At 52.6% G+C, this 278003-nt stretch overlaps 10 protein-coding genes across 20 annotated transcripts in view; 4 read left to right on the plus strand and 6 right to left on the minus strand.

The window, feature by feature from the left end:
• Positions 1–453: 453 nt before the first annotated feature.
• Positions 454–60630, minus strand: FLT4 (fms related receptor tyrosine kinase 4). 4 transcript variants are annotated; one of them, XM_042790392.1, is made up of 30 exons: positions 60427–60630; positions 38277–38373; positions 31796–32070; positions 27552–27664; positions 26518–26578; positions 26131–26270; positions 25263–25431; positions 24351–24468; positions 23566–23717; positions 22650–22812; positions 20670–20814; positions 17962–18070; positions 16618–16977; positions 16222–16368; positions 15431–15562; positions 15039–15145; positions 14603–14738; positions 13714–13818; positions 12075–12188; positions 11748–11836; positions 11304–11451; positions 10632–10726; positions 10172–10294; positions 9638–9749; positions 9167–9266; positions 8567–8672; positions 7481–7620; positions 6707–6827; positions 5834–5919; positions 454–4480 (listed from the first exon to the last, which is right to left on the minus strand). In XM_042790392.1, the coding sequence occupies exons 1-30, from the start codon at positions 60482–60484 to the stop codon at positions 4261–4263; spliced, it is 4041 nt and encodes a 1346-aa protein (XP_042646326.1). In that variant the 5' UTR covers positions 60485–60630; the 3' UTR covers positions 454–4260. The 4 variants fall into 4 exon arrangements, with proteins under 4 accessions (XP_042646326.1, XP_042646325.1, XP_042646324.1 ...); XM_042790391.1 differs by having other exon boundaries at positions 20670–20808; positions 26518–26680; XM_042790390.1 differs by having other exon boundaries at positions 454–4477; positions 26518–26680.
• A 4368-nt stretch (positions 60631–64998) lies between these two features.
• LOC104360618 (zinc-binding protein A33-like) lies at positions 64999–70544 on the minus strand. Of its 4 annotated transcripts, none has more exons than XR_006165113.1 (8): positions 70197–70465; positions 69809–70083; positions 69117–69212; positions 67172–67405; positions 66747–66766; positions 66190–66305; positions 65441–66081; positions 64999–65332 (listed from the first exon to the last, which is right to left on the minus strand). XR_006165113.1 is itself a non-coding variant. In XM_033006293.2 (7 exons), exons 2-7 carry the CDS (start codon positions 70079–70081, stop codon positions 65537–65539), a joined length of 1284 nt encoding a protein of 427 aa, XP_032862184.2. In that variant the 5' UTR covers positions 70082–70083; positions 70472–70544; the 3' UTR covers positions 64999–65536. The 4 variants fall into 4 exon arrangements, 2 of the variants coding, with proteins under 2 accessions (XP_032862184.2, XP_032862185.2); XR_006165112.1 differs by having other exon boundaries at positions 64999–65371; XM_033006293.2 differs by lacking the exon at positions 70197–70465 and adding an exon at positions 70472–70544 and having other exon boundaries at positions 64999–66081.
• A 12518-nt stretch (positions 70545–83062) lies between these two features.
• LOC104368499 (neuropeptide Y receptor type 2) lies at positions 83063–90933 on the plus strand. Its single transcript, XM_009975845.2, has 2 exons — positions 83063–83123; positions 89560–90933. The coding sequence occupies exon 2, from the start codon at positions 89574–89576 to the stop codon at positions 90756–90758; it is 1185 nt and encodes a 394-aa protein (XP_009974147.2). The 5' UTR covers positions 83063–83123; positions 89560–89573; the 3' UTR covers positions 90759–90933.
• Positions 90934–108935: 18002 nt separating this feature from the next.
• Positions 108936–129660, plus strand: HMGXB3 (HMG-box containing 3). 2 transcript variants are annotated; one of them, XM_033006062.2, is made up of 20 exons: positions 108936–109148; positions 110403–110550; positions 110832–111006; positions 111461–112024; positions 112672–112770; positions 114295–114426; positions 116417–116829; positions 117191–117366; positions 117661–117758; positions 118302–118400; positions 118965–119114; positions 120777–121078; positions 122536–122663; positions 123290–123421; positions 123686–123870; positions 124469–124688; positions 125753–125886; positions 126290–126406; positions 126830–127039; positions 127615–129660. In XM_033006062.2, exons 1-20 carry the CDS (start codon positions 109043–109045, stop codon positions 128083–128085), a joined length of 4059 nt encoding a protein of 1352 aa, XP_032861953.2. In that variant the 5' UTR covers positions 108936–109042; the 3' UTR covers positions 128086–129660. The 2 variants fall into 2 exon arrangements, with proteins under 2 accessions (XP_032861953.2, XP_032861954.2); XM_033006063.2 differs by having other exon boundaries at positions 111461–111838.
• A 433-nt stretch (positions 129661–130093) lies between these two features.
• CSF1R (colony stimulating factor 1 receptor) lies at positions 130094–151127 on the minus strand. Its single transcript, XM_009963014.3, has 21 exons — positions 150958–151127; positions 145838–146083; positions 144738–145022; positions 144051–144187; positions 143150–143309; positions 142089–142278; positions 140896–141011; positions 140515–140632; positions 139630–139820; positions 138936–139048; positions 136724–136850; positions 136122–136226; positions 135687–135797; positions 135255–135417; positions 134607–134707; positions 134346–134461; positions 133449–133571; positions 133218–133329; positions 132826–132925; positions 132096–132201; positions 130094–131671 (listed from the first exon to the last, which is right to left on the minus strand). The coding sequence occupies exons 1-21, from the start codon at positions 151004–151006 to the stop codon at positions 131540–131542; spliced, it is 2901 nt and encodes a 966-aa protein (XP_009961316.3). The 5' UTR covers positions 151007–151127; the 3' UTR covers positions 130094–131539.
• Positions 151128–155201: 4074 nt separating this feature from the next.
• Positions 155202–189683, minus strand: PDGFRB (platelet derived growth factor receptor beta). The gene is made up of 24 exons (XM_033006092.2): positions 189271–189683; positions 188945–189101; positions 175226–175303; positions 173448–173744; positions 172731–173000; positions 172327–172454; positions 171800–171974; positions 171020–171212; positions 170692–170807; positions 170045–170171; positions 169671–169882; positions 168828–168922; positions 168412–168544; positions 167884–167988; positions 167664–167774; positions 167131–167284; positions 165759–165925; positions 165380–165498; positions 164075–164197; positions 162528–162639; positions 162141–162240; positions 161916–162021; positions 161174–161412; positions 155202–160587 (listed from the first exon to the last, which is right to left on the minus strand). Exons 3-24 carry the CDS (start codon positions 175272–175274, stop codon positions 160437–160439), a joined length of 3282 nt encoding a protein of 1093 aa, XP_032861983.1. The 5' UTR covers positions 175275–175303; positions 188945–189101; positions 189271–189683; the 3' UTR covers positions 155202–160436.
• Positions 189684–197588: 7905 nt separating this feature from the next.
• Positions 197589–210477, plus strand: CDX1 (caudal type homeobox 1). Its single transcript, XM_009974217.3, has 3 exons — positions 197589–198066; positions 209893–210038; positions 210222–210477. The coding sequence occupies exons 1-3, from the start codon at positions 197640–197642 to the stop codon at positions 210426–210428; spliced, it is 780 nt and encodes a 259-aa protein (XP_009972519.1). The 5' UTR covers positions 197589–197639; the 3' UTR covers positions 210429–210477.
• Positions 210478–216890: 6413 nt separating this feature from the next.
• On the plus strand, positions 216891–230642 carry SLC6A7 (solute carrier family 6 member 7). The gene is made up of 14 exons (XM_033006313.2): positions 216891–217190; positions 222766–222946; positions 223652–223783; positions 224359–224593; positions 225126–225264; positions 225514–225648; positions 226329–226432; positions 227014–227138; positions 227525–227637; positions 227720–227851; positions 228212–228311; positions 228669–228769; positions 228978–229145; positions 229964–230642. The coding sequence occupies exons 1-14, from the start codon at positions 217158–217160 to the stop codon at positions 230171–230173; spliced, it is 1908 nt and encodes a 635-aa protein (XP_032862204.2). The 5' UTR covers positions 216891–217157; the 3' UTR covers positions 230174–230642.
• A 2822-nt stretch (positions 230643–233464) lies between these two features.
• On the minus strand, positions 233465–270172 carry CAMK2A (calcium/calmodulin dependent protein kinase II alpha). Of its 4 annotated transcripts, none has more exons than XM_033006048.2 (19): positions 269897–270172; positions 264212–264306; positions 259626–259685; positions 255644–255698; positions 255257–255322; positions 253605–253677; positions 253137–253239; positions 252531–252614; positions 251813–251907; positions 251273–251395; positions 250390–250473; positions 248971–249013; positions 247142–247182; positions 242822–242854; positions 241683–241731; positions 240298–240373; positions 239373–239467; positions 238767–238995; positions 233465–238545 (listed from the first exon to the last, which is right to left on the minus strand). In XM_033006048.2, the coding sequence occupies exons 1-19, from the start codon at positions 269956–269958 to the stop codon at positions 238542–238544; spliced, it is 1470 nt and encodes a 489-aa protein (XP_032861939.1). In that variant the 5' UTR covers positions 269959–270172; the 3' UTR covers positions 233465–238541. The 4 variants fall into 4 exon arrangements, with proteins under 4 accessions (XP_032861939.1, XP_032861942.1, XP_032861941.1 ...); XM_033006051.2 differs by having other exon boundaries at positions 238758–238995; positions 269897–270095; XM_033006050.2 differs by lacking the exon at positions 242822–242854 and having other exon boundaries at positions 269897–270095.
• A 4986-nt stretch (positions 270173–275158) lies between these two features.
• Positions 275159–278003, minus strand: part of ARSI (arylsulfatase family member I) — a 5106-nt gene continuing 2261 nt past the window's right edge. The window contains exon 2 of the mRNA XM_033005943.2: positions 275159–278003. This exon is cut by the window's right edge and continues 271 nt beyond it. Coding sequence (XP_032861834.1) covers positions 276873–278003 — 1131 coding nt within the window. The 3' untranslated portion in view covers positions 275159–276872.

Here is a 278003-nt window from a genome sequence, read left to right on the forward strand (position 1 = left end):
TGCCCCGCGGCCCGCCGTCGGGCCGAGGGCGCCCCCTGCGGGCCGCCGCCGCCGCGCCGACCCCCGCCCGCTGAGGGGCCGCCGCGGCGGGCGCGGAGCCGCGGGAGGCCCGGCGGGGCTCGGCCGGCCTCGGTCGCTCCCGGCGCCCGTCACCGCCGTGAGGCGAAGGAGGGCGGAGAGGGGCCGCGGAGCGGCAGACTGCGGGGCCGAGGGAGGGGCGCGGGTGTGGGGGAGATGGCGGTGGGGCGAAGGGCTGGGCTGCTGTTAGCAAGATTAACAGAAGCGTATCCGGCTTCATCTTGAGAAAAGACCCGAGTTTCATCCTGGATGGGAATACCACAAAGGCCAGCTGTTTCCTAGAGGATGCGGGTAAATGCAAAGGGACATGAAAGCTAAAAAAAAAACCAAAAACAAAAACCCAAAATGTCCTAATTGCTTGGCTTGAGGCTGGAGTGGGGTGGCAGCGGTGGCCTCCAGGAACCAGAGAGCAGCTGCCAGTTATGACTTTATTCATTTTCACATTTAGGTATTACAACAAAACTCTTAATGACAAAGGATAACAAGTACTATAGAGGAGAGGAAAGAAAGCAGTGTTCTAACTGGTTTGATATATAACCGTGAACTTCCAAAGACAAGACTCAACGTGAGTTATAAACACTCACATACGCTCACCAGTAGGAAAACTTCGCACGTGCAAACAGCCACACAACACACTCACCCACAAAACACTCACACACACAGACCACACTTTTGTACTCGCACATAACCCATGTTGTAACCTACTTGCTTTGAAGGCAGCCCACTGAAACATTGAATGCTGCTGTAGCAACAACAGGTACCAGGATAAAATATTGCAATATAAATGAAGTGTTACTTGATACACAGGTTTTTCTTCAGAGACGCGCATGTATTTGCAAGTAGGAGATCCAACGCTTTGTTTTCATGAGGGAGGAATGTCCTCTCAACACCAACACTTTGTAAGGAAAACGAGACTGCACGTAGATCGGGAACAGTCATTTTAAAGGATAAATAGCTTAGCTTCAGTGTTGAGTTCCAGTAAAAAGCCCAAACAAAACAAAACAGAGAGTGCATTGTGAATGGAGCAGGCACAATTATTGAACCCTGGCTTTTAAAAGTTGAGTTACTCCCTTGTCACTGTGGAAAGACAGACAATACTGTTGCCTCACATCTTAAAACCAAAACAGACCAGCTTCATTTCATGCTCATGCTCATCTGGAGACTGTAAAAAAAAAAAAAAAAAAGCCAAAAATAACGCAAGAGTGTGGGGAAGGGTGTCAGGTTTGTACACTCTAATTTTAGTGTAGTTTTAAGAGAGCAAAAGTACAGTTGTCTCAACAGCTCTTCACTATCCCACACTACAGTTGTTCTTCATCAGCAGGAGTGTCTGAAGAGGAGCCAGTGTTTGCTCGTATCATGGCTGCATTGTTCATGCAATGCTGTTGATGCAGATAGAATAGGATCTGATTCCACTCCCCATCAAGATGGTGCAAAAGACAGAAAATAAATTTCTGTGGAGTCGAATTATTTGAATGTTCAAAAATCAGATGTCACGCCAGTGCTTTCTCCAGAGTGAAGCAGGGGATTGTTAACAATGGCTCTAATGAAGTAACCCTTCTTCACAAGGATGCTTGTGAGTAATTTACAGCTGAACCTAGAGACAAAGTGCAGCTGTCCTGGTGGCTGGGAGTGCCGACAGCCAGCCAGGGTGCTCAGATGCCTCTGTCCCCTTTCTGCTGAGGAATCCTGCCAGTACCCTGCAAGTGTCGGGTTTTGGTAGTACATTTCTATCCCTCACATATAGAGAAGGACTTGTAGCTACTTTGGAATTCTGTTTTTCAACTATTATTTTATTTATAGGCCTCTCTCTTTGGCCCTCTCTCAGATGGGGCCATGTTTCCAGGCAGAGAACTATTTGTGAAGCACTGGAAACAAGAGAGCCTGGGTCCTATGGATGCACATCACCCAGTGAGCAGCCTGAATTTGGCTCAGCTGTCTGTCACCTTTCACCCATGTGAATGCTGGTGGAGATCCTAGCAGCACGGGGCACATGAAGCCTTCCTCCTGTCAAGGGAACCACCAGTTCAAAAACCAGGCCAAGATGAGGGCAGGAGAATTTGGTCTGGCCTACACCCCGCTGGCTGTCCTACTTCCTTGGCCTGGCTCTCCAGCATCTCCTGCCAGAGGATTCTTACTGAGTCAGAACAATTACTTAAAGATGCTTAAATTCCTGGCAACTTCAGGGGACACCAGTAGAAGTCAGGGAATTCATTGTTACATGCAGTTTCCAGTGCCAGATCCTGAGCCAGTTTGGGTCAAGCTGGTCTGGTTTTGTGCCTCTTTTTGCCATGGAAATCACATCCATGTCATCCTGTTGACATGAAGAGGGAGGGGAACATTGAGCGCTCTGCACAGGCTTAGAGAATCTGAATGACAGGCATGCTTTTCCCATGTGCTAAATAAATCTCCCCGTTACACTTGTGCAGAGAACTATAATTAAGACTTGGTAAAGTCATCCGTAAGGACTCAGAGGCTCATGTCAGGAAACGCATAAAACCATCTGCTGGAAAAGAAATGTGGTTTGGGAAAGCAGTACGTCTGACAGGAAACACAACTTTAAAAGTCCAAGCCAAACCCTTGGCTCTGTGCACTGAGGTGTGGCCTGAAAGCAGAAACTCCGTGGTGCCGAGATGCCCTGGTGCAAGGAGCTCTGCCAGCCATGGGCATGTGGGACAAGAGATGGTGACAAGCTGTTCAGATGAGCCTCTTCACCCAGACTCCTCTGGCAATGAGCAGGATGGAAAGAAGGAGGTGGGAAGTGATGAGGCAGCAGCATATATATCTGTAGAGAGGGGCTGCGGAGGTTCCCCAGAGCTCTGAATTCACATGGTATCTTTTAGAAACAAAAGGCCCAAGTGACGAGATGTTTCCTCAGCAAATAAATGTTCCTCAGTCCTCCAGATACAGGTACACTGTGCTGGCAGCTCTGCAACAGAAACTGGAGAGGAGCCCGTTGAGCAGAGTGCCTCCTTAAAGCCAGGGAACTAGGTCAACAGATAAGGTCATGGTGTAGCACTGTCCATCCAGGAGAACTGGGGCGTGATCCCTGGCCAGGTGCTGCCCTCCATGTGCTCAGTCATGCCAACACAAAAGGGGATGCAGCCCAGGGCACCTCATTGCTGGAGCTCTGTTTCTTCCATTGTTTCCAAAAACCCTTGCAGCCACTTGAAAATAAACATTTCACTCCCTACCACTTTGATCCTTTTCCTCCCAGAAAACAACCCATTTTTGCTCTATGTTTAGAAACCAGCTGAAATTAACACAGCTTTGCTTTAATTTCTCACTTGAGCAACAAATGATCTCAGCACTGCTCTGGTAGAAGGGGAAGGTGAGTGCAGCAGACCTGTGAGTAACCTGCTCCCAGCACAGATCATATAAAACCCCATTTTGCACAGGGCCTGCAAAAAGAGTTGCTATTTATCTCACTGGGAGGGCTCTAGCCATCAGCTGATGACATACTCAGCACTAGCTGCGTTGAGATGGCTAAAATAATCCTGGTGGTAAAGCAGATTGACAGGTTTCCCCCCAGCAGAGATGAGAGGGGTGTGGGTGTTGCTTGCAGAGGAGATGGAGAGGCTGGCATCTACCCAGAATGAACAGTGTGCATGAACATTTACAAAGATCCCTTGGGATCTCTTCATACACCTCTTTAAAATGTCCTGCTCTTGCTGCTAATACCACTAGGGATTTCTTCCCTTTGATTCTGCTCCACAGCTCAGCAGCTGACATCATGAGAGGAGGAGGAAGCAATCCAAGGAAAAACATTCAGGCTGCACACCAGGAAGAAACTTGAGACTAAGGCAGATCTATTTATATCTGACCTGAAATGGGCTTTCTGAATGGGAAGCTGATCTGAGTGGAGGCTGGATGCTAGGCAGAAGGTGCTGTAGTGCTGAACACAGGCACCCACTCGCCGGCAGAATGCATCTGTCTGAGCCACAGGAAGAAAAGAAACGCGAGGAATCAGCGAGGCGCTCTCTCCAGTCCCAGCACAGGGAAGCTGCAGCTGGAGGTGCTGTGTGAGCCATCGTGCTGTGGTTCCAAGGACATTGGTGTGCCCCATCTGTTTGGGGTAGGTTCCCTGCTGGGATTGGGCATAGGTTGCAGGAGAAGTTCTGAGTGACCCTGATGATGCACCTGGAGGGTGAGAGGGTTGGCAGGCGCCTTCAGGGCCTGATGCCATTAGTACTGCTCAGAGAAGAAGGAAGTGTGGAGAGTGGGGGGACTGGCCCCCTCTCCAGGTGGGGTGCAGCTGCCGTCCTCAGAGTGTTCTGACAGCTCCCCATATTCACTGTTGTAAAAAGTCTGGCCTCCGACTTGGGACCCGTATGACGGCCGACATCTGCCCCGCAGGTCCGACTGGTCCCCCGGCAGCTCCGCGGTTCGGCTGGGCCCTTTACTGCTGTGAGGGAGAGACACAGAAGATCAATCTGAGCACTCCTGGAAAGCCTCTGTCCTGCTTAGAGAGATCCCAGCTCCAGGAAACTTCATCTGCTAAAGCATGGGGCAGAGGCTGGGTCAGGAATGGACCTACATCTTTATTTCAAAGCACAACACCAGGTCTTGCTCTAAACCCAAGCACAGCCCATATGTTTTGTGAAAAATCTGCACATAACCTGGCAACAGACTTATTTCAGCTCTTCTAGATACCACTGGGGAGCCCAGGGAAGGGTTGGGACCCCAATGAGCAGGGAGAAACAAGAGCAAGACATTGCCTCAATTGCTGCTAGACCTGGCAGGAGTAACAGAAACCGATACAAACCAACAGCCAGGATGGGGGAAAGAAAGTGAAGCAAGATGATGAAGATGTAGGAGGAAATCAGCAACCCCATGTCAGCACATGCCAATACCAGGTGACTGGCAAGAAGTCACAAGAGCGAAGGCAGGGACACATTCAAGGAGAAGCTTAAGGGCAGTGTTTTCCAGGAGACAGGACGCCAGGTAGCTCATGGTGTGGGATACAACGGGAACATGCCTTAGGGAAAAGAGGACAAGGACAAGAAGCCAGAGACAGTCTGATACAACAGCAGAGAGGCCACAGGGCTATGGATAAAGTAAAAGACAGTGACCAGGCAGAGCTGATGTTGGGAGGCAGAGGAGGTGAGGAAGAGGCTCGGGACTGGCCTCGTCTACACGTGAGCTGACACAGCTCGCTCAACACACTGTCATGGAGACAAGGTCCCAGCCTGCTCTGGTGACCAAGCAGAGATGAGCTGGACAAATTCTCGCCCAGTCTCCAAGCTTGGGGCAAGGACATAGCCATCCCTAACATCCTCAGCCCTGCGAGTGTCAACTTGCCAGGCTCAGTACTGGCATGTGGGAAGTCCTTAGGTCTGTACCATCCCTGCAGTGCCACACTGGGGCCCTGGGCCACATGGGTCGGGGCTGGGGAAGGGAGGTGGCAGCCACATAGTTTCCATCCATCCCACCTGCCATTGCTTGAACAAGCCCTGACACATTTCACCAGAAAAAGTCAACAAGTATTAAGTCTTACTAACAGCATCACTCCACTGTGCCTCATTATCTTAATAGACACATTCTCATTGAATGGGCACAGCTTATATTCTTAAACCCTAGGAAGCAGCAGGCAGGTCTGTTCTTCATGCGTTTTGCCTCTCATTAATGTGTGTATGGACTTATCTGGCTCAGGGCCCACAGCCCTGCTGCTGCTGAGAACACCAAGAGGTATATGTTGCCTCCTGATCTCACTGCATTTGACAGCAGGGAGGTCTGAGTGGCTAGACTTAAGGAGTACCTGAATCCACCTTCTTTTCTGTGTCGATTTTCTATCCTCTCAAATTCCTCAGATGCCAGAACCATCCCACTGTCTGTCTGATTGTCCTGGAAGGAAGCAACAGGAGTTATTAGTAACATCCCTGTCGACTGATCAGAGTGGGAAGGGAGGAGAAATCATTCAGGAGATGAGATCGTGTATCTGTGATGGGAAAAAAGGAGTAGGGGCACTTGACCAGCATGCTTCATGGTCTTGCTGGAACGGATTTTCTTAGGTGCATTCTTAAAAGCAGTATGTACAAAGGTAGGATTTGTGTGTGCAGTTCAGTGCAGCTCAGTTGGGGGAAAAAAAAAAGAGCACTCCCTGCCTGGAAGATGTATTACCATCAAATTTGTGAGAGGTGGGGTTTTCCTCTGAGACTAAGGGGATAACTCAAGTTTTGCTACTATAGAAAATATAAGTACCAGCCCAGTTCAGAGAGGCCAGAAAGGCTTCTACTGTACACTGCCCTTTGGGTCAAGATAGGGGAGGTGCAGACAAGCACTCTGGATTTATCTAGTCCTGGTTGGAGTTCAGTATACTTAACCAGGCCATGTTTACAGATTTGAGAAGGGTAAAGAGCAGGGTCTTCTCTGAGGTCCTTCATAGTCCTTGCTTGTAGATCTAACCTCCCTGTTTTACACACAGGCAGTACAAGCTGTGCTGCAGAGAAACCCCTGTGTGCCAGGTGGAGAAATGAATGTGCATAGGACTGGACGGACTGAACAGGAATGACACAGACAGACTAACATTAGGTAGGAGTGATCTTCCTTCCACAGTCTTAACAGCAAAGGTGTCAGGAAACAGCTGAACATTTCTTTGCCCCCTGCTCAACCCCACTCAGATGCTACTCACCGGGTGTGCCTTGTACATCGTATGTGTCATGGGAAACTCTTCAAATGTCTTTATCCTGGATGGACACCTGATCTGATTTCCTCCCGTCAAACAACCAGGGAATGAGACACAGTTGTAGTATCTGCTGACAGAAGCATACTGTGTTCAGTAAAACCAACAGAGTCAATGTCCTGAATAAACAGAACCTGAACTTAGCCTGCTCTCCATGTAACCAAAGTATGCAGGGAGGCGGGTGACCCAAATGGTGGATTTTGGGAGGGAAATGGGGTCACATTAACCCCATACTACTTCTGCAATGGGGAGCAGCCAGAATTGCTGATTGCATCAGGCCCTGTTTACCTCTCCACTTTGGATAAGCAGAATAATCTCATATAGATCCCAGGCATCACACTATCACAACTCCCTGGAGACGAGAAGCCTAGGCCTAATTGTTTGGGTTAGTTAGGAACACAGGATGAAGCTCCTGCACTAGCAAAAGGGCATAGACCCAGCTGACACCTTCTTTCCTCATCTACCTGATGGGCCACGACACCTTCAGTGAGATGTATAGAACAGGATGGAGGCAGAAGAAGGAATGTCAAAGGCTTACACATCAAGGGCTCTTTCTCATCAGCAAAGGAGAGTGATTTTGCTTTTATAAGCAAGATACTATGGCCTAAATGTTTGGATCACACCTGATCACCAGGAATTTTTCCAACCTCTTGCTACTGGGTTCACCCTTCAGGCTCCTGGCTGCCTGCTGGTCTCTCTCTGCCCTTTTCAGCGGGGATTCACCTTGCTGCTAGGCTGTGGCAGCGTATCCTCATGTCAAAGTCCTCTTCATCTGAGTTTTGCTGGGCAGAGGAAGGCACCTGGGAGAAGCCATCATCTTCTGAGCTGTGAGAGTCGTTCAGCGGGATGTAATCCTTCCCTTCCTGGTAGGAAGAACAGTGAGTGGCCTTACAAGAAGGGGAAGGCTTTCCCTCAAGAAAGGGTGCTACAAGCAGAAGCTGTCAGAGCTAGGGAGGAAAATTTCTGCTTTGTCTTTTGTTTCTCTGGGACAAAATACCTGCTGGAGATTTCTGTGCTTTCTGTGTTAAGTAGCTGTGAGTGCTGCAGGTACATGGAGGTGTGTGTGAGCAGAACAACCCAGTCCTACGGCACCTACAGTTCTCTAGCCTACATGGACAGAACACTGTGCTCTGGGGGCACATCACTGTGGCTTAGTCATGCCTGTGCTGGGATCCAGTGCTGAAAGGTTAAAATCAGGGCTGTCAGGATGAGACAGTACTCATATCTAAGCACTTAGCCATCATCTTATGAAATGAAACATGAAGAAAATGTTAAAATCAGAGCTGTACGCTCATTGCAGTTAAAAGTCCTAGTGAGTTACTGTATGGCAGTGATTAGTAATAGTTCCACAGAAATTTGTATATCTGACTGCTGTAATGGAACAGTTGTTTGGTTCACACGGCCCTGACATTTAGATCTGAGGATAGAGTTTCAGAAACCCTGGTGAAGTCCTGGTTTTCATTATGTGGGGGTGTGGGAGGCAGGAGTGCCATGGCCTTGACTCAGCTGAAAAATTTCAAATAATCATCTGGGGATTAGGATGGAAATACTGGAATGACGACTGAGAGGGCACCCACCCTGCAAGGAGTGGAGCTATATTAGGATGCAGCGAGAGGGCTACCGCAGAAATGAGATTTCCAGTAGCTCTGGGAAACAGACCTCTCTGATCCAGGAAACCCTGTGTTATGCCTTGGCCTATGCAAAGGTATTGCATTGGCCAGGGAGTCAGAGGAGGGCACAGCAAGGGAGCTAGCAGTGTGAGAAGAAAGAGCTGTCTGGAGCTGAGCAGGGACATAGAAAGGTTTTCACCTGCTGGACGTTTTCCTGAAGAAGGTTCCCCAGTATCTCCACCAGGTCAGAGAAAGTTGGTCTCTCCTTGGGATCGCCGTGCCAGCAGCTCAGCATTATACGGTAACTGCCAAGAAGAGATGCTGGCTTTATGCCGTGGAAGCCCCCTCCTACCCAGCTCTGCAGCTGCCACCCACTGGGTGCCTTCTGGGACAGCATATACCTGCACTATGAAGGAAAGCTCAGCACCCCCCTGCACATTGGCTATGTAGACCTACTGGAAGGGGGTTGGTTCATTATGCACTGAATGTAGCAGTGCACAAGGAGCTAATTCAGACACCTCTAATACCCTTCAGAGTGGGAAAGCACATTAGCCCACTTACAGACCCATCCCAGTGTGGGTATGCAAGGGTACCTAGATATCTCTGATGTGAACCCGTCTGGCTTGCCCTCCAGGCCTGGAGTGGAGGATGTGTTGGGTCATCCCCCACACTGTCTGAAAGGTCTTTGCATCCCACAGGGGGGCCTGTCTTGCCCTATGCTAGGATCTAGAAGGTTCCTACCATCCCTCAGAGGGCTTTGCTCTGACCAGTGCTTGGATCCATAGGGTTTCTGACTCACATTTCTGCTGTGGCATACTCTGGGGCTCTCATCCTGGTACCGTCTTTGAGCCTCTGGCAGAACTCCTCGTTGATCTGGACTCCAGGGTATGGAGATGCCCCTAAAGGAGGTTCGAAGAGGGGTGGGAATGTGAAATTTGCCATCAGAAACCAGTCCTCTGAGACTGCCCTTCCTCCCAAAACACTGAGAGAAGTGGTCACTTCTCATACACAGCCCAAGGACTTGGTGCTGCCTGAGACAAGCCCCTCTGACTCAGTGAGCTGTAGACCACCTCTGCATGACTGTCCCCCCATCACCCTATTGGTGGGTGGATATGCCCTCCATATTTTTTTTGCCTACACTGACATCTCTTCCCATCACTCCTTAAACGTGCTTCAGAACATCAGGGCCTCCTGCACAGGCTCACCCACCAAGCTGTTACGTAGGAAGAGAAGTCTCCCTCAGCAGCATGTGACCCTCATTAGCACTCACCTAGTGAGAATATTTCCCAGAGGAGGACCCCAAAGGACCAGACGTCACTCTGGGTAGTGTAGACCTTGTCAAAGATGCTCTCTGGAGCCATCCACTTCAGTGGGAGACGGGCCTGCAGGAGGGAGAGGCAAGGCACAAGCATTCAGTCAGGGACATGTGCCAGGACAGCCCTTCTTGTAGCATTGGGCTACAGGGATGCAAGTAAACCAGAGCCAATAGCCCTGCTCCTTTCTCTGTGGAGGAATGGAGGTTTGCTTAGGCCAGGGGGAGGGATGGAGACATTGAAAGGGGGAGGAAAGAGTATAAAGAAAGAAGAGTAAGTTAATGACTGAGGGGAAGAAGGAAGGAGACAGAGGTCTGCTGGTGGAGGAGGAGGATAACACATATGTCATTGGGCTAATGGTTCCTGGTCCCAGCCGCACAGGTTGTTCCACTCCTTTTTCATCTTCTCCTCAGTTTATTCCATCCCCAGAGTGGTTTATGAACACCTCAAGGGGGCCTAATCTGTATAGGGTTTGAGAAGACTGCACTTACACTGCCTTTCCTGACATAGTCGGGGTCCTTGTAGATGTCCCGGGCCAGGCCGAAGTCACAGATCTTTACCACATTGTTCTCTGACAGCAGGATATTGCGAGCTGCCAGGTCTCTGTGGATGCACTGAGGGCACACGAAGAGGAAGGGGCAAAATCAGAGGAACAAGAATCACCATCAGAAAGTGCAGAGCACCCCTCTCCCCTCGTGAACCTGAGCTGCAATGGGAAATGCTGGAAGTGAGAAGGAGATAAAGATAAAAATTTCAAAAGATGGTTAAGGAGAGGATGAAATGCAAGAGGGCTAATTTCCCATCTTTGTGTACATGGGGCTACCTCAGTCTTCCTGAGAAGTGTGAGGCAGATCACTGAATCTCTGTGTGTCACCTGTAAAGTGGCTGTAGGTAGGTCTTCTCTGGTCAGGCATGCACAAAAAAGGAGAGCAAAGGAAAGGATGAACTCACCTTCCGGGATGCCAGGAACTCCATGCCACGTGCTACCTGGAAGCTGTAGCAGATCAGGTCTTCCATTGTCAGAGGACTTTGCCACAAGTCATCGACTGTCCAGGAGTACAAGAAAATGATTAGACAGTGAGCAGTCTCTTGTCCTCCTTGCCTCTTTCCAGGACTGCAGGATAGAACCAGCCTCTCGGTGAGATACAGCTAGTCTTCAGTGCTAACTGGAATAACCAGCTCCCCTCTAGGATTTTCTGCTTAGCTGGCAGAAAGCACATGGCAGGAACCCGCTCTAGTGTGAGGAGAATGAATCCAGCCTCCAGCACACATCAGCCAGACAGAGTTGTGGGGAACAGGGCTGGAAGGGACTTTGAAGGTCAGCTCATTATTCCTGTCTTAGGGAGGACCCACTGACAGTCCCCTCAATTCTCCTTTCTCTAGGCCAAAAAAAAATCCAAAGGGATTTAATCCTCCCTTTTGGGTTTTGAGAGTCTATTACAAGAGACAACAGATGATTGCAGTAGCCCTGTTCAGGGAATTGCCATTCAACAGTGGAGTGGTCAGCTCCAAGGCTGGGTCCCAGCTCCTCACTCTCATGCCCTACCCATTCCCCAGGCTAGCCAAATCTGGCATTTCTTTGGTGGGCCAGGTGAGGAGCCGCTGTCAAGACTGGAGTATTACCTTCCTGGATTGGCTGTGCTGTCTGGCTCTTGTGCATCAGAAAGCGGTTGAAGATAGCGCTGTCGCTAGTCCCAGAACGACTCCTCCTGTCTGCTCTCACTGCCTCCACGATGGACTGGACCTGAATACGCAGCCTGGGAGACTTCTCCTGGCAAGAAGACCAAAACAAGAACCTTAACAGATAACACACACTGTTACCCCTGCACCCACGAGCTGCGCAGTCTTTTTCTGTTCTTAGACTGTAATTCTGGCTTGGAAGCACCTATATTCCATTGCAGAAAGAAATTACTTCCCTGCTGTGCACATGAGCCAAGATCACTGTGTAAAGTTGACCTGCTGCTAGACAGAGGGTGTCTTTGTCCCATTGTCAGATCATGTTTCAGGCTACATGCCTTCCTTCCCTAGCCGTGGGACAGGTCCCCAGGGGCAAAAGAAGCTACTTACCCTGTAAGGACTGAATCCTTCCCGCTTGGTCCGCAGGTAGTTGGAGAGGTTTCCATACTTGCAGAACTCAACAATAACCATGAGTGGACCTGGTGAGAAGACACCAAAGGTTGGGGGAAGAGGTAAGGGCTTGGGATGGTCAGAATTTGTCCTGCCTCATGTTATGTGCAGCCTTGCTGAGCTGTGGCACCTGCCCTAAGTGCACACAGACACACTGATAACATACCCCCATGTCCCTGGGGTCACAAACTTGGCTAGCAGAAAGGACACAGGGGACGAGCACAGATCTCTGGAAGCAGGCACAACCTGTTTCCCTGGGATATTTACCATTGGGTTTGGTACAGGCTCCCAGCAAATTCACCACGTTGAGGTGATTCCCGATGTGAATGAGGATCTTCAGCTCTGACATCAGTGCCTTGTGCTCGCTTGCAGTAGCTCCCTCTGGAAACACACAGACCATGTCATGATGCCTCCTCACAGCTTTTCACTCCCCCTCGCCACCCTTCCCTTATCAGAGTGTTAATGTGAGTCTTGCTGAGGAGGCTGTGACCTCAAAGCCTTGGTACATTTTGTTGTTGCATGTTTCCATATGAAATGTCAGAGCCTTGTCTGGAGATTCCAGGATACCTGCTGTAATGTGTAGGGTGCTTCCTGCAGGTGCAGGGACCCTGAGCAAAGGACAACACAACCTGTGCCCAACAGATTTTCTACCTTGTGATAATGAAAAAGATCACTTGAGGCTTACATACAGATGCACATGTTTGAATCTCTAGCCTTTTGGACTCCAAACAGAGATAAAGAGCCATAAAACAATTTGAAGGAAAATTAGAAACAAAAGGGATCTGAGTCTTTTGATCATGACTGAAGGTAGGAGCTGCCTCAGCTCAGACCCAGAATATCTTTTTATGACTTATTTTCAATAGAAAACAGAGTGTTGTGCCCCTGCCAGCTCTCTGTACTTCATCTTCTTGCCGAGTGCTTAATTTGCATCAATTCTTGATCCTCTGTTTTACCCTTGGGGTGTGCTCTCTGGTTTTGTGTGCTTTTTTCATACTTTTCGGCTTTCCCGTATGCATTTTGCCTTACTTGAGAGTTTGTAAATTTAGTATGAGAGACAGAAGCATCCTCTTGAGATGCAGCTGATGGGCCAGGTGAGAGCCATGCCTCAAAGGACTGTAAAGCAACTTTGCACAGCCAGGCTTCCCTCTTCAACTGCTGTGCAGATCATCCGTTCACTTGCAGTGGTAAGTACTGCTGAGATGAGCTGTGAATCAGTTTCCACATACAGCCACTGCTGGCCAGAAATTGCCGATGTATTTTGTCGGGTGCCAAATTACAGAATAATGTTTTGGATTCCTGATTGAATGTGTGGCTATAAAAGCTTAAAATCTCACTCTGGATTGACCAGGCTTTGGGTGCAAAGCCAATTTAGCCCTCAGAGCTGGGTAAGAGTTGTAACCTGCTTCCTTACTGAGCTCTGAACCTGGCCCATAAACACAAAATACATGCACATTTGGAAGAAGGTAATTGGGAGCAACACTGCCTTCAGTGACCTGCCAAAGAGAGACTCTGGATTCTTTTTCATCCTTTGAGCCAGATTTAATTCTCTGCCTTTGCACATAGCTAAATTTCCTTGAAAGCCCCAAGTTCCTGCTGTCTGTTCTGCCATGTGCCTCCCAGTGCAGCTGAATGGGGCTAAAGCATCTATGAGGGGAGGCCAAGAGGATCAACTGTGTTGAGGTCAAGAATACATAAATTAAAAGGCTGGCTCCAGCTCATCTCCCCTAGTTCAGGGCTGGCTCAAGCAGAAGCACCTGGGAGTGCTTGTAGGAGATAAAACATTTTCCAGGGCCTTAACAAATGCTCTGTGCAAAAGATAGGCATTTACAGGGTGGACATTCCCTGGCAGATGCCTCATTCTTTGTTATCTGCACAGGCTGCATAGTCTGTTTTGCTGTCCACATACCTTTCAGCATTTTGACTGCTACAGTCTCACAGCTGTTGCTTTTATTGATCCCAAATGCTGATGCTTCCACCACCTTCCCAAAGGCACCATGACCCAAGACTTTACCTGTGGGCAAGGAGAGAGGCAGTGTAAAGGAAGGCAGGTGCAGCACAGGCAGAATGGAATGAAAAAACAAAAATCCCAACAGGAAACCATGGGAAGAAGGAATCGAAAAACATAATAAAGGAAAAGGAAGGAGTGAAACATGTGCCCTTCCCAGGTGGCTGCTTGCTCTGTCAGTGAGAATAAGAGAAAGGATGATGGGAGGAACTGAGACAGAGCTGGCATGGACAAAGCAAAGGAAGGAAACGGCCCTGCAGAAGTGAGGGGCTGTTTGTTGTCCTCAATCAGAGTGTGTGGGAAAGGTATGAATGTGACACCTTGCAGCTGAGTAGCTAGGGCTAGTGTCACTGCTCTGTGCAGCCCTTTTAACTCTCCCAGACAGAAGAGACTGCAGGTGGGTGTCTCAGCATGAAGAGGAAAATGCATGCGGTCCTGATCTCGGGGTACCTGCTGTGGACTGAGCTGTTCTGTCCAGATTGCCACTTGGAGAATATGGGGATGTGTTTTAAAGCATGCCCAGAGGTCTTCTGGTCTCAGTCATGCCTGTGTAGGTACACTGGGAGAATCTGGGCTTATAGCTGGCTCAGACCTGTCCAATAGTCAGACCCAAGGAAATTTCCCAGCCACAGCTGGGCTTTAGGGACAGTCTGGGTAAGAAGATGGGGAAGCCTGAGGCAGAGAGAAGGCATTAATACAGGGGTGTGTAAGAAACCTGGAGGGTGAGTTTGAAGGGCTGGTGGGAAGCCCTGGCTGCAGAACGCTGTGGCAGGGAGAGGGTCTGGCTCACCTAAGCGCAGGCGGTCTCGTGGGAACTCCCACTTGCTGGAATCATAGGGCAGGTACTCGCACTGCTCCTCCAAGGGCACCTCGCCAGGGTCCATGATGATGGAGAGGTAGCCTGTCTTGATGTCTGCATGGGCAGGCTGCAGAAATCAGTCAACACAGAGGGTGAGGAGATGCCCTCCCTGCACTGGGTGCTGACTCCCAGCGGGGATTTGGTTCCTTTGCCTGCCTTGACCTCCTTTCCCCGGCAAGGCCATTCCCTGTCATCTCCTTTACCACAGTCCTTATGCACCCTGTCCTTGTCAGTGAGAGTGCTTGAAGCAATGCTCAATGACCTTCTTTTTGCAGGTGCTGTCGTACAGCCCCACATCACAGCAATGGTGTTGCCCCAAGCTCCACTAAGCCACCTCCCCTGCCCTGGGACAGAGACAGTCACATACCCTTTTGATGTTACAGAAGATGAGGATAAGGAGGATCCAGAAGAAAACAGCAATAACCCCAGTCCCAATCAGGATGACAATCTCCACATTGGTTCTGTCATCAGAGCCTGTGGGACAGGAGGGAAATTGTAGCTTCAGAGATTCTCATTCTATGCCCCAGCCCAACTATCCCTTGTGCCCTGCTTCAGGATGTGGGGAGATTGGGGAGATGTGTTTGCCTGAGCTAAACATGCTCTGGACCACGGATTCTCCTGTGAGAGCACCATGCCACCACCAAGGCCTAGGGGCTTTCACCACCTCCCACTGTCTGATGGCAGAGGGAAGAGGCACGGGATCTTGGCTACACTTCTACTCTTCCCCTTCATCCCCAGGGGTGTCGTGGCTGCTGATACCTTCCACAGAGACGCTGGCCGAGGAGTTCACACAGCCCTTAGCATTGCAGACGCTGCACAGGTAGAGCCCAGCATCCTCCTCCCTCACCCTCTGAATGCTCAGCCTCTGGTTGAAGTCTGCCAGGTCAATCCCTGTAAGGCATGGAGGGTTGCAGTGGTCACTCACAGGGAGGGGGAATTAGCATAACAGACTCATTCAGGCTCAAAATAAGGCTCTTATTTTTTGGCTGTTTCATTTTAGATGGCAGAATGAAATTGCACCAGCTGGTAGAGGCTCTCTTCTGTGGCCTGATGTCCCCAGAAGTACCCTGGAGGGGACTTCCCCAAGCAGTGTATGGAGGGGACAAAACCCCCGCAGACAATACTGGATGGGGACAGTGCCCAGGCAGTCCAGCTGGTATCTCAAGCTCTGCTTCAGCTCCAGGACCTCTTCCTTTCCCTCTGCAATGTGCCTGGATTCTTCCCATGTTCCTTCCATGGGATCTGGGTTGGTGTCTGCCTGAGCAGAGATGCCAGGCACTGGGCTGGGAGTAAGGAGATGAATGATTTCTCTCTCTGCTCTCCAGCCGAATGTGCACGTGCACAGACAGTGCTGAGCCAGGCCCTAGGGCATAGACTTGGCCAGTGAGACTGCATCAAACTGGAATAGAACATGATTAAAACCCGAGTTAGCCAATTCAGAGACCGGGTGCCTTTGCCTGGGCACAGGAACTCCCAGAACCCAGCACTGTTCAGCTCTCCAGCTGCTAGACATGACGCCCTGCCTTTCATTCATCCCCAGCCCACTGTACCTGACACTTCTTCCACCAGTTTCTCATCTTTGTACCAGCTGATTTCAGGAACGTGGTTGCCGTCCACCTTACAGCGCATCTCTATGGAGTCGCTGACGTTCACCCAAATGTCTGTCAGGTTCTGCTTGAGGCGGGGGATCTCCAGGGCTGGAGGAGCAGCACAAAGAGGAGGAGGGGAAAACGGGAAACTGATTGATCAAAAGAATATCTGTGTTCATGGGAGGCTTTGGGTCTCTGACCCCTGCTGAAGGGTGTCTTGAGAACCCAGGTACCCTGCCTTTGCCACCTTGAGTTTAGCTTGCTTGCATGGCTTCCCCTCAGGATGGACTGGGAAGCTGATGGCAGCAAGAGCACCAGCTCTCCTCTGTCACTCCCGCCTGCCCTGTGGACCCTCACCCTGCACAGAGATGTATTTCTTGTGGCAATGCTTCTCCCGGGTCTTCCTGTTCTGCACCTCACACACGTAGTCTCCCTCCTCGCCCAGGGAGATGTTGGGGATGGTGAGCAGCAAGGTCGCATCGTTGGAGTCGGGCTGGAAGCGCAGCTCCCCCTGCATCTTGGTGGCATAGTGGTGGACATTCTTGCAGTCCAGCACAAGGGGGTTGCCCTCCTCGTCATGGAGCTTGGAGAGGTTCAGCCGATACCACTGCAGGTTCTCATAGGTGTAGTTGTCAGCATTGCAGCTCAGCTGTAGGTCCTGCCCCTCTATGGGCTCTTCTGAGGGCTGGGACTCAATCTCAAACCCGTCTGGAATGGCTTTCAGGAAGGAAATGAACACGAGTGAGTTTTCTTGGCTGAGCTGCCAGACACAATGAAACTGTCTCCTTGGGCTCATCTCTCCGAGACCCCCCCTCTCCTCATCAAGGCTAAAGGAAACGCATCTAGAACAGAACTGTAACATGCAAACTGCTAGCAACCATCAGCTTAAACCCAGCGAGTGTTGAGGGATATGCTGAAGTTCCTGGGTCAAATTGAGATGGGGTCACAAATGAAACAAACCCAGGAGGTCTGAATTAGACTGTTACTGCTCTCAGCCCAGCTGAAGCATTTTGAATTGCACATGTGCCTGCTTTTACACATGCAGGTGGTTACACAGCCAGGCTCGATCACTGCACACGCAGAGCATTACTGGAGCAGCGACTGAATTTGTTCATCTGCCTCCAGAGAAGCTGGTGGCTCTGAGAGCACAGGTACTGTCTGTGAGGGCCATGAGCCCAGGCTTGTGGCGTCTGTCCAGACAGGCATGAAGATAAGCCTCTGCTGTGCCCTTTACCAGGCTCCCTGTCCCCAGTGGACAGGGACAGACTCCTGCCAGCAGCCCCATAATGGGCCACGACTCCAGCCCACACTGCTGGGCTCTGTGCTTCCTCCCCCCACCAAAATCCCGCGGGGCTGGGACCAGCAGGACCCTGCGTGGGAGTGGCTCGGGCAGTGCCACTAGAGGATGCTCTTGGACCAGGCACATCCCCAGCCCAGGGAGTGGCCTGGGCTGCTCCAGGGTTTAGGCACAGGCTCACACCCAGCTCTGCCTGCCAAACTCCGCCTGGGCTATCTGCTGCCAGAACTCCAGGCTTTTGCCGCTCAGCAGAGCTCTGGGGTAGCCCTGCTTCCCTGCTGGCTTCCCGGTCACTGCTTAAGGTTCTAACTGTGAATGACAGGACCTGGCAGGTTCTAGGGACCTGCCTATTTCAAGCAGAGAACTCAACTGGTGCAAGTGGAGGGGATGTCTGCAGTACTCACTGGTCACGTAGAAGTAGATCAGCCGCTCGTCTCGACCCACTTTATTAGAGGCAATACACTTGTACATGACTGAGACATTGGCCTCCTGGATGGCCAGTTTGCTGACTGTCTGATGGGGGAAGAAAGCATAAGGAGGAGTTAAAAGAGCAAGAGGGAAGAGAAGTAGGATTGGTGCTGCTCTCTGGCAGACAGCAAAGCACACAGCAAGCCTGGCTCCAGGCGGCAGCTGTACCTGGGAAAGGGCTATGCAAAAATAGCCCCTTATTCAATAGCGCTCTGTGCCTTTCAAGCCTCATCTGCTGGCTCTAGCAACAGCAACATGGTTTTATTCTTGATCGCTGCTCCTTTTTATGAAGCCCAGACAGCATAGATGCTTCTCCATGGTAGCAAACTTCTTGCTAAGCCCCTCAGGTCACCACAGGGACAGACCTGTGCCCAGCAAGGGGGACATGAAAATGATGCAGGGCTGAGGTGATGGCTAAGCTCCTACAAAGCTTTATAACAGTGGGGAGAAAGAGAAAGGACACCAAGACTTTGATTCCCTGAGGCCTCTGCAGTGAAGTCACTGCTTAGTGTCCCACAGAGTTCAGTGGAGCTTACAGGTACTTACAGACCCATAAGCACTCCATTTATCTATAAGGGGAAATCAAACCTGTGAAAGCATCCCAGCTCTCACCAGTTCAGGAAGAGCTGTCATCTTCTCCCTTTGAATTCCAACTGTACATAGACACGGTCCTAAAAGCTTCCTCTTCCCTCCTTCCAGCAAGACATGACTAAGATTGGGTAAACAGCCAGACTGCTGTCCTGGGAGCACCAACCCAGGAGCTGCTGCTTCCAAATAAGCCAGGAAAAGCAGCTGGGGAATAAGGCTGCTCTCCTCCTCCTGGCTCAGCTGCCAAATGTGTTACAAGCACTCCCCTTAGAGGAGAGCTGCAGTTTGAAGCACAGGTTACTCCTCCCTCCCAGTTCAAATGTCAAGTTAATCAATGCAAAAATCCCTCTAATGAGACAATGTTTAAAATTGTGTTCCTACAGGGAAACTACTTTGCCTTTACTATTCATCCCATAGACTTTGGGAAGCATTTCCGTTCTAAGTGGCAATGTATTAGCTTGTGTTAATCAGAAGGAACAGTCATTCATTCAGTGCATATTCAATACAGCTGAAGTGACCTTATTACTAGTACTTTTGTGCACTGCCTTTTCCGTTTCTTGGGGTTATTCAATACAGCTGAAGTGACTCTATTGCTGGCGCTTTTGTATGCTGCCTTTCCTGTTTCTTGGGGATTTTCCTTCTAATCTGCACTGTTATGTTTGAGTTGGGGTTTATGGATTTGACATCATCCTGCTGTCTGCAGTGCACGCCTGTGCACTGCACACCCTGTGGCTCATTCTGGCCTTACTGGACAGAATAAAAAACAGGGGAGGGTGGTAACAGAAGACAGGCAGGAAGGAGAAGGAGAGGAAGCGGATTTGAGGACATAGCATTCCACTGCAAGTGGAAAAACTCTTTTCTCCCAGAGCTCTTGCATGTCCCTGGGCTGCACAACCCAAGTTGGACCTCCAGGACAGTTACAACCAAATAGATGGAATGAGAAGGACACTGCTGAGGAATAGGAGGAAGAGAATGAGGGAAAAAGGGAAAGATCAAAAGGGACCGAGATGACAGTCACATCTGACGGAGGACACAAGGGCTTCTCACCCAGAAGCTCTCACCACCCCTGCTTGCTTCCCCAGGGGACACCAATCCCTGCCTCTCCCTTTGGCTGCTCTGGGGGGAGCAGCATCTGTCCCTGCCACCCTTTTGGCAGTGATGAACTCCCGGCCAGGCCGGGGGACGGGAAGTGCCTTTGGAGGTGTGTAGGAAAACAGGAAGTGACTTTCGGAAACGGGGGCCCATTTGTTTGTTCTGCATCCCTCTGCAAGCGGCTGGTGCCCGACACCAGCAGGAACAGGAACCCCGTCATGGTGCAGACCTGACACTCACAGCTACCAGAGAGACAGAAAGAAACAGGGCAGCAAGCAGTGTCTGACTCTGTGCAGGTCACACGCTGCAATGAGGGAGAGATGTTCCTTCCAGAGAGGAAACGCTGTGATGGAGAAGTGGGCTCTGTGGGGCACACGTGCTCTCACTCACAAACCTGCAGCGGATGGACACCAGCATCTCCATACCACCCTCGCCCCACTGGGATGGGGATAGCTGGATGAAACACCCCGCCATACACGTGTGTTCCTGAGGCCAGAGATTTCCTGGGCAGTCTGTGACTCCTGCTCTCCCTTCCCAGCCGCCCAGGCTGCTCTGTGGGGTTTGGCTCTCCCCAGACAGCTCAAGCAGGAATGCTCAGAAATGACCATGGGAACCCCCACAGCATGTCCCCCATGCCCTCCCTAGCTGGGTGCCCTGTGTTCAGCAGCAATCAGTGGAAACCCTCCTGCGCAGTCAGCCCTGGTGGGAGCCTCTCTGGACACAAGGTAATTTCTCAAAGATGACAGCTCTCCCTTGCCCTGGGACTGCCTGGTACTGTGAAGCCCCAGAGCTGGGAAAGGCTGCTGATGGTTTACTTTAGAAGTAGAGGTGTGAAGCCCTCCTCAAATCTGTCTCTGCCAGGCTTGTTTCCAGGCCACTTTTGCTGACTGATCGCAAATGACCCCTCCAATGGTGCCTGTCTCCAACTCCTCGCTCTGGGATGGGTTTGCAGCTACGGCCTCACCTTGTTCCGTCCCTCCACGAACTCCACCCAGGTGTCAATGCTCTCGATGGGGTTCACTGCGTCCTGCTGCGACACATCTTTCCAGTCCTTGCATTCAGGCATCCGGTCACGCTGATGGCGCCTTGCTGCCCGGTGCCTGCTATTGCTAATCCAGCAGCCGGGGAGGAGCAGGAGAAAGAGGAGAGAGATGGCAAGAGGGTCAGCTGGGAAAAAGGCAGCAAAAATAGCATTGTGTCTGAGATTTGATGTCCCTGTCCTCTGACGCTGCAAAATTTCCTGTGTCTCTTGGTTACATTGTTCTAATATGTTTTCTAAGGGGGCTCTGCAATCATTAGTGAGGCAAACATTATCTATGGATGTGAAAATTGAAGCAGGGAATGGATACTGGTATCCCAGGCAGTGTCTTCACACCCAGGCCTGTGGTTTCACCCTTTCCCGCTAGGGGTAGAGAAAGGCAGGGGTGAAATCCATTCGTGTGTGACTGGGGCATTCCTTGATGCCACTTTGCTCAGCAATAGGGCCTTAAACCCCTGCTGGGACTGTGAATCAGGGATGTCACAACCTGCCTGGATGCTGGCCTGGAGAGCAGAGGGTGCAGCACTCAAGGGTGTTCCTGCTGCGCCTGATTCAACAAATACCAAGAAGGAAACACCCCAAGTAGAGATACTGCTGGTGTCTCACAGCGGCATGGTGGTACCTCTTTGGGTGGAGACAGGCAAGATGGGAGAAGTGCCCAAATCTGTCAGGGACCTGGGATGCTGTAGCCTGCAGGGTGCTTCTGAAATGCAGGAATGGCAGAGAGATGGGAGGGTCTGCCCAAAATTCAGAGTGGGAGGTGCAGAGGGAGAGTGCTTATGGTGACAGGGAAGCAGCAGGGAGCTGAGCGCCCAAAGGCAGCGGCCAGGGTGCGTGCTGGCAGCGGGGGGCAGAGTGCTCCGCGGGGTGAGTGCATCGTCGAGCTGTGTAAACAACAGGAAACTCGAAAGAAGCCTCCTGCATCCTCTGGAGCTATGCTAGGCAGAAATATGGTGGCCTTGGGAGACAGTGCTCATAATTCACGGGCCCCTCTGCTTCCTGACAGGGCCACAGTGCACTTGCATACGATGGAAAGCTCTCTGGTGTTCCTGGCTTGGCAGCAGCCTGCACAGGGCTGCAGGACCTGGCTTCCTCTAGGCACCCAGATGTCCTCCACCCTGACTGCTCTGGCTACAACTCCCGAGCATCCCTTTTCCTTCTTCCTGCAAGGCTGCCACTAAAAAATGCCACTGCAGCCCTGCCTGGTGCTGCCCCAGCTTCCCAGGGCGCAGGCAGTGGTCACGCACCCTTCCTGTCTACCTACTGGCACTGCCTGCACAAACACCCTCCTGGCAAACCATCCCGGCAATTGGCAGAGATCTGGTGCTTCCCCTGGATTCAGCAACTCTTCCCCACACGCAGCAGCTCTGTTGCCCTGCCTAAAAGAGCTTTTGCTTCCATTGTTACCCAGCAGAAGATGAAGGACCAAAAAAACCACAGGGACCTTAAGGCAGGCATGGGGTGAGCCCTAGCTGCTGTCTCAGGGTCCCACCAAGGGGTCGTGACAATTTTTTGTGCAATCTCCCCCAGTTTCCCCATTAGCATAGTGGTCAGTGGTTTTATTGCAGGTGCTGTGAGGACTGGCTGGGCCATGGACATCCTCTGACGGATGCAGATGGCCGAGGACACAGTGGAAGCTGTGGAAGCCCTTGGTGTCTGGGACCAGCCAGGCTAGGCAAAACGCCCACACGGAGCACGAGTGTCTCTGACAGGCTCCACTTGGCCTCCCCACAGGGTGAGTGGTTGTACAGTGCTCTATCAGTCAGTGCTGTCCTCCTCTTGCCACGTTGTAGCTGGGAGAGCAAAAGCGAGATGGGGTCTGGGACACAGCCACGGTCACAAGGAGCCCATAATGCCACGCTGGTGGCCTGGTAAGACATGGGTGTTGGAAGAAATGTCACTTACAGGCTGCGTCGGGAGAACATCCGACAGGGCATCCACGGCCTCCACTGCCACTGGATCACCTCCGGTGCTGGGATGCCATAGACTGTGCAGGTGAGGGCCTGGGGGCTCCTCCGGGAGTAGATGCTCGGGGAAGATGCCTCCTTCTCATGGATGCGCGGAGGAACTGCAAGGATCAGAATGAGACTGTGAGTGGCCACAGGCTCAGCCGCTGCATCCCCAGGACAGGTACAGCCCTCCCCAGGCCCATCTACAGAGAGACTGGGCACTAAAGCACTATGGCCCTCAGGGCAGCTCCTGGGGAGCTCAGGCCTGCAAGGCAGAGCAGGTTATACTTAGGCAGATTCAAGTGACTTCATTTATCCTTTGACAAGTGTGACTGTCTGGATGCTGTAGGGCTCAAGGCAGTGTCTGGCAGCCCCCAGCACAGGGCTACAGAGCTTGCTGGAGACAAATCTCCAAGCAGAAGTACCCCTCCAGCGCTTTTTATGCTGGCATCTTGTGTCTGCATGACAGGGACCAGTTTCTGCTGGAGAAAAACTCCCTAGGAGCTTCCCACCCAGAACAACTACTCCAGCTCCAGGCTTTGCATGTATTGCAACTGCCCTGCGCTCATGTCCACATCAGTCGGAATCATCCTCAGCAGCATCTCCAACTGCAGCTGGGAAACAGCCCCTGAGCAAGGACATATCCTGCCCAGAGTGATGGAGCCAGGAACAAAACTGTGCTGTATCTTCCTGGCCACAAGGAACCAGGCTCACTGTAACCAGAGGATCCCTCAGCAATGGGGGAGAAGGAGATGATGTAGGTACCAACTGCTTTAGGACAGCAATGGGGACTTGGTCTCAGAGCAGCCAAAAGGCTGGGGTCATGGGCTCAGTGCTCTCCCCCCAGCCCCAACCCTGGCCCTCTCCCTTACCATTGACGATTAACTGGAGGCTGATGTGCTTCTCCAGCCCTGCCAGCCTGTTCCGCAGAACCAGCGTATATGTCCCAGCGTGCTGCTCCGACACATCCTTGATCTGCATTGAAGATTGAGATTGCTTGGGAATTAGCTTCCCGTCCTTGTACCTGCGGGGAGGCAGAGAGAAAATGCAGCCATGGGGAGGAAGTGTCCCACTGGCAGCTAGGCAGGGGTTTGCTGGTCCCCATTAGAGTGCAGTCAGGGTGCCCATTGCTAGCACTGGAGACCTCTCTGGAGACCCCTCTGGGCTTTCCCTGGACTTGTGTTGTGAGTCTGCGCATTATCTTGTACAGATGTGTGTGGGGTTGGGGATGTTGTAGCTCTGCCCTGAGCAGCGTGCAGGTGCAAAGCTCCCAGCCAGCTTTGGTGAAAGTGCAGCACGATGCGGTGTATCGCCTGGCCCACTCTTGCTCCTCTGGGCAACCATGATCCCTGCTGCAGGGGGACAAGAGGGGCAGTTCCTGTGGGAGCTCCACTTGGCGCCTCCAGAGAGTGCAGAGCTGCCAAGCCAGGCCAGGACCTTTGCTGCTTCTCCCCCAGACCTCACCTCCTCCCATACCAAGCTGTGCAGCTGAGAACGAAGGCAGTTGGGAGAAATGACCCCCATGGGTGGAAAAAGGTGACATTTGGGATAATCTTGGCCACAGAAGGACCTAGAAAAGAAGCCTGGCTAGGATTCCCTGCTTGGCAGAGGAAAGGAAGAGAGGAGAAGGTGGCTCAGGCTAAGAAAGGTGCGTTACCACTGGAAGTCTGGTGGGGGGTAAGCCACAACTTTCACCGGCAGCTTCACGGCTTCATCTCCTGCAGTGGCTTCTATCACTGGGCCCTTCCTCCACTCCACGTTGATGAAGGGCTTTTCTGCAAAAAAAGAAGGTGAGTATGGAGGAGAGGAGAGCACAAAGGGACAGGTTGTCACCTATCTCTGCTGCTCTCCACAGGACCCAGCAGCATGGACCAAGGACAGGTGGGTTGTTATGGCAGTGCAGTTGAAAATGACTACTACTCTGCAATGATGAAGTCAAAATAACTAAAATTCACTATTGCCTTATCTGCCAACATGATGCCCATGCCCAGCCCCGCTTCCACATCCCTGTTCCCAGCAGGGTTCCCTCCCTGGAGCAGAAGGGAGTGGGGGCCAGGCAGGGCTGGGCAGGCCAGCGCACCGTTGCCACTCTGGCAGCTGAAGAGCTGCCCCTGCCTCACTGTCGGGAGTCATCAGGGACGCAGGGAGGCTGTGCTGCCTGTGACTTTCTGCTGCCAGGAGACAGCTGCTCAGTGCTGACAGTGCCTTGTGTACCTGCAGCTGGGTGCCTCCCAGGCCAGCCATCCCACAGGGGCACTGCCTCTGCCGCAGGGCCCTGAGACCTGTGTGTCCTGCCATCCCGCTGGCATTTGGGCCAATTTGGTGTTTGCATCTCTCTCTTGTCATTGTGGCACCTTGCTGAATGTGATCGTGCTCCCAGTGTGGTGCTGGGGTGCAGAAGGACTAAAGGACTGGAGGAAGGCTGGGTCTCGCTAAAGCAGAGTGGGATGGAGGTGCAGGAGCCCCTCTGCTGAGCTTTGGGCCAAGCACTGCCTAAGCAGTCTGGGGATTGCTCTGCTTGCAGCTCGGCTCTGGCTGTGGCTCTGTGAGCGAGTGGAAGGTGTCGTACCGTGCACAATGACGTCGGTGCTCTCCTGCAGCATCTGGGCGCCGTTGGTGGCGGTGCACGTGTACTTGCCCAGGTCCTGCTGGCTGACGTTGTGGAGGGTCAGGATACTGGAGAGCTCTGTGTGTGTCTGCAGGGACCGGCGTTCGGGCTCCATCACTGCCCGCTGTGTCTGCAGGAGGCGACAGAGAGAAGGGGATTAAAGATATCAATGGGACGGGGCTCCTCACGTCTGTGCTTCTTGCTGCCCAGTGCTTGCCTCTCCCTGGACAGGCATCTCCATCACTGACTGCCATCCTCAGGGATGGAAAAGCAACAAGCCCTGTGTGACAGACCGCCTGAGGCTGGGATCTGAGTTTAGCACATGTTTTGCTCTGAGCTGCGGCCCAGTAACCAGGCTGGGAGCCTTGTAGGTATGTTGACAGGGTGCCCTCAGGAGACTCCCCTGTCTCAGTGTTCACAAGAGCCAGAGGCTACAGCAGGGGGAAAACACAGCAGGGAAGGGAACCCCTCACAGGCTCTTGGGAACAGGGCTGTGTGACTAGAATAGCTCCTTTTAAGCCAATGATGTTTGCTCTGGATTTGAACTGGTGGAAATGAAGTCAGTGTTTGCCCAGGAGAGCCCTAGAGCAAAAACACCTCGGCAAGGAGGGTGTTTTCTGCCAGGAAAAGGGGTCTTCCCTCTGTCTGCCTTCTGCTGCAGAAGAAAAAAATGGGAAAGAACTCTGACCAAGATGGCCAGGGCACCGCATGATTAGGATCGTGAAGCAGAGCCCTGCCAATGATGTGAAAAGGAACAAAGAAGGGGCAGGAGGAGATGACTCAGAGGGAAGTGGTTCAGTGCAAGGGGAGCCGCTCTGTTTGCTGGTACCTGTTTGCCAGGGTAAGTCCACTGGAAGCGGACACCAGAGTTGAACTCAGCCCACACTGTGCAGTTCAAGACCAGCTTCTCTCCCACTAGCAGCTCCATGGCTTTCTTGGGATACAGCTGGATGTCATACAGCTCACTCCCTGATGCAGAAGAAGCAATGAAAAGACATTTCTGATCTATTAACTCTTTAACTCAGACTATGCAGTTAGAGGAGGGTTGGGTATGAGCTCCTGCTGCTTGGTGTATCTCTGTCTGACACACAGTAGAGGAGATATAAGCACCATGCAGAGTCTATGTAGCTAGAGAGGACCATAACAACCCCGTGAACTGCACTGATGGACTTCAGAGAAATCCAAACTGCACCCCAGCATCTTCCCAAATATTTACCTGCTATATGGATGATGAAGAAATTGGATTTGAAGACCTTTTTGTCGATGACAGTCTCACACTGGACAAACAAGGAGTCCCTGATCAAGAGTGTGGGTACCTGTACCCCCTTCTTGTTGTCCCAGAAAGTGCTTTTCCCATCAGGATGGATGAGGGAATTTTGCTGGAAAAATTAACATTTTGCCAACAGAAATAAGAGGGTAACAACATTCCCACCCCACTCCTTTCAGGCTTTATGCAGGCTAACACATCCCTTTTGTGGAAAGAAATGATGCAGCATCATGTTGTGCTGGCCTCCTGCCCTTTCCCCCTGAGGGTTTGTCATCTAGGAATTGTGGCCTCCCCAATACCCCAAGCAGCCGTATCCTGCACCATGAGCCTCTCTATCTGCAGAGTGGGCCAGAGACTTCCAGGAATGGAAACTTCTAGTGATAGTTAAGGAAACCGATGCTGATGTCCCAAACATCAGCCCCACTAGGATGAGTGCTGACCTTGGGTAGTGTCCTTCCCGGGCAAGGGAATGGCCCCTGGCCCCCAGAGTGTCCCTGGAGGCCTTTGTACAATAGTAATACTCATCCTGGAAGGATGTATTTGCATTGTAAAAAAAAAAAAAAAGGCACAAGCAAACTGATAACAGAGTTGTTTTTAGTCATCAGCCCCAGGGCTGCAGCCTCTTCCCTCATGGGGATGCCGACCACCTAGAGGGTTTGTAGATCACAGAGATCAGAGCAAACAGGGGATGCTGTAGGGAAATGGGATTAAAACAAAGTCTTGTTTTTTTTCATAAAGCTCCAGGGAAGAGAAGCAAGGTTGGCAGGAAACCTGTGGGTTCTGCCCAAGGGAACTGGACAGCACAGATTCAACCAGCAAATAAAACAAGGAAGCCAGTGGCTTGCTTATACTTTCCATGGAAAATGTATCCCATGCATTTTCCATTCCTGGCAGTGCCTGTCCTGCTTCCACTCAGGTAATTACAAATGTAGAACAAATGCAATACATCTTAGTCCAGAGTCACCCAGTGGCCGAGTTCTCACCGAGATCAGCGTGACATTAAGATCCGGGATGGACACAAGGCATGGTACCCAAGTGTTCTCCTTCTTGCTGATGAGGAGGGTCTCTGGCTTGTTGATAAATGGCTGTTCAAAATCTGAAGAAGGAGAAAAACAACTGAACAGAGGCAAGAAGAGAACCGGGAAGAGAGACCAACCAGAAGAAAAGGAGGCTTTCTGGCTTTATTTAACACAGCATGAGCTTGCCAGAGGGAGTGGTGTTGAGCTGGACGGCCCCATCTGCAATGTGCAACAGTCAGAGGAGACACCTGGAGCTTGGGAATGCAAAGGGAGCAGCCGAGGCGAGTGCCTGGGCCAGCCAGCTCCTCCACACCAAACACCGTACCGGTGAAGCGGCACTTGTGTGACATTTGGGCAGTGCTGGAAATGGCCTCTCCTTTCCTGGCCCCTCAAGGTCTCTGCTTGGGTTTGACTCTTTGTGAAACCGGCGGGTCTCGTCCTGGGCTCAGCGCCTGCCCAGCTGGTGACTGTGCGTGGCCCCACGGCAGGGACGGCGCGGGGCTGGGCCGCCCTGCTGCAGCGGCAGGCAGCGCGACCTTCCAGGGCGGGGAAGTGATCCACAGCGGAATGGTATGCAGATGTCATCCTGCAGCCACCCCAGCCGGCAGATAAACAGATGAGCTGAGCTTTCCAGGGTTGCCACCCCACTGCCTCCCAACTGCTGCAAGCACAAATATTGACAGGAAGAACAAAACCACCCAAAATTAATCAGTGAAATGACTTAGCAAGGGCAGGACGTTACACTAAAATCCATGTGGAGCTAGCATCAAGAAGCAGATTGTCTGCAGAAGGGGCTGCTCCATGCTGTGTTTCTTGTCTCCTGTGTCAAATGAGAAAAACCCAAGTGGGGCTCCATGGTGGAAAGAGTTGATGGCAGCATATAAAGGAGATGTGTCATGGCCCTGACCCATCATGCCAGGCACCATCGAGACACAGAACACAAAGACCAACTTGATTTCATGGAGATGGCAAGCTAACAGGCCAGCATGGATCCCAGTTCTGGTTCTTTCTCAGATATACTGGAAAGAGCTGGTGAGACCAAGATGCAAAATACACTTGTATCCCAAACCATGGCCAGCCAGAGGGTAGGAAGGGTGAGGTTTGTTTTGCAGTGCTTCATGCCAGCTGCTGAGGCACCTGCTCACCTGTCTACTTGGCAGCACTTCTGGTTTGAGGGTTTTTCTACTCTTTGGACTTTCCCAAACAGGACACAGAATCAGCAGCCACCCAGGTTGACTACATGGCATGAAGACAAATTGGAAGAGACAGATTGTGAGGCTGCTTGGTGGCCTCTGGCAGTGCCTCAGTGATGGATAATTTCTTCTGTAGTATCAGCCCCTACCTGCCCATTTCCACAAGGATACACGCCTCACAGGATGCTCTGAATAGAGACTGGTCCCTCGTGTCTCCAACCCCTGGTGTTCATAGAATCATAGAACGATTTGTGTTGGAGGTGGTGTGTCTCCATCTGAGAGACATGGGGCTGCCCCAAAGACCTGCTAGGGGGGATTTAATGGCTTCTGGTATGCTGGAGTCAGACCAGATGATCCCAGTGGCTTTAAAAGTTACTCTCTATTCACCTGGATTGCAGCTAAACCATTGATTTCAAGGGACTGTAGCATGAGGATGTCTGTCCAACCTGAGACTCTCCCTCTGCTATCCAACCCCTAAAGCTGCCTGTCTAAAGTGACAAATCAAAGATGAATTTGGTAATGATCCTCATTTGGGGATCCTGCTGTTCAAACCACATTGGGCCAACTCAATCCAATTTAGTGCTCCCACTGTTAATTGTATAAGGGAGTTCCTTTAATTTTTGATCTATAAAGCTGTTGCTTCAGCAATAGTCATGCTGCAAAGACCTACTCTGGCTGAAGTGCTCTTCTCTACATCTCAGGTGAAACAAGCCATGCACAGAAAATGTGTTGGTCAGCACTTACAAAAATATGGATTGCCCAGAGAATTCTTATCTTTATTTCCTGGGGTTCTGTGCTGCCACAGGATTGCTGTCTTCTGAAATCACAGATTTGTTTCTGAGTGTGAAAATATTCCTCATTCCTCTCCCAAACCCTGGGCACGTGAGAGGGAGGAGACGCACAACTGCCAGAGGTGAGAGACTATGAGGTCCCTTCCAAGCTCAGATGGCAGCCAAGAACTAACTGATTTACTGGACTGGTCCTGCTGCCAATGAGCTTGTGATTCATGCACTAACTCCCCTCTGTGACCACATCACATATTTTCTATAAGGCTGTCTTAATGGGTCAGATGGGAATAATTTAGCATCTTCTTCATTAATATATGCTAAGCTTTATGAGATGGGGGCTGTACATATCTTATTCTACTCTGATGAGGCATTCTGTATGTTTACAGTGATATCTGTAGCTGTAATAAAATACACACCTAACCAGACACATGGGAAATGAGACATATGAGTGGAGATTTCATCTGAGAACTGAGCTGCAGGTAAAATATCGAAGAACCCATTTTTCCAGCCAAGCACAGATATTTTGTTCCTGGCAATTCCACCAAGCTCTTAATGTGAGAAATGAGGTTGATGGATAAACCTGTGGTCTGATCATGCTGTCTCCAAACATCCCTGACACTTACATCAGCCCTTCCAAGCTCTCCAGGGATAGTTTCACATTGCAGCCCAGTTCAGCAGGAACAGGCAGAGCTTTATCTGGATGTTCTGCAATGGCTACAGTTACCGTATGCCTGGGTTTTCCTGACATGTCCCTTCTCCTGTCTGAAAGCCTGTCCTGTCTGGAGGTTTCCTGGATGCTTGATAGCCATAACAGGGCACAGCCTGATTGGAATGAGTATGAACATGTGCTGTGTAGCCATGTGCACGGCAATGCTGGGAGGTGTTGGCTGGATCTGTTGCACACACGCTGTCCACAGGCACTGTGAGTCCCATGGGCCCTGACAGTGTGGGATTTATTGCCCCTAAGCTACACTGCACGTGCACACTTGCTGCTCTCTGGTAAACAGGAGAGCCATTACTGAGCTGCAGATAAGGCTGGAGGTGAGAGAAGGTAGACAAGGGGGCAAAGTGGCATCTGCTGGATCACAAAGAAAATCAGGCTCTTGTAACAGCACTCCCTGCATGTAAGCTTGTTAGGTTATACTTATTTTCAGTGTGTGAAGAAGCTCCCTGCCTCCATCCTTATACAACATTCTAGAGTGAACACCCTTAACTCACAGACACCTCCTCGCAACATGTCTGGGATCCAGGGAAGCTCTGTCCTGTTTAGGATGAGGAAGAGGAGGCAATTGCCTTAACAGACCTCAGTTCCTCTCCAGCAGCTGCGCAGCTTTTCTGATTTGCCCCTGCATTTTTCTCTGCATATCTGCAGAGGCAAATCTGGCTTTGCCCTGGGACTTCTGAAAAATGCATCTTGTATGTCATGACCTGCCTGGCTCATGACAACTGCACCAACTAATAAATGGGGGCGGAAAGAGAAATAGCTCACCCAACTGTTTCCAGGGGACAGCGCTCGTTTATCTTTCTGGAGTGTGATGCAAGCAGTGGGGGAGATGGTGGAGGAGGAGCCCCTGGGATTTGGAGAAGCTGAGTATTGGCCCCACAGCCACTTGCTGAGCTGAGGTACCAGTTCCAAGGCTGGTGGACAGCCCTCCTCCTCCAAAACATGTCTCATAACCCTGCCTGTGTGGGCAGCCCCTGTGCAGTGTGGAGGGGAGCATCTGGGTCAGCCCCTGTGGCGTGGCTCCAGGGCTATCAAGCCTGGGGACAGGAGGAGGCTGAGCATGGTGTGTTTGTACCACTCCTCCACTCCCTCTCTCAGTCTCAGCTTTATGGAACATTATCATCCCTAGCTGCTAGCATCTTGGAGAGCCCCCAGCTGCCCAGAAGCTAACTCTTGTGCTTTTTTTAGTGGTGGAGCATCTTTGAGGCCTGGCTCTCACTCCTTAAATTCCTGCATTCCAGCCTGGCTGCAGCCATGCCCCCGGGCCAGGATGTAATTGAATCCCTGGTGCTGCCACCATCCCCCAGAAATGGACGGATATTGGTTCCCTCGAAGTGCAGGGAGCCAGCCCTTGGCCCCCTCCCTGAGTCTGCAGCAGCCATGCTCTGTCCTAAGAGGACAGGGAGCACGTCGGGCTTTTTAATCTTTCTGATAATATGCTGGTGCATAGGCTGCCCCTGAGCTCCCCCAGCTAGAAAGTGCTCACTGCCTGATGGCTCTTACCTCTCACAAACACGTAGGTGCTGACTGCTGTGGTGCCCTCAATTTTGGCATCAATGTACTTGTAGTAGCAGCGGTAGTAACCTGTGTCATTCGCCTGGGTCTCCGTCAGCACCAGGACTTTGCAGTACGGCTTCATGCCGGTCCCCTCGCAGTCTTCTTCTCGGATTGCCCGGCCACTGCTGGGGACTGCTGATGCCACCAACTCGGTCTCCTTCTCTTTCCCAGCAGGGTCCACCTTGCCCCCGGGCCACAACCACTCCAAGGGGTGCTGGCCTCTAGACATGGCAAAGAGGAGAATTAGCTTGGGGCTGAGCAGGGTGAACATGGTGGAGATTTAACTGCCTTGTTTGACACTCGGCACATCTGCACATGGCCCAGCCAGCCACTACTGTTGGGCTGCAGTGTGGAGGAACAGCCATCCTCCAAGGAGAAAACCAGGCACGAGGAAACAGTAAGCAGCTTCACTAATCACTGGTCAATCAGAAGCTTGTCCCCTTCCCTAGGCCACCTCTCTGGCAACGCTAAGCTGTAAGATATCAGCCCACTCACAAACAGGTCTCCCCCTCCCACAACTTTGACCTTCTGCTATTGATGCCAGTACAGGGAGCCACACAGGGCCCTGAGGGAAAGGCTCCATTTATTCTCTCTTCCCTCTCATTATTAAAAGGGTCCAGAGCTATTAAGAAAACACACAGATGTGATGAGTTCCCTTGGCTCAGTGTAGCTGCTGGCTGGAGCTTGTGGTGTGATGAATGGAGTGGGAAGGAGAATGAGGGAAGGAGAGCAGACTGGAGAGAAAACAAGAAAGAGAAAGGCAGGAGGGAGTCAGGGATAAAAGACAGCAAGGAGAAAACAAGGGGAGGCTCAGCTGACTGCATTCTGTCCAGCTGCCAGCTGTTTCCTTCCCTGCTGCTGTGGGAAGGGGTTTGCTTGCTCTGCACAGCACCCTGCAGCCCCTTCAGCCCCCCGGCACGCTCCCCTGGCTGGCCTGGGGCTGCTGCCCCTTCCCACCTCTGCAGAGACACAGCTACAGACGCCTCATGGAGGGCATGACCACAGAGCCTATTCACCACCGGTCCAAAGACAAATGGAAAAGTCCAAGAACTGCAAGAAACCCCCAGACAGAGCATGCACGTGTGTATTTATATATAGCCAAGGATCCCCAGAGCAGGAGGCTTGTATATGCACATGTACACATATGCACGTGCCACTGTAGCTTGCTATAACCACACTTGTTTACTACAAACAAAACAAGCTTTTATTGCTTGCTGGAAGTTTCATTCTGTGAAATTAGAGCCCCTTTCACAGGAAGGCCTAGTTCTCACTTGAAAGTTTGCCAGTGTAGCTGAAAGTCACTTAAGAATGTGCAAAAAAAAAAAAAAAAAAAGAAATGGGAAAAAAGACATCACAAGAGACAGCTGTGGGGGTAAAAACGGCCTTTTGTCAGCACTGTTTGCTCTTTTAGGGGAAACTGGGTTCATCTGTTATGCAAGTTGGGAATAGGCGTGTTGGCACACGCAGCTCCTCTACCAGGGCAGCTCTGCGGGCAGATGCTTTTAAGCGCAGCCAGACTGTGACTGTCACCAATAGCTGGATCCAGACAGCAAGGGACAGCGAGGAGGAAGCAAGATAAGGTGCCATCAGAGGGTACAAAGGCTCAGATGCAATGAGGACAGGATTTCTGTCCAAGCGTGGGGGAAAGACCTGCCCCTTTGTGTTTGTCTTCAACAGCTGATTTATCTTCCCATAGACTTTGCTCTCTTCCAGCTCCTACTGCCTAGCTTGCCACGGATGAGTTTGGAGACAGTGTGCTGCACTCTGCCTGCATCACCAGGCACAAAGGCTCTGGAAGCAGTGATGTGCTCTTGGGGACAGCCACGCAGCCCCTCTGACCCAGCTCAAACTTCTGCATTCACTAAAAATGCCATCAGTGCCTGAGGCAGGACTAGAAGTACAGCTCTGACGGCTTGTGTCTATGAACCACGGGCAGGCTTTTCCAAAGTATCAGTCTCACAAACGCTTTAATAAAAATAAGACTCTTGAATTTTGAGTTTTCCCCATCCTATGCATGCACAAGGAAAATAATAGTAAATCTGATCACCAAACCAGTAACACTGAGTGGCCCCTGCTGTGCCCATTGCTGCTGAACCCACAGGCCTGCTGCACCAGGCACAGACCGTGGGGCTGGTCCCACTCTTAACCCAGACCCCAACTGTGCAAAGGAGCCCCAAAGCCCTCCACATTTGCCCAGGCATTTTTGGAGCTCCACATGGAGCAGGGTAATTGTACAAGTCTCCAGCGTTTCCGTTTTCTGTTTGTTTACCCACGGGGATTTTCACGCATTATCAGATCCACTTGTTTTATTAACCATCAAGGCTAGCAGTAGCTGAGTGACATGTATTTATATAAACACGGATGGGCCAGTACAAACAGACTTGCCGACCAGCCCGCGGGCAGCTCTGAACTAAGGCATTCCTTGCATCATGTACTGCTTGACCAGATTCAGTGGGGACACAGAAGGTGTAGGCATTAGCGAGAGTTCCAAGTTAGCATCGCTGGTGTGTTAAGATCAGAAGGAGGCAGGGATGAGGGCAGGCCAGGCTCACTTGAATTTGTCTCTGAATCTACCCTCTGTATTTGGGGAAAGGTCCAAGCAGCAGTTTTGGATGGTTCCCTCCTTCCTATCTGTCACCTCTGAAGATTTGTTCCCAAGTTGTTTTCTTTCAGCTCTGTGATAATGTGCCTCTGGGTGATAGAGCCTGCCGATGCCAGCTGGAAACAGATGCATTGTAGGCTTCTCCACAGCTGTCTTCCTAAACCTTTTCAGGACAGATGCTCTTCAAGGGAGACATTGCAATTGGCACCACTTTTCTTCAATCCTCTTTGAAGCTCCCAAGCGTGGTACGATGAGCAAAGCTGGCTGTGGTTTTGTGGCTTAGCTAGGATAAGACAGATCCCCCCCTCAGCACCACAGAGGATGTTCACAGCAGTCGCATACATGTAGGAAAGAGCAGCAGGTGGGCGTCCCCAGACACTGCTCTGCAGCAGTCATGGTGGGGCACTGCCTTATCCTCAGGCTCCTTCAGCCCTGCCAGAGCGCTCATTTCCTCCACGGGAGCCAAAAGGGCTACGGGGTCAAATACTTCCTCTCTGCCAGAATAGGGCTTGTGCATCTGCAAGCATCTGCGAGTCAGCTCTGTTAACAAGTGACTGGGCAGCAAAGGACAACCTTGCCCATCTTTTTCTAAATACCATGGCTGGGTGATGCTCCCTCTCTACCTGAGTGCCCAGCACCTGCAGGATGGGATGGGATGGGATATGATGGGATGGCACAGCACAGCCAGGACCAAGTTGATCCCTCCAGAGGTTTCTGCTGTTGTGCAGCCGGCTCCTGTGGGCTCTGTTCCAATATTCATGAGTTGGAACAGCACAAGCTCTCTGCTTCCCCCCAGCACAGGCTGCCAAGGGCATGAATGCAGAGATTCACAATATTCTTCCCTTCCTTGTTGGGATCAGAGCTAATAAAAGATGCACTGTCCATGTGGGCATCAGCCCCTTTGCCCTGCTCTACCACATGCTTAGATCAGAACATCACTGGGGCTCTCAGCCAGCCCTGGCATGATCTGTATTTCGGGGAATGTTCCTACTCTGGTCCCCTGCTCTGTCTGGACCTTTCAAGGGCGCATTGTGCTGGGTGACAAGGGAACGTGCCTGTGTGTGATGCCCTTTGCAAAAGCAGAGCCCCAGCATCTGGTGGCTCCTTGCGGGTGTGCTGTGTCTTTGGGTCTCTGTTAAGCATGCCCAGCTCCAGAGGCATTGCCTGTCCCATGGCCTGGCACAGACTCTGGTCACCGATGGGGCTAGGCAGATGGTGGAGCAGGAGTAGGGCTGCAGAGCTGAGGGTGTGTGAGATCCAGGCTGCTGCAAGGGAGCCTGAGAGTGCAGTTGGCTCCGGGACTCTCACACTCGGTGGGTGAAGCTTGAAAGGTCTCCAGGGAGTCTCACACAGCGGGGTTTGAGCTCAGCTTTCTGCTGCAGCACTGCTTCAAGAAGGCCCATACTCCTGGATCCAGGGCAGCTCAAGGAGCAGCCAGAGGACATTGTTCTCAAGGGAAGACCAAGGTCAAACTGAAGCCACCTCCAACATGATGCTCAGCAGGAAATCCCTGGATCCTGGATTTGATTTTTTATTTGTTTCTGCCCTACCCTGACCCACCACCCTTTCCTTTGCCTGTTCTCTTGGTGGTCTGCATGTTTTTTCCCTTCAGCTCCCATTAACACAAGCCAGGTCTTCCCAGGGTGGGCCATGGTCCAGAGAAGAGGTTGGAGAAGCAGCTGGGTGTAATTAGAGATTCCAGGGACCAGGAAAGATTTACTTTTCATTCAAATGAAGTAATAGCGTCCCACAGTCAAAATCCTCTCCTCAACACATTAGACAAACACAGATTTGAGATGAAGGGAGAAAGGGGACCCCTGAGACATGCAGGAGATGCTCAGACATATCTACCTGTGAGTGGTGTGAAGGACACTGCACAGCCCCCGAGGAGCACATCTGGGACAGCGGGATACAGAGGCAGAGGGGCAGCCAGGGAGCAACACAGGCAGAAGGTGCATGGGGTTCGGTACTGTTTGCAGATGGCCCTGCTGCTCTTCGGCTGGCCAGTTCAGTCCTGCACAGCACCTGGGAGCCAGGGGTAGGGATGTTCCTTATCTCAGCTGTGTCCATGCCAACACACTGTATGGGTGTCACTTAGGGAGCCTGAAAGATGAGCCTTGGCACTGCGGCAGCATCCAGGGAGCTTGTTGCCACTTGGAGAGACTCTGTAGCTTGTACGATGCTCCCTGCAAGGGCAGGCCATGCTGAGTCTGCACTGGAAGGAAGATTATTTTTTTTTCCACTTCATGTGATTTTTCCTTCATATCAATTGATAACTGACAAGTGCACAAGGGAAGGGCAATCTTGTCTGCAGTCCAGGAGTGTTATTCAAAAAGAAAGGCTCTCCTCTTCATGATGCTAAGCAGGTATGTTCATGCTTGACTGCAAAAGACACTTTCTTTAACCACACCTCTAACTTCAGTATGTCCTTTAGCCTTGGTTCCATCTGCAAGCAACACAGTCTTGAAACCACTTTCTATGTCCCTCCCTGGGTCACTGCCGAGAAAAGGTGTGGCCGGATTATAAGATCACTCAGAAAAATCTCATTGAATCTCCCCTCTTCCAAAGTTTTAACAGAGCGTATCAGCTCCCACATTCCTCTGTGGAGAGAACTACCACGGCAGAGCACTCAGTCCCCAGACTCGTTCCTCTTCCTCTATGCACTCCCCAGCAGCTATATTGCCGACCAGAGTCCTCCAACTCATGCATTTCTTACAACCTCATACACACCATGGCTCCTCAGGTCACAATACGAACAAGCTCACAACCACTTAGCTTCCCAGACTGAGTGAAAGCAGTTCAGTATGGCCATCAACAACCTTTCCTCTGTCCCTCTCCCCTGGCTAGGAGCTGATTCACAAAGTAAAAGGAATGCCATCTGTTCCAGGAAAAGTTAAATATGTTTGTGACAAGACATGAACACAATGCCAGCCAAGTGTTTGCCGTAATTGCTCCATGGTTATATATAACACTGAGAAATACCCATTTGAGGCCCACACTGAATTTATACCCCCATTGGGCCCTAGCACTCAGATCCCAAGCATGGATCTGCTTTCAGCTGCTGAAGGGAAACTCCAACTTTGTCAGGAAAATTGACCTTGGTCAATTCTCCCACTTGAGGTTTTTTTTTTTTTTTTTCCCCTTTTCTTTCTAAGATAGGGGGTAGTGCTGAAAACATGTCCCAGCATGGGATATATCATCAGTTCAGGCACATCACCTTCTCAAAGCCACAGCATTCAAAACAACCAGAGATTCTCCTGCACCTCTCACAGAGTTATTCACCTGGCCTGGATGGGGCTTCTTTTCACCCCAATGTGTACAAGGCAGAGCATTAAATCCCAACTTCCCAGAAAAGCTGGAAGCCTCTCACAGCCACCACTAAGTGCAGCCTTGCCTTTTCCCATGGCTAGTTCTCAACGTCCCCCAAAATGACCTGCCAGATTTAGAAACCAGAACTATAACCCTAGCAGCCCCTGATGAGGTGAGAATAAGCAATGCCAGAGAAAGACAAAGAGTTAGGAAGGCCAGTTTCCATAAAGAGCTTACAAGCAAGCTACCAGATCACACAAATGTTTCTCTATCTTCCTTCTGCCTGCAAGACTACAACAGAGGTTATCACCATCTCCTCTGAGACATCTTCAGCTTCTTTTTCAATTAATTAATTAGATGAATTCACACTTGGTGAATATGGAAGATTTCTAGTCAGCTGTGATAATTTGCAGGTGTAGTGCAGCCAAGGTGTCCCTGGTGGGCTCTCCTGACTGGTCCTCCAACACTTACCAGGTAAGAGCAGTCTAGGCAGAGCCACGCTTGCTTGCACCTTACCTGCAGGTGATGGTAAGTGTATCCTTGGCGTTGATGACGTGTTCCTCCTCAGTGATGCTAAGAGTAGGAGGGGTCATAGAATAGCTGCTCACCAGATCTGTGGAGAGAATAAAATAGAGGAGGTGATGCAGATATTTGCTAGTCTGGACCCACTCCTGTGGGCAGCAGCTAGCTTGGCATCATGAGGCCAGAGAGGAGCAAAGCATCTTGTAGGAGTCTGCTCCTATGAGATAGTTTAATGTTGGCTCACTGGGACACATGTAGTTCATTTGCAGCCCTCCTGGCTCCAGTGAACAGCTCTCCAGTAACAGCTCCAGGTCCAGGGCCAGACAGCCCCTGGGCTCAGACAGCCAGACTAGCAGCGATAAGGGCCAGAAAAAGAGTGGAAGACCAGAAATCAGGGAATCCAGGTGTGGCCATTCCTCACCAGGTGACTGAGATTGAGCTCACTTGGATTAGGGCTCTGAAATGATTTTATCTGCTAACTGGAGGGAGTCTGGCAGGGGATTTTTCTATATGTGTGTAGTTTTCTGTAATCAGGGGGACAAATCAGGGGTGCCCCAGCACCACAAATGCAAAACTCTTCTGTTTGTCCAGAGATGCTCTCAGGAGCCAGTAGGCATTCACCGAATGCCCTTCTCCTGCTGGGCACTCTCAGTAGTCACCTGAACAGGACCAAACCTTTGGGGATTACAGCAGCTCCCTTCCCTGCACCACAGCCGGACAGACATTCCAGGAGTGAAATTATCCAGGCTCAAGGACGGGCAGTTAAACATTATCACGCACTTCTCCCAGCTTTTGTCTGGGAGAGTCCCATTTCTCGTGCGCTTGAATCTCCGGCATGCCAGACACGCACCCTAAATGAGCTCCTCATGGACAAAACATCTCGAAGTACCGGTTACCCTCAGAGATGTACCCATTGATTTTCATTAGCACGGTGTTGCTGACTGTCATTACTTCGTGATCTTTATCTTAAAACTCCAGCTTCTGGAGACGTGAGATAACTCAAAAGAAAAGTCTCAGTGACTGCAAAAACAAGCAAGCAAACTAACCAGAAATAGAAGGAGAAAAAAATAAATGTTGCGAAATGTGAAGCTGTGACTCAGGTAGATGCTAAATGCTAAGGAAGAAAAGAATGCAAAAATATGTTGCTAGCTAGATTTTCCACAGGAACATGAGGTTTTTGCAACCGTGGTGCATGTCTGTCTCCTTCCCTCATAACATTCAAAGCCAGGTATCAGAGAGAGCTGGTTGGGAGGGAGAGGTCTCAAGGACGCGTCATTTCCACGGGTTTCACAATCAGCAGGAACACTGTATGATGCCTCTCCTCCAAAATCATGGCCCGAGGACCGTGAGCCTTGGAAGTCCTGTTGGTACAGCATGCGATGAACGTTCCTCTATGGGGAAACCCACCCCAAGAAGCACCAAATGGCCACCAGCCCCTCTGACACAAGGCCTCTGAAGCATGGCATGAGGAGCCAGGCCCATGGAGAAGCTGGGGTGCCCAGGGTCCACCGCCACCGGGAGAGGCTGCTGAGGGGGACATGGCGGTGCAGGGACGTGCCGAGCAGCAGCGCCGGCACGGCCAGCCCAGGGCCGCCGGCCTTGTTCTCCCCGATTGTTCTCCACTTCCTTCCCGCCTGCGCACGGCTCCGAGGTGGTGTCCCTGCGGCTGCCCCCATGGCAACGGCGGGGTGCCGGCCATCTTCCTCCCGCCGCCACCGCCATCTCCCACCTCCTCTTCCCTCACCCATGTGAGGCAGCGTCAGCCCAGGGGCCGTCCCGGCTGCCGGTGTGGGGGTCCCACTCCCCGTGGCCCACGCTACAGACGCCCCTCTCTCAACGACGACAACAACAACAGCCATCGTTCGTCATTCAACGCGTGGGTCGGGTCGGCATCACCATGGCCCCTGGGACCGGGTGGCTCTCGGCCCCCCGTGGAGGACGCCCTAACCTCCGCTTCCCTGAGGGAGGGGACAGACGTCAGATGTCACACACAAAAATGTGCCCCGGGGCTGTGAAAATAAATGACCGCATTTTTGGTAAAATCCCTTCAAAATGTAGCGAGGTTTATTAAAATAAAAAAGGGGAGGGGGAGGGGAAGGAATCTGCCCGCTAAGCTACATTTCCTATTAATGCCGGACACGCTTATCCCAGTGCAAACACCGCTCTCCAGATGGCCACAGCCTGCCAGTCCACTGCTCCAGCAAGCGGCTAGGGGTGCCTGCCACCCCCATGGTGCTCAGCTCAAAATATAAAAGATATGGCTTGCCATGAGGGTGGCTGGGGTCAGCAGACCCTCTCACCCTGCTCTGAGGCAGTGAGCAGAAGGCTAATCCCCAAAATCCTGGCGCAACAATCCCCAGGGCTGGCTGCAACGTGAGCCAAATTTTGTCTCAAAACCAGAGCGGTCCCCCTTGCTTGAACCACTAAATAAGTGGTCCAAGGTGGCAGGAACCTCTTGGCCAATGCTCTGCACTGCATCTGCCCCACTGCCGGGCTTGTGGGGAGCAGGATGGCTACAGAAATAACCCCCTGCCTCCCTTCACGTGCCGCCTGGTGACCTGTTAGCAAACAACTCCGGGGGGTGGAGGGGAAGAAAGAAAAAGTACGATCTGTGCAGGTTGAGGCTGTGGGATTCCTGCAGATGCATCCTGTCCATGGCCCTCCGCGAGTACAACAGGAAAAGGAACCACTGCTCCCTCCGAAAGCACCGCGGGGCTGGGGATGCTCCCGCTGCTGGCAGCCAGTGCCAGGCTGGCTCTCGTGGCCGTCCAGCCTCCTCACCGGCCCCGGACTGCCGGGACCTTTGGGGACTCCCTGCATCAGGCACTGGCTCATGCTGGGGACCCACTACTCACCCTGATGCCCCACACTGGGGTTGGCATCTTGGGATGCCGAAGCTCACAGCCACCTGTGGTATCCTGCACAGGCAAAAGGATGCACAGAGACATTCCCAGCCTGCAAAAGCATCTTCAAGGCCATCAGCTTTCTCCCCGCAAATTCTCCATCCCTCTCTATGCTTGCCAGACAGATCTACCCCATTGCTGCCCTTGCCCTTTCCCTCCCCAGGGGACCACGTGCCCTGCTATGGCTCTCTCCTGTGTTTCACTCTCCTCAGCACTGAACTCAGCACTGAACTTGGTGCTGGGTTTGGCCATTAAATCTCTGCTAACCGACATACAGATGGTTTGTGTCTCCAGCAAATCCCAGGGTGCGAGGGAGATGTCTCCAGAGCACAGAGTGTCTCCTCTCCTCCAAGTCCCTCCTTCCCCACCTCCAACCCCAGCGACGCTTTATCTCCTCGGCCCTCTGAGCAGATCCCACTCTCTTGTGCACACCAAATCGCGCCCTTGCACGGGGAGAGCATTAATGTAATTAAAAAGGCATGTGGCAGCCTCAGCAAGCTTTGTTTTTTCAAGATGGTTTCCAAGCAAGTTGGCAGCTGGATATTAAAATAAACAGAGGGGGATTGATGGGATGCGGGGAGAGGAAACAGGATCCCCCAGCCACTCACACCTTGTCTATTTTCTGAGAAGTGCGTTTCCCAGCGGTTTTCCTAGCCTTGATCTCTCAGCACGCAGCTCTGAAAGGGGCCAGGCTGCACTGAGGGCTGCCGCCCTATCACTGGCGGCTCCTTCATTTTCTCCAGCCCCTTCTGCCTCCTTCTGCACCCTGAAATTACTGTCTCTCTCATCATGGCAGCAGGGCTGCCTGCTGGAGTCCTGCACCCTAGGGCTTTTCCTGCCCGGTGGGGAAGCCACGCTCACCCTGGGAAGTACTACCCACCCTAGGGCATCTCGCAGAGACCGAGCAGCCCACAAGCTCCAGCCTTGTGCTCAACCTCATCTCTACACCCTTAAGCATGTTGTGGGAAAGCCTTGCATGGGGCCTGGTTTTCTCTTATGATGGCTGCAGATGGCTAAATCACTGCAGAGCAGTGCCTGTGCCAGAGCCAGCACCACTGCAGCCAGTGATGGCTTTGGAAACCCGTGCAAAGGCTGCATGTGGGTGAAAGTGCAGGTGTAGCATGGCATGGTATGGCATGACACGGGTCCTGCTCTCCGTCTGCTTCCACTTGCAGGAAGCCCTGCATCCTATCCTCCCTCTGAGCCCCTGCATACTACCTCAGCCTCTCTCCACTTCCCCTTCCCTCCCTCTCTGCTGAGTCGGCCCCACTGACCGATTAACGGGGTGACTTTCCGGAGAGGGATTTTGTTCACACTCTGTCCTTCTTGCTGACTTCCTTCCCCGGCACTGGACTGGATCACTCTGGCCACAGTCGCCACGTGTCCCCATCTAACCAGCACAGATCATGCTCCCACCACCAAGCTTACTGCTTTGGGGTTTTGTGACCCGAACTGCAAAATAACATGCACAAAGCAAATCTGGTCGAGGTGAGGCTGCATGATCCTGCTTGTCTCCTAGCACCTTGCATACCCAGCCCAACCCAGCCTGCCCACTCCAGTCCTATACTGGGGCAAAAAGTAGGCTGGAAGGGAAAAAAGAGTGTCTTTTCTCCCAGCAAAGCTACTCTGACCCTGCTACCGCCCCACCTCTATTTTGCTGTATTCAGGCAAAAAATCCCAGTCAATGAGCATCTGACAAAACAAGGCAGGAACAACTTGAGATTTGGACGCTATCTACAAAAGGGATTTCTGGCTGATTTGTACCAAGTAACCAAATCCCCAGACTGAGGATCCAGGATGGAGCCCCTGCATTTACTCACATACTAAGTCTGTAACACAAGGCACCACCGATGAGCCTATTCCGACTCACTGGGCTCAAGCAGTTGCTCTGGCCTGTCCCTGGCTGGGGCTCAACAGCACTCTCAATGCCCTGGGATCGCCCAGGGCCCAGTGCTACCATATAGCCCGATGATGCTCATCTTGCAAAGCATCTCCTGTTTCCCTTGGGTTTTATCCCCAGCCCGAATTGCCCCTGAAGGCTTCAAAGCCAGTGGTGGGGCTCTTCCCTTGCAGGCTGGGCAAGGCATGCACTTGGACAGGCATTCACGCACCATAGTTACTATGTGAGCAAAGACCTGCTCCTGGGCAGCCAACAGTAAAATTCCTGTACCTCGTTGGCAGTTGGGGAAACAGTGACCGATCAATCCTTTCTGATGCAGAAGAGCAGCAATATCTGGCACCGAGGGAGAGGAAGGAGAAACTTTGCTTTGCCCTTTCTGTGAACCTCTCCTCCAGCTTTCCAGGCTGGGCTTGTCCAAATTAGCAGCATTTTCTGGCAAAACTGTACATGTACCATTTCTCCTTGCCCTGCTGGAATAACCCCATCACTGCAGGTGCCATCTACCCCCTCTGCTCCAGTTACCACTTACCCACCCGCCCCATGCTTGTACAACTGACGCACAGGGGGTCCACGTGCCTGAGGCAGAGCTGGGCCAACTTCCCACCTACAAGGCTGAAGTTCCCCCTCTGAGCGACTCCTCCTCATGCACGGGGCAAGCATCCAGCTGTGGGCTGGAGCAGCAAAGCGTGACTGTCGCATCATGCAAGGAGCAGGCAGCTGACAGAGCAGCAGGGGGAATTTGGATGTAGGGCTGTCAGCTCCTCCTCTTCCTCCTCCCAGTGCTCGCCAGCACGGAGGAAGGCTTGTTTTGCAGAGAGGTGAGATATTGCACAATGCTGAGAAAGGAATGGCAGGCTCTGGCCAACACAGAGATGAAATACCAGGTGTTTTCTCTCCAGCCTCACAGCGGGCAGGGCAAGCCCCAAACCATGGCAGGAATTCACACCAAAATGGAGTAGGTTCTGCCCAGCAGCCTGTGCCTAGGGGCTGCCAGGGCAGGGTCGCAGCCACCCATGCCCACGGTGAGCCTAGGGGAAAAATGGAGAGGTGGCATGCTAAAGGGCTCTGTGGGCAAGATGGAAACAGGCTGAGGTGTAAGCAAAGAACAAATTAAAAATTATAATGATAGAAAACTGGAAATCCTCTCAAAACTATGTATTTGCAGAAGGGCAAATGAAACAGGTCCCTTCTTTTATGGGGCTCATGAAAGATGTTCCTTTTTCTGCAACCCAGGGTTGACTATTGCTTCAGACCTTTCCCAGAAGGGGTTAAACACAGGGACTGTGCTCCTCTGTGCAGGATCAGGCCCTCTGTGCCCTGTGTTGTGCTACGGCAGCATCGCTGTCCCAGCCACGCAACTGAGCCCCATACACCAAGAGCTCCTTCAGGCCTGGAGCAACACCTTTCCCCTTCTCATGGTGGGCAATGCCAGTGGTGAGACAACACTCCCCTAGTCTAGAGATCTTCATCCATGGACCTCAAAGCCCTGAAATGTCACCAAATTAAAGTGTGGTGGATCTGTGTCCTCATCATTTTGTGAGGATATTCCGAAGCATCAGATGTTTCTTTGCTCCAACTGGTGTAGGCTGTCCTCCTTCAGGGGACATAAGGGCCTTATAATTATAGGAACTCTGTGAATACTCACAAACACAGAGGTGAACGTCATTATTGGGTGTCTGATGCCTCCTGTTCCACACCAAAAGCGTAACAAGATGTTAACTTTGCCCTGAGACACATGTGGATAAGCTGGTGTATGGAGACAGAAACCCCCCAAGCAGGGACCAATATGAGGGCTGAGGAATGGACCACCAGAGTTGGTAGAAACGCTTTTATTTTTTTGGCATCAGCCTTAGAGACACTCTAAGCACAGTGGGTCTGCAGCAATGCCAGGTGAGGAGGAAGGATGTCCAAATGGACAGGGAGTGCAAAAATCAGGGCTCTCCTCCAGCCTCAGCACCTGCAGCCAGCAGAGACCCCAGCCAAAGTATCCCCCTGCCTTCCAGGCAAGCAGGGAGTGGGACGGGGTGGGAAGGGACGGGAGCAGTGCATCCTGCGATGGCAGCATGGTCCCGACACAAGCAGAAGAAGTCACAGCCAGACCAGCAGCACCGTGAGGCCGGGTGTTCTCCCCTGCTCCCCCAGCCCCTGGCACCACGGCCACACAGCCAGTGCCTGTGGCTCCAGCCAAACAGCCCCACAGCCTCAGTCCAAAAAGCTGCTCTGGCCTCAATGCATGCACTCCAACAGGTCCGTTTAGCTTCTCATTGCTCATAAACTTTAATTAACTGGTTCTTTTCTGGCAAGGCACAAAAATCTCATAACCACCTGCACTGATGGGGAATAAGGCAAAGAAAGTCACAAGCTCTCTGGGCTCCTTCAGATTTTGGACTTCCAAGCTGGCAGTCTCATCAGGGGACCAAACCAGAGGAGCTTGAAAGCAAGAGCCACTTTCAAGAGAGCTGGGCTGTCCTGAGGAGCAAAGTTACCCTTGTATCCTGCAGCCCTGATCGCTTGGTGCCTCCAGATTTAAATCAGGGTATTTCACAAGCCAGCTGCCCCGAGGCAGCAGAACACACGGCTACACACAATGCCAGACCATGCAGGCACCTGCTTTTGGGACTCTGGTCTGCAGGGGCACAGCCACCCGTGCCCTGGGGACCTGCCACCACGTCATCCCAAAGAGGGGTCAACAAGCGCCTGTCTGGGAGTGTTTATCTGTCTGCCTTTCTCCCTCCGCAGGAAGCACTATCTCACCATCGCCCTGCCTCACTCCAGCCCGGTTTCCTGCTCCATCCTGCCAGGTTTACCCTGCTTTTTCCTCCTCCCCTCCCCCTGCCTCACGGCTGTCAGGCCATGTTTGCATTTCTGTCTCCTGCCGTCTTTCCTCTCCCTACCCCCCCGCCCCGTGCTCACTCCCTACTCCATCCTCCCCAAGAGGCTGCGTCCTGAGCCAAAGTTAGCCTCTGTCAGGTAGCCACATGTCCGGCCTGGGGCAGCGGGTCAGCCGGGGCCACCCTGCAGACCTCCTCCAGGATCTCTGCTGTCAGCAGCCTGCCCGGGCCCCAGGGGAGCCGGCTGTTTGCTGCTCTTGCTCGGGCGAGGGATGCTCCTGCACATCAGAGAGCTCGTTTCCCCTCGGCAGCCCGCCGGCCCACCCTTTCTGCAGCGGGCCAGGGGCTGGCCAGACACCGCTTTGTTTGGTCCCTCATTCCCTGAATCGCTCCGCGTTTGTTGGCTGCCTGCTCCTGCCCAGAGAATCCTTTTCCTGCCTTTGAGATAGAGGATGCTCCAGCCATCTGTGTGTTTTATTTCCTTATAGAAACTAACAAGCCAACGATTGCTTCCTCTCCCTGACATTTTGGAGGGCAGCTTCAGCTCAGCGGGATGCACAGGGAGGGGGAGCCCAGCGCCTTCAGACAGGAACAGGACCTATTCTGTCCACAGGATTCACTCCCCAAGGGCCAGAAATCCTCAGAACTGCCAAAATGCTGGTGGCAGCTCCTGCTCTGCCAACGCCGCAGCCCTGCAGGAGCCCATGGAGAGCTGCCCTGCTTAGCATACATAGCCATCCCTCTTCCAGTGGCCCCTATTAACTGCATGGCTAAACCCTTGCAAAACTCAATTAAAATTATCCTCCCACATCTTAAGGACTGTCAGGTTGCTTCTCTTCCTGTTTTAATTTACTTCTTTCAAAATCTTGCCCTCCTCACATTCTCTGGCCCTGCAGGATGTGATTAACGTGGCGTAGAAAGAGCAGAGGGATCGGATGGCTTTAGGGGACCGGTAACAGAAATTAGCATCATTCATTACGTCTCTAACCTCAAGGGACCCAATGGATGGTCCACAGCTCATGTGAAAGGAGTGTTGGTCCAAATCTGGTACCTGACAGACAGGCATTGCCAGCACAAATGGATGGCCAGGATGGGCCAGGGACATCCCCCCACGGGCCCTGGGATCTCTGGGCAAGTCGCCTGGGAAAAGATTGTACTGCTGCTACCTCCAGTTAACCTGTTTGGGACTGCTCAGGAGTTGCTGACTATTGCAGGATGCAGAGTTTAATTCCACCCAGTGTCTATCCAGGTGTAATGCTGGGGGCGTTACTGGCCTGAAGTACCTCTGGCAGCAGTGGGTACAGACCCATGGGACACTAAAGAGATATCTTTGGCTACTGAGAAGAAATGATAGCCTATACAGTGACAAAGGGTAAACGACAAAGGGCAATTATTATCCACTGCTTCTTACACTGTACCTGATGAAGTTATGAGGCAGATAACAAAGTACCTTTTCAGGCAACTCAGCTAAACTGTGGATTTTGCCACTGTGGGATAACTACAGAGAGAATCACAAAGAGAGGGATAAGATCCTGGAGGACAAGCCACCGACGGCTCTTACACAGTGATCCAGATGAGACATTCAGGTCTAGGAGTCTCTAAACTGCACATTGCCAAAACAGAGCAGGTGCATTAGGGCAGGATCCCCCTGCTCACACCAGGGCATCGTCCCCTTTCCTGAAGCCCCAGCTGCCCACGCTGAGGCTGGTGACATCTCAGGCAGAGCCAGGAGTGGCTTTACTGCATGGGTGCAGGGGAAGAGAAAAGCCTGAGAAGCAGCAGAGAGGAGACCCTCATCTTGGAGATCATTAACTACAGCTCCATCATGAGCCCTTCCCAGAGGCCCAGGTGAAGCTCCCGTTGAAGCAAGCTTCAGATGTGCTGTTGGGGTAAGATGGAGTTCAAGCTAAGTGGGGCCTCAGCATCTGACTCTCGCTGGGAGATGAAGAGGCAGAGGCAGCTGACCGGGAAGTCAGACAGAGCCCGAGGGTCAGCACTGAGCATGGAGAGAAAAGGGCAGCAGCATTTGGAAAGAAAAAAACAAGTCACAGGTTCACTTTTTCCTTGATGTGTGTGAGCTTAATTGCTGGCCTTTGAAGTTTAGCTCTTTCCAAGACTGTTGGCTTATGGACAGATGGAACAGAACACTGAAGAAACCCCTGTACCCCACTCAGAGCAGGTTTTCCCCATGTGAGCAAAGCCTGCAGACCCTGCCTGCCTCCCACCCAGGCTGTGGCATCCAGGCTGACTGTGCTGGGCCATGCAGCTGGACTGGGAGGCACTGTGTCAAGCAGAAAAGACCTGCTTCTCCGTCTTCATGTCCCTGGATTTTGCATCCAGATGTTTTCTACTCAGATGTGAATTGAAACCAACTCAGATCCCTCAAACCAAACAGCTGCCCTGGAGCTGGCAGTAGCTGTTCTCCTCTGCAGCACAACCCATCCTCAAGCTGATCTCCAGCTGCTAAGTGTGAGAGAAGCTGATGAACAGGGTAAGTGTGAAAAAACAGTTTTGCAATTAGATGATTATCTTGGCCTTGGAAAACCTGGATTTAGTTCCCCATCTGCTCCATGCTCCCTGCAAGCCCATCATGCAGCTTCTTTGTACTTCCATCCCTGCCTGAGCCACAGAGGGTAGGGCAGGGGGAGCTGGGCTGGTTTGTCTTGGAAAAAAAAATATACTCAAACAAGAAAGGAGGAATCCTTATTCCTTCTAATGAAAGATAACAGTGAACAAAGAAAATGGATTTATCCCAAAGCCAATGCAACATGAAAAAGCTACATTAGACGTGGATGGGTCCAGAAAGGAGGAAGCACAAGCGAAGTGCAGGAGGAATTTAAACTTCCTGATTAACAAATCAGGGTTTTCAAGCATCAAGTATAATCTAAAAATAATAATAATTATAAAAAAGCAAATGGAAGACTGGTCATGGGCGTGAGAGTGAGCTGCTGCCTGGGGGGTGGGAGAGCACGAGCCCTCCTCCACGGCGCAGCTTCTCGCATGCACGCCCGCACGTGCGCACACGCGCATCTGCACGACCCCTTCTGCTGCCTCTGACGGGGTGGGCACAAGGGGAGGCAGGAAGATCACAGGCACAAGCGCTTCAAAGGAGAATTAGTCATCAGAGGTAGCGGCAGAGGAAGGAAGCCTCAGGTACGAGGTCAGACGTGCACAAGCAGAGAAGGCTGCTGGAAGAGCTCTGAGTGCTCACTGCAGATCTAAGAGCCCTCCTGGAATCTGCGTAAGCAGGACAGGAGGTGCAATTCCCTGGGGTAAATTCACCTACAGCAATGTAGGAGATAAGAAATTTCAACCCTCATGGAAGACACTCCACAGCTTGGCTTTCTGCCATCCTCAAAAGCAGCCGGAGCTGGTCAAACACTGAGCCTTCCCTGGTGTGGTTAACAAAAATCTTACTCTGCTCTCTGCAGGATCTCCAAGAGGGACGGGCTCTAGAGCGCACAGAAAAGCTCTCTCCCCTCATAGGGCTTCGCTGGGTTGCTCCTCAACCCCAGGTCAGTGATCCATCTGCTCCCTGCTGGGCCAACAGACTTGAAGATGGAGAGACTCAGGGTGCTGGGAGAAAAGCCAGCCCCGCGGGCCTGTCCAGGGCATCGATGGCAAGTTACAAATGCACACACTCTTGATTTCTCTTTGCATAGAGCTGTGACCGCAAGCCAGGACCTGCTGCAGCAGGAGATGATAATCATCATCTCAGAGCCAAAGTGTATCAGGGCATTCGCGTCACTTGAGATTAGCTGGCTGTTTAACATCTGCACAGATTTCTCTCTCCACCTCCACATAACACCCCTCACACAGCTATGAAACTCATTTAATTCCCTTCCAAGAAAGGCTGAGTTGGAAATGCCACACTTTGTATATCATAGCACAATTCCTACGATGAAACACCCAGCCTAAATGGCAGTATTGGCCTCTGGTACTATTTGAAGGCCAGTAAGCTAAAACACCCTATGCTGCTTTTTAAAAATAGCTTACAAGAGGGTTACCAAGTTTCATAAACACCCAGTTACTCTCTTGTTAATACTCAGAGGTTGGCTGTTGTTTTCCCGTTCAAAGGTGCTTCCCTTGCCACGCAGCTCAGCGGGGAGAGCACGCAAGCAGACGCAATGGGAAGGAAGCGTTTATACATGCTAATGACTTCCACCAAAGGAGCACAAGCACTAACAGGGAAATTGTGCTAGAGACAACACGCCACTTCCTTGGCTGTCCCTATTTGGTCACCACAAGGTACTTGGTGCCCAGAGCCACGGGGTGAGGCTGGGGATGGCCTCCCCAGCCCCATGGGAAAGCCAAGGCATGAACAAAGGGAAGGCACATTGCTTTGGACCACAAGGGCAGGAGAAGCTGTTTGGCAGCAGGGCCGTTTTGGCACCACACTGGATCAAGGGGGCTGAGGACAAACACAGGCCCTTTCCCATTCCCAGCAGTGTGGGTCTGGGGGCCAGAGCCCTGCCAGGTGCTGTTCAGGCCATTTCACAGGTTTTCTAAGTTCACATAGGGCCCTGTTTATTTTTCTTTCTTTTTTTTTTTTTTTTTTTCTGAAATCTACTATTGTATTAAGAAGTGTTTTTCTTTTGGCAAAGGTTACTGTGGGGCCAATGCTGTGCAGAGTCTCCTGCCTTCCATCACTGCTATAACCTCTGAGCCGGAGCTCAGCCTGGCCAACATCGCTTATCTTCAATGAAGGCAGGCTTGTATTTCCACTGCCTTATAAAAAAATGGATCTCGGCACTCCCCCTCTCCCCCAGTGCATTCTTTGAAATGCCACCCAGGCCTTGTTATTGCTGGGAGGCTGGAGAGCCAGGGATTAACTGCCTCAGGCTGCATTAAGGCTTTATTTGTCTAAGCAGCTAAGGGTGAGGAATGGTCATAAATATTGTGAAATGTTGAATGTTGTGGAGGGGCAATGCAGGCACCATCATAGCGGGATTTGCATCTCGGTCTGGGCACAATTCTGGTGTGACCAGTGTCATTGGAAAGGTTCTTGTCTCCCTCTGACACAGGAGGCTTGGGGGACATCAAAAGCCATCCTCATGTGTTCGAACTGGTGGCATTAAGCTAACGCCCATGCCTTCTGGTTTCCTCCATTAGTCCTTGTAGCACATGAACAAGTAAATGTGGTGGATCTACCTGACGAAGCGGGAAAATCCCACTGCAACACTGTCACCCAAGGGGACACATACTGGGTCTGAGCCCGTCTGCCCAGAATGGGACAGTACGGGTTATGCTGTGACTCCACTGGTGCACTGGGACGGCACGGCACAGAGAGGAGATGAAGACCAGGGCATGCCCTGATCCCATCCCAGCACTGGCAGTACTTCCAGACCCAGCACTTACAGACAGCAGCCCAGGACCTGCTGAGTCTGATAGCTTGGCAACCGCCAACAAACCAAATGAGGAGTCATCAGGCCCAGATGCACACTACATTAGCTGAATTGCTTTACAGAGGCATCGCTGGGTAAGTCCGTTTGCAGGCAAGGTGGCTGCTTCCCCCGCAGTTTATCCCAGCACAAGGGCTGTGTGCTGCCTGCCCAGTGGCACAGGGATTTTCTTGGTGTGAATGCGTGCATCTCCCGTGGGGGCATTCTGCTCCACGGACGGCTGGCACGCTTTCAGAACATGCCGTTAAACTTCTGCCCTTTGCTTCCCAAGGGCTAAGCACTGCAGCGTGGTGAAGGGATGATGGCCACTTAGACCAAATAATGCCTCACTGGGGACCCTGCTCAGGCTAGGACAGCCCTCTGTGTGAGTGATGGACTTCTGTGGGTGCTGAATGCTGTCACCTCTGCTGGATGCTATTTTGCTTGCTGCCATCACTCTGAGCTGGCAGTTTCCAAATATGAGTATAAACCACAATTCGTGCCCAACCTTCTTGCTCTAGTAAATAACAAGATTTACTGTCATCCATGGAAACATTGACTTGACCCTCACTTTTGTCACTATTTGGGGTTTTTAGGTCACTGTGTCTAACATCCATCTCAACTGAGGCCAGTACCCCAGAAATGGGGAAAACAAGTCACAGATGGAGAGCCAAGCCCAGAGCCAAAACTCACTGTCAGCACACAGACATGTGTCTGTGTAGATGCATACATGCTTCCCCCAGCCAACACGGGACCTTCCATATGTGGGGAAACCAATGGAGGGTTTTCCAGGCTCTGATATGCAGCCCTGTGCTTTTTGTGGCTTTTTATTTTTTTTTGGGGGGGGTGGTGGTGCAGCATGTGGAGAGCAACACATGAAACCAGTATTCCTTTTACAGGCTTCCCTGCCACACGAAGAGCCCATGTGCCTCTAACTCAGAAAGCTAATGGTGGACCCCAAAACCCTCTGTGGGTCTCCTGGGTCTTGTGAATGTGCAGACAGACCTTCACAAACCTGTGGAGCCACTACCCAACTTGGGGTACCTGGCTGGGCCCTGTGGGTCTGCTGAGCCCCGTTAAGCCCTGCCAGCGGCTGAAACGGTGAACCAGCTGCAGGAGGGGTGCTTTGCATCCCCGGAGAGGAAGGAAGGGGACCATGACCCAGGTGGGAGGCCTGGCTGCCATGGGTGCTGCTTGCTGGCTAGTGCCAGCCACTCAAAAAATCCATCATGAGCTTGCAAATTCTTCATAAGCTTCCCACGTGACACAATTACCCAGGGGCCAGACCCTGAAGCCCTTCCTTCTCTCTTTACTCAGACCAATCTCCACTGAAGTCATTGAGGCACTGGCCTAAATAAAACTGAAGCACTTCAGGATTTGGCCCAGTAATAAAAACTTCCTTTGTTTACTGCTCTTTTCACATGATCCTACTACCTCCCAGCCTCCTCCTGGCCACATGTCCCAAGACTGGGGCCACCAGTTATTTCAGCTGATGCTGATCTTTCATTTTACCCTTCACCGGACCGTGCCTATCCCCTCATGAAGCTGCAAGATGCTGAGGTGGAGAGATCCAGGGCAGTTGGTCAGAAAGAGGATGGACACTGCATGAAATGCAACCTGGCAGAGTGGCAGTGATGGTCCTGGGGACACGCATGTGTGTGGACACCACGCTAGCTGGGAGCAGTCTCAGCCATCACCTCCCGAAAGGCAATTCCTTCAACACCTCTTTGAGGATGGGATGGAGTGCCTCCAGAAAAGTCTTTCTCCCTGCCACTGATTGCGGGGCAAGTGCCTTAGGCTATACACTAAACCTTGATGTGATGGGGACTGGTGAGATGACTCCTACCCAGGAAGGTATAGCAGGAAGTTAATTCATCTCACTGCAGTGGCAACTATGCATCACCCTAGGAAGTGACACCATAAGAAACGTGTAATTTTAAACAACTAACTTATGAATTATGAATTTTGTTGCTTTCTCTGCCTTGGAATAGCCCAGAGGATGCAAAGCCCTGTTATCCCCCATGGATACCTCACTCCCAGCACAGCCATCCAAAATGCGCACTGGGGTTTGGAGCAGGAGCTCCTGCTTCCTTCCCATGTCTACCAGCCTTGCACACACCTGTGGCACTGATAGAGAAATATATGAACAGAAGCGGACTGATGCAATAATTCCCTTCATACCAATCTCCCTGCCTGTACTGCTTGATAACAGAAAGCAAACACAAAAGGAATTTGAACTTAGATGAAGTGAGAAGCATGTGGTCCTGAGGTACCAGCACAGTTTGATGACCTAAACCTCAATCCTGCAACTCACGGATGCTCAGGTAGGTGACCTGGTCATATAGCAGATTGCTCAGATTGCACAGAAACAAATCCTGTGAGTTCCTGCTGAGGTCTTCAGTCCTTCAGGGAGATTTTTAATATTGCTCAGCTAAAACTGAAATGGTCAGACGCACACCTTGGAGCATGCAGCTCTATCCACCCCAGGAAAGACAAAACTCTCCGAGCAGCAGAGGACCAGTCATCTCAGGGCCACGATGCTGTAGCGTGGCCCTTGCCAAGGTCTGTGTGAGCCCTGTGCCCCCCAGCCCAGCTGAGCCGGCTCACCGTGCCCTGCATCCCAACACGGAGCACAGCGACGCCAACCTGTGCACTGCCCAGACTGAGTCCAACGTCCAGTCCGGTGGCAAGGGCTGCCTTGCTTAGGGGTTGCTCTTTAAAAAAACACAGTCTCGTTGTACATTCTGCCCTTTTTAAATACATTAATTGCCATGGAAACAATGATGTTATTGGTATGGGAGCAGCCTGGTGGCCTCCACAGATGCAAGATAAAAATCAATGGATACATCGAAATACAGGCTGGTTTTCAGGACCTTTTGTGGTTTTGGGGCTGGTCACCATGGGCACATATAAGAGAATGGCTCAGACACTAGCAAGATGCCATCTTCTATGGAGAGAAAACTGTGGACAATAAAACCTGTAGTAACATCTCCTTTGCAGTGTTTATCTGCTCAGTCAGAGCACCCTTGTACAGGAGCTGGTCCCAGCACTGATTTGTGCGCTCAACTCCTGGTGCTGGTCATCACTCCCAGCTCCTGATGAAGCATCCCAGCCCCGCCTGCCCTTCGCATTCTCATTGCCAGTGAGTGGAAAGCCTCACCTGCTCTCAGACCTTTGCAGGGTGGCTTTGCTCCATACCTCCCCTCTCCCCATCCATGGCCCTTTCCACCAGCTCAGATGAAAGAAGAAAATGCTGATATAATATATATATATATATGCCATTGCTTCTTGGCCTTGAGAGTCTTTTAAATAGCAATAAGGGGGTTTGTACACAAACCAGCACAAAGGGAAGGGCTGCCAGTGCCCTTCCCTCCCTACCCGCAGCCGCCCCCGAAAACCCAGTGCAAAGGGCAGCCCCGGCTGCCTGGCTCTCCCCTCCTGGCGAGGAGGAGCGCTGCCCTGTTCCCTGCCGTGCCGCCCATCATAAAGGGGTCCCTGAGCTGTTATCAGGCAGTGACAGTTTCCGCCATCAGATTCCTCCTGTCCGTCAGGAAAGCTAAATAAGGAACGTCGTTCAGGCGGCTACAGGAAGAGGGGAAATGCAGGGACATCCGGCCCAGCTGCCAATTTTTCCTTTCCCATGAACCACCGCTGACCTCCACCAAGGGAGAACCTGGACACCCAGCCTGGCATCGGCACCGCTCGTCTTCGCTTAACCCTTCCCCAGGGGGATGCCACGGCCTCGCCACGCCGTGCAGGGAGGCCTTGGTGGGGTGGTGCGCGGGGGCCACGTCACCGGCGCTTGCACCGCAGACCGAGGCCGGTGGACTCAGCACGCCGGCCGGCGTTTGCCCAGCCAACTGGAGCCACGGCCGGGAGAAGGCTTAACCCCTCCGCGCCCACCGGCAGGTGCGTGGCTACACCTCGCCTGGCGGCAATGGGTCCCGAAAGCACCACTGAGCTACTCTGATCGCTTCCCTCTTTGCATGCACTGAGTCCGGGAGCGGGGTTGAGTTTATTCTCTTGCTTATCCCTCTGTAACCGAACTCGTGTTTTCCACGCTCTGCCGAGAGTTGTAACCAGCTATGGACTGGCTGCTGCAAACAGGTAAAAAAAATCTCATCTCTTTCTCTCTGGCCACTCCAGGGCTCTACCCATCAGTAACAGGGACCAGGATGGTCTGCAGTCCACTTGGCTCTTTCTCATGGTCCTTCCTGGGGATAGCCCTGGCGTTCTTGCTGCCTTTCACTGCACAGAAGCAGAGCAGGGGAGCAGCAGCCCCCTGGTGATTATGTGCTCAGAGAAGGGGAGACCACAGTACTTGCTCCTCCGAGTATCTCTTGCCTTTCTCCACCACCCTGTTCTCTGTGTTTCCCCAGTTTGTGGTCTTTTCCTGACCCCCTAAACTGATCCTCCCTCATTAGCACATGACGGCTGTCCCATGGCACCTCCAGGTTTGGCCCGCAAAGCCTGCACTGGAGAGCCTCGCCCTGGAAGGAGGGGGCAGAAACACAGCAAGAAAAACAATTCACACGTGGGAGAAGTTGTAAGGTGAAATACAAGTCACTGGCTGAAACCTGTTTCTGCTACCTCAGCAGGGAAATGACTCCAGGAGAGACTCCCTGCTTAATATCCTCAGCTTATAAAACTTAGTGGGAGTTTCACCACCGGCTGCTGAGGGGCCAGGTTTTCACCCTCCTTCTCCTGAACTTGCACCTAGAGATGGAGCGATTTGCCCGCAGCGGCTCAACCAAACGAGCGGTCATGCTGGGCTCGTGCCTCCTTGCCGACTTGACCATAGGCCATCTCTGCTTCCACTATTTTGCATTAACAATGAGGCACCGCAGATGGGCAATAATACTGTGTGCTGAAAACATCAGAACTATTTTGACCAGAGAGAAAAAGCCCCCCTGGGACCCAGCTAACCCTCTCTTTTAACAACATGAAACAAGAAACAAAGGTCCGGGATAGCCAGAGGCAATAAAAACCCTGGAATTAATTTAACCAGTCACTAGATGCCAGTGCAGCTGCAGCAGTATTTCTTTTCCTAATGAAGGACAAAAGATAATTCCAGCTCTGGCCCAGGGCAAGGCTCTGCTCTGGTCTCCCCAGCAGACACTGGCACGTACCAGGTGGTCGTGTTGTCCCCCATGGCACTCAGCTGGCGTGGGATCCCCGGGGGGCTGCATGCCCGGCTCCCCACTGCCCCTCGCCTGCGTGGAGATTTGCAGGAGGTGCCTGTGCGGGGTTACCTGGGGCAGGTCAAGGCAAAACACAGCATTGAGGACCTCTGGCTCGCAGTCTAGGGTAGAAAGGGGGCTTTTAGCTTTAATAACCACTTGTGGATTTTATCCTTGCAAACACATGTATTTTTTCAGTCACAAGTGCCCGTGGACCCAGGCAAATGTCTAACACCCACAAGGTCCCATGGTGATAAGCTCCACTGCTGCACAGTGGCCTGCAACAAGCCACCGGCCCCCCACCATGCTCTGCATCCTCCCAGCACGGGAACCCGCCAGGAACTACCTTCTCCAGGCGAGCCGGGGTTTTGCAGCCCTCCATTGCAATGCCCTGGCATGTCTTTCCCAGTGGAAGAGCCCGGTGATGTTTCATCATTCCTCACCCAGAAACTACCACGACTGCTGCTCCTCTGCTCCGGCTCCCCCCTCTCCATGGGCTGTTCAGCCTGGGGGGGGTCCGGCCATCACAGGGCTTTCTGCTTCCCCCCACACCTACAGGACCCTGCAGGATCCCCATCACCCCAGGCTTATTGCAGCAGCTTTCCCCCACCACTGGGTTTAAATAAACAGTCCCCCCAAACTGGGGGTGAGGGAGCACCCCCAATTTGCCCCCCATTGCTTGGGGCCGTTTCAGTCCAGCAGGCTGAATGCAAAGACGTCACATTCATTTGGAAACTTCTCTGCTGTGCCAGCTTGAGTGACTGGGGAGAAGGTGGGTGAGATGGGTGCTATCTCCAGGGCTCACGTTGCTCCCCAGAGCTACTGAGTGCCAGGCAGACCTGGGGACCCATCAAGACCACCCCTTCTGCTTGGCAGCCACTCTGCAAAGCAACCCCCCAAGCATTGTGGATGCCCCGTACAGCATTAGAGAAACTGCTGCCTGGCCACAGCCCCCTCCTGCTGCTGTTCCCGTGGGATCCTGCTCTCCCTTTCCCTCCCCAGGAACTGCCCCGGGACACTGGGAACAGCCTGTTCCCTCCTGGCCGGCCAGGAGCACCTGCCCTTCCCACGCCTGCCCTGGAAAACACCGCACCAACACGGGGCCAAGAGACACCCCGGGGACAGCCATCTCGTGTGGAGCAAGCCCACGGGCGAGAGGCAGAGAAGTGGGGTGGGAGATGCCAGAGGAAGCCCCCTCCCGCCCCGCCTGCACTGGCTGGGGACATTGTGCTGCCAGGGGAGTGTCCCCCTGGACCAGACGTCAAACTGAGCTCAGCAGCTGTTTGTGCAGGCAGAGAGCTGCAGGCCGGTGTGCCCGAGCCAAATCCCAGGGTGGTAATTGCAGCCCGTTCCTCCAAAATTGTCCCTAAGCAGATGATGGGGCACGAGGGCTGTGGCTGTCCCCTCCCCGGTGACCCTTGGGGACCACGGGCTGCACCCCTTCCATCACCCACCTCTTCCTTGGACGCTCTGGCTCTGCTTCATCACTAACAAGCGCCTGGGTTATGCCAGAGCGGGATTTGTTGTGTGCTCGTGGGCTTTTGCATGAAAGGGTGTTGCTAAAACAGCCCATATTTATTACTTGCAATAAAGCAACTGCTTCAAATCCCAGCTGCGAAGGCGAATGTTGCTGCTGGCACGGTCAGTGTGGGGCTGTCCCAGCACCCAGCCGGGGAGGTCTGCATGATCTTAGAGGAGGGCAGGCAGCAATAGCCAACGTAATCGGCTCAGGTCCTACACAAGCACCAGCCCTTCCCTCACGCAAAGGGCATGTGCTCTCGTCAGCAGCAAGCCAGAGTCCCCAGCGGGATTAGTTGGCTGTGGGATGGTCAGTGCTGCTCCGTGCCTGGAGCACGGTGGCTCAGGGAGCCCAAGTTCTCGTCGCCGTCCACGAAGTGTTACCCCGAGTTGCCCTGGAGTACTGGGGCCGAACCTCCGCCTGCTCCCCCCATCTCCCTGCCTGCAAAGGGCAGCTCCCCAACTCTGCTCCATCCCAGGAGCAATGTGGAGCTGGGGTGGAGGAAGAGCCTGTGTGCTCTTACACACAACATCCCTGCCTAGCACTGGCCCATTTAATCAGGTACTGGGCACAGGAATGAGCAGGATGCAGAGCCAGAACAGACCTTTCATAATCCTGAGATGAATAGTTCACCCTTCCCAGGTGGAACAGTCTCACACCCCCATCCCTGCTTCCAAGCGGAGCAAATATTTGCATCTAGTTGAGATTATGGTTAATGAGGAATTTGTGGATCCTTTACACACTGACAAATTGGTAGAATGGAAGAAGAGGAAGCAAATCCCCAGGGTCCGATCCCCCAGTTGAGCTCCACGTTGCCCTTCGTCGCTGCTCTAATCAGGCAGCGCTGGAGAGCTTCAAAGCTCTGCGCAGCCCTGCGCTGACGAGGCCCACATATCACACAGCTGCACCGGCCAGAGCCTCCCAGGCACGGCTCCCCACACCTCCAGGAGATGAAAGAACCTGAGAACAGCTACACGATGCTTTACAAATTGCTAATAAGAGAGCTTTGAACAGCTGCAGCTCCCGCCGCGATGCCACCACCAGCAGCAGGTCCCTTTCTGCCCTGGCTTCTGGAGGTCCCTCATAAGCTCCAGCAGCCCGGTGGGTCCTTTGGTCCCATAGCACCAGAGCCATCAGCAGCATTTTGGGCAGAGCAGGTTGGCAGTGCTGCTGCTGGTACCTCACCTCTGCGGCCAGACCTCCAGCCCTCCCGTGAGCTCACTTCAACGACGGCAGCAAACACCACCGGTGACAGTGAGTCACTGAGCTGAGGCTACAAAAAATTCTATTTATGCTTCCAAAATTCATCTCTGCACGTTGCAAGCTTCCAGCATTACTGACTTTCTGGTGGTTTTGCTTCTATCCGGGCTGTAAATGCTTTACCTGGGCAAGCAGGATCTACCGTGGGAGAAGCTGGTGGGGCTGGTGCCCCGTCCCCACTGCCCTGGCGGTGCCCACCCAGCTCTGCTCTGCCCCAAGGTCTCTGCTCTCTGGAAGGGCATTGCAGCCCTGTCTCTGCTGTGGTCCCTCATCTACCTGACCCAAGCCACAACCTTGGGGTTTGACTCGCTGCCCAACAGCCTTTTGCCCCAGAGCTGCTACGCAAAGGAAAAACATTTCACCAGGATCTGCCCTGGGTGACTTCCCAGGCGGACCAGAGCTGCCAGCGACCGGCTGGGAGAGGCAGGCTGGACGGCATCGCATGGACCACCGCCTCCTCACGCCTTCCTCCCCAACACGCTGCCCGGAGCTCAAAAATTAATGACTCTGTGCATGAAAAAATAAATAAACAGAGCCGGGACCTGGCTTCCAATCTGCCGTCCCGGTCGGGCACTTCCCTGCGCACAGAAATCCCTCCTGCAAGAGCCCGGTGTGGTTTCTCCCTTCTTTCAGCCAGCACACCCGCGGCACGGGCATGGCGTGGGATCACCCACGGCCTCAGCCCCGCAGCCCCAGACCCCGCAGGGACAGCAGCAGGGTCCTCCCGTCCCCTCCTCTCGCTGAGGAGACGCTGTCGCAGCCGTCGAGGACACCGGAGTGGGCACCGTGGAGTGTCCCCATCGGGAATGAGGGACCCCGGGGCGGGCTGTGTAGGGACTGGGGGACCCCACGGAGGGCTGTGTCGGTCCCCGTCGGGATCGGGGAACCCCAGGCTGGGTTTACATATAAGGACTGGGGGACCCCACGAAGGGCTGTGGCGGTCCCCGTCGGGGCTGGCAGACACCGGGGCGGGGAGCGCCGGGTCACGGCACATCCCCGTCCGGGATGAGAGACGCCGCGGCGAGGCAGCGGGGATCCCCGCGGGGTTTGGGGGGGGGACGTGCGGGCGGCAGCGCCGGGTCCCCGTCCCGTCCCACCGGAGCAACCCCCGATCCCCCAGCGCGGCCGCAGGTGCGGAACGACCGGGGAGGGCAACCCGCGGTACCTCACCTGCCTCCGAAACAATGCCGAGCCAGAGCCAGAGGGGCAGCGTACAAACTCTCTTCATCTCCGGGGCTGCGGGCGGGTCCGTGCGGGGCGGCGCGGAGCGATGCGGAGAGCCCCGCACCCGAGCTCTGCTCCCGCCGCGCCCCAGCTGCGGCAACGCGCGGCGGCGGGCGGGGAGCACCGGGGCCGCTTCCTTTTCCTCCGGGCCGCCCGCCGCCCTCCGCCGAGCCCGCGGGGCGCCGGGGCGGGGCGGGGCGGGGCGGGGGGCTGCGGGCACCGGCGGGGTGTTTTCGCTCCCCCGCACCTGCGTGGGTGCGTGTCTCATCCCTGTCTTCCCCTTCCCCCCCCCCCCCCCCTCCCTCCACAGCTGGGTGCATAGGTGTGCATCCCCCCTGCCCCACGTACACGTGAGCACCCCCACACCTGCGGGCAGGTTCACGCCGACAACCCCCCTCCGTGGGCCTGCGTGCACCCCTGTGCATCCCCCCCCGCATCGGCATGCCCACGCAGCACCCTGCACCTCTGGGTGTAAATGTCCAGGCGTCTCCTTTCTTGTGCGTGTCCGGGTGTGTGCTTCAGCCCCTCGGGCCAGAGGGGATGCACACAAAAAATACCCCCTCACACCAGTGTGCACACACCTGGTGTGAACACACACACACCACTGCCCCCTCGCACAGGTGTGCACACACACCCCTCACATCTGCTTGAGCGTACACCTTCATGCCTGCCTGCACGCCCCCCCCCCCCCAACCCACACCTCACACCCAGGCACGCACTCCTACCTGCACCCCCCTGAGCCCCCACTCTCCCCTTGCACCCCCCGGGGGCACACAAAGATGCCCACGCACTTTCTCCCCCCTAGGTGCACGCATTGGCACCCCTACTCATTTTGGGGGTGGGTGTGGGTGTGCTAGCGGCCCCCCCCCTCACACCATCCACCCGTGCACACTGCCAGCAGCGTGGGGCAGCTGCCCGGCCCCCCAAACAGTGTTACGTGTGGCACAGCCCCGGCCAGTTGCCCACGCACCCAACCAGCGCTGAACGGACAAATTACCAAGGCTCCACGCTGCACCCCGGGGGGGTTATTAATTAGGCACGCTAACAGGCAGTGAAGAAGGAGCCTGAATGAGAACCATGTGCTCACGGCTTCGAAAAGGCATGAAAATGTCTTGTGAGCTCAACTACTTTCATTGCCAAACGCGTGGAAGAAATCACCCTGTCCCTCTCCCAGAGCCCTCAGAGGGACTCCAAGCCACAGAGTTTATTTTACCTGACTCCCCCCAGGCAAATTAGTGAATTTTTAAGCCTGAGGGCGCCAACTACATTGCACTTCAGCACACTCATCTGAGACCACCTCCCTCCTTGATCCCAAGGGAGTGGAAAGCAGCGGTGTCCCTGTGTCCCAGGTGGGTGCCCAAACTCCTGCAAGTTTCTGGAGAGAGATTTTTAAAACTTGCTGTGACGATGGGGTGATGAGGCAGAGTTGGGGACCGCGTGGAGGGGCAGCACTGCCCAGCGCTGCAGAGAGAAGAGCTGAGATTGTGGGATTAGGCCCCTCCCCAGCGCTGGGGGCTGTGACCAGTGATGGGGCAGTGGTATACTCACACTGGGGGCCCCTGTGAGCATCGGGGGGGTCATCGTGCATCCACGAGATGAGCAGCGAGGTGGTGAGGTGTGGACAGTGATGGAGGGGCGGTTCACATTGCACTGAGATGCTGGACAAAACACACAGTCGAAGGGCTGCCTGGAGAGGCTGAGCGCGAGGAGAGCAGATGGTCTGATCTGGGGTTGGGGGAAGAGGGATCCTCTGGAACCCCCAAAATCAAGGGATTTTGGCATCCTCCATCCATCGCAGTCCAAATGTGGCACCGTGCAGGGGGTGGTGGTGGGGGCCAGCCCGTCCATGCTGCCATCTAATGGCAGGACACCGGGGACGGCTGGCCCCGTGATGACGGGGAATTTTCCATCACAAACACGGGGTGACTGTGGGACCGATGGGACCTTTCCGTTGTTGCCGCCCTAGTAAACAAAAGGACCTTATTTTAAAATCTTGTCCCCTGTCCAGCATGCGGGGGAACCCGAGGAAGCAAAGGCTTCCCCAAAGCACAGGATAAAGACACGGACACGTCGCAGTGGGGGGTCAGGGCAGGGGCCGCCGGACACTGCCCAGCCCAGACACGTCTAGGGGAAAGGCACACTGGGGTGGCACTAAGGACACCCAGGGACAAAACGACAAGGTAAACTGCAAGGAGAACACGGCCTGGTCCTGGGGCAGATGGCGAGAGCCAGCGCTGGCAGGCAAAATCCCGATGCTGGAGCAGAGAGGGGTGCTTTGCCCCTGTGGTGCCCACTGTGCCATCCCTGTCCCCTCCTGCCTGAACCCAGGGCCAAGCCCAGCCGGTCGCTGCATTCACACCACGCTTGTGGTTTCTACTCCACAGTGTTATGGTTTATCACTGAAATGTGTGGTTTTTTTTTTTTTTTTTTCAGACAGGATTTAATCACAGGCAGTATTTCCTCACCGGGCTAAGGCTGCACACACGGCAGCTCAGAGCAGCGTTTTCCCTGCACGTAGGAGCCGCTGTACATGCTGCGTGCCGGGCAGGGGCTCTGCCTGCCCCAGCCTTCCTGCCAGAGCCCCACCCGATGGCAGGGCCAGGTGAGGACATCATACCCCAAAACGCAGCCCTGCCTGGGAGCAGCATGCCACAGCCACCACACACAGCCTGGCAGGAGGAGGAGGAAGGACGTGCTTCATCGGGAGCTCGCTCAGCTCAGATTTGGAATAATTGGTTTTCGCTGCTCTCCAGCTCTGCCTTTGGCAAGGGGAAGGTGTAGGAGGTGGCAGCGATGGCACTGGCACCCCGTGGCAGTGAGCTGCTCGCAGCCCGTGCCGCCACACCGGCCCACGGCAGCGGTGGGCAGTGGGAGCCGCCGAAGCCCGACTGTGCTCGCTGCCTGCCGGTGCCCGGTGGTTCTGCTCCCCCTCACACTTCGGGGCCAGCTGCCTGCTGCTGCCCAGCCTTACTCACCTGCAGTTTCAGGGCAGGTTGGGGAGGTGAATGGGTTTCAGCCCTCCCTCCGCCCCCCCCCGCCTCAGCTGCAGCTCCGTGCTGTGACCAAACCAGCCTCACCTTCCCACAGAGGCTCCCAGCCCTTGCAGGGGGGATGGCAGCCCTGCTCACAGCAGCGTTTATAAGCCAACAGGTCTTTCTTCTCCACTCTTATTTCAGCTGAGGGGCAGCGAGAGGATGAGGCGGGAGCCAGGAGAGGAGGCCGAGTCCAGCCCAGGGGCTCAGCAGGGAGGGAGCAGAGCTCACTCATCAGCTAAAGTCCAGCTGGGGACTGGGGGGGAGCAGAAACTCCTGACATGCCCTCTAAGCACACCTGACCCCCAAGCAAGGCTGCACAGAGTGGTGGCTTCCCAATAACCAGGTCCTCTCTGCACCCACCCCCACCCCATGCTTGCAGAGCCCTGGGCACATCTGCAGCTTGCATGGCTCATCCTCCACCCTGGCTGAGCACAAAGTCTTCCCCTGCCTCAGAACGGGCATTAGGGAACCCCAGAACCAGGTGCTACAGCAGACCCCAGCCCTGGCACACCGCAGCAGTGGTGCACAGGAAGGGGGAATGTCCCCCATGGCACGGTGGGAGGACAGGTCCCCCTGTCCCATCCCTGCTGGGTAGGGGATGACCAGTGGAGGACTTGCTCTGGCAAGTGTCCCTGTGCCCAGCTGCAGGAGCTGGAAAGCCCTCACGCCTGGCCCTTCCAGCAGTGCAGAAAGTTGAACCCCTGCAGAGGAGGAATTTGCAGGTTCCAGCCAGCACTGGGGGATACATAGATCGGGATAGCTCTGGCCTCTGCTTTGACCCTGGAGTGGATTTGAGTGGGACAAACACAATTCCACCCACAACAGGCACTGGTATTCTCCCTCCCACCCATCACTGCCACCAGACAGGCTCAGACTCACCCGAGCACCTCCTGCCTCAAGTTGACTCCGCTGACTTGTGAGCAAGGCAGGGAGATGGCCAGCACCCCCCTGGGGCGCAAACTTCAACAGCCAAGTCCCCCAAGAGCCCCAGGCCACCCTCCCACAGGGACAACGCTGCCAGTGGGGCCGACGGGCAACGAGCAGTGCTGGAACCACTGGCTCTCAGCAGCAAAGGCTGCCTGGACGTTCATGCAACGGGTATGAAATGAGACTGCATTTTTCACATATACAAATCCTTAAGATCCAGCCAAGCCAGAGAAGGTTGAATCTTAAAACCCAGGATCTTAAGGGCAAAGCTGGACTCAGATGATCCTCCCTACCCCGTGGGGCTGCCAAATCCCCACCTTGTTCCCCAGCAGCCCGACATGGGGTGGGGGGTGAGCAAAAGACCAAGAGCTGCTGCAAGACATGCAGGGAACTCTCCAAGAGAAGGGCTGAGTGAGAGCGGTGACTGTTTTGCGCTGCCTGTGCTGGAGCAAGGGCCAGGGGCCTGCTCTGTGCCTCCAGGCTGTGCTACACCCCAGTGCAGTAGATCCCCCCCACCCCCAGCATGCAAGCCCCGAGCAGATCCAGCAGGCAGAGGTCTTTCTAATGAGCTTTAATGGTGATCAAGTAGAAGGGAGGCAGCGCAGCAGTAGCTGCAGGTCCCACGCTGTGCACTGAGCTCCCTCTGCCGCCAGCCCGGAGCCCATCGAGCAGAGGAAGCCCAAGGCTGGGATGCAGAGGGAGCGTCAAGGAACATCTGATGGTGCTCCGCAGGGTTTAGGGGTGGGAGCATGGAGGGACAGGGGGTGCAAGCAGCTTGCGGCCACCTCCACTGCAGCCCTGGGGTTGTGGTTACTGAACCATGCAATGCTCAGGCATGGAAGTTTGTTCTTCAAGGGGTGCCAGGGACCTCCAGGAATGCAGCGTGGCACCTGCAGCCCATGGCACATAAAAGGGAGGGCAGATGGGAGCTGGGAAGAGACTCCCATCCTGCTCTTCCCTCCCAAAACTGAAACCAGAACAGCCTCTCCAACACCCACCAGGTCCGTGTGTGCAGATCAGGCCTCCAGCATGGCCCCAGCCAGAGACAAGGAGCCAGGCTGGTGTCCCCCAAAAACCCCGCTCCTCCTCGTCCCTCACAGGGCCAGGTGGCAGAGGCGCATGGGCTCTATGTTGTCCCTCCCGTCGCTGAAGCAGGTGCTGAAGAAGGGGCAGTATCTCTCCGCAGAGACCTGGTGGAAGGTGAAGAGGTGGGACATGTCCCTGGCATCAAAGAAGGTGACAATGCCCTCCTGGCAGTCCAGAAAGACCCCCACTTTCCGGGGGGGCCGGCGGGGAGTCAGGCGCACCCAGGGGGTGGCGGTGGCCCAGTACTCCATCCTGTTCCGCAGGCGAAGTGTCCAGTAGCCATTCTCTGGGCACAGCTTGACCTTCGCTGCCCGGTCCACAGCCTCGGCGGCCACCCCCAGATCCCACTTGGTTTTGCTGCCCACCCAGACCTCCCAGTAGTGCTGGCCGCTGTCAAAGGTCTGTGAGCCCAGGACGTTGACGCACTGACGGAAGCGCCGGGGGCTGCTGGGGACAGGCTGGGCTTGATTCCTCTCTGTCACTGCTGTCAGGTCTCTGGAGAAGACCAGATTGGGGTGGGCTGACTCCGGGTCGAAGGTGAGTGGGGCAGGAGCTGTGGAGATATCGAGCATGGCATTTTACCGGTTGCATATTCCTTCTGCAAAGCACCCCTGGCACCACCACCATCCAGCACATCCACCCCTCACACGGATCTGCTCACCAGGGCAGATGGACTGCAGCATCTGTCTCCAGAAGATGTACTGCAAGGGGCCGCTGTGGCTGTCCCGGTAGTGCTCCAGGTTGAAGGCAGGCTGGGTCTCAATGCGCACTGAGGGCCTGGGGCACAGAGAGCAGCCGTCAACCCCTCTGGCCCTCCGCTACTCGCAGCCTCAGACAAACCTGCACCTTGGGGTCAGTTTTGCAGCCCCATGAGTTCTAAGAGGCTAAGAAAGGGCAGGGAGAAGCCAAAGCATTCAAAATCTGTGGCATCAGCCTTGCTCCCGCTTGCAGCATGTGTGGCTCTCGCACCCAGTCCAAACCAGCATGTCTCCTCCACCCGCTCTTCCTGCCCAGCCATCTCGACACACGTGCTCCCTGGGAAGAGTGTCCAACATGTACTGGGGACCAGCCCCTACCTGGCACAGCACCGGCAGCTCGCTGAGCAATTTGTGATGCTTTTAAAAAATTGAGATAAGATCCCTCCCCCGTGTGGTCCCATCCAGGGACAGAGATAAGCTCCTGAAAAGGGAATCAGTTTCTGTCATGCCAGACACGTACCTGATATCCAGGCTCTCCACCTGCAGTGAGGAGCAGAGAGAATTAGCAGTCACTGTCTGTAATTCATGCAGCTGCACAAATAAGTTCCCTGCCCTGCCTCCTGCTGTCATGCAGCACAGAGAACAAACCAACCTACCAGGACCCCCACCCTGTGGGGAACTGGCTGGGAACTGGGGCCAAGGCAATTGCACAGCAGTGACAGAGGAGGAGTAAAGCTCCCAAGACCCACCACATCCAGGAGACCACCACATTCCTTGTGGCTAAAGCCTCCAGACTCCAAGGGATTGGGTGGATAATCCAGAGGGATGCCAGTGAGAACGACTTCCAGGTACAGCCTAGTGCTGTCATTTAGGACTCTCCCCATCTCAAATTCAGCTCCTGAAACATCCCTCAGCCTACTGCCAGGGTCAGCCAAACACGCTCACCTCCAGAAAAGACACTTCTTCCATCTTACTCAAGCTGTGCTGTATGTGCTCTATGTCCTTCTGCAGCACCGACATCCCCTCCTCCAGCCGGTGGACGTCCCCGTGCAGCCGTGCCAGCGACTGCTCTTCCTTTTTACTCAGCTCTGCCAGCACAGCTCTCTCCTCTTCCTCCAGGATCTGATGAAGGCGGCCAAACTCTGCTCGGATCTTGAAGTTCAGCTCCCCAGACACCTTCTGAACAGAGAGGAAAGGCAGAAGATGAGTCTGGCAGCTAAAACACACAAGTAAGTACACAGGATGGCTGGGCCCGTTACTCTGCTTATGAAGTCCTGGAAATTGGAGTCTCTGGCATACCCATGACTTTTTAGATAGTGAAGAGGACACAAGGACAACTTTCAAGGCTGCCGAGCCAAAGGGAAAAAACAAAACAACCTCAAAACACCAAACACTCCACCGATGGCTCAGTGACCTTAACTAGAAATCCTTGCAGACAGTCACAGTGGGACCCCACAGCTCTCTCCCACACCACCAGGAATTTGCTTGTGTGCAAGACTGGAGCTCTTGCTTTTCTGGAGCTGCAGACTCAGCTGTTCAGGATTTATTTCACATCATGCCAGACCCTGGGCAGAGCTGCCTGACATTGGGAACCTGCTCCTTCTCTGACGTCTCCATCAATCCGGGCTCCTGTTTGTATGGGAGAGACGGGGGAGCTGCACAAACTAATCTCTGTAGTTAAGGCTGATAAAATCCCATTCAGCTCTTTTCAGAGGTCACTTTTTTCCAGTTGTTTAGTCAGCCAGCCAACCTTGTGCTCTCATTGCCTTCCTGCCTGTTTACAAGAGACAGCCAGTGACTTTTTATTTTCCCAATCTTTAAGCTTTTAATCTCTAAGTGCAACCTTAGCCCTCATTATTTTCTTGAGGAGTGCTTCCTGAAATGCACATCCCTTTCTACCAGCAGGAAATCCATCTCCCCCAGAGTACAACTGAAGCTTTCCCAGCAAGCACGGCACCCCGGCCTCCCTTTGCTCCAGCAGGTGCTCGTGCTGATGTACCAGAACTGCAGAGCACATGCATGGCCTCCCTGTTCAAATCAGCAATTTGCTCCTTTAATCTTGAAACACCTCTTAGTCAGCTCTTCCACTGCAACGGGACATCAGCTGCACGTGCTTGTTTGCTATTACTTCTGCATTAACCTCAAAGGCCTATTCCAAATCTGGCAGTGGGATAGAGGTACGAAACAGTGCAGGCAGGAGGATCAGGGACTGCAGCCAATGATAATCTCCCATCAGTTTTATCTCACCTCTGAACTACTTCTGTCTTCCTTAAACTCTCCTTCCTTGGCTTTTAATACTTGCATGTCACTCAAGAAGGAAGCGCAGTCAGCCTGTGGCTGTTCTTGCTTCATTGATCAGCGACAAGTAGGCAGCCTGGTGCCACTTGAGCCCGTAGGGAGCACTCAGACTCCTCACATCACCTCAGAGCTTCACAGTGAATCCAAACAGAGTCCTTGTGACAAGGCCACTGCTCTCTGCAGTGCCAACACTGCCGCCGACCCAGCTCCTTCGGCTTTGCTGTCCTTCAGACACAAAACCATTTCAGAGCTTCCAAGAATTAACTCTCCCAAAGTGGCAGTGCTGCAGGGCCAAAACAAGCTGCTCAGCTGACAGCTCTCACCACTCATCCTGCCTCAGCTCTGCTGCACCAACACACCTTGTAAATGCTGCATTAATGAGTGCTTAGTTCCTCTTCCGAAAAGCCTCCACTGAATATTCAGTACTTACGGGCTTTCGCCTGCATGCAGGGGAGCTTGTTCAGATCCCTACAGATTTATGTGTCTAGACTTTTAGAGGAAGCCGAGGTAAATCTCAGCTGAAGTGATACACAGATCCTCTACGAACGTTAACCCAGAGGCTGTACAAACAGAAGCTAGCACAGGGCATTACCGTCAGGCCACAGATATCTTCCTGCGTTGCACGCTTCCTCTGCAAGAAGTTTTCCATCTCCTTCTGACGAGCTTGCAAAGCATCTTGCAGGTGCTTCTGCAGGAACGAGGAAAAGAAGGTGAGGAGACCATTTCCCTACTCTGCTGTGATTCGGGAGCAACCCCAGTTCCTGAGGCCAGCATTAGAGGGAGGCTGCAACAGGATTTCTTATAAAGGCAGTAAGGAGAAGAAAGCACTGGCTGCACAGGCTTGAGAACTATGCATATGCGCACATAATGAAACAAATGAATTCCTCAGACTGAGAGCTCCAGCCTGGGATATCTGTTTGCAGAAGGTTTAAACCGTGTGTGCTGTGAACTGCCCCCTTAGGCAGTGCACCCAGCACAAGCAGCCCTCACCCCTGGCTGCATGGTCCCTACGTGAGAAGCAAAGAGGCTGCGATGGAAGTCAGGGAGGGAAAAAAATGCAAGAAAAGAAAGTGCCCATAAGACAGACAGCTGGAAGGAAATAGGGAGAGGGACTGAATCAGAACAAGACACAGATGTCATTGCGCTCAGGTTAGGTGAGGCACACGTGGGGCTCCAGGCAGGGGAGTCCACTGTGGGAAGAAAGGGGTGGTGGGCTTGCAGTGGCCGCTCAGGGCTCACGTGGCGCTTGTCCCCATCTCCCCCAGCCAGGCAGAAGCCGCTCACCTGCATCTTGTGCCGGTGCTCCGCAGAACCGCAGCGCCGCACCTTCTCCACCAGCCCCGACAGCAGATAGTGGGTGCGGAAAGCCCGGCTGGGGAACTCACGGCGGCACTGGGGGCAGGAGGGGACGCGGGCGCAGCTCTCCCAGTAGCCCTGGATGCAGGCCTTGCAGAAGTGGTGCATGCAGTCCAGCATGACGGGCTCGCTGAAGAGATCGCAGCAGATGGCACACGTCAGCTCCTCCCGCAGGCTCCGCTCCTGGCTCCTGCCGGCCATCCCTGCCAAAACACAGGCCTCACCCTCAGTTTTCTGCCACCGCCATCCCCAAATCCCCTTCCCTCTAGGCGGGAGCAGGCTCCACGCTGGGTGCTCCGCGGTTTGGTTACCAGACCTTGGGTGGGTGGCACAGGACCTGCCCGGGGTGTACCCAGCCCGGGAAAGACCCGAGCGGTGGGAACTCCAGACCGGTCCTGCCAAAGGGTCGGTCCCTTTGCAGACTGACAGCTTCCCGCTTCCCACTGCTTCAGCAAAAACTACTGAGAGCGCCCAGCCGGGACCGGTCCCGTGTCCTCGGCAGGATCCCGGGGGGAACCCCGGAGCCCGGCCCCAGGCCGGCAAGAGCCCGCTGCACCCCCCGAGATGCGCCGCGCCGCAGCCCCACCATACCCGCTCCGCTCCGCGCACCCCGCTCCACTCAACGCCCACCGACACTTGGACCCTGAGCCCCCTCCCCGCCCAGCAGACTGACGTCGGCCTCGACCAATCGCCGTCCGGACTCACCGCCCCCCTTCCCCCCGCCCCTCCACTCATTGGCTGGGAGCTGCGGCCAGGCGGGGCTCCGGCATGTGACGTGTCACGTGGGCGCGGTCCGGGACGGGTGCTGGGGCCTCGCGCGCCGCCAGCGGGAGGGCGCGAGTTGCGCACCGCGTGCTGCGTTGCGTTGCGTTGCGTTGCGTTGCGTTGCGTTGCGTTGCCTTGCGTTGCGTTGCGTTGCGTTGCGGTGCGTTGCGTTGCGGTGCGTTGCGTTGCGTTGCGTTGCGTTGCGTTGCGGTGCGTTGCGGTGCGGTGCGTTGTGTTGCATTGCACTATGCCTCCTGCTCCTGCACTGCACTGCCCCACTGCTGCCTTCAGCAACGAGACTGTTGGAATGAGCCGTGGGGAAAAAGCCTTCTGCCCCCTAGTCCCTGCTTTTGCTTCTCCAGTGGTCTGTAACTTGGGAGGAAACTGAACCAAGCAAGTCACCGGACCTCTGGAGAGCAGCTCCGGGCAGTGCTTTGGGGTCACAGGTTTGGAGCAGTGATGGCAAGGGCTGCAGGGTTGTTAGTGAAAGAAAGAAGGGTTTTCATCCTTGTGTGGTCACCTGATGGTGGGCCCCAGGGGTGTTGTGGGAAGCGGCAAACGCTGGCGGACATGTGACAACAATCACAAGAGCGTTTAATACTGGAAATAACAAAACTGAAAAGAGGAGGGACACAGGGACAGGCACGAGTTGCACAGGCCATCTGTCTCCTAACTGCTGTTGTAGCATCCCCCCAAAAGGGCGATGTGCCAGGCACTGTCCAGCTATCGCCCTCCTCCTGCTGCTGCTGCTCCATTTCCTCACCATCAGAGCAGTGCAATTAATGCAAAACATGTTTCCGCCCATCTTCATTTGCTTGTCTGAGGGATTTTCCCAGGCTTCCTCTTGCACAGTGTGTGCTCGCTCACTGCCATGTGGCTGCAAGCAGCCCTGCTCGCAGGCATCGGCCACCCCCTTGTCACTACCAGCCCTTTGGGGTCACACGCTCCAGGTCCCTGCTCCCAGGGCAGCCTCCTGCAACCACCCAGGGAGCAAAGCAGCGATGAGCTGAAGCTCCTCGTCGCTTACCATTGCTCTGCAGAGTCCTGGCATAAGCAGCGTGAATGCTGGCGTGTGTGGTGGGGTGGGCTGGGGGTGCCCCCAGGGAAAGGGTTGAGCTTCAGGAGGTGCAATGGACAAGGAGGGAGGATGTGGGCTGCTGCCAAAGTGCTCTGAGGCCTCTGGGCAGGCAAGCGAGCAGCATCTGTGGACACCAACAAGCTCAGGCCATGCCCAAATATGCTGCCAGCCCCAACACAGTTTTTCTGGGGGCTCAGGACCTGCTCCAGCTCACTGAGTGAGGTGAGGATTGGCTGCACCCTCCTGCTCCAGTCCCCGTGGTGGCAGTGGGACAGGGATGCTCAGCCTCTGCTGCTCGCCGGACGCAGGGGTACAAGAAGCACTTGCTGGGCAGCAATTGTTTCCAGCAGGCTGAACCTGCTCCCCTTGCTGCCTTTTTACCCTCTCCACTACACAACTCAGCGGGGTCCTCTTGGGAATGTTGCTAGGACGGTGACACTGGGACCTAGGGATGACACAGGGATCCAGGGATGACTGAGCAATCTCTGCTTAGCTGTGACAGTGCAGCAAAACCTCACTCCCAATATTTACAGAGTTTTATGCTTCCAGGAGGCCAGATCTCACGGTGTGAACAGGCTGGGGCTTGCCAGGAGCAGTGACCGCTGCCAGACCAGCGCGGGGAGTGGCTCGCGTTATGTGTCATCCTCCCGCCAAGTACCAGCAATCCCTGAGAAATAACTGGCTTTGGACTCATGGATTTTGGATGGGAGCTGAATCACCTGCTTAGATGCATCCTTCTGAGAGGGAAATGGCTTCATCATCTGTTTGTAGCCTCTGATCTCCCGGTTTTGCCACCACTTCCCCAGGAGGCATTACAGACTGTGCACAGACACACACATAGACACACACATAAACCAGCAGCTGAGATGCCCAGCCCAGGATACGCAGCCTGGGGTGAGCCAGGGTGCAGCTCCCTGACCTGTTGCAGCTCGCAGAGCCACGGTCCATTATTTGTGTGGCTCTGCACAGAGGTAAAAGCATTAATAATTGCTTTTCGGCGGCAATCTGGAATGTGCTGCAAAAGGTTATGTTCCCCCAGCAGCCCGAGCCATCAGTGGTGGGAGATGTTCCTGTGAATCATCATTTGCACTGTGTTCGGAGAGCTCATCGCCCCCAGTGGGGCTGGTTACAGAGGCCAGGGAGGTGACAGCCCCCAGCCTGCACCTCCATGCACCAGCTGCAGATCTGTTGTTCGGAGAAGGTGCGTCCCTCTGTAGCCAGAGAACTGAAGCTTCACCCTTCAACAGCAGAATCTGGGATATCTCCACTGATGATGAGCTCCCCCACCAGCTCCCCTGTTAGCCCCAGCTAGAGCCTGGTCCTGGGCACTCTGTGCAGTGTGAGCAGCAGGAGCGTCCCCCCACTGCAGCACCAGGCTGGGGCTGTGCCAGTGGATACCCACCTCCAGGGCTGGCACAGGGCTGCGGGATGCTGCTCACGTGGCAGCGATGCTCTGCATCAGGGCATGGCACTGCCATCTGGGTCTGGGTGCTGCAGGACACCCCACAGCACCCAAGGGAGCCCTGGACCTCCTGATGTCTTGACTCGGTTTTCCCAAATAACTCCCCTTGCTGCCAAAAGGACTGATCGCCCATGTAAAATTGCTCATCTCCATCTTTGCCGGTTCAATCTGCAAATGCAGGTTTTGGAGCCAAAGGAGGAGTGGCACCATGTTACCATACACTGCACTAATCCATCAGTCCCAGAAGAAAGTTCTAATACAGGCAGGGATGTCCTTGTCATGGCCATTTCACTTTCTGGGATGTCAGCTACGAGGTCTAAAGCTAACAGCGAGTGGCAGTCATTTCCCAATGAACACGTCTCCCATCTGCGGATTGAAAACACACACCCAAGCGTCCTCCGGTCTCGAATTCTTGTTTAAGTGCTCCTGGCATCTCCTTCCTTTCAGCACTCAGTTCAGTTGGCAATATAATGTTTTTCTTTCTCTTTTTAGCATATTCCTCTCGGGAGGCTCCAAGCTCTGGGCTGGGACCTGAGAACACTGTGTTTGGAGAGCCTGATTATGCACTGGGGAGATGAAGGATAATGTGGGTCTGGCTGAAAGCTCATGGATTGGGTCCAAAACCCTTCACAGTTCTCTGCTCTGTGCAGTAAACATGTACTCGTGGAGATGGGTGTCAGAGGCAGTGTTTGGCCTTACAGAAGGAGGAGAATGAAGTGGGAAGTGCGATGGGTCCACGTGCTGAAGGGTTTCACTGGGCTCCCAGCGATATGTGAGTGGAAGGGGAAGAAACTGCTGATCCACAGTATCAGTCCCCCGTGTCAGCTCTCCAAATGCAGGCAGGAAAGCTCAAGAGGGATTGAGCAGCTTTGCGTTTTGATTTCCCTGTTTCACTTTGGTTTCCGCACAAATACACACTGAGGACTTTGACCCCTGTGGATCCTGCCTTCCCCTGCGGCTCTGCCTGAGTCGTGCCCGGCCATGGGGCAGGGGAGGGGGCAGAGGGGTAAACTGGGGCTGGAGCCCTTGGGTCCTGCAATGGGGAGGTGCTGGGCAGCCCCTCAGCGGGTGACTCCTGTGCTCGCTGGTCTGTGCCCCCCAGCACCCACCAGCTTGTCCCCTGTAGAGTAGAAACTTGGAGGCAGGGGATCCTCCAGCCATGGACATGGGGGCGAGATGGTGGCTTTGGTTTTGTGGCTGTAAGGGAACGAAGAGCATCAGCACTGGGCAATTCCCAGCTCAGCTGCCTATTGGGGTTTGAAAGTCCACATGTGGGAGTTTGTTTGAAACACAGTCAAAAGACTTATCAGTTCTATCCTCTATCCTTACCCTGGGACCCTTCAGTGGTCCTTATTTCCATATTTCAGACACTGAACTGAATTAAATCTGGTCTTTTCCATGTACTGACACGAACAAGCGGCTGTGGAAAGACTCTGTGGGCTGAGGATGGGGCAGCCTGGAGCCAGCCCTTGCTGCTCGCTGCCCACAGCATCCCTGGCCAGGAGGGAGTGTGGTGCTACCAGTCCAGGAAGAAGCCCCAGACTCCCAACATCCCCAAAAGCAAGCTGCACCCCAAGAAGCTACACTTCGGTGGGCTCCTGCTAGCTCTCTCCTGCGCTGAGACCAAGATGGAGGAAGAAATGGAAAGGGAAAGCAGGAAACAGAAAGAAAAATGTGAAAGAAGAAGGGATGAGGTGAATCAAGGTAACAGCTGCATCACTGTTAATGAATATTACGCATCCCTCTGTGACCTCAGCTGCAGGGACATGATTTAAAGGCCTCAGTTAGAAGAGCATGCAGGAAATGAAGCAATGCTCTGAGATATGATATCTTTGGATAAATAGCTGGATGAGGAGGGTGACCAAAGGGTAGACCATTATTTGCCAATATTTTCTTCCCAGGCCCAAGTGACACCGCTGTTTTGCTGAGGCCAGAGCAGAGCCTTGCGCTCTGAAGGCATCTGGCTGGCCCCAAGTACCCCCATGAACTGGCAACCATAGTCCAGATAAAAGCCAGATGGACATAGTGAGAGGTGTTGAGCAGGTTCAAACCATCCCAAACATGCCTCAAAAGGAACCAGGTCAAGTAAGGCCAGTGGTCTAGAGGTTTGTGTCATTTTGTCCCTTGTGTGTCCAGGAGCTGGTGGAGAAGGGTTGGGGATCGGCATGGAGAAATCCATTTCCTACGACATGGAGGGAGGGAGTTTGCACCATGGGACTGGGGCTCTCCTGAGCCCTTGCATGCTAAATGGCTCTGGGGGCACTGGGTTAAACCCTGTGGATTAAGCCCTCCCACAGCCCACTGGTGACACTGTGTAAGAAACAGGTCCTAGAACAGGCACAGGAGGATGAATGCCGCTTAATCATGACTTTGTTTTGTTTTGTTTTTTTTTTTTTTTTCTGGGGATGCTCAAATAGCTCAATTCCTAGGGACTGGATTCATAAGGCTGCAGAACTTCTCAGCCCAGGCTCTCTCCCCAGGACTCCCTTCGTGTAAACCATCACGATCCAGCCTGCCAGGCGGTCTGACGTGCCGGGATGTGAGATTCCCCATGCAGCCCCTCCGGGCAGCCAGGAATCCACGTTTGCATTCCACCAGCGTCCTTCAGCTCCCCACACCCAGGCGCCAAACCCAGGATATTTCTGCAAAATATTAACATTTCTGGCTGCTGCTTGTTTGCCCTTTTTTTCTGAGCTATGCATGAAACCCCTCTGATATTCCACATGCAGCACAAAGCTTGGCCAAAACAGCTTTGTCCTCTCAGCCTTCCCCATGATGGGTCATGCTTCAGCTCCCCAGCCAGCCCGTTACCTGGTCCCTGGGTGAAGGAGGCCCTGTAACGCTTTTCTCCTGCACTCAAATGCATGTTCATGGTGAGGCTGCCGAGCATTCACAGACAAGTTGAGCTGCCTCTGCAGGGCCTGAAGCATGTGGATTTATTTTATTTTTTTTTTTTATTTCTGACCTCAGCTCTGTACAGCAGGGATGTGGGAAAGGTCTTCATGAGCTCACCCTACAAAAATGGGCTGGACAGGCTTTGCTGCTCAAGGTGCTTGAGTCTTTCGTTGGTTTGCATCCATATTCTACAGTCAGAACACAGTAGCCATAAAATCCAGCCCTGTGGTCACATCACAGCCCCGGGTTTCTTTCTCCTGGCTGGTCTGAGGCTGTTTCAGATATTCATTACTTGCATTAAAGACAGCCACAGAGACCAGTTCTCTGCAGCACTCTCTGATGAAAGTCTTCAGCCCATTTGCTGGAGATGGAGAAAATTCATTTACCATTATGCAGCATTCAGAAACCAAGGGATGTTTCTGTAGAAGACCTTGCAAGAACAGTCTCTCAGTGCAGTGTTTCATGCAAAGCACAGGTTATTGGACATAGATGTTCCCCCTTGCTATTTACTTTGGACTTTGCTATCCGAGAAAGATTCAGCTGTGCTCCAAAATCTCACTCATTTTGGAGAAACTTAGACTCATCACCACCTGCAGCTCAGCAGCTTCAGCCTGGAGGCATCCTCCTGTGACCCCCAGCAGGATTTAAGAGCAGCTCCTCGCACTTGGCTCTGCCATTACGCCCTTCCCTTCTCTTACTGCCACATAGTGAAAGACAGAGCCTGAGCATTACCGAAGTGGTCACCAGAAACGAAAGAAATTCAGTTGCCATTAAGCAAGATAACCACCTCCTTTAGGGAAAATAATTAAAATGGCTATATGTTTGTTAAAAAATCTGGAAGATCCTCAAAAAGGTTTTCCTTCTGGAGCTGTCACCATAACAACGAATGTTTGCAAAGGGTGTGGTAGGGAGGGAGTGGGGAGAGATGTGCCCTTGGTAAGCACATGGTGCCATGCCTGGCCATGCAGCCGACAGCCGCAGGCGATGCTGAGGACGAGGGGCAGGCCAGCCGAGAAGGGGGAATGCACAGGCATGAAAGAGGCTGCTGGTGATGGGGAGGAGTACAGGAGGAGTCCTTTGGCCCTGAAGGAGGGAAAGGATGGGTGGTCAAACCAGCATGGTCCTGGGAATGTTGCACAGATCTTCTGACCCATTCCCGATGTCTGTACTGGAGGGGCTGTGGCGGTGCTTGGATGGGCAGCTCTGCAAAAAGATGATGCACATTGCTCTGGTCCTTGAATGAGGTTGTCATGGGAGGCTCTGCATCTTCTGCCCGGAATGAATGTCACCCTGAAGGAATGTGGTTCTCCCCGTGGGAAGCTGAGCATCACATGCTGAGGCATTTGGAAACCCTGAGCGCTCAGAGGGGTAATGCTGTGCAAAGCCGTATTTCCCCTGGCACCTTAAATACCTTTAATGCCCAGGAAGAAATAAGTCTCTTCTCCCTCCAGCATGAAATGGCTTTCGAAGTGGATGTGCAGGCTCCAGAATTACCTCCCTCATGTGTCTGGTCTGAGCTCTTCAGTGGAGGCAGAGAGGAAACACTGCTCATTGAATAATAGATTGCAGGCACGCGCTCCCTTGAGCAGTTGTTTGGAAAGTGGCCCACACGCCTCGTGCCAAATTTGCTGGCCAGGGAAGCTCAGTGGTATTAGCATGTTCCAGTTAATTAGGGTTGTGAGCTGTCCTTTTCATCGCCTGGAAGAGCTGAAAGAAGGACAAACCCAGAGCGCTGCCTTTATAAGGCTTTGTGCTTTCCAGCACAGTCTCCAGTTGGTTTGTGCGTGCTCTGCTCGTACCCTGGGGATGCTGCTCTTTCTCCTGGGGGACTCGGTGTCATATCTATCTCTCAGTGTCAGACGGTGGCTTCTGAGTCATGTTTATGGGGAACACCAAGCCAGATGGATTCCCAGCCAAACCCCTGGGTTGGTATCAGGAGTGTATCTGCCCCCCTTGCCCTGGTGTGAAGAGCCCCAGCACACCAGTGTGCACGACCAGTGTGTGTGTGTGCTGCTGGCCCAGCACCGCAGAGCTGAGCACGGTGCAGACAAGCTGCTCCTTGCTGACACCTAATGTGGGTCCCCATGGGACAGGGAAAGATGGAGTGAAGTCATGAAGCAGCAAACGCAATCTTGCTGCCTCTCCAGTGGTGCTGAGCATTGGATCTCAGCTGTTGGCAACCTGGTGCCTTTTGGCAGCACCAAGCCCATAGAAAACACGGCATGCCCTGAATTCTTCCCAGGTGCTTGCATTGCCTTCAGTCTTGATGCTTAGGTAGAGTTTAGGCTGGGGCTCCCATCCTGCTCTGCCTACTCCCATTGCCACAACCCAACCTTTACAGCACTGTTTGTCATCTCAGGAGCAACAGGCTGGCCACAGATTTGTAACTTCATCATGGGACTATGAAGCAGGAGTATCCAGCCTGGGAGAGTAAGACCCTGATTGCACTACATGCTGCCTAAATGAGATGGGCAATTTAGGAAGAAATCCCATGGGTGAACAGTGTCACCCCTCAGCTCTGCTAGCAAGGCTGCCAGTACCTGCCCCTGTAGCACCTGTAACCCTGTGTCAGAGTGAACCATTTTTATCACTTCTTTTCCATGCAGGGAATTGGGACACATGAAGTGATTTGCCCAAAGGTGGACAGGGAGTCTGACAGATGGGGAAACATGCTCCTACCCAAGAACTCAGCCAGAGTCTAGTTTATCCAGACAACTGCCAGTGTACAATGTATCGTATTTTTGCAATCCCAGCTCTGAAGAGCTTATCTGACTGCAATTACCCTCTTCTGCAGAAGCTGTTTTCTAGATGGCTCGGTACACAAACAACAAGCAACAACCCTCTAATAAATTAGCAAAGCTTTGAGTGCAGTGACTTGCAGAAATGGCAGCTAAATGCAGGGACCAGTTCTGGGCTCAGAGGCTCTGGTGTCTGCCCGCAGGAACCCCACCGAGCTGCCCAGAGTCCTTTTGCCCTAATGCAAGGGTGATCAAGGGGATTTTGTGTGTCAGAGCAAGATCCAGGGGTGAGAAGGGAGTGGAAGGGGTAAACCCTCCTTGGCGTTAATCAACTTAATCAAATGAGCTCTGTTGGTTTGTCTCAAGTGGAGCCCTGTCCCTAATCGGCTCCCGGCTCTGCCAGGAGCTGAAGTGCGGTGATGTGTGTCCTCTTTGGTAGGACACAAAATCTTTTAACCTCTTTCCATATGATATCCTCTTTGCTGGCTCACTGACCCTCATCCTGAAGACACGCTCAGCATCCCGAGCTGCCATGAAGGAGAGCAGAGCTGCACCAGTCCCAGGCCAACCCATACAGCTCGTCTCTCCTCCTGCTTCTTCAGTGCCTCTCATTGTGGTATCAGATCACTCAGGTATTTTAGCAAAACTTTGTTCCTGATGCTATCTCTGCTCCTCCACTGATTCCAGAAATGTTCATATAGGCACAAAAGGCAGTTACAAAATGAGAACCTGCTTTTAAATTCAGAGAGGGTGCAGCCAGCTTTCTATCCTCCCTCCCACCCCTGAGCAGCTTTGTGGCTAATTTAGCTCCAAAATGCATCACAGACTCCCAAATCCACTGCATCCGTGAACTCCTGGGCTCACATGGAAAAGGGGCTTTTGTGTTACCACAACAAGCTGATGCTTCTGAGGCTTCTCAGCAAAACACAGGCTTGACACTGCAGGAAGGAGCAGTGGAAATATTTTAGTTACATGCAGGTGAAATTAAACAGATGTTGAAAAATGAAAAGCTGCTTTTTTAAGTATGTCAGTGTTGCTGCTCCAGATGAAGCAGGATGAACTGGAGCATCTGGAAGCCTTGGTAACAGATTTCGTAGAGATTTCTCCCAGGGAGCGATCAGATAATATGCCTTTCTTTTATGAGAGAAGTTGAGCTACAGAGTATGGCTTACAGCTGCAAGGTGTTCAGACTGAGGACCTGCCTGCTCTCTGAGGCAGATCAGATTATGAGCTGATGAAAAGACAGCCCTCTCCTCTGCCCCATTTCTCAGCTTTTTGACATAATTTTTGCTCCCTGGAGCATAAAATTCATTGTTGTATACTCAGAAGAGCAGGTGATCAGACTCAGTTTTGCCTAATCAAAGCCCAAACACTGGGAAAAGGCCTTTGGGCTGCAAAGATCCTTTGAACGATCCCATCGTGTTTGAAAGGACACGAGGATGCCGGTGCACCCGTGCAGGCCTTTGTGTGTACCCAGCCCGCATGTGAAAATACCCTGGGGTTTGAGGTGACAGCGGTGCATGCAGTGGGTCCTGGTACCTCTGCTCGGTGCTGCGCAGCCTCCCAAACCCCAGGACAATCTTTGTATTTCCCCATCCTTTTACTCCAGGGTGCAGTTGCTGGTTGAGGCTGGGAAGACCCTCAGCTGTTTTGGGATCTGCAAGCTGCCAGCAGAAGTCTTTGTGCACCTCGGTGTTCAGGCTGCCACAGCCTGTGCTGTGACTGATCCTCTTGACCCACCAAGAAGACAAGGGGCTCTGGCACAGCAGACCCCGGGTGTCCCTTAGCTCCCGAGAAGCCGAGGGCCGGGCCGTGTCGGGGCTCTGCTGCATGCACTGGCTGCCGGCAGTAATTATGTTGTAGCTGGGTGAGATTAGGCAGGCTGGCAGGCAGCCCACGTCTGCGGTGCCGTGAGAAGAGCCTGGCTCCTGGGGAGAGGGCTGGGGAGTGCCGAGGGAGCAGGGACCAAACCCTGGCTCGGTGGCTGCCAGTTGGAGTGACGTCCCTGGCGCGCTGAGAGCTCGACCTTCCCTTACTGCGCTGCTCCGCGTCGCAGGAGGATCGCTTATGGGGGGATGATTTGTGACCACATGCATCACCTTGGATCACGGGCAGCTCCCCCTTCCCAGGCTCTGTCTGTTCTGCCGAGCACACAGGGGCTCTTCAGCTAAGTTATCTGGTCGAAGAGGTGAGTTGATGTTTGGGAGCGTCGCAGGTTTTGGTGCTAACCTCTCCGCTGGAGCCCTGAGACCGTGGGAGAGGACAGTCTTGAGGACTTGCACTGATTAATTCATGATTTAAGAGTTTGGATTTGCTGTCATCCAGCAAACACCACATGCCAAAAATGACTGGAATTCACCCCATGGTCCTGATGAAGGTTCATAGCTTCAGGCTACAGCGAGTTTCTCTCCTGTCAATCGCTGCCTTTTCCCCAGGCATCTTATTCCAGCCCAGGGAAGAGAAGAGTGGGGAGCTGTAGCAAAGGACTCTGGGGAATGGGCAAGAAGAATCTTACACCAGAAGAGAAATGAGGAAAAAAATATCTCTCTTGAGCAGAATTCAAACATCCACTGCTGAGGACCCTAGAGAGGAGGAGTGTCCATTCACCAGGAACATGGGGAATAGTGTACCACTCACTTCCCATTAGCTGCTCTTCACCTCTCCCTGCAGACTGCTGCGAGACAGCAACAGCCCCTTCCAAGTGGGTTTGTCTTGTCCTGCTCCCCTCCACCCTCAGCTTTCCAGAACAGCTAAATTGACAGCCCCTAGGAAAATGAAGGGGGAGAAGATACAGAACTCCCACAAAAATCCAGCTAGTGCAGCTGGTGGATTTGCCTGACTGACAGTGCTGGTGTGTTGAGCCCCTTCCCTTCAGGAGGTGGGGAGAGGAGCAGGAAGGAGGGGACTCATGAGGACCCTTGTCCGAGTCTTGGGTTCAAGTGCCACTTTCCATGTTATTTACTTCAGGAATGTTCTCACTCTCCTTTTTTTGCTGAGCCACTGGAGCATTTTCTTTTTCCTGATGCATTGTGACTTTTGCGGCACAGCAAGTTGGTTGAAAACCCTCTTCATTTCTGTTCTCACAGAGAAAAGGAAATCAAAGTCAGCTGTGGGGGTGAAGAGCAAGACTCCTCTGATAAACTCTTAGCTGTAGATACTTGAAACTAAGGAGAGGTGTCCTCCTCCCTAACCTCTGGGAGCATTTCCTAGCCCAGGTGAGCTGCAAACTCACATGTCGCTTGTGGTGGAAATCCTATGCTAGCAACACACCTGACTTTGGCCAGGTAGGGACCTGTGCTTCTCCTGCTTCCCTGTGCTGCCCTCAGGGTGCTCTCCTGGGCTCTGGCAAGCTTGGATTTTGCAGAGTTGGACATGAGGATGTTGCTTTTGTGCCTCTCCCTCTCTCTTGCTCCAAGTGTGTGGGCAGTGCTGAGCACTCTAAAATAGAAACTCACTCAGGTTCCTAGCTCCACACTGAATCTGGCTCTGGAACAGACTGAGCTATTGCCAAGTGGCTAAAACTTTTCACCATTACTTTTATTTGCATCCCAAGAGTACCCAAAGGCCTGTCCCACAGCATCAGACTGCTCTGGGCAGGGTACTGCACAGACACAGAGGCAGAGGAAGATGGGGGGAGGTCCCGTGAAGGCTCTGCTGAGTCGCAGGACCTGCAGACCTCCTGCTGCAGGAGAGATCCACCCCTGGACAAGACCGTGCCAGTCCCAACGAGTTTAAAGCCTGAGCAGGTGGGACAGCTATGGAGTGAGGGCAGGTGGACACTTGCCCAGGTCAGTGGCACTGATGAGGAGCCTGCAGACCTCCAGCCCCCACCACTTTTCCCTGGAGAGGAAACTGGATGTGGTGGAAAAGCTTCTCTATCCTCTATGCAAGAAGCCCCTCAGTGGCTGAACACTGTATAAACAGCAGCAGCAGGCTCCCTCCCCTTTTCCATTTCTGTTTGTTAAACACAAGCTCCCTGCCTTCCTCTCATTCAGGAGCTAACACAGCATCCAGCTTTGTGAGACGGGGGCTGTCAGTCACCCTGCAAGAGGGTGCTCTCCAGATGCTCAGGGTGGGATACCAAAGCTACCCCTGGCGATGAACCACTCTCCGGCAGCCCAGATCCTCACCTGACTTCCTCGCTTTTCCGAGGACAGTTGCAGAAAAGTGCTTTTCACCCCTCTGCCACAGGTTGACTCCCAGAGAGTGGAGAGGACCAAGCGCTCCATCCTGGCTGGCAATGAGACGATAACTCGAGGTGAGCGGCTCGGTTTCTGAAGGAGGAGGACGCTCTGGCCTTTGCAGGTGGGTCGGGGAGGGCTCGTCTGAGCAGCAGGGCTGAGATGGGACAGGGTCTTGGCCATGCCACATGGTTCAAGCAAAAAAGATCCAAGCATCTTTGGGAAACTGGGTTTGGGAACCAACAGCCCTGAGAGCTGGAATAGAGAGAAAGTGAACAAGAAATACCGTCAGGAGAGTTCTGAAAGATCCCTGGGCAGAAGTAGGGAACCTGGGAAGCAGGATGCTGAGTGGGAGCAGTCAGGAGAGCAGGTTGTTCCAGGGGGCTGCAGAAACCGGGCACGTACAGTTACAAAGCAGCGTGCTGCAGGTGTGGGGCTGAGGTGCGCGGCTGTCTGAGAAATCCTGATCTCTCCTCCAATCTGCCTCCTCGTGGCTTGGTACCAGCCTCCCGTCAGCTCCTCTGTGCTGGGGCTGCACGCGTTGCTGGCCCTCGTCTCGCTGCCAGAGATCAGTGCCCTCAAAGAGAGAGATGCAAAGGGAGATAGGGGACTGCAGGAAGAAAACTCATGCTTGCTTTCTTTCTGCACTCTTTGCATGCTAATTGTTGAACACAGAGAGAGCCTCTTACAGTCCAGTTGTAGCCTGCATTTCACCTACAGAATTTCTGGTCTGTCCCAAAGCAGGATACTGGGTTTTCTCCCTGGTTGTTCTGTTAGGGGGTTGTTATTTCTCTCTCCTCCCTTGTCTCATCTACCCCAGACTCCTTAAATCTCAGCAGGTAACAGACTCCCCAGGTTAACCAGGATCCTTCCACCAAGCTGTGGTGCAGCTTCTCTTTTGCAGCCCTGACAACTGGTGTGTCTCCACCACAGCGTCATCCACTGAGCCCTGTCTCCCAGCCAGCCATGCTCTGCTCCCATTGCATGTCCCACAGGGCAGAGGGCCTTGCACTGTTCCTCCCTGCTTTCTGTAGCAGAAATTTCCAGGAGAAAGCATGTGTCCCTGTCAAACGGATCTCTTCTCATCATCTTCTTTTTCATCCTGTCCTGAGCTGAGTGACTAAGGCATCCTCCTTGCCACATCCCCTTCAGAGTCTTTCGTGGCTCCAGCCTAGGCAGGGATGTGCAAATATTTAGAGTGAGGAACCACAAGAAATCCCTTGTGTATCCCTCCTCCTTGCACTTTGTCTCCTGGTGCCAGTTCTATGATGGGGTCTCCCAGGAGCAGCTCTGAGGCCCTGGAGATTTGCAAGTGCAGGGGTGGCAATGTGTGTCTGATGCCATTAGGTTTCTGCAGTGATGGGTCTGATCTGGGTAGATAATTTACAAAACTGCAGCAGATGATGGGCAGGTCAGAGGGTCTTCCTTTCTGACGTAGTGTCACAGGAGGGCAATCACCCCTTCACTGGAGATGGAAGGACTTGGGACAATTTCTGTCTGCTCTTTGGCTTCAGAAAATCATCCCAGAGCTGCTGTTTGTCTTGAAACCAGCCCAGAATGCAAAACCCCCTCTATCACTCACATTTTGCATTTTCATGCAGCTCCTGAAATCTATGTTCAGGTTTTGTCCTGAGAGATGCAGAGTCCTCTTTGGTGGAGAATGCAGGAGGCTGGAGTTAGAAAAGTTGGGCTCTGTTCCCAGGCTTGCTGTGGATGTGCCGTGTGGCCTCTGGCAAGCTGGTAACCTCCATATCTCAGTTTATTGTGTTTTCCTCCCTTAAGTGCTGTGCTGTGGGGTGCAGGGCTGAACACTGCTGTCTCTTGAGTGCTGTAGGAGAACATGAAAGTGGTAGAAGGTGGCTTGCCCCAGGGTGACAACAGGGTTCTGGTGATGAGGGATCGTCTCAGACCTCTTTGACATAGACACCTGACTGCTGCCAGATATGGGACTGGGGATGAGATGAGTCAGTGCTCCAGACCAGGCTGCTGGAGATGAAGGGGTTTCATGGAGTTGAGCTGCTTTGGAGGAAGGACACAGCATGGAATAAATCAGTGAGTCAAGCTGCAAAGGTATCCATCAGCCTCAGCCCGCACACCGCAGCACTGCTGTAGAAAGATTGTGGCTGTCCTTAGCCAGAGAGCAGAGGCTGGCCCAAGTCCCTCCACTCCCTCCTTTCAAATCAATGATAACTGTGGTAGGATTGCAATTCCTATCCATGCTCTGAGCAGTCTTTGACCTTACCTCCCTCTTTCCCGCACCCCTTGTCCTCACCCTGCGTGCCTGCTGGCTGCAGCAACTCCAGTCTCACTGCTTGGGACAAAAAGGAATGTTAATTAACAAGCTCTGTTTTCTCCAGCCCACTGCCCACCCCTCCAGACCTGCTTTCTGAACTCTGCTAGGCTTTGCAGATGGCTTTTCCAGGTCTGGATGTGCCTTGACAGAACTGGGCCAGGCTGGCTGCATGCCTGGGGCTGCAGCAGGGACACGGAGGGAGCCAGGGAGTTCCCAGGAAGCAGAGGTGCATGCCAGCACCTAATCTAGGCCCTGTAGGAATGGATTTTGGAGCTGTCACGGTGGTCACTGTCCCTCTCGGTCATCGACAGCAGTGTGCTCAGCAAAGGGCTGAGGTTTCACAGCTCCTCTGTGCTTCCCCCTCCTCCTCCCCCCTTCCCAAAGGCTGAAGTTTACAGTGGGAACAGCTCTCTGCCTCACTGGGAGCCACCCTGGGGTCCCAGTCCTGCCTCAGCCTGAACTGCAGCTGGAGGAGAGGGTGAGGGCAGGATCCCGGCAATGCTGTTTCTGCATCCCTTTGTGGCAGCCCAGCACGGAGGAAAGGGCTTAGGGTAGTGTTTCTGCCTCCTCCTCGTCTGCCCTGCTGTTTTGTTCCCCCAAGAGCAGTTGGCTCTCAGCTCCAAAGATTTTTCCATCTAGCCTGGAAGGCCCACTAGGCACGAGAGTGTGCGCCTGGCAGTAGCCTACACATATGCCAGTACTTCCATTACTTGCTGGAACAGACCTCGATCCACTCCTAGCAGCATCCCTGCGACCTCCAGGCAGCCCCTGGAGTGGGAACGCTTATTATGACCATTTCGTCCCTTAATTAAAATGCCTTAATTGATTTTTAATAGTTTCCCCTTTGGAAAAAAAAAAAAAAAAACAAAAAAAACAAAGCAAACCAAATCAAATAATAACTCCATTAAGGCCATTTTGTTAGGAAGTGAAACAGCTCCAATAATCATGATGTTCCTGGCTCTTCTCAGATGGTGGGTAGCTGCCAGTCTACAGCGAAAGGAAATAGCCTGAGATGCGAACACGGGAACTGGCAGCCAGTTGGTGGGTGAGATGGGGAAAAAGGGAAGGGAGTGTCTACTGGTGTTGTGCCAGGACTTGGGTACCGAAGATAAATGGGATCGGGAAGCCACAGAAAAGGGGATAACAAGTGATAAAGTAATGGTAGACAACCTGGAAGGTACAAAAACCCAGACAGAGAGCAAGCAGGGAGATCACAGCCACTGGAAGCGTGTCCAGCCTTTGCTCTGTTTCCATCACTGACTTTGCTTTTGCGGCAGCAAGGTTTGCTTTGGGGCCAGCTGCAGCACGGGTGTGTGTCGGGCCCTGTTGAAGACACTGTGGCTGTGCCACCTTCCCAGGGCCCGGCCGGTCCCCCTGCTCCGTTTCCCACAGCTGTGTGGGGTGGCTTTGAGTTCCTCTCTCCTGCCTTAGAAGTTGGGGCCTCCCTTTGGACTTTGGGGTTGCCTTTCCAGGGCTGGGGGCAGCGGTGTTGTGGAAGTTTGAGATCACCCTTAAGCAAACCCTCACACCAGCAATTCCACCCATTTTTCCCTCCTGCTCCTTAAAGCTACCTTCCTACCCTCTTAGCGGTAGCTATATGGTCTCCATTATTATGATGGCTGAGTCCAACAACTTCATTTACCGGAATCATTGGCATAAATCAGCCAGCAGAGCTAGACAAGTTAGGCAAGCCAATGGGCATGGAAAGGGCAGGAGAAAGCAAGTGTGCAAGCAGGGGTGCTCTATTGCAGGCAGCTCTTTTGCTGGGCTTCTGCAGCGGCCCAGGTTTGCAGGTGGCTGGGCACGTCCCAAGGGGGAATCAGAACCCTTGCTCTGAAGAGCGATGAAAGAAGCAGCAGCCATTTATTATTCATTGCAATGTAATTGCTGCCACCTTTACCATCTTGCCACCATTATTTGATGCTATTTGTTTAAGGAACTAGCTGAAATACAGGACAGGCTGTCCTTAAACACTTGGCTTGCAGGGCACAGAACTGCAGGAAGCCCACCAGCACCCAGCCAGCAGTGCTCCCATCTTGCCTGGTACAAACCCAGACCAATTTGTTCCTGAAGGAGGTTGAGAAGGAAGGTACCCAGCAGTCTGCCTCTAGTTCCCAGCTTTGCTGAAGGCCTCTGCCTCCCTCTCTCAGTGGCAGGGCATTATCCTCCATCTCTGCAGGTCAGAGAAAATATGACACTCTGCAGATCACCCTGTTTGGACAGAGTGATGACTTTTGCTCACTTTTGATCAAGTGTGTGGTGGGAATGGGAGCTCCACACACAGCGCTGGGAAGAGGGGATATGTGAGGGGCCACGGCCACCCCTCTCCACATACTGCAGCAGCAATTCTGAGACACGGAGGCTGAGAAGGAGCCAGTAACAGAGCTGGCTTTTCTCCTGCTGTGTTTGGACTGAATAAAAACCCTGCTGTGACAACACTCTGCTGATCCAATGTCACCAAACGCCAGCCACAAGTTCCAGACTGAGTCAGTTCTGGCTCACCAGTTGGGCTCCCTGCTCCCAAAGCCACATTCACACAGATATTTGAGCACCACGTGGCAGGAGGCTCGCTGACGCCGGGGCTTTGGCTCTCAGGCCTGTTTGTGCCAGGATGCTCAGCAGCAGCTCTGCGGGAGGCTTGTTCACAGCTCCGGCGGTTTGCCCCCTGCACATGCACGTCCCTGCAGGAGCTCCCTCCTCTGCAAAGCCGGCGGATGCCTGGGTGTCACTGACACTGAGGGGACAGAGAGGTTCTTCTAGGGATCCTTGGCAGAATGGTGACAGCATTAAATCATGGTTACAATTAAAGCTTTATTTCCTTAACAGGGTATTACGATTAGTATAACACAGAATTTATGATTGGAATGGCACAGGATTTCTACAAGCAGAACCAATGTAGTACAATCTACAAGTAGATTGTGTACAGAATTTATAATACAACTTAACTTATGATTTCTAATCACTTAAGTAATGCAAAATTTATAATTCAACTGAACTTATAATTTATAATCACCTGGACCCTCTGCAGATCGGGTCAAATCCTAATACATGGTTTGCTGTATCAGTGTAACAATCATAATCTAGACTTGAAAATCCTATAAAAAAATACGAGCCACTCACTCCTCAGAGGATGCAGAGGATGGTGGGGGTGTCCCTGGCCACGGCGGGGGGTCACATCTCACTGTTTAGAGGTACCCCACTAAGGACTTGTAACTGCTTGATTTTATGGGCAGTGCTCTGTGTGCTGCTACGCTTCCCTGTTCTGTGATGGGACCATCAACACCCCGGCTGGCCGGGTGCCTGGGGCCCTCAAGGCCATCAAGGAAGGGAGTAATCGGCCCGGCAACCAGGAACCTTGAGGCTGGTGGGGAGGGGAAGAAGAAAACTGTTTGGTTTGTCTGCTTGATTCACAGGACCTTCAGGGCCTGATAATGAGAGAAAGGGAATGAATACGTGACCTGCTCGGTAACAGAAAGTGGCTGCTTGCCTCATAAAATGGCATTAGTAATGCTAACCACATTACCAGGGGTTGGGAGCAGGGGGTGCTGGTCTTGGGTGGTAGCATTGCAGAGACTCATGCAGAGACAGGGTGACAGATATTTTTACCTGGAGGGGTGAGAAATAAGAAACTGAAAAAAACCTGGTGCACAGTCTGGAAATACTTGTTATGGGGAGGTGGAAAAAAGCACCTTGACTTTGAGAGTGTCGTCTTGTTTTTCTCCTTTCCTAGTTCTTAAGGATTTAGGACTCAGGGTATTTTTGTATGCAAGTAAATCTCATCAAAGATGACTGACACCATTATCAATTTCTTTGGTCAGCCCCAAGACGTCCCAAATTTTTGGCTTGGTTGAAGCAACTTGCCAGTTTTGCAAAGCCTAGTCTGAAGGAGCAGAAGATAGGGTGCAAAGGGGCTCCAAGAGCAGGAGGTCTGTTCAGGACCTACCAGTCTGGCCCTGACTAGTTCAGGGGTTTTTCCCTCTTTGATTCAAATAAACAGAATTGCGGAAACTTGCATGAAAAGTTGCATTTTTCCCCTGACCTTTCCTTGGGGAATTGGCATTCAACTCATAGGCTCTAACAGGAGGTGTAAGAGAGCTGAAAGGCCATTCAGTGTGAGGAAGGATGGGGGGTAAGGAGAGGGAAGGAGGATGTCACTGCTGCTGCTGTTTAGCCTGAAATGCCACGTGGGACATGTCCTTTGAGTCTCAGTTCCTGCAGATGTTCTGCTGTCTCCTGTGCTCTCACTTTTGCTGTGTTTGTGTTCCAGACCTACTTTTCCTGATGGAAAGTCTCAGGCCAGGCATGGGACCATTGAAGGGAGTTAACAGCACCCTCACCTTGGAGAAGACAGCATTAGACGAGAAGCTGCCACAGGGCTGGCACGCCGAGGACTTTGTCACTCCTAGCCAGGATCTCTCTGGGTCCCGCAGTGTTATGATGGACAGCACTAAGATCCTGGGGGTCCAGGTTGTTCTGATTGCTGCCTACTCCCTCATCATTCTGTTGGGATTCATTGGAAACTCCTTGGTCGTCTACATCATTGTGAAGTACAAGACCATGAGGACTGTCACCAACTTCTTCATAGCTAACTTGGCCCTGGCAGATCTGATGGTGGACACGCTTTGTCTACCTTTCACACTAGTGTACACGCTGCTGGATGAGTGGAAGTTTGGAGCTGTTCTTTGTCATCTGGTCCCTTATGCTCAAGCTCTGAGTGTCCATGTGTCCACTCTCACCCTAACTGTGATTGCCCTGGATAGGTACCGGTGTATTGTTTTCCACCTGGACAGCAGGATTTCCAAGAGGCTCAGCTTCACCATTATAGCTGTCATGTGGCTAGCAGCAGCTGTCCTTGCAGGTCCTCTGGCCATCTTCAGAGAATACCGGTATGAGGAAATCCCATCCATCAACCTCAAAATGGCTGTCTGCTCAGAAAAATGGCCATCTGGTAATAACAGAGATGCCACTATCTACAGCCTGTCCATGCTCCTCCTGCAGTATGTTTTCCCTCTTGCAATTATTTGTTATGCCTATACCAGGATCTGGTTCAAGCTGAAAAACCACGTCAGTCCTACTTCTAGGAATGAAAACCAGTGCCGGAGGAGGAAGACAACCAAAATGCTAGTGATGGTAGTTGTGGTATTTGCAGTCTGTTGGCTCCCCTTCCACATGTTCCAGCTTGCTATTGATCTTGATCTGGTTCTTATCTTCCATGAATATAAACTCCTGTACACTGTCTTCCATGTTGGGGCCATGTGCTCTACATTTGTCAACCCTCTGCTGTATGGATGGATGAACAAGAACTACCGGAATGGCTTCCTTATGTTCTTTCGTTGCCAAAACAAGCCAGAAAGCATCCACACTGAAGGCTCAGTTAGAGGGAGGTCCTACGTCTTGAGGGCCAACACCCTAAATGGGAGCATCAAACAGAATCCTGGCAATGGACCACTGCCCACAGAGGTCTAGGGATGGGACATCCACCTCTGGGACTGACTCTGACAGCCCAGAGACATTCCTGGGTGAATGCTTTTTTTTTGGCAGAACATTGTGTCGACAAAACATTGTAGCTACCACAGCCATGCAGAAATACCCCCCTGTATCTCTCAAAACAATAAATCTGGTGTATTTCTGTCTGACCAAACAAATGAATTTTTCCTTTCTCTGTGTTCAAGTTATGCGTACAGAAGCATGAAAAATCATACACAGAGGCGGCTTTTATTTCTCCATCAAAATATGCCCTTTTTGCTATTTTGATTTGCCAAATTGGGTTGCTCAACATTTTGCCTCCTGACATATTACACATTACAAATGGAGAACTTTTATGGTGTATGTTTGTTCATCTGTACATCTCCTGCCCAAAAGCCTTAAAGATCCATCTTTACCTAATGCCTCCGAGGGGAGGAAGGCCGACAACTCCCCTGCAAACATGAGCTGGTTAGTGCCATCACTCCACAGGCCTGGGAAGGGACCGGGCTGGTGCAGGTTGAGGCTGGGCAATCCATGATTTCTTGCACAGTGTTTATATGAATCTGCATTTGCAACCCCTGGGATGAGCTCTCATCCTCAGAAATCCCAGGAGGTGGCAGTGACACAATTTACCACAGTTTCCTTTACAAGTACCAAAGCAAAGCTTTGGGGACACCTCATTAGCCAGGGAGCTTGTGAGCCAGTGCCCTGGATTTAGCAAGCAGGAGAGCAAGCAGAGAAGCAGATAAGAAAGGAAAGAGCTGGGGCAGCTGATCAAGAGGACTGAAACAGAACCTAGGGGACTGGCAAAAGTGGTTTCCTCCAGACCCCAAGATGTGGCTCCTGCCATGTGATAACTTGACAGGTGCCAGCATGACCAGAGAGGCAAAACTGCCAACAGCACCATTCTCCAAGTTGCTCAGAGGGTTTTAAAGCTTTACTCTTTCTGGGAGGTAGTATGAGTCTGTACATGAGTACTTCAGTTCAGAAGATAGACATAACCTGCTTGCATGGTTGTCACAGATGTGGTGTCCTCTGGCAGAAGAAGACGTGGAGACAAAGGAAGATGTATTCTTTCAAACTAAACTATATGTTCTTCTCCCTAAGTCTGTGTCAGCTGGGAAACGTATTTTTAGCTCTGCCATCAAAGGAGCCTTGATTGCTACTGTGATCTCAGCAGCTCGTCATTGGTGTCATCTCTAAAAGTCAGTGTTCATCAGATTGGAAGTAACTCCCAGATGCAGGAAAGAGACTCAACAGACCTCCTCATTAAAGATAAAATGAAAATAAAAACTTTGATTTGTAGGTCTTCACAGGAGAAAGGACAAGAGGTAAGAGGACTTATAGTGCTGAGTAAGCCAGCCTGGATCAGACTTCTGGGCTGTCACATCTGGAGTCCTCAAGAGATGAATTATCAAAGGGCTTATTTGAAAATCCAGTTCTCCTGCCTCCTCCCCAGCTTGACCTGCCTCTGGCCCTTACTCTCCAGCTCAGCTTCCGATTGCCACACTAGATTTAATTTTGTTTATTTCTGCCCTCTGATCCTCTGCTCCATTCTCCTAAATAGGTACAAGAAAGCAGTCTCTGGTTCCTTCCTGAGAGACATCACTGCTAGGCAGAGGCTGCAGACCACACTCCACGCTTGGAGGCATGAGCATTCTGATGCCTAATAACCGCCCCAGCACCTGATCCTGCAGATCACAACCTGTTTTCCTTTTTAGGGAGCTTCAGGATCTATGAAGGTTGTGTCAAGAAGTCATGATGTTCCAGTAAAAGGGTCATCTGCTTCCTGACAGGCCAAGACATGATGGGAGAACCAAGACACAAGTAACCAAACCTTCCCCATGTGAAGTCCTGTGCTGTGGTGGTGGGAGTTCGCTATTTCATCCTGATGGAAGAAGGAGTCTATTCTCCTCCACAGCACTGGTAAATTCTGTCCCTATCTATTGAGCTGGTCATTTCTACAGCCCATCTTCCTGAGGAGCTCTCTCTGTGTTCCCATCAAACTCCAAGATACAAGGAAATGTTTATGTTTCAAAAGCAACTTAGATGAGTGGAAGGGACTCAACTATTACCAATAAACACTTCAGAAAGTGATTTAACACTCAATAATATATGTCAGAGTAAAATAACACATTCAGCAATGCAAGCTTGGAAGCCAATCATGCTGCCAGCTGAGATGGATGAGGAGCTAAATTGCTCTTCTGGGGCCCTTGCCAAAGGTTTTGTCCTGTGACACCACACGCAGTATCTGACTGTGGAGCAAGGCAGATAATGACATTATGAATGACTGTTTAATTTTGAGCCCAGACTTTTAAACTAAATATGGATAAATAAATAAATAGATCCCAACTCTTCACAAATAAATACTGGCAGTGGTATTTATAGGGCAGAGGGATTTTTATGCTGGAGCAAACTGAGAAGGAGAAACTATTTACTTGAAGTGTAACAGCAAAGTTCTGTTTGCTTTATTTAATACACTTGTGCAGCTTTACCGATAGATTTCTGCCTGCGACCTTGCTGCTTTTTCCTTGCCATTGGAAAAAGTTACAACCTTCCACACCCACTGCTGGTAGGGAAATCAGCTCTCTGTAGTGTATACGTCCCTGTGGAAAACCATGATGCCTGAGGGAAAGTGGCACTAGTGTCCACTGCCAAACAGAACAAGAGAAGATGGAGAGCAAGGAAGGAAAGCTTCTTACCAAAGGTTGATTTGGGCAAATAAATAGGATGTTACAGACTCTCATGACTGCACAGAAAACAGGAATTAGTTTGTTTCCATGAAACAGAAATCTGTTGGAGATGAAGCTTTCCCCAAATACTAACCCTCTGCTAAAGATGGCCTTACTGCTATGATCAGTTCTATGAAACCAAAGACCAGAAGCATTTAAAGTTTTTGAACTATTTAGAGCTCAGGACAGGGTATGACCTTGCTCTGTTAGTGTCAAGGGCAGATCCTCTAGTATTTACAGATGTTCTTGGAGTCAAAGGCATCACCCCATTCCCTGCTCCTTTCCAAAGGTGCACCAGTGAATGTTCACCAAGCCAGGCTCCTCTCCACAGAGCTGGCCCTGGTCTTACTGAAGTGGGATGGAATGACTCCTGTCAATGGCATAACTGAGCCTTTGTAAGGGGTAAGCTATTTCATTACAGAGTTAGAAACACAGTGACAAAAGTAAAATGAACAAGTGTTTCATCAAAGCTTGTCTGGAACACAGTGTTGTTCCTGGTGACCAACCAAATTTTCTCTAGGGCTCTTCCTGATTCTTGCTGATAGCCTTCTCAAGATGCTGCTTCACTGAATTGACCCAAGGATATTTCACAGCTTTTAGGAGGGAGGTTCTGAATTCTCTGAGAAACACACTATTTCTCATGCTAGGACACTCTTTCTGCTCATATCACACAGATCTTGTATTATAAAAACTACCACTGAACAGTTCTTAATTGCCAGGCAACCCCTAGCAGATGATTAGCTTTGAATAGACACCACAGGCGGGGATGCCTCTAACTATCCCATCCAACCATTACTCATGTGACAGACAAATTCAAGAACAGCTGAGACGTGGCAACATCATCATTTAAAACCAGCAGCATCAATAACTGTTGTTCCCTATTGCGGGCTGCTCCAAGAGCTCTCAAGAGTCCCAGAGTCTCTTATCAAACTTCCAGGCTTGACAAAGCACACTGAAATTTGCAGAGCAAAGGCTGTGCTTTGGACACAGGAGGCTCTCTGAGTGCTAGAAATTTTGCCACTAAAACACTTAGTTTGTTCTGAAAATCCCTTCCCATTTGATTTCCAAAGCATATGCACCTGTAACAAGCTAATGTGCGTAAAGAGAGCAAAGGTTTGAGCTTTTTACTTTTCCTTGTCCTAAGGCAATATATACAGCCAGCATTTAGATCAGTGCAGGGTGAGCTGGGTCCTTTGGTCAGGGCTCTATTAGAATCAAAGACGTGACACACTCCTGCATAGGCTTGTGCTTCATCCTGCATCCCCTTGCAGCTTTCTGCCCTGCAGTAACATGTGCCCTCTCCCATTACCCATGGCAGCCCAAGCGAGCAATGTCAAATGGCACATGTTTTATTCAATATGCCCACAAATATATCAGCAGAAACATTGCTCTGAGCTTTTCACAAAGGCTCTGTAGGGAAATACATACTAGACCAGGAAAGAAGCAGTTTCTCTAACATATGCTAATAGGAGAGGGGCTGGAGGGAGATTCTGCTGAAGGAGGTCACAGACAGCTCAGAGTTTCCCCTGATATCAGGTGTTAATCTTATCATTGCTACAGCTAACATGGTCTGAAACTAAATTAGCCTTTGTCTGGGCAAGAGCTGTGGAGTTGACACTTTCTTTGCATGCCTTTGTCTTTTGGTTCTGTTATCATATGATTTCACCAGGGTCTCTGAATGCAATGGGTTTTAAATAAAACCTCAGGATTAGCTAACCTGGTGAAAATCAGGAATTACTGCCATAATCCAGAGAAAATAAAGGATTCTGGGTTCATATGGGTAAGCAGAATTTGGTCCCTTGCATTTGAAAAAACAGAGCTTTGTCTTCCTTTCAGTTTTCCCTTATCTATCTTAAGATTCTTCAAGTGCCAAAAATAATATTGCATATTACTGCCAGAACATTTATCTTCTCTTTTAGCTCATTTCAGAGAAGAGATTTGCTCAGGAGGGCCTGGGAGGGGAAGAAGGCTAGGTTTTTAAAGCTCATTGTTATCTCTAGTCTCAGTGTTTTGTAAGTTAAAAGACAAATCAGAAAAAGACAAAGTCACTCAGGCACGCCAAGGGAGGTACCAATTTATCTTCAGACAACACAACCTCTATTTAATTTTCTGTACCATTTCAGCACCATTTGCTGAAGTGTTGTATGTATATGGTTGTGAGAGCAAAGCATTTTTTCTGCTGCTAATAGCAATACCTTGGTGTCACTCATGATTTATAGCCAGCAAAGAATGCTTTTTCTGGTCTATGTTCTGCTCAGTGTAATGAGTACAGAAGGAATAGTGCAGATGCCTCATGGAGCTCACAGGAGGAGATCTTCATTAGTTCAGTCTTCTCCAGTGTGGTAGCAAAGACTGTGAACATTAGAGGAGAAACCCTTTTGTTTATAACTAGCTTAATGAAATGCACAATCATGGAGTTGTCACCATGTCACTCCGATAATGTGTCACAAACTTTTACACACTGTTTGTCTCCAGGATGTGCAGGCAGCTCAGCTACAAGGCTTGCTGCTGTGTGGAAGAAGGAAGAGGTCATAGAATAAGATATTCAGGAGAGGATGAGCCCCTGGATGAAATCTGGAGGTTAATCTGGTTCTTTATGGAATGTGGGATAGACTCTTGGCTCTACTGGGACCAGGATGAGTAATATCAAAAGGGGAATGAACTCTACTGTGGTGCAGGAAGAACAGAGCCTCTATCGAACTAGAGACAAGTGAGAAAGAACACAAATCTGGATCCATCGTGTCCAGTATTCTACCTTAGATAGAGGCAATAAAAGATGCTGTTTAGGGGAAGTGTTCTAACTTGGCCACGTTAGTGGTCCATTCCCCTCATATCCTTAGCAGCAGCCACAACTGTTGTATTAGAGATGTTAGAGGGGACATCCCTGACTAGACCACTTAGTACCCATTTCTAGACATTTTGTTTGTGATTTTGTCTAATCCTTTCCTGACTCTGACAATTCTGTCTGCTTCCGTAGTCTCCCGTGGCAGCCAGTTCCAGAAGTTCACTCCCCATGGTGTAAAAAAGTACTTTCTTTTATCTGCTAAATCCAATCCCCTACTAGTTTCAGCAAATGCCCTCTGGGTCCAGTATTGTGGGACCTGCTGAACAGCAGATGAACCAGTGCCTTGTTCATTTTGTAAATGTTGGTGCTGTCCTCCTTCTCCAGCTTTCTCATCTCCTAGCTCAAGTCACATCTTCTCCTAAGGCAGCTTCTTCATACCTGGTCATCTTATTTGCTCTTCTGTGGACCTCCTCTGGTTCCACAAATATAACAATGGGCTGAATTTTGCTCATAACTCCTGTGAAGGAGTGGGATCCATCACCCTTGTTCCAACGTTGCTTGAGATCAACCATATGAGTGTTTTTAAGTATGTGTGGGGCTTAAGTGTTTTTAAATATGTCAGGCTGCCTCTCTCTGGCTGCAGCATCACTGTATTCTTAATGAAATCTCATTACACTGGTCACTGAGTCAGTTCAGTGAATTATGAAATGCATCCCCAATTTTGTCTGAAGATGAGAGCTACAAGGGCACTCAGATCCCTACCTCACCTTGAATTCTGTATCCAGTAGATTTATCCAGGGGCAAGACTGAAGTCCAAATGACCCTGATCCTGGACTAGTGTCCTAAATCACAGCTTCATCTGTCCGTTCCACAAAACAGAAAAATGAGGAATTGTGCATTTCAGGAAAAGAGTGACGCGTTTTTGTTACTTGGCAACTGTTGCTCCCACATATTTTGGAAGAATTTGAGAACATCCTGCACCTCGAGAGAAATCAATCAGCCTAGGTGAGGAGGAAGGGAACTGGCAGCAGATCCCCAAAACTTTGAGCTTGTGGAAACAAAAATGTTGTATGTCTGTATGCTCCTCGGCTTGTCTTCTCAATGTGACTGTCTGCATCAGCTTCTGGGCTCTTCATAGTGAAATAATCCATTTTTCTGCCATTTCTGTCTCACCGAGGCATTTCACAGCCATCTGAATGTGCTCTAATCCAGCTGCCAGCTGAAATCAGCACACAGCACAGTTTCACTCCTGTCAGCCAAGGTCTGAGCACCAGAAACAAAAACCTTCAAAAGAGGAATCGGCAAGAGATCTGCATGTGAAAACTGGGGAGGGGGCAGTCAAACCCGAGGACTTGGTGAATGTACACACAGTGAGAGCAAACACAGGCAATGTGGCCAGAGTAAAATTTGACTTGCTTTCTGCAGTGGCAGTTGACTTCAGACAGGAATTCAGACATGAATATTAAAACAATAATTTAGGGCTTCAGTTGCTGGGAGCTAATCTCCAAGGTTGAACTCAGCAGACGGCTGTGTAAGTGGACCCCAGCTAATGCACTTATGCAGTGGTTCAGCATTTTTGGTCCAGTTTTGTTACTGACAACTTTGCTATGTGAAATCCCATTTCTCTTTCCTAGGTTAGATAAAAGAATCTAGTGGTTTCAAAGTGCAGATCTCAACTCTCCGAGACAACCCTGCAGTACCCAATTAAGTAAAGCTAAGATAGCAAAACTAGCATGGCAAGAACTGATTGAAATTGTCTGTTGCTTCAAGGAGTGCAATAACATGAGATTGCTACGGTGGCAAAGACATCTTACTAGAGCATAGGGTTTGCTGGTCTTTGTAAGGTCTGCCTGGCACTGCAGTCCTTCATTGTGTGAAATTCCAACTGGCTTCATGCAAAATCAGTGTGAGTTGGGTCATTAGTACCCAATAGTTTGTTTGGAATCCTGGTCTTTGTAATTACGTGATTAAAAGGACACGAGCTAATCTCACTGCAACCCAAGTAGCTAGAACAGCCTGGTAAGAACTTATCTCTCTGAAATGCAGTTATTAATGTACTTCTCATAGATTTCCCAGACAGCAGGGAGATGTTCTGGGGTATTTTAATCATATACATGCTACAAGAATAGTATAAGAAAAGATCACAGGAAATAAACAGGAGTTGTAACGCCTCTGGCTAAATCATTCCTGATTGCAGAATGTCTCACCTCTTCCAAGGCTCCTGTGATGGAGATTTCATCCACTCCTAGCACTGTCTATTCTGAGCGCTTCCTAATGTCTAACCTAATAAATCTCCCTCAGTGCAATCTATTACTTCTTGTCTCCTGGCAGACACAGATAATAGTTTATTACCTTCTAAACTGCACTTTTACATATTTAAAGGGTACTATCATGCATCTCTTCCACCTCTTCCAGACTAAACCAAGTCATTTTTTTCTGTCCTTCCTCACAAGGTTCATTTGCTGCACCTCTGTTTGTTCTTGCTGCTCTCCTCTGGACTTTCTGTGTTTGACAGCAAGCTGTTGTTTGCAAGGTAACTACCGCTTTGCAGGTAAACAAAAGGACTGAAGGAGGTAAAAAGGTTGTGCAGAAATGTTAGGTTCTCTGAGCAATCACTCTGTACACTGGAATGCATAATTGGGAACTGCTCTTTTTCAAACACAGTGACTGCCTCGACACTATGGCAGGAGACCAGGGTCTTTGTTTCGCTGTCAGCAGAGCTATTTCCATGTTCTGACTCACCAACGGCTGTTTCTACATGGGTAAAAGCAGCAGCACTTTGCAGAGTTATTCAAGCTCTCACAGGTGAAAACAACTATGAGGCAAAAGTTTCCCTGCAAGTTGCACCAGTCGTGAGGTTTTGCACCTTGTGGGTGCTGCCTCTGGGTATGTCCACAGCATGACCACGCACGTGGCCCTGTTCCCTAGGACACAGGGACACAAGTGACAGGAGGCCACTGTCATCACGTCCAAACTTGCCTTTCCCAAGGAACCTTGTGCCTTGCAAACACTCTCTGGGTCAACCTTAGGACTATTTCTTGTGCTGCCTGGCAGCCTTCTGCACTCCCCATCCCCGCCGTGAGCACAGCAGTCACCTCCTTACCCCCCTTCATCTACAAACAGGCCCAGGGAACTTTCAGGCTGTGGTTGGATTCCCACTCTTGGATCCAGTGGCACTGGTGGAAGAGGTTGCAGTCCCCAGCCCCACCGAGGTACCTGGGTAAACAGCCCCGACAGCAGACCAGCAACATGGCACTGCTGACTTCTCACTGTCCCTGGTACCCCCGGTTCAGGGAACCTTTAATTGTTACTTCTTCCACTTTGCCTTGAAAAACAGCACTTATATGGTATTTCCTTGTATTGTGGATAGAAAGTAAGATTATTTCCAGCTAGTTCTCTCTTCCATCTTCATTAAATCTTAGATGAGTTCATCATAAACTGCTGAGCCCTACTTTCCTCTTCTGTGAAACAGGACAAGTGAAGCACCCAGAGGCTTGTAAAACATGTCATATGTGCCAGCTGAATATCGCTACTGCAGTAAAAAGCATTTTAAGTGAACACATCTTACAATAATTATGTTTCCATCAGTTGTGTATTAAGAAGGCAGACCTTACTTGGAAAGTGCTGTTAAATACTTAGAGAAAAACAACTTCTGAATTCTCAGGGATAAATATTTATTCCAAACTCTCCAAAAAGTAACGATTTGTGAATCAAGGTGTGGGAGGGTTTTTAATGGTGACAGTGCCTGGAATTTTTCAGCAGCATCTACTGCTTTCAAAGTATGACCGCAGGCTTTGCTCCACTGATCATAATCAGTTCTGAACTGTTTGTACAAGAATGATTCAAAAGAAATACCAGCACAGTTGTTTTCTGTTCCAAGGAAGCTAATTATAAAAAGCAATTTTTAGCCAATTCTTATTGTTGTCTTGTGCTGTGTTGTGCTTTCCTCCCTGATGACTGCTAAGATGTGCAATTGGAAGGAGCTTTCCTTTGCTGAGACCACTTTGGAAGATGACAAGCTCTGGGCTGCAGCATCAGTGAACAGACTGAAGAGAAGGATGGGGTATCCTGGCTACAAAGCAAATTTACAATGTTGTGTGCATACCCCATGAATTAGCAAGACAAAAAATTAAATTTAGGAGCAGCACGGAGGTGACCTCCTGAGGCAGATCATCCATCACAGACAGATTAGGAAGCTAGAAAGCAACCTGCTGTCATGGCTTTTATGATCAGGTCATGTCTTCACTAATCTGTGGTCCATGTTGCATTAATGATTAGTAGACTTTTTTTTTTTTTTTTTAATAACAAAATACTTTCCCATGCACACTTGTGACCCTTTTATTCAAGTGTCTCAAAGCAGCTCACGTTCCCCAGAGGTTGGTGTCTACCCTGGGAAGTGTTTGAACTGCTACTTGTGGAAGGGTGAGTTGAAACTCCTAACAAATATATTTGCAAATAGTTCAGAGAGCCACTGAATGAGGAAAACCAGGTTTCCTAATGGCCTTATTCCTGTTGCCTGTCTCTCTGGTGTCTAATAATGTGTCAGCTCACACAAGGGGCATTCTCCACCTGCTGTGTTCTTGCACAAAACTTTTCAAATACAGCATCGTGGAGACCTTGACCCCTCTATAAACTTTTGTTGAAATTCAAGTGGTTTGAAAGTTCAATGAAGCTTTCTACCCCATTGGCAATTCATGAATTTTGGAGCCATGGGACATGAGGGCAATTGGCTTTCTAGGAAACTAAAGTTACCCTTCACCACAGGACGCCCCAAAAGATGTCAGTTGTTATGTGCGTGTTAGCAGCCCCTTCTTCTCTTTCTCCTTAGATGCTCTTGTGTGTGTGTCCCCCTGGAACTTTTAACCTACTTCACTATTAAAGACAAATCAGAAATCTGAGCTCTGGCTGAGACTTCTCATTAACAAGCACTAACGGGCATGGCACCAGCTGCACAGGAGTCCTGTCAAATGGAAAAGCTGGGGCAGAATCTCCTTGTTCCCCCCAGTGCACTCGTTACTGTTTTGTCTCTTCGAGTTCTGTTTCAAGTCATGGGTTCCCCTTGATTCCTTACAGGGCCATTGCACGGATGAATGGATCCTACTCTGAGAAGCTGCTTTGTGTTTCTCAGCACATATTTCCCCTTTGTCACAGTCTTCTCATCAGGTCTGGTCATGCCCCCATGTATTCTGATATTTCTGGTACCCTGTACCATCTTAGAAGAAACAAATGAATAATCTTTCTCACATGCACACCTTCCACTGTGCCCACTCAAAAACCAGCATGCCAGTTCTATGGCAAAAACTCTTCAGTTATGTATTCAGATGACTGCTGATTTACAAAAGCAAGTTATAGTTATAAAAGCAAGATTTATAAAAGCAAGGATCCTAAACAGAATTTAATATATCCTTGTTGCCGTGGTTGTAACTCAGTGCAGATTTGACATTTTCAATCCCAAGTTGCAAGGATATGCACTCTTTTATCAGTCTATTTTGATTTTAAAATTCTTATCTCTATTGTACTGTAGGCATTAAGTTAGCTATATTAATAAACTGTCTCTTGGATGTTTGTAGCCCTTTTGTAATAGCCAGGACTTCTTGAGTTTCATGGTTAGCACAATGCTATACGGAGCTCATTCCTTCTATTCCTGTGTGGTTGTGATAATAAATATGAGATAGATGCCTTTTGGCACTAACAAACAGGTGCAGCCCCTCCTGTTCAACAAAGAAATTATTTTGTCTAGGACCTTCCAGCAGTATATTATCAGAGGGGATCGTATAAACAAGCCAGCACTTGTTAGAAGGAAGCATGGGGATGTGACTTCATTCCTGGATATCATCCTACTTTATAGTCCACAAAACCTCTGTAAGACACTGGATCTTTGAAGGCTGGAGGCAGCTTGTCTGTGCCTCTGCATGTGAACTGTGCTGCTAGGGGTCTGTTTGGGGACCCTCCAGAGTGATGAATATGCCAAGTCGCTCTGAGGTATTATATGAAAAGAGACCCTGGCACCAAGTTCTGCTTGCCAGAGACCTGCAGATGTTTAGAAATGCTCTGTCGTAGAAGCCAAGTCACAGCTCAAAGTTCTTTTACTTCTTGTAATCAACAGGCAACTGCTGAATGTGATAAGGCAAGGGTTTCAGCTCAAAATGGGCTAGGGAAGAGGGAGGGGAGAGGAGAGAGACAGTAGACAGATACCAGGTAGGAGGTGCAGATGTTAAAGCTTTGAAGTTCTCCCCGTCAGTAGAAAGAGTGGAGACAAGATTAATAGTATTGCGCTCAGTAATGGTATTATCCTGTTCAAAACACCAGGAGATGTGGTTGTTCCGAATGTCACTGTGAAAACATGAACCGTCAGGGTACTTGATTCTCCGCTCAGTTGCTCTGTATGAAACCAGATTAACATCACAGAGACCAGGATTGCACCTTTTGTATTTGACAGTTGGAGCTGCTTTTTGTATTCAAGAAAACTGATTCCTTGCTGGGGCGCATGGCACTTCAGTACTTGCCACGGAGCACCAGTGTGGTGTGAGCCATCAGCTACCACTGAAGGGGAAGCTGGAGGATTCCTTTCCCAGCAGCGGTGCACACTGTCAGCATCCCAGATGTACCTCAAACGTGACATCAGAGAGCAAACCAGAGCCCCCTTGTTTTCACACACACTGCAGAGGAGAATGAGCAAGACTCTGGGGGGATTGACACGTACTCCATATATCCCAGACTGGCTGTACCAGTATCTGAGCTCTCTCCAATATAGCACTATGTGATTCACATCTCTCCTGTTCATTCACTGTATCTCCAGGGGAAGATGTGAGTGCAAGGAGTGTCTTGTTCTGGTGGCTATCTCTTAGAAAAATATGTATTTAATTATCTTGCAGGAGGCAAGATTAAAAAAACAGCCTTGCTGCTTTGGGACCAGAAATTAGTGGAGTTTATCATGGCTCCCAGGTCCTGCGGGAGCTCATTTTGCAGTCCCAGCTCAGCTCCGAGAAGGCTGTGCTGCCTCCCACCCAGCCAAGCTTTACCCTTTACTGCAGGCAACCAGCTCTGCCACGCCAGGAGTGAAGCTGTTGGCCTCTGCTTTCACTCATGTCACTGTGCTGCCTTTTACCGTGTGTCCACGCTGCGGTGAAAAGTGTGGCCATAACTCCCGTCAAACCTTTCTGAGTAAGCTTTAACCTAGCAGGGGTGAGGTCCAGCACTGCTGCGACAGCGAGGCTCAGTCTTCCTGAGGAATCCTACCCAGCTCCTTCAGAGGAGCTTACTGCTGCACAGCCACCGAATCCCCACCCATGCTGGCTAGTTTACAGCCACATGCACGACGTGGGTCCTTGCTCTGCACTGCAAACAAAGACTTTAGATAGTCTCAGCCAGAAAATGTGGGCCAAGACCTTGACTTGAAGATTCCCTTTCCTCGCTGGCTGTGCATTTCTGAGAAAGAATTAAGTTACACTGCGGGGCCACGCTGGCGTCCTGCTGTGCTGGTGACAGCTGTGGCTATGGGCAGCAGTGCTGAAAGGCGCAGTTTCACAGGGATAGGAATAGATGTTTCTCTGGATCCAGTTCACTGCTCTTGGTTTAAGAATATTTCAGGGCATCCCAAAAGTCATGCATGACTGTTCTGAACTCTCAGGGACGCAGGTGTGCACAAAGCTGTAGGGTACAGGTGGAGAAAGTCTTTACAAGTTTCATTATTGTGTGGTCATTCCCTGTTTGTTAACCTGGGACTGCTTCCTGCTCCCCTGCCTCCAGACTCACTGAGGTGGGGTTAGAATCAACGATCTCTGTTAAACACTGAGAGACTTCAGTGGGTTTGTGAGATACCAATCGTCAGGTATTCTTTTTCATCTCTTTGCGCTTCAGTTTTTTCATCACTCAAATGGGGAATGAGAAGCAGTGTTTACTCTCTTCACATCACATACCCAATTACTGCTGTCGAGTAGGTTTCACTACTGTTGCTGGCAAAGTGTCGTATTAGAGCTGCAAGCCGAAATGCCAAGTTTGGGAGTAGCCTTTCCTTCACAAACCACATAGACCGAGTCAAGCTTCTCATACTTAACAGGCTCAGCACGAAAGACACTAATTTCATACAGTGATGCCTTCATAAGGGGCAGCTCCTTACTAATTAGTATATTTACCATTCGGTGAAACGCATTTCTGTACTTCACAAGCTGTGAAAGGATTTGAGCAAACACACTGCTTGGGGAACGACAGGAAAAAACCCAACATGGATCAAAATCATTAACATGTTCATTAAAGAAAGGAGGCAGTTATCTTGATTGATTTCAGAAAAATGTTACGTGCTACTTAACAAAACTGTAATGAAATACAGCGATACGTCCTGACAGAGAGCAGCACAGCACGAACACTGGAAAATAATAACACTTGTGCAGCTGCAAACGGCGGGAAGGGCAGACTCCACATGCCTTCTGGGGCTGAGCTGTCAGGCCCCGCGCTGGCTCCGTCTCATGCTCTCATTTATTGCCACGAAGATAACGACTCCCTGCTCTGACGCAGGCGCTGCTCTGGTTCCTCCTCAGCTGTGAGAGGGCCCGGGCGCTGTCACGACTGTGCCACAGAAGGACCGGGAAGCACCTCAGGGCTCCCCCGGATTTTCGCAGGCAAATAGAGAGAGCAGCTTACAGAGAGTGGGAGAAAACTCAGAATCTGTTTCTTGAGGCAAGGCCATTTTTCTGGCTGTCTGGAGAGAGCTCCAGCTAAAACAGCGACAACAGCACATTATTCCCGATGTTCCTGGGGGAAGAAATGAGTAGAACAGAAATGTTTATTTAAAGAAAATATATTCAAGACCTTATAAAGTGTCAGACTTAGTCAAGACTCTGCCTTTAATAGCCACCAGCACTGTATTCAACCCTCTCTAATAGACTCTTACAGTGATACAGGGCCTTGGGGAACTCTTCCTAGTGCTTTAGATAGTGGTAAGTTTATTCTTTAAACAGGAAACCATTTAGCTCCTATTTGTTTATCCTGATGCAGTTTTCTAGATGGGTGCATCATCCGTCAGAAGTTTTAGTGGGTTTTGGATACTTGCCGACGGACTGTGCCACTCTGTGATCAACTGGCAGCAAAGCTGGAGGTATTTCCTCCTGTGAGCTTTGAATGGTTATGCTTCAATTTTACTTTCCAAAATTGGAATGAAATTAGAATTTTCAATTTCAAAAGCTACCCCTTTCCTTTATCAGCAATAAAGAAGGAATGGGAACGCTTGCCTAGCCTGTTCTGTACTGTCCATTATTTTGCACAAATGTATCACATGGTTTCTCTTCTTCATAAACTCTGTAGACAGTCTTTTTAACTGTGCTTCTTCTCAAAGCTTTCATTATTTTCATCACTTAATGTATAATACTTTTATACCTCATTTATTACAAAACCGTGTAGAGATCAAATTTTAGTTTAAAATATGAAGGTCACCTCTAAGCCTTGCTAACAATTTTACTGAAATAACTAAAATGGAGAAGTAATATGAATCATTGCTCCTATTTTATTGTTTAGGAAAAATTGAACAGGTGTTTTGAAAATGTTTTATGTAACCCTTTTGAAAGAAATATATTTCACTCACTATAAAATATGTGCTAGTTTGACTGCTGCTGAATAGATTGGTTGGATGACAACTCAGAAACCAAAGCAATTTCAAAGAAGAGAGGTGGGTTCTGTTTTATAAACACAGAAACCCCAAGTACTATGTGTGGCTTTCCCCTCATGGGGAAATTGTGATTTTATGATCCTGGAAGATTAAATGAGAGGTTGGTACAGTAACTCCATTGTTTTAACGGCTGCTTTGTTTTGGATAAAACAAGAAGATAAGTTTTGCTACCTAAACCCAAGTATATCAGTTTTGGTCCCTTTTCTTGTTTGATAATTTTGTGCTGTGAGATACCTGTTCAATAAAGATAGCCGTATTTAAGAATCAATGTTTATTGTTTTGTAACACCCACCACGCCAGAAACCTGTGTAAATAGAAACATTGAAAATGTTAACATTTCTCAGATCTGGATGTTTGTTCTTGCAAACATCTCCCAAGTGTGCCAGAATTCATCAGAAATATAACAAATCCCTTTTTGCTTTTCCACTGGTGCAATTTTAAAAATAGTAACATCTTTATTGCAACATTTCTGAGGGAAAAGGGTTCCTTTACCCTTCTACAGACAGACAGATGCTCCTTCTTTGTCTCCAGTCCTCTGACTGCTGCTCTATCATGCTGTTGCAGTTATTATCAGTACAAAGACCATGGATGGCGTGGTGAAATAGGAGCTACAGCAGATGTGTGCAGAGCCACAGGGGAACAAGCTCAGTGTGTTTTTACTCTCAAAGGAAAGTGTGACCCCACGGTCACCACTGTAGTGTCCTAGCAAATCTCGGGGAGGTTTAAAATGACTTAGAAGGACTAATGAAAACTGTCCCTGGTGACTGTAGCTGATAACAGGTCCACCTAGCTGTTCCTAAATCCCCTGCACACATCCTTCACCGGGGGCGAGGCTCACGGTAGGTCCCATTGGGGTTTTAAGCCCCTCCACCTCCACTGCAAAACTGACCCCCTGAAGTTCTTGGCCCTGTTTTCCTCCTCTCTGCCACGCTGTCTCAATCTCACATAGCTTTCGTCTCAGGGGCTGGTGTCATGAAAGCTTCTTGGAAACTGGTGCCGTTTGAGGGCTGACACTGAAATGATGATGTCAAATCACACTTGGAAAAGACGCCTCAGCCCCACATTACGTGCAGGACAACATTGTGTTGATTGAATAGGAGAAGGGATTGAGCCTTGGAAGCCTTTGCAGATGAGGGGGGAGCTGGAGCTGGATGAAACTAATAATAATCTAGTATGATTTCTCACAAATTAAAACACTCTGAAGTCAGCTCTTCAAAAATAAACGCTGGTACCTGCTGTAGTTCAGTGTGCCTGGCTGTCTTTTGAACTCCTTCAAAGTGGCCCTTGTACTTTATCAGGGAAATGAAGAGGGAGATCCCTGTGTAATCTCCATCTTTCCCTTTCATTTCTTGAGGTAATGATGCATAAAGTGTCCTGGGGGGAGAGTGCCTGTCCCCTCCTGACACAGCAGGTACTCCCTTTTTAACTTTCCTCAGGCTTACAATAGATGCCGTTACATAGCAGCTTCTCCTGTTCTGCAAAATACTATTACAGCATAGTTAAAATTATTTACATGCTTTCAATATAATTTTTCTGAGATAAAGCCATACGTCCATGGAAGAGTCAAAATGCCCAATTTAGGAAAGAGTTTGAGTTTTTAATGCCAGCGACAGCATGCACGCCATGAGAAACTCTTCCATGAACAATGAGGGAAACACGGCTGTTTTCCTTCAAGTTTTTTCCTCTTGTTTTTTTGGTTGATCAGTAGTCCTGCAAAGCCAATCAGCTTTTTTTTTTTTTTTTTTTTCCCCCCCAAATATTTGGCTAGGTAATAATTCCAACAAAATTCTAGTGGTCATATATTGATCCAAATAAACGTATGGATCTTCAGAAAAGTATACCGTTGGATAAAGCCGCACAGTGTTTGACGCAGAACAGACAGTTTGCCACCAATTATTGCACATAAACACTAGCAGAGCACATAAACAGCTGCAGGACTTCAGGAGAATAAATAGCTGGCTGCAGATTTAATACTGGCTGTCATATCACTGCTTTGTGGGTTTTATTAATGACTTACAAGAGGAGCCCTTATTCTGCTCCTCCGAGATCTGAGAAGACATGAGATAGATGTGGTTTGCATTTCTCTAAAGCTAGAAGTAATGATGTAAAATACAGAAATAGACATGAATAGGGAAAAAAAAAAAAAAAAAAAAAAAAAAGCCCAAATGTGTAATTTGAAAAACGTGTTAAAGGAATAGCTGCACAACACCCAATTTCCAAAAGGTTCAAAGGAAGAGCATTACGGGTAGAGAGCCCTATGGGGCTGTTTGTTCCCTGGGGAGCAAAATGTTAACTTTTAGCGTTTGTGAAAACTGAGAAAACAATTACTTTGTTGCGTAGGGAAACTTTTATTCTTCAAAACTCAAGAAAGAAATGTTGATAAAGAAATGCCGGGGCCCAAAGATCCTGTGAACACTTGGGGTGGCTCCTGCGCCCGGGGCGATACCGCATTTCCCACAGGACGATCTCCGGCGGCTCTCACGCCGAGGCGGTGGCACCGCGCTGGCCTAACAGCCACCGCCTCAGCGGCGCCGAGCTCCCTTCGATTTTCAGCTGGATCTGAATTTGAGGTTGCCACCTCACCTGCCTCATCAGCGGGCAGGGGCAGCGGGGCTGGCTGCATGGGCGGGCTGATGTCACCGAGGACAAGGCGCAGAGCTTTGCCCTTGGCGCCTTCTCGCTTCAGAAGGGGAAGGGCCAGGCTTGTGCTCGAAGCGCCGGGAAGACCAGAAGGGTGAAAAGTTGTGGAACGTCAGACCAAAAAAATCAGCCGGGGAGCGCCGGAACACGGCGCTTCCTCCTCAGCCCTTCACCCCGCTAATGGCGCCCGCCCGCCCTGAGGGGAAATGGCGGGAACAGGGGCCGCGCTCCTTCCCTCCAAGGGGACGCCGCGCCCGCGCAGCAATTCTGATCCCCCCCGGCCACCGTCCCGCACCGCCCCCCCCGCTCCGCGCCGCCGCGCCGTGCCCCGGATGCTGTTCCCGCCGGTACTTCCGGCGGCGGCCGAGGCGGACGGCCCGGTGCTGCCCCGCTCCGCCGCCCGGGCCCGGCCTGGCAGCCGGCGCAGCATGCCGGCCTGCCCCGCCCCGCCCGCTCGCTCCCCTCTATGCGGCTGGCCCCTGGCTCCGCCGCTGCCTCCTCCGCGCCGCTGCCCCCCGGCTGGGACGTGACCGCAGCTCGCTGCCTGTCCGGCCTGTCCCCGGTGCTGCCCAGTGAGTAACCGGGGCCTTTCCCCGGGTTGGGGAGGGGGGGAAGGTTCAGCAGGGCCGACGGGACCTCGGTTTAACGGGCTTCTCTTCGCCCGGGATTAGCGACTGCGTGGGGCCGAGGTGCGGGTCGTGCGTGGGCTCCACCTGAGCCCGGGTGGGTGTTGTCCTTTATCTCCCGAGGCTTCTTGTGTCTCCTCTGCCTCCCGGCGCCCCGGAGGCTGGGGCTGTCGTTGGTGTTAAGCGAGGAGCCCCGGAGATCTGGTGGGTGAGAGGATTAGGAGGCTGCTGTGCTGCTTCAGTCTCCAGCCTTGCGTTTGTGAGCGTGGCCGTGATCTCTTGCAGCTGAACACCAGCCTGCTGCCTGTAAGGCTCATTCTAGATTGCCAAACTGATCTGAGAGGTTCCTGGGGAATTCGTAGAATCATGGAATGGTTTGGGTTTGAAGGGACCTTAAAGATCATCTAGTCCCACCCCCCCTGCCACGGGCAGGGCCACCTTCCACCAGCCCAGGTCGCTCCAACCCCCGTCCAACCTGGCCTTGAACCCTTCCAGGGAGGGGGCAGCCACAGCTTCTCTGGGCACCCTGGGCCAGCGCCTCACCACCTGTACAGGAAAGAATTTATTCCTTATACCTAATCTAAATCTGCCCTCTTTAAGTTTAAAACTTACCCCTCATCCTATCCCTACACCCTCTGACCGAGACTCCCTCCCCACCTTCCCTGTCCCCCCTTTAAGCACTGGCAGCCGCTCTAAGGTCTCCCCGGAGCCTTCTCTTCTCCAGGCTGAACCCCCCCAACTCTCTCAGCCCGGCCCCCCAGGGGAGCTGCTCCAGCCCCCCCAGCATCTTCGTGGCCTCCTCTGGCCCCGCTCGAGCAGCTCCGTGTCCTTCTGCTGTTGGGGGCCCCCGAGCTGGCCCCGGCACTGCAGGGGGGTCTCCCCAGAGCGGAGCAGAGGGGGAGAATCCCCTCCCTGGCCCTGCTGCCCCCCCTGCTCTGGGTGCAGCCCAGGGCACCGTTGGCTTTCCGGGCAGCTTTTAAGTGCAGATGCAGTGGGTCTACATTGAACTGGCAGTATTAAGGTCATAGTATTAAAGGTGTTTTCTTCTAAAAATAGATAACATGTAGTTATCTTGATTAATTAAAGTAAAACGTACATGCCAGTGATGCTGTCAGTTTATGAAGATGATTAAGCGTGGTCTTTGTCGGAAGAAATGTTTTATAACTTGGTAAGTGCATAACAGGAAATATGTATTTCTAGCAATGGAGGCTTCGTATGATGGCACTGAAGTAACTGTGGTAATGGAGGAAATAGAGGGCACTTACACTTACGCATCACCAGTGCCATCTAAGAAGAAAAAGAAATATAAAAGTACTGGTGATCATGGAGAAAAAGCCAAAAAGCCTAGGTAAGTTCCTTTTGTCTTCATTTATCTCCTCTTGTGGATATGGGAGCAGTTTTCCTTGTTTCTGCTAAGAGTGAACTTTGCAGGACACTTGGAACACTTCTTAGTGTAAAACATCATATATAAATTATTAGCTTGGCAATTTGGGCTTGCTCTGACATCCTTGTCTGAATGTAACATGTTTGTCATTTGACCTTGAGACAAATGTAAACCTTGTGGTTTTCTTTTTCAAAAATAATTTATGTAGAATGATCTTAATGTTTCAGTTTCTGGTTGCGTTTCAGATCTGCTTACCTCCTCTACTATTATGATATTTACTTGAAAGTACAGCAAGAGCTCCCCCACCTCCCTCAATCTGAAATCAACAAAAAGATCAGTGAGAGCTGGAGGTTGCTCAGTGTGGCTGAAAAAAGCTATTACTTGGAGAAGGCCAAGCTGGAGAAAGAGGGATTGGACCCGGTAAGTCATCTTTCTGTCAGTTCTTTGCCATGTGAAGAAAGAGGCACTTAACTGCTTACACAGCACTGTGTGTGGGAGAATCATTTAACTGCAGATTCCAGTTTGTATTTCTGCTTAGGACAGCCTGTGAAGAAGCAGTTTGTGAGGACACTGCTTCTCGCTTTTGCCTTCTGTTCAGTCAAGGGATAGTGTTTTGAAATTGAAGACAAGTATGTCTAATACCTATTGATAGGGATGGTAGTTATATTTATGTCATGTCATCAGTGTGATTGATGGTAAGTAGATAATAAAACCAGAGCTGAGAGGGATTCTGGAGGCTCTGTCACATGGAGAAATTCCCAACAAACTACTTCAGGAAACCATTTGAACTTTAGGCACTAAAATAGCAGGATTGAGAACTGAATCTCTTCCTTTTCTCATATTCATTTATTCCATTCTCTGTTTTTGCCAACAGAACTCCAAGGTGTCCACTCGAACTGCAGTTGTTCCAGACATTCCAGGTTTCCGTAAGATTCTTCCTCGCTCAGATTATATAATTATTCCCAAAACCACTCTTCAGGAAAACAGGAGCAGACAGTCACTGGAACTGTGTGTGACACAGGGTCAGGCAGCATCTGAAGGGTTAACAGCTTCCACTAATATCACGAATGTCTCCCGCGATGCTGTGCAAAACATCCTTTCTGTGGACTCGAGCCATGTTGGCATTTCTGAGCAGTGCATTGCCATCGAAGGACTAGCAGAAGAGACTGCTTCCTTTGGTCAGCCAGATGCTGTGGAAGAAGTGGTTGCGTCAGAGGTTCTCTCTCACTATGTTGGGCCCGTGACAGAGAAGGTGGCTGGAGATATCCTCTTGGATGAGGCTTCTTTAGAAGTAGAAGCGCAACCGTATCAGACAGCTCGGGTAGTTATTGAAGAGACTCTAGTTAGCAGCTCCACAGACATCTCCAATGGGAGCGTCGCGGTGGCCCGCCCTCAGGTTTCAGATGGTGTGTCTGTGGTGACCGTGGTGACTGGGAGGGTGAGTTTTTCTAGTGATATTCAGACTCTTGCCAGTCTCGCCTGAAATGTCAGAGTGCTGTTTAACCCGTCTTACTTAAGATCCTTGGTGGCTGCAGGAGATCCTGTATTGCCCAGCGTGCTTACACTCAGTGGTGAGGGAAACAGCAACTTTGGTAACTCGGCGATTACGGCATCCTCTGCTTGCAGGTTGACTCTGCCATATGCTGTTATCACTTATGTCTTAAGATGACTGCTTGAGTTTTTTTGATTGTTTCTTATAACAATACTTGGGGTGGGTTCTGCTGTTGGACTACAAGATTTTGGGGATGAAAATGTTACCTGTGTGCTCCTGATAGCTGTTTTCTTGGTTGCAGAGAGGTAGAAGGGAGCCCTTCTAAGTTGAGGTGTTAGGGATCAGTTGTAGAAAACCTTATTCTGTGAAGAATTGGGCCTGCTGCTTTCAATTTTAAGCAGTGAAGAGTTTTGTAATTTCCAGAGTAGACCTGATAAGGCCATTGCTTTTGAAATGACCACTCTTCTTTCCTGTTTTCTGGTCCCATCAGTCCTTAAGACATATGGTCAGTGGTAGTGTTCGTGAGAGGATGGGACACAGATCACCATGTCTCTTGTTTTCTGCATGTATTTTTCCTTTGATATTATTTTTAGGATACTGAAGAGAGTAGCTCCTCCACACCTGCTACACAATTTATTATGTTACCTTTGCCAGCTCATTCTGTTGTGGAGAACCCAGCATCAATTAAATTGGTAAGAAATTCACTCTTGTATGGTATTTTAAGGTATGGATATATCACCGTAGGTTTATCTTAAAGATGTTAGAGTAGGAAGGGTTTGATCATGGTTCAGTTCTTAAAGATAATCCGAGTTGAAGTCATCATGTCAGTTGATACATTTCTTGTCCCTGGTTTTATGCCTTGTATATGCTAATGGTGTCTCTGACTTCCTAGAATGTCAGAGGAGCCTGTTTCTGTTGCTTTCTTCCTCAAAGAGTTCTTGGAGTAGATAATGCTATCACAGCACATCAGGCCAGCAGCAGTTTCTGTGTTGCCCTTTTCAGGGTCTGTGTAGCCATCTATGTCCTCCATCCTACAAATGCATGTTTGTCTTCATAACATGTCAGCATCCATCCCTTTAAGGGCAGGAATCTACTCTCATGACAGAAAAATGTGAGCTCACCAGTCTCATGGATGGCTGTTGCTTTTGCCACGTGACAGGAGAGGAGCAGTGACCTAAGGTTTTGAGAACCCATGTAAAAGGTTTTGTGGCCCACTGCATGAGGAGGAATAGTATTATTTCTCTAATCTAACCACTCCTGCCACTTACATTTCTGTAGTCATTGTAGGATTTAATTGTACGGTCAGCACTGCAGCTCCTTGTGTTGTATAAGCCAGCATCAAATCCTGTTTTCCAGGTCCTCTATGCTTCCAGCTGGTGGAATACTGCAGATATTTATCGTGGTGCCTAGTGTGATATTCTTCTAGGTGTCTTAAGGAGAATGGAATTATCTCAAGTTTTTGTTCCTGAGAAGTACCTAGCTTAAATTGTCTCACTTCTTTGACAGCAGCACTTGCATGTCTAGAAAAAAAAGTAGCTAGAGAGGGACTTAGGGCACACCAGCTCCCTTGGGAGTGTTGAGTACAGAATATTGAGAAGTGCTGCACTGACAAAATCTCAGTGTGTTGGTGCAGTTCTGCTTTAGTTGTCTTTATAAGTAGTGCCTGGTGGTGCTGCTGGTGTTACAGCACTTCAAAGCAAGTTACAGTAAAACACCAGGGAGTATTTGACCACTGCATACAACAACAATTACTGATGAAAACTGCATCTACATCTTGAGTGCTTGTCTTTAAGTCTTGTTGCCTCGTTGACATGAGTCTATTAATCACATGTTGCCTCACTGTGGGCTGCTGTTTGAATCATTTTTATGCTCTCTTATGACTTTTTCATATTCATAAGAGAACTGTTACATCACTGTAAATGCAATGTTAGCTTCTCCAGTAGGTTATATGCATTGTTCATCTCTCATCTGCAATTTGGTCTAAATTCCAGTAATACTGAAGGCTCTTTTATAGTCTGAGTGTTTAGACTCAGAGTAGTTATGGTGCTGACTCACTCTGATCCAACTGTGTGGTGGTTGATCAGTAAAAGGAATAATAGCAGAGGGCTGGTGATTTGCTGAATAACATTTGTAAAGTGCTTACGAGGAAGAAGGGAGCAATGAGCACAGCTTTGTGTTTTTCAGCTCTGTAGAGAAATTTTTAACTCTTGTTTCAGACAACCACCTATACTCGCAGGGGACACGGAAATTGCACCAATCCTGGCTGTTCCTTCACTTATGTCACCAGGCATAAGCCACCAAAATGCCCGACATGTGGGAACTTCCTGGGAGGGAAATGGATCCCAAAGGTAAATGTGCCTTTCCTTCCCTGATTTTCAGACAAAAGGTGCTGTTTTTGTGAATGCCTGTGGTATTTCTAGACCTGTAGAATCTAAACAGGAGGGCAGATATGCCAGAATTGATCCCTGCACTTGTGTTCCAATGTTTGTTCTGGAGCAAGTCACTGTTGCAGAGGACACTTGGCCAAGGTGAGACAGACCTGAAATCGCCACACCTTGGGTGAAGATGCCACTTCTAATGGTGTCAGTTAGAATAGAGGGGGCTACATTTGGTATCTCTCCCTCATTGGGAGGATGCACATTCTTCTGGCCCTCTGCCTGCAACTGTAGTTCCTGTGACTGGAAGGCATTGCCTGTTCCCCCTGCTACAGCTCTAGCTAAGCTCAGGATTTTGGTTGAACCATTTGTTTTCTAGTAATTTATCTGCCTTTGAAGTTCTTCTACAAATTGAGGTTTTCTGTGGTCTTTCAGCATCGTTTTTTCAACAGAATGGAGGAATAATTCTCAACTATAGTAGGTATATGATCCTTTGGGAGTTAGCTAATAAAGTTGATCTAGTGGAAGCTGAAGTGCTGTTGGGTGTTGTTGACTCATGGGCATGTATCTAATCATCCATGATGTTTTGACCTTTGGCTGGAAGGAAATTCCCAGGTGTTGGTGGAGTTGTGAAGTTTGAGTGGAAAAGTCTTTCTCCGCATGCCACCCACTCTGCTTAAGTTATTGGAATCACTGCTAGCTGTATACAGCAAAAAACACTTGCTCCTGAAACCTTGGCAATGTCATGATAATTAGTCAGCTCTGAACAGATGCGCGTTCATTAAATTTCTGTCAGAAACAAGGCTCCTCAGGCATGAGTTAAAGGATGTTCTCAGTGTGAAAATTTGCATTGACATTCAGTGGATTTATATGGATTTGTTCTGAACCTCCTTTGTTTTGTGTCTACATCCATTAAACATTTAGGGGCAAGGCAGCTTTCAAACTCTACTATCTGAGCTGATGGCTGGGCTGCCTACATGGTAGGATGCAAATAGTGATAATGGCGTCTTAGCTTTTGTTCAGTAAACCTGCTGAAGTAGATAGATGGCTAGCTGCAAAAGTGTGTTTCTGCCTGATTATGGCATGCCTGCTGCTGTTAAATCCTACATCGATTAAAACTGAGAGGTTTTAGAGGGAGTTTTCTTCCTGTCTTTCAGTTTTATTCTGCTCTTTTGGGAACATGTTTGCATAAACAGTTCCGCTTGTTTTTACAGTGTCATGCCTTGAGAAAAACATGCACCAGCAGGGCTTTTTTAACCAGTAATACCATCAGTAGAACTGAAACTAAATATATACATATCTTCCTGTTCCATAGAAAGGAAAGGGGCTAGGTTATAAGATGTCTGTTTTTAAAAACCTAGGTTGCCTGTCTGAGTATGAACTCTGTGGGGAGCTTAGAATGAATGTGTTTATCATGCCAGAAACTCTCGATTCTGTTTCTGATACATTTTTGTATATTACCGATTCAGTGTTCCATCATACCTTCATTGACCCCAATACATGGCTTCTGTAGCCTTAGTCTTGAAGGTAATGTTTTTCTTAAAGTGAAAAAACTTTTGTAAGTAGTTCTCTGTTTCCTGAAAGAACAGACAGCGTCAGAAAGCTGAAGATATGAAAGGGGAGCGTAGGAGGTGGGTCCTTGTTACAGAGGGTGGTGGGTGAGTTTGTGATGTTGATGCTAATGGTGATATTTGAGGGAGTTTAAGAAAGACTGATTCTTCAAAGTAAACAGTGTCTAAAAATATTACATGAAGGGCCAGGAGGCTGATAAAATGTTAACAGGGACTTTGCTGTCGTAGGAGATGATGTCTTTCTGCTCTCATACGGTTCACTGCTTAAACACAGGATTTTGCTGTTTCGATCCAGCACTAAATAGGCCATGGCAAACCTGGCATATGTAAAGGGAACTCACTTATCTGTGAAAGCCTAAAGCTCTCAAATGTGACTATTTCTTTGTTTCCAGGAAAAGCAACCAAAAAGCAAATCTGAGCCAAATTCAGGCGCCTCTCTTAAAACTCCAGCAGCCAAAAGAGGTCAACAGTCAGTATTCACGGAACCGGCAGCTGTTAGCGAGAGCACCTCCAAGTCTGCCTTGGAAAGCTCTGAAGCTGTCAGCCAGCTGCTGAATGCTGTGCCTGTTGGAGGGCAAATGCAGGAGACGGAGTGGGAGGAAGTGATCATCTCTGAGGCTCACATTCTTTCAAACAATGTGCTTGCTGAAGACAGAGGGAGTGCTGTTGGAGTGATGCTGGGTCAAGAGAGCCAACGGCATGGAGACTCTTCTTCAGAGCAGGCAGAAAAAGATAGTGTAGGGCTGGGGATGCCACCGTCTTCTGAGGTGCTGAGTCCAAATGCCTCTGCAAAAAAGCCAGTGGGGTGAGTCAGTTCTCCGTATGTTATGGGAGCGTATGATGTCTGTTGTGTGGTGATGGGACTAATCCAAGAAATTGAAGGCTGTTGGCAGTGCTTCCTGTAAGACCTGTTCTGTTTACTGTCTGGTTTGTGCCAGTTCAGGATTGTTCCTTTGAGATTTTGTCCATCAGAGCTAGTTGTGGTTTTTTTTAAGTGACAGTTAAATTGTAGTCACAGGGCAGATGTATCCTTAGCACTATTTCTCCTTTCTACTGTAATAGCTGTGATTATTGTGCTAATAAAGCACAGGTCAGAGAAGAGAAGAAAATTGAGGCTGAAGAGGAATCAATGGAATTTTTTTCCAATTGTAGCTCTTGCCTTTCAGAATTGATGGTCCAGCTGCTACACACAAAGGACAAGAAGTAAAGAGTAAACCAAGACCCAAGCCCTCCTTGCTGGCTGCAGCAAGGCCCATGCGAGCCATTCTGCCTGCACCAGCCAGCGTGGGGAGAGAAGCCAGCACTGAGCAGCCTAGCAACAGACAGGCCTTTGCAAATGCTGGTAAAAGCAGTATTCTTTGGTATGCTTTGGGAGTGGCTGTATTTCCTCACTGTGTTGAAGTGGTCTCTGTCAAATAATAAGATGTCTGAAGGGAGATGGTGACCTATGCTAGAAAAAAACACCCTTTCCCTCTAACTGAGAGTGTAGGTAGATGGGCCATGAAACACCTGCTTGGGTCATTTCAAGTTCAGAGGAAGAATCTCGCATGACTATGGTGGCATTTACCAAAGATGTCAGAATGAAACAGAACCTGTTTTCTCATACCTAACCTGCTGTATCCTTTTCTTCTTCAAGACAAGCATTCCCCTGTGAGAACATCAGGCTTGAAGCCCAGTACGCTGAAACAATTGGGCCAGTCGATTCTGCAGCCACTAAGTGCCGAGGAGCGGAAGGTACATACGTTTTTTTTTCAATTGCATATTATTTTCCTGAGTGTGTTTTTCCTCAGATGAGGGATATGATCTGAGTGGTGAGAAACAGAACATTAAAATGTAGCAGCCTTATGATGATGAGATCTGTGACTGACAGTTTTTATGATAAAGCTTGGAAGCAGCATGAATGCTAGATGACTGACTGTAGGAACTGAACTGAGAGATGCTGTTGGACAATCCTTCTGTTGGCTGCTTTGAGAACCTCCCAGCTACTTCCAGAAGATGTTTCGAGGATCTGTTAGCGCTTTGATAATCAGACGTGCAATACCAACTACTGAGTCTTTCGCCCGTGAAATATGATTGAGTGTGCCAAGATGCTGGAATGCTTCCTTTGAATTGTAATGCCTGACTATGCAAACCATTATGTTGTAGTCCTCTGATATTAAATGAACATTAACTGATTTATTTTGGGGGAAAACCATGCTAATAGGTATTGCTTACAGGATGTATTTATTCAGTGGTAGATGTCTCATGGGTGTTGTTCTTTCTGCTTTCAATCTCTAGCTCCACAGTTCTTTGACCGGCAGGGCATCTCAGGTTAAAGTGGTGGAGGTCAAACCAGACATATTCCCTTCCTACAAGTACAGTTGCACCGTAACCTTGGTGAGAATTTTTCAGATGGTCTGACTTATGCTGTGGGGAGTGTAATCTCTGGGATGAGACCGTTCTGTGACTTTGGTTTTACTGCCTTGCAGAAATGTATCTCATATTTAATTTAACTTTTTACTTCGTATGTCATCTGTTGACCTAATCCAGGGAGACTGTACTCTGCTGCAGTCATGTTTGGGACTTTAAGAACTGGATTTTTCTTCATGTCCTAGCACAATCCCCATCCCCTCTTTATGTTCAGCAGGGCAGTATCAGTGATTTCCGAATGAATTGAATGTGTGAGTGTTTGTGGTCTCTGGAACTGGCCCTAAACTGTTTGAGTGCCAGTTAAAGTATTCGGTGCAAAGTGACAGGGCCTGCTATTTGACCTTTAGACAAGGTGTTATAAAGTGGGGAAAAAGTATATGATATTCAAGCAGACTTTTCTAGAATCTTATTGTCATAAAATCATAGAATCATTTAGATTGTAAATGACCCTTAAGATCATCGAGTCAAACCGTTAAAAGTCTAAGGCATCTAAAAGACAAGGTCAGCAAAGATCTTTTTTGTGTCATTTAGGATTTGGGATTGGCAACATCACGTGGCAGAGGGAAATGCAAAAACCCCTCTTGTAGTTATGTGTATACAAACAGGCACAAGCCACGAATCTGTCCAAGCTGCGGATACAATCTTGCCAAAGACAGAGCTGAGAAAACAGCAAAATCCCTGGTAAGGTTCAAAATGGTTTGTCTTATCAAATGGCTGTTGTGGGGTGGGCAGGGAAGTACTTTAGTTTGCAAGTGCCCAGGGGAACATGTTAATATTTTTTTCATTACGGTAAGCTTTCCTAATAGAATAATGTCCTTTTGAAAATACTTGTGGTGATGTCTGTACTGTCCAGCTCCTGCAACAGTGGTGCTTCAGGCTGAGAATGAGACTGAGTGCGCTCAGTTCTACCACTGGATGTCTCTGTAGCTTAAAAATGTTTATGGAGTGTTGGTACCTGCTGGGGAAATCACCGCTGAAGTGACATTTGTTGTGTCAGCTTTGTTGAACTTCAGACTTCATCAAGAAACTCCCAAGTATGCTCTGCTTTGTGACCAGTTTGTGGCTAATGTCAATTAAGTTAGTACATCTTGTATTAGAGCTTCCTATTTTTAGGGGATTGTAGGGCAACTTTACTTCCAGCTTGAATTTATTTCTGGGTGTAGTGTATTTTTTCTGTTGTTGAAAGATGCTTTTTGGTTGTCTGCTGTTCTACATGGATGTTAGCAATTGAATTCTGGGTTTTGTTTGTGGGTTTTTTTTGCATTTGAAGTTTGAAAGGTTAGATTTTCTCATGAACTGGTTTGTTTTTTTAAAAAAAACACCAAGGAGCTGTACTGTTCTTAGCTGAAATGCCCACTCAGCATATAGACAGACTACATTTTAGTCTGTGTGGTAATATGACTCTTCCACTTTTTATTTTGAAGAACGTAACTTTGTGTAGTATTTTTTTAAAAAAACAAACTAACTGAAATGGCCCGTGTTAAACTCACACACAAGCAGCTGTGTAAGGAACAGCAGTGCACTTAGCTCAGCTTGCATCTTGAGAGGCATGTGGCTTGTCTCTTCCTCATTTATTTTTTTCTTATTTTCTGGTTCTAGATGTGTTCAACATTCCTATCACACAGTTCATTGTTGTCTCAGGGCTTTGGACTGATCATTTATCTCATTGCTAGACTAGACAGAAAAACAGGTTGAAATGTTGGCAAAAGAGTTTAAGTGATTAAACAGATTAGTCTGTGTTCTCACTGTTCTTCTGAGCCACCCAGAGTTTGGTTCTCCTGTGCTTGTGCCTTTTGTCTTGATAATATATGTGTGTTGGTGGGGGTGGTGTCTAAGGACTATAGTTGATCAATTGTAATTGATTAGTGTGTTCTATATATCACAGCCTCTAGTTCTCATTTAGTGCTTGTCTCCCCTGGCTTCTGGAGAGGTGTGCAGGCTGCCATGGCTGGCTGAGCATGTTACACAGGAGAATGTGCCTGATAACCTATGGAGAAAGGCATTGATGATTGCCAGGATCAGTGAAGTGTTTATATACCTGTTGGTGGTTGTCCTCACCCTCTCGATCCTCAATCCCTGCACTGGCACTCCAGTTTAATTTGTGATGGTTTAGCAGTATTACAGGAGTTCCTGAAAGGCTGGGCTGTAATAAAATATTTTTGGTAAAGTAACTTAAGCTTGAAGCTACTGTCTGGAGTCAGTGATTGAGGAGTGAAGAAGTCAGGTCTACTGGGTACAAAGGTTACTGTGTTTCTGCTACCTTTTACGACTTCTTTGGGCTTCTTACTATTTCATCCCCATGCTTGCCTAGCTGAATATTTGGGTGTTTAACTTGGTTTCTAGGAGGTCAGTCCTGGTCAGTCTGATGTGCTGAACACCAACGAGCCCCTGACCCCATCCCAGAAGGAGATCCAGCGTCAATCCACCCTGCAGTTGCTGCGCAAGGTAATGCAGATCCCAGAGAATGAATCGGAGCTGGCCGAGGTCTTCGCGCTCATCCATGAACTCAACAGCTCGCGGCTCATCCTGTCCAACGTGAGTGAGGAGACAGTCACCATAGAGCAGACCTCCTGGTCAAACTACTATGAGTCTCCATCTGCGCAGTGCCTCCTCTGTAACAGCCCATTGTTCAAAGGGGGACAGAAGTAAGATTCTGTTTTAGACTTGTGACTCTTTCAACCTCGTGCTGATATTCTATGTTACAAGCGTGCCTGAAATAATATTTGCCTTAGCCCCTGGTACTGAAGCTGATGTAAGTGACACTGAATAAGCCACATGTATGTGGAAAGGATTTAGCAGGTTAGCGATAAGCTGTTTCTGTTTCTCCTGTGCAGTGTAGTTTGTCGTAGTTACCATTTCCATACAGCAGGAGAGCTTGATCAGGGAGTAACTGGTAAGTCTAGATGTAATTTCTTTTTTTCCCTTGAAACAGAATCTTTTCATTAGTCATCCCTCCTTTGTTTCCCAGTCTGATGTTTTCAGGCTGACAGAGGCAAAATTGTGGGATTATAGATGCGCATTGTGTGATTTCCCTTTTCTTTCTTTTCCTCATCTGAATATTTCCTGTGTGGATCTTTTTGCTTATGATGTTTTCATTCTTTTCATGGCTTAGCGTGGGCTTGAATGAATCCTTTTTTGGAACAAATACCCAAATTGAAACCTGAAGGATTTTCAGAAATTCCCAGTGTATAGGCCAGATTACCTTAACTAGATTTGTGTAAAAGCCCTCACTGAATCTGCCAAACATCCTCCTGTTGCCGAAAGCCTGAGCTGAAATGTTTCCCACAGCAAAATGTCAGGTAGTTTACTGTTGTGTTTCTTTCTTCAGCCAAAAAGATATTCTTGATACCAGTTAAGGATCTTTCCTCTGGTCAGGCAAATGCTAACTGAGATTTTTCCATCAGAGATACTTTTAATACTCAGTAATTTTTTCAGAACAGTGCTATCTTGCACCCTGTCCCTCACCTTGTGACTTACCACCCTGTGCATTGTAAATCCTTGCTTCAATGCTGGGCTGCTTTGCAGTGCTCTGGAGGCAGAGCTCTGAGTGTGGGACTCGTGTGCCTGCGTGGTCTCTAATTAAACCCCTGCCAGTGGGAGGGAGCTAGCTTTGACTTCAATTACTATTTTCTCAGGTGGACAGCTGTATTTTTGCCACTAGGGCACAACTGGCGCTTTCCTGTCTGACCTTCCTCCTCAGCAGCTGTACTGTAGAGGAGCAGGCCTTTCTGAATCTTTGTGTGTGCAGGGACAGGCTGTCAGCTAGAATGTGTTACTAGTTGCCATTTGTTGCCCCACAGCAATAGGCCTGACATTTTCCCAGGGCAGCTGGGGCTGTAGATTTTTTCCACCTTTTAAATATTATGTGCCCATTGTATGGAGCTGGAGAGATCCTGTAGTGCTGTTAAAAGAATGTGAGCAGTGACCTGACTCTGCCAGGGGAATCCATTTTAAAATGTAACATTATTTTTTTTCTGGTGAACTGGCTTAGACTGACATACTAATGAACTAATCTCAACTATAATGTTTTAAGTTACTGCAGGACTGGACTGAAAAACCTGTTGGCCTGACTTTCTGAGTTGTCTTTTGTTGTCTGTTACAGTTCCCTCGCTGGTCCTCAGGAGTGCTGGCTGCTGACAGCTAATAGATTACAGGTGGTTACAGCTCAGGTCAAAGTATGCTTGAACCTGCAGTGTCTGGCCCTCCATAGCTTCACTGACATTTACACAGGTAGGAAAAATGTAGGCATACCAACTTACAGCATGACTACAGTCTAAACCCTTCAGAAGCCTTGGGACTGTATCAGGGCATTGTCTTTGCACAGAAAAGCCTATTCTCTGCACCTGTGTATTAAACTTGAATTATTTTTGACTTCTACAATTCTACTTATTCTGCAAGTAAATCAGTATTTATGAGGAAAGCATGTATGAATGCTTAGATGAGGAAGACTGTGTCTTGCTTCACAGATGTAGGTCTCCTCTGTGTAAGTGATAAATGTTGAGTTCTGCAAGGCAACCCCTGAGATCATAGTCAAAGACATCTCTGCAGAGTGCTGTTTCTCAGTGTTGACTAGTGAGACTCAGTGGCAGTCACTGTGGCCTCCTGCAAGGCAGTATGGAACTGAGGAAATGGATTGCTTGCTGTTCCTTGTAGCTTTTTTAATTTAAAGGCAGCTCTGTGAAAGGAGCTAATCTTGCTAATGTGCAGAGAGAACAGTCCCAGAAGCACTATCCAGCTGATTCTATTATCCTCTGAACCATACTTGTATGAGTGTTTTGCATATCAGTAAGGAATATATTTCTTTGTGAGGAGGATCTGGAATCCTACAGTCAATAACTGTCTTATTTTAACTGCAGGCCTTTTCAATGTGGGTAACAAGTTGCTAGTGAGCTTGGATCTTCTGTTTGCAATCCGAGACCACATTAAACTTGGAGAGGATCCCAGAGTGGCTGTTGGCAATATCCTTGACTCTGTTCAGGAGCAAACTGGTAGGTTCTCCTTGATTTTTAACCTAACACACCAAACTGTGACCTGCTGATGATTGTTAAGTTATAAAAAGGCAAAAGTCATCTCCTCTGGTGTGGTATGTTTCTATTAAATCACTTCCAAAACCCAACAGTACCTCTGTGACCAGTTCTTTGTAACAGTTCTCTGGAGGACAGGTTTGGTTCTATTCTGCATAGGAGAGTTCTTCTACCTCTTCACTGACTTTAGGAAGTGAAAACTGTAACAGTGGCATGTTATCTTTTCAGAAAAAAGCCTGAGCCCTGATGAGCAGGTTCAGCTCCAGGAACTGTTGTGCAATGGTTACTGGGCCTTTGAGTGCCTAACAGTCCGGGATTACAATGATATGATCTGTGGAATCTGTGGCATAACCCCCAAGGTGGAAATAGCCCAGAGGAATGTGGAAAATGTCCTGGCACTGAAAAATATAGAGGTAGGCTTTTCACAAAGTTCACATCCTGTTCATGTTCAAAGCAGATCACAATGACTTTTGCTGACTCTGGTCTTCATGATGCACGATAATTACATGAGACCTTTGTAAGCAGTTTTCTGCTGATGCCTGGCAAGAGGATGTGGCTGGAGTGGTGATGCCTGTACTTCCTCTTAGAGGTGTTGATGTATGGTTTGGGGAAAACAAGATCCTCTGTCCCTGGACCACAGCTTTTGTCCAGCAGCATCTGACAGTAGGGACCTTGGATGCAAGTTGCTGAACCTGGCCTTCTTCCTTTGAAATTAAGGCATTCTTTCTTTTTTACCCCAGTAGCAGTTTCCTTGAGGTGCTGTCTTCTCCAATGGGGAAAAAAGGCCCTACTAGTTGTATGCAGCATGTCTGGCTTTTATGTCACATAAATGTTTTTGACTCTCATCCAACGAAAAGTGATTGTGGGGAACTCAAGGATCCTGAAGTCATCCTGTTATATTTGGGCTGTGCAGTATCCTGGATAGTCCATTGCTTGAGTGAGGCTGACACAAAACTGCCAAATGAAATACAATTATTTGTATTTGATCAGTGTGTTTCTTGCTCTTTCTAGTTTACTTGGCCAGAATTCTTGTCATCAAGTGAAGTGAATGTAGAAGACTTCTGGTCCACGATGGAGACAGAGGTGATTGAGCAGGTGGCTTTTCCTTCTAGCATCCCCATCACAAAGTTTGATGCCTCTATTGTTGCTCCTTTTTTCCCTCCACTGATGAGAGGAGCAATGGTGATCAATACTGAGAAGGACAAGAACCTGGATGCACAGCCAGTGCCAGGTAACTGCTAAGGTTGTGCTTATGAAGGGAGTGCTTTACGTGGCAGTGACTTCAGTCTTTTGATGATGTTTAGAGTTGAGAATTGGTGATTGCATAACTCTTGAAAATGTTATATTTGCTGAGAGAAGGCGAGAACGCTGGGGTGAGTTCAGCTGTTCTCAGGATACTTGGCAGCTTGAGCTTTGGCCTGCCCAGTGAAGCTTGAATGTACTGGTGTGCTCTGATGCATCAGAGGCATGGGGGACATGAAAGCACTGCACACCAAAGAGACAGTGTCTGATTGCAGGGGGATGCATGCACAACTAGAGTGCCAGTCAGTATTTGTTTCATGTTAGACTGATACTTGGACTGTGAAAGCTGCAGGCTGTACTTGGTATTTCAATAAAGGGTTAATAAGATTTTACAGATCTTCAAAAAAGACTAGGTGATGGATGTGCTAGTCCTGATCAGTGTTGTCAACATTCAATATATCCAGGGCATTGATTGCATGTAACATGAAACCATGAGATTAATAAGCTCAGGTGTATAAGAGCTAAATTTAGTTACCATCTGGTTTGCTTAACAGTTTAGGTTTTAGGTAGTAGAAGGAAAACTGTCTTTACAAGCTTAACAAGTATATGAGTTGGCTTTGCAAACTGGGCTGCAGCTGTTTTAGAGAGTTGAACTGCAGAAGGGCTACATGGGCTTTTGAGGAAGTGGAGCTCCAGAAAAAGAACCAGGGAGGAGATGTGAAGGGTAAGCCTGGAGCTGCTCTGTCTGAAGGCTGCAGTCACATTTCTCTGTGCTCTTCTGACACTCGTTTGTCCTCACGTCAGTCCAACCAGTCATTTAAAGGTTACAAATGACAGGACAGACAAGGGCTCATGGAGTCTGCAGCTCTGCTGGGCTCAGTCTGGTGACATCACTAGTGAGGGGTTTGAGAGAAGTTGGAAATAGGACTATTCATGGCTTTCTCTTGCTGGCTGTTGGTTGTACAGTATCTGCTTCTGTAGACTTCTGAAGAAATTATTTTGGTGACTTCCCTTCCTGAGAATGAGTCTGAGACTTGTTTCCTGCCTTTGCAGGTAATGGGAGTGCCTTGGTGAGGCTCCTTCAGGAAGAAATCTTCCGGCTTGAGCTGATAAGCTCTTACAGTGAGGAAGAGCTGCAGAGCTTTCTGACACAGTGTGGCATCCCCTGGGAGGCTTCAGATACAAAGGTAATGGCTTGTTTGCCCACATACAAGCTTGAAGGAGTGGAGCTGTTCTTCACTGTCTTTCCCTCACTCACACTTGCCATCCTAGATAATTAACTTCTCATCCGACTGCACTAGGGCAGGGGTGGGATAGAAGTGAGTGCCAGCAGATTATAGGATAACTTACACGTGGTGAAATAAATTGAACCTTTGTGGGTTAGAAGAAAGGAACCCTGTAATTACCTTGTCACAGGCTCAGCATCTTGTAATTGCTTGTCATCCTCACAGTGCTGTGTAGGATTAGGAAGTTATTGGATGAAGTGCAAATTAGGATTTGGGAGACTTTACCTGCAGCCTTCTCCCTCTCTGGAGGAGTCCATTGATTTTAGCCACACACAGACTTTCTCTGGGGCCTGTCTTTTTCTAGGACCAGCTCTGCTACTCCCTCCTGGCTCTCTATGAGTTTGTACAGAATGGGACAAGCATCACACAAGCCTCTGCTCATCACACAGGAGGGAAAGTCTATAAAGTGTGTCCACATCAGGTAAGGAAGGCTGGAGTCAGCAATGTTTTTTTTTACCTTGCTCTTCACTATTATCTGACTTACCAGTGTGGAACTGCCTCATTAAGTAGAAGTGATGGAGTTGAGCCTCTCTGAGCCTTGGGAATGAAACACACTGCCTCGGGGGTTTGGAATGTAAGCAGTCCTGCAGGAGATTTCAAGATCAACTAGTGATCTTGGTTTTGATGTTCCTGTTGAGGTGGAGTTGAAAATCGCCTCTTCCTGAACAAGATAAAGTGAACATGTTATGAGGAGGAAAGAAAATATCTTTAGAAAAAGTAACTGCCTGGTTACTGTATTGTCTAGAATACCTGAAAAGAAGCTTAATTTTTTTTAATACTGTATTTTTTTTCCATAAGCTTTCAGTTTTATTGTGGTGTTTGGTGTTAATCCTTTTCTTTCCAGGTTGTGTGTGGCTCAAAGTACATAGTCAGAGGAGAAAATGCCCGGGATCATGTGGACCTGTTGGTTTCCTCACGTCACTGGCCTCCAGTGTATGTTGTTGATACAGCTTCTTCAGTGGCACTGTGTGCAGATGTCTGCTGTCCTGGCCTGACTTCCCAGATGTGGGGGAAAAACCAAGGCTGCTTCTCTGACCCCATGGATCCTCCAGCGGTTAGTTGTGTCCGCCTTTTCACTCAGCTATGCCAGTCCAATACAGAAAAGTTTCAAGTGAGATTTAAAATATAGAAAAATAAAATATGTAACCTGCATTGTGCATCAAGATAATTTGACCTGCTAAGTGCCGCCTGACTCACAGATTTGCCAGTGCAGAGCTTCTGAGCATAATGGAAAGCGTTATGTATTGCTTGGGGCGTTGTACTAGATTCCTGCTCCTTAATAGGAAGAGCTGTGCTGGAAGCACATTGTAACAGTTCAAACCATGACCTTTGGAGAATGTTGCTTATTTTGACACAGCAACTAATTTCTCTCAAACTACTGCTATTACTGGAGAAATGGGAGAGGAAGAGGGTTGATAGTGCCTTGAGATTATATCTGAGGGCATACGAGCGAGGAGGAAGCGTACAGAACCACCTTTGTGGCATTTAGGGGAGGCCTGAATAAGTGAGCCCTCCTGTCCTGGGTCATAGCGCTGGCTGGAGTTCAGCCAAATGGGAGCTTTGTCTTACTCTTTTTGGCTGCGGGGAAGTTGCTTTTTGTTCTACCTGCTGCGTGTTTCTCTCTCCCAGTACGTGTCCTGCCCTGAACTGCTAGACCAGCACTACAGCGTAGACATGACTGTGGCTGAGCACTCCGTCCAGCACCCAGTCACCAAGTCGTCGGCACGCCGAATTGTTCACACGGGTTCAGAGCAGAACAGCCACCGAGATCCAACGGCTCGGCATCACTGCATCTCCCTGTGCCGAGAGCTGGAGCCTTACAGCGCCATCATCGCTGCTATCAACGACAGCAAAACGAGCAACATCCGCCAAAAGCCCATCACCTTTGAGAACGCCACGCACTATTACCTCTACAACCGCCTCATGGACTTCCTCACCAGCAGGGAAATTGTGAATCGGCAGATCCAGGAGATCGTACAGAGCTGCCAGCCTGGGGAGGTGGTAATTCGAGATGCTCTCTACCGGCTCGGAGTGGCCCAGATTAAAACAGAAACAGAAGAGGATGAAGAGGGGAAGCAGGAGGACGATAGAAGTTGCTGAGTAACAAACCAGCTTGTTGGTTTTTCTCTGTGGTTGTGTGGATGGGTGGGCTGGGCCAGCTTCTGCAAGGTTTGGGCAGCTGTCTGGCCTGAGAGTTTATTTTTACAGGTTGGAGAGGTGATGCCGGTGGCTTTGACTGCTGTTAATGACCAAAGAGCTGTGTGCTTCCATAGTGTCATGATAGCTGCTGCAAGCGTGGGTCTGTCACCCCCTTGCTGAAGGCTTCAACTGCTTCCTGAGGTGTGCAAGGGACCCGCTGTTCAGTGGTGTGAAATGTTGCCTTCCCTGCAGCTGGCGAGTGGAGAAGGGAGAGGTGTTTCTGGTAGCAGCGGGAGAGTGTGCATGGTCAAGCACGCAGGCTTTTTAATTCTGAGTCTTGCTTGCTGACTTCTTTGTGCATATTGGTGGCAGGGCTGGGGGTGTGGGAGCAGACATGAAAGGCAGACAGATAAGATCGTTTCCCCCCAAATGTTCTGAATAAATTAGTTTAGGGCACTGATTTCTGCTTGGAAATCCTGCAGAGCTCTCCTGTGCATTGGCTGCAGGGAGTGTTTAGTTGAGGAGGAGCTATGCAGCTTTAACTCACCGTATCTGGGGAGCTTCCCTGGAGGCTGCACTCCTGAGTCCAGGATTGTGGGTGCTTTGGCTACAGAAAGTTTCTAGAATTATTTGTCCCTTCACGTGAACACTAATAATTTAGGAGCTGAAACAGGCAGTGAGTGAAGAGTGTTCTGAATGTTAGGGTAAGAATTGACTGGGTGAGCCCCAGGAGAACCAAGCTCGTTGGAGAGCTGTATGAGCGCTGTGTAAGGTGGTGGCTGTGGAAAGGGGAGGGACACTCAAAATTTCTCTGCAGTCCCTCTGGATGTTTTTGGTTTTTTTTTTTTTAGCAGCAGTTTAATTCTATTCAAGGACTTGGATTTCTGTTGTCCTGCCCTTGGAACAGAATCACAAAGACTGTCTGTGGGATTGAGGAGAAATGATGAATGCAACATCACCAGAGCAAGCAGGGTTCGGTGTTCCTCCTGCAGAGGTGGTGCTGGGATTGTTGCATTTATGTGTGCAATCTCTGTGCTCTGTCAGGTGTCATATTTACCCTGCCCTTGTCCTCAAAGCGCTCTGTGGGTTAGAGAAGTCTCAGCTGCCCAGGTTGCTCTATCAGCTCCTTGAGACCTCTGCCCATACAGCCTGTCTGAAGAACACCTTGGGCTGCGGTTGCAAAGCTCCATGTGTTGTCTGCTGCCAGCTCGCTCTTGCTGGTGATGAAGATGAGGGTGGATGAATGCTTGCTGTGACCTGCAGAGGAGAGAAGGGGGATGCTAGATGGCCAAGTTGTCTGAGTGAGCAGTGGGGAAGATTTAGGCTTGCAGCGTGGTTGAAAACTCCCTTCTGTGAAGGGGAACCTATTGAGTACCGTACTGTTAAAGTAAATGTATTAAGTCTGAGCAAATGCAGTAATTATGGCTTGGGGTTTTTCTGTTAAGAATATTAACTTATTATAAGAGACATTAGTGACTTTTTTCAGTCAGTGATAAAGTTTAATAAATTATCTCCAGTTTTGGGGGTGAAACTGTGCTTAGCTGACTTGTTTTTTGTATACAAGACCTGGAGGACTGCAGTGGGAAAGGGCACAAACACTGTGTGCATTGCCGTGGTGGTGGGGAGAAGCCTGGTATTCTCAGAGGAACAGCTCAGCTTCTGCATGTGGTTGACCCTTCTGGTCTACCCCCTCTCATTCTGCATTGCCTGGGGCAGGGCACTTCCTGAGGCAGCTTTCAGAGAGAAGCTGCCACAGGTGACAGTAACATCTCTGGGCTGGAGCTCCTGCTGCACCAGGCCCTTCTGCCCCTACCCTGCCCTTTCCCACACTGATTGCTGCCAATGCCAGTCACGAACAGTGACCCTTGTCAGCTCTCCTTGCAGCACAGTTGGAATAACTCCCCCATTATACCCCTGCATGGGGACTACTTCATTTTTCCCAATTACAGACAGGCCAGTCAGAGCAAAATGCTTTACAACCTTACTTTTAATAAATTTTTATATTACACAAGATTGAATGGTTTTGAGAACTGATACCAAGGAATTGGAACAGAGGTGGAAGGTGTGAGAAGATGGGCCAGAGCATCACCCAGGCTCTGATCCATTCCCCTTAAAAGTCCTTGGAGTCCTGGAAGAGACTCATTGTGTTAAACATTTTATTCTTTATAATGCTGACAGACAGAAATACATTGGCTTCTTATTTAGTAAAGAATGAATCACTTGGTGTTAGCGTAAAACCAGGTTTAATAAGGCAGAAGTGGCCCACAAGGTAGTTGCTCACAGTATGACAAAGGCCACTTGTGATACTGTAGTTTGCCTGAGCCCTGTCAGTGCTTGTACCTGGAATACTGATCCTTTACCCACCAAGTCAGGTGAAGCTAAGAAGGTTCTTTAGCTACTTCTGATAGCTACACTAGACTGGGTGGCTGGGGCATTGGTAACCTTGAACAAGAGCTAGGTGAGAAATAGGTTTAAGGGCATTAGGCCCTAGCTTATGAAAATAATTGCCTCAGCTGAACTACTAAAACTACACTCATTAAAATACATACAAGAGCATATCTGTAACCATGATAAAGGCAGTGATTGCTACATGTTTAATAAGTCAGAAGTTTTGTAGGATATGTGTTATGTTGATCATTTCCAGACCTCTTTAAGCTGCCATTCTTTCCTGGGTTGGGGTTGTGTAAGTGCTCCTGTGGCAGAACACTGGTTAACTTCTGTATTTTACCTGAGAAATAACTGCCCCTTGGTCCTGGGGCACAAGTTCACATAACCCTGGGGTTGGCTCCTTGGCTTACTTCACCCAGAACACTCCCTGCAGAAGCATGAGCTGCAGAGGGATAGATTGCATGAAGAAATGTAGAGGTTAATGCATATTTAATGCTAAGTAGAGGCTTTACTTATATCTAAACAACTCTCTATGCAACATGGAGGGTCTGACTAAGGGAAGAGAGCAGGACCACCAAGAAAGAGGGCTGCTTCTGGTGCATGGAATAGTTCCAGCTTCAGGACCTAGTTCAAGATGTACTCATAAAACATAAGGCTTCAGTCATGTGGGTGACTTGGCTACAACTACTGTTTTTAAAAAAAACTACAAATAACAAACACCCCACAGCTTCCTCCAGGGGGTGGGGAGGCAGGTGACAGGGACCTCTCTGTACCATGTAGAGATGGAACGTGTTACCATCCTAACAAGTCTGTGCTACGCTTGAGATAAGACCTTGGTTAACCCGGGGCAAGGCTTGATTTTGAGTTGCTCCAGCGTTATCCTTTCAGTGAGGGAGTTGGTAACACTTGGACTTCAGAAAGCAGAGAGGAGAGCCAAAGCAGAAGGCATCTGGGTCCTAGGGCAGAGCAGAACCATGTGCTCTGTGGAGCTGGGAGGACAGGGATCTGCCCCAGGCGATGGTGCCAGCTAACAGAACTGATAGTTGTTGCTCTTGAGAAGGGGCTGGCCACTCTCCTCTTGCTCACAGGACTCCTCGCAGCAGCCGGAGGTATCGCAGCCACTGTCTTCCTCAGTAGTGGAGGGGAGATTGGTGTAGTCCTTGAAAGCAAAAACAAAAAAACACCCCACCCCAAGTGTGTTTCAGTCCCATCAATGGTTTACAACCTGTTTCTGCACAGTGAGGAGCCAGGGGTGCTGACTCAACACATCCCTGCTGCTGTGGAGCTGCAGCACAGCTGGTCAGGAGGCAGCGCAGCTTCTGTCCAGCTGCACCACAGGCAGGGGTAGTGCTGCCCACAGGGCTTGCTGCAAAGCAGCTGTTATTTCTTTGTCCAGCCTCCTTTGGTCATGGTGAGGAGTGGCTTAACCATTCTGCATGGGGAAATCTGAGTGTACCTCTGCACTTCACCAACACTAAACTCCAGTCAGTTCAAGGTAAGGGACAGCACCAGGAAAGTTGTCCAGGAGCTATGTTTGTGTAGGGGGAAAGCATGTCTCCCCGCTTCTCTCCAAAGGTCCTCACCTGCTCCTTATGCACCTCCAGTTCTTTCTGAATGAAGCAGCCGATCTGGTCGAAGGTCGGTCTCTGGGTGGGCTCCAGGCTCCAGCATGCCTGCATGATGCTGTACCTGTGGAGCCAAACAGGGACAGGGCAGTTGCACGGTGCTGCTGGAGAGTTTTGCAGCCCCAGGCTCTTCTCTGCAGCACTTTGTGTTTCAGGCACACAGTACTGAGCAGCCCCTTGTCTTCCTGTCTATAAAACCTGTGCTCAGTGCATGTGCAGTGCTCCAGGCAAAGGTAAGCACAGAAGTGAAGCAGAGTAATCTATCAAAGGGCTTTATGCCTCCAGTATTTTAAGCTTAAACTCATTCCCCTCCTGTAACCTACTCAGGCTTCTCTTCTCTTAGTCCTAGAGTCAAAAGTAGCTAACAAAGAAATAAAAAAAAAAAAAAAAAAAAGAAAAATCCACCAAGTTCAGGAATGTAGACATACAACATGAGCCCTCCCATCTTTCTCTCCATAAACAGGGGAAATACTGGATGGAGCGTCATAACTGCCTGCCTCAGGTCTTGCTGTCCTGCAGGATCAAGGAGCAGCCTGGTAGGATCCAACCTGAACCTCAAGGACAGACACACCTGGGAGCTGCAGGCAGACCTGACCAAGGTCCCTGTGCCATCTCCCTGCCCACCCCGCCGTGAAGTGGCCCCAGCCACCCTGTCACCCGCTGTGTGCATCTCGAGCCATCCACTCACATTTCCAAGGGGGCGAAGTCAGGCCTGGCCATCTGGTATCCCTGCTTCACCATGCTGTAGAACTTGCTGTTCACCACCATGCCGGGATAGGGACTTTTACCTGTGACAGTAAAAGCAGCAGAGGTGGCGCTCAGATCCGAGGCTTTGACACTCCAACCTGGAGCATCACCACACCAGTGCTGCTTATTCTCAGTGAGTTCTGTGTTAGAGCAAATCATGCAGGGTCCACTGTTTTTAATGGTCCCTCTGGAAGCATAACACAGTGTTTTACAGCCCTGATAAAATGTAGATTTTTGTCAACTGTAATTTCTTGGAAACTTTTCTGCAGAGACATTAGGGTAGCGGTAAGCCATGGAAAACAAAAGAGATTTCAAAGCTTGCTTCTTTCTTACCGAGGGAGAAGATCTCCCAGAGGAGGATGCCGTAAGACCACACATCACTCTGCACTGTGTAAATGCAGTCAAAGATGCTCTCTGGCGCCATCCATTTCACAGGCAGGCGGGCCTGGAAAAGCAGAGTCCTTCAGACTGGGACAGGCTGGCAGCTTATGCTCCACTCTGTCCTTCACGCTCCGGCCACACCCTACCCTTATACCTTCTCTTGTCCCTGTTTTAATTACTTACATTGCCTTTTACAACATAGTTCGAGTCATTCATGATATCACGGGCCAGGCCGAAGTCACAGATCTTGGCTACCCGTCCATCTGATATGAGCACATTCCTTGCTGCTAAGTCACGATGGATGCACTGGGGAGAGGAGAGCGCAACTGAGACCCAGCCAACATCTCCCAGCAGTCCCAACTAATTCCCTACAGCCCAGACCTGTCATGGAAACAGCACTTATAGGAGCAAGGGGATACATGTAATGCTTGAAAAGGCCATGTAAGAGGCACTGTGTCACGTACGAGGCGTACGGGCTCTCTTTCAATTGCTTCATTCGCAGTGGTAAGGCAGTGTGACATTTCATGCCATGTCCTTTAGTCACTCATGAGGCCATCATCTTCCCCATGAGAGCAGGCTCAGAACCAGGGGCTGTTGACACTCTGTCCTCATCTCTGAAACGGTCATACGGTTACTCTGATACTCTAAATGAGCCAGCTCTGGCAGACAGCTCAACGGCCACTTTCAGTTCCTTGTCCCTGGGGCAGCAGGGAAGCTGCCAATGCAAGAAAGCTTCACATCAAAGTTCCTGACCTCATGTAAAAGCTGGGGAGAAAATGTTGACACTAGCACGATTCACAGTCCTGGGTTCCCCCCCTTGTAACACTGTCCTGCTGTGATGGCTCTCCTGGAGCCCGTGGGAGACAAACGCTCTGAAGGGAACACCAGTCACCATGGCCCAGCATGTCTGAACCCAATCAGTGGAGCAGAGAGCCCCTTTTCCATCAGCAGCTTGCTTGAGCTTGGCCATCCCAGCCAAAAACATCCCAAGCCTTATATAGACAGGTTGGCTGGTGTCTGCTAGCTAGATTGTCCGTTCCCAGTTGGGGTGCTGGGGGCAGTTGTCCTCTTGACACTCACGTTCTTTGATGCGAGGAACGCCATGCCCTGGGCCACCTGGCTGGAGAACTGTAGCAGGTCAGAGAGATTGAGGGGACGGAGGTCCTCCCTGGTTTCTTCTTCCTCTGAGCTTTTCCCTGAAATTCAAAGCAAAGTTTTAGAGTTGCTGCAAACCTGGTGAGTAATACAAGCTATGCTGTATCATGGTTCTCCAGAGCTAAACCAGACAGGATAGCCAGCGTAAAGAAATCGTGAAAACACAGAAATGAGCCTTTAACTCACCCTTGGCTTGTGCAGAATCTGATGACGCTGAAGATGATGACGACGACACAGGCCTCATTTCAACATATGTTTCTAAACCCTGGCTCGAAAAGCCACTGTCACTGAGTCAGAAGCAACAAAGATGGACACAGGCTGTTAGCAACCCTCCAGCAGTACCTTCTCCCCATCCACTGCGAAGAAACCACATCCCTGCCTGCAGGAAGTATCTTAGCTAGAGGCTTAAGGGCAAAGGGAAAGTCAACGTTGAGGCTGATTCAGGAAGGGGACCTAGGTGCCCTGTGGTATGGGGCTCCAAGCACTGCTCCCCTTTTGTCAAGGGACTGCCCTTGGCTGATGGGGAGTGCTCAGCCTCTTTTCCTACAAAACCCACATGCCCAACAGTGTGGGAAGTCAAAAAGGTCTGATTCCAGGTAGTGGGAGGGTAGACTGGATTGAAACCTGGATTTATTGTGGGATATCTGTCAAAGACTGAAAAATTTGGAACTGTAACCAAGTCTAAACACACACATACCCAGTGGCTTTTACATCCTGGTATTCTGCAGGTCCCCAGACCTTTGGCCTTCATCTCTCCCCAGCACAGCTCTCTGGACACTTCTCCCAGCAAGTACCCAGGCCCTGCATTGCTCAGCACCTGAGCTCTGCTTTTACCTGCGGATGTATTTCTTCTCTAGGTCAATGTTTTTGTAATCAGCAGTGCTGTCTAAAGAAGTGTCCAGGGCAGAATCTTGGATAATTATGGATTCAGCCTTCTTCCGCAGGAAATTCAGCAGATCTCCGTAGCGACAGTACTCAGTGATAACAAGAATTGGGCCTAGGAGAGAGGCAGAAAGGGTTCATTAAGAAGTGATGTTACTGTGACCTGTCACGAGGAATGCTTTCCCCAGGAGGGGAATCAGAACCCATATTGCACATAAGCATGTCTGGAAACAGCCAGCCCACAGGCCCTTGCAAAGTTATAGGCTCAAAAAAGACTTCCCAGCTCATCAGCTATCTCTATTGCGAGACTGAGGAGAGATAAGAGCCTCAGAGGAGCAGGCCATGGGAGGGGTCCTAGGGGGAAGCAGGGCTGCGGGATCCCACCTCCATAGGTACATGCTCCCAGAAGGTTAACAATGTTCTCATGGTGTCCCAAGTGACTCATGATCTTCAGCTCAGACATGAGAGCCTCCTGCTCATCCGTGTCTGCTGATGCTGCAAGACAAGAGAAGGGCTGTGTGAAGGAGTGAAGGGGGGACAAGGAAGAGATGATGGAAGACAGAAAAAGGTGTAGACAGAGATATGGAAGAAGAGGAGGAGGCACACTCAGGGAGGAAATTGTGTCCTCTGTCAGTGTCTCTGGCCACGTGTGTCCACAAAAATGACAGCAGCATGATTCCAACATGCAGTACTTATCACAGAAACAGCTAAAATAGTAGATGTTGCAGCCTGGGAGCACCAACACATGGTGAACACACACTACATCCTGTCCAAAGGAGCTTGGGGGATTTCAGCCTTTGCAAGTTGCTCTGGGCTTACACTTTAGCATCTTCACAGCCACTTTGAGGACTGAATCTTCTTTGCCCAGGCCAAAAGCAGTGGCTTCTACCACTTTTCCAAAGGCACCTGCTCCAAGAGTTTTTCCTGCAGAGGGGAGAAAGAAAAAAAAAAAGGATTTATAAAATGCTTTATAGGAAGATATTGAGCAGTTGTCCTGCAGAGAGCATCATTAAGGAAGATGTCTGGTGGGTGGGAATTCCTGCTGAGCCCAGACAAGATGATACATCCCTTAGGAGCTGGTTAACATCTGAGGAGAACTCTTCTGTGAGCAAAGATGGTATGAAAGAGGTCATGACCAAACATGGGCTCACCAGCTCCATGCATTAAGAATGACCCCAGATGCAAGAGGAGGGACATGATCCTCTCAACCTTCCTCAGAGCAGTGGAGGGCTGGAGGGAGGTTGTACCCTAACATTTGCCACCCTCTGTGGAAGAGGACAGCAAGACCTGGTTAGGAAGTTGCTGTAACGTCTGGATGCAGCTATGGATATTGCCCAGTTGCTTTGGTTCTGTCCCTTGAAACATTTCAGCTCTGTGGTGAGCTGCATGCCACCAGGCAAGCAACAAGGAAGGGGTCTTACCAAACTGGAGGTTATTCCTGGGAAACTCCCATTTTTCATTGTATGGCAGCTGAGTGGGATCAATAAAGATGTAGTTATTTCCTTCACAGGCCTCAATGATCTTCCACCGCACCTGGTACTTGGGTTTCTGTAAGGAAGAGACTCCAGTTATTCACTATTTCTCAGGTGCTGAGGGTTCCCAGTCCCAGCACGCACTCTAACTCTCACCCTGCAGGCATAGAGGGAAAACTAATACTTCAGCCCATCAAATATTTCTTGCTCTGAACCTGGACTGAGAGGCTTTGTCTGGACAGACTGGTCCCTTTGCTGTTAAAGTCCTTCCAAGCTGTCACCCATGACTGAGGGAGTCTCTCTTGCCTCTTTCACTTAAAGTAGCCCGTTGCCCTCACTTGGGATGGCAGAGCAGGGAGAGCCAGCATGTCCCACCAGACCAGTGGCTGTCAGCTGGTGCTAGAGGGAGATGTCTCCACTGTGTCTCCTTCCTTGGTACCCTGGGTTGCTGAGCACAGCAGAATAGCAGAGCTGGCCCAGCTCTGCTTCCCTTACAGGGGAAAAAAAAAAAAGAAATGGAGAAAGAGAAGTAAGAATTTCTTCTCTTTTCTGTGAATCTCATGGCAGACGTAACCAGGCAAGGCAGAGAGAAGCAGTGCTGGAGCCTGTGGGCAGAGGCAGTTGGCAGCTTGTGCTGGGTGTTGTCATTCATGTTGAGAGTGCTAGGGAGCCAAGCTGGAGGCACAAATACAGAGAAAGGCGGTGAAATAGCTTGACATGAGAATACTGTTCATGGCCTTTGCTCCTGTACAGTGAGACAGGTGAGGACCTGCACCCCAGTGTGGCAAAAGTGATCTCAGGTCCATCAAGGAGGGCACAGGGAAGCATGGATGGAGTGGACATGGCTGTGATGAATCACCTCATGTCCCAGCTACTGGGATGTGTGCGCTGAAATGATTGTCCTCACCACTTCCCCTGGGTAGTTGCAGAGAAAAACACAGTGTTTAAGTAGATGCTCAAACCTGGGTTAGCACAGGCGTGAGGGACCATAACTGAGGCAAACAGATCTGCAGTTTTGATGCAAAGTGTCTGTTTGTTTTCTCCCCCACACTGCTGTGCTTTCCTTTGCCTGAGAGTTGAACATCCATGCCCATGCACGTTGTCGAAAAAGCCCCAGACAGGATACTCTGAGGAGCACAGGTCTAGTGAAGGTCCATCATAAAGAATGCCACATGCACTCAGTTTATTTGTTGTTGCCTGCTCCCAGAGGGTGAGCAGTGCTGCTTTCTGCTCTATGATTCACCTAGCACAGCAGCAATCAGCCATGGCTCAAGCAGCCAATGGCTGAGATAGATAAAATTATTTATAAACATGTCTTGTTTCTCTTGGGCTTGCAAGGCCTTCCTAAAAGCTATTTCTTCAGAGCTGTGATTACACACCAATCCACCCTTCTCTCTCTCTTTGGATTACTGGCCAAAGACATCTCTGCCTGCAAAACTGTAGGTGCTTGTCTGGAAGAGGGGTCTGCTGGATCTTCTGACAACCAGCACCAGAACTTTTCTGCAAAATTTGCAGCCTTGATGGGCTGTCAAAAGGAGAGTGCCAAAAGGGAGAGTTGAAAACCAGGAGATTTTCTCCCACTGATGAAGCAGAGGTGGCTATTGATTGGTGCAGTTTATGGAAACAACTGAGAAAGAATCCAAATGCTGAAAATGAGTTTTGCAGAGAAAGTGGGGTAAGTTCTTGTATAAAAATAGTGACCAAGTCTTCCTGGAGGCAAACGCCTTCTATCATCATCCTGTTTCCCCATAAAGATAGCTTTTTATAAAGCAAGGAGGAGAATAAGTAGATGCAAGCTGCAAACCATGTTTTTTTTTCCTCCTTAATTCAGGCTGTGGATTCATGGTGACCAGAGCAAAACCAGCTGCAAATGACAGCACAGAGTGAGCACCTTTGACACCAAGGAACATCCACATTGACCTCTGGGCCACAAAACTGAGGGACCGGGGTGGGAGAAATTTTAACACACTGGGTTTGGTGCATGAGCCTTGCCCTGCAGCAGGAAACTCCTGGGGGAAGTTGGGGGGCATTGGAGGTGAGGGAGGCAGCTTGCCTGGTACCTCCAGTCTGAATGCTCCCTGCCTGTAGCTGTCAGCAGAGGCAGTGTGGTCTCTGCAGCTAGGCAGGCCTTGCAGCCCTTGCTAACAACAGGGAATCTGACCTGGTTGTACTTGTAGAGGAGGAAGAGGAGTAGGAGCAGCAGCAGGACTGATGTGCCTATGCAGATGGAGAGAATGGGGCTGAAGAGCTTGTTTGGGGGAGCCATGACATTTCCTGGAAGAGCAAGAAAACAAGGATGAGTAAAACACTCCTTTTTCAATCCCATCTCTGGGAGCATTTTGCTCAGCTGTTCACTTAGGTTTCTCCTATATGCAACACAACCCAGCACTGGCCTCAGAGACAACCAAATGAGCTTCTGGGAACTGAGGGAAGTCTTGATGACAAACTTAAGGCTGCAATGGTTCCCCCTGTGCGCCCCAATTTTCACACAAACAGCACCAGGTGCAGGTCAGACTGACTGGGGACCAAGATCTGTGTGGCAAGAACAGTTCCACAAAAAGATGCAACCCCTAGAATCCAGTGGGCTGATCAGTGCCCCGGAGCCAAGTCTTGCAGTTATGAGGTGTTCATGGTGTGGCTCGGCCTTTGGCACCAGGCTATGCCCAGCCAGCAATTCCTATGTGGCTCATAGGACTGCCAAATGCCAAAGCCTCACACCTCCTGTGAAGACAGAGGGCTTGTGGAATCTATTCTACCTTTCTTGCAAGACAATATAGATATACATCTAGGAAGATGGGTCCCCCAAAGCCCCCAAATTCTCCCCCACTCTGCTAAGATACCAGTTTGTATCTTACTAGTGATGGTGAGTGAGTGAAACATGTCAGAAGCATTCCCCCCTCCGTTAATGGCTACACAGCAGAAGGTGAAATTGGCACCCAGCTCCTGGAATGGGACAACACTCTCCACCTCCACCTCTTGGAAGGGCAACATGTTCACCACCTGGGGACTGGAATCGTTCAGTAGCAACCTATAGTCCTCATTGTATCTGCAGAGACATCAAGCAGGAGAGAATGAGTGCTCCTCTGCAGCACAGTTGCTCATAAGTGAATTGGTGCCTGTATCAGACTAAAGAGGAGAGGCTGGGAATTAGGATTGAAGCTCTGTGAGACATGCTACTCACTGCCCAATTAAAAGATCTGTCCCTGAACATCAAAGTCTTGTACAGACAGAGCTTTAACTGCCTCTATATGTGGCTACAGCTGTGGCAGCAGTTCCCTCCTTGAATGAGGCTGGTACTGAGACACAACAGCCCCTGTCCAGGCAGTTGCAGTTGCCTCCCATCACACTGTGGCTCAGTAAGCCTGTGCTCTGCAGAGCCTCAGGCCTGTGAAGGTCCCACAAAGATGACTAGGACCAGCCAGGATGTAGCTCTACAGCAACATATATCGAGGCACTTCTCCAAAGGACGGACCCACATGTTCCTCAGACAAGCATTAGGAGAATATGAATCACAGGTAGCTGAACACTTCAAGCTCAGGACTTTAGGAATAGTACGTGTCCCCTCTCCTCAGACAGTCCCCAAGATCCTCTTTTTTTAGCTGGGCAACATCCCCGTTGCTGTTACTGAACAGGCTTTGCTAGATTGCCTGTGAGCAAACCCATGTGGTGCTGCTCAGCAAACACTAGCATAGCAAGGGCAAATGCACACCTTGGAGGTGCTCAGTCTCCTGGGCATTTACCTGTCAGAGTGAATGGGGCAGTGGTACCACTCAATGCGTGGGGCAGGGTAGCCGATGGCCATGCATTGAAGGATGGAGTCATTGGCTGGCACCTTGATTCTGCAGACCCTTGGAGGAGCTGTTGGGGAAAGCAGATAAAGTGTGAGTGCTATGACCAGAGGAAAAGCAAATTCCTTGTGCTCTGATTTACTTTCCATGTGTGCAACAATAAAACATCAAGAACCCGGTGCATAGGTTTGGGCTGGGTCCCAGATGCAGTCTGGCTCTGTGTCCTGGGGTGTCGGGCTGGAAGTACCCTGGTACCCCACCCTACTTGCTGCCAGCTGGACAGCAGCCCCAGGGCAAGCAGGGTGAAAGAACAAGGCAATGCCAAACACTTACATTTCACAGAAATACTGAAGTTTACTGATGCATTGGTCTCATTGTTGTGGGCATAAAATGTATAGAGACCTCCCTCTCCTTCCTGCAGGCGGTTCAGGAAAAGCGTGTTGTTATACCTGCTCACACAGAGAGAGTAAACACCATGAAGAAAGCTGTGCTGAGGAAACTTAAGCACTCTCACAGCCTTTGCTCAGTGAGATCTAGCTGCTTCCTGTGCCCAGGAGTGGGTGAACACTTCCCAGCACTAATCCCAGCCCTCGAGGGGAGTCTGCTACTTGTTTCTTCAGGGGAAGCAGGGAGGTTCTGATCTTCCTTAGGGGAAAGGCCTTTTGCTGCCAAGTGCACAGCACTTCTGAAAGGCTACAGGTGGGTAAATGCTCAGAAAGCATAGTTTAACTTCTAAATCATTGCCTTCAAGGGGCTAGAGGATGCTGGTCCTCCTGCCTTTAACAGAATAAGTTATTCCTCCCATTTCTTAGCCCACCAAGTCACGGTCCCTAGTGCCCACTCTCCTGTGCCCCAGACCATTTTTCAGACCCAGGTGCAAGAAAGAGTTTGCCCTAAAACCATCATGCTTGCTGAGTGGCACAGTTCCTCCTGTGGATTACTTTGGGTTTCTAAGAAAATGAAAGGGGAATTGCCAAAACTCCCCAACAAATGGAATTATACTCTTTCTTTCAGTCTCCTTTTGGCCTCAGTTGGCTGTAGGCTTTGGAAGAGCAGACCACCTGTGCCCTCCATTATCTTATCCACATAGTGATGTTTCTGGCTTCTCTTGCTGTGGGACATACAGTGCCACTCAGTACAGACACTGTCCAGACCTCAGAGTATGGGGCAGGTCTGAACAGCAGTGAGGGAATTCAGTTTTTTGTACTGTTCATCCATGCCTATAATTTCTTTCTGCAAGGAGAGTGTGAACTTGAACCACCAGACCACAAACGGGATACTGACTTTCACAAGGTTTTACAAAATGAGGGCTGCCAAATCAGATGGAGGTTGTGTCCTCCTTGATCTGATCAGACCTGCTCACTGTGGTTTGCTAATAATATCGGAAAGTCAAGACAAATGCAGAACAGTTCCCCTCTAAAACCAGAGAGTTTTCTGTCAGCCAGCAGCATGGGGTCTGCCTGTATCACAAGGAAAGCATTGTTGAAATCACACCATGGCCAGTGTAGAAGAGAGACAGCACATACCAGTTGTTTCCAGAGATCATTTGGACCTGGAATGCACTGGCTCTAGAGCTCTTCAATGGGTTTGTGTGCTTCCAGTTCCAGTGGAGAAGTTTTGGGTAAGCCTCAATGTGGACCTGCAGCTGCAGACTCTCTCCCAAAGCAATCTCCTGGCTGGTGGCTTGCACTGGGGTCAGGAACACATAACCTCTCTCTGCAGGATGGAGGAGAGCATCACCATCAGCAAGCATGTCCAGAGACCTGAAACAAGCTTATACCAGCTTCATAAATGGACAATTATTGGAAAGGGCGGCCTTGGCTGAGAGACTGCAGGACGGAATGAGGCATTGCACAGATTATGTTGCCAAAGCAGTACTTTTTAATTGCTTCTTTGTCATGGAAGCTTGGATTACACTGCCTGAGGACAGTGAGAAAATCTTAGTGAAGTCTCATGGGGAAAGAGGTTTTATGTGCTGTATTCTAATAAGTAGTGAAGCTAAAACTGTATTTCCTGATTGTCCGTAGAAGACAGTCCCCTTAGCTAAACTCCTGGCTCCTCATTTGGCAACAACTCAGACCAAGCCCTCTTTGAGCCATGGCATTCAGTGGCTTTGGGTCATCAGCAAACCCTAGCCTATGAGCTGCAAGGTTGAATTTTCCATCTTGAGATACAAACAAGTTTATAATAGACCCGAATCCTCTTATGTGGATCTACTACTGGAAGAGACAAAGATCCATACTTTGCTCATGTGTCTTGCCCTTCCTTCCACCCAGTCTTTCCTTGTCTTCAGCATAATCTTGCCCCATTCTTTTTTAAAAGTTCTTTATAAACACACAGAAGCTGAGAAGATATTTGATTTTTTTCCATCCAGAATCCAAAAAACATCCTCCTGCCCCTCAAGATGTGAAGGGAACACCAGTTCCTTTCCTAGCAGCTCCACAGTTCTCATGTGAGCCTTCAGACACAAGCAAGAATGACCTTTCCAACAACAAAACTGGGAACAAGATTGAGGCAGAAGTGGCAAATACTCAAGGCTAGGTGTGATTCAGCCCAGACCTTCCTGTTTTTTTGGGGGAGCACTCACCTACTACCTGAAGCATTGTCGAGGCATTCCTAAACCCTGCTGAGTTGTTAGCTATACAGGTGTATTTCCCACTGTCTTCCATGGTCACTGCTGGAATGGACAGGATGTCACTGATGAAGTAGTTCTCATTTTCAAAGCTGGACTTTTTAGATCTCTTGACCTGTCAGGCAGAGAGGGAACATCAGACACTTTCTTGGAAGGACAGAGAATGGAACTGAATATTTACAAACATACCCACCCCTTCCTGTTCTGGGCTACCGTCCCTGTCACTGAAAGCCATCTGTGTGGATACCAAGAGACATATTAAATCTAGGTATTCAGGGCAGATATTCCACAGCAGTCAGGGTTATAGCTGTTGTCAGCCTTCTGACTGCAAGTTGGCCTTACACTGCGTGGTCCAAACATATCCTGTATGTTATTTCAACTCCTTAATAAAAGCAACCGGTATAATAGGGACTTCTAGCAAACCTTATCTAACCATCTAGCAGTTAAAAGTCAATCCAACAGGGATTTTGAAACGCATTCCCTTTCTTCACCCATATCTTTTCTCTGGGGAACTATGTGTTCTGAACATGTTTGCTGCTTTACAAGCCCTGGCAGGGCTGGGTGGAGAAATGTTGCATCAGTAGGTACTGTGACTCCTGCTCAATTAACTGAGCTGAAACAACCTACTTCCCTTCTCTCTTGCAGCAAGATCTTGACAGCAGGCAGGTGTTTTTCAACTCTGTCATCCCAAGGAAAAGATGGCCATATTCAGATTTCTACAGCTTGTTTGAATAGGTGCTTTAGTTAGACAGTTCAAGGCTTTGCTGCAGGTGACTTAGGGTGGTAAGAACTGCTCAGACCCATGTCTCCTGGTTTCCAGGAAAGCCCTATACGTCCTTGAAGCTGCACAACTTACATTCTTTGCTGCTGTCACCCATCTGATGTCATACTTGTGGGAAGGAGCAATTACTTTGCAAGTGACTTCGAAAGGTTCGCCCACAATTCGCACGTGATCTACAGGTTCCATTATCACTGATACAGGCTTCTCCAGTGCTACACAAAGGCAAGCAGGGAAAGATTCAACATCAGCTGATCCAGTGACCCCATGTGCTTTAGAGACTTCCCAGGGCCTGGCTACCTTCTCCTTTCCATCCTCTTCAGTTTCTTTACCCCTGGCCTTCTCCTTTCCTAGGGATCATCACTCCTTTCTGTGCATGTGTCTATGAGAAGCAGTACAGATGGGGGAGAGCACAGCAGTCAGCACTGTGGGTTGAAAGGGAAGGGGAACCTTCTACCATAATTATGTCCTGAGCATCAGGGCCTGAGGACTTGTAGAACATCAGGGAGATATGTGGACTTTTTTCCTCTCTGTTCTGTGATAGTGCCTGCAAAAATTTGACCACTGCTGAACCCATGGAGACCCACCTGAAGGAGCCAGTTTGCCAGAAGCAAATGAACTTTTGCCTCCATTAAATACCCTTCGAAGATTGAAGGTTCAGAAAATCTTTCCTACCACTGGCAAGGAGCTTTTCCTTAACTATCTACTGTGGACAGCTTAGCTATTGCTGTCTCCCTGAGGACAGAAGCAACCCCAATCCTTTACCTTCTTCCACAAACAGTCTTAATCTTGATGACTTCTCTATTTTTCCATTTATCACTGCTTGGCATCGGTAAGAGCCCTTCTGCTTGCTTTGCACATTGTATAGTGTTATTCCTTTCTCAGTACTGAAAGTATAGTTGGTCCCAGGTGGGAGAGGAGAACCATCTTCCATTATCAGAGTCACGCTGGATCCATACTCAGGGGCTGTGATGAGGCAGGGGAGCTCAACGTTACCACCTTTAGTCACAAAGATCCGGAAAGACGGGGTGTACCACACGTTATTCGGATCTGTGGAGGAGACAAGGTAAGCCAGAGAATGGGATCAGAAAACACACTGAAGCAGAAAAACACATTCCAGCAGAGGCAAGTCTCCAGCATTGCTGCCCAGTGGGAGTTCGATGCTGGGGCAGCCCTGCACAACGCCTGCTTGACTCAGCCTCCAAAAACTCACACGACAAGCCCAATTTCAGCTAAGACATTTGAGGACAGCACAGAAATCAACTTGCAAATGTATATAGGCAAGAGAGACTGAGAAATATGCTTATGTCTAATTAAACTTTTCACCATGGTGTTATTCTGATTTATCAGACCTCCAGCTTTCCTGTCTAGGACAGCATCTCCAGTACAAGGGAAGGGGTGAACTCAAGTGGTGGAGCTACGACAGCATAACTACTTCTGGAATAAAAGAATATTTGAGGTTCAAGTCATGTTGTGAGGACACAATTCATGTGATTCTCTCCCTTATATGGGGTACTAGCAATACAGGTCTCTGATTTCCAGATCTCACTGCTCATTACAACATCGAACAGACTTTCACCCCTGTTTTTTTCAGGAAGGGAAGCTAAGGTAGATGGAAGGAGAGATCCAGGCCATTCCCACATATGCATGAGGTGCAGCTCTGTACTCTACCCCAGTGCTTCAGCCACAGGCCCCATTTTATGTGGGTTTAAATGGGTGTGAGTGAGCCACTGCCTCACTAGGAGCCTGCACTGCTCCTCAAACACACCCACCACCACAGCTGTAGGAAGGACCTGTGTCATGGCCATGATCCCTGAAAGGAGGCCATTCTGCCAGCGTATGTGGGAAGAGGGAAGCGTAGTTACCTCGCACGAACAGATGCACACTGGCAATGCCCTTGTCACTGCTGTTGACATAAGCACACTTATAGGTGCCTGTATCCCTGTAAGTAGCCTTGGGAATATTGATCATGCTGCTGGTGTGGTTGCTGAATGTATCCTTTCGGCTTTTCCATTCAACTTCGGACTCTCCTGAGCAGTGCAAGATGACTGGATCACCCGTGTTGACAACCAGAACAGGGAGGTCAGGGCTGACCACTGGGGATGCTGAGCCTACAAAGGAAAGAGAAAGAGTGAAGATGCAAAAATGATCCTTAAAGATGTTCTGTTGGAGTTCACACTGCTGAGCATGGAGTAGCCCAGCATCAGGAAGAGGCTGAGTTTAGGATTCAGACTGGCTTTTTGGCTCATATCAGTCCAGACATTCTCCATCCCACCAGATGGATTTGGCCTGATGCTCCAAAGAATGAATTTCAGGGAAGAAACAAAACCCCACATGTGAACATTTAGAGCACTGGGACAGGAAAAACCATAATCTGGAGCTGATGCCAGTTTGGAGACTGTTTCTGTCAGGTTTTGCCTCTTCTTGCAACAGTTTCCTTTTGTGGCAGAGATTGAGCTACTATATGAACTCTGCTAGCCCATAACACCATTTGGTGAAGATTAAGTCTAGTGGACAGGGTTGTTTCTGTTGCATTGGTGCTGTGATGAGCTAGAACAGACCTGACCTGCTCTGCAGAAGCTTTCCAGTGCATGCCTTTTGGGAAGACTGCTTTTTGATTGCTGGACAGTAGATACTTATGCCTTAACATAGAGTCACACAGTGCATTCTCCTCACAGATACCATCAAAACATTATAAAGTGAGTCACCATTATTATTCATATTTGGGGTGGGAAACTGAGGCATAGAAAAGCTAAATGGCTTATGAAAGTCCACAGCTTTACTTGTACATACAGCACACCAGGACACGCTGACCCTGGCACTGCAATTTATCTGGATTTCTGATGCCATGTCTACTTTGAAGATAACTTCTCTGATGGCTGAATAAAGGGGAACCAGGGTCCCACTCCAGCCCTTAGTGTCAAAGGGAAATATTTTTTCCCTGTTTTGCCGTGTCAGCGAGTTCTTTGAGTCACTACCTATATTTAGGGTGGGGGGAAGTGAGAAATGAATCAGTGCTGCAGGGCTAGGGAAGAAGTGGTATCACCACCCCCACGCCAAGCCTTCAGAGAGGACAGGAAACACATTGCAAATGGCTATCTGTGCTTGGGGGGCTTTGCATCCCCCTCCAGCCCCCATCCAGGGCTATTCTCCCACTTCTGCTTTCCTTCCCAGTTTCTAACCAATCCTCACATCTTAAAGGGATAAACAGTCAGGTTCAAATAATACTAAGTAGAAAGGTAGCTGCCCAGTTTATCAATTCCATGCTCTTTGTAGAGGACGTCACTGCAGGCAGTGTTCCTCTGGGGTGGTGGCAGCAGAAACAAGGGTTGAGTTCGGTCTTGTGATGCCTCAAACTGAAGCAGACTGCTCTGGACTCACAGGAGCTCTTTTGTTGAAAGATTTGTCTTCCCAATGAAGATAAAAACCCTAACTCATCAGGAAGTGGGAGACGGCAAATTACCCTATAATGGCACCATTAGCCCAGCTGCACTTGCATATCCTTCAGGGGAAAGGAGACTAGTGGCCAGATCTTACAGTCCTTGTTGCAGGGAGGAGAGGAAGGCTGCTTATGGTCATGCAAAGACAGTTTAAAGCAAATCTGTTCCCAGGTGCTGCCCTGGACACTGTCCCTGTAACACAGCCAGCAGAAGCCACGTGCAGCCATCCTCATGCACCCCTGCTCACGGCTCATTTGGTGAGAAAGACTATGTCCAAGGTACAAATGTGTGTTGTGTTCTACCAGCTGTGCTCAGGACTGTAACTCCAGAGCCTGTCCATCAGAGCTCAAAGAGCATCATTTCAGTAGTCTTGGGTTGATGCTTCCCTCTGTGCAATGAAGGGTCAAGAATACGAGACTCAAGGCCCCAGGGAGTGTTACTGATGCATAACAACAATGCAGTTGCCCAGGGGAACCCAAACAAGGCCTGGATCAAACTTGCTGGCCCTGCAGGAAGGAGGAGAGGACAGGGAGCTTTGGAGCATGGAATATTTGACATTTTATCTCCCTGGGATTTTTTAGTGATGCCTTTATCTTTCTGTGGAAAGAGGAAAAGCCTCATTTATTCTCAGAGTGGAGAAAAACATATCCCAGAATCCCTTGCAAAGCCACATTTTCCACATATGAGGTACAACATTCCTCCCCTTTTTGCTAAGCTGCGTTTTCTAGTGGGGCTTGACGCGTTTCTGTTGCTTTTATTCTCTATCACCGGATGCTTTTCCCTCACCTGTTCTCTGCTGTAGCTATCCCTCTGCATCCAAGGCTTCAGCACCATTTAATGGGCGATCCAAGCTCTTTGACTTAAAGCTGCATTCTAACTAGCTCAGGGGACGACCACGCTGTAATTTGTCATTTGTTTGGCCACAGTAGGAGGACAAGAAAACCAAGAGTTGTGTCACTCTGTCCTTGTTGTTATCAACTTCCAGTTACTACTGAGATGCTATGGCCAGAAAAGGCTCAGGGTAGGTGATCTGTATAACAGTGCAGAAGCCACCAGCAACCTTCAGGCTATCACTGGAGACCCCTGTCAATATCACAGCCACCATCTAAGTGGGGTGAAGACACATGGGGCAGAGGCACTAAATGCAGGACAATGCCAGGTGAAGGCCAGCCAAGCATCCACTCCTCCTTGTGTGCTGGGGGATAAGTCAGACCAGCAGGTCCTTTTCCAGAATGGGGAAGCAGGGCTGCTGGGGGAGGCTTTCTCCCTGCTGACCAGTGTGCAATCTTGCACGAAGCCCAGGGATGTCTCTCTGCTGCTCTCCAGCAGCTTCCTCAGCATTGCCAGTAACTGCTGGCCAAAGGTTTTACCACATTTGGGTTGTGTAACCATGACCTCTAGTTACAGCTGCAGGCTCTGTCCCTGCCTCTTCCATGCCAGCCAAAACATTACTTTCCTCTGCTGAGTGTTTGGAAATGGTGAAGAAGGAGAAGTAAAGGCTGGTAAGACCGAGATACTGAAGAACCTTATCACAGAAGCCAGTCATCAGGACCTTGACTTGGTCCTGGGGGATAACTACGCTAAGGTCTGGCCCTGGGAGGGACCCATACCGGGCCTGAGCTCCCCATGCTCCCACTTCAATGATGGCAAGGAAAACTTGGTTTCTGAGGACACATTCCCTAGAGTGACCTACTGTATCTGTGGGCAGGGGGGTGGGAAAATTGTGTTTAACATATCCCCGCTTGGGGCTTCTACCTCAGAGGTTTAGATTCATCCACAAGAAGAAAACAAAAGAAACCCCAGGAAGACCTCTCAAGATGGCTAAGAACACAGATGTAAGCAGATCAGGTTTAAATCTTTGCTTGATCTGAATCTGGGATTTGAGCCCCTGATATTCCCCTGGAAAGATCCCTGATCACAGTGGTCATACCACATCAGCCCTGGATACTCTCAGAAGATGCACTTGCAATCCAAGAGGTAGGAGAATGAAGTCAGGCTCTGACTCCAGCTTGAGGCTGTTTTGGACAACCTTAGCATGCTGCAGCTTTGTGCTGACAGTGATGGTACTCAGACAAATGTGTCTAACACCATGTCATGGCTGACAGTGCCTGATAAGAATGTCACAGCTGGTGACCTGTATTGCCCAGTGCCTCAAGGAGCTTTCAGAGAGATCCTGACAGATATTATTATGATCTCTCACAAATCTCTATCAAACCTGCCTAGTCCCTATTATCTTAAAAACATAAGAAATTAAAAACCCTGCAGCTTTCACAATACAGTTCCCAGCATAGCAGATCTGGAAAAAGCCTGCTCAGCATGTCAAAAAAATGAATTGAAGTGAAACACCACGAAGTGCAACAGAGAGAGAGATGCAAATTTCCTGGGCTGAAAATATGAACACTGCAGTGGGTCAAGAGGGATGTGCTGCCTCCCCGTTACATGCTGAATGCTTCCCCCCAGATTGCCCCCATCCAGGGGGGACCTCACACCAGAGTTTCACTGTGTCCCAAAGCATGCTTAAGAGCAAAATGAAGTGCCCCACAAGATCTGAGAGGCTGCCAGAACTTAAAATTTAGGATTAGTAATACTGGTTTCTATCTGTTTGGTTGCAAACCTCAAAACAGGCTTAGTGACTCTTTCTTGAGGTTGATGGGTTGTCGCCTCTTGGCCATCTCCACAGCCTCAAAACCCAGACATATTCACCTTTCCCTTCTTGGCTGCCTGAGTTCTGTTTCCATTACACCCTGGCTCTACAGCCCTGTTGTGTATGCCAGCACCACCAGAGAACAGCACTCCTCAGACATCTCCAACCAGACACAAACCAGGCATTGGAAGGTGCCTATGCAGCTGACTTTCCCAAATCACCTGCAGGCCAAGCATCTCCAGCTCTCACCCCATTTGGACAAAGGGTTATTTCAGAGACAGCTTCTCTCAGGACATACTTTTTGCTGTACCTCTCCTTCCTCCTAACCTCTGTCCAGACCCAAACAGTGGGAAGTTTCCCTTTCCCATCTCCCCACTGCTGAGCCTCTTCCTGTGTTACATGCACAGCTGGACTCCAGAGTCACCACAAACTAGCAACACACTCTTTCCACCACTGGTCTCCAGCTATAGTGACAGCCAGCTCTGTATGGTCTTCAGAAATCTACTACATCCAAGTCTACACTGAGTGCCAAGCTGGTGACTCTTCCCTGATGTCCCAGGGAGCAGACATATTCTATTGTCCCCTCCCCACCTACAGCGAGGCTCCTTCAACCTGCCCACAGCAGCGGGGGCTGCAGCCTGAAGCAGGGGCCATCCCATCCTGCAGCAGACTTTTGGTAGACACGATTAGGAGCCCAGCTTTGCCCTCCACCACTGGGAGCCAAGTGCCCCATAGTCCAACTTCAGCCTTGCCCCATCCCTAGCAAGGCTGTTGCTCCTTCTCACCCGAGGAGGGATGAGGCATTCACACCAGACACCCAGGAAACCCTCGTCATATCCCAAAACTGCCCCAGAACGACACGGAGACACGGCAGAGCTTTAGGGGGGGCTGGTGGACTTACCGTGCCAGGCACCGGCTGCAGTGAGCAGCAGGAGGAGAGCAGGACCCATGTCCCCAGGGACCACGGTGCCCCCAGTGTGGAGCAAGGACACAGCTGGAGGATCCTCTCAAGCAGCGGATGCCTCTCCTCGTAGGCACTGTCCCCACCGCTCCCTCAGCAGGAGCTTCTCCTTTCTGACTCGACCACAAGTTAACAAATTCCCTTTTTTTTTTTTTTTTGTTTGTTTTTGAAACAGGAGAGGAAAAAAAAAAAAGAAAGCTATACTTTGAGACGTCACTGGTGACAAACCCCCTTGGCAGAGGTGGTGCCATGCACGCACCCCACTGCAGGGTCCCCCCCTTGCTGCTGGGGACACCCTCCTGCCATAAACCCTGCCCCAGAGAGGGGTTCAGCCCCAGACTGACAGGGGCCACCGTGCCATGCCAGGGCTCAGGACAATCCCCACCTGCCCTGGCTACTGCCACCCAGACCTCCAGGGTCTGCTGCACACTTGCTCAGGGACACAAAAATCCAGGCTGGGACCTGCTCTGATGACAGGGGACTCCACTTTACCTCAGGCCCAGTGGCTCTTGTTGACTTCAGGTCCCACACAGGAGCACAGCTGACTCCCCCACAACAGGCCCACAAAGGTGAATCAGCCTCAGGGCAGCTCCCAGGTGGGAAGAGGCCTGTGAAGATGACAAACAGTTTTGTTTTAACCAAGAAGGGTCCTGTGGCCACACAGGATCACCCTCAAGACCCACTCTAGTACTGCACAGAAGCGGGGCTGATGCCAGCCAGCCGCAGGCCAGCCTTCACCACCCTCCCCATCAGGGAAATGTCTAGGGGGCCAGCCTGCAGACCCTTCCCTGTCCCCGGCTCTCCTCCTCTTCCAGCACCTCCAAACCCAAGGCTTAGAGCAACCCTGTTGCCATCAAGCAGGCACAGAACTCAAACAAAGACACCATCCTCCCCAAAAGCCCAACCCCCCTCCCTAGTTGGTGGGGAGGTTTTTTGAAGCTGTTCTCTAATTGACAACCTGGCAGGCACCTGGGAGCAGTAATTAGGCACTTTGTTAACCCTCACCTGGACTGTGCCTCTTCCAAAACAGGGGGTGAGGGTAGGTTTGACGCAAAACAGCTCTCCCAGGGATGCTTATGTCAGACACAGGGTGCCCCTTGCTCTCTGCTCTATCTCTGGATAACCTCATGCTGCAGCAGAAGTTCGTGATAGTTCATGGCAGCTCTGGGGTGGGAAGTTATGGCCACCATCTGACAGCACTGGGAAGCACAGGGGAGGAAGAGCTCTGCCTTAGCTGCACCCAGCTGCAGCCCCATCAGTGGGGAGTTGACATGGACACTGGCTGTGAAATGTGGGCAGAAAGAGATGGGCTTTTCCAAAACATCTGCACAGAGGTGGTTGATGAATCTGCTCTTGCAATGCAAAGGTGCCAGGCAGAGGAGTGCTCTTCATGGCTCCACAGACTGAAGGTGAATGGGCTTCTCCAAAGGGGACAATTAGCAAGGTACCAGCAAGACAAAGTCTTGGGGCCAAGAGATGAGAGCATGGCTGATTGTGCTGGAGATGACTAAGAGTCATGGGAACATTGAGAGAGCTCTTGGTTTTGGCCAGAAGGATGGCTGGAGAGCATGAGGGAGTCCAGAGAGAAGGAAAGGCAGCTTTTGGCTGGAGAAGATTTCCTCTCAGCAGTTTTTCCTGGCAGGATGTGAGGAAGAAGAACACAAAGTATAGGCAGTGTGGTGCACTGGGGGGCTCCTGCCCAGAGCTGGGGAGTTGTTGAGTGACTGGGCCGCAGGAGACGTCTGCCTGATTATTCTTTCCTCCTTTTGAGCCAAAGGGGCTTTTTAAAGGATGTTTGTTTCCCTCCTTCTTCTTTTTAAGTTTGGGTTTTTTTGTTTTTTGATTTTTTTTTTCCAGGAACAAATGCCAGCTCATAGAGAACTGACTCACCAGTGTGAACAAGTATTAAACCAGACAGGTTTAATACAGAGAAAGGAAACAATCTCTCAACCTCCCTTCTCTTTTAAGAGGTCCCTCACGGAGTATCTGTGATGACAGTGGTCCACAGGTGACAAATCACACCCTGTACACATGGGTCCCCAAGCTGGGCTGGAAGCACATTGGGATGCTCAGTGGGACAAAGTGTTTGCTGGGGTTCTTCCCTCATTGGTGGCTATCTCTTCCTGCCTGCAGGCTGCACCCCAAATCCTGTCTTTGCAAACAGCCGCTCAGCCACAGGAGCGAGGGCCAGGGATGCTCTCAGAGCAGCTGCAGCCTTACTTTGAATCACTTGAAGCCCAAGGATGTTTGTGGAGGCCCTGGTAGCCAGGAAGTCATGCTGGGAGATGGCATGAGACTTACTCAGTGCCTGGATGGATGCAGGCTGGCTGTGGAGGGAACAGTGGAGGCTGCTATGAGCCCTGGTTGGGAGCACTGGGAGCTCAGGCTTATTTCCCAGGCTGGGAGCAGGGCTGGGCCATTCCAGCCCTACAGGACCCCTGCACTGAGTACAGCTGGCCATGGTGTCGTGCCTGCCTGAACTGCCCTGCCCTGGGGACACATGTGAAACCCTCGTGTCCTGAGTGAGCTGTTGGTACCCAAACAGCTAAAAGTCCTGGTTACAGCAGGCCAGGGTTTGTCTCTGCAGTCTGAGTTTCTCTTTTTCTCTGAGCTCTTCCATGAGGTGCCTGTCTCATCACTGGAGAGGAGATTTGTTTCAGGATGCAGAAAATGCCCTGCTGGGTGTCCCCACGTCTGCCTGCTCACTTCCAGCCCTCAATGCATCCCGACATGCAAAAGTCCTGCCAGGCAGGGATCAGGCAGTGGAATCTAGCTGGGATCAGGGCTGAGGTTTACCAATTCCCCTTCTTTGCTTCCCTCCATGCCTTTGCTGCAGCCTCTGGAGACGAGGTGAATTTTTTTCCCTGCTGATTCAGCTCCTGGAGAAAAATGCCCTGTCTGCCTGTGTGGCTGAGACATGCCAGGTGACTCAGAGCACATCTAGGGAGAATCAGACTGAGCTGGTCAGGGAGCCTGCAAATGTCCTCCTCTCTGGCACTGAGCAAAGACAGAAGTCCAGGTCTGTGCTTTTTTTTTTTTTCCTGTGCTGGAAAGGGGAGCCTTGCTGGGACTTGGACATGTCTCCTGCTGCAGCCAGTGCCTTGGGCCTTTGGATACACAAGAGATTTCCAGGAGCTGAGGGAGGCATGACGGCTGCCAGTGGGGATTTGCACCGGGGCTGCATCATGCAGACTGAAAACATTGATATATTTGAACCTCAGATCAAAACTTCCTCTTCACAGCAACCCCAGGCTTTCCAAGCATGTGGCTCAGAGCTGGCTGCTAACAGCTCTGCCCAGCAGCCTAGGGTCATTTTCAGGAGGAGTGTTCTCATAGGAGCCAGAGAGAGGAGAAAACTTTGGGCTGGACTCAGGAGGTGCCTGTCTCTCATGGGGCTGAGGGACCCCAGCACTTCTGGAGAGGTGACTGGGGAAATGTGAGGGGAGTAGGAGGAAAGCAGAAGGACATGTGGACATGAGGGAGTGGCAGTGTGGGGAGCCAGTATTTTGGGGTTGCAACTTTAAAGGGTATCAGTGAATTCCTCATCGCAGAGGGAGGGGGAGGAAAACTCAGTATAGAGGAGAGCCAGACATAGGGAGCGCTGTTCACTGCAACATGTCTCCAGCTGCTGCCCTGAACCATTGCTACCCCCAGTCTCTCCCACTGCCCTGAGCTATTAAACTATGTGGAAAAAACAACAGCACTGAGGTGTCTCCCAACTCCTTCAGCCCAGCACTGTTCAGTCTGGCATCTCCCACAACCCTACCCTGATCCGAGCACAGACACAGTAATGCTCCCAAGGAGCACATCAAGGCCTTGTTTGGGGCTGCTGGCCCAAACCTCAGGCACTGGGGGTACACATGGGAACTGTTCTTGATGTCCTTCCCTCTACCCACCCCCTCCCAGTGCAACATGACCCACAAGCTGGCCAGTTACCAGAGAGATGGGGCAGATCCTGCCCTGTTCGCAGCCCCTTTTCCTTACCACATCTTTGGGCTCAGCTGCTGCCTTGCTGTGCTTCTCTCTGCCTGGCTCCCAGCTTGGATCTTGCTAAGCGTTGGGGTCATGCACAGCGTATTAACATGCTTAGCCTTCACACACGACATGCTTAAGCTGTGTTTCCAGCCCCATCTGAGTGGGAGCAACTAAAACCAGGCAAACAAAGGAAGAGATGGAACTTTGCAAAAAGAAAAACACCTTTATTTTTAAACTCTTTCTTTAAAAACATGTTTGTAAAAGTTTACAGCATAAAAATAGTATCTCATGGCTATAGATGTGACATAGTACAAATCCTACAAATACATCTGTAAACCTAGGAAAATGTTAACTCTTTGGTACCTTAGTCTGATCTCTGTGTTTCCCTTTGCCCTCAGGATGGTTTTGGACAGACAGCATGAAGGCAGGTGCTGCTTCTGTTCAGAGATGCTGCAGAGTGACAGCATGATGCCAGCAAGGCAGCACAGCAGGAGGGGGAGAGGGCAGAGGGCACGCTTTGGGCAAGCTTTGCAGTTCTGGTGCAATCCATGGAGGAGGAAAGGACAGGAAAGATGGGATGCTGCAGGCCTCCCAGCATGAGTTGGCTTCCCTGACTCCTCCCACCCCTGCAAGAGCCATCTCTCCGAAGTACTGCTGGAGATACACTGCAGCAGTTCCCCTGCCTTTGCCAAAGCCAACTGGATCCATCTTGGCATGTCCCAGAGACTTCAGTCCTCCAGGTGAAACATGGGAGTTAGGCTGGGAGCCCAGCAACCCATGTGCTGGCCCATGAAATCTGATTTTTTGACAATACCTGCCTTGCCTTTGGCAAGTTCTGCAGACAATGTGGTGCCTCCACTGTTACAGTCAGCGCTGGACGATCAGCACCCAGGCAGGGCTGGGATCTGCTGCAGGAAGGACCTGTGCACAGCCCAGGAGCTGCCCAGTGAGGACCTGCAACTGCCCTGGCTGCTCTCTGCCTGTGCAACCACCCAGGGCAAAGGCTGCCAAAAGGCTGCCGAGGGCTGCCAAGGGGCAACCTTCATGTTCTCCAAGTAGGAGTGCAGCCAGGCTGTGTCCCCGCTCCCCGGGACTGGCTTGCCAGCCCACAGCTCTCCTGTCTGCAGAGGAGATCCTGTGGTTTGCACTGTGAACTGGCCACACCGATCCTGGGACCTGAGCTAAGCACTGAGCCTGACCAGAGCTCTTCCTCGTGCCTGTGCGTTGGAGCATGGGGTTTGCCTCCTTAACACATTAGCTGACATCTCATTTTAGAAAAAGGTCCCCAAAGGAGACATCTGTGAAATCCCCTTCTCCAGATGTGCCCAGCTTTACACAGGCAGACCTTGGGCTTCCTCATAGCCAAAACCCAAACCACTGCCCAGTACCCTGTATTTGTGGTGCTGTCTCTCCCCCAGCCCAGAGCCCTGACTGGGAAGAAGGGGAAGAGCCGTTTCTCACTTCTGGCTGACTTCCTTCTGGCTGCACATCTGCACTGCACTTCTGCCTCCTGTCCCCATAGGACTCTGCCACAGTCCCCTTGGCAGGTGAACAGAGACAATTTAGTTACAAGTAAAGTCCACTGTGCTCTAGATTTCTTAACATGACACAAACAAACACTAAATGTGACACTCTCGCTTAAAAAAATAGTAACACGCTCAAACTGAGAAGGACAAAAGGATTAAAACCTGCGCACACATCAGTCTGAGAAGCATCTTAAATGTGGAAAGAGACACCAGAGTGTCACATTATTTTCTGGGATACAGTTAGGTATGTATGAAATAGTGACTGGCAGTAGCATTATGCATATACTGGTGCTGATAACAATGTAACAGCTGTAAAGTAAAATATAATCTACAAATAAAATATTGCACTAGAGATGGACCCAAGCTGTGGCATATGTCCCTTTTTGGGGAGCTCAGTTTGGGGCCACCTCTAAACACAAAAACACACCCAAACAAAAGTACTGATCATAGAAACTAAAAACCCAGAGGGACCAGTTACCTTCAGAGTCTCACCGGAGAAATTATGGCTACAAAACCAATGCGCCCAGAACAGCCAACCATTTCTCCTGGCTCTCACCTGCTGGGCCATGCAGGGACTGGAATGTTGGCAGCAGAGAGAGAGGGGGCAGGGGGTTGGAGCTGGCTCCCCAAGCAGAGAGAGTTTGTCTGGGGGGGCTGCTGTAAGCCTCAGCCCTGCCAAGCCCTCTCTTTGAGGAGACTTGCAGGGATACGTAACAAAACATGTTGGCTGTGCCCAGCTACCAGCCTGTCCCTGGCTGAGATCTGCTCGCTGCAGCAGGTGTGCGTGCCATCGCTAAATGGTGATGGGAATAGTTGAGTAAGGACAGGAAAGTACCACAAAGTGCAAGACTTGGCCCTTGCAATCACAGGACCAAAGACAAATATTTGGTCATATCTCTGGAGTGGAGAACGGTACCATTTTGCAAAGACTCTGACGTACCTACTTTAAGAAGGAAGAGGAAGGTGGCATTAGCACCCTGTCAGCAGCCAAAGAGGTTTTGATGCAAAGAATAATTTTAATAAATCTACAAAAGGCACAAAATGCAATAGGCATCCAGGTGTACCTGAGCTCCTCCAGGAGGGAAGAGAAATAGATCTCCTCTTTCAGGACTGTGGAAACTATTTGATAGTGGGAAATTAGTAATTTATTTAGTAATTAATCTGCACAAGATGGAGTTTAGTGTGGGATTTGTGAATTAAATAAGAAAATGGCCAAAGAGAGGGATAGAAGGGGTTAACTGATGGGAAAATGTTTGGGCTGGACAGAGGTAGTAAAAGTAGCTCTCTAGGGTTGCTCTCGATGCTAGAAATATTTAATAATTTTATTAGTCAGTCCAGCCCAAAAATAACAGTTTGTTAACAAAATGTGATGATGACCCAATGTCTGGAACAGCAGGGAGTATCTTGGTTAGAAATGCTCAAAGAGTAGAAAGACGTAGGTGCTTAAATTGGTTAAAGGATGACTCCAAACTACCAGTATGTTGTGGCTGGGAAAAGGCCAACATTATCCAAAGCTACACCAGGCAAGTCAAATCCAGTACAGACCAGAACTATTAATGCCCTATGCGAGGTCTAGATTTGACCTCACCTGGAGTACTGGGTACTTCTGGTTACCTTTGATACGGAATGACAAATTAGAAATGAAGCTGGAGCAGACAGGGACTATTAGGATGATCTGATGCGCCATCCTATGGGCTCAAATTGCAGTGATACGGATCCTACCAAGCACCTTACATGTTAGAAAAATAAAGTGCTCTGACCCTAAGGATCTCATAAGTTATAGCTTCTCCACAGTTAGGATCATTTAACGAACTGTGGCCACAGAAGATGCCTCCTTCATTACAAGCATGAAGAGCAGAGCATGGAAAAACAGTTGTCATTCACAGTGTGTTTCCTATGGATGATGGGGAGTCTGACCACATGGGCTGAAAATACACTCCACAGGCTGCCAATAAAAGTGCTATTTCTTATGTTCACATTTTACAAAGGACATCAGCCCACAGAACACCTACTCCTCTTTTAGTTTCATAAATGGCAGCATCACAACGATAGACAACTTAAAACAGAAACTGTTTTGCTGGGGATTTCTGGAAGAAGTTTCATATTTTGAAAAAAAAAAAAAAAAATTCTCAGTGGCTTTTAGGTGGCAGGAGTCCAGCAAGATGCTGATTGAATTTCTGAATTTCTAAACCTTCCTGTGCGGTTTTTGTAGGATGCACAGAGATGTGCATGAGTAGGGCAGCAAAGGGGTTAACAGGAGTGGGGGGCATGCAGCAAACACAGCTCCATGCAAGGCAAAACTTCTTCTTTCAGAAAAAAACAAAAACCTGCTAGTTTCTATGGTGTCAGACCTGCAGTTTTGGGGGTCCGGCTTTCATCTCTGCAGAGGTGGGATTCACAACCGATTTCAAAAGCCTGGTGTTCCTCCTGCTTTTGAGTCTCCTCATTCAAGTGCCAGATGAGAGCACAAGAAGTCCCAGGCCTGCCTGTGAGAAGCGAGGAAGGAGATGAGAAGCAGGAGGAAGGTCTCTGTCCTTTTATTCTTCAAAACACTTTCCAAGAGAGAGGAATCTTCCCTGATTCCTCTTTCTCTGCTTGATTCCCCATGACACTTCATCCACAGCCCTGGCAGGCTACAGGTGGCTATGTCTGGCCCCCAGAAAGTGGCAGGGTATGACATACGCTTCAGCTGTGACCAAACAGCTTCCCAGGCTCTCCCTTTCTCTCTTTTGAGATGTCCCTGCGTTGGTGTTCTGGCATCCTTATTGCTCCCCATAGTCTTACTATGACTCAGGAGGGACTGGTGAGACTTCCCATCCTGAGAAAGGGTGTTTGGGTGAACAGTCTATCAAAAGGCAGCCCTTGCTTCCCAAAGATAAGGCACAAAGATTTTGCAGCTGGCAGGGTTATATGATTTCCCAGCAGATGAGCTGGGCTTAGTGGCAGTGGATTAATGAATAGACATATTGCTTCCTTATACTGGCCCTGGCTAGTGGATTAATATATTTGTTCCCTTTAAATCTTCAATGGAGAATAATTAGCTTAGTGTCCACACAGATGACACAAACAACACTGGACTGCCCTCTTTTCTACTACAACACAGTCGTTGTGAGAGCATTTTGAGTTCCTGGTATGCCCTTGGGGTTCCTGGCACCATGCTGGGCACAGAAGGGTTCAGGGTGTAACAGCCTCTCTAGGTGGGTGCAGAGCTGTGCACCAGAGTCATGGGTACCTGTAGTGCTTGTGATGCTCTATCCACCACCGAAGAGCTGTCAAGAAAGGAAAACTGTGATTCAGTATCTCTGAAACACTATCTGGTCTCTCCAGGACTTGGCTGTGCTTGGAGGAGGATCTACCCAATGTACTCTTGATCTCCAGCAGCTTAAGGTTGGTGTTCCAGGTTCTCTACACCCCAGTAATGGGCTCCAAGCAAATCATTTGTCCCAGTGGCATTTCACAGAACCGCAATGTGACTGGTGCTGAGACCATCAGAGAAGTGCTGGTGCAGAGGAGATGAAACTCATTGCCATGGAGGAGGAAGAGGCTGGAGTATCATCTTAGAAATGCAGAAAGTGGTGTCTCTTGTGGAGATCCAACCCACGTCTTCCACTTGAAAAGAAGATGTTGGTCTGTGAGATGTCTCCCTCCTGCAGTGGTTTGATCACCAAGGAGGATGTGGCAGTGATCTGGAAGGTTGCTGGCACTAAGCCACCTCTTTGTAAGGGGGAAGGGAATGGCAATGGGGAAAAGTCTCTAATTCCCCATCCAACACAGGGAGACAGGAGGGAAGGAGGAATGCTGGGAGGGACAGGTGGGGATGTCCCGATGTACAAGCGCAAAGCATGGCTCTCTGTGGTGTCTGGGTCAGCCCCTCAGCTGGCCTCTCCATAGGGAGATGCAGAGGCAGCCCAGCTCTGACTACAGGAAACTCTCCTCCACCTCTTGGTGCCCTGTGGTCGGCTCCTGGCAGCCTGGCTGTGGGTCGCATTCCTGCTCCTCATCCTGCCGGAGGCCCAAAGGGCTGTCACAGGATATTGTAGATGATGTGTTTGCCTCGTTCAGCATAGAGCTGAAGGGAGACAAGAGAGAGAGAGAAATGAGTGCCTTGACCCAAGTCCACCAGCTGCCAATAAAAATGTTATTTCTTATGCTCGCACTTTACCAAGGACGTTACCCCACAAAACACCTACTCCTCTTCTAGCTGCATAAAATAGAGGGAGAGGATTCCCAACAGCTGAGAAGTGTGTCGAGCTCCCAGCATCCCCACTTTATCTGAGCATCTTTCCACAGGGGAACAGACAATATCGGTTGGGTCTATTCAACCCTCAAATACAACATAGAGCTGGTTGGGTTCTGCAGACTGTGTGCCCTCCTTGTGAGTGGGGTCACTTGTCCCCAGCTGTGCTGGCTGATGTATGGGGATGTGACATGGCACCCTATCCTAGCTCATGTCCCAGCTCCTCTGCTTCATCGCCACCCCTGCAGGCTCATGCAAGGTCACAGCCCCTCAGGTGAGGGTGACACTGCCCTCCTTCTCTCCCAGTAAACCCACCCCTGGTCTATCCCTCAGCAGAGCATCTCCATTTCCTCGAGGCCCCTGTTTTTAGATTTGAGCAGTCAGGGGAAGGGACAACATTCAGAAGCAATGTTTTTACCTGGCCCGACTGATGGAGGCCTCCTGAGGGAGATCGCAGATTGCCTCAGGCTTGGGGTCGGGAAGAGGGATGATATAATCATTCTCACCCCCATTCTGGTGCACGGCTGTGTAGAGGATGCTGCCAGTGGGGGAGCTGGCAGTGAGCCTGGCATTGTTCAGCCCAGGGATTGTGGGCCTTGTGCGGACAACAGCGGGGTGGTCACTCTTCATGAACTCTTCGTCCACCTGCTGGTACCTCTGCTCTCGCAGGGCAGGTTACCAAAGAAACGGGAAGGTCTCATGAGTTGAGAAAATGCACTTGTGTTTATTTGCTTTCCCTGTCTGCTAGGCTTTTTCTAGAGGGGCTGGCTTCTTCTAGCTGGGTTCAGCTACCCTGACTCCACCAAAGACAGGTCATGAACATTTCCTAAGGGACAGATCAGCGGCACAACTCCACAGCTCCAAAATACCAAACAGTTGGAGACAGGTTTTTAATCTCCTGCCAGTTCCGATTTCCACAGTTGCTGAGACACCGGCTGCCTGTCTGATGATAGCAGTTTTCTCAGCAACATCCCCAGGATGCCCAAACCACCTTCATTGGCTGTTCAAACTAATGCAGCCTTAGTCACAGCAAAATCCTCTGGCACAACAGCACTGAACACTGGTCTCCAAACCCTGACTGAGGGCCCTAACAAAAGCAGGCACCTCCACAGAGCACTGACCCCCTTCTGTCCCTCCAGCACAGGGTCTTTCGAACATACCTTTCTGTAGCAATCCACCAAGAGATTTCCCATAAGCACCACCAGCTGTGAGAAGGATGGTCTGATCTCAAACTTCTCCTCCCAGCACTTTTGCATGATGTCATAGCTAATAAGTGGGAAGAGAGAGCACTCTGGTGAGTTAGCAGGTTAGGAAAACAGAGGCAGAAATGCTGTTGCAGTTTGTGTGAGGCAGGCCCAGGGCAAACGAGTATGGGCAACACTTACATTTCATCAGAGGCATGGGTGGGTTTGGACATCCGATAGCCACGTTTGATGGCGTTGTAGAACTGTTCATTCATAGGCAGTTCTGGGTATGGAGTCCCCCCTGGGCGTAAAGGGAGAGAAGGAAATCAGGCTGGTGGATTGCATGCCACCCCAATGCCAACATGCATTTCACACCAGGGTTTCCTTTTTTCTTTACCTTTCCTGTTTCAATTCATTTCCAATTGGCAACGTCAGCATGAGAAAGAAGGAGACAGGGAATGAAGTGCTATTCTGACTGATAACGTTGGGACTTGGGGATTAGAAATGTATTTCTATTGTCTCTGGGAAGGGATCCTGCTAACATGCTATCAGACCTACAGACAACACCATGTTCTCCAGGGCACTTACCTAGAGTGAATATCTCCCAGAGGAGAATCCCGAATGACCACACATCGCTTAGGGTGGTGTAGAGGTTGTTGAAGATGCTCTCTGGAGCCATCCACTTAAGGGGCAAGAAGGTCTAAGAGGAAAAAAATGGAACAAGAAGAGAGTCGGCTGCATCTACTGCACTTGTTGCAACAGGTTAAGAGCCTAACACCCAATTTACAAGCAGAGAAGCCCCTTCAGAGCTGCCTGTCAGCCCAACACATCTACTGACAGCTGCTGTTGGCCACTTCTTGGAGGGACCAGTTTCCTCTTTCCTTGTGCAGGATGAGCCTAGCAGACAGGAGGAAAGAGTGGGTGTGCTATATCCGTTTCCATCGCTGTCTGCCATGATGATGAGCTGTCACGGTGTGCATTCTCTGTTCCCTAGTTCTTGAGGAGTCCATTGACTTGCACAACATGACCACAACACTCCTGAAGGGAGTCCAGACCTATCTGGACTTTGGAAACCTGAGACCAGGCTGGAGAGGGCAATGGGATGACCAGAAAAGAGACAAAGGACACATCCAGCTTTTTTCTGCTCTTACTCACTCAGAGTGATACACAAAAAGGAGCCTCACTTGACCAGATTGTATGCAGTACAGGCTGTGCCGCTCCTGGGATTTGCTTGCACAATGAACACCAAAATAATCTCCAGGAAGGATTACAAAGGGGCCCAGTTTCATTTCCCATTTTGAAAAGGAAAAACAGCTATGCCAAGGCTGGACTGGAAAACCCTCAGCCCCTCTGCAGGAGGGTCTCCCTGCCCAGGCACTGAGTGCCTGTCTGACATCCCATGCAAATGGGAGAAAGGCCACAGAGAAGTAAAGTAATTCAGAGTAGATAAAGATTGGGGTTTGAGGGGCCTGGCTCCACTCTCAGCTCCCCCAGCCCCACTTTCTCTGGGAATTACGTGGCCTGCTTTGCTTGGGGTTGCATGTTCAAAAATGCTCCAGAGTTGGAGTGGATATGCTGCTGTTTAAGTTATCGGGGAGGTTCTGGGGAAGCTCAATTACAGCTTCATCCTCTCCTGCCTCGAAAGATAGGAGACGTCTTTCTGGAAAGTAGCTGCTTGCAGGAAAACACTTCCTTTTACCCTGTGGTCTAGTGGTTAGAGCAGAAGTCTGTGAACCTCTTCCCAGAGTGGCCAGTGATTCACTGCAGCACCGTCAAGCAGCCTAACCTTGCAATCATCCTGCCTGCAGCTCAGGACTGGACTCCACGCCGTGCAGGGCAGGGATGCAGCACTGCTGCCAGTGACGGGCTGTATGGGGGACAAGCCTTAGTTTTGCTGCTGCTGCCCAGGCTCTTTTGTAAGAGCCTGGACATAAGGGCATGCAATTCTGCTACTCCATAGCGTGCAGAGAGCATCAGGTGCAGGATGGTTGGCCATTCACACTGTCTCCTGGGATTCCTGCCCTGTCACCAGCCCTGGGCACAATGATAGACAGGCGATGCACAGGGGGAGAAGGTAGGGAACGCTGGGCCCAGAGCTCTGGGAAGAAGGGGCTTGCATGGCTCCTGGTACTCACGCTGCCTTTGGAGATATAGTTGGAGTCCCTCATGATGTCCCTTGCCAGGCCAAAGTCACAGATCTTCACCAGCTTCCCTTCACAGATGAGGACATTCCTGGCAGCCAGGTCACGATGAACACACTGTAGAGGGGAGGCAGGGCACTGTCACTGCGAGGGGTCCCCAGACAGCCCGAGGAATCAGCCCAGCTCCAGCACTAGCTCATTTCTGGGGCTGCAGGGACAGGAGTCACCTCACATCATTTGAGGCATCTCGTCCACCTCCGGGGACAACTATGGCTCAGAGCCACTTGCAGAGCTACCACATTTTTGCTGCTCACCTGGAGTGCTACCCCCGTGAGAGCAACAGGCATGCAAATCTGAAAAGGACAATTTGAACAACCCAGCAAAGAGGGGATGGCAAAGAGGGGTATCTCCATCTCTGTCTGGGCAATCCAACACAGCAGTCTGAAGACATCAGCATTACACCAGCCTAGCTTGTGCCTCCTGGTTTGCCAGCATGTTGGATATTTTCCATATGAACAGCCCTGAGGTTTGATCAAGACCCTGCCAGACATTACTAGCAAGCATAGTGGTATTATGCCACTGTAAAGCGGGACAGTGGGAAGCTGTGGGAATCTGGAAGACCCTCTTCTGTGCTCCGTGTGGGAGCACTGACCATGTACTTTTGGGGATCAGACTGTCTGTCTGGAGGCAGACAGCCAGGAATTTCTCTCCGCACGTCATTGATGTCATGCCTACCCCTCTCTTAGCCCTGCCCTGTGTGATGTTTCACACAGTCCAACTGTATTACTGCCTGCCCTGGGCTAAGCCAGACTTGAGGAAATCCAAGAGCCTAGTTCTCTGTGGTGGCTTAATTTCCACTAAACAAGCACTTCTGATGAGGCCTGGGGGGCTCAGAGCGTGTGGTGTGATAGAAGTGTCCATGGAGAGTAGTAGTTCTGCTGTGGAGTGCCTTGTGCTTTAGCACAGAGAGGTTGTCACTGTTTGGTCATCCTGGTAAACAGGGATAATATAACACAGCTGTGCTGCACATGGCTTGGGAGGAGCTCAGAGTCAGGGAATTTGAGGTCTGAAGCTCGATCTAAGCCAGGGTTAGCTGTCACATGCAAATATAGTCATGCTGATCCCCAGGGCTGTGCTTCCAAAGAGAAGTGGTCAGCAGCTCTTCATTTGCACAGCCACTTCTCCCATGAGAATGTTGGCATGGACAGAGGGACAGCGAGCGGAAGCTGACCACAGGACATGGCAGAGCATTGTTGTCCTAAACCACTGCAGGCATTACGGGCCAGCTGGCATACGTACATTTTTGGAAGCCAGGAACTCCATTCCATTAGCCACCTGGAAGCTGAAGCCCACTAAGTCCATGTAGCTGAGGAGCGGAGACTCGTTTATCAGCGTCACCCGGTCAGTTCTTTCAGGAGCTGGCGGGCAAGCAGAGATGGGTGTTGGTGTTACTCAGCACACTCGTGGGCTGCCCACCAGTGGAAGGACCCACTGGGGATTGCTCTGCCTCCAGCAACAAAGGGACAGAGCCAGGAGCTCCCATTGTGAGGGCACCTGCCACCACTCTGGATTGTCCCGAAGGTGACCTTTGTAATATTGACCATCCATCTCTGCAAGCAAAGGCATCCAGCATCCGAAGTGCATGCACCTCTCCCTCCCGCTGTGACTGAGCTGTTACCTGATGGGGAATAGCTGTCCAGCTCGTATGGGGTGCCGTAGTTAGAGGACTCGATGTCAGCGTACTTGACTTCACCCTTCATGTTGGACATGGGCACATAATCCAGGGAATCATCCTTGCTCATGTCCATGTAGCCCCCATCACTCTCGACAGACAAGGAGAGGTGACTGTGGGGGGAAGCCAAGAGGTTACCCAGACCCAGAGGAGAGGGCAAGATGCAGGGGATGGGGGCAATTATTTGTGGGACTGCAATTCCTAAACCTGCAGCTGCAGCACTGGAATGTCCCACACAGGAGGGAAAGAAGCCCTGCATCATGTATGTAGAGAAGTGCAAATGGCACTGGAGACCTCCTTCTACCACCTAAAAGCTCAGGTGTCCTCAGTGCTAGCTTTCAACAGCCCTGCCATATTCCCCCCCAGGTGTCCTAGCCCACAGACTGAAACTTCTTATGCTTTCCTTGCCTGGCAGAGCACAAGTTTGGCTCAGCACTCGAGCTCGGCACTGGGGAGGGCAGGAAGGGAAGCCAGGGCCACAAAGCCCCACAGGTGTCCACAGGGCAGGAGAGCAGGAGACCGAAGCCAGAGAGGGTAGGCAAAACCCTCCACCTTTGCTGTGCATGTTCCCAGGCTGGCCAGGTCTGGCCTAGAGAAGGCTGGACTGAGTGGGCTTGGGAGACTACTCTTAGTGCTTAGGAGGATCTCAGCTGCCCTTCAAGCAGAAAGTGCAGGGGGCTGTGGTGCTGATGTCCTAACACTGCTCTATTTTACTATTGTTTTGGCATGCTGGAAGGAAATGTTGCTTTCTAACTTCCCACGGGACCGCTTCTCTGCACTGATGTGCCTGCATCCCTTACAGCTGGCAACATGACGAAGGACCGTTTCCCTTTCCTTGTAACACCTATTGCGCAACTGCACTCCTTCTAATACTTCTCCCTTAGGCTCAGTAACAATGCAACCTGCCCTGAAAATGCAGAACTGAAGTCTCCAAGGGCTAAGACATGCTGGGAAGGCCTTTGTCTCTGTACTCAATGCGTAGCTATGGCTATGCCAATAAAGTTAACGATGACAGGGAATATTCCCAACTGGCATGGAGCACCTGGCGTGTGTACTAGCAAACTCAGCCTCCAGGACACACAGATTGCCTCTGCTAACTCCGTGTCTGCCAGGAGCTGTTTGGAGGTTGCTGGTTGGCACGTGGGCTGGTCTCACAAGGTAACAGAGCAGCCAGCTGTGTCCCAGTGCTGAGCCAGCATTTATTTTACTAGTCTGGAGGAAATGTAGGTATCCTTCCTGGCAGTACCAGCCTCCCTCATTGATGGGGGCTAGGATGGGGTAGGGACCAGGGAGGAGGAGAGTGCTGCTGTCCAGGTACCTCTGCACGTGGTCCTCCTTGGTGGTGTTCCCATACACCTCTGCTTCTCGCCGTGCCTTCTCACCGTAGGACTGCAGAAAGGTGTGCTTGTTGCGGTGCAGGTAGTCCACCAGGTCCCCATAGCGGCAGTACTCAGTGATGATATAGATGGGCCCTGGTGGGACAGAGCACCTGTGTTAGCCCTGCCTCAGCCCTACTTGCTCACTGGGGCAGCAAATTTCATCCCACAGGGACATTACCAGATTGCAGAATGTCTAGTCAGGGTCAGAGGGAAAGTCATCTTTCTGGTACTGAGCATTTTTGGAATTTGAAATTTGTGTTTGGGGAGGCAGGTGGGAGTTAACAGAAACATGCCTTCTCAGTTTCAATCAGGTTGGAAAGAAAGGCTTTCAGACCCCCACAAGACTTTCCTAAGGGAAGGGTGAATCATTCTGAACCAGAAAGCAGGAATTATCCTCTCTGAGGACAGTTCTCCTCCTTAGCACAGCCCAGGGCATCAGGGAGAGGAAACAAGGTGCCTGTGGCTCAGTTACCTCCTTTGGTGCAGGCCCCCAGCAAATTGACGATGTTGAGGTGAGGTCCCAGGTGGCTCATGATCTTCAGCTCGGACATGAGGGCTTGTTTCTCACTGCTCCGGGCGGTGGCTGTTGGGGAAAGCCGGTGTGAACAGCAAGGCAAGGAAGGGAGTGCATGGGCACTGTTTGAGCTTGTGGCTTTTGGATAGGGGAAAGGGATGGCGTGAGGGCAACTCACATTTGAGCATTTTGACTGCCACTTTCATGGTGGACTGTGAATGGCTCAGGCCATGGGCTGTTGCCTCCACCACCCGTCCAAAGGCACCAGAGCCGAGAGTGCGTCCTGCAAAAAAACAACGAGGAGACAAAGTTGGCGATGGTCCTTGAGGAGGGGTGGGGAGAGGAGCTTGGAAAAGACAAGTGCCCTGTCTGAAATCACATCAGCCTTGCTGCAGTCACTCTGGTGGGCATGGAGGTGGTCGTGAGCTATGATGTTTGGGGCTGGGGCTTGTTTCCATCTGACTGAGAAGGGAAGGAGCTGACAGCTGTAAAAAAGGATAGCCAGGAATAACCCAGTGTTTCATGCCAAAGGGGGCAACTGACATCCCACTGTGGTCCCAGATGGTCCCTCTCTCCCAGGAACACATTGTATCTCCAGGGATTTCTGTGCCTTTTCTGGGTTGGTGTCTTTTGGAGACCCCAAACCTATCACCCCCAGATAGCCAGGACTGCAGGGGTCCATCAGTGAGACCTGCAGAGCCTTTACCTAACACCAGCTTGTCCCTGGGCACCTCCCAGCTGGAGTCATAAGGGAGCTGCATGGGATCCACGTAGATGTACTCGTGCCCATCTGAGCTAACCGACTCGATCACCTTCCAGCGGATTTCATACCGAGGTTTCTGGAAAGGGGAGCAAAGGGAAAAGAGAGATCTGAGAGGCTGAGGGTCAGAGAGGGCGTGGGGGATATGGATGAGCTTTGTTAGGGAATCATTGGTCCTTGCAGCCATTGCCTTATTCCCCATCTAGCCTACAGACACGAGGGGCATGCAGGGACTGATGGAGGCCCCATGGTCCTTGGCACAGGTGGGACATTGTCAAGCTCGTGCCAACAGCTTTGCTCTTCCCAGCCACCTTAACATGGGGGTACCACTGTGGCAGCCTGGGAACACTCTCCTCTTTTACCTTCTGCCACAGGACAATCAGGATGATGAGGGAGATGACGGTGAGGACCAGCAAGGCCAGGATGACAGAGATGATGACCACCTTGAACGGCAAGGCTGCAACAATATCAGGAACATCTGTCAGAATCTTCCACCTCGGGGAATGGAGGGGACAGCAGCGCAGAGGGGTCCCTGCACCCTTCCCCTTCTCTCCTGTAGCCACTGTTCCTCTCCTGCTATATGCCTCCCTCCCAGACATTGACCCTGAGCTCTCCTCTGAATGGGGGAAGTCCTTATTCTCTCTTCCTGGGCAGACCTGCCCAGCACTTACAGGGCCAGCACCCCAAGGATAATAGGGTGATGGGTTGTTACAGCTTGTTGAAGGGCTTGCTGCCTTGGGAGAGGTTTGACCATGGGAGGGTGTAAGGAGCTAGAGGGGCTGGCTTGCTTGGGGGAGAGCTGCCAGCTCTGGGACTGGGTTTAGACTATCCTTCCTCATATTTGGGATGTTCAGCACATGGATGTTCTAGTCCGTGGCACCATCTAGTGACCCACGGGTTAATAACAAGACACCGGGGACCTGCTCAGGCACTGTCATCTTGCCTCCCTGGAGGGATGACCCTGCCAGTGGTGGGAAGAGGATGTCCATGGCTAGTGAACATAAGGGCTTCAGATTCTTCTTGGAGCAGCTTTTCCTGCTCAACCCAAAGGAGGCTTTGAATTGGGCAGAACTACCCAAGTTTCCTGCCTCCAAGGACTGCAGTCATCAGAGGACAGTCCTGGCCCCCAGTACCTCCAGGCTAGAGACACAAAGAGAAAAGTCTGGCTCCCCGCTACTGGCTCAAACACTTCCCTCAAGCCTTACCATGTGGGACCAGAGTGATGTCCTGGGAGTTGGTGCCCAGGAAGTTTTGCACAGTGCATCTCAGGAGCAGGGGCTCATCCACCCTGTGCAGCTGCAGGGTGCTGTTCACACGGTACACCTGCAGCTCCGCGTGGTACGTGGCGTTGGTCTGCAGACCGATCTCTGCAGACTCGTTCCCCAGCAGCCGGGTGGGCTGCCCTTTGGTGCTGCACCTGGTCCGGGGGAGGATAAAGGCACCTGAGAGGCAGTTGGGACCACACGCCACCATGGGATACCCAGACGTGTGGGCCAGCAGAATACAATAAAATAACAGTCTGTTATTCTAATAGATGGGAGAGTCCAGCCATTCCCATGGGATCCATCACTCCACTTACCATTTGATGTCACTGCAAGTAGACCAACTGATCTCTGGCTGGGGCATGCCTTCAGCAGAGCATGTTACAGTCTGCTCCCCGCTGCTGGCACTGCTGTTCTCCTTGAGATCCACCACTTTGGCTGGCACTGAAACCAAGAAACAGTGACAGGAGTTAATCGTCCTTTCTGACTGCAGGGTGGAAGGGTAATGTGGTTCCACTGTACCCCTAACATGGCCTGGGGGTGTGGAGACAGTGAGGTAGGACTCACTGCATCAATCAAGTTTCATTTTTGAAAGCTATCAGTAAAAAGAGAAAGGCTGGAGGAGACCTGTCCCTATCTAGCTTGCTTGGGAGAGCATAGGCGAGCACAGGGGAAAGTCCTAGACATCAGAGTTGCACAATCATCTACTAACTTGGGGCAGGGCATGAAGGCCAAGCTGCTGGTGTCTGCACTGCCTCCCTCTCCCCTTGCTCTGAGACCAAGTGTGGGATATTTCAAATGAGCACGTTTCTTGCTTGACTGCTTTTCCTTTAAATAGAAGCACTCTGGAGCTGTAGTCAGAGGAGTAAGGGCTTCAGCCTGTGGGTCCTGCAGCAAAGGATGGAGCCATCCCCTGAGACTGCCCCCACACTCCTCAGCCCCATGTCTGCATGCCCATCCTCACCATTTATCTGCAGATGAAAGGACAACTCCTGCTCATCATCCTCATTGGAAGCCCGGATGGTGTAAAATCCTCCTTCTTCCTGCTTGACCCGCACTAGCACCAGAGACGTCTGGTACCTGGAGGAGACACAGTCCCAGAGTGATGCGTGTGGGAAGGTACCTGGAGACTGACAATGCTCAGAGGCAATCAGCTCCCATCCATCCAAGGCATGCTCAAAATCCACTCACGGAGAGGAATTCAACCACAAACTGTGTCCAACCAGCAATATGAATGTTTCTTTGTGAATTATCCCCTCCACACACCCCAGTGGGGAATGATGGGCCCTCACCTGGTTTCTGACAGGTTTCTGCTGGTGATGGTGAACTCGCTGCTGCTCTCCATGGTCAATGTCTTGTTGTTCTTCAGCCACACGATGCTGGGTGGCGGGTAGGCCTCCACCTCCACCTGGATGGTGCGGCTCTTGTGGACCTCAGCATACACTGTGTGGGGCAGGTGGGTGTGGAAGCGCACAAAGCCACGCTCTGAGAGGGGACAGGAGAAATAGAGGGTCAGAGAAACAAGTCCCTCTCCAGCCCTTTGGGCAAACATGGATCTGGAACAAAACATTCAGAACACCCAGAAGTGGTGGGGCAGCTCCAGATCCATCCCTCAAGGCTTCAAGCTTGTGTCCTATGGGAGCGTGGGTGCAGAGCTGGGCTGGAGCAGAGGTGCTCATGGAGCAAGCTGCATGTGGGGAAAAGGCTGTTATCTTATGGGGATGGGGCAGGTTCTCTTAAATTACGTGAAAGAAGGACAGATGCAGATGGGAGGTGGTAATATGACCTCACATCGCCTTGGCACTGCACAGTGCAGAAGAGCTCTTACCCATACCCTCAAGTCTCTTAAAGGGTCACAAAAGCCATGGTGGGAGATTTAGGATGTTTTGAAGCCAAAAAGTGGGCAGCAGTGACAGGGGCTGAGGGTTGGCTTTTTGCCATGGCTACTTGGGGCAGAGGCAAGGAGGGAAGAGATCTGGAGGCTGTGCAGAGAGAAGAGGGTGTCACTCTGGGGCATCCTGCCTGGATGCCCACGTGATTTGCTGGATTTGGGCGTGTGGGCAGCAACACACCGATCACATGGACTGTGATGTCTTTCCTGTCCGTTTTCTCGTGGTAGCCCTCGGAGACGTTGCAGATGTAGGTCCCACTGTCCTCCAGCTCTGCATTCTGGATGATGAGGATGGAGCGGATCTCGTGGGTGGATCCGGGCAGGAAGTCGGTCACTGGCTCCACAGCCTTCCCTGCCTGCCCAACGGGGACATGAGATACAGTCTGAGAAGTCAAGAGCATGTTCTGCCATTGGAGCTACAGAGCCAGGCTCATAGGGAGGGAGGAGGAGAGGGTGGAGGATCCCAGTCTAGCTGCCACAGGGACAGGGAACACGCATGGACCAGAGACCACTGAGACAGACTGCCTTAATTCAAGGGTCTCCCCATCAAGCCTCCCTGTGTGGCAGCAGCAGCAGCATCCCACAACTTCTGCCACAAGGTGAAGCTTCCTATGAAGCTTCACTTAGAATATTGACGAGTGATTGCCATGGAACATCTGGGCAAAGGCTGGAGCTGCTGCCTGGAGCCTGTGGGACTGAAGCACTCACCTGCTTGCGGGGATAATCCCAGTTGAAGTTGACTAGCTCGTTGCCGCTCACGGTGCACATCAGGGTAACGTTTTCTCCCTGACGCACTATGGTCTGCACTGCGCTAATGGAGACGTTCACAGATGAGACTGTGGGAAAGGAGAAAAAAAAAGAATTATTAAAGAAGCAAGGAATGAGTGGGCAGCTGGACCATTTATGCTGGGTTGACTGGTCCACTGGAAAGTCTCTTCCCTGAGGGATGGAGCTGACGCTTTGGCATAACCCATTCTCTAATGGAGACAGGACTAAATCCAGCTTCCAAATTGATCAGGGGCATTGCTAAAGAGACAGGGAGAGAGCTTTGCTGTTCCCTGCCACTGGGCTGAAGGAACATGCATGGCTATGCTAAGACAATGGCAACTCACCCTGGATCCTGTAGACATAAAAGGTGTCTGAATCCACCTCCTGGTCATCCACGATTGTCCGGCAGAAATAGGTCTTATCCTCAAAGAAGCCTTTGAATCCCTGTTGTGGGTCATAAGCAGCTGGGATGGGATTCTCCACCTTTTTCTCATAGAGGGTCACCTGCATTTGTGGGTTTGTCACGCGGCATGGGATGACAGCCTCTGTGTAGCCCGTAATGAAGATGAAGAGCTCTTCAGAGGTGACTGTGGGGAGGAAGACTAGGGAGGGATCTGCAGGAGAGAGGGAACACAGGTTACAGAAAACTGCTTGAAGCTGAACCAGGGTTGCCCTGTGTTCCTCCAGAACTTCTCCAACACAGGGCTCTGTCTCCAGACTGGTGGCATGCTTCTTCCCTTACTCCCCATGGCAATGTAGATCTGCCATGCCATGGGCTTGCCAAACCTCTCCTGGGAGGGTGAGAGAGACCCAGGTACTGCTGCCTAGCTCCATTGCCTCCCCTACCACTTGTCCCAACACACTACAGATGGGCATCTCCCATGACCTGGCATACCAGAGACATGCCACAGCCAGATGACCTGCCATGAGGGCTCTCCTGAAATGGGAAGAAGGTTTTGGGGAGTCCAGGTGCTTGGAGACAGAATGATAATTCAAAGCCCTCTTTCTCCTGGTTACTAAACCGTATGGAAATGCAGAGACAAGGACATGCTGTCCCCTACCTGGAACGTAGATGTACAGGGCTTTCCTCTCTGCTGGGTCTGGAGCCTGGTCAGGGCTGTAGGTGCATGCGTACTCCCCGGTGTGACGGCCTGTCACGTTCCTGAGGGTGAGATTGCTGATGAAGACACCATCCCTGTGCTCCAGCGAGGCAACGAGGGGCTGACCCTCCCGTTCCCAGACCAGCATGCTGTCCCCATAGCATAAGAGGGAGAAGGTGCTGTGGAGGCCAAGGACAAGCTCAGTGTCTCTGGGTTCGACGTGCAGCCCGCTGCCCCCAGATGTTACCTCCAGCAGACCTGGGAGAGGAGAGAGATGAGACCAGATTGGATTCCTCTGAAATCCAAGGAGAAGCATGCTGGAGCACAATCTCATGTCAGTGTATTTGGTTTGTAGTGTCAGCCTTTATGCTGAAAAATAACCTTTCTGGATTTCTCCTCCTTGGAGTATCCACCACTGACAGATATATGCACTCTTCAGATATGTTCTGTCAGCTTCAACCTTGGTGGGTCACCCTTCATTCCCTGTACCTCCTGAAACCCTTACTGGAGAGGAAATAAGACATCACATGGTTTAGTAATGTTCAAAGTTGCCCATGGTATCTATAGCAATGCTGGATGGAGAACCCCCCATTTTTTGCTTTAATTTCATCTGCCCTCATCCAACCTTTCTGCAAGGTAACTGCACCCTCAATGCCATCCAGTGCTGCCCAATTTCATCAGGCGTAGAGGAGCAGAAGGCTGGCTTGAGAGGGATTTGGGGCAGTCATTGAAACTGGGTGTGAACAGAGCTGTGCTGGGAGACAGCCATGCTGCGATGCTGTTGCACCAGCCCAAGGGGCATCCTTGGTGAGGTCATGGCTGGAAATGGGAGTGACCTGGGCCTCCCCCACATGTTTCTCACATTCTTGGCTTTTATGCACCCTGTGAGCTGGTCTAGACGGTCTGGGGAGCTGACAGTATAGATAGTACTGCTGACCCCAAAATGAGCCTGTCTCTGTAAAGGCAGACAGGTCTCAGATGCACCTTCAAAGGCTTGGAAATTTAGTGGGCAAGGGGGACAGGAGGAGATGAGGCAATTCCCAGCTCTGCTGGCTGCCTCTCCACAGGGACAGTGTCAGACAGGACACAGACAAGGGTGAAACAATGTCAATTTACAAGAAAGTGAAAAAGGAATGAAAGCAAAACCTTGAAGGAAATCCTTTGGAAACAATAGAGCAGGCAAGGTCTTCCTGAATGGCTCCCTGTGTCTCTCCCAGCTTCCTCGCTTTACCCTTTTCCCAGATGTCCCAGTGGAGGTGGGACATGTGCTCCTCCCCAGCGTCCCCATGGGTGGCCAGGGCAGCTGGGGACACATGCAGCAATGCTGTAAACAGCCCAGATGCAGCCAGGTGCCCTGTTGCCTTGCTGGGGAAGGGGGGTGTGATTGTATGGATGGGGTCTGACCAAATATTTCCTGCTGTCCATAATGTCCAGTTAATGTCTCTGGTGTCTGATAAGGGCTGAGTGCACCTGGCAGTGCTCCCTCTGCAGAGGTCTCCTAATTCCACCCGGCTGTGCATCAGCAAGAAGGAGGTGGGGACTTTACATCCACCTGCCATAGGACTGGGTCAACATGAGCCCAGACTCAAGTCATCATGTGCCTGGAGCACGCTGTGCACCCCCATGCCTCCCCATGGCATTGTCCCTTTCCTCCCCCTTTGCCCCGGAGCGAGTATCCCAGGGCAGCATCCCCGCGCAGGGCCCAATCCTGCACACACCTTCCCAGCCACAGCACTCACCAGTGAGGATGAGGAGGCAAAGAGATGTCTTCAGAGAGGGGCGCAGCATGGTGGGCTCTATGGCTTGGTGGCTGAATCCTGCCAAGAGCAAAGCAGGATGAGCGTGGCGCTGCTGGCAGAGGAAGGGTCCCTCGGCTGTCCCAGGTAGGGGGATCCCCGAGCCCCCACCTGAGCCCCAGGCTCCCTTCTCCACCTCAGAAACCTCTCATCTTTTTCCAGTTTTCAGCCTTTCCCTCCCAGCAGGGTGGTTGGTTCCCCCTCACGCTGGATCTGCTGAAGATGCTGCTTCTAAGGCATCTCCCACTGGTAAACAGGGATTTTGCTGGAGGCTCCAGCAGTTGTGTCAACTCTTGCTCATCTCTGCTTGAAATGCCGCTCCTCCCGCTGCAGAGCCCTGCCTTTCTCCCTCCCTCTGCTCTACCACTTGCCTTTTTTTTCCCTTAGTTTTTGCTTTTCTCAGTCCCAGTGACAACAAACTTGCTAGAAAACAGATCCCCTTCCAACCCTCCCACATTTTCTCCTTCCAATGAAATAAAACAAGCCCAAAGAAACCCCACAACAAACTGAGGTTTTTTGTATTTAACTGTTAAATAAAAATATTTGAAGGGAATATTTAAGAGGACTTTTTAGCTAAAAATCCCTTTTATCAACATTTCTCCAGAAACCTTTTCCACAGAGCATTTTCAGCCCTCCCTGGTGCAAACCGTGAGCCCAGAAGAGACAAGGCCAGATCTCCCTAAGAGCAGTGGGGTCTGTCCCCCATGTAATGGGGTGACAGGTAACCTTCCCCATCATGCCTGCAGGGACAGGGATGAGTATTTCTGAAAAGCAAAATGAAGAAGCTAACAAAGGAAAGAGTAAGGGCAAAATCTTCATCTGTGCCTGGACAAAGCTGGGGGGAACTGAGTTCAGTAGTCCTGAACTCGGGGATGCTCCTGCATGGAGCTGAACTTCACGGCTCAGTCACACTTCAATCCGGGCTGAGCTCCTGCCCTGCTGCGGGGCCAGCTGCCCTCTCCCAGCACAAGAGGCATTTTGAACGTGCTCCCAAGGCAGACCCTTAGGACAAACCCCCATGATGCCAGCACAGTGTCATGGGGAGCTGCTCGCCAGGCACAAGGATGGCTAGTGGCAATCTAGACTTGCTGGCCTGGCCCCAGGCACCATCCCTTACTGAGCGGCTCTGCCGCCGCTTGGCCCTGGAGTGGCCTCCTGGTCTGCTTGATGTTAAGGAGGAAATGGTTTTTAAATGACGTGCGCTTGTCAGATGTTTTTATTATTCTCTTGCTTTGGCTCAACAAAAGTCTGATCCACCAGCAAAGTCTTCCAGGTCTCCAGCTTATTCAGCAGCTTCTCTCTCTTCCCTGCAGAAAACCCCTCTGTGACTCCTTTTCTCTTCTGCATTTGCCAGAGGGGATGAGAGCACTTATGGGGATGAGAGCACTGGGGGTGGGTAGGATGAAAGGACAGAGGTGAAATTCAGGCTGTAAATGAATGTGACCTCACTGCATCCACCCTCAGAGACCACCACTGCAGGAAAGAGGAGAAGGATGGACAACCTAATCTCACCAATGCCCCCCAAGGCACTGCCATCAGAACAATCAGCTTTGTTTCCCAATTCTCCTTTACAGAGCTGTGTGATTCATCCATTATTCAATGTTCAAGGTTGTAAGGACAACTGAGATAGTCTCCTTTCACCTCTCCCTGCCTGCATGCACAAGCCAGGCTGTATTTGCCACTCCCTCCCCCAAATATCTGCCTGCCTGCAGCTAAGGTTTTCCCAAGACCATGTCCAGTTTTTAGCTGCCTGTCCAGCTTCATGGCTGTCACTGTTAGTCCTGTTGCAGGCGAGATCTTGGCTTCCTCTACCCACACAGACAGATCCCTCACTCCACCAGTGATCTCTGGAGGATCACTGATGGGGCAAACCACTGCTGTGCTGGAGCTGGGGAGCTGGACGCGGGTGCATGTGGGTGCTGGGCTAGCACGGTTGTTGTTGGGCTAGCATGGATGTTGTTTCAGCAAGCAGTGAGACCTCTGCAGCCTTCGCCTGCTGCCTCTGGCCGCCTCCCCTGTGTTCATAGCTGGTTTTAATAAATCTGCTGGTTTTGCAGAAAGGCATTTTGCTTGAAGATGCTTCCCAAGCAGAGTGGGAGGGTGGCAATGTCTCATGAAAAGTGGTGACCTCTCCCTTGTTTGTCTTCTCTGGCTGGGTGAGAGGCACACTTGGAGGTGCTGAGCTCTGCCTGTCCTGAAGGATGCATGCAGAGCCTGGCTAGCAGAAAGACAAACCTTTCTCACCCTGTCACGGGGACACATGTGCTTGCACATGTGGGTGCACACAGGCATTTCACAAGGGATGCAAATACACTCAGCTCACTGCCAGTCTTGAGAGCACTTGTTGTTTCCCTCTTCAATCTCAGCTTTTGTTCTCAGCAGGAACAGTAAGATGCACCCTATGAGTGCCAGAAAAGGAGGAATTCAGGTGGGTGCAGCCCCCACTCAGTGATCCAAAAGCAGGAGCCCAGATGTCATCCCACCCAGGGACCCAAACACAGGCACCTATACGATGCTTAGCTGCCTTGGATTGTCTTCCCCCACCCCTATGGGTGAGCAGGGTGCCATGGACCCCTCAGCTTCCTACATCCTTCCCATGGCCCAAGACTCGAGCATTTTCAAGCCATGGAACCATTTGCCTCCACCCATCCTGACACATGCCTGGAGTCCAGGCAGGGCCTCCAGCAATGCCAGGTCCAGCACCTTTCACTCATCTTCACAGCAACCTCTCACCTTGCAGCCACTGAGGTGATGTCCCAGCACTCCACCCCTGTGTTATACCCCTCACCATCCTCTCCTCTCCGCCAGCACGGGTACAGACCTTTTCTCTGCTCCTCTCCATCACTGTGATGCGAGGACAAGCCATCCCTGGCCTGCCAGGCCAGGGAGCTTTTCTCTTGAGCTGCACTGTTTATTATTCTGAAAGAGGAATTTGGCTGGGAGAGGAGACAGGAGGTCAGCTGGCTCGCAGGGGGGCCGGGCTGGCTGGGTCATGCAGCCCCGCGCCCACACTCAGCCCCACATGCTTGTGGGGTGGCTGTGCTCTCCCAGGGGCTCAGGTCCTGGGGGATACACTGGGGCTCTGCTGAGTGCCATGGGGGAGGACCTCTGCCCGCCAGCCTGCACGATGCATCTCTGCTTGCCTCTGCCTCAGTGAGGCCTGGAGCTGGGCACCGCGGGACCGTGAACGTCTCAGTGGGTTTTGAAGCCAAACAAGATACAAATACAGCCAACTGTCCCCGCCTGGTGACACAGCCACATTGTTTGTCCTTCACTCTCTGTAATCACATCAGCCCAGCCGTCACATTGCACACGTAGCTGCAGGAATGTACCCGACAGATGCTCCTCCTCTGGACACCGAGAGCAGCAAACGGCGTTTGCAGGAGTGACGAGGGAGAGCTGAGCCAGCTCCAAGGCTGTCAGGTTTCCCAGCCCACTGCTGCACTGGTGAAAGGAAAGCATCCCAGGGCCAGGCACCACTGGAAGCCTGTTTGAGCATCTCTAGCCTTGTGATCTTGCAGAGTGTTGCATGAGGCGACGGGATCAACAGGGGCCCTCTGACATCCCTGAGCAGCAGCAGGGCTGTGCAGAGGGCACCTCGGGCTCTGATGGCACATGGAGCTGTGCCCTTACAGACAGGACGCAAGCGAGAGGGCCAGAGCAAAGAGGTCAGATGGCACATCCAAGGCCATGCAACAGGGCCAAGGCTGCGCCAGGATTGGGATTGTAGTCTCGTGATTCCTCATTTTATAACTTCACAGATTCTTCAGAGCAGCCTGCTCCCATTTCTCCTGCATCCTAAATCTTACGACAGCTGAGCTTTCTCCTCCACCCCCTCTCCCACTCCCCCACTCACTGCTGTGAGCGGCGGCTGGGGGCTGATGCCTCTGTGGCTGATGAACTTGGATAGGAATTTCTGCAGCCGGAGCAGGGCTACGCCCAGGGTTTTGGATATGAGGAATAGCTGCATCCAGCCTCTACTGGGGATGGTCCCACCTTTATTTAGTGAGGATCATTCCTTCAGCCATCTCTGCCACTCCTCTCCACCTCACGATGCCTTGCTAAGGAGCTCAAGCATCACCAAACCTTATTGATTTATTACTGTTTCCCCACTCCAGACCTATCTCTTGTTAAAGGATGCTAGTAATCCAAAGATGCCTTTGCTAATGCCCAAAATATATTGTGTGGGCTCAGTCTTGACTCTTCTTGGGTAACAAGGCAAAAATTTCCTTTGACTTTGCTTGGCGTGCCCTGCCATACCTCTGAGACTCCTTCTTTCTGCACTTGCTCCCAGCATGTGTACAGCACAGTGCTCATGGCAGAGCATCTCAGCACGTGTGGCAGTCACTGCTGGCATGAGCATCGCATGGCACTGCCATTCCTCAAGCACGGATCATGTGGGACAGGGCCATTTCTAGCCCTGCAACTGCCTTAAACCATGGGACATCTACACAGATGGGCATCCATGCCAAGGAGACCCTTCTAATCCACCGCCCTCCTCCTGAGCATGCCTAGATCACTTTTCTTACCTCTCCTCCACAACCACTAATGCCTCATGGAGAACCAGTATGGGGGTCCTGCAAGCACCCTCAGAACTGTGGGAGCTGGGAACCAGCCTGCAAACTGGTAAACAGGGAAGGGGTTGGCTCAGCATGCCAGGGAGGGGGAAAACAGCCGTGGCTTCCCTAACAGCCACCTTGGAAGGAGCTCTGGCCCCTACAGACCATCGATCACCAGCAAGGGGATGTGCTGTCTGCTGGAAATCAGAGTCCACAGCCCCCTGTCAGCAAATCCCATTTGCATTTCCAGGGGCAATTCCTGCATCCACTGCCCCACGTTGCTCCCCTTGTCCAAGCCGCCCTGCTCCAGTGATGTTGGGCAGAGGTGCTGGCCGCCGGCCCGGCCCGCGAGGGCATCTCGGCTGGCGGCAGCACGACCGCGGCGAAGGAAGGAGCGGAGAAGCGAAGCCAGGCCTCTCACACAGCCTCCCGTCCTTTCTCTTCTTCTGGCTTTCTATTTCTAGCCCCTTTTCTTGCTGGGGCTGCGCTTCCAGGCGCTCCCACAATGCTCGCTGGCCCCGCCATCCTGCCAAGCAGGCCAGAGACATCTGGTGCAAATTAGCGGGAAGTAAAATATACTTTATTTCTTCTTTGTCTAAGCGCATCTGAGTCATTAAGTGAGATCATGGGTGCCCGTATGCAAAAAAAAAAGCCCTGTATGAATCCCATGATCGATGCTGCTTGCAGCCAGGGAGCGAGGGCTTCTCCTGGCCAGGGGAGCCCCGTCCCCCACTTTTGCAGGCAAAGAGCTCCCCAAGCAAAGGCTGGTGACCCCTGAAACCCAAGCCTTGCTTTTCCAGCAGAGAAACTCCTTGGCTTGTCCTGTTTTCCTCTGCCACCCTCCCCCCAGCCTCCGGGACTGCTTCTTTCCCACCCTTTAATCTAAATAAAACTGAGCGGGCTTTTTTTTTTTTTCCCTTGGCTGGAACCGTCCGGAGTTGCAACATCTCTCCTCTGGGGTCCCTCGGCTCCCATGACACTGCGTTTACTCACAGGCCAGATTATCATCACAGAGCCCTTTTTCTTTTTCCCAGCACATGGCTAGAATTAGGCAGGGCACACACATGGGGAGCCTGTCGTCCCAAGGCCCATAAACAGCTGCTGATAAAACACAGAGGTAGGAAATCTGAAACCAGGCTGAGGAGCAGAGGGGCTGGGGAGTCCCCGGGGCCCCACAAGCCATCCCTGCCCAAACCCTCGTCGCTCAGCTGCCTGCTAGAGCCAAAAGGGTGCTGAGGCTTTACTTGGGCGCTGGTGAGACCAAGGGATGCTGAGAGTCCTGGGTGTCTGCTTGAAATACGCCTGGGTTTAGGGCTTTCTTTTAGTCACGCAGAGGTGAGGTTTTGCAAGCACTCACAGGCAGCGTCGCTAATGCCTGAACCCTCTGAGTGGTAAAGCACCTTGGTCTGTGAATATGTGATTAAAGCCACAACCCTGGTGTGGACCAGCTCTCTAGGAGATGATCAAAGCAGGAGCAGATGCCACCTCCCGGGCAGTGCGAGCTTAGGGCCGCTATGCCCACAAGTAGGGACGGTTCTCCTGCCTGCCTCTGCTGCAGAGAGTGGGGCTGGTGCGGCTGGAGCCCCTGCCCAGGACCTCACATACCGGTCCCCAGCTTCGGTTTTACCTGGAGGAGGTGGTTGTGTGGTCATGAGGGTGCTGGTCGTGCAACAGACGACAGGACACCAGCTAGCAGAGTCAGCCTCCCCCCAGGCCAGCCTGCCATGGGATATCGCGGGCTTTGACAGCATCTGTCTGAAAGCCGAAAATGAGGCCTGTGACTCCAAAGCACGGGGGAAAAGCTGCCAGGGAGGATGACGAGTCCACGCTGAGCCCTGGTGGCATGATTCAGCGGCCCTGGGGTCAGCCGTGTGAGGAATGGGGTGGGGTGGGGTGGTGAGCCTCACGCAGCCCCGTTTCAGCTGCGGCTGTCCTCCCTCTCCGAGCGTGGGGGGACGGTGACATCCACGCACACGGTCCAACCAAACCTCCAGCCGTGGCTCTCCGCAACGCATCGCTGTGAGGAGCTGGTGCGGGGCGACGTGGGACCACGGTGAGCCCTGCTCTCTCACCCCTAATCCCCCCCCCCCCGCTTTCCCCACTCCCTTTTAAGCCCATGGGAGATGGAGGAAACGAGTGACCTATTTAGTGTAAGTTCAAAATAAAATGAAACATCTGTTTGGAGAGGTGCCAGCATTATAAATAATCCCCCAGCCCCGAGTGTTGGTATTCGTGGCCCTTTTGGCTGCGCATGCTCCTCAGCTTCCGCTTTCGGAGGAAAAGCCGGGCCCCGGGGCTGGCAGGGCTGCTCCCCGGAGCCTGCAAGCTTGGCCCAGACTGTGGGAAAACCCTGGGCGAGGACCAGGGCTTACCTGGAGTTGGGGAAGGAGGGATGGGGGGTGTTGAGAGCAACGGCTGCCACATGCCGGGCAAGGTCAGCATGGCACTTGGCAGCCCCTTGCCTCATACCCCGGTCCTCACCCCGGCCAAATCCTGACCCCCTTGGTCTCACTCTGGCAGCTGGTGGGTGCCAGGACTGTGGTGATGCTGGGGGCTGGCCCATGGTGGTGCTGGGGGCTGGCCGGCATTTTGGAGCACAGCCCTGAAGTCTGGCATTGTGCATGACTGGGGATGCTCACGCTGGGCTTCATTCAGCCTCAGGGCTCGCCCCTTGCAGAGCGATGAACCCCCGGGGGGAGGCACAAAAGTGCCCCTTGGGAGCATTTCAGCCTTTCCCAGTGCCCTTCTCTAGCAGGATTCTCTAAAGGATGCAACAGAGCCCAGCTGGGGCTGCCAGTGACCATCCTCAACTTCTCCATTGCCCTTGACAGCAAAAACATTTTCGGGAGAACACGCTATGCTGTTTCATGAGCATGCAAGCAATGAAAGTTATGAACGTGGTTTCGGGGCACCCAAACCATGGGCCAGGACCCACATAGCTCCCTGCATCTCTTCACCTCTGGCCCCTCCAACCGGGCAGCAAAGCCTTGGGGCTGGCTGGCAGCAGTGACTCGAAGAGCTCTCTAGCCCCTCCACCCCCAAACTGGCATATTTGGGGGTCCCAGCTCCTGAGCATGTGGGGCTGGATGGGGCTTGCCTCTCTGAGCAGAGCCCACCCACTCACCCTCTGCTTTTCCCCACTGCTGGCAGAATGGGGAGGGGAAGCAGAGGATGCGGGACCAAGGGTTGGGCACCATCCTGGCTCCTCATCCCACGTCCTGACACCCCCAGGGACTTCCTCGCTCTCGTGCCATAGCTGCTAGAAAGTTGTGTCTACCTTCCTGCAGCAATTCAAGGGAAGCACTCGGCTAAGGTATACTCGAGGAATAAAACAGTCCCCAATGTGTCAGCATCTCCATCACCTGCTCAATCACTATTCAAGGGTGGCTGCTATGGTGGGGCCAGGGCTGGAGCCAAAGGTCCCAGCTGGCTCTAATTAACCACTAATCATCAGCTGCACGGGGAGGGTGATGGACACAGGAGGAGAAAAAGAGCTTTCCTGAGCCCTGGTAGGATGTAGGGGCTTTTCAAAGCTCCAGGAGCAGTCAGTGTTGTGGTCTTCCTAGCTGCATATCTCAGTGAAGGATGAGCAATCTGATCCTCTGAAAATTTCCCTGAGACACAGATCTGCCGGGGAGGAGGAGATAATTTGTGTGGATGCATCAACTCCTCGGCTGCCTGCGAGGGACCCAAGCTTAATCGCTTTGTTCTGGGGTTTTAGGCTCTCGTGGCTGGGATTAGGAGCTCACCAGCTCTGCAGTCAGGGCACCCTTTGCCCATCTGCAGGACTCAGAGAGGAGCCTGGCACCACTGCCAGAGTGAGAAAGGATGTGACCAGGTAGTGCTGGGGTGCAAAGGGCAGAGGCTGCTTTCAGGGTGGGGCTGTATTTGATTTGCCCCTGCTACTTCTGGGTTCCTGGGAGGGAACAAAACACAGCTGATGGTGCAGCTCTTGGTACTGGGGGGCTGATCCTGCCACCTTCTCCATAAGCTCACCCATGGGGCAGGAAGACAAGGGTGGTGGCACCCAGCACCAGGGCTGCAGAGACAGCCAACCTGCAGTGCTGGGGGCAGCCGTTCTCGTCTCATGCCTGACCATGGTCAGACCCCCAGCAGGCAGTCACACGTGATTAATGCCTGGCCCCCACCTCCTTATAATAGCAGGACCTGGGGGCAGTGATGGAGTTTTCTGGAGCAGCGGATGCAGAAAGTGAGCACATTCCATGTGCATCTGCAGGTTGCACAGGGGATGTCTCCCTCTTGGGTAACTTCTTCCTACGTGCTCTGGCCAGACAGCATGAGCTGTGCTTGACACCCTGCATGCAGGGTCCTTTCTGAACTCCAGCAGGTCTTCTCCCCTTGGTCACAGTGCAAAATTCCAGCTCCCCTCTGCACTCATGCTCTGCAAACTGCCCCTGCCCCCCCAAACCCCACGGATCCTCCTGAGAAGCCGAGGCAGGGCTCAGCCTTGGCTGAGGGACCCTGCCCTTCCCTGAGTGCGGCTTTAAAATGGGCACCAAGTCCTGCTCCCTGCACCAGCACTCAGACCATATTCTTCCAAACAGCTCCCAGGCTGGAGATGGAAACTTGGCAGTTGCCTGCGGGGAGAGAGGAGGGGACCCCTCTCACGATGCCTGCAGTGCTCAGCCCCAAGGAAAGAGGGGTTTCTGTTTTGCAACCACTTGCTCGGCAAAGGCTGAAACTGAGGTGACTTCCAGGGGAATGTGATTGCAGAGAACGGGGCTCGAAATGGTGTATTTTCTGCTGGCCCTGGTTCAGACAAACCCACAAGCAAACATATTTTTTTGTATAAATAAGACAGTGTGTCTCGCCAGTTAAAGCAATTCAAACATGAATGTAGCAATTTAATTGGTGCCAATTACTGTGTCTCGGTAGCATTAAGATTTCAGTCACAGACTCTTTTGCATGGTAGACGGTCCAGAAGGGGGAAGGCAGAGGGACTGGCAGGATGGGGCCTCGCACCAAGGGGAAGCCTTGCTTTGGGATCCTTGTCCCCCCACAGCCCTGGTGCTGCCCATGGGGACATGCTGAGAAGTCCCCTTCCACATCAGGGAGAAGGTACCTCCTACTCCATCTGTCTCCTGGTTTGCAGCCCAGGCTTTCTCCTGCTTGCACCCAGGGCTGTGCCCTGGTTATATCCCTGCACTCTCCAACCCTTTCCTGCTCCAGCTCTTGCACCCTACAGCCTCCTGCAAGCCCCATCACACACCAGCTCTTGCTGAGCCCCGGGAAGGGCATAGGATGGGTGTCAGTGGAGACCTGGAGAGATGAGAAGGTGCCCCTGCAGACATGCCCTGGAGAGGACAAGTCCATCCATGGGTGCAGGACATAGACCACTCATACTACACCAACCTGGTTTTCCTGGCAGCAGCCTTTGTGCGGGAGCTTTTGTGGGCTTCCTGCTACCTGCACAGGCTCTCCGCACCGTGGTCCTCTGGCCCTGCAGGTTGGTGGTTGCAGGAGAAGGGTACAAACACAGACCAGGGCATGCCACAGCCTGTGTCCCAGGTGTGTGCCCAAGAACAGTGAAAAAGCAGGGTGTGAGAGGCAACGCATCACTGTACATCTCCTGCTACCAGGCTGGGGGGACAATGGACCTGTGGGACGCCCTTGCTCAATGTATGACCCATCTTAGCACCTGTGTGTGCATTTCCATCACACGTCCCTGTCCATATCCCATCTGGGTCTGCTCCATGTCCCCCATGGTGCCGGGAAAATGCTGCACTTCCAGGAGGAGGAGTCCCGGTGGGAGCAGAGCAGGGCAGAGGTGCGCTTGGCTTGGGGAGCCTAATTAGGCAACCGGGAAGAGGAGGAGGGGAAACAGCCACCCCTAAAACAAGCCTTGTTATGTCCAGTTTGCTTGGCGGAGCGGAAGGAGCCTCCTGGAGCTGTTCCAGGCTCTCAGGAAACAATACCCAGTCTATACCCTCCCCTTGCAGCTCCTCTCCAGGGGATTTCTTTCAAGTACAAACAAACAAACTCCACGAAGTGTTCAGCTCGGATCCTCCCTCACAGGGATAGGATGTGTCCAGTCAGCCCTGAGCCCGTGCGGTCCCCAGCTCGCTCCAGCTTTGGGCCAAAGGCAGCTCTTGCTGCCGGCACTGTTGGCTGCACTCCCACGGGGTTTGGCCACCGCACGGCTCCCCTGCTCCCTGCCCTTTGCCGCTGTATCCCGGGAAGACGCTTCGCTGGAGCCTGACCCTATGAACACCATTGCAATCCCATCCCGCTTCAGCGTGGCATCAGGCACCGGGGCCAGAAGTCCCTGCTTGGACTGTCTGGTAGCGACTGGTCCCAGCTCTCCGTCATTCGGGTGATGCCATGGCCAACCAACACCATCTCTCCCTGCATGACATTGCTCTTGCAGCTAGAGAGCATTTCTTAACCTCAACTTTCCTCTGGTGCTCCCCAAAGCAATTTGGTCTTGCCCTAATCCCAGAGAAGGGCTCAACAATCTCTTCTTCCTAGCAGTGCTGTTCTGAGCACTTTGGAAATCCTGTCACAGACCCATCAAAAATGAGGCTGAAAGGGATCATGGGGTCATTGCCCTGCTGCAGTGCCCACCTCTCCCCAGCCAGAGGTTTGCCTGATGCACCCTTTGAAACCTGTGGGTCTGAAGGCAACCAGCTTCATGTCTTTAAACCTACAGGCATTTCCCCTAAAAGGTAACTTTTTTCTTTGCAGTGACCTTCCCTGTGCATGAACATTCTGTGCTACCTCCCCACAACACCCAGTGACCAGCGAGCCCCATTAACCCCTCTCCCAGTCCTCTGCAGCCTCTTCTGGGCTTATGATCACCCTCCCTGCTCTCCCTGAGCCTTTCCACTCCATGTGCATCCCTGCTGGAGTGCTCGGCATCACTCACTGTGGAGGGCCCGCTCGCTCTACCCTGCCTGTTTGTGCTGCCTCCAGCTGTGCTCCTTTCAGCACATCCCACGGGAAGAGCTGTAGGTTTCCCTGCAATTTGGTTTGTGTCTGCTATGGCCCCCAGATCCTTTCCCACCCTACAAGCTGCCTGGGCTGTTAGGTCCCAAGATCACTCACAGCCATTTAATATTTCCTTGCTAATGGCAGCATGCTGTCACAGCTTGCTGTTGCCTGGTTGGTGCTGGAATTCTCCAGGAGCCCTTGGGATCCTCCCGTGCTCCAGTCGGCCCACACACTGGCTGCCCACCCAGCCTGGTGCCAGCCCAGAGTTCTGGTACATGCCCTCATCCATCGCTCAGGCAGTTAATGTAGAGATTGCAGATGACCAAGCCCAGGCCAGAGTGTTGCAGGACCCCACTAGAAATGCCGAGGACTTGGGACAAAAAGCTAACTTCTCCCTGACTGCAGCATTGCAGCTGGCTGTGCTTGTGTTCAGATCATGCTGCCCATGCAGACTGCAGGCACCCCGAACCACCAGCCCTGTGGGGGGATGCGGGAGATGAGCTGAGGACATGTAATCAGGTGGCTGCGGTCCCCCCGCCAGCTCCTTCAGAGGGGACTCTCCACACTGCTGAGCTGGGGGAAGGGACAGCTGGTTTTAGGGAGAGAAAAGCCTCCTGCAAATGGGTTGCCATGATCTAACGCTTCTCCAAATCACCGACTTGATGCACTGACTGACTTGGAGGTGTTTCCTGGACCCAGGGACACTGCCTGGGGTTGGCAACTCCCACCAGGGCCACAACACACCCAGGCTTGGGTGACATCAATGTCAAGGAGTGACTTCAAGCCTCATGTCAGACCATGCCCAGGGCTGGCTGACAACTAGGCTGGCTACCTGGTGGCTCCCTCTTCAAACCACCCTGGCATGTCACCTCTGCCAGGCAGAGCCGCACCTTTGCCACTGGCTACGGCTGCCTGAACAAAATATGCCCCTTTCCTGAAAGTGTGGGGTGCACAGGCACCTTGTCCTGCAGGGTGTTGAGGGGGAAATGACCCTTCAGCCAACCCCTCAATGGCCCCTGTGGAGCACTGGATGTCAACACTGCTGCTCCTTTTCATTGATGGGAGACCCCCTAAAAAGATTTGGGACTGCCAAGACCCTGCAAACAGAGTTTGCATGCCAGACTGACTACTTTTACCTATTTGCCCACTGCTTTAGCAGAAGCCCTTGGTACTCTGGGGCAAGACTGGGGCAGCACAACATCCCTTCCCACCACAAATCCTGCTTTGAAAGTCTCCCTGTTGGCAAGCGGGTTCAGGAGCTGGATGCTCTGACCCCACAACAGTCCCAACGTGAGCACCAAAACCCCACAGATCATGCAACCCCCTGTCCCCAGGCTGTCGAGGCTGCCCGAGTCAGCACAGCTTCACTCCAGACCAGCTCCAGGCTGTTGGAGGCCCTCAGCTCCTGGGCTCTTGGGACAGCAGAGCGGTTGCCCACATCCATGCCTAGAAGGGGTTTACCAGGTTCTCCCCCCCTCCAGCACCCGGCACGCCAGGGTGCAGGCTCTGAGCAGGGCTTGCAGACATCCTTCTCCACCTTGGCCTGGCCCAGGGGGACAGGAGTCCTGCCAAAGGCACAGAGCAAAGCGGCATGGTCCCTGCATCTAGGGATGACCATGGATGTGCTCGGACGGTCTAACGCTGCTCTGCAGTGGGGCACAATCACACCTCTAAAAGGTGTCTTACTGGGGACGGTGAGTGGCCCATTCCCCACGAACACCCCAGCCCACCCACAGCCGCTGGGCTGGGACAACCAGGGTAACCCCCTCAATCCAGGGAGGGACCGAGAGATCCTAGGGTGAAGCAGAGATCCCCCGGGCCCCAATCCCATTGCAGTGGGGTCCCTCTTCCTGCCCCACAGCTGCAGCATCCCCTTTGCTCCTCACAGCCATCCCAGCCTGGGACCCAGCGAGAGCTAACAGGACGGCTTTTCCTGTGGGATGCTGCAAAGCTCAGCCGCTCTCCACCAAACACCGCTTCCCCAGGGTTTTGTGGGGCGTTTTAGGGTGCCAGCCCCTTGCAAGGCTTTACAGAGCAACTGGGCTGGAGCGGGGAGAGGGTCTCTGGGGTCTGTACCACCTCCAGCGTGAGGTTTCCCAGCTGGAGAGCCTGAGGGCGAGCTGGCACCTGGGTGGGCGACGCGAGGGCTTACCTTGGGCAGGGTCCCACCGGGCGAGTGCCTGTGCCGCACGTCCCACGGGCTCTGGCCGCCCCGAAATTCCTTCCTCTCCTCCTCCGCACTCTTTATCTGCTGCCTGCCGAGGCTCTCCCTGCCCTCCCAGCTTTCCCCAGCTGGCAAGGCTTTTCCACTTAAAGGAGAAAGACAGGGAAGGGAAGAAATGAAGTGGAGGGGAGGAGGGGAAAAAAAATAAAATCAAATCAAAAGGAGAGGCAAGGCTGTGCCAGGGCTGGGCTGCAGCCAAGCCCTTGCTCTGCTCTAGTGCATCTCAGCAGTGCTCTGGGCAGCCCCCAGCCCACCTGGGAGGGGGTCCGGCCGCCCTGGGCCCCAGCGTGGAGCAAAGCCCCTGGCCGAGGGATGTGCACGCGTGTGTGTGTGCGTGTATAAATAAAAGAGACCTCAGGAGGAGGAGAAGGGGGGAGGCTGCCTCGCCAATGAGGAGCAGAGTCCCTCCGACTTCCTCCCTCCACCCTCTGCGGGAACCCTTTGCAGAGCAAAACTTGCGATTAAAGCCCAGCAGACGAGTGCGATGGGGGGAAAATTTTTTTAAAAAAAGGAGGAAAAGCCAAAGTGGCTGCAAGGAGAGAGAAGTTTTGCCGCAGGCTGCCGATGAGGGGGAGCGGCAAGGGCCCAGCTAACGGGAAACAAAAGGAGCCCGGTCCAGCCCGGCTCTTGCCTCCTTAAACCGGAGGGAAGGAGTTGCTCTCTCCCTGTGTCTGCTTTCAATTCTGGCCTTTTTCCCTGTTTTCTTTTTAGTTTCTTTTTTTTTTTTTTTTTTTCCCCTCAAGCCCCCCCTCCCGTTTTCTTTTTTTTTTTTTTTTTTTTTTTTTTTTTTTCCCTTTCTCAGGATATGAGGGGATGTTTAGAAAATCTGCTGCCCACGCCAGCAGCTGACTCATGTTTTTATTAAAGAAGGCCTGTACTGAACCGACTCCGCGTATTCCCCCCGGACGGCTCCCCGGGCCGTGCCGTGCCGGCACTGCGCCTCCCGCCCCGCTCACTCCCGGCCGGCTGCGGCTGCTTGGGGACTGCCAACACCCCCCCATCTCTTTTTTTTTTTTTTTTTTTTTTTTTTTTTTTTTTTTTTTTTTTGGAAAGGGGAATAATAGGTCTTGTGATGCTGTGGCAGAGGGTGGGTTTGGTTGGGGACTTGGGGCTGTTTGGGCTGGTGAGGGGCACAGAGCTGGGAGAGGTGGCAGGAGTTTCCACCTTGGCCATGCCATCATCTCAGATGTCCTGCACCCCTCCTGCCCTCAGGGGGACGGAAACCAGCTAACAAACCTGCTTTAAATCCTCCCCACACTTTGATGAGTTCAAACAAAGTTTCTGAGAATTTCTCAGTAGGCAAAGCATTATTCTTTGTCCAAAAAGGGAATTTTTTTGCAATTTGTTTCAGTACTGGGGATGCAGAAGCTCTTTGGATCAAAACTGTCTTTTGACACATCAGCTCTTGCCACCATTTCCATCTTGGGGATGTGCTTTTCTCTGATCCAAACAAGAAAAACTGCAAAGATGTACTGGCTGTCCTGAAAAAGGAGACTCCCCTGAAAAGATGCGTTCCTATCTTTCTTTTTTTTTTTTTTTCATTCCAAAAATCAAAAAACACTTCCCATAAAACAACGCCACTGAAATCTGTGTTCCTGGCTTGTTTGCAAGGCAGACTCATCCCCTCCTGCCTCGCTAATGAACGCCTGCACAATGGGCACAGCTAATGATTCCCCGGCTGGACGAGCCCAAGAGATTGCCACTTATCGCTTGTTATCTCCGTGTTTTCTTTGCACTGACGAAAAAAAAACAAAGGGGAAGATCTTAATTCTGTGCAGCCAGAGAGGGTGAGGAGAGTTGGGCTGTGGCACCCCTGGTTATCCACACGCAGTGAGCAGCAATTTGCACGGGGCTCGTGTGCCGGCTCGTGCCTGGCAGTGTCTGGCAACCGGGCAGGTGTGGCCACGGGCAGGGCAAGGGGATGCAGGCCTGGCTGAGCCTGGGCAGGAGGGGGAGGCTGAGGAAAGGGGGGATGCTGGAGAAACAGCCCCCCAAGGAGCTGGAGGGGCTCTTACACTGGGCTGCTCTGTGGGGTGAAGCGGCAATGGCCGGGCGAGACCCCGCTGCTCCCCTGCGCCAGGCTGGCTGGATTCCCCGACTCCAGACGTGGTGTTGGCCACGTGTTGGGGGGCCCTGGCAGCCCCCCGCAGAGCCCCCCGGGGTGTTCGGTTGTGCAGAAGAGGAGCCAGCGAGCGTGAGAGCGGCTCATATGGGGGGCAGGCGGCAGAGGGGACATGCTGCGCACATGGCTCTTCCCGACACTTTTCCCAAGGGATAAAGACGTGTCTGACGGGTCCCTGTGCGGGGACATGTGGGCTGCTGGGAATAGCTCAGCAGAACTATTTCCAGGCAGCGTCCCCGCTCCAAGGACACCGTTGCTGCTCCCAATGCAGCTGGAGAGGGAGAAACCCGCTGGGACCATCCTGCTGGGCCACTCGCACTGGGGACAGGCCACCCGGGGTGAGCAGGGGTGGAGAAACTAGCACAGACCATGCTTGAGGACAGAGCATCCCGATCTCGAGGTGGGACATATTGCCCCCTCTTCCCCCTGCAAAAAGATGACCCCAATATTCACTCCCAGGCTGGAAGCAGGGACAACTTGTGCAAACAAAACCCTCTACCAGGAGAAGTCTGCAAAGGTCAGGGTTCATTGTTTTGGGATGCTGGGAGAGCCCTGGAGAGTGCACAGCACACGGCGGTCCATGCTCTACATCCCCAGGGAGCATCCAGGGCCACGCACTTTGTTTAGGAACAGCACATTGGGGTTGCGGCAGCTCCTGGGAAAGGCCAGCTTGGAGGAAGCATCGAAGCCGGAGGGACTAGCTTGTGCAAGCGTGTGGGCGGAGGGGAGCAGCTCAGCTACCTCTGCCTCATCCCCCCTTCATCCCTCACCTCTATTTTTGGCGCCTGCACCCCCGTTCGTGGCGCTTGCAGGACTTAGTGATTCCCCCGGGGCTGGGACAGCTGCAGTGTGGGCTGCCAGAGCTGCTCTCGGCCGAGATTTCCAGCCTCAATGAGCATCGTTAAGTGATAGTGGGGGCTTGGGGTCATATAGCGCAGGTGGGGACAGCAGCCACTGAGATGGGGACACTCCAGGATATTTGTACTGCTCTGGCATCACCTGGCATCAAAGCAGCTCTCTGACCTCCTGCCCCATCCCAGGTGGAACAGGGAAAAACTCATATCCATGCCTGATGTGAAGAAGAGACACCAGAGCCAGGTGACCAAACATGATGATGGGAATGGCCATGCTGGCACAGGTCCCTTGTACCAGCAGGTGAGAGGCAGGTAGGAAAGAAGAAGCAGATGTCAGCCTTTTCCACTTCTCCAAAGACGTAATGAAGGCCAGATTTGCCCCTGGCTTCGGTTCCTCAGAGCCTCTATCAACTCCAAGTCAGCACAGGAATTTCAGCATCGCTCTGATGTGGTGTCTAGCCGCAGACCACAAGAGAGGAGCGGTGGGTGCCAGGGAGCACAGCACCACATCTGGGCAGCCCATCCAGCACGGCAGCTGCCAGCACTTGCTCCTGGCTGGATCCGGCTCTTGGGCCATGAGGAAAGCTGCACGGAGGCTTCATCCAGCCCTTCCCAGAGCTCTGCCCCAGCCTCCAGAGGAACCCTGTGTATGGTCCTGCTTTGACAGGGTGGCGATGGGTGACAGCAGTGCCTAGGGAGGCAGCGGAGGCAGAAAGTGCTGGGTTTCCTTCCAAACGACTATATGGCTGAGCACAATGAGCTGGAGAGCATCCTGGGCTGGGGAGCATCCTGCAGCCCCGAACGCCAGCCACAGACATGACAGGGTGACAGTGGTGTCAGAAGGTAGCACTGAGCCGTATGCCATATGGTGCTGTGTCCCTACAGATGCTTGCCCACCTCATACATCCCCCGGCTTCGGGTGCTTGGAGGAGGCACTAGCCACTGGCAGAGGATGGTAGCCCCCTGCCTTTCCTTGCCTCGGGGCCTTTCCACCCCCATCCCACGCACTCTTCCTAACCCCCATGACCAGCCTTGGTATTAAATGTGCTTTGCGGAGCCCCGGGAGGCAGCGGCAGGCTCCTGGGTGAATACTAATAACGATGTCATCCAGTCGCCCCAGACTTTCCCACACATCTGCAGCCACTTAATGTGGGAATCGTTAACCCTCTGCTTACGCAGTGCCTGAAATGCGGCGAAGGAGCGAAGCATGGCCAGGATGCTCCCTGCCAGGCCCCGGCTACCTTCAGGACCCTGCATCTCCCATTGCAGACTGAGTGGGCGAGCCGTGCTCAGCACCCATCAGCTGCGTGGTGAGCACCCAGCTCTGTGCCGGTGCAGGGGGAATCACATCACCAACTTATTGAGAGCAGGAGCCCTGCACAAGCTGGAAAGCAATGAGAGTTGCCAGTGTTTGTCCCTGTCCCTAATGTCATCTTGAGGACAGTCCCAAGATTTGTGACATTTGCATTTTGCTGGGAAGGGTAATCCAGATCCTGAAGAGCAACACCAAGCTCTGGGGAGGGGAGAGGGGGGCCTGTGCTGGCAGCACATTGATTTGGGCTACCCTGGTCCAGCATCCATCTCTCTGGGGACCAGCTCTGCAGAGCATGGAGACGCAAGTGCTATCAGAGATGCGGTTCAGGCATCTGGGAAAACCAAAAGGGCTTGTGAGAGTCTGCAGTGGGGCTGATGGAACTGGGATGGGGAGTTGTCCTCTACAAGAGGGCTGCTGGCTGTTGCAGAGAGGAGAGGATACTCTCAAGGAATTTTCTGGGGTGTCTTTTCTTGCTGCATTCCTCCTGCTCTCTGGGATGCTGCTCCAGAGCTGTATGGCAGGAATGATGCATAGGAGACATGGTCTGCTCTCCCTTTCCTCCTGCTGCAGGAGGGTGGCAGGAGAAGCTGTGCATTGGGAAGAAGGTGCTAGAGGGGCTGTATGTGGGGCCACACAGGTCTGGGATGTGCTGGCCTGAGGCCACAGGTTTGCCTTTGGGAGCAACAGAGGCTGGGGGGGACTGGGGAGGCCATTGGCCCATGGAGCTGCTGGGGAGGTGATGGGACAGGAGGATCTAGGGGGAAAGGGGAAAGAGGGGCGACACATATTTGACCCTCTGCAGGCATCTCCATGTCCTGCTGAAACCAGGATAGGGGTTCAGAGCAAGCCTGGGCACAAAGCAGGGCTTGCTTTCCTGGGGTGAGTGCCTCCTCCATGGGAGGAAGAGATGGTGGGGTGGTCTCCCCTGCAAACCTGCTCCATCTGTGATAGCTGCTTGCAGCCTGGCCCTGGGGACCTCCTGGCCCTCCCTTCCCCAGCCCTCCTGCTTCCAGGAGATGGCATCACTCGATCACGGATAGCAGCACCAAACCCCAGGGAGCGTCAGGGGAACCTTGGCCCCTCTCTCTCTCCACTGCATCCTACCTGGTTTCCACCAGGAATCTCAGGGTTTGAGGACTAGCAGGAGCTCCCCAGGCTGGGTTTGGTGCTGGGGGTCTTTGGGGTGGATGAAGAGGGTACTGCCACCTCCCCTCATCCAGCTGGGGACCCTCAGAGTCTCTGGCAGCCTGTAACCTGCTCACTCATGGGACGCCAGTACAGGCAGCATCCTGGGGCACCGAGGGTCCCCAACAGCACCCTTCAGCCCCAGGCTAGCTGCTAGGATGCTCCTTGGGGAGCCCATGGAGGGCTCCTTGCCTGGCTTTTCCCCAGCACAAATTTAGCCAATCCTAATCCCCACTAGCAGCAAACAGGCCAAATTGAAACAAAAGAGGGAAGTTATTGTTGGTGGATCTTTATGGCCTAACTGTCTTCCCCTGCCCCCTTTGCCCTGTGCCGAGGGAGCTCTGTTAGCCGGCACCTGGTGATGCTGCACCTCACTGAGCCCTTCACCTGCCACAGGGAGAATGTAAGCTTGGGGTGCTGCCCCCAGACCCCTGAACCCCTGCTGGTCCCCAGGAGCTGCCTGAGCCCTTGGCCTCAGCTCCACAGGCTGGGAAAATGGAAAGGGGGGACTGAGTTGCCCATCACTGCCTGCCGAAAACAGCCAGCAGCAGGAATAACCCCCAGATTCCCCATCCCCGAAATGCAGCCGCCCCTGGGCTGGGACCCAGCAGCCACCTGGGCTCCTCCATACCTCCCATCATCTGCTCAGGGGGAGATTTTCTTCTTTTCTTCCTTCTTTTCCCACTCCCTTGGCCAACGTCTCTTCACTGATGTGAGGGGGAGGAGGAGGAGGAAGAAGGCCTTGGCTCTCTTGTTTAAACAAAGCCGTGGCTGTACTGAGATCTTGGGAAAAATCCAGGATAGATGGGGTTATACAGTGCATCAATCAATCTGCTCTGTGGAGTGAGCTGAGATTGTCACCAGGTGGGACAGTCATAACGGTCACCTTTGTCACAAGGAAGGGAGCTGGGACAAGGCTGGGCGAGGGGACTCTGGGGGGCACATGGAGGATGTTGCAGGTTGCTCACCTCTTGTGGTACCTCTGGCCATGCCAGGTCTTGGGAGGCAGAGCCTGGGCGATGCTAGCTCTGGGGGTGACTTCCCATTGTTGAGGTTTTACTCTGCTCCCTTCTTGCAAGCCAAATCCCTTACCTCTTCAATCTCCCTTCGATCTCATCCTAGCTCCCACCTCCTTGCAGGGAGTGGATGTGGCACAGGGGCATCTGTGTAATATTTTCAGTGAGTTTTAGCCAGAATTGGAGCTGGAGCAATGGGACGGGTTGCCCAGGACTGATGCAGAGCCACAGCTCTGGGGGTGGGGGTGCTGCCCTGTTATGGCTCCAGCCCCGATTGCAGGGTGGGAAGGGCAGCAGCCTGGCCTGGATGCAGCTGGGAGGGCTGCGAGGTGGGTCCAGCTCTTGCAAAGTCCACCCTGAGCAAACAGATGACAGCAGTGCTGCGGGGGCTTGGGGACATGCTGATCCCTCCACGAACACGGGAGAGCTCAGGATGCTGTGGGGAGTGAGCGGGGTCCCAGGGAGCACCGGCGGCTGAGTGCTGTCCCCAACCCACTGGTTAATGGTGGGGACATCTGCCACCGGCTGCAGAAAGGGAGAGCAAGAAGTAGTGGTGAATCAAATGTACTAAGTTCCTCAAGTCAAAGAGGCTTTGCTGGTTTTGTTACCATCACCCTTTTAACCCCACAAATCTGGGAGGCAATCCCACATTGGTAACACTTCTCAGGTTCATATCTGTGATCAAGAAAAGCTCTGACAGTCTCTTTTTTTATCCCCTCCTCTCAATTTCATCCTAAATCTCTTTTTACCTTCTTTTTATTTTTCTGTTTCTTATTGTCAAATTCCAGAGTGTTTCTTTCCCGGAGGGTGAGGACCAACCAGTTCTCACCTCACTCATGTTTCCATCAGAGGAAGGGGCTGGTGCAGCGAAAAGGACAGAGGTGGCCTTGGGGAGGTGACAAAACACCCTTCTGGAGCCTCAGTTTCTGTGCTCCAGTTTGAGGAGAAAAATCCAGTCTGCAAATGACGACTCTGACTATGCAGTGGTGGCCAGTGCCACCAGAGTGTGACACTGGTGGGGAGGGGGACATCAGCGGGGAGGAGGGTCCCAGCTGCAGGTGATGGGGGTTTCTGGCCTGGATGGCACAGAGCTGGTCCCTCATCCCCCCTCGGAGCGGAGGTGTGTCTGGTGTGGTGGGTGACAAGCGGGTGATCTCCCACCTCTGGGCAGACACGGCTTCACAAGGGTCCTGTTTCTACTTGGTTTTCCCTATCAAAAAACATATAGGGATGGTTTTGCTTCTTTAGGAGAGAAAACAGTCAATAAATTCTTCCTGCCACAGGGTCACAAGCCCCTTGGCACCAAGTCCTAACCCAGGGACTCCCTGTTGGGTCCATGGTGGGGGCACTACCCTTGTGCACAGTTGGCTGGCTGTCTGTCTGTCCCGCTCTCTGGGACTGGGCTGAGCTTTGCCACCAGGGTTGGAGGGGAGAGTTTGCCCTGGATGGAGTAAACACAGGGAGACCCAGAGCCTTCCCTTCCCACCAGCCCCCCCTTTTCCAAATCAGGTGGATGCTGGTGTCAGGCATAGGAAAGCGTCACTCCAGGGGAAGGGTTTGGTGTCCCCCAATGTGGGGACAGGGATGATGGCAGGCACAGCCCAGCTTGTCCCCTGCCTGCAGCCGGGCTTTAATACAAGAGCTCAGCCCAAGGCACCCTGTTCTGGGGTACAGATGGTTGCAGGGACGGGGTCGGCTCCCTCGGGGCATCCTCATGGGTGACACCTGTGACGCCCTAGTGTCCCCAAAGCTGGCTGCTACAAAGGGACCACAACTGGTGGCATGAGGACAGCTGTGGGAGTGGAGCCAGCGGAGGGGATTCAGGGTTCTCAGTGCTCCCCTGGGGTCACCCACCACCTCGGCCCCCCTGCAGTCAGGGTGGGAAGTTTGAATTCGCCCCCCTCACCAGCCAGGGGGTTCCTGCACTTTGAAATGCAAACCTGCCTTTCAATGCAAATGTTGCGAGAGGTTGGGCCCAATAAAAGCCTGTGGGCAGGGAGGTGCCTGGCCCCAGGACACAGCTCCCCAAGGCGCCCAGGTGAGCGGCAGCGAAGGAGGGGCGGCCAAGCCAAACCCGGCCCGCAGCCGGCGGCACGGCGGCGCAGCATGTGCGCGGAGCCGGCCAGGGAAGATGTATGTAGGTTATCTTTTGGATAAGGACACCAACATGTATCCCAGCCCTGTCCGGCATCCCAGCCTCAACCTCAACCCTCAGAATTACATGCCGGGGCCACCCCAGTACTCGGACTTCGCCAGTTACCACCATGTGCCGGGGATTAACAACGACCCGCACCACGGGCAGCCGGCGGCCGCCTGGGGCTCTCCCTACACCCCTGCCAAGGAGGACTGGCATTCCTACGGGACCACCGCTGCACCTTCCACCGCCAGCCCGGGGCAGTTTGGATTCAGCCCCCCCGATTTTAACCCCATCCAGCCCCCGGGCTCTGGACTCCTGCCTCCGCCCATCAGCAGCTCGGTCCCCCAGCTCTCCCCCAACGCCCAGAGACGCACCCCGTACGAGTGGATGAGGCGCAGCATTCCCAGCACCAGTAACAGCGGTAAGGAAACCCCCTGAGCCCTGCAGCCCTGCGTCTTCCTAGGTGCAGAGGATCCCTGCGCTTGAAGTCCTGTGGGGCTGGATCCTGCTCTGTGGCTCTCCCTGCATGGGGACTGCCGGGAGGGACAGCACGCTTGGCCTGCCCTCGGCACGGCGCCTGGTCCCCAAAGGGCAGGGGGACCCCACTGCTTAGGTGGCAGGGGCTGAGGACAGGCAGGGAGGGTACCATGCTTCTGCATTGCTGGCAGATGGGGTCATATGGTTGGAAAGTCTTTTTCCCCAGTTGGTCTCTGCCCTTGCACCCCTGCCCTCACCTGCTGCCATCTAGGTAGGATGGGCAGAGCCAGAGAGCCCTGGGATCCCGGGGTCCTGCCAGCCCCGACGAGGTGTCAGGTGGGCTGTTTCACATGTGTAAGCATGAGCGTGTGTGGGGCTGCGGCTGTGCAGGAGTGTGAGAGCTGAAGTGCAGCTACGTGTGAGAAACCATGTATGGGAGGTGTGCCTATATATGTGCAAAGTGCCTTATGCTGCGTGCATGTGTAACGTGTGTGTATATGAGTGCAGGGAAGGTACCATATGTATATGTGCAAAGGGAAGGTGCTGCACGTGCTGTATATAAGGTGTATTCAGTGCATGTGAGGTGCTATAGGCTCTGTGTGCACGTGCAAGGTACCCTAAGTAGAATGTGTATATGGGGCTTGCTGTATAGCTAGCGTCAGTGAGTGTGTGCAGGGGATGCTGCATACTCAACATGTGCGTGCAAGGTGCTGTGTGTTGAGGACGGTGCAAGGTGTGGTGTGTGTACAAGGTGTGGGGGGCATGTGTGCACGCGTGGTGCGTGTGCAAGCTGCAGCATGTGTGCACATGCATGCTGCTTGCAAAGCGGGGTGCGTTTGGGGACGGTGCCACGTGGAGGGCGCACACGGGTGCTCCGGGTGCAGCACGACATGTGTGCAGAGTGTGTGGGTGCTGTGCAACGCATGAGTGGGTCCGTGTCCCCCCCCCCCCATCTCTGGCCTGGACATTGAGTGGCCATGCTGTCACCAGGGTCCTGTCCCCCTGTCCCTGTGTTCCCCAGGTCCTGTCTCTGCTGAACTCCTGACCTGGGAGAAGCGTCTGGGTGACCCCAGCCCCCTGCCCCGCTGAGCAGGGGCCCCGCTGCCCACTTCAAAGGCAGTGGGCAGATCCCCCCTTGGGGCCAGCCCAAATTGACAAGGGCTTCGCTTTGTCATGGAGATGGTGGCTGGCTCCTTTGGCAGCGAGGTGAGGTGCGGGGCCCTTTGTCCTGCCCTGCCCATGTCCTTTCATCTTCCCCTCCGGGCTGTGACCACCACTGCCAGCCCAGCCTGGACCCGTCCTGCCCACAGCGGGACCCTCTGCCTGCCGGGCTTGCCCAGACCCACCATCCTTCTCCCATGCTGGCCATGAGCTCTGCAGAGCACTGCTGGGGCCAAACTCACTACAGGAGTGGGCTGTGCATGCCTCAGGGACAAGTTTCATTTTGGATGCTCCATCTCTCTGGGACTGGGGCCAAGGCTCCCTGTTTGCAAAATGTCTTCAATTTTAGGCTTGTTTCTGGTTCCCTGATGGCCCAGCCCCATGCAGGGACACTTGTGCAAGGGGCTCTTGCAGAGGTGCCGGGGGTCTTCCAGCATGAAAGATAGCTTCTTGTGTTTGCTGGATCTGTGTGGCAGAAATGGGGATGCAAATGGGGATGGGACTGTCCCAGCAGGACCAGTAGCTGTGGTGGAGCAGACAGAACATGCCAATAAATGGAAAAAAAAACATCTCCAGTCTGGAAGGAGGAGGGGAGAGGCAGGCTGGTATTTCCTGGCCCATTTATAGGTACTGAATATACTTATTTAGGAAAAATGCCTCCCTGCATACTTGGTGATGGAGATCCACAGGCGTGCTGGGGCTAAGGACTTCCCTCTGCCATGAAGTGGAAGGGGGGGTGTGATCCTGCATCCCCCCCACGTAACTGGGACCCCGCCACTTGTGAAGTTTTTGTTGGTCTGAACATCTCAGTTTCTTGAGGAGAGAGGTGGGAGGGAAAATTAATGAGGGGAGAAAGACATCAGTACACCTCTCCTCTGGATCAAGGGCATGGTTTTACACCCAGGAGTGGGGCTGAGATAAAACAGGGGCTTGAAAGTGCCTCTGATTGAGTTAGATGACAATTGAGTTGATTGAATTCTGGAAAAATATAATTAGTTGCTTAGTTTGTATCTCTTAGATTAAATACATACAAAGGGAGAAATAAATCAGCCTTGTTCCCCTTGCACACAGAGGAGGAGCTGCCCCAGCTCAGCCACAGCGATGCAGAGATGGGTGCTGGGGTGAAAGCCCCTTTCTTGTGGTGCTTCTTTGGGATGGATGGCCAGCAATGTCCCTTTTTAAGGCACTTGCAGATTAAGGACCTGTCCTTGCATCTCTGCTGGGTCTAAGCCCAGTGGTGCTGGTGCCAAGCGGCTGCAGGATTTGACCATGGTGGGACTGTGTGCTGGGAGATGATGGGATGCAGCCTGTGTTTTCCAAGGCTGCCCTTTAAAAAAAAAAAAGGCTTTCTCCATTAAGCTTGAAAAAGAGCAGGGTAGAGATGGGTTTGACATAGATAAGGGTGAAATTCTTAGATGAATCGTTTTATTGAAATCAATAAACTGGACTTTAATCAGTCTGGATTGATTAACTACCCATCTCACCGCAGTGGGAATAGGAAATGAATACACAGACTTTTTTGCTATAAATATCAACAGTTTCATTGCGAACGCTATAAATCATAATACTTCAGAGGGTTGTAAATTAAGGTTCCCTCTCTGTCTTGCCTTGTATAAACAGCTCTTGGCGGTGGTTTGAAAGCTTTTGGGAAAGAAATGTGCAGTAGTAAGAGAAAATGTTACACAGGGAATATGAGTGTGTTGGGGGCTTCTGCAAATGCGATCCAGAGCCTGAGAAAAATCAATGAGAAATCTCCCAGTGACTCACTGCAGAGTCAGGCTTTACAGGGGGATGATTTTCTATACCTGTTGCTAAATACATACGTGCTTCACCCAGCTGAGCCAAGATAACTCTGTAGCAGAAGGGATTGTAATGCAAGAGAGTCAGTCACTGGAAATCAGGGGCTAAAGGGAACCACGCTGGAAGATGTCCCCAGGCCTCATTTCTCTCTTCGATGTCACCTCTTTTTCTGCTCATAAAATCTTCATGAGCAGCCTGTCAGAGCCTCATGCTTCCTCCTTATTCACAATTATTTGCAAACTTCCCTGTGAATTGCACCCCAGCTCTATAAAAAGCTCAGGAAGGCAGCTGGAAATGGATGCTGGCTGAACTTTGAAATTCACCCTCTGCTCGTTAGTTATGCAAATCCTCAGATACTGCCTCGGGTCTGGCTTTTAGGTCACTAATCAAGCCCAGGCCACAGTGCTCAATATTGCAAGTGAAAGTGCAATTGGGGCATCCCTTGGGGAGGCAAATGTGCTCGGGGCTTCATGTGGTATCCATGCCTGTGGTGCCCCGGCAGGTTACCAGTGATGCTCTGAGCATGGGCGAGTGGCAATTTGCTGGGTGTGCAGTTTTCCATCTCAGTTTTCACTATTTCCAGCTCAGTTTACCAGATCTATTTGTTGCCTTAGTGAGGTCCATGAAAGCTGGAGGAAAGAGTAAAAACACCAATAATGAGACGGAAACATTTCTCCTGGACAGGTGGGATTCTTGCTGGGCATAGTATGTTTTGGGCTGATGGTGGTGGCTGGAGGATGGTGCATTTCCTCAGTCAGTCCCTGCATGGGGAACCCCTCTTTAGGACATGGTGACTCCCCGTGAGACCCTTCTCTCCCCCCGATCACCTGGTGTGTGTGCATGCATTGGGCCCCATCCGTCTTCTCTGTTTGAATTATTAACCCACAACCTGCTCCCGGCCCCAGCTGGGATTTGTTGACTGCTTAGCCTGCTGGCCAAGGTACAGGCCTTTCAAACTTTCCTGGAATTGACTTTCTTTGAACAAAAAGGGATTCCCTGCAGCACTGGTGATACCTACGTGATGGGCTTGGCTGGCTAATACCCCAGGATTAGCAAAGGGACACTTTAAACTTCTGGCCAATGGCAGATGTTTCCTAGAGCAGACCCTTCAAGGACGCCCACTCCACCGCTGTTAGCTTTGTGATTGCCTGGATAAGTGGCCGGATCTTTACCCCACGTTGCCCCACGGAAAGGATGGGCTGAGCCCCGTGGAGCTGCGAAGAGGGAGAGAAGCCCCGGTGCCCAGCCAGCACCAGCACTGCCTTGTTCTCCTCCTCCTCCTCCTCCTGCTGCAGCCAGGCCAAATCCAGCCAGGTGACAGATACGGATGAGCTGGACCTGGGTGCAGCACCATGGGGCTGGCGTGAAGGTGATGCTCTGAAACTGGCTGTTTTCAGCCCGTGGGTGCTGGCCAGCCCATGCACCGCCCTGGCGCTCCTCGGCCTCCTGTGCTGGTGCGGTCTTTGACCTGGCGCGGGAGCCTGGCTGGCGGTGCTTGGCTCGGCGCTCATAAAACTATGGGAGCAACTGAAGGAATCTGCCAGTTGTCAAAATAAAGGGTTGAGTCACTGTGGGGCTGGGAAATGCTTGCCCCAGCTCCCAGCCTCAGGTTGCTGCCCCCAGGGTTGAAGCATCTCCTGTCATGCTGCTCTGTGTCCAAGAATGCGGGGTTGTGATGGGGAACCCCCCGGCTCGGGCTCGATACAACTGCTGGCAACCTGCTCCTCATCCCCTTGGGGTTTGCACCTCCTGGGAGGAAGATGAGGCTTTCAGGAGGGGTGCCTTCGCCTACGTGTGTGGGTGTGGGTGCAGATCCAGCCCCTTCCCACTGTGCTGGCAGCACGGAGCTCAGCCAGGACCAGCCTGTGCTCCTGCACACCAGTCTGTGCTCTCCAAATCCGGATCTTTGCCCGGGTATTTCTGCCCCTTCCTGGCAGCCGGGCTGCCCTGCTTGGCTGTGCTGTGTGCTAAGCCCGAGGCTCTGCCTTCTGGCTCTGCTGATCCCATAACCTCCAGGCAAGCAACCCCGAGTCACACGCCCTCACTTACAGAAAAGCTGTGGGACTTTTTTTGAAGCCTAGAGCTTGATCCTCTGTGTGCAGGAGGCTAGAAAGCCATCAGGACAAGTGGCATGGTTTCATAAGTGAAACATTTACAGATCATGATGTACCAAGCTGAATCAGGTTTTATTGCTAGTGGGTGCCCACGAGAACATTGCTGATGGCTCTGAAGCCTTTGGTACCAGGAAGAAATCCACAGGTCAGGCCAATGTCAGGGGAACAGCCACGCAAGGAGCTGCCCTGGGGACAGGAGGGTCGCTGGGCTGCCCAGAGGGGCCCCCAGGACCCACGGGCACAGATGAGTCCTGCCTTCAGCTGGCAGCTCTGGAATGCCCATCTCTCCAACCTGGAGCAGAGCTGGGAGAGCCTTGGCAGGGTCCATCGGGTGAGGATTCCTCCAGCACACCCTCCCTCTGCAGTACGGAGACATTAAATACATATGGGGGGCGGGGAGAGGTTCCTCTCAGCCAGTTTTTGACGCCCGGCAGTTGTCTAAATCCAACACCCTTTGGCAGAGGAATGATCTCAGGAAGGATTGCCCTCCAGAGGAGCTCCTTTCCTGTGGGTGGTGACAAAGCAAGACACATGGCTCTGGTCTTTTGCTCCATGTCAGTCATCCCATCCATCAATCCTCTGCTTCCTGCGGTGGGGGAAAAATAGCTGATGATATTGAAGCATGCACAGGAAGGGGAAGGCTTGTGAAAACCCTGACTTGCTGGTTCCCAGCACTTGGGGAAGTGAGGGGTTTGGGTTTATCCCCCCTTTCCAGCCACAGAGGAGCATGGGTGCTCTGGGGGGGTTGCCGGAGCTGGAGGGGTGCAAGTGAGCATGGGGTAAGGGGGGAAGAGGGAGGGCGTCAGGGGGCTCAGCCCCTGCTGCTGTCAGTGCAGACTTTGGGGTTCCCGTTTCCAGTAGGTTTAGAGACACGGGGATGAGCTGGGCTGTCTGTCCCAAGCATCAGCATCACTGCTGCACTACGTGGCTGCCATTGCCTCTGCTCAGCAGAGGGAGCATCGACCCCTGCACACAGAGGCAGCTGGAGCACATCTGGCTGCCAGATGAGAGTGGCTCCAGCCAACCTGGAGGCTCCTGAGCTTTAGGATCCAACCCCAGCTCTCTTCTGGGCCTGGGGTCTCTGTCATGGGGCATTGCTCTGCTGGCTGTCCCCCTCTTTGCAGTGTGTGGGAGGATTTCCCCCCATGGAGCTGCAGAAAGAACAGAGGGTTCAGCTGTCCATGGAGTCCCACCAGCGATCAGAGTCCATGGCTCTGACCCTGGCACTCCACTCTGGTTTGGAGCTGCTTCTGTGCCTCAGTTTCTCCATCCATAGCTTTACCTAAGCTACGCCAGGGATGGGGGGAAGCTTTCCTTGATGCTTTCCCTGAGGAGGAATGGCAAATCTTGATAGAGAGATGATTCTTCTGGGATGGGAGGATTTTATCCTCTTTGCAAATAGATGCTGCTCATTGAGAACCAAGCATCTTTATTATGGAGAGAAAGCGCCTACCTGGAGGTGACAGCCCTGCACCCCATCTTGCTGCACTTTAACTCCAGGGCAGACAAGTTCTTTTCCTGGCACTCACCAGTGATGAGACTTTCACACCTGATGTTTTTCAGCATTAAAATATTGTAGTGCCATCAGATAGTGTGGAACCAGGAACCTGGTAGACAGACAGGCAGATGAGGCTGTACAGATGGAGTCAATGCATGGCCAGAGCATTGCCAGCAAGGTGAGACTATGCAGGGTGGCTCCGGGAACATGTTGTCCAGACTTTTCATGCCAGTTATGTGAGGAACTGAAGCACAGCAGGGCGTATAGAGCCACTGCAAAGCATCATGCAATGTGCCCATGTCCCCAGGGCTCGGGGACCTCTGCGATGGGGTGCAACAGCCAGCACCACAGTCGGATCCCATTTTGGTGGCTCCGGCGAGTGGTTCAGGGCTGTTGTACCCTGCCTGTCCTGATCTGGGCCTTGATGGCTGCGTCACGGCTTCCTGCGGATCCAGGGTTTGCAGTGGCTGCAATTTTGAGCTGCTTTGACCTGTGAAATATAGACCTTTAGAAAAATGTGTGGGTTTATGCCATGCTGATCCCACCGTGGCTGGGAGAGCTCTGTCCCATGGATGGGGATCCTCTGTTTAGAGCTGGCCGGTGCATCGCTCTGTGGGACTGGGGAAGAGACAAGTTCCAAATAACACACACCAGCTCTTGCTCCTTTGCTATTTCACACCTCATCCCTTGGTGCCACTGCCACCCCACAGTCTCTTTCCTCCCTGGTTTGAACCAGCCCCTTCCCAGCTGTTCTTAGAGATGCTCAACATCAGCCTCAAAATATCCTATATTGCCTAACTGTTAGGGTGTTTGGGGCACAGTTTCTTGTTGAAGGCCATCCTTTGGGCAGACCAGGGCTGGAGAGGGTCAGTTACCACATCCCTGCCAGCCTCCACCATGGCCATGATAGTGCAGAGCCCAGGGTAGTGGGCACGGGGATCTAGTTTGTTTTCCCCTTCCCCTGTGAGGCTCCTGACCCAGCCCAGGGCAGGATCTCCAGCATCCCCATCCCCAGGAGAGGGCTGCTGTGGGGAGCGGATCTGGGCTGGGGGTCAGGACCCCGTCCCCCCACGTGTGTGCGAGTGCGTGTGCGTGCACACTCAGGAGTGTGTCCCTTGGGGTTTGCACAGCACATTAAAGCTATTCCCTTATCTAATCATGACTCAGGTGAGTGCTATTAGGGTTATACATTAACAGGAGTAACGATACCCTCTCCCCACACAGCCATTGGCCCTGCCTTGATCCCAAAGCCGAAACCATTCCCGCTGGCCCTGCGAATGGCTCCATGTGGCTGCCCGAGCAGTTCCTTTGCCTGGTCTTTTGGGGACAAGCAGCAGGGACTTTAAATGCACAGCAGGGTTGGAAGGGGCTAGTGGCTGTGCTAGTAGGCATCACCATCACCTCTTTTTCACCCCGTGCACCCCATCGCACTCCCTCTGGGTGCAGCTGTCGCAGATCCAGACTATCCCAGCCTTGGGACAGCCCAGCCATCCTCTGAGCTTCCCTGGAAATTCAGGAGGGACTCTGTCCTTCTGCTCAGCCGTGCTTCTCGCTGCGGCGCCAGGGTCTTTCCCCATAGGTACAAGGGTTCCCCATAAGGAGACAGGCTGGCTCATCCCGAATTTCCTCTTTCCTTTCACAGAGCCATAAAAAGTCTCCAGGAGAGAGTTAAGTGTAACCCGGCATTCATATTCAAGGTAGCTGAATTATTCATTGTCAATAGTATTTCTTGGGAATCTTTTTCTTTTCCTTGTGAATCACCCACAACCCATTCCCAAATTCAGCAAACATTGCTGAGACCAATAATTAGTCGAGATGAATAACTTTCCATCTCTGGCATGGTGGTGAGCCCTCTGCTTGGTGTGTTTGCTACATGATATTGGCCAGTGAGAGGTTGGTGCCCAGCTCATACAGAGACAGCTCGCCAGCACAGCCGGGTACCTGCCAGACCCGAGGCAAAGCAGAGGCTTCATCAAGGATAAACGGTGAAGAGGGAATAACAAAGAACAAGCTGTGATGGATCTATTTACAGCTGCAGCAGGAAATAATAATTCCTGCTGAAATTCATGGCATATGTGGTATTCACAAACTGCCTTATTTTCTTATTCTTTAATTTATGTATTTTTTTACTTCGTCTGTCAATTCTTTTGCTTTTCAGCTGTTTTTTCTCCAAGCACTGGTATTCAAATAGCAACATTGCAAATAAGATCATTTTAAAGTCATTATCTCTTTGGAAAGGTTTTTGCTTTCAAATAAAAAAAAAAAAAAAAAGTGGAAAAAAAAAAAAAGGAGAAATTTATATGCGAAAGAAAAGAATTTGCAGGAGTCCCTGAGCCTGGAGCAGACTGAGGGAGCCTGGTTTCTCATGGAGCTGCTAAACCTCACATAAATGTCTGCCGGCACATCTGGTTTATTCTGTAACTCCGCAGGAATAGCTGTGTTTGCAAATTCAGCACAGGTCCCTCCTGGGCTGGGATGTAGAAGTCCTTCTCACGCCAAACAACCCTTCACCCGTGGGGTGGTGAGAGGCAGCAGCCACCCCACGGGAAGGACAGGGGCCCCGTGGGAGAGCAAGGGGAGAGCGTGGGGTCCCCCATGGGCCGGGTGCCCCTGGCATCACCCCAGCCCTGCACCGCACCGTGGCCAGTTTTGTTTCGAGCCTCCACGGCAGATGTGTGCCAAAGAGGGGACAAATGTCCGGCGGTGCTGCCGTAGAGCCTTGCATGCTAAATCGCTGCATTTCGGCCACGTGTCTGCACACATCTTGCTCAATCAAATTACCGTTTTTACCCTGTTTCTACCTGCAGAGTCACCCTGTGAGGCCAGAGGCAGGTTTGCTCTTGGTGGTGGTGAGGAGGGATTAGGTGTTTGCTTTCAAACAGCCCTGGGACGAGCTGGGCTCCCCACTCTCTAAAATGGTGACTGAATTCGTCACATCCCTTGAATACGAGCTGGTGGCTAAAGCCCAGCCCTGGTGCTGGGAGGTCTGGTTTCTATTCCTGGCCATGCTGCAGCCTTGCTGTGCTCCTACCCTCCTCTACTGATCACTGGAGAGCATCAGTGCTTCTTGAGGACCATGCTGGTCCTTCAGCCATCAGTCCACTTTCATTGTGCTGAGCCTTTTGCCAGCACCTCCAGGAGCGAGGACAGGAGGACACAGAGAGCGACATAGTCATGGAAATTGGGTGCTAACTTGAATTGCAGGGCTGATGCTTTTGTTCCTGGGAGTGCTGGGGTCAAGTCCCAGCAGGGTGAGATGCTTCCTGTGCTCATCCTGGCTCCATGTGCACCCAGGGGTGCACACATGCTCATGTGCTTCCACACACTGGCTCTTGCTTATTTAGTAGAAAACCTGCTGCCTTTTTGCATCCCATGGAATGCCGTGAGGGAAATGACCCCGAGGAGCCCCTCTCTCACTTGGAGTGTACTGTGGCCATGGGTCGTCCTCCCTTTGACACTCTTTTACATTTATCTTTCAGAATCAGAAGTGGCTTGGGAAAGTCCCCATCTCCTTGCAATGGGGAAGCAGGAGAGAGACACCCTTAAAATTAAAATTGAGTTAGTTGAGAAACAGCTTGGCAGTCTGAGGGTTGGGGTACTGGTCTGTGGAGATTCTCTGATGTCTGCTTAGGGTCGAGTCTGCTCTGGAGTCTCTGAAGCATGGTTTTGCCCTGTGTCACCCAAACTCCTGATTCCACTAGGATGGTCAGAATTTAATAATATTGCTGAGATTTATCAACGTCCACCCAATTTGACCCAAACTGGCTGATGTGACAAGGACTCATTAGGGGGAGTGGATGAGCAGGATAGCAGGCACACAAAGACCCCTTTGCTGGGGGAAACAGGCTGCAAGCGAGGTTATACAGGTTGCTGGGTCACTAGAAATCCCTCCATGCACATCTGCAGCAGTGATGGGCAGTATCCTGTTCATGCTGGTACACCCAGGGCAGTGGCAGGAAAGTCCATGGAGCTGTTTTGGGCTTGCTCCTGCCCCTTCCCATGGCAACACTGCTCTCAGCAGCAGAAAATCAGGACAAGATGGGCAAATGTGTCTGCCAGTAGAACAAGTGGCCAGGTTCCCAGTCAGAAGGACAGTGGCTGTTCAGCTGAAAGCACAGCTCTGTCCCTCTCAACACCCCGGAACAGGATTTTGTTATTTTGGGTGGAGAAGCAAATATTCACAGCTGTGTTTATTCCCTGCCTGCGAGCTCTTCTGCAGAGGAAAGCACCAGGGACTTGTCAGGAAACTGTTGGGCATGGGCATCCTTCCTCGAAGTGCCACTCGCACCCCCTGCGGCCACCAGCCCCAGCAGAGTTCAAGCCGTTGGCTCCTGCTCCACAGCTCGCCCCGTGTCTCTGTGTAATAAAGGAGATAATGGAGAATATGGCTGGGCTATTTTTGACTCTATTTTTCTGCTAGAAGGCAGAAAGTGCCATTTGCAGTCCTGTGGGACGTGCAGCTATGTGCACAGAGATGTGGGGCTCGATGACTCTGAGCTCTGTCCACATCTGGGGGAGCCCAGGGCAAGATTTGGGCTCTTTTTTGTCAAACACCGCTGGTCCATGAAGCGAGTCCCCAGGAGTGCTTGGGCATCGTATGGACTTTCTCCAGTGTACCTTTAAAGACTGCACCAAATGAATAAACACTGACCTCCATCTTAGCTCAGTACAGGGAGAAGGAAAATAACCCTCTTGGTGGCAGAGAAATGCTGTCATCCCTGGGTTTTCTTGTTCCGTGTGCCTCCAAGTGATGGCACCTTGGGTTTGGGCTTCCTGGCAAACAGCTGGGCTTCCCTCAGCCCTCCCAGGCTGTATTTTTGCAGGCAGCTTGTCCTCAGCCCACCGCAGGGCTTGCAGCTCTGCTCCTCTTGGGCTTGGTGTGTCATGGCATGTGGAATTTATGATCCATCTTCTCAGGATGACTCTGAATCCCTCCTGCTCTTTCCACCAAGCAATTTCCCCAAAGTCCAGGTACTTTTCAACATGGAGAAACACCCTGGTGCTACCCAGGATAGGCATTAAATCCAGCAGAAGCCTCACAGCTCTCTTTTTCACTGGTCTACAGGGCATTGCCATGTTTCTCCTGAGCTCTCTACAGGTGGTTGTGTATCTCCTCTGTAACTTAGGGATGCTCCTACCCCTTCACTGCTCTCTTTTATCCCCTCTCAGCTCACCCCCACTCTGCTCTTTCTGCCAGGCAAGACCAGGACGAAAGACAAGTACCGGGTGGTGTACACGGACCACCAGCGCCTGGAGCTGGAGAAGGAGTTTCACTACAGCCGCTACATCACCATCCGCCGCAAGGCCGAGCTGGCTGCTGCCCTGGGGCTCACGGAACGGCAGGTCAGTGTGCCATGTCCTGGGAAAACCATGTCCCAGGTGGAGATGGGGCTGCAGGGGTTCCACCTTGTTCCGCAGATCTCCCTTCTCTTCCAAACTCAGGGATGCCCCAGGGGGACCCTGAGGGTTCTCATCTTTGGCTGCATCTGTCTCCATCTCTGCATCGGCATCTTTGTCTTGCTGCAGGTGAAAATCTGGTTTCAAAATCGGAGGGCGAAGGAGAGGAAGGTGAACAAAAAGAAGATGCAACAGCAAAGCCAGCCCACCAGCACCACCACGCCAACCCCTCCGGCTGTCGGCACGCTGGGACCCATCGGAGGCCTCTGCAGCAGCAGTGCCCCGAACCTCGTCTCCTCGTCTCCACTGACGATCAAGGAAGAATTCATGCCTTAAACCCCTTCACCAGCTCTAGACACCAAGAGATAAGCACTATGCAGCAGAGGCCAGCCGGTTCGTGTGCTCTGAGGAGTGACAGCCCCTTCCCAAAGACACGATGGTCCCTGGCTAAACCAATGGGGCAGCCAGCAGGGCTGGGCGAGGTGGCACCAGGACCTTCCCAAGAGGCTGGTGGGCTCTCTCCTACGTAAAAACCATAGGTTAGGTAGTATTGCTCTCCTGTAGGAAATGTGCACTGATCTGGTCTCTAGAATTTGTAGCCCAAAGCAAGGTCCTAATGCCAGCAGAAGGAAGGAGGGGGTCGTGGAGGTTGGCTTTCCTATGGTGCTTCAGGTGGAGCTTGTAGGATGCTTCTTTCAGTCCTCCTGGCAATCCAGCTGCCTGGTGCTTTTGGGGCAGTTCGAACGAGACTGAAGTAGAAAAAAAGACCTGGCTGGACTCAAGGTAAAACAAAATTCCACTGAGCTGGCCTCCTGGATCTGCTGTGCCAGCAAGGGGGGTGCCAAAGGCAGAACGAGTTGGACCGTGGGATCCAGGCAGGACCCTTGGCCGTAGGATCTGAGGGGGGGACTCCAAAGCACGATGATGGTGGCAAGCCAGAGCACATCCTTGGCGAGACTCCCCGCACATCCCCACCCATGACCCACAGCCACCCTAGCAGTGCCCACCCCTGCACCACCAGCTCTGCCCCTGCAGCCACAGGGAGCCAACGGAGACGTGTCCGGCCACCCTGGTGTCCCCAGCAGTGCCATGGCAAGGCAGCGCGGCAGCCATCCTTCACCTGGAGCACAAGGAGAGGAGAGATGGGAGCCAGGCACAGGCACACTGGAGGCAGAGCACCCTGCTGAGCCCTGAGACCACCTTCCCATGGGGAAAGGGAGGAGAACAAGAAGCTTTGCCACTGGGACAGGGTGCAAAAACCAGCCGCGGGCCGTTCAGAAGGGCTGAAACCAGGACAGCTTTGGGGTGCTGCTCCAAAGGACCGCAGCCACCGTGGGCACCGGGAGCTGCTGCCAGGGTGCACAGGGGCTGTCTCAGGCAGAGGAAGGGCTGGTGTGTGCCCTAGTGTTAGGTGATGGAGAGGTAGTTTCCAGAAAGACAGAGAAGTGGGTTTTTCCTATTTTATTCAAAACCCAAAGGACTCTAGGATTTGATCTCCATCTCTCCCCTTCTCCATGCACCTCACTACCTCTCACCAACTCTGTGCCCTAGGCCAGTAATTGATACCCCTCTTTTCCTGCTGAGGAACTGCAGCTGAAGTGTCCGTTCACCCTACTGAGTCCTGACCACTGTACTGGCCTGGGTTCCTGACACTTCCAAGGCCAGGGGGGCATGGCTGGGATACAGGAGGGGCTGTGGCTCCTGCTCGGAGCTGTGCTGGGGCTGTAGCTTCCCAAGACCAAGACAGGGATGAGGGTGCATGGGCCTCATGTGGCAGCTCACATTACCTTTCCCAGCACCATTTCTCTGAGCTCCAGAAAGGTGGAGAGGCAGACATGTCTCCCGCTGCTTCCAGAGCACCTGACTGAGCCCTCGCATCGCACCTGACACTGACTGTGCAGCGCATCCCTCAGCCACCCTGCTCCCAACTCCTCATGGCTCAGAAAACAAGGTGCTCAGCCATGCTGCTGCTTTTGCAAGAGAGTCCCTGCCATCCCACTGCGCCTGCCGCCCCACTCCAGCTCTCACAGGATTTGGGTCTCCCTTCTGCGGGGGACGGTGACACCTCCCTCGGCCACTGCTGCCAGCTGTGCTTGGTGGCGAGGACAAATGTTTGTATTGGCTCGGGACTTTGGCTCAGTTTTTGTGTATATAAGGCAGAACTGGTTTTCCTTTTTATTTTTTAGGCATCGGTGAAAATAAAAATGAGCAGGAATCCCGTGTGCCACGGGTTTCTTGCTGTCTCCTCCCAGCCCGCGCTGCTGAGGCAGGGGAGGGATGTCGGCTCTGGGGTCACACCGGCACCGATGCCCCCGAGCGCAGCCGGGGTCAGGAGAGAGGGGGGCCCTGCCCAGCCCCACTGAAAAGGGTGCAGATGGATGTCTTGACACAGCAGCCTTGCTCCTGCAGCATGCAGCGTGCCCATCCCGCAGGGGTGTTGCTGGTGGTGGCATGGCCCGCACCATGGTGTGGCACAGCTACACCCCATCCCTTTGCCACCGAGAGGGTTGGCCATGCCAGGCAACTAGGAGACTTCAAACTCACAGCCCCGGGGGCAGCTGGGGAAAGGGTGAGGTTGGGCTTGGGCTGGCAGAGGCCAAAGAACAAGGCCAGCTGCCCATGGACGTGGCTGCCTCCCATTGGCACCTCCAGGCCTCTAATCTCATTTTATGGCTGTTGACGGGCTGAATATCCTCCTTGTCCAAGAAGAGCAAACAGAGAACGAGGATGTGAGATAGTGCCTGGAACAGCTGGCATCGGTGCCCAACGCTCTCCTCTCTCCATCCCAGCCATGTTCCTCTGGTCCCTGCAGAGCACTGAGCAAGGGGCTGCCCTCAAATCCCTGCCCAAAGCGGCTCCTCCAGACCTAAAACATGACAAACGTTACCTGGGAAGAGGTGGGGATGTGTGTGCCAAGGTGACCAGGCAGGGCAGGTGTCTATGGAGGGACACCTGATACAGGATAAAGTCCTCATGGGTGGAGGAGATGGAGGAGCAGGGGCAGGATGAGGTGGCATTGCAGAGAGAGGGACAGAGCAAAGGGTATTTTCCTGACCTTGCAACAGCGGCTGCATCTACTGCTGCACCCTGGTGACCCCACACTCACCGGCAACGGCACTTGGGCTGCCCATAGCATGGGACCACCCTCTCCCTGCACCCCTGCAAGGCCATGTGGGACCTCAGGAGATAAAACAGCCTGGGGGGACAAAGGCAATGGAGCTGGTGCCATATGGGAAAAGGGATGGGACTGGATGGGCCACCTGCCCAAAGAGCTGAGCTGGACTGGGGAAACTGGGGCCATTTCTGCATGGACACTCCAGTGTGGTCCCCACGCCGGGGGCTGGATCCTCCACACACATCCTCTTCCCTCTCTGGGCTTCGCCTGCTTTTGACATCCAATTTTGTTGTTGCCACATGGGGACTGACTGATGGGATCCTGCCCTAGCAGGGGACAGGGCGGTGGCAGCCCAGCCCTGGGCATTGCCATTGCCTGCAAGGGGAAAGCTTGAAGGGAAACAGTCCTGGGGGGCATGAAACATGCATCTCCCAAATTCACCCACTGTATTGGAGTGCCCGTGGGTGCGTGAGGGGCCGGGCCAGAGGGAAGATGCTCCACCACCCGCCCAGAGAGGCAACGAGTGCCGTTGACAGGATGAAATTCCAACTGATACCCTAATCTGGCGCCTGCCTGTTTGCACAGTGGGGTAAAAGTCCAGCAAGCCGTGGGCTGTGCCCTTGGGTTCCTGCCGCCCGTGTGTGCACAGGGAGCCGGCACTGGCGGGAAGAGGCAATAAATGCACCCACACACCCAGCCACCCCTTCCCCCAACACACACACATGCCCCTTGGCCGGGTGACGAAATGCATCTGCTGCGTCCCTGCTCCCGTGTCCTCCCCTGCCTCCCTCTAGCCGTCATTTGGGCAGGGATGGGCGAGGCATGCGGGGCCCCTCCCATGCCAGGAAAGGAGCTGATGGAACCCCACGTCCCCACCAGCTTTGGAAACTTTGGTCCAAACCTCCTGGCCACGCGTCACCTTGACGGTTGTACCCCCAACAGGTGACAGGCACCCAGTTTTAGCACCTGCAGCAGCTGTCTCCCAAATCGCACATGGACCCTGGTTTTTATGGGGACAGCCTGGCCCCATGGCCAGGGGACCCTGGGGACTGTCCCCAGCAAGCCCCCGCCCTTTCTTGCTGTTCCTTCCTCTGCACTTCCCACTGGCTCCTGCTGCCCAGCTGCACTCCTCCTTGGAGAAATCTTGAAATCATCATCAAAATAAGGCCATGCACACCAGGTGGCCGAAACCGCCGCCGGCCTGCCAGCAGCCTCCGGCATGGCATGCTTCCCGGCAGTGACTAACCGGAGCGCCGCTGCCGTTGTCACCTTCCTCGCGTCTCGCGGAGCGGATCTGGGCATGGACCCATCTTGCTGTCATCCACCTTCTCGCCTCTTCCTGGGCGGCTGCCGTGGGGATGCAGGTGGGATGCCCGAGCAGGGTGGGTAAGGGTGTTTCCCCAGCCTGTGTGCTGCCCTCTCTTTTCCCACCAATGGCAGGCAGCGTGGGCAGTGCCGGTGCCTGTCGGGCATTGCATCGGGATGGAGAGACACATGCTTGCTTTCCTGCAGCCCTACTACCCCGTTGTGCCCGTGCTTCAGCTTGCGGGGAGAGAAAGATTTACTTGATGTCCCAGGGGTGGGGTGTGAGAAGGCAAAGCTTGCTAGAAAATGCTTACAAGGCCCCTGTGTGCTCTATAGTGCTGGGCCCTGGGGGATCAGGGCATGGGGACAGCTGCGCGTCACCGCTGCCCTCCGCCTGAGCTCTCCTGGGGTTTTTGGGGTCCCTGGACTGCACTGCTCCTCACGGGAACACCCCTCTGTCTCCTACTGCCTCTGGCAGGTGCTGTTCCATGAAGTGGGTCTTTTGCTGGCTCCAGGGCGATGCAAGACTCAGGCCAGCTCTGAAATGAGATGCTGGAGCACCCCAGGTGCCCGGGGTGGGATATCTACTCCCTGGAAGTCCTAGGTGGTGGAGATTTGATGGTGCTACTAGATCAGCATCAGCCAAACCAGAAAAAGGAGCTCCAAACACAGAGCATCCCACCAACAGCATTATCAACATGGATATTTCAGGATAGTGTCAGCCCTGGATTTCTCTGCTCGTAAATACTACCCTGGAGACAAGAAGAAGAGGGCTTGAAGTCGACCCAGGGAAGGCTGGGTGGTTTGTGCAGGGCTCAGTCCATGCTGGTGACTCAGGATTGGGGCAGCTGTAACAAGGTGGCACCAGCTTCTCCCCCTCCTATTCCGCGGCAGTCGTGGGACACTTCTCTTTAGGTGGATCCCAAGGGAAAGAGCCAAAGGGTGATTCAGATCACAGAGGCACAAAAGGCAAACAAAGAACCCTGGCCCTGAGGAGGAAGCCGTGAGGCTGGGACAGTGCTCAACACAGCCCCCTGCTCAGCTCTGGGCTCAATGTTCCCCACCAGCGTCCTGGGAGAGGGAGTATCGATGGGTAAGTCCAAGGCAGGTAAAACCTGGATAGGTGAATTCCCGCAGACATTTTTTTTTTTTTTGAGGAAGCTCTGAGTGTGTGAAAAAAGATGTTTGTTGGGTTATATAGTTTGATCCTTCCTCCTTTCCTGCTGAGAAATCTGGGTAAATGTTAGCTCTGAAAGACCCACTATGAAAACACTGAGCCACTTCATCGTGTTGGATTCTGCAGAAATGTGTTTTTATGGTCAGGATCTGTTTCCTTTTGGGGAAAATTTTCAGAAGTGCTTGGAGGGCTGTAGGAGCACAACTGCCATTAGATGTCAGGGAGATTTGTTCTTACATCAGGCAGGCTGGGTTCTCTCAGTCCCAGCCCTGTCATTGTCCTTCACATCCTAAATGTTGCCTGCTCAGCCTTAAACCTGAGCAAAGCAGCTGGGGATGGGTCTGGGGCAAGTTGGAGCACTGTAGGGCATTTCTAAGGAAAAGGGACACACACACACCCCAAACAACTGGGCACAATCCAGGGAGAAAGTGAAGGACAAGTGGATATTATCAAGGGAAAGAGGCATTGCTGTGGGTCCTGAGGCAGACAGCAGCTCTCCTGGTACCACGCTGGGTACATGGGGCCCCATGCCATGGGGCATGTAGGGTTGTCCCCTCTTGCAGCCCCACAGGGGACATTTCCCACCATGAAAGTGGGAGAAGAAGCCACAGATCAGCTCTCTGCCACCTCACTGGGGGTTTGACTGGGCATGATGGGGAAAATCCTGCATCTCCCTGGGCTTTGGAGCTGTAGGATCCCACTGCTGATTCAACAGGGACATCTGAATTCTGGAGATGTGACCTGTGCTCCAGCATTGGGCTCATGATAATACTGGACTCAGCTGCTCACCCTAGGGCCTGCCTGAGGATTCCTCTTGTCCCCAGCACGGTGGGATGCTCTGGTCCTACTCAAAGGGACCGATGGCTATTGAGCATCCCCCTTCCCTGGGCTCGGGATGGGCTTGGGCAGCACAGGGAGGTCACTTCTGACATGCTTGGGATCCAGCCCTATCCTGCCATAGGAAAATCAGCTCAGAGCTGGACAGAAAGACACTGGGAGCTTCTGGTATCTGCACTTGCACTGCTGCCACTGCTGCCTGGGATACGTGAGACCCCCCCCGGAGTACCCAGTGGCAGGGTGCCTGCAAAGTCAGGTCCCTCCCTAGGGAGACCTGACTCATTTGTGGCATGAGTAAGACAGCAGCCATTCCTCCTTGCTGCCCCAGTGGAGGGGCTGAGGTCCCGGACCCCCTCCCTGGCAGGGGTGCGTTTGACAGACAGCCCTTCTCCAGCCTGCCGAGAGCTGTCCCCTCCTCCCTCCCTGCCCAGCACGCAGCCATCCTCAACTCCAGCCCTGCTCCCCCCGTCCCCACTGCCTCCCTCCACCCCGCCAGCCCAGTCGGCAGGAAAGTGGCACCCCTCCTTGCCTGTTATCACTTCGCCCGCTCCCTCTCCTCCCTCCCTATCGCCGGAGAAAGCGAGAGGAAAAAAGTGTCGGAGCGGAGAGCGCATAGCAACAGGATTCTGGGATGAAGAAGATTCGGCAGCAGCATCTCCGGGAGGTGAGAGCTGGGAAGCAGGGGTGCCCCCGGGGCTGGGAGCTGGGGTGCGAGGGCAAGGCATTCCCATCGCCCCGCCATCCCCTGCCTAGGGAGCCTCCGTGGGCAGCCGGCAGACTTTCCCCTGGCAGGGATTGCAGACAGGGGTAGTGTGCGCGCGTGGGGCCGAGGCGCGATCGTGGGGAGAGGGATGGGGGGCATTTCATAACCACCACTCTTGCCTGGCTGCAATTAGCCCCGGAGGCCCTGTGCCGCGGGCAGAGCTGCCGCCCGCTCCGGCTGGATGGATGCTCTCTCCCATCCCTCCCCTGCGAGCAGGTGTTGCCGGCGATGATTCATGTTGTGTCTGGCCGGGCAGCTGTGGGTGGGCACCTGGGGGCAGAGCTGGCTCCCCGCAGCGTGGCACCCCAGGGACGCTGCTCCCGCCAGCCCTGGGGACTGCCCAGTCTCGGGTAGGAGGGGGTGGTGAGGGGTTCCCCCCCGCCAGCATGATCACGAGGAGCTGGGCAGTGCCTTTCCCACCTGCAGCTCGGGTTGCCTCCTCCTCCTTCTCCTCTGTAGGATTTAAAAGGGTCTGGGTGGTGCTGCACCCTGAACTCTGGGTTCAGGACAGAGCTGGCAGAGCTAGAAACCCTTTTCATATTCTGCTGGAAATCTTTTTTAAACCCAGCTGTCAGGCTTTCTTATCCTAAGCTCCCCTCCACTGCTGCTTTGCTCTTACCAGGCTCTCTGAGACCCCGTCTTCCCCTGCATTGGGGAATGAGCCCCTTCTTGTGCCTGTCCTTCAAGGGGACCCAGTGGAGTGGGGTGGCAGAGGCTGGCAGCCACAGCTCCCTTGTGGGGACGTGCCGCTGCTGCCGGTGGGTCAGCCCTTCCCAGAGCATCCCAGGCAGCGACCTGGGGCTGTGAGCCCCATGGGCTCTGCCCTCTGCCAAACCGTGCCCACTAACCACTGAGCAGGGCAATGCCAACCTGTGCCATCCTTCAGATGGATGGAAACCCAGGAGAGTTTCATCTCTGCCAGGAAATTCCTAGGATATTGGGACAGGACGTAAAAACGCCAGCAGTGACCTGGTGAAATCCAGCAGCTATGTGATGGCCCTGGCAGCCTCAGGGCTGCCTACCTTTCTCGGCTGTTGTTTGGAGGCATCATCTGGCTCTTCCTTCTCCTTTTTCCTACAAATTGCTTTTTCAGGTGACTTCATGACTGCAAGATCCATTAAAAGTTGTCTTTGTCCCTTTCAAAGGCTTTTTGAGATACTTGAATTTCTTTGCTGCTGGTGATCCTGTTTAAAATTTATTCAGGAATTCATTTAGTCCCACAGCGATCAACTGGAATGGAAAGCAGATGTCTCCAGAGTTATTTTCCCCATTCCCAGTGCTGATCAGGGCCCTGCTGTCCTTCATTACCCCAAAATACTTTTGCTGAGCTCCAGATGGAGAACCCGGTGCTCGCAGCCACCCGGCACCTTGGGACCACCATGTCCCACGTTGGCACTGGGCTTGTTCAGTGGAGGAGTTTGCACAGCCCCAGCTGCAGCGCCCGCTGGGGACCCCAACAGCCTGCTCTCCCTCTCATGATCTGTTTCCCATTGGTGAGCCGGGAGTTTTAAGCCTTCTCACCAAACATGTTTTAAACATATGGAAATTCCTCTTTAATAGAGATCTTTCTCAGGCTCTAAGGATTTCAGGTTGGCTTTTGCATAAGACTGTTTCCAGAAGAGCTGAACGGATGGTTTTTATTTGTCTGCTTACTTGCTTTGGGGGGGTTATTTGGTAGAAATGTGCTAAACCCCATGAAGGACAGTGGAGCCAGGACAGGATTTGGGCTGCCCCTCCTCATACCCGGCCAGGCTGCCGAGCAGCACCCTCCTGAGCCGCTGCCCTTCTCCACCTGCCACAAACTGCCTCAAACCTTCCCCAGGGTTTTGGGGTGAAAGACCATAGGCATTCGCAGCTGTGCATGGTCCCTGTGCTCTGGGCATTGCTGTAATGAGTTTGCTTCAGCCTCAGCAATCTCCAGCCCCCAAACCCCCTGTGCTGGCTCCAGCATCACTTGCTCCCTCTCCTGGCATGAGCTGCAATCCTGGGCTGGGGGAAAACGGGGTTAGCACAGCCCTTGAACGGGCTCTTCAACACCATAGAGATGCTTTATTTACTTCACTTTCTAAGTGATATTACATTTGAATTCATTTTTATGCTTTTTTTTTTTTTTTCTCTGAGAAATTAACAAGCAATTCAAACTAATCTGAAGTGACTCACACTTTACAGACACACTGTGCTCACACACGACTCAGATCCGCAGGGGAGAAATCTGGCATCGGATGGCGTTTCTCCCAATCAAAGGCTGTGGTCCATGCACAAAGCACTGACAAAATAACCCCAGCAATGCCAGTTTGGATGGAGACAAAATATAATGAAAAAGTAACTTTAATCTGGCTGGCTTTTCACAGGTACAGCTGAGTTTTGCACTGGTTTAAGTAAACTGGTTTACAGAAAATAATTAGCATAGGGCAATTTCCTTATGGAAGTCAGCTCTTATCTTGGCAGAGACTAAAGTGCTTTTTCTTCTTGGTGACCTTTGCTTTGCTGACTACTTTGGGAGCATCTTCTGTGTGATGCCGTGTTCAAAGAGGACGTGGTTGCCAAGGGAGCTGTTAGTCCCCGTCTGTTTATAACCGCGAGACGGGAGCCCGGTTTGAAAGATGGCAGTTGACAGTGGAAAGCACTAGAGCAATATTGTAGCACCAGAGCACTTCAGCTGCTGCTGAAAAATAAAATTCCTGTTATGACAAAGGCTAAAAGGGAGCATTAATCCTAAAAAAAAGGGCTGGAATTGAGCCACTGTGTGAGATTTCCAGCAGTCTGAAGCAGAGGTGTGCATCTCTGCTCTTTGGGACAAAGATGAGCTGGAATCCTTAAATACTGCATTTTGCATTTTTGCAAGTCAGGCAAATAAGCCAGGTTTTCAGTGATTTCTATGGAAAGGCTATGATTTGGGGCATCACAGTCATGGAGCAGATTCTGTGTGCATTTTCCATCAGCATCACTGGCCTGTGCCTCCCCATCCTGCCTGGTGGGGATCACAATGTCACCATCTTTGAGGTCTATCTGACTCCTGAGCAGTCTCTGCTTGCAGCCCTGGGGTTCCAAATTAAAACTGCAGAGCTCCAGCTAAAAATATTGATAAGGGAGGCAGTCATCACCAAGACACGGGTGACAAACTACATCCCATGGCCTCTGAAACAGGAGACTGAGATGGGGAACAGGCCATGTAGTTTGGAAAAGGTCCTGCTGGTCCCTCTCCTTTTGTTGCTTCTGTGTTGATTTCCATGTTACATCTGATGGATGGGCACCTGTATTTAATCAGGTCATGCAGCTCCACCGGTGTCCTCTTGCAGCTGTTTAGGATTCAAGCAGAGGTGCAGGAATTAGGTGAGAGGATTTGATAATCTCCCATCATCTCTGCTTGCTATTTTTCTGTGATGCAAACCTGGAAAGTGAGACCCTCCCAGGTGGTGTGAGAGATTGAGAAGTATTTTTGGGGGGGAAAGACCAAACTGTGATGGCCCCATAGCTTCTGTCCCCACATGGCAGGGACCTTTGTGAATACAGGTTTTAGCCACTGAAGCTTTCAGGAGGGATGTTGCAGAGCAGTCTGTCCATCACCTGCAAATGCAGGTCATGCCTGGTGTGTGCACTGGGTTAAGCAGCAGGCAGGGACACAGTTTGGAGAAGTTGCTAAGCTGGAGAGCTGTGTTTAACAGCTGCAAGAGGGCTGCCAGGTAGCAATAGTTTTATAGCAACAGTATTATATTTGGATCACATTTTGACTTTTCAGTTTGTTTCTGAAGCTTCTTCTTCTGGTCTTTGGCTTGTGATGGTGGCATCCAGCTGGGATGGGCTTTTAATGGTGGGTTATAGTGTAACACTTTTGTTCAAGCAGTGAATTTCAGGTTGGCTTTGGGAAGAGTTTGGCCCAGCTCATCCTGTCCCTTGTGGGGTTTGCACGCTGAATGGGGACAGGTTCGCCTCCGTGTTTGATGCCTTCAGGTTGTGAGAAGCACATGTACGGTGCCGGTGCTGGTGGCTGGAGGAGTGGGGTGCACCCTGCAAAGGGTGGAAGCCTGCAGCCATCAGCAACGTGGTTCCTTGTCTCCATGGGAACCAGTAGTAAGAGCATCCTGTGGTCCAGCAGGAGAGGGAGAGGAGGAGGAGGAGAGGTGATGGCTGTCACAGGACAGTGCTGGGCTCTGTTTGCCAGCCAGCTCTGATCTCCCAGAGGATGGAGGCCTGCTGCAGGCTCTGAGCACATGTGCATGCTGGTGCGAGGGGATCCACAACTCCTTCTGGCTGATCCCTCCAAATCCAGGCCCCTCTCCCTCAATCACATCCCATGGGCTTGTTCTCTATGATCTGTGAACTCAGGGACACGGAGGTGGCTGCTTTTTTCTTTTGAGAGCCCAAGAAGAAGGGAAGGTTCCCAGATGGGCTCTTCCTGCCCTGGTCCTGGTGCCTTGTCAGCAGGGACCCCAGCATCCTTCTGTCTCTGTGTCTCAATACCAGTCAAACCTGACATACTATCAGGCAGGAGCACAGCAACATGCAGTGGCACAGGGACAGGATCCTTATCTCACCCCTTTTTGCTTCCCTGACTTGCCAAGGGGACATCTACGATGGGATCTCACCTGGCAGCTGCTGGCTGAGGCTTTCAGCTTTGGTGACTGACAGTGGGATGAGAGCCAGTGGGGATGCCTTCTCTGTTATCCCAGGTCAGGAGGCTGGGGGAGTTCAGACAGACCAAACATCTCACTGCAGACCTGATGTAAACAGACACACAAACCACCAAGGAGCCCTCCTGGTGTATCACCCGAACCTAAATGTATTGCAGGACTCATACCTCCCGCTTGCAGAGCTGAGGCAGCCAGGGAGGGAGGGAATGGGTTAATCCTCTGCCTGCTGAAGAGATGCCTGTGCCTCACTGATCCAGGGCAGATTAGGAAAGCTGGAAGGAGCTCTCTCAGCAGAGACAACTGGGAGTGCGGGACCAAATCCCCATGGTATAGGCTTTTGGCAGTTGGAAAAGCATGAAACCGTCATGGAGCATTTAATGGCAGCTGAGCATCCAGCATGGCAGGGGCACATGGGGCTGAGATGTCACACTCCCTGGCACACCAGCGGTGGTTCTTCCCCTGCTGTCATCACACGCATGTTCTGCAGGTGATCAGGAAAGTTTATTGTGACCCCTTGAAAGGATTTCTTAGGAAACTGGGGTTGCAAGATGTGTCCTTGCTTTCCAGGGTGAACCAGGGACATCTTGTCTTTCCCAGGGGAGCTTTGGCCATTTGAGATCACATTTATCTCCTTTCCTTGCTCAGCAGCAGAGCGGGACATCAGCTGGGGTGGTGCACAGAGAGCTGCTGGGATGGGGTGTCCCCAAAGGACAAGTGTCGATGCTGTGACTCGGGGTCACAAATTTCCACCTGAGCTCTTTTCTTCTCTCCCACTCTTCATCACCTGTTTTTATTAATTCCTTGACCCCTGGCTGCCCTCTTTCATCCCCTGCTCTCTTGCTCAGCCGGTGACGCCAGAGCTCCTGGTGAGCCCCAGCAGCCAGGATGGGGAGCTGGGCTCCGAGTGCCCAGAAGACAGAGGGAACTGGACAGGGCGGTTGGATTTCCTCCTCTCCTGCATCGGATACTGCGTGGGCCTTGGAAACGTCTGGAGGTTCCCCTACAGGGCTTACACCAATGGAGGAGGTACTTGGGCACCCTTTGGAGTGGCCACATCTCCCCCTCACTGAGTTGGGCTGGTGGGACGTGTCTCTGAAGAGATGCCACTTCACCTTCTTGGGGCTGGGAAGTAGCATTCATTGTTGTGGGGTGAAGCCTCCTCCTGCTCCCCATGCTTGCTGTAGGGCATTAACCAGCTGTACCTATGTGTGGAAGGGACTCACCAGCCCATCTCTGCACTCATGACCCTGGAGACATCCCCAGCTCCCTGCTGGACTGAATACCACCTGAGCATCCCTCTTGGTTTCCAATAGCTTCTTGACCTGTTGTCCTCCAGAACTTAGCGAAGCCAGCAAATGTTTCCCAGGCATTGAAGGAGGGGAGTGAGCCTTTTGCAATGCAAGAACCCAGTGTGATGGTGAAAAGTGCCCAGCTTGTTCAACTACTCCCAGAGTAATTGCTAGTCACATGCAACAACAACCAGAGAATTTCACAGTTTGTGAAAGATTCAAGGAGAAAAGAGAGTCAAGGGTGGGGAGGGAAGCAAGGCACCGTTGAATCACAGCCCCTTTCTCCTGCACTCATGGTGAGCTGCCACCCCTTGCTGTCTTCCAGGTTTTGGTGTAGATCCCTCAGGGCCACAGATGTTGAATGAACTTTATTCCCTGTCATAGATGGGCTTTAGGTATTTGCTCTGTGCTATTTCTAGGGGTTTTTTCTTACCTTTTGCAGGAGCTTTCTTGGTTCCTTACTTCATCATGCTGGCCATCTGCGGGATCCCCATTTTCTTCATGGAGCTGTCACTTGGCCAGTTCTCCAGCCTGGGGCCACTCGCTGTCTGGAAGATAAGCCCTCTCTTTAAAGGTGCGTGAATGAAGTCCAGAGCCTTTGTTGGGCCTCTGGAAGAGTTGCTTGATGAGGACATGGACCAGCAGCAGCATCCCATGATCCTCAAAGCTCTTGTTAGAATCAAAGGTTAAATTATGGGAGAAAGTGGAGCAAGCTGGAGATCTGGCTTAGCTGTTTTAGTAGCTGCAAGATATGTGTGAGATCTACCAGTCTTTGGAGGCTCTGGGTGTCATGACCAGCTCTAGAAATTGTCTGAAAATTATTAAGCCAGCTAGTGTACAAAATACAGCATCAAAGCTAAGCAATGACTGTTAAAGGCAAAGGTAAGAATAAATTGTTTGAAAAAAGGTCAAATCAAATACTTTTACTCTCAACATTAAGTTGTAGCAAAATCATCTGTATGATGCAATAGATCATCAATTCAGAGAACACATGTCTGGAGGGTATAATGCCAATAAAAGGCTCCCCACCAGGTGAACCTCTGACTGGTTAAACATTTGGCTGCTGAGATCCAGTGTCTGACCCTGGTTTTGGATGTGCTCTGCTATGGAGAGATGGCTCACTCCTTTTTTACCCTCTCCTTCCTCCAGGCGTTGGCATGGGCACGATCCTCATCGTCTCCCTGGTGGCCATTTACTACAATATGATCATTGCTTACGTTCTCTTCTACCTCTTTGCATCCCTCACAAGCGACTTGCCCTGGCAGCACTGCGGCAACTGGTGGAACACCGACCTGTGCCTGGACCACCACGTCATCAAGGCGGGGAACACCACCTTCCCTGTCAACATCACCAACACCGTCAGCCCCAGCGAGGAGTACTGGAGGTAAAGAGGTCAGCCCAAGCAGGCCACGGGGACATGGTTGGCATCCAACTGGGGAGAGCGTGGGGATGGGATGAGGAGTGAAGGGTCAGTGCTGCACGGCTCATGGCATGGTGAGCATTCATGGTTGTTGTTGTGGGTGCAGTGATGGGCTCTTGTGGTCAGCTGTGGGTGATACCTCAGTTTAGCTGTTGGGATCATGTCCCTGGGATGTGGGAGGTGTCCATGATCTAGTGCTGCTTTGCTGGCCTGGAAATATGTTAGGATGAAATGCATCCCATGCCTGGACTGGCTGGGAATTCGCTCTCAAGCTGCCAGGCATCCCTTCTGGGCTCTTAATGCATGGTGGAGAAATCACACCCACTGCTCCCCTTTCCCCAGCAAATAGCTGCCAGTGCCTTGTTGCTCTCTCATTGCTGGGATTTTTGACAAGGTTATTTTTTGGAGCAGAGACATCGCTAGGTTCAGAGAGGGCCTCTGGAAGAAGGCGGGGGGTGCCCGTGGTGGCTCACCAGCAGTTCTCCTTTCTCCCTAGCCGGTACGTCCTGCACATCCAAGGGAGCTCTGGGATCGGGGATCCCGGGAAGATCCGCTGGAATTTGTGTCTGTGCCTGCTCCTTTCTTGGACTATCGTCTATCTGTGCATCCTAAAGGGAGTGAAATCCTCTGGCAAGGTAAGGGCTGGACAGTCTCTTAGGGAAACTGAGACCCATAAAGAGCATCAGCTGGACACAGGCCACCCCAGGGACAACTTGCACACCCAGACCCTGTTAGGCCTGACACCACCGGCCCGGCTGCTTCCCAAGGACCCCAGCACTGCAGGGTGATGCCGGGCAACGCGGTGTCCCACCCCAGGGACGGGGCTGTGGGGAACTGGTGTGGTCTCACTGCCGGCTCTCCCAGCTGGCTCTGCTCTCCCGCAGGTCGTGTACTTCACTGCCACCTTCCCGTACCTCATCCTGGTGATGCTGCTCGTTCGTGGCGTGACCCTAGAGGGGGCCTGGAAGGGGATCCGGTTTTACCTCACACCCCAGTTTGATCACTTGCTGTCTTCCAAGGTGAGTAGGATCTTGTGCAATTTCTTCAGGACACAAAAATGAACCTTCTCCTGCCACCTCCAGCATGTAACAGAGGTGGTTCCCTTACTTAGGTGCCTTTTCTGGACACCCCCCCAGTCCAAAGTCCTCTCTCTTGGTTGCTCCCAGACCAAAAGTATTTGCTTTTCAGCAATCTGACTTCGCTCCACACCTTGTCTATACCTCTCTTCCAACCTGGCCCAGCACCATGCATGCATTTCTGGCTGTCTGTGCAGGGGCTGGTGTGCTCACCACCTCCCCTGGGTACCCAGACCATGGGCAGGATTAGCCCAGCCCCTGTGACAGGCTGGGGGATGTGATGGGTGCCCATGGTGGATTTGGCTGTTGTGTTTTTCTTGCTGTGCAGAGCTGGGATTTTCCTTGGGTCAGCAGTGTAGGTAGTAGAGAACACCCAGTTCTACAGGGGCATTTAATGCCACACTGGGCTGACTCTAAACACTCTCATCAACCCTTCCACTATCCAGTTGATCCACTACAAGTGATGAGCATGTTAGCAAGGAAAGGCAAAGACCCCATGGGCTTTCCATGCCTGGAGGGCTGGAGAAGCTGTGTTGGGGGCTCTGGGGAAGCACATTTACAACTCTTCCTCAGGAGAAGGTTTCCAAACTCCTGCTCTCCTCAGACCTGTTTCCTTCCCCCAGGTGTGGATCGAGGCAGCCCTGCAGATTTTCTACTCCCTTGGGGTAGGCTTTGGGGGCCTCCTCACCTTTGCCTCATACAACACCTTCCACCAGAATATCTACAGGTGGGATCCAGCTGCTATCTCATAAAAATCATGGGTTGAGGGGAGCCATGAAAACCTCAGCTGGTGGGATCAAAGTCAGCAGAAGCATGCAGTGCAGCACATGGTCATCCAGTGCTTCTCCTTGCCCAAGCACCTTACAGATACCTGGGAATCTGCACAGGCTTGAGAGGGACAGAGAGACCTGTGGAAGAAAATTCTCCTAAGCATCAAGGCACAGCACCTGGCTCAGAAGTTTTGGGCTATAGGTGCTGAAGGCTGTGGATATTTGAGGCTAGAGATACGCATGTTTGTCCTGTCCTCACCGTCTATTGCAGATCACCAGCAGAGAAGGGAGTCTGGGTGTTGGACATTTGGTGATCCCTTCCACAGGGGAAAGCAAGCTTGGGAGGAACCCCACAAAATGACCTGTGTCACTAGATATATGCTACTATGAGCCTGGAAAGTACATGCCAAGAGAGGTCCTGGAGGAGAATCACACTGGGTCACTTTACTGTGGCACCTGGGGCTGGCAATGTCACCATGCACTGGGGTGGGGTGGGAAGGAGTGGGCATGTTCAGAACATCTTCCTTCTCGTCTGTAGGGACACCTTCATAGTGACCCTGGGCAATGCCGTCACCAGCATCCTGGCAGGATTTGCCATCTTCTCTGTTTTGGGATACATGTCCCAGGAACTTGGCGTCCCTGTTAACCAGGTGGCAAAAGCAGGTAAGACCACATAAAAACCCTTTTTCCTTCACCCTCTGCCTGGATGCACTGACGACCATCCCTTCCAGGATGGACAGCATCTGAGGGTGTCAGCATGAGGGCTGGACCTATATGCTCAGCTGGCTGGGGGGCAGAAAGGAGGAGACCGGTTCCTGCCATGCAAACCCTCAGCAGCACCAAGTGATGTCTAACAAAGGCCTGAGCAAGGAGCAGGCTGGTTTTCCCTCACCTCTCAACCCTCTGCTGCAGGTCCCGTCCTGCCCATATTGCAAAGGCCCTGGCAGGTCCCTGCTGCAGTGCCACTCTGCCTGGCTCTCCTGTACTCCATCCCCCCGTGCCCAGCACCATCACCCCCTTTTCACCCTGCTGTCCTTTGCCTCCCCTAGGTCCTGGCCTGGCTTTTGTGGTGTATCCCCAGGCCATGACAATGCTCCCCCTTTCTCCATTCTGGTCTTTCCTGTTCTTCTTCATGCTGTTAACCTTGGGCTTGGACAGCCAGGTAAGGACAGAGCCCACCGAGCCAGCCGTGGTGCCCAGGCAGCCCAGGGGGCTCAGGAGACCCTCTTCTCCTTTGTGCACAGTTTGCATTTATGGAGACCATCGTTACGGCAGTGACAGATGAATTTCCCTACTACCTGCGGCCAAAGAAAGCTTCCTTCTCAGCTGTCATATGTATTGCTCTCTTCCTGATGGGGCTCATCCTCACAACAGAGGTAAGGGTATGGGGCTGGATGCGCCTTGGGGACTGAATAGGGCCTCATTTTAGGAAGAGCTTAGGGCCAGAGCCCAATTTGCAGCGACATGTATTCACATCAGCTAACAAGGTGGAAGGGAGACAATCAATGAGCCTGGGCTTCCTGGGGATGTGAAATCCAAGGGGAGCAACACTGTTATTCCTGTCCCTGCACCAACCCCAGAAGGAGAGTTGTGTCTCCTGGGGATGCCGGCTGCTGTCTTCTTCAGTGCCCCCAAAAGGTCTAAGGGGATGTGTCCCCAAAAGCAGGAGGACATGAGGGAGGTTTTGTTGGCATGCTGGTCCCAGGGATGCTGGTCACTGTGCTTTATCTCCACAGGGTGGGATGTACTGGCTGGTCCTACTGGATGACTACAGTGCTGGCTTTGGTCTCATGGTGGTGGTGATCACTACCTGCCTCGTGGTGACACGTGTGTATGGTAAGAGGGTCTTTCCCCACAGGGGCATGGGGAAGGATGGGCTGTCTGTGAAGAGAGGGATTTAGAGGGAGTAGTAGGGGAGCCTGCAGCCTTGAAATGGAGCATGAAACATCTCTGCTCCAACCTCTTGTTCCTTCATGGCCATCACTGGATTTACATCTCCAGAGGTACTTGGGGTGCTGAGCCCGGTCCCTCAGACAGCACCAGCTGGGCCCTCCTACCTGCATCTCCAAGCTGGCAGGGGAGACACTTCTTTGTTGTAGAGGATGAAACCACTGCTTTTGGTGGGTGCAGGGCAACCTGGTACCTGGCTCTAGGGGAGGGATCACGGCTTCTGAGTCTCTCTCCCTCCTCCAGGCATAAAGAGGTTCTGCCGAGATATCCACATGATGCTGGGATTCAAACCAGGACCCTACTTCAGAGCCTGCTGGATGGTCCTTTCGCCGGCAACGATGATGGTAACTGCTCAGCTTGAGGTGCTGGACAGTGGTGGAGAGTCACAGTGGTGCCAGCATCCCTGCATGACCTCCCCTTGTGAGAAGTCACTCTGCTGCTGTCTCATGTTCCAGGGACCGTTCTGGTTCTACTGGGAGGTCTCCGGGCCTTTTTTGAGTGTGAGACCTTCAGAGGGGTCTGGGCTGTCCTCACTTTCTTCCCATCCTACAGGCTCTGCTGGTGTACAACATTGTCAAGTACCAGCCCTCCAAGTACGGCAGCTACCGCTTCCCCGCCTGGGCTGAGGTCTTAGGCATCCTCATGGGAGTGCTCTCCTTCCTGATGATTCCCGTGGGCATGGTGGTGGCTGTGCTCCGGGAAGAAGGGACACTGTGGGAGGTAGGAGGTGTTGGGGTCCAGCATTGCTGGGAAACACCCCAGAAATGTGTGAGGTGACCACAAGACCCTGTTGAGCCTGTCCCTCCTTGCTGCCCACAAGGTGTGAGAGGCTGCCCAAGGGGAAGCCCTGGGGGCATCCCCCCCTCCAAAACAAGTCTGCTACCCCTTGCCCTGTAGGGAAGTACATTGTCCCTAGCGTGGGGCAGGCATGGGCACGTGGGACTTTGTACCCATTTTGCAGAAGCAATGACAGAGCGAGGAAGGCAGCTGTCAGACCTTGCAGGCAGCCCCAGGCAGCACGAGAAGGATCTCTCTGCTCAGAGGTTTCACCCGAGAGCAGGTTATGGAGTTGCTGGCTGCTCACAGCCTTCCCATCCCCGGCTGCACTTTGCTGCTCTCCCCAGGCTGTTAAAAGCAGAAGCAGCAGAACTTGCTGCCCTCCCCAGGCAACAACTCACCAGCTGGTGCACTTACTGACTGAAATCTGGCTTGGCACAACTGTGGGCATGGTGGCATGGCCAGGAACCACCTAAAATAGCCCTGATCTCCCACAAGCCCTCCCCACCAGCATCTGCGGAGCATAACACCTCCCCAGACCACAGCAAGGTTGCCTATACAGAGATGCCTTCCCAGAAAGTTTCAGGACAGGCTTTTGGCCCCATCCCATCCTCACCAGGGGCTCTTTCAGTCCCTTGGGGCTGGCAGAGCACACCGTTCCCTGGGAGGGGCGGGTGAGCTGCTGGGCGGGGGTGCTGCCCGAGGAGCAGAGGGGATGCTGGCGAAGGGTGCCCATGATCCCTCCGCCTGTCTCCTTGCAGCGAGTCCAGCAAGCCAGCCGGCCCGCCATGGACTGGGGCCCGTCACTGGAGGAGAACAGGACTGGCACGTACGTGGCGAGCCTGGCCGGCAGCCAGTCCCCCAAGCCGCTGATGGTCCACATGCGGAAATACGGGGGCATCACCAGCTTTGAGAACACGGCCATCGAGGTGGACCGGGAGATGGAGGAGGAGGAGGAGTCCATGATGTGAGAGGACCCAGCACCCCATGGGCTGGGGGGGGGACACACTCACCGCCCCCCAGTTTGCACAGGTTGCACTGCAGCACTTCAGGACAGCTTGGGAGGGGGTCTTTGGGGGAGCATTGGGAGCTACCAATTCTGCTGTCTTCCTCACTGCTGCCCTTGCCCTGCCAGGACAGAGTTACTGCCTGTCCCAGCACCCCCGAGGTGTTTCTGTTCCATGTGGCAAGCTGTGTGACGAGTCCATGCGTTCGTGTGACAGTGTCTGGTGCAAGTGTCTGGGCTGCCCCGCTCCCACCCTCAGCCCCAGGCCTGCCCTCCCCACGCAGGGATGCTCGGGCTGCAGGGATGCTCAGGCTGTGGGAGACGGGGAGGAGGAGGAGGTCCTCTGTGTTGGTCTGTTCTCTGTTCATGTGTATTTAACTCCAATAACCCACAAACACATGTAAGAAAGGACTCTAATATCCTCCATGCCCTGAGGATAATGTGTATTGGTGTGTTCTGCTTACAGGGAGGTACTACAGCAAAACCAGCACAAATCAGTGTCCTGCTAAAGAAATATAACCTCAGAAACAAGCATTTAAAAACAGTTAGAAGGGGAAAAAAATGCTTTATAAACAAACAAGCTTGGGCCTTTCCAAGCTTGTAGGACCCCCAGGGACATTGGTGGGTCAGGGCAGCTCTTCACCTTGGTGCCTGTTGGGGCTGCAGTGAGCTGAGGGAAGGGACGAGGCTGGGTGGCCCGTTCTCCATGTGTGCAGGAGGTCAGGGACAGGTCTCAGCTGGACCCAGTGCCAAAGGAGGACCCGTGTCCATCCCCAAGGGGGATGCGAGGGCTGTCCCTAGCCCTGGGTGCTGCTTTTCCCAGGGAAAGGCGGAGGGCTGGATTTCAGTGCCTGTGTGTGATTTTGGGGTAGATCAGCCTGGGGCCCATGTCCCAGAAACGCCATCTCCTGCTGACCGTGCTGGCCTGGGGGATGTCAGTGAGCCCCTGGATGGGGCTGTTAGGACCCGCTGCTGCCAGTCCCCATTGCCCCAGTGTCGTGTGCGCCTTCTCCCGTGTACCCTTGACTCGCCATTAAAAAGCGATGTCTGACACGGCCTCTGCATGGGTTATTTGGGGGGTCCTCAGCATGCAAGAAAGGCACATCTAGGGGGGAATTTCCAGGGATGGGGGGCACAGCCTTCCAGGGCTTTGTCCTGCAAACCTCAGTCCTGATCAGGTAAAATCCAAAACCACACAGAATAAACAGAAAAATTAGTGTTTATGTCTGGATTATGCATGTAGCCCCAGTGCACTGGGCTAGTAACCCCATGGGCCACGCAGCCCTGGGTCCGGCGCCGTAGGCTGAGCCTCCAGGGTGAATCTTGGCATGAGGCTGTGGTTTTCCTTAGCGGCCCTTCCGTATGGTGGAGGACTTTTAATTATTGCCTTCGCCGCTCCACAAGAGCAGGGCCATCTCCAACACCTTCTCCTCCTGCCCACCCGCCTCCCCATACCCAGGGATGCTGAGTTCTCATCCTCTCCAGCTCTGCCCTTCCTTTTCCCTGCAGGACCACTGATGGCTTTCCACGTTATACCCCACCCTCAGGGATGATGGGGGTCCCCCAGCCCCAGCCCCTCCAGCTGCATGGGGCTCTGGCAGCACAACGGCACTGCAAAGCACCTTCGGCCGCTAGCCCCCGGGTTAATCATTAGAAGCCAACCATAAAAGTGTCGCTGATGGAAAGTTCAGGCTGTGGCGGCTGGGGAGCGGGGAGGGCCTGTCATAAACATTTATGGCCCCAATGAATCCCTCGCTCTAACCTTGACACTATTTACTGAGCAGGAGGCCTCGGGAGGTCACGGTGCTGCCCAGCCATCGCTGTGGGTGCTGGCTGGGGAGCCCGGGCTGGGCTGGCCCTGGGAGGGGCACACACGGGGGTCTGCATGGTGTGATGGAGGGGGTGATGGATTCGGGCATTTCCTACCAGCCACAACGTGTCAGAGCAACCAGGAGAGCCTGAGGCATTCCCACGGCATGGAGATGAAGGTGCCTTGGGTTGACCAAGCTGGTCTGGTCTCTGCATGTCTCCGACCTTTTTCTACCCACAGGGAATCCTGCCCCATTCCCCAAATCCCTCCTGAAATCCCGGGATCCTCTGGGCTCTCCCTGGGAAGCTGTCATCAGTCAGCGTTGCTTTGTAGAGAGATGGGAAGGATGGAGCAGAGGCTTTGCTGGGGATGTGGTGGGGAGCAAAGCTGACAGCTGTGCGGGGAAACCAAAGGTAAAAGGTGCCAGGGCAGTGGCAGAGCCGGGGGACATGTCCCCTGGGCCACGCGTGGCTGTGCATGGGGGGCTGTGGGACTCACTCATGGCCACAAGCCTTACACCTGGGACCAGTGGTGCATCCATACCCCACGATGTGGCCTGGGGTCCGATGCCATCCTCCCTACATCCCTGGAGACAAGCACCCACTCCACTCCTGATGTTTTGGCCTCCCAGCGTGTCCCGCTGCTCTCCCAGAGAGCTCAGGGCTTTCTCCCAGTTTTTTTGCAAGACCCTTCTGCCCGGCCGGGTGTGGGATGGTGGACAGCGAGGGGCAGTCCCGGGGGTGCCTGTGTCCCTGCAGCTCTCCCTGCCTGTGCCGGGCTGGGGAAATGGGTGACACAGGTGACAGGAACGGTCCGGTGCTGACATCTGCTGGGGCCGCAGCTCATGGCAGGGTGGGTGGGGACCCCCAAATCCCCCAAAGGGGGCACCTCAGCGAGCAGTGGGACTGCGACTGGGTCTGGGGTGTGCAGGGCAGGGACAGGGTCTGTGCAGCCCCCCACCCCCCTTGGGTACCAGCCTGCGTCCACAGGCAAATCCCAGCAGCTGCCCCTGGGAGCTCCCCCAAACATAACCTAGGCTCGGCTGGGGCTTTCTGTGCCCCGCACCCTGCAGCATCAGCTCCCCCAAAACTTTTCTTGCTGCCCAGTGGGCGAGCTCGGCACCCACCTCCCAGCCAGCCCCAGGCAGCACACGGGGTCTCCCACACACCTGTAGCCCCCAGAGCCCTCTCCCTGGGAAAAATGGGCCGGGTTGGGGTGAGCCAGGTCTGGGGGTGACATCAAGCTCTCCTGGGGCCTCCGGGGTGCTGGTGGTCAGGGGCAGGCAGCGCCCAGGGTACCAGCATCCCACAGGCAGGAGGAAAGCACCTGCTGCTGCTGCCCAAGGAGTGATCCCAGCCTTGATGCTTTCGAGGACAGGAGCACGGTGACGGAGGGACAAGGCAGTGGCAGACGGTCTGAGTCACTGCAGTGACGGAGAATCATCCGTTTCCATGCTCAGAAGTTGGTAGCTATTTATTGCACTTGAACACCAAGAATAAAACTGACACTCGCCCTCCCTCCCACACCCACCCTGCTCCCGGTCCCTCCCGCCGCCCTCCCCAAATAGAGCATCCAATTTGAGCAGTGATCATTCTGTTCACAGCCACAGGTTCCAAAAAAACAAAGGAAAATGAAACAAAATCAATCCCTCCCCCCCCATCAAGCTCCCACTGAATCCAACACGGTCACACTGCTCGACAGTTCGAGTGCACTTACAAAAAGATAAGAGAAAGGCTTCAGCTGCAACCGTACGGACTGACAGACACGAGGGGACAGGCAGCTACCCCTCCCCGGGGCCTGATTTTTTGTTATGTGACAAAGCTTGGTATACTCTTAATTATAATATATTTTTTGCAATCATCTTAAATAAATATTTCCATAGAGATTTCCTGTAAGTATATATATATTTTTTATATATATAATATATAAGAGAGAGAGAGATATCTCATTTTTTTCTTAAACCACTGTTAACATATTTTCCCTGCTTGTCAAAAAAATGTTACAAAAGCCCTAAAGTTGTGCAACAGTTAGAAAAAAGGGACAACAACCCAAAGAAGGAAGGAGCCTCTCGATACAGCCCCCTCCACCTCCCCCTCTCCCACTCCCTGTCAACCTGCAGGTGGCAAGGATATTCAGCCGAAGGGCAGGGAACTGGTGGGTGGCCTTTGAGGGATGGGTGGTAGAGGGGCCACCAGCCCCTCCTCTGATGTTCCCACAGCCTGTTCACGTCTGGGTTTTCCTGTCTGGTACGGATGGGCTGGGACCTGCACCTCTGGAAATGGGTAATGGTGAGGTCTCTACCCTACTAGCAGGATGGCTGTTACATCAGGAGAGGGGTGTACACCATGAGCTGTGTCCTGTGGTGGGGAAGAAGGGTTAGCCCAGCTTCTGGGATGATCAGAGGAGCTGGTTATGGGATCTTCTGCTGACAGACACCGCTTGGTCCATGGGGCTGCCCTCTCAAACACAGCACTGCTGTTTGCCAGTCCTCCCCTGCCGTGGGCTGCAGAGCAGACCGGGAGCTCAAAGCGGGAGCAGAGAGCGGCTGCTGCCTTCTCCAACCTCTGGGGCTCCACGGGAGCATCCGCTCGTGGATTACAAAGGGAAGGGAGGCAGGTTTGGGGTCAGACAGGGGTTCGGTGCCTGGTAGAGCGGGCATTTACTCGGGGTAGGGGTTGAAAGACAGCTCTCCCGGCTGTGCCTGGCCGGGGTAAGGAGTGGAGCACCCGCTCCTCCAGCAAAGAGCAGAGGCCCAAGAGTGGGCTCTTCTTCTTCCAGAGCGGACGCATCAGCAAGACCTGAGAAATGATGATGTTGCAACTGGACCCTGGCAGCCAGGAAGGGAAACTGGGCAACTCCCAAGCCCACCCTTGGAGCTGCGAGCCTGAGACCACCACAGCAAGTGACTTCCACTCAGATATCCCCCTGTGGTCTGTGGGAGGTGGAAGAGATGATCAGTTGGGAGGACTTCTGAGTTTGGTTTGATCCAGATGACCAGGCAACCAGGTGAGTTGGGCTCTGTCTGTACTAGGAAATGAAATGTGCTGCAGCCTGATCTCCAGCCCTGAGGCTGACGGGGACAGGAGGTCCATGGTGGTAAAATCCATCCCAGCGAGGTCACCTTGTCCATATTGCATATTGGGAACACACCCTGGACCTTGACATCCCCACAACCATAATGGGATTGCTGGGGTGATGCCAATCAGCACATGCCAGGGACAGTGTTAACAGCTTAAAAGTGCAGATGTAACAGCAGCATCCCTGGCTTTGCAAACCAAAGGAGGACAGTGGCAGTTGATGATTATTTTTTTTAGTTTTCCTGCAAGTTTAGGAGAAATCAGGAAATGTGAAGGAAGACAGAGACAGAAGCTGTTCACCATGGCTACTGAAAGAAAGGGTGGTGGTATATCAGTGCTTGCTCAGAGATGCTCTGGGGATACAGGAACCTGCTCTGGAGAAGCAGGGCAAGGTGGGGAAGAGAAACCAGGCAGAACAGACCCCTAAAGTGCAGGTGCTTAATGTTGCCAGCATGGGCAGGTTGGGAAGTTGGGTCTTCCTTGGTCAGGCTTCAGCTTGACTGGAAGACTAGAAGGAGTTGAAACCTCAGACTCTGATTTCCTTGGAAAGGTTCAGGAGCATTTTAGGTGTTGAAAAGACATCCATCTGTCTCCAGAGGAACTTGTCCCTGGAGAGATAACCACAGGGAAACCTCAAGGAGGAGAAACCACCTCCAAGAAGATATCACCTTCCTGGGAACCAAGATGTTCCTCACTAGCAGTGACTGTCCAGAGTGGGCTCTCAATGAAAGGAGATTGTATCTATCCCAGCATCATATCTGTCATCCCTGGCAAACCCCACCGCACCCCCTGTCCCGGTCCTTTCTCCAGTAGCAGCTGCTGGAGCAGCTTCACCCTCGCAGCCCACCCAAGGTCCACAGTTAGCAGCAGCTCCAAAACCAGACTGAAATGGTGTCTGCCCTACAACCCCCAATGCAGAGCCCTGCCATGACCTTCTCCTTCCTCATCCATCTCACACTGATCCCCAAAAATACTCCTGGCACCTGGAGAGCCTGAGCATCAGGAGGTGGATGAGACACTCACCATGGCTGGCTTCAGAGCCAGCTCTGGAGAGGGAGAGAGAGAGAGAACTGTGAAAGAGCTGAGTCCTTCCTTTAAAAATGAAAAATCTTCAGCACTATGTGACTACAGGAAGAAAAACAGATCTGTAAAAACACCCAAACTCTACCTTAAAAGCTAATCCTCTCCCTGCATGGATTTTCTTGCTTTGGGGCCAACTCTTGCAAGCCAGCTCAGCTTCATGGTCAAACAGCACAGGTCCATCAAGGGCATGAGGACACACATTTGCACCCGTGGAGCATCTTGTGTGATTTGCCCCCAAAAAGGCATCTCCGACACATGTCACCAGCAACCATCACATCGCCGGCACATTGGGACACACCGAAACACTTCTCAGGGCCTGTTCATGCCCCAGCAGTTTGGATTTCTTCCCCTCCATCCAGTGGGAAAATATTTTTGCAGTCTTCAAGGATGCAGCTGCATTTCACACGGCAGCCGTCCCTGCCTCGACAGAGAGCAAAGCATTCAAAACCACAGAAAAGGCAAAATACACGCTCAGAATTTACATGGAGAAAACATTTCCTTTTTTTTTTTTTTTTCTTTTTTTTTTTTTCCTTTTTTTATGTCCAAAACAAGCGTTTTTTGTTCATTTCTTTGTTGTTCAACACACGCACCGTCTAGAAAGTTAAACGCCATGCAGATGAAGAGAGTGCAGCTAGAAAGTCCCCCAGGGCAGCAGCACTGCAGGAGTCTCACGTCAACAAGCAAAGAGGTTCCAGTTGGAAAAAAGAGAACAAGAAACGGAAGAGTTGCCGGAAAAATACCCACCCTCAGACCTCTACCTGATGGCAAAGAGGTGAGACCAAAATTCCCCTTCCCGGCCATGTCTTCTGTCCTGAAAGCCACGTCCCAGTGGCTCCCCGAGAGCCACTGCCTGGGTTTGCCCTGCAGGAAGACCCGTGGGGTGCGGGAAGGTGCCCGTGGAGGGGGCTGCCCCTGGAGGTGGGTGCCTTCGCCCGCCCGGTGCTGTGGGATGGGATGGGACGAGCAGCTGCGGGACCCCTGGTAGGAGCATCGTGGCGGCGCGGCCCCGCTCCAAATGTAAACGCAACAAAAAACAGCAATCCCCGAAAATCCCCCCCTACCCTCCCTGCCCTAAACAGTTGAATGTTCCTAGTTATTACATAAAGATCCATTTCAGCAAATACTCAAAATCAAGTTACGAAATACACAGTAGGTTGTTTTCTTTTCCCTATAAAAAGGCATGCGCTCAAAGTAGAAGACAGCTAAAGGCTTGTTTGTTTTCTTCAAAGCACAATCAGATTCTGCAGAGTTTTGTTACTTTATAAAGCTTGCATTCCTCGTCGTCGCTGGAAGGAGTCGTGTGGGCGATGGAGGTTTGCACCCCAAATTGGTGGCCAGCTCAGCCACCCCCATCCCAGCCTGGGAGTCGGACGGGGGGGGAGCTCTGGGTGCTGCATGCGAGGGGCAGGAGTGGGTGCTGGGGTAAAGGATCCAGGCTGGGTGGTGGGTGGGGAGGAGGGCACAGGAGTGATGCTACCACCATGGCATGGCTGGGAGACCCCCGGCTCCCGGCTGTGCCGATGCGGTGCTAGGAAGCAGTCGTCTTTCCCCTCCTCTCCCAGCTTCGCCGGTCCCTGCTCCGAAGGGAGAAGGGAGGCAGGAGGGAGAGAAACCCTCTTGGCGTGGCAGCCGCCTGAAGCCAGAGTGCAAACCTACTCACTCTCCTGGGAAAGAGCCAGCCTATGCTCCTGGGAAGGGAAAATAAACAGATAGCCTTTACTCACCCATCCGAACACTGCCCTCCTCGCAAAAATGGACTTTGCAAATGGTTTAAATCGCGGTTCCCCGGCTGAGGCTGCCGGGAAGTGGGAGCTCAGGCCGGCAGCAGGCGGGAGCCATGACGGCAGATGGGGACCTCAATAGCAGCAAAGCAAAATCCACCGGCGTGCAGAGAGGATGCGGCACAGAGTGGCTCAAAACAGCCCCCCTGCCCTCCTCTTCCTCGGGGAGCTCCCAGCAGAGGTGGGGATGGAGGCAGATGACGAGTCTGCGCCCAATTCAGGAGACGTGCCGGGTAGTGGGGAGTCCCACCAACGCCATGCAGCTGAGGAGGGAGGCCTTTACCTCGGCACGTGTCATCTCACCGGCCAGATGTTCGGGTTTAGGTTCATGGTTTCTCTTTTCTTGGTTCATGCAGAGGAAGGGGGCCCAGTGCCATGGCCCTGGCGGGGTGGGGAGGTTTGATGGGATGCTTGTTGCAGTGCCGGTGGGGCCGTTGCGTGTGTGCGGTGAGAAGCGAAGGGTTATTCCAGCAGGAACCAAGCAGCAGAGCCAACAGCCAAAGTCCCGTAGGTGAAGATGTCGGAGGAGGTCTCCCCTTGGTAGTCAGTCAGTGACAAACCCAACACGGGCAGGACCGCGCTTCAGCTGCGAAACACAAGCCAGGGAGAGAGGGAGTTTACCTCAACCATCCCTTTGGCAGAACATCCCTCTCCCCATTGCCACCTCACAGCGATGGGCCGTCTCCTCCCCACTGCAGATCCTCGGGGCACGATCCCACCCACCTTACAGCCTCAGCACCGCAAGGAGCCCGCACTGTGCCCCTCCTGCCCGCCCACGCCCCATCCCCGGAGCCTCACAGGGCTTACTGCGGTAGGACGGAGGGCGCGCCGGATCTGTGGAAGTGGACGATTTGCCATTTGCCATCCCGGCGGTGCCAGATGCGAGTCTCCTCGGACTGGGCGGTGCGGGGGATCCCTCCCGCGTCCACGTACTGCGTGATGCGGATGTAGGCGATGCAGGCGGACTCGTCTCCCATCAGGTGGATGTGGGGGTTCAGGATCGTCGTGTGCACGGGCTTGCTGTTCCGGGACCACACTGGAGAGGGGACAAGTACAAGTGGCTTTAGGCAGGGGAAGGAGTTTGGGTGGCTCTGGCCCAGTGTGGCAGCAACATGGTAAGGGGACGTGCTTGGGTTAAGCTCTCTGCTTGGAGGGGCTGAGTAAATACTGCATGAGTGGGTTCAGGATGAGTCCACCGAGAAAGCAGCTAGCCAAACAACTCCTCTGCATACCGCCCAGCCCCTGTTGACCTAACTGGCTTGATTCACCTCCTGCTGGGACCTTCCAGATCAGCCAGAGATGGTCCCAAAGCCACCCTTTCCCTCCTCTCTCCAGCAAGCTAATGGAGGTCAAGACACAGCTGGGGCCATGGCAGGTGGGAAGGGTCCCTCGGGAGGCAAGGGGGCTGCTTACAGTTTTCAAAGTAGAATCGGTGGAAATCCAGGCCTTCCACGAGGTTGCCCAGAGCCTCAGGCTCGAAGGCAGTCATCCCAGGGTCACACATCTTCCTAGGGAGGCAGGAAGAAGAGACAAAAGAGAGAGGTTATCTCACTGCTTCTGTTGTGAGAGCCCACAAAATCCAAATGGCTCATGCTCAGGATGACTCCCTCAGCTTGAGCCTGAGGAGCCTCTGTACCAGCAAGCAATTCAAGCAGAAATCTGACCTCACCCCTGAACGCTGTATGAAGCCCACCCTACCTCGCCTCCAGCCCACTGACTGCAGCCAGGACCCCAGTGAGTCAGGCTGAATTCTCCATCAGTCGCCATTTCCAATCAAACCTCACAAAACACTGCTGTCTTCTTTGTAAGAAAGAAAAACAACAGGGAGAACCTCATATTCTCTGCTCTGTATCAATATATCCCTGTTGTGATTCTCTGAGGCAAGAATGCACTCCTGCCCTCCTGTACTTGCTCAGATATCACTAATTAAATAGGCCTTGGACACAGAAGTGTTCTCTGAAGAGCAACAGCTCAGTGAGTAGAAAGCAGTTATGCTTCCAAGCAGCCTGCGGCAATCTGGATATAATGGATACCATGGATGCAATGTTCCTTCTTCCACCATAAATCACATTTACAGTTATTCATCTTTCTGCAAACCAGAAAATGGGCTCATCCGTGATAACGAGACCAGAGAAATGTGGTCAGATTAGTGTGAGGGACGCATCAGGTTTGGAAACTGATGTCCCCTGCTTCTCTTGGATGCTCTCCATGCTCCACCACCATGTCACCCTGCCCTGGGCAGCAGTAAAACCTCCCGAGCTGCTGTGTCACAGTGTGAGCACCCGCTCTGGGAGGCTAAGCCCCCACCCCAGCCCAAACCCGCGCTGGGCACACTCACGTGTAGGACTCAAAGTCGCCATTGCTTATTGCTTCGATCAGCTGCTCTGTGACTTTAATGATTTCTTGCTTCCGTACTGTTGGTTTAAAGATAAAAATAAAATAAAAGGAGAAAACAAACCAGAAGTGCTGGTGTTGCAATATCGATGAGATATCTTTTTCTCATTAGAAACAGACTGCAGGACGTTGAGGGGCATTGGAAACTGTTTGGGGGAAAAGCAGGAGAGCATCTTGGGAGAGAGATGCGGGGAAAGGCTCTTCACCTCCAGAGAGGAAAGACCTCCAGAGCCAGGGAAAAACTGAAAACCCCTGTATTTTCCTAAAGAGCAAAGGGTTGATCACCGAGTGGTGAACTGCCCTCGGTCCAAAAGTTGGCACAGGCTGACCTTGGATGCAAAGCCTTGCCAAGCTGGAATCTTCTATCCCATGAACTCACAGCAGGGACCAGTCAGGGCAAACTGGACCAAAGATGGTCTGAGTTCCCTCTGAGATGGGAGGAGAAGGTCCCAGATAGGAGGAGGACAGGTGGGTGATGTGGGCAGCTGCCCCAGGAGAGACAAGGATGGACCCCGTGGAGGGCATAGCACTGTGCTGCTGGGGACCCGGGGCACTGCTGGCTCATCTGGGAAGGGATTAGGCTGTGAGAGCAGGTTTGGCTCCCCAGGATGCAGGATTTGCTGTCAGAGGTAACCCTAGGCTTATTAACAAGGCTCTGCTTCAAATGCAAATTGGCGTCATGCTTGACCTAATTTTTTTTTTGTATTGCAGCTAATGAAAGGAGAGGGAGCACGTTCCTGAGAGTCATTCAGAAAAGAGGAGAGGAACCCCCATCACTTCCCAAGCACCGTCTGCCTCTGCGTCCACTCTCGGGAAGCCCTTCCCCAGGAGGACAAGCGCCCCATTAACTCTCATGTCAGGCCAAAGTCCATCTTGCTTTGTGCTGAGATCGCTTCATTGGGAGACTTTACAAATTAGCACTGATAAATTATTCCCTGGGTTATTCTTAGAAAACTGGCTCTGACAGGCAGGCAGGAGGGAGGCAGGGATTTCCCCTGAAGGATTTTCCCAAAGGGCCACTCATTTTGGAGGAGCAGGCAGCCTGGATGCTATCTCTACAGATTTCTGCCACTTCTATGCCTGTTTTCAGGGAACGTCCCTCTTTTTGGGAGCCCCCTGCTCCTCACCAACAGTTCCCCAGCTGCTTGTGGCAGTGACCTAATGGTGAAACCACCTAAGGAGTTAAAGCAACTTCTGAAGGGCCCCGTAGCAGCTCAATGGTGGTGGGTTTCGCTGTAGCCAATATCTCATTAGGGGTGGCCAGACTAACGACCTCCGGGCATCCCTCTGAAACAGCCTGCCCACCTCCCCGGGTGCCCCCGCGGGTACCTTTGGTGTCTTCATCCTCGATGGTGGTGTTGGTGCTCTCCGACGATTCCTGAGCAAAGAACAGAAAGGAGAGATGGGACGGTGAGAGGGGTCTTCGCCCCGCGTCAGATGGAGCGTGTGTGTTCGACAGCCCCCCGAGTCCGACCCCACAGCGCTTGACTGTGCCGACGGACAGAAACCAAGGAAAACGCCAGCAGGTCCAACCCGTCCTCAAGCACAGCTCTAGGGCAGCACTGGCAGAGCCCTCCCTGATCGCCACTCCTTGTAGCCAAGGGCACAAGAGCTGGGCTGTGGAAGGTCTCGTAGGAACGGCGCTGCCTTTCCTACCGACACCTGTGGGGACAGAGACGGGGGCAGGTCCGGGGGGGCTTGGTGGGTTCCTAGGAGCGTTGCCGGAGGGGCAGGGAGAGGGGCTGTGCAGGGGTGGAAGACACCATGTTGACTGTACGATAAAGAGAGAGATGTACAAATTAAACAGCGAGGAGGAGCTGGGATGAGAAAGAGGGGACTGTGCAGGAGTGAGAGAGACCACACTGACCGCAGAGTAGGGAGAGAAATGTACAATAAAACAGAGTGCTTCCAAGACCCACATGGACCACCGAAGGCTGAGACACAGCTCTTTTAAGAAACAGCTGAGCACTACACAGATTTGGGGGGGAGGGGGGTACTGACCCCCTGTCTCTCTCCAGGAGCCCCATCAAGGCAACTCTGCTAGCGGAGCTAGAGCAATGGCTCTGCTAGCTCTTCCCAGCAGAGCCTTGCTTATGTATTACCCATAATACCCCGATGTAGGTTGGCAAGGTGTCCCATGACCATACAGTCCCCGCAGAGGCATGGAAGGTGTTTCTCCAAGGCTCCTTGGACCGATGCAGCCTGCAGACCTGAGTCAGGAGAACTGGGAGAAACGGCATGAGAACCCATCAGCAAGAACCAGGGCTGGCTTCCCACCAGCTGGTGGCCAGCAAGTGCCTGCACCAACCCTGTTAATGGGGTTTGTGGGTGATACGGCTTTGAGGATGTTCCCTCCAACCCCGGTGTCCCTTCTTCCCTACCCCGAAGTAACTTCCAAAAACGGGGGAAGCTGGAACATGTGGAGAGGCCCAGCAATATCGGCATTGAGGAAGACGAAGGACACTCACCATTAACTGAACGCTGGAACTGGACTTTCTTTTCTGGAAAAACAAGGAGAAGAGATGGAACAGGAAGAGACACAGAGTGAGAAAGGCTGAGAGCGGCACGTGAGAGGCAGCAGCTCCTGAGCCACACTTCATGGTCCTCTTGGAGGGGCAAACAGAAGGCGCAGGGGGGCAACCTGGTGCTCCTGTAGGGATGTGCCGCTGGCTGCTGTGCTGGTGGTGCCATGCCAGCTCCCTCCACTCCTTCCTGCAGGCACCCTCCTCTCCTGACCTGCCAGAATCTCTGGTGTTGCTCATCCCAAGGACCTGGCTAGTCCAAAAGGGAGTCCTCTGGGAGCCAGTGACCACTCTGGTGGCTTTGTGACCAAGCCAGCAAGCTCACAGGAACAGGAGTGGGATGCTGAAAAGCTAAGGCAGCTCCACCATCTGTACAGCCCTGCGCCCAGTGTGAATGCCATACTGACGTTTACAGATTTCGGAGCTGTTCTGGGTGCATCTGGACATGCTGCTGACTAGTGTGGAGACACTCAATTAGCTTTGGACTTAGACCAGTACTAAGCTGGCTCATTTAAAGACAACATGGTTATTGCTACTGGACCCTGCAAGGCAGACACACTGTGTGGGAAGCTGCCCTGAGCACAGCTCCAGTGCTTTAAATCGGGACAAGTCTCCTCCAAAGAGAAGACCTTACGCATTCACATATTTATCTCCATCCATGACCTCTACCACTAGGCTTTAAGGCTTTTGGGGTCGATGACCCCATAGCCATGTTTCCACTTGCAATCCCAAACTACTTCTGGACTCTCCTTCCTTGCTGTGCTCTGCTCCCTGTCTCCATCTTTAATCTAATCAGGAGACAGAGGGATGTGCATGCTGGCCTCTTGCCCTTTCTCCACCTCCGGCTCCCAGGAGATGAATCACAGCGGGTGACAGGGAACACCAGTGTGCAGGAATCAGAGGTTGCAGTGCCAACTAACAAAGTGGTTTACCAGCATATTTAATGAGGCACCAGCTCAGCCTGCCCTGCAGATGGAAAAGCAGCACACACAGTGCAAATCTCTTGGAAAAGTCCATGGAGCAACCTGTTAGGGTGCGTGGGTGGGCTGCAGTGTAAAAACTGCTGATATCCATTCCCCCTCATAGCTTCTTTCACATACTAACTGGCTCTCACCATCATCGTTGCTGAGCTTCCCCCGCTGCTAGGGCAGCTCTCCCCTCCCTCGCTAGGTCCTACATTAATCCCCGCCCCTCCTTCACCGAAACAACAGATGTCCTAAAGGGCAGAGTGAGCCGCGGTATTTCAGAAGGAACCTCGCGGGAAATGGAGCTGCCGGAGCTGGGCTGTCTACGGGAAGGGCTGACAGCTTCTGCTACCCAAGGACATGAGACGGGGCAGTAAACTGCAGAAATTTCAGACGCAACAGAATGCAACACAAAGCAGTGACCGCGTCGAGTCTGGACATACAGTAACAGGATGCAACACGGGGCAGTGAGCTCATTAATTTAGGACGGGACAGGATGCAACATGGGGCAGTGATTTCATTAGTTTACAATGCGACGAGATGTGACACTACACAGGGCAGTGAAGGTATCATAACTGCTGGGACCAGAAGGCCTCCCACAGAGCCCAGATATGGGCTTGAGGGGGATTTTTGGTCCCATGAATGCTTTTAGTAGGGGAAGAACCTCCTTAGGAAGGCGAGTTTCGAGCCCTCTGAGCCTGGGCTAGCATCATCCCGGTGCTGGGGCGGTGTGCAGGCAGGTTGGAGGGCAGCATCAGCTACCTGCTGCCCACCTGAGTACCTTTGGGCAGGAATGGCAGCGGTGGGTGCCTGGGACCTGCCTGCTCTCATGGGGACGGTCAGACCAGTGGGCTCCTCCAAATGGGGACCCAACTCTTCCAGCAATGAACCACACCACGTGGCCTGACTTGCAGCCCTGCTCTGAGCAGGCAGGACCGTTCCCTTCCCACCTTCCCACCCACCCAAGGCAGGTTTCTAGGTTCCTGTCTCACTTTTCCAGCAAGATGGAAAGAGATGAATGCTACCCAGTGACGTTCGGGCACTTGTCAGCTGCCCATGGTGGACATCAAAGCTTTGACCGGAGCATCCAGCCTCCCCATGCCCTTGAGAGGGGATTATACTGCAGGTCCCCCTAGTCTGAGCAGGGGAATGAGAGGTGGGAATGGTAATGTTGAAGGTGGCCAACACAAGCAACCTGCTGGGAATGAGCCTTCCTCTACTTTGTCTTTTCCTCCTCTACCTTCCTCGCCATCTAGCCAGACTGTTTCACCTCCACTTGTTGGAAAGGGGGTGATAGAAAAGCAAACTCATTTTCCAGAGCTTTTACACCTTCTTGAGATGAGTGTTGGCTGGTAGACTGCACTCAGGATGAAGCCTCACTCAGTGCTCCCCACTCACCAACAAGGGCAGAGGACTGGGGATACAAACCAGCCTCTCTGATCCCACTCTGAAACCAGACCCTCCTTGCTGAGCTTCAGTGATAGGCCAGAAGGCTGTTTACCCAAACTAGCTACGACAGCAACTGCCCCTCTTCCCAGGATAATGTCCACCCTCAAAGCTACTTTGAAGACCAAGAGGGAGCATCGTTAACAAGTTGGGCTGGAAAATGGTGTTCTACCACCACATCATCCCTGTGATGCTAGAGATGAAATTCAAGGCCATCCCCTTCTGTTGGAAAATTAGATTCAGGACTGTTGCCTGATGAAGCCTCTCCACGCTTCAATCTCTCCTTTTACAGCTTAAAAATGCATCTCCTGGTTGCTCTCACCTGTGCTCCAGTAAGCCATACCAAGGGAGCTCTACGTGTGGTGTTACTTCTCAGGTGACTCCCAGAAGCAGCTGGGACCTCAGAGCAGCAGAGGAAGGGCCAGCAGTGGTTGGAAAATGGGTTGCTGTGACTCCTGTGGGACCTGTCCCCTCAATGCCAGCACTGTTGTCCAAAACTAGGAATCCTGTCCTGGAAGCCACATGATACCACGGCCCAAAGCAATGTCCTCCCATAGCAATGCAGGCCATCAGCTTCATGTTGCAGAATAACGCTGGATGGCCAGAATAGTGTTATGTGGAGCTGAGCCCTGGTTTGGAGGGTTGTGCATTGTCTCAAACCTTGTAGGTTTGGCCTGTCCTAGCCACCAGGTCTGGAAGAAGTAGAAGAGAGACAAGCCATCCCCAGACCTCTGGCTCCACTGACCATTTGGACTGAGGAGGGAAGAAGCAAGCTGAGGGCTCTGCTCTTTCAAAACTCTGCACTCCTCACAGCCCAACAGCTGGGTCCCTGCAAAAGGCCCAGAAGAAGAGCAGCCGTGGGGCAGTCAGGCTCCCAAAGCTCTGCCTGACACCTTGTACCTTACCCTGCAATGGGGGATGTGATTGCACCAGACCTCCCCTGCTGAGGGATTGCTTGTATTCATGAAGGGAACTGGTAAGGAGAGAAAGACCCTCCCTCACATGGGCCATTCCTTCCTGCAGGAGGGGTCTGACAGAGCTCGCTAACCACAGCTAACCACCACATCTCCATATCATTACCAGAAGCTGCTCAGAAACAGGATTTTGCTGTCTCCAGGAGCTACCTTGTCCTGGAGTAGAGATGTGGCCCCACCTCGGAGGGGAAAGTAAACCTTATGGCTCTGAAGCCTGAGAAACAAGGTCCTCCAAGCATCAGCTTCTTTTTAGAGCATCATCAAGCCATTCACTCTGTCAAGTATCACCAAGTTCATTTGCTCTGTCCATGCTGGGCACAAGGGGCCAGCAGTGCTGCCAAGAGGGTTAGAGTCACCCATGTGCCACCCAGCAGCACACCAGCCCTTGGGGATGGGATGGGGCAGGAGCCGGGGGACAAGCCCAGCCCCATCAGCTGCAGCAGGACGCGTGCTGGGGTAAGCAGGAGAAGTAGCCACCCATTTCTCCGGATGGCTGCTGTCAGGTTAAAGCCATGGCTCTGGGCTGCAAAGCTGCCTCCCCCTGTCCCCTGTCCCATCTCCCAGTCCAATCCCTCCCCCTTGCTGGGGGCAGCAAGAGGCAAGTGCATTTTGCAGGCAATGAAACAGCAGCGAATTCCCCCCGCGCACCCTTCCAGCACCAGCCTGCTCCCTTAGCTTGCCACCCTGCAAAGCCTGCTCTGCACTGCCTGACCTGGCAGGAGCCGAGCTGGTGGCACGGGGACACACTGGGACAGCTGGGCCAACAGCTGCCCTTTAAAACATAGGGTGTCGTGGGGACCGCCGGCACGACACAGAGACCCCCCACTGCCACCCCAGCAGTGGAGAGGCAGGCGGGAGAGGGTGGCGGGGAGAGGGCTTACCTTCACGCCGTCATTCTTCTTGTTGCCACCGCTTTTGCCTCCTGGAGAGAGGAGGAAGGAGGTTAGGAGAGCCAGGCAGGGCACCAAGACCAGGAGGCCAAGGATCAGCAGCATGGTGCTGGGCGGCAGAGCGGCAAGACCCCGTGGGACCGGCCGGTGGGTTTTGTCCTCTCTCCAGCAACCCCCAGTGCAGCCCCTGGGAGCTCAGGGGCAACCTTGACGGTACCGTCCCGTCCTACCCCGGCGGCTCTCAGCCAGGGGCATGACCCCTCTCTTAACGTCACACCAAGTCCTCGGGGTGGCTTGGAGGGGCCAGCGGGGACAGCCGGTGGCAGGCAGGCTCTGGCTGGGGGGTGCTGGCGACCGAGCACGGCGCAGCAGTGCAGTGGAATGGGCTGCCTGCCTGCCGCCCTCTAATTTTAGCCCCATGCTGCCGGGATCATGTGCTGCCGGCCCGCCGGCCCGACAGCTGCAGCCCACATTTTGACAATGATGAAAAGCAGATGCCTTCCCCAGTGCCCACTTACCACTGCCGGCACTGCCCCAGCCCCCTGGGCTGTGCAAGCCACCCTGCTCCCCCTGCACCCCCAGAGCAGAGTGGAATTGGTGGGGCTCAGCCCCACGCGGGACCCACCAGCCCCACTCTGCTCCTGGGCATGGGGGACCGGTGAGCCCCTGGGCTGTGCATGGGATGGGCAGAGCTAGGAGAGATGCTTTTGAATTTCCTTCCCTTTGATGCTTCATGTCCACTGCGTCTCCCGGCACGGGGCCTGACACCGGATCCCCCCAGCTGTTGGACTCCTCCAGCTCCACCGCACAGTGCCCACAAGTGCTAAATGTGTCAGCATGATCCCCCTCCCCATGACAAATGCAGATACCAACCCCGGCCGCAGCCTCTCCCCTGGTACCTGGCAGGGCCAGCAGTCCTCCACTTCCCCCTACCCGCCTGCTACACCTGAATCCTGGGGTGCCTCGGAAAAGCACCCCAAAACACCCATCTAACACCAAACAGCTTCCACCAGTCAACTCAGCCGGCATGCCAGGCTTGGCTGGCTTGTCCCATCACTGCAACACCTCTGCCAGGGCCATCCCCAGTGCCGGGGAGGGCTGGAGGTGACAGCAAGCAGATGAATTCTGCAGTCACCCAGCTCCTTTTTGGTGATCCCTGCCTGTGAAATACCAGCTGCAAGGCTTGCTCCAAGGCAGCAGGTTGTCCCCAGAGGGGACAGATCTTGGCAAGGGCACTTAGGGCAGGAGGGCTTGTGGCTGCACTGAGACCTCTCCCGCTGTACAGGCTGGGCTGTCACGCTCTGTCCCAGCTCCTATGTCTCCGTGCAGCCCCTCGGGATGCAGGGAGGCAGAAGGAAAGCCGGGGGCCCTGCAGGACCAGCACCCTCCTGCCTGGGGAGAGACCTGAGGGACCTTTCCAACATCTTCCTGGTGCAGAGGATGCTCTCCCTGAGCCACAAACATCTCCAGGAGGACACAAAACCAGCTGCCTTGAGCCCTGGCTGCCCCCAGCACTTGCATCCCCACCTTGGCACAAGACAGATGGTTGGGTGCACAGAAACCCCCAAACCCTAAATCTCTGGGGACCGCTGCGCCTCAGCCAGACACCTTTTCTCTTGCATCCCAAGCCAGCAGCCAGCCTGGAGGTACCAGGTGACCTGGCCTGGACCACCACCCAATGCCACACATCCCCAGAGGCACCAGGCTGCTATCTCAGCCCCGCTGTGACACCCGAGGCAAAGCTGGATCTCCAGGGACCCGATGGGTTTGCCCTGGGTACCCTGTAAGACAAGGAGATGAGTCCCGGTGACGGCACCTACCAGAGAAGTTCCTGGTGGCCAGCATGGTGGTGAGGATGGCTCCCTGAAAAACACAGAAGGCAGAAGGAAAGGACATGCTGGGCCCTGGCCCCCCACACCCCTGCTGCTCCCCCAGCCCTGGATCAGGAAAGCCCTGATCATCACCTGTCCCCTGGCCACTTTGCTGGAAGGAAACTAGCCCACGGGCTGATATTATTCTCCTGCCATCAAAAGCAGCCCTTGGTACCCGACTCCGTATCCCCAGCACCAGGGCGTTGGGTTGCATTCTCTGAAACTGCCTTCCCTCCAAGATTAAAGGGCTATTAAATATCCCTGGGGTGCATTTTGGTCTCGTTCTACCCTGCCCTAGATGTAGCGTGACTCCACTGACCAGGGCTGGCAGCTGGCGGCAAGGGGAGCCACCGGGAGCGGAACCGGATTTAATTGCAATTAAAGCCGTGCCAGCTAAGAGCAGTGGGGCAGGGATTTTTCATGGGAGCCACGCAAAGATCACCACTGCAAAATAACATTCATAAAAATGCTTCCCCTCTGACTCTACTAACTAGTTGCTCAGTGTATAATGAGATTACTTTGGACTAATTGCTTACAGTAATGGATTACTATTTTGAAGTGTATGCCTGAACTAATTTGATTACTTGTCTAGCTGAAAAGTAATAATAGTTCATAGCCAGTTTCTCTTCTTGATAATCTTGTTAGTAGCCTGCAGCTGTACTGCTCTGTGCCACATTGCGTTCAGGCCTGGAGCGCTGATGGCTCCGACTGTGGCACAGATCTGCGCCATCCCGTTCCGCGTCCCCTGCTCTGGAGGAGGCACTGCCAGTTCCAGAGCCGGCGCCCAGCGCCGTGCTGCCGGCTGAGGCTGAGCAGCACCTGGGGTTGGGCACTTCAGGGAGGTGCTCCAGCTCCACAGCGGAGCCTGGGGAGATGGTGATTTCAGCGGGGGGTCCAGGCTGTGGCATACGGCAGCATCTGAGAAGAGAAAGCCTGTGGGGCTGCTGGTGTGGGCGAGCCAGAGCTTTCTGCCTGTCTAAGGATCACTTTGTTCCTTTGGCTTCAGAGTGGTTTGGTCATGAGGCAAAGGGGTCTCACTGAGCCTCGCAGATCCATGTCCTGCCCCAAAGAGGAGCTTTCTTGACACTGACTCCAGTGGAAAAGTCCTCGCCTCGGCATCCAGGGCAGCTGTGTGACTCAGTGCTTTCCTTCACCAGGGCTTTCCTCTAAGCACTTGGGAACCCCGGCCACATGCAGCCACCACCCTACTCAGCTTCTTTTCCTTCTTCACAGTGGGGATCCCCAAATGTCCATTACTCCCATACTGCTGACCCAGAGACACCACCCTGTCCATTCCCACATGGAGAACAAACCCACCAATGACCTTATCATGCATTTTGCAGCCAGATTGGAGAGTATGAGAGTTACCTTCAGCTTCCTCCGGGCATTGAACTTCTTCAGACAGTCCACCGTCTCCTGCCTGTGCATGCATGATGCCACAGTGGCACGGTGCTGGGAGGAGAGAGATCCAGCTCAGAGCAAGCATCGAGGGGGAAAGGGCTCCCCCAGCCCCATTCTCACACACACACACACACACACACACGTGTGCAGACTCCCACGGCCAAAGCACGGATCAGAGCTGCTAGCAGCAGCAGATAAAACTTTAATAGGCAGTGGTAGATCACAGCTCTGGAATCAGCAAGATCTGCTCTGGCACTGGGGGTTTTGCAGGGAGAGCTGGCTGCCCCCCGAGTTAACCCCTTGACTGACTGGCCACATTTAGCAGTGTGCTCAGGGTTTGCACATGGCGTGGGGTCCCAGGGTTAAGCCTGTGGACTCCTCCTGCATTTAGGAGCTGATTCAGAGTGAGGATCAGCAGCCAGAGTGGCAGGGTGCGGCGAGGAGGGGAGGGGGATTGCTGCTGGGATGTGTGAATGGATAAACACGAGCCTGCTGCTCCCACCACCCCTGAGGCAAGGCCCCCCCCCCCCCCGCCCCAGCACAGTGTGACACCAAGAAACCAGCCCGTCCCCACCAGGGCCGGGAACATGTGCATCCCTCCCATCACCAGCTCCCCTAGGACATGCTGTTTGCATTCACACTCTGTGCTTTTTTCTGCTGTAAAGCCTCAGAGAAAAGGCTCCTCTGAGAGCGCTGGGAGGAACCATGCCAGGAAACTATCTTCCCAGGATGGAGAAAAGAGCCAGACAGTGTGTTTGATAACACATGCTCCCCAGTGAGATGTTCCCCCCTTGTGAACTCCCACATCCCTAGACTTTTGACCCAAACCAGTGAGTGCCATTAAACTCACCGATATCCAGGGGTGCTTCAGAGCCTCTGCTGCCGTGATGCGCTTGGATGGGTTTATGGTCAACATCTTGTTGATGAGATCTTTTGCTTCGGGAGTGACCGTGTCCCACTCAGGGGAGGGGAACTGCCAAAACAAAGGGAGCAGGGTGAGAGATTGCAGGAAGCAATACAAGGAACAGAAGCCCCTTTGCACTTGGGCTGGGTCTGCAACCCTTTGCTCCTGCCCACGGGACATGTTGGAGAGACACTAGCAACTGGAAAGAGCTGCCAGCTGGAAAACTGGAGAGCAGGAGTGTGGGGGGAAAGGTGGAAGATCCAGGGCAAGACCTATCTCTCCTGCAAAGTGGACCTGAAGCGAGCCAGTGTGTGTACCTGGGCATGGCAGCTTGGCCAACCCTCTGTAACCAGAGCAGAGGAAAGAAACTTGCTCCTGTCTGTCTGAATTTGTCCTGGTTGCTATTCTGGAGCAGCAGACTGCAAGGCAGGGACAGCAGGAGAGAGGGGAGACCATGAAATGAGGGAGCAAGACAAATCAACTCACATCATAAGCCCCAGCCTTGATCTGCTGGTAGAGTCGGTGCTGGTCTTCATCCCAAAAGGGTGGGTACCCAACCAGGAGGATGTAGAGGATGACACCTGCCCAGGAAGGGGGGGGGACATGGGATCAGTGGAAGAGAGTTAATTGCTGGAGGTATGAGCAGACCCAGATTGAGGACTGGCCCAATTCAAGCAGAGAAACTGAGAAATTAGGGAAATGGGAGATTTTTGCTCTCTGATTAAAAAGCAAAACGCATGCTGGTGGGTCCAGCTCCATGCTGGCGTGCTCAGAAGCTGGGGAGCTACGTGGCTCTGGCAGCCCCCATGCACGGCCTCAAGCCGGGTGCCCCATCAGGGCTGGGCGAGGCCTCCTCCCCATCGCAGGTGGAAGAAGGCTCCCCTGCAGCTGCAGCTATGCGGAGGCATTGCCTGACTCCACCAGCCCCACAGGGCAAAAGAGCCAGCATCTTCCCTGCCTGGAGGCTTTGGGTGCACAGCAAGGGGGGCTGATCCTTCAGAGGAGGGTGCCACTGCACTGGGAAGGGTAGTGCTCTGGGTGCAGCCCAGGATAATGTGCTACAATCTTGGGCAAATCCTCCACCCTGGCCTCTGCGAGACATGTCTAGCAGCTGTGACTTGGGACATGCTGGATGAACAGACTGGCTTACCCCGGGCAGCCCAGCCCAGCCCACTCCTGGCATTTCAGCCGCGGTCTGACTTACCACAAGCCCACAGGTCCACAGCTTTGCCATAGGGGTCCTTCCGGAGCACCTCGGGGGAGAGATATCCTGGGGTGCCAGCGAAACCTGGGACAGACAGCCCATCACGCACCGCTGGCAGCCTGCCCCCGTCCCTGCACAGCCTCCACGAGAGCCCTGACCCTGGCACACACCGAACCGGCGGGACGGGCATCCTCCCTCCAGAAACCTCCGTGTCTCCCGAGATCAGAGCAAAGAGCAAGAACCAGCAACAGCAGCCAAACCCCAGGATGGTGCAGAAGGCTGGAGTGTTCTGACTCCAGCACTTGGAAGAGGCTTTTGTCCCCAGAGTCTGCCCCTGTCACTGGCTTGTCCAGCTCACCAGGGCAGCTCAGTGGCTCACCAGATCCCTGTGGAGCTGTTTGCCTGTGCCTTGGATCAATAACAGCCTGTTTCCAGGGGCACAGCTAGAGCCGTCGAACTCTTCCTCAGCCACTGTGCCTCCTAGGCTGGTGCTGCTGAGGTGCTCCCATAGCCTGAGGTTCAGGTCCTGGGGATATGTGTCCCTCCTGGAGCCCCCCCCAGCCAAACATGCCAACAAGGGCTGTACCTTGGGCCAGTCCTACTCACCAAACCATGCTTGCTGGTCCCCCTCCACCTCAATGGCAAGGCCAAAGTCAGCCAGCTTGACGGCAGCACCCTTCAGCTTGGATGCCAGCAGCAGGTTCTCGGGCTGCAGGAGGAGACGGGGCTTGGAAAGGAGCGAAAGCCCTCCGGGTGGGGCTCTGCTGTTGTGGGGGTGTTCCCAGCACAGCACGGAGGAAGATCAGGATTCTGGATGTGCTCCCCAACTGCTTTGTCCTGCTAGGCATAGCTCCTTAGAGGACCATGGACTACAAGGACCTCTCTACCCCCTCTCCCTTGTGTCACTTCACCCCAGAGCTGATCTTTGATCTGTGGCTTCCCAAAAGCTCCTATATGGCATTCCTCCCCGCTGTTTCAGCTGCCCTGGAGGACACTGGGTACTGCTCCACAGGGTTTTGTATCGCAGATGGGGTCCCCACATCCTTCTACAGGCCTTTCCCCTGCAGCTCCTACCTTCAGATCCCGGTGGACAACCCCCATCTGGTGGCAGTGCAGGACGGCCTCCAGGATCTGCTGGATGCAGTGGCTGCGGGAGAGAGGAGAAAGCTCGCAGAAGTGGTCAGCGAGGCAGAGGTTCCTCAGACACTTCCACTCGGCTGCATTTCACCTCCCACCCCACCCCTCTCCCCATCACGCTTCCCACCAGCAGCCCTGCAGCACAGCTCAGCATCCCCCTCCCCTGAAAGCTACGCATCCCGGGAGAGCAGCTGTAACCCATTAAGACCCCACTGGAGCTGCTGGACACCCAGTCCTGGCGAGCAGGAGCATGGGGGCTACGGCTGAGGCCATGGGGTCCCCACAGAGGCAACACAGGTGGGGATCTGGAGACCAGTGGTGGAGTCACAGTGCCAGGCCAGATTCGGTCTCCAAATCCATGCAGAACAGATGTGCTCCTCAGATGTAGAGCTAACCTTCGCCTTGGCCCCATTTCCCTGGCCTCCTCCTCTAGCGTGGGTGGCTCTTGCTGCATCTATTTGCTTTATATCTAGTTCATTAAACCCCAGCACTGTCGCATGCATGAGAAAGGAAGGGAAAAAGACTGAGGTGATGATCACTTCTGCTCCGAAACAGCTGAGTGCAAGGCAGGTCTTTATTTACATGTATTTTATTTTATTTGTATGACAGTAGTAAGTGGATGGGTTGTAAGTGGATTCAGTGCGGGCAGTCCATTAAATGAGATTGCTTTCTGCCTAGAAATAAGGGATGTTTCCATGCAGACAGAGGTAGCGTAGAGCTTACCACCACTCCCTTGGACATTTGTATGGGCTATGCTTATCCTGGGGACAAAGCCAAGAGACACAGTGATATCTGGAGACTGGAGGGGGCCAGATCATGTCTCCTAAAAAAAAAATGAAGCTAACACTGTCCCCTAGCAGAGCTGCAAGGACCAAAGGGGTGGCTGAAACGGTACCTAGTCCCCTGCCTCTGCCGCAGGCTACCTGGAAAGTGCCAGCGGGAGTGTGGGAGGGAGCAGAGCTCCAGCACATCCTCCCACCCAGCCTGTGACTGCTCCTCCTTAGTGCTTTCAAGTGGTAAATGCCAGAGAAAAGCTTGCAAATGACTGTAATGCAGCTGTGAGGGGAAAGGGTGAGGACTGCGGGGTGTCTGTGCTATCACGCTCCTGGCTGGGGCACCAGCCTGATGCTGGGCTTCCTCCCTGGCAGCCTGGGGACCCCCACTGCCCCCCGCCTGGGGAGCCCCGATGGCCCCAGCCCAGAGACCCCCAATGCCTAGATCTTGTACAGAGCAGTCAGACATGGGCTATGCCATCAGCCTGGGAAAGGAGGATGCTGAGAGCGATGGCTGGCAGCTGCCTGGTTCGAGGTGGGGACCAGCCCTCTGGTAACACATGCAGTTCTTGGCACAGGAGTCGAGTGAGTTAAAAAGTTTAAAAGAGCTTTTCTTTTTTTTTTTTTTTTTTTTTTTTTTTGCACTACACATCTGTTTTATGAGTACACGCTGCAGAGCGGCTGTAAAGCACCTCCCAGCATGGAAGGAGCTTATGCTGCAGAAAGCCAGATGCGTAGGACCCTGGGAAGGAGCAGCTCGCGGGAGAAGGGGACAAGTGCTGTCCCCTGCATGGCCCGGTGTGTGTCCACGCTCACCTGGCATCCGCTTCGCTGTAGTACTCCCTGGCCACAATGTCTTCAAACAGCTCCCCGCCAGTGACCCTGTGAGAAAACAGGGGGAGTCAGGCTCTGCCATCTCGGCGCAGCACGCGAGGGAGCTGGATTGATTTACAGCACACCCAGCTCTGGCAAACCCCAACAAAACGCCGCTGTGCCGTGCACGGGGGAAGCGTTGGGGGTGCAGGGCCCTCTATCCAGCTTGGGGGGATTCAGCTTTGTGCAAACCCAGACGGTGGGAAGGGTTTGGGTGAGGCGGAGGATGGGGAAAATGTCAGGGGGGCTGTGGGGGTGCAAGGCACATCGTCCCAGGGTGGAAGCACGCAGCTGCCAGTGGATTAAGAGATGCATTTAACCATTACTCACAGGTCAAATATCAGGTAGTGGTGGCCCTCTTCGGAGATGCTGTCATGGAGCCTCACTGTGGCAGAGACAGAAGGGTTACAGGGTACACCTGGATACCACCCCACTCCCCAGGAAGCCTTTTATCCCCTCTGGGCAGAGGCAGGAGCTGGGGAAGGGCAGAGCAGGGCTATTCCTCCTCCCTCCTCCTCTCGCTATTGCTGTTGGCTGGGTGTGGGGGGGTCCGCTCTCAACAGGGGACCCCAACCATAGCCCCAGCCTCGGGCAGTGGTGCAAGGCTCAAAGGTTAGATCCAAATCAGGGTCTGCCCAGGGCTGGTGCCTGCCCGAGGTCCCGGGCAGCTTCTGGACTATCTTGGGTGCTGGGCAGGCTGCAGGGATGGGTGTCCCCAGCACAGCTCTCTGCCCCATCAGGAGAGGTGCCTGGGTGCAGGGATTGCTCAGCCAGGGCGCTGGGCTGTCAGTTCTGGCACTAATATTTTTTTATTATTATTTTCTACTTGTGTCCTTCCTTTTCTCCTTGGGAGGTCTTAGGACAGGGATATCCAGAAATCACTGTGGTATGAGTTTCCTTCAGAGGAAGCATTCTCTCTGTCTCCTCCCGCAGGGCTGGCATCTCACCCCAATCCTCAAACCGATGGGCACCCTCTCCCCTTGGGTGCAAACCTGCCCACGCTACAGCTGGGCTCTGGTTATTCAGGCTTAGAGCCCTGCTCACAGCTTAGCAGGCAGATGTGCAGTGAGGGGACAGGCAGAGAAACAGGTAGGATGTATAAATAAAGATGGGTCCAGCATCCCCTGGCCCCCACATCACATTTTGTTCTGATTTCCTTGAAGCTGTAAATATTTAACCCTTCCTCTCTGCTCGCCTGGTTTTCAGCCTAATACAACTTGCAACATATCTCAGATCTCCAGAAACCAGGGAGGAAAAGGAAACGTTCATGTGAATGATTTTGTGGGATTTTTTTTTTCTTCTAGCCCATTTTATCGCAGCTAAATCAGATGAGCCCTGTATGGAAACATCCTCCAGACTCGAGTCTGAGCTGGGGGAGATAACAAGCCCCAGCGCTGAGCGCAGATGATGCGCTGCATTGCTCTTCTCTCCCAGGCCAGCACACGCCACAGTGCTGGTCCTACACCTCCCTCCAAGCTCAGCAGGCAGATCCAGTGGCTGCTAAGAGCAAAATGCCAGTGGCATCACCTCGTCCCGGCCAGGGCAGAGGAGGTCTGCTGGGCCTGACAGAATCTTTCCTCATGGTGTCTCTCATGGTCTTGTCTATTGTCCCAATTTTCTCATCTTATTCCCTGGTTATCCTTCCACACTGTTGGTCTCCACAGACAATCCCTGTGCTCCGACACCAGTATCTGGTCTCTGTTTTTCTCTGACACATAATCCCAGATTTTCTGCCTTCCTCTGCTGGGAGAAACACATTTCCTCCCATTTCATCTTGCCCAACAGGGACTGCGGGTATTGTGCCTGGGATCCTGCAGAAGCCAAAGTGTTCAAAGGGAGATGAGGCAAGTTTGGTGTGGATAGGGCAAGTGTAACTATAAGCAGATGGTCCGGATACATCCCCTGCTTGGGGAAGTCCCAATGCCTGTGTCTGCCAGGAGCTGAGAAGATATAAGAAGGATCAGCTGCTCTAAATATATCCTGGTCCTGCAAGTATCTGTTACAGACCATAATCAGAAAGAGCTGTGCTGGCCAAACCACTCCAGCTCAGCGCTGAGAGCCAAGGCAGGAGAGGGGCACAGCTTTGGGACCGAGAGTCAGAAGACGACGGGTACCTGGAGTTAAAACTCCAGGGCTGGGTGTAGCCAAAGTTTCCCTGATAAAGCAAGACTTCCCTGCGAGGACATGCAACTTTGGGAAATGGCAGCTCTCCCTACTATATCGCCTGGTTCCATGGATTTACCTGGGGACCTGGACCTGGGCTCGACCACCCGCGCACGGCTTTCCATGAAAGCTTCTCCTGCAGGCATGGTGCAAAGCATGGCTTGTTTCCTCCAGAATCACGGCATTCCCACGGGAGGTGGAAGGACCCACCTCACTGCAGGGAATGAGCGAGGGGCCGGCAAAGCCCCTCAGCAGCTGGGGTGCTTCTCCCGGGGAGGGATGGAAAAGGGGTTTCTGTCTCCCTTCCCCATGTCCCTGGCAGTGGCTGGGCTGCAGCGGCACAGCTCGTTCCAGCGCCTGGGTGGGTAATTAGCTGGCTTGTGCTGAATGCAAGGGAAGCTGCAAGCCCGAGTTTCCAGGCAGCAGAAGCAGTGGGGGGGTGAGGGTGTGGGGTGGGGGGGGGTGGAGAAGAGCCTCCTGGGTATAAATAGCAGAGAGATTGGGCTCATTAGGATCTCATGCCATTAACCCCTTCCAGCACCGTGCAGCAGGGTTGCTCGAAGCCTGCCATCTCTGCAGGTCACAGCCAAGCAGCGAGGCGTGATGTGGGGATGGGGGAGAAGGCACAGCGGGGCTGAACTGCAGGACAAGGTGTTTCTGTCCCTGGAGACCCTGCCAGCCCCACGAGTAGGTGATGGAGAGGGAAGGGAGGAAGACAGCAGCAGGGAAAAGCTGAGGCCAGGTGGGGGAGCCTGGGGAGCGTTGGCTGCATGGCCCAGCTACTGTGCTGCAAGTCCTCCTGGGGTGGTTTCCTCCGTTTTTAGCATTTCTTGCTATTCACGCACTTCACAGCACGTTTCCTTCATGTCTCAGCAATCCCCACATCTATTTTGGTGCAGAGGAAAGGCCCTGGCTGCTGCTCTGACTGCCGGAGGCTGGACCCCCCGCCAGGACCCCAGCAGGGCAGCCCCTCTGCGGGGCATCAGTCCTGCTGGAGCAGAGGTGGGGGGAAGGACAGCGGCCAGATCCTACTGTGTCCAGCACCCCAGCAATGCAGGGGAGACCTGCCACGCAGCCGTGCTCCTGAGACAGATGGAGGCTGACCGGCTTTTTCAAAACTGAAATATTTATGGGGCTGGAGCCATGTGGCTGGTCCCAGTGGCCCCGGGGTCCAGCTCCCTGGATCTGCTGCAGCGATTCCTGGGGAAGGACAGATCCAGACCACCCAGAGCAGTGAGGGGGCCAGGGAGGAGCTCAGCCAAAGGGGAAACCTCCCAGCTCCCAGCTGAGGGATGAGAGGGCTGCAGAGCTCTTGTCCTATCCCCAGATGCTTTCCCAAAAGCTGCAGGATCCCACCAGGGTTGGCACATGCTGGGATACAGCGGAGGGGAGAAGGAATTCATCCCTGCTCCCGCTGCCGGACCATCCCTAGAGACCAGCAGCCTGCACCAGCATCACTCTCAAGGCTGGGGTTTGGGATTTTTTTTTTTTACTGCAGTTTTTTCTCCTCCCCTCTCTCTCTCCTTCTGGCCTATTTTTGTCTTTTGCAGGGGCTCAGGAGTTTTCCTGAAACAGCTTTTCCGAAGGAGGCTACTCTCAGATGGACGGTCGGTGGGAAAGTCTTCGCTTCCCCCCGCCATCGCTCCTCCTACACGCCCCGCGCTGCTGCTGCTGCTCGGAGCTGCAGCCGCTTTTTGGAGCATGCAGAGGGATACAGCACCCAAGCGGGGGGAGAGGAGTAAAAATAATCCCTTGCAGCCTACTGGGGTCCCGCTTCTCCCTGAGGGAGCTATGGCCAACTGGGTTAGGTAGGACCTACTTCAATCCCCCCACATTTGGTAGAGGTCTTTCTTCCCACGACCTCGTTTGAAGATGATGCCTCCTGTGAGGAAAAGGAGGGATGGCTCTGCACATCAACAGGGTGTGCTGCCACCGAGCCCCTTCTCTGTCTCCAGGATGGTGGCTGGCACAAGGGGGAAGCACAAACAGCATGTGCTGCTGTGGACAGGGCTGAATCCTTGATGGGGACCCCCCAGCCCCGGCAGGAGTTGGGGGGGGTGAGTGGGCAGGCAGTGGGGCTGGGCACAGAGCATGGGCAGATTTCCCTGGATCTTCACCTGGCACGCGGTGGGGTGTGGGGAACGCTTACCGATGTTGGGGTGCTTCAGGAGGCGGCAGATCCGGGCTTCTCGTTCCAGCTTCTGGTGATCTGAAAGAGGCAACGGCCCTAAATTAGGATCTGGGGAAGGGAATAAACAGCTCTCAGCTCCTTCCATGCTCTCTTGGACGAGCTGCTGGCATGGGAAACCTGGGGGGACTGACCAGCTGGCAAGGAGCAAACCTCTCCCTTTTTTTTTCTTCTCTTTTTTGCTAAAGAATAACGGGTTTGGGAACCTGCGAGATGGTATCCCAGCATGGATACAGCCCCCAGGCAGTGATGCCATGGGCAGTCCTAAGCTTTGGATGATCCCTCACCCTCCTCTCTCCCTTCTCTTTGCTGAACGAGACCCCATCACCTCCCCAAAACCCTAGAACCACTTGGGTTATCATGGCCAACAGCAACTGCTTGGTTTTCTCTTATTCAGCCAAGCCCAAGCAGTCAGCAAGGACATTTCTGGCCCCAAATGTTTCAATTTGAACACCTGAAGACTGACTGATAAGAGATGTCAAGCTGAAATGGGACTATGTGCTCCTCTCCCCTACTCCACCCCCAGCTGTTTCACATCAGGTATTTGCTCTCCTACATCACAAAAGCCTGGCTCTGAATATTTGCTTTGCTCTGGTGCCCATCTCCAAACAGGAGGCACGGGTCCCCCTCCCCAGATTTTCCCAGGCTTGGGGATACAAGACAATGTAGCTCTGGGCAAAGCAAGTTGAGCTGAGCCAAAAAAGCTTCCACCCTGGGGGAGCCTGGAATGAATTTTCAAATAATTTTGTTTCTTTTTCACTCCTCTGCACTTTTCTCTCTCCTCATACCTGATCCAGCCACCCTGCATGGAGGTGCTTTGTCTGGAGGCATTTTGTGCTAGCAGGAACCCAGCAGCCAGGAGAAGCAAGGATATAATTAGGGCTGCTTGTCTCTCAGTGCTATCGCTGTTACCTTGCAGGTTCACACCCCAGAGTCTCGCTCTGCATTGAACCAAATTTGGGTGTCTCCGACCGCCGAGATGTGAAGGCAACACAGCCCCTTCCCTGTGGGGGCTGAAGTCTTCCCCAGGGCTCAGTATTCCCCGTCCAGCGGCTGCGGGGCCCAGCATGGGTGACTCACCCCAGGGCTTGGGATGAGTTTTGCAGCCTGTGCTGGGATCTGCAAGCCAGAGGCTGGGACAGCCTTGGCTCCCCACAGCAATTCCCCCAATGGGAGACAACCTCCCCAGGGTGGGATGGGGCGACAGGGAGAGGTCGAAGTTTAGGCTGTTGCTTTTTGCAGCCAAAATCCATTGTGAGGTGGAGGACAGGGATGGGATGGAGGGACAGTGTAACCAGTGGGGTGAGCACTTCTTTGGGGGACAAAGAAGCTGCTTTCTGTCCCCTCTTCTGCTCCTGTCTGACAGTGAGTCACTGATTGTCTTAGGTGAGTCACCGATCGTCACACTGTGCCTCAGTTTCCCCATCTGCAGGCTGGCGGCTGGGGCCAAATGGCCCATGGGGAAGCCCAGCACTGCTGGTGTCCAGTAAAGCTCCTTTCCTTGCTTAGAAGAGGCCAGAGACCACAGGGAAAGGCAGCAAATGCAACCCTGAGCACGAAGCAGGTCCCAGCACCGCTCCGTGTGTCTGCATGCTGCTGCCAGCCAAGCCTTCCGCTGCACAGGGGCAAGTGTGGCCAGTGGTGGGGGGCAGGAGGTTGCCCCATCCCTTCCCTGCCACGAGCCACCCAACTCAGCTCCAGTTCCCGGGCTGAGCCACGGCAGCAGCAGCGCTGTGCGGCTCCCCCAGCTGCTGCCCCCTTCTTTGTATGCTCGAAATCTATTGCCACCAAAACGCCAGCGAAGGCAAAGCCTGGCACAGGCGGCTTGGCAGGGAACGCCGGGAGGCTGGTGGGGTTCGACAAACCACAAACAGCATGGGGAGGGGGTGGGAGAGCAGGAAAAACCAGGCAAAATGGGAAATGGATCTGGGAGTTTAAAGATGTAGTCTCTCCAAAGGGGAATTGGGCAGCACCAGAGACCCAGTGGCACCCAGGAGGGGCTGGGAAAGGTGCTTACCCCTGTGGGATGAGGGTCAGGGATCCCTGCCCAGGGACTCCCCAGCAGTGATGCCCTGGCAGGGTGTACCCCAAGACTCCCAGCAGGCCATCAAAGGATAAAGCTGTGCAGGTGTGGAAGAGGCTGTCGTGCTTTCGTGCTTTCGAGGCTGAAAAACCTGGGGACACAGCCCCTGGCAACCCCGGCTCTTCCTCTCGGCATGCCCCAGCGTGCCAGCACTGGGTAGGAAAGGTCCCCGGGGGGATCATGGCCATTGCTCCCCTGGTGCCACAGGATCAGCTGTGAAATGCAAGAGGAAGAGCTGCCTGAAATGAGCCACCCACCATCCAGGGAGCGAAGGCAGCCTGTGCTCTGGGGGTTTTGCTCTTTCCAAGCCTGCGTGGGTCCCGCTCAGGCAGAGCTTTCCAGCCATGAATGCATAGCCCAGGGCTGGGTCTCCAGGTCTGCAGTTTCCTCCGAGCATCATGTGGGTACAAGCCCTGCACGGAGCCACGAGCTGGCAGGGGACCCTCCTGGTTGCACAAATCTCCAGGACGGGGCTTGCAGGGCCTTTGCACATGGGTGGGATGGCTGTGCCAGAGCATCGGGGCAGAGGAACAGACAGACAGCAGGACAAAGGGACAGGGGGACGTTCCTCAGGCAGAGGGACCCTGCTGAGCTTGGCGGGGCAGATGCTGTGGGTCAGAGCATCCTCCCACTCATGTGGCACAGCACGTTCCTCACACAGTGAAGTGCTGCTGGGGGACAGTGAGCCACGGCTGCAGCCCCCTGCCTGCCCCACAAATCCAGCTGCTGCCTGAACCCCAAACCCGCTTCTCCAAAAAAAGCCAGTTTCTCTCCAGCTGGCTCCCCATGTCAGTAGCTGGGAGAGTGTCTGAAGAGACCATGGGGATGTTTCACAGCTCCTCCCACCTCCCCCTCTGACCCTTCTCCTTCCTGCCCTCCTGCCCTTTGCGTGTGACACAGCCAGTGGCACATCCCCATGGGACACTGGCTCCTCGTGCCCCTTTGGGGATTGCTCCCAGCCTGGGGAAATACCACCCCCCATTGCAGAAACTGGGGTTTCAAGACCGTTAGCAAAAGCAGCTGGTGATTTCAGCTGGCAGAGCAGGGAAAATAACCCCGTCAGGGTCTCTCCAGGGGACAGATGGACACAGAGCCACCTCAGGGACAGTGCAAACCCCAGAAGAGGATGGAGAGGGGCAAAATGCTGGAGCAGGCGAGCAGAGGCAGGAGGAAGCAGAGGGAAGGTGGCTCAGTCTGCTCCTCCAGGCAGCCCTGAAAACCAGGAGGTGTTTGCTGCCCGCCCCACTGCCGGCTGGGGTACGGGGGCAGGAGCCGAGTGCCCAGGTCAGCACCCCACACCCTGCCCCGGGCTGGGAGCCTTCAGCCTCAGAGGAAGGGAATGGTCCACATCCCCCAAGAGGGACAGAAGCTGGTGCTGGGGTGGGGAGCTTAGCATCAGTGCTGTGCTGCTTTGGCAGCGCTGCGGGAGGGAGATTGCAAAGCACTGGTTTAATTTGAGGTCAGAAAGGAGTTTGTCACCATTTTCTGTGTTGCAGTTTTGCCTTCAGAGGTGAGCCGTGGCATCAGGGAGAGAAGCTGAGGGAGGGAGCTAATTAAACCCTCCTGGCAGGGCGCTTGCTCCCAGCACCCATCCTGCACTCTCCGACACACCCAGCCAGGAGGAGACGGAGCCAGGGACACAGAGCTGCCGTCCCATCCTCACCATCCTCCTCATCGCAGCTCCTCTGCCAGATGCCTGGGGGCAGGAGGGTCCCTGCCTCAGGGCAAGAGCTGGCTGAAGGCTTTCTGTGCTGGCTTAGCTCAGCCTTGCCCAGAGGAGCAGCCAGGAGAGACCAGCCAGCTCCTCTTCCAGCAGCAAAGCAGCCAACGTGCTCCACCGGTGCGATTAATTACACAGCAGCAAGGGGTAAGGCCCATCTCCAGGTGGAAACAAAATCAAACCCCACTTGAAGCATCTTCTCATTTATCTGATGTAGGTACATGAGTAAGGAAACCTGCAGTCCCGAGAGTGAGGACAGGGGGTTCAGTGGGGGCCCTCTCAGGGAAGGTGATGCTCCCAAAATAACTGTGTTACCCAGCACCTGAGGCTGGCAGCAGTTTGACTTGCTGCAAGGCTCTGACCATCGTTTTGCTGCAGCATGGCATGCGGGGAGGGGGTTGGGAGTTCTCAGGGAGAGAAATGGGGTCCTACAGCTCCCTGGGCAGGTTGGGGTCCGGGAGCTCCCCAGAGTCCTGGCACAGCTGGGCTGTGGGTACATCCCTGGGATCAGATGGGATGTGGCGAGCAGCCACCAAGATGTCTCCATGGGACGTTCATCCCAACCATCAAGGAGCTCAGTGTGTACCGCAGTGGAGACAGGGTGGGATCCCCCACTGCACATCAAACACCCCCACCTCGCTGCACATCAAAGGCATCATCCCAGCACCGTGCAGAGGGGATGAATTCCCCTCTCTGCAAATCCTGCTCACCTCTCACCTCCCCGAAAATACCCGCAGTGCCTACCTCGAGCAGATAGCTTCTTGGTGTTGATGATCTTGGCTGCATACTCTTGTCCTGCCAACACCTTCACACATCTCCGGACGATGGAGAAAGCGCCCCTGGGAAGACAAGAAGCCGGAGGGAGAAGTGAAGGGCTCGGCACTGGCAAGGGCACGGCTCAGCCCTGACATGTCTGTGGGGTGAGGGGCAGCCACAGGGCTGGAGCTGGGGCTGGGGCTGGGTGATGGCTGGGGAAGGGGCTTGGAGGAACCACGGCGGGCTCTCAGTTGGCCTCACTGCACCCCTGTCCTTGGGGAATGATGGGGACAGGCACATGTAGACCTGGGGATGAACACAGGATTTGTTCCTCCATGCTCCCCTGGGACACCCCAGGCATTGTGCACCTTTCCCCCTCTCCCTCCCAGGCTCTCCCCCGGGAGAGAAAGGCCTGTGTTTTACTGGGGGTACTGGTTCCCAAGGGACACCAGAATGGCTGCAGCTGCCACGCAGCACTCGGCCACTTCACTTCAGTCCGTGTGTGTGGCTTTGCATGATTTAGACTTTGCAGAAGTGGGTGCCAGCACCAGCCATGGGTGCAGGTGAGCGGTGCAAGGTCCCCCCCAGCTGCAAAACTAGCAGGGACAGTCCAGGGGACCCTGCGAGCAAGGACCACTGGAGCCAAGCTGGATGGGGACTGATGCTGCTGCGGCTTGCACACGTGTGAGATGCTGTGCAACAGCCTCCTGGGGACTGACAGGCAAACAAGCACGGGTGCTTCGGACGCCCCAAAGAAGCCTCTTTGCCCCCATACTCCATCCCCTGAGCCCTGCCAGCTCGTTGCACTGACAGCACGCTGGCGCGATGCTGGGAGCTGCGGCATCGCACACACGCACACACACACGCACACACACACTCCAGCCCTGCTGAGCACAACCTTTGTACCAGGTTCCCTCTCCTGCCAAACCCCTCCAATTGCTAAAATAACAACTATCAAAACCAATCCCACCTCCCACCCCACCTTCTCCCCGCTCCCCGTCGCCCCGCTCCTGCTCCCTGCCGAGGAATAAAAGGCCACAGGCTGGCGAGCGGCGGCGGATAATTGATTTTACCGGTGGGGGCGGGTGGAGACGGGCAATTTGGGTTTGAATGTGATCTTTAGGAGAGCAGGCGAGCGGCAGGGTGCGGAGGGACGGGGCTAGAGCCCCAGCAGAGCCGGCAGCCCACGCGCCCAGCGCCGCGGCGCAGAGCATCGCTCATGGCACGTGCCAGGCAGGAGCTGGGGAAGAGCATCCCAGTGCTTCCCGGCCTCCCCATCCTGCCATTTAATCCTGGCTTCTGGGAGAGCTGAGCTGTTAGTATCCCTGTAGTCAGGGGGAGGGGGGGTTAATTGGAAAGAGGGGATAAAATGCTTCATATCCAGCTTGCCATGGGTGGGGGAAACCAGAGCCATCGCCAGCCCCACAGTGCTACTCTCCCCATCCCATCGGAAATCCCGCACTGCCTGGAGTTTGGGGGCTCCTGTGAGTCCCTGTGACCCATCTTTCCAATTTTTTTCCTAAAGACACACTTGCTGCTTTTGCAGTGCCAGGAGAGCGTGCAGCAGTGAGTGCAGGCAAGCAGGGAAGCCCCCGCACCCACCACCCCAGCTTGGGGTTTCTACCCCAGCTGCAGGGTTTTACTGTGGGACCTGACATGGGGTTGGAGGGACATAGGTGTCCCAGACCCCTCTGCAGGCTGGGGACCCTCGGTCACTCCTGGTCCCTGTGCCCACAGCCATTCGCTCATCCATTTATTTGAGCTAAGCTGAACAGCGTGGAAGGGGGAGCCGTGGGAAGCGGGATGGGATGCGCCGCACTGGCACAGCGCAGGGTTTCACACCCCCTTGCTGCATTCATGGCTTTTGGCTCCTCCAGGCCTTTTTTAACAGAAACCAAATGTCTATTCGTGTTCTGTGAAGCACAAGCGAGACCCTGTGAGCCTGGAAGGTGACGGGGGGGGGGGAACATGAGATGCTGGGTGTATGTGCAGGACACCCAGGGGCACAGCATGCTTGCCGTAGCCCTGCCCCAGTCCCAGCTGGGTCCTTCAGGGGGTCTGCGCTGGCTGGGAACCCCCCCACAATGCTCATGGGGCAGTGTGGGCAGTGCAGGGGGTGCCAGGCAGGGAGCCCAGCCCCATCTTGGCGTAGAAAACTGCTTTGGAAGGAGATGTGTGTCCTGTTCCCTGGCCGGGGACAGCAGTGTAGGTCCCTTCGCTCCCGGGGTCCTTCGGATGGTGACAACCCCAACCCTGCTGGCAGCTGGGTTTGGAGATGGGGCATTCATCCCAGATGAAACAGCATGTCCCAGTTTTAGCACTGGACGGGTACATCACCTGCGGGGCCATGGGTAGGGACGGTGTCCATGCCCCCCCACCGCCGATGCCTGCCATTTCAGGGTGACACTGGACCCGCAGCCCAGCAGCCAGCCCTGTCCCTCCAGCCCCAAGCCCTGGCACTGCTGGGTCCCAGCCCTGCAGCCCCTGTCCCTTGGTCCCCCGGGGCAGGCATGACCCCATGCCTTGTCCCCAAGGCCTCTCCCCGCCAGCCCGAGCAGCGGCTCTGCCGCCGGGATGCTCCGCTTCTCCCTTTTTCACACCTTCCCTGCCAGTGCCGGGCTGTGCTGCTGCCGCCCTCCCTCTCTTCAACACCTCCTCCTCCTCCGAGGCATTTTATCTCCTTTCTAGAGAGAAGAGTGTGGGCTGGGGATTTTTTGTTCCTCCATATTTTTTAATTATTTTTTTTTTTCCTTTTTAATAAAACTCCTCTCCTGCAGCTCTGGGAGCGGAGGGGCTGATCGTACCGCTCGGCACGGTAATTGTCTCCAGCCTCTCCCTGAACCTGCTGCGGGGGTGGATTTGGAGGCGCCGATGGAGCTGCACTTCATGTTTGTCCTACTCTGGGGGGCCGTGGGCTGGATTCTCTCCCCGTCCTCCCCCCGTGTTGCCCCCCGCCCTCGCCTCATGCCCTCCTGCAAGCGTGGGGTGGGAGGGGGCATCAGAGCATCCCCTCACTTGCTCAGTTTTGCCAGAGCTGCTGTGGGAGCAGGTTTTCCCCAGCTCCGTGTCCCCAAAACAGGGCAGATGCCCTCCCTGTGATGGGAGGTGCAGGGATGCACCGTGGACTCATGCCCTACGGGGCAGGCTCTGCAGACCCCCTCCCCATCTCTGCCCACCCCACAAAGCCCTGTCATGGTGCTGCCATTAGGTGTGTGGCATCTTAAACCCCCCCGCTTGCCTGGGTGTCAGGATGGGTGACAGCTGAGAAGATGACAAAGGAGCACAGCGGGTGCAGCAGCCTGGCACCCAGCACCTCCTTCCTGCCAGCCAGGCTCGGGGACACCCCGTGTCCCACCCAGCAGACCGTCCCAGTCCTTTGGGGACAGCAAACTCAAGACTGAGCCTTTTTGCTCCAAGCCCCTGCGGGGTGCTGCTCGACTTTAGGGTCTGGGTGGGCTAGGGCCGTGCTGATCGCCCTGCACCCCGACTGGCACCGGGAGCACCTCACTGGAGGAGGAATGTCACTTCTCACCGCAAGCGGCTGCTGCAGCAGAGCAGAGGTGCAGCACTTTGTCCTGATTTCCTTCTCTAAGCCCATGAAGCGGAAATTTCCCCATGGGAAATCACTGATTTTTGACTGCCAGGATGTGCTGGAAACCATCCCGGTGGAAAATCCCCAGCCAGCTCCACGGCACCTCGACCAGCCCGGTGAAGCCCCTAACTCAAGAACACACCTCAGTGCTGCGGTGGGACCTGCCGCCCGGCACGGAGGGGAACTCTGTGGGATGCTCCGAGCTGGGGATGCTGCCCCGAGCTGCCGGCTGAGCCGTGCTGCCCCTGCATCACCCTGGGAGGTTGGGTGGGCCGGGGTGCGATGCTCACAGGGGGCCGGGGAGCCACTGCACCAGCTTTGCTCCTTTATTCGTGAATGTGTTAAAATACATCTGCCGGGGTGGTTTTACACCATGGTGCCAGGCGGTGCGGGCAGCCCCTGAGTCTGGGTGCTCAGCCCTCCATGTTGGCACCCACCTAGCAAAGCGTTGCACCCCAAATGCTTTTGGGAGCCCTCCTGGTCCTCCCCCCACATCATGCCTGGCCTGCAAGCTCCCCTCCACATCCCTGCATCCACGTCTGCCCAGCCAGGGCCCAGCACCCTCCCTGCAAGCACCCAGCAGCCACTGACTCTTCTGCCTACCCCCTGCCCAGCCCCTGCCACCACCACAGAGCATCAGAGCCCAGAAACCCAAGAAACCTCTGGAAAAAGCAGGTCCCAAACCCCACCTTGCCACCAGCACCCCGGCGGGTGCCCATCCCCCTGTCCACAGTGCCAGCTGGGACTGTCCCCACTGCAGGGACCTGTTCCCCAACCCACTGCTCCCCACCAACCCCTCGCAGCCACCTCGATGCCGAGGGGATGGACATGCATGTCCTGGGACCAGGGAGGGGGGACCACTCGTCTCCAAGGAGCTGCACATTGTAGTCCCCCCCATTTGGCTGGGGAATATTAATGGCATTCAGTCCGGCAGAAAGTCCTCCCCTATTTCAGCTTCTTTATTTCTCCATCTTTGTCCTCTCCTTTCTCCCTCGCCCCCGTTTCGCACGCCCACACATGTGCGGGTGCATGTTTAGGCACAGGCTGTCCTGCACCCAGGCGATGCGGGGCTGGAGCAAGTACCCATGCTTACGGAGGGGCACAACCACCCTTCTGCCACCAGCCCCCCCAGCACGGGCACCTCGAGCCCACCACTGCGCCGCCGAGCCGCTCCGAGGGGAACGTGGCTGCACGCCCCAGATTTACACACCAGCCTTGAAAAAAAAAAAAAAAAAGGCACGGCAACCAAAACACAGGCACACGCCTGCTCGCTTCTGCACCCATTTCACAGCCACACACTAGGCAAGACACAGAGCATCCCTCTGCCCTGCATGGGGAACCTGAAATCTCCTGCTCCACCCTGGGGGTGCTCAGTGCCCCCCAGGATCGCCTTGCTGTGCACGGTCATTTCTGTTGGCACACACATGCACACACGCATCCACCCTGATTCAGGCACACGCGATGACACCCGGACCTGCCAAGCTGAGCCCTCCCTGGCAGGAGAGCCGGGTCGGGCAGGGCTGTGGCTCACCCGGGGGGCACTCATGCTGGGTCAGGGGCAGGGGTGGGAGACACCTCGAGTCTGTCCAAAAGCCGCTGGGATTCTCCAGGAGCTGCCAGGCAGGCTGGGTCTCCTGCAGGACCAGCCAAACCCCAGTGAGTCCACACAGAGAAATTCCCTAAAAAAATGTGAGGGGCGCCCGCCGCTTTGGCTTTCCTCCTCGGCTGTCCCGTCCCTGCTCCTGGATGGAGAAGTTCCTGGGGGAGCTGGCAGCATCCCCTTTTGGGAGCAGCTTTTCTGTAAGAGGGGCAGCCCCCCCTCCCCAGGCAGCCTCCTGGGGTGACCTGAGCCCCTGGCCGATCCCCCATCATCAGCCACCCAAACTTGGGAAGGGATGGAGCAGGCAGGGCTGGGGCTGGCTGCCCCCATCCTAACCCGAGTCCTCCCCACCGCTCCTCGGTGCATTTGCTCCGTGTCTGTCTCCTTTCCTCTGTCTCTGGTGGTTCCCAGCGCCACTGAAGCTCTTCCCCTGCTGGGGCACAGCCCCACTCTGAGCATCCCAGCCCTGGCTCCAACTTACTTGCCCAGTTCCTCGAAGAGCTGGTACTCCTCGGTGAAGCGATTGCAGGTGATGGTGGCCATCCCGAGGGGCTGGAAATGCTCCTTCCCCAGTGCGGAGTTTGGGGCAAGCAGCTCTCCTCTCACTCCCTCCCTCTCTGTGTGCTCCCGGGGCTCTCTCCTCGCCGAGGTAAATAAGGGAATATGTTTGATTGACAAGCCTGGAGATAATGATGAGGGCAATTTGTCTTCTCAGCTTCACAAGCCTTCGTCAGCATCCCCGTCCCCATGGTGACCACCGCTGCCAGAAACGCCCTGTTTCTGTTGCCGGGGCAACTGCTTCCCAAACCTGCCGCCCGCCCGTGGGGACCAGGGCTCTGCTGGGGACCGGGCCCTGGGGGCTGCCCAGGGGTCACCCGGCTGCTGTGGAGGGGGGGGAGGTCTAAAATGCAAATATTAAAGGCAAATTAAAGGATGTGGCAGTGGTAGAATAATTGGGGCAAAAAGGGTTTCCATGGAAACCATGGTTTCCATGTTGCAGAAGGATGCTGTCGCCCCAGCAACTGCTTCTCCCCCAACCCCCCTCCAAAATACAGGCCCTGCTGGTGCCTGCAGAGGCATTCCTCCAGGACCTGGGGGGCTGTGGGACAGGGAACACGCTGGGGTGGATCAGGGCGGGTGGGAGCAGACAGAGCAGAAGTGTGTCAGCAGAAGCTGGAGAAACCATGGCAGGTCCCCAGGTCCCCAAACCGGCCCGCCATCAGCCGGGGTCCCCAGGGGGGGCTGGCCCCGATCGCTCCGCAAAGGAGGGCTGGCTGTGCCGGGGAGCCTCTCCCTGCTCCCCCTCTTTGCCCCCTGGATCTCCCCACGGGCCCGGGGGCTGCCGGGGGAGCAGGACCCGAGGGTCGTCCCCCCCCCCTTCCGCCCCCCGTCATGGGATGAGCAGCTTCCCCTAAAGCACAGCTAGAGGGGGATCAAAAAGGCTGTGACCCAGGGTGGAAAGGGAGTGGATTTCAAAGTAGGGGTAGGTGGAAGGTCTGTCCTCCTCCTCCTCGGGCTTTTTGCTGCTGAGTTGCCTCTCTGCTGCATTTAAGAAAGCACAGAAAGGGCAATAAAAGTAGAGTAATTAGGTCCAAGACCTCAGGGTAGAGGTTTCCCTCTGAGCCCACCCTGCAGGGGTGCTAGCAGCACCCACTGGGGACCCAGCAACCCCTCCTGCATCTACACTACCCCTTGCACCTTCCCACCTTCTGAGACTCCCCGAAGAGCTTTATTCTAAGCTTTTGTCCCATTTCTGGATGATTTTGCAGCAGAAGGAGCCCCCTCCGCCCTGTGAGAAGGGGCTCCCTCTGCCAGCTGGGAGGGCATTGCCTTTGACAGCTGAGATGGATTGAGTTCCCTGCCATGGAAGGGTTAAAAGGAAAATAAAAGGCTCTAACCAGACAAAAATAGGGAGAAATCTTTGAGAGGAGAGAGAGAAGGAGGAGCAGAGAGAGGGAGAAAAGAAAGGAGGTGGAAGTGGAGGAGGACAGCAAGTGGCGGAGTGAGGAAGAAGAGGGGGAGGAGGAGAAAGGTCTAATGGCTTTTCCATTAATTGCACCATTACCCACCTTCATCCCTACCTTGCATCTCTGCATCCAGCCTCCTGCTCCTGCGTGGCCCAGCTGGAGGGGACCCTGATGGCAGGGCAGGGACCCGATTCCCACCCACGGATGGGGTACAGGGACAGGGCCACGGTCCCCAGGGTCTGATGGCTTCCAGACCTACCGTGGCCATGCCAGTGAGTGGGCAGAGCACGCCGGGCACCCTCAGCTGGGGTGAGGGTGATGTATGTGTGTAACCTGTACCCTCGGGATACGATGCTCCCCCAGACGCCTCCCTGCCTGTGCATGTCTCCTCCCCATCCCACTCCCACTTGAAAGGGGGGCTTCACTCGCCACCCCCAGGGCCATGCTGGGAGGTGGGGGGCTGCTGCGGGGGCTGGTGCAGCCGGATGCTCGGGGGAGTGCTTCTCCTCCTCCAGCTTTTAGCTGCCAGCCCCCAGCAGCCCTGTGGAGCCGAAGGGTGAGGGGAAGAGCCCCCCCTCCAAGCCGGAGACACATGGACGCCCATGGGCATCTGCGCACCCCCTGCCTCGCTCCCGCCTGTGCTAACATACGTGTCCCCGTGGGTGCCGTAGTGTGACCTGCCCCCCCTTCCCGCGCCCACCCTCACGCTGGCATGCATGTTCAGCCCCACACACGTGACTCTGCATGTTCTCGTAGCCAGGAGGAGGGATCCGTCCCTTCCTTCCCACCTGGGCCCCCGCCGCACCCCTGACCTCTGCAACCCAAACCCTTTCCCGGGGGCAGGGGCTGATGGAAAACCCCACCGTGGGGTCCCTGCCTCCCTCCCCAGGTTTCTTCTGCGTGTCAGAGACACAGCTCTCCAGGAAGGGTTTCTCCCTTCCTGCCCTCCTCTCAATTCAGCTTTTTTTCGCAGCATTTTTCCCTTTCTGAGGGTGAGGGGGTGTCAGGCTTCTGGGTGCTGAACATGCTCTGCTTTGCCGATGATGTTTTCCCAAGCAGGAACTGCTGGGTGGCTCAGCTCCCCGGTGCCTGGGGACAACCCAAGGGGACCAGAAGCTCTGGTGGGACCTTCCCCTGCCAGGTCAGGGGCTCTCCCACCAGCTCCCAGGAAAGGGGAGCAGTCCCAGCCCTCTCCCAGAGGCCTCAGGATCCTCTTCAGATGTCTCTCCTTGGCCAACGACTCTGTTCCTGGCCGCCCCAAGATTTGCTCCTGCAGGGCTTTGGAGAGCCAAGCTGCTCTCCTGCTGCCGTGCTCGGGTCTGGCCGCCTGATGGAGACCTTCATCCCCAGCAGCTCCTCTCCATCACCCGCCTGCCTCTTCAGAAATGCCTCCTGCTCTCCCCTCCTGCTCCAGCTCGACCTACAGATGTTTAGTTTCTGCATCCCAGCATGGCACTGCCCTAGGTTGGGCACCTGATGTCTGATGCCAAACCTCAAACGCACTGGATGGGCAGCTGCCCCATGGGGCTCGGGGAGGACCAGTGTGTCCCTGGGGGGGCTGTGGCAGGTCCCCCTCCTCCTAGGGGACACGGGCCTCGAAGAGGTTGCAGCAGTGCCACACATGCACAACCAGCGGGGCTGCGAATCACATATTGTGGCGATCCCAAAATTACTGGGACAGTTTCACACGCAAGCTGGGGTCTGGGGGATGCTCAGTTTCTGTCCTCTGGGAAGATGAATTTGGGGTTATTTTTAGATAAAGATTATAAATACCATGGTAAGGAGAGCTGATTTACATTTAGGATTGTGTTTGCAAACGTGCCCTGTCCCTGCAGGCCCCAGCTCCCGCTCCTGTAGCCACATGAAACTGCTTTTGGGTGGGACAGGGTGTCCCCGGGGCCACCCTCTCCCCGACACCAGGGTCCGTGGGCAAGGGCCCTCCTGTGGACATGGCTGTGGGTACTTGGGGACCCCCAGCAGGTGCCATGCAGCTCCCTGAGGCCATCACACGCTGGCTCTGGGTGGGGAGAAAACCTCTGCAGAATACACATCCTTGGACCCCTGGAAGGAGAAAGGATGCGACTGCCTGGCATGAGATACAGCCCCTGGTCCAGAGCACCTTCTCCCCAGCATGAGGTGCCCAGGGTGCCCTGCCGCCCTCCCACCATGGCACTTTGCTGAGATGTCCATCCCCTTTCTTGCTGTTGGGCTTCTTCCCTTCCTTCTCTCAGGTGGAAGATGCCTGTGGGGCTGGAGAGGCTCTGAGGTACCTCCAATCCTGACTGACCCATCCCCATCCCCATCCCCATCCTCATCCTACCCCCCTCCCCATCACCATCCCATCCATCTCCATCCCATCTCCATCCTGACTCCCTCCAGCCAGCAAACACATCTTCTGGGTGCAAACACATCTGTGCAAACACATCTCCTGGGTGCAGCATCGGGGCTGGGCAGGGAGCTCCAACGCAGAGCATCTCAGCAGCTGCATTAACCCCTTGGCAGCCAGAGCGCATAGGCTTTCCCAAGGGACTTGAAATGTGTGAAAACAAGGGATTTTGACACATTGCTGCATTTTTCCCCACAGAGAGCATTAAAGAGCAGTGGTAGGATGGAGATTCCACACAGCAGCCACTGCCTGGCCCTTCCTATCCCGACGTTCAGATACAGCAGGACTGGAAACAGCAGTGAAGGACAACTGCTGTCCTCGGGCTGAAGGCTCTGCACTGTCCAAGCACTCAGAGATGCTCCTGCCCACTTTGCCTCTTTGTTTTCGGTGACTAAGACTTTCCTTCAATAGTTTCTTTTTGCAAAAGTTCAGAATGCAACTTTTTTTAATTAAAAAAAAAGAAGAATGCAGATCCAATGCTATGGCTAAGCTGACTGTGCGAACCCAGCATCAGCCCAACAGATCAGAAACTGGAAATGAAGCAAGACCAGATGAGCCTTTTCATGGGGATATTAGTAAAAGTGAAGGGAGAAAAATCAAACATGTTTTCATGGAAATTTCCATTTTTGAAGAAAAAAAAAAAATAAAAGAAGGACTAATCTTGGATGCGTTTATATAAATATGGAAATGAAAGCTGTTTCCCGAGCCTTGTCACCGCCCCACAGCCAGCCCCGCTCTCCCGCTCCCCCCAGCACCAGATCCCCCTTTGCCATGACTCCTGCCCGAGCCCGCCGGGGCCATCACCCCTTGCCCGGCTCCATCTCTGGCTCAGCCTGCAGCAGCCTCCTCTTCTTCAGCAAAACATTGCTTTATATTCAGCAACCAGTTGGCTTTGCCAAATGGCAGCTGGTGCTGCAGCCCCGCTGCCAACGGGCACGCCGGCGCTGCGTGTCCCGGGGGACCAGGCTGGTTGAGGTAGTTCGAGGATGTGCAGCATCCTCCCGGGGCTTGCCTCGGCCGGGGCGATGCCGTGGGGACCAGTCCCCATGGAGCGACGTGCCAAGGGAGCCAGGAATGGAGATGGGGCTGATGGAGGAGCTGAGCCCCCCCCTCTGACACCCGTCCTTGATGCCGCTGCAGGGGACGTGCCCGTAGGGGTGCGGGGGGACGGCAGGACGGCACAGTGATGGGCGTGCACCGAGCAGCTGGAACTGGCGCACACACTGCCACACTCTGGCTTTGCAAACTCTTTCCCATCTCTACAACAAGAGGCCTCCTCTATTCTGCCTTGCTGTCAGCTTTTTTTTTTTTCTTTGTTTCTATAGAAAATCCCAATTCCCCCAAATAATCCAGCTAAGAGTAAGAAAAAAAAAAAAATACAAACGTGTCATTGCATTCTCTTCCCGTTCCCGTCCCTCTCTCACACACGGGGCTTGAAAGCGCACTGAAAGGTATTCAGCGTGCACGCTGCCAATTGTCACATCTTTCAATGACAGATTTTAAATGAATGTTATTTTGCAAGGGAGAGAAAGAGGAGAAAAAAAAAAAAAAAAGAAGAAAAAAAAGAAAGCCCACACTGCTCATCCAAGAGCTGACAAGTCCTAGCGGGCCTCATTTTCCAGAGACAAAAATAACTATTTTCAAAATTCACAGCAGGGCCTTCGCCTACACACGCTGCACCAAGAGAAACCTGTGGGGAGAAATGTAAAACACATTGTGTAAATGGAAATGCACCATGCATCCAAAATGCTTTTAAAGCTATTTACCCTCTTTCATCCTTGCCAACTCTCCTCCGAGCACACGTATGCCCGCTCGCACCCCGCCGAAGGCGTGGGGGCACGGCGCTTTGCCGGCTGCCCCGGCTCCCGAGCTGCCTGGCCCCCGGCAATCGCCTGGGCTGGGTCCCCACGGGAGGCGGATGATGGGGAGGTGTTTCCCCCCCTACGCGTGTGCTGCTGGGAGAGCGGTGCCCATCTGCGGCGAGGGGACGCGGCGCTGGCAGGCGGGAGTCGTCCCCGTCCCTCCCCCCCCCCCCCAGCTTCGAAGTCCTGCAGCTACGGAGCAGCACAACAGCCTCTGCAGAGATCCTCTTGAGATCTTCCTTCTGCCCCGGGTTCAGCAGCCGGGACGCAGGGACAGGGACAGCCCCAGCACTGGGAAGGGACAACCAGGGGTGGTTGGCTGGTCGGATGCGTAGGATGTGTGGGGAGGAGCGTGGGTGCCTACAGCCATGCACATGGAGGGTCTGGCTGGGCAGAACCATGGGTGGAAGGGTCTGCTGGGTGCCTGACCCGTGTGAAGTCCGCCAGAGCTTGGGGAAAACCGGCCTCCCAAATGTGGGGCCATGGAGAACCATCTGAGTGCATCCAACCAGCTCTCCATGGGCCATAGCTCCTCACCAGGGCTGTTCCCAGTCCCCCAAGCCAGAGGAGAGGAGAAGCCATGGCCCCACATGAGGTCCCTGTAGCAGCAAGGCTGAGTCCAGACTTGGCAGTCTCCGATCTGACATCCATGGGCAGGAATCCATCCTTCCACAAAGAAGTATAAGAGGGAATCAATGTGGTCTCAGGTTTGGGGCAGGCCCTCGAGTTCCTAGAGCAAGAGCAAAGGCGGCAGCTGCCTGGCAGCAGGCAGAAGGTCAGGAGCACGTATATACAGGGAAATGATGAGGCACAACCTGCAGGCAGAGCCACCGAGGCTGGCCAGCCCCTCTGCATCACCACCTCAGGGTCCCACGCTCCCTTCTGCTGTCGCAATGGCCAACAACACTGAAAGCTTGCGATTGCCTGCAGAGCTCATGAGCAAAGGGTCCCTCTGTTTGGAAGGGGCTGTGCACAGACCAGCCCAGCTCAGCAGACTCATACACCACCGCTAAGCAGCGCGGCTGAGCCCACATCGCCCTTCCTGACCTGCCGGGACCACCTCCCCGCAGCCACTGGTCCAGTCCGAGAGGAGAAGTGTTTTGGGGTGAACCCTGGAGCAAGGAAAAGCAAGAGGATTCTGGGCACCTCCCCGTCTGTCCCTCTCCCTCAATCCCACCCCACAGCATTGCCGTCCAGAGCTCCACCCTGGCCAGGCTGGGTCGATGCTGGGAGAGTCTCCCATCAGATGCGGTTGGACATGAGCCTGGTGTTCAGCTTGCGGAAGAAAGAGCGCAGCTTGCAGATCTTGCACTTCTTCTTCTTGTTCCTACCCTTCAGGGGCTCCCCAATGCCTTCCCATGCCTCTGCGTCATCCTCACTGGCCCAAGGTCCCCAGGCACCGCCGTTGAAGTCCGGGTGAGCCCGGGGGTTCTCTGCGGGGTACCGCACCGGGATGGCCGTCCGGTTGTAGTGCACCAGCCTCATCAGAAGGGTCCTGACCACATCTGGGCGCTGGTCCGAGAGGTCGTAGCGCTCATAGGGGTCAGCGGTGATGTTGAAGAGCCACACGGACTTCCTCAGGCCATCAGTGAGACGCTCCAGGTTCCACCAGCTCCCCGGGAAGTTGGTCAGGGTCTGTGGGGGGATCCAGTCGCTGTACCCTGGGTCACCAGTGAGGAGCTTCCACTCTCCAACCCGGATGGAGGCTTGCACGGCCGTGTTCCAGATACCAAAGCCATCCTCCAAGGAGCCATACTTGGCGTGGTTGTACAGAGGGTCAATGTTGTGGAGGATTTCGGTTCGTGGTGACTCCTTGCCTTCGCTGATGGCAGGCCAGACGTTGTAGCCATCCAAGCCTGCGACGTTGCTGAGGTTGCCCCTGGCCAGGCTGACCAGAGTCGGATACCAGTCTGTGATGTGAACCAGCGCCCAGCTGGTCCGGCGCTTGCGCTTGATCAGGGGACTGTGGACAAAACCAATGCCACGGACTCCCCCTTCCCAGTATGTCCCTTTGCGGCCCCGTAGTGGCCAGTTGCTTCCACCGGAGAAGGTCTGCCCACCATTGTCAGTGGAGAACACTATCACACTGTTGTCGTAATAACCATACTTCTTGAGGGCCCAGGTGATGTTCTTCACCGCCTCATCCATGCATGTCACCATGGCGGCGTACTTGCGGCGAGCGACGTTGCCCATGGAGCGGTAGCGGTAGATGTACTCCTTGGGTGACTGCAGAGGCGTGTGGACCGCTTGGAAGGCCACGTAGATGAAGATGGGTTCCTTGGGGCTGTGGGATGCCAGGATCTTGCTGACACGCTGGGCGTAGAGGAAGGTGGAGTACTTTCCACTTTGATCCCAAGCCACGTCCTCCCCTTC

This window comes from Tyto alba, unplaced genomic scaffold (assembly GCF_018691265.1).
Source record: "Tyto alba isolate M040663 unplaced genomic scaffold, T.alba_DEE_v4.0 Super-Scaffold_17, whole genome shotgun sequence".
Classification (NCBI taxonomy): domain Eukaryota; kingdom Metazoa; phylum Chordata; class Aves; order Strigiformes; family Tytonidae; genus Tyto; species Tyto alba.

What these genes read in the sequence shown, in the direction of transcription:
- FLT4 (XM_042790389.1), bottom strand. Translation starts at nt 60,484, where the DNA reads ATGAAGAGAGTTTGTACGCTGCCCCTCTGGCTCTGGCTCGGCATTGTT. An exon ending in GATCTACTTCTACGTGACCA is followed by an intron (nt 16,978 to 17,961) that starts GTGAGTACTGCA and finishes CCTTCCTGAAAG; the next exon opens with CCATTCCAGACGGGTTTGAG. An exon ending in CTGGGAAATATTCTCACTAG is followed by an intron (nt 9,267 to 9,637) that starts GTGAGTGCTAAT and finishes AACCTCCTTTAG; the next exon opens with GGGCATCTCCATACCCTGGA.
- LOC104360618 (XM_033006293.2), bottom strand. Translation starts at nt 70,081, where the DNA reads ATGGCCGGCAGGAGCCAGGAGCGGAGCCTGCGGGAGGAGCTGACGTGT. An exon ending in AAGATATCTGTGGCCTGACG is followed by an intron (nt 67,406 to 69,116) that starts GTAATGCCCTGT and finishes CTCTCTGTTCAG; the next exon opens with AAGGTGTCTGGGGAGCTGAA. An exon ending in GTGGAGAGCCTGGATATCAG is followed by an intron (nt 66,306 to 66,746) that starts GTACGTGTCTGG and finishes TCTGTGCCCCAG; the next exon opens with GCCCTCAGTGCGCATTGAGA.
- LOC104368499 (XM_009975845.2), top strand. Translation starts at nt 89,574, where the DNA reads ATGGAAAGTCTCAGGCCAGGCATGGGACCATTGAAGGGAGTTAACAGC.
- HMGXB3 (XM_033006062.2), top strand. Translation starts at nt 109,043, where the DNA reads ATGCGGCTGGCCCCTGGCTCCGCCGCTGCCTCCTCCGCGCCGCTGCCC. An exon ending in TAAGTGCCGAGGAGCGGAAG is followed by an intron (nt 117,759 to 118,301) that starts GTACATACGTTT and finishes TTCAATCTCTAG; the next exon opens with CTCCACAGTTCTTTGACCGG. An exon ending in GGATGCACAGCCAGTGCCAG is followed by an intron (nt 124,689 to 125,752) that starts GTAACTGCTAAG and finishes CTGCCTTTGCAG; the next exon opens with GTAATGGGAGTGCCTTGGTG.
- CSF1R (XM_009963014.3), bottom strand. Translation starts at nt 151,006, where the DNA reads ATGGGTCCTGCTCTCCTCCTGCTGCTCACTGCAGCCGGTGCCTGGCAC. An exon ending in TGCAGCCGGTGCCTGGCACG is followed by an intron (nt 146,084 to 150,957) that starts GTAAGTCCACCA and finishes TTTCCTTTGTAG; the next exon opens with GCTCAGCATCCCCAGTGGTC. An exon ending in ACTATGTTGTAAAAGGCAAT is followed by an intron (nt 133,330 to 133,448) that starts GTAAGTAATTAA and finishes CTGCTTTTCCAG; the next exon opens with GCCCGCCTGCCTGTGAAATG.
- PDGFRB (XM_033006092.2), bottom strand. Translation starts at nt 175,274, where the DNA reads ATGCTGCGCCCCTCTCTGAAGACATCTCTTTGCCTCCTCATCCTCACT. An exon ending in GGGATTATCCCCGCAAGCAG is followed by an intron (nt 171,975 to 172,326) that starts GTGAGTGCTTCA and finishes CCCGTTGGGCAG; the next exon opens with GCAGGGAAGGCTGTGGAGCC. An exon ending in GGGGGCCTGCACCAAAGGAG is followed by an intron (nt 167,285 to 167,663) that starts GTAACTGAGCCA and finishes CTGTCCCACCAG; the next exon opens with GGCCCATCTATATCATCACT.
- CDX1 (XM_009974217.3), top strand. Translation starts at nt 197,640, where the DNA reads ATGTATGTAGGTTATCTTTTGGATAAGGACACCAACATGTATCCCAGC. An exon ending in TCCCAGCACCAGTAACAGCG is followed by an intron (nt 198,067 to 209,892) that starts GTAAGGAAACCC and finishes TCTTTCTGCCAG; the next exon opens with GCAAGACCAGGACGAAAGAC. An exon ending in TGGGGCTCACGGAACGGCAG is followed by an intron (nt 210,039 to 210,221) that starts GTCAGTGTGCCA and finishes GTCTTGCTGCAG; the next exon opens with GTGAAAATCTGGTTTCAAAA.
- SLC6A7 (XM_033006313.2), top strand. Translation starts at nt 217,158, where the DNA reads ATGAAGAAGATTCGGCAGCAGCATCTCCGGGAG. An exon ending in CCCAGCGAGGAGTACTGGAG is followed by an intron (nt 224,594 to 225,125) that starts GTAAAGAGGTCA and finishes CTTTCTCCCTAG; the next exon opens with CCGGTACGTCCTGCACATCC. An exon ending in TTTCGCCGGCAACGATGATG is followed by an intron (nt 228,770 to 228,977) that starts GTAACTGCTCAG and finishes CCCATCCTACAG; the next exon opens with GCTCTGCTGGTGTACAACAT.
- CAMK2A (XM_033006048.2), bottom strand. Translation starts at nt 269,958, where the DNA reads ATGGCCACCATCACCTGCAATCGCTTCACCGAGGAGTACCAGCTCTTC. An exon ending in TACAGCGAAGCGGATGCCAG is followed by an intron (nt 253,678 to 255,256) that starts GTGAGCGTGGAC and finishes TCTCTCCCGCAG; the next exon opens with CCACTGCATCCAGCAGATCC. An exon ending in TTGTCCACCGGGATCTGAAG is followed by an intron (nt 253,240 to 253,604) that starts GTAGGAGCTGCA and finishes CTCCTCCTGCAG; the next exon opens with CCCGAGAACCTGCTGCTGGC.